At 40.1% G+C, this 229,146-nt stretch overlaps 35 protein-coding genes and 4 long non-coding RNA genes across 56 annotated transcripts; 21 read left to right on the top strand and 18 right to left on the bottom strand.

Moving 5' to 3' along the window:
- Nucleotides 1-7,011: 7,011 nt before the first annotated feature.
- On the bottom strand, nucleotides 7,012-7,836 carry LOC6582632. Its single transcript, XM_032731594.2, has one exon. The coding sequence runs from the start codon at nucleotides 7,755-7,757 to the stop codon at nucleotides 7,194-7,196; it is 564 nt and encodes a 187-aa protein (XP_032587485.2). The 5' UTR covers nucleotides 7,758-7,836; the 3' UTR covers nucleotides 7,012-7,193.
- A 3,640-nt stretch (nucleotides 7,837-11,476) lies between these two features.
- Nucleotides 11,477-72,105, bottom strand: LOC6582631 (calcium-transporting ATPase type 2C member 1). Of its 9 annotated transcripts, none has more exons than XM_015162536.3 (5): nucleotides 71,951-72,105; nucleotides 70,959-71,389; nucleotides 21,129-22,842; nucleotides 13,582-13,897; nucleotides 11,477-13,250 (listed from the first exon to the last, which is right to left on the bottom strand). In XM_015162536.3, the coding sequence occupies exons 2-5, from the start codon at nucleotides 71,328-71,330 to the stop codon at nucleotides 12,551-12,553; spliced, it is 3,102 nt and encodes a 1,033-aa protein (XP_015018022.1). In that variant the 5' UTR covers nucleotides 71,331-71,389; nucleotides 71,951-72,105; the 3' UTR covers nucleotides 11,477-12,550. The 9 variants fall into 9 exon arrangements, with proteins under 9 accessions (XP_015018022.1, XP_043866213.1, XP_015018021.1 ...); XM_044010278.1 differs by having other exon boundaries at nucleotides 12,445-13,250; nucleotides 71,943-72,105; XM_015162535.3 differs by having other exon boundaries at nucleotides 12,445-13,250; nucleotides 70,959-71,404.
- On the top strand, nucleotides 27,818-28,334 carry LOC116804357. Its single transcript, XR_004364343.1, has 2 exons — nucleotides 27,818-27,983; nucleotides 28,154-28,334. It is a non-coding gene; the product is annotated as an uncharacterized LOC116804357 (long non-coding RNA).
- LOC26527695 lies at nucleotides 68,558-69,075 on the top strand. The gene is made up of 3 exons (XR_001449136.3): nucleotides 68,558-68,572; nucleotides 68,635-68,784; nucleotides 68,848-69,075. It is a non-coding gene; the product is annotated as an uncharacterized LOC26527695 (long non-coding RNA).
- Nucleotides 72,106-72,753: 648 nt separating the features above from the next.
- Nucleotides 72,754-79,941, bottom strand: LOC6582630 (ras-GEF domain-containing family member 1B). The gene is made up of 5 exons (XM_015162530.3): nucleotides 78,882-79,941; nucleotides 74,758-76,398; nucleotides 74,179-74,322; nucleotides 73,912-74,114; nucleotides 72,754-73,843 (listed from the first exon to the last, which is right to left on the bottom strand). Exons 2-5 carry the CDS (start codon nucleotides 76,297-76,299, stop codon nucleotides 73,543-73,545), a joined length of 2,190 nt encoding a protein of 729 aa, XP_015018016.1. The 5' UTR covers nucleotides 76,300-76,398; nucleotides 78,882-79,941; the 3' UTR covers nucleotides 72,754-73,542.
- Nucleotides 79,942-80,165: 224 nt separating this feature from the next.
- LOC6582629 (pneumococcal serine-rich repeat protein) lies at nucleotides 80,166-82,916 on the top strand. The gene is made up of 4 exons (XM_002008293.4): nucleotides 80,166-81,376; nucleotides 81,431-82,221; nucleotides 82,289-82,494; nucleotides 82,571-82,916. The coding sequence occupies exons 1-4, from the start codon at nucleotides 80,530-80,532 to the stop codon at nucleotides 82,686-82,688; spliced, it is 1,962 nt and encodes a 653-aa protein (XP_002008329.1). The 5' UTR covers nucleotides 80,166-80,529; the 3' UTR covers nucleotides 82,689-82,916.
- Nucleotides 82,917-83,885: 969 nt separating this feature from the next.
- LOC6582628 (alanine--glyoxylate aminotransferase 2, mitochondrial) lies at nucleotides 83,886-89,035 on the top strand. 2 transcript variants are annotated; one of them, XM_015162529.3, is made up of 4 exons: nucleotides 83,886-84,160; nucleotides 86,496-86,805; nucleotides 86,874-87,951; nucleotides 88,849-89,035. In XM_015162529.3, exons 1-4 carry the CDS (start codon nucleotides 84,139-84,141, stop codon nucleotides 88,993-88,995), a joined length of 1,557 nt encoding a protein of 518 aa, XP_015018015.1. In that variant the 5' UTR covers nucleotides 83,886-84,138; the 3' UTR covers nucleotides 88,996-89,035. The 2 variants fall into 2 exon arrangements, with proteins under 2 accessions (XP_015018015.1, XP_002008328.2); XM_002008292.4 differs by lacking the exon at nucleotides 88,849-89,035 and adding an exon at nucleotides 88,419-88,651 and having other exon boundaries at nucleotides 83,887-84,160.
- Nucleotides 89,026-97,458, bottom strand: LOC6582627 (transmembrane protein 64). Its single transcript, XM_002008291.4, has 4 exons — nucleotides 96,131-97,458; nucleotides 91,621-91,744; nucleotides 90,099-90,260; nucleotides 89,026-89,652 (listed from the first exon to the last, which is right to left on the bottom strand). The coding sequence occupies exons 1-4, from the start codon at nucleotides 96,931-96,933 to the stop codon at nucleotides 89,533-89,535; spliced, it is 1,209 nt and encodes a 402-aa protein (XP_002008327.3). The 5' UTR covers nucleotides 96,934-97,458; the 3' UTR covers nucleotides 89,026-89,532.
- LOC26527906 (xaa-Pro aminopeptidase 3) lies at nucleotides 94,146-95,999 on the bottom strand. The gene has a single exon (XM_015162528.3). It carries the CDS (start codon nucleotides 95,903-95,905, stop codon nucleotides 94,310-94,312), a length of 1,596 nt encoding a protein of 531 aa, XP_015018014.1. The 5' UTR covers nucleotides 95,906-95,999; the 3' UTR covers nucleotides 94,146-94,309.
- A 133-nt stretch (nucleotides 97,459-97,591) lies between the features above and the next one.
- LOC6582626 lies at nucleotides 97,592-98,935 on the bottom strand. Its single transcript, XM_002008290.4, has 2 exons — nucleotides 98,646-98,935; nucleotides 97,592-98,589 (listed from the first exon to the last, which is right to left on the bottom strand). The coding sequence occupies exons 1-2, from the start codon at nucleotides 98,837-98,839 to the stop codon at nucleotides 97,662-97,664; spliced, it is 1,122 nt and encodes a 373-aa protein (XP_002008326.3). The 5' UTR covers nucleotides 98,840-98,935; the 3' UTR covers nucleotides 97,592-97,661.
- Nucleotides 98,936-99,012: 77 nt separating this feature from the next.
- LOC6582625 (group XIIA secretory phospholipase A2) lies at nucleotides 99,013-100,087 on the top strand. Its single transcript, XM_002008289.4, has 2 exons — nucleotides 99,013-99,346; nucleotides 99,423-100,087. Exons 1-2 carry the CDS (start codon nucleotides 99,097-99,099, stop codon nucleotides 99,857-99,859), a joined length of 687 nt encoding a protein of 228 aa, XP_002008325.1. The 5' UTR covers nucleotides 99,013-99,096; the 3' UTR covers nucleotides 99,860-100,087.
- A 106-nt stretch (nucleotides 100,088-100,193) lies between these two features.
- LOC6582624 (E3 ubiquitin-protein ligase NRDP1) lies at nucleotides 100,194-101,813 on the top strand. 2 transcript variants are annotated; one of them, XM_002008288.4, is made up of 5 exons: nucleotides 100,194-100,422; nucleotides 100,488-100,630; nucleotides 100,687-101,131; nucleotides 101,207-101,372; nucleotides 101,440-101,813. In XM_002008288.4, the coding sequence occupies exons 1-5, from the start codon at nucleotides 100,333-100,335 to the stop codon at nucleotides 101,541-101,543; spliced, it is 948 nt and encodes a 315-aa protein (XP_002008324.1). In that variant the 5' UTR covers nucleotides 100,194-100,332; the 3' UTR covers nucleotides 101,544-101,813. The 2 variants fall into 2 exon arrangements, with proteins under 2 accessions (XP_002008324.1, XP_032587729.1); XM_032731838.2 differs by having other exon boundaries at nucleotides 101,425-101,813.
- Nucleotides 101,814-102,452: 639 nt separating this feature from the next.
- On the top strand, nucleotides 102,453-103,795 carry LOC6582623 (nuclear pore complex protein Nup98-Nup96). The gene is made up of 2 exons (XM_002008287.3): nucleotides 102,453-102,824; nucleotides 102,891-103,795. Exons 1-2 carry the CDS (start codon nucleotides 102,716-102,718, stop codon nucleotides 103,523-103,525), a joined length of 744 nt encoding a protein of 247 aa, XP_002008323.1. The 5' UTR covers nucleotides 102,453-102,715; the 3' UTR covers nucleotides 103,526-103,795.
- On the bottom strand, nucleotides 103,772-110,796 carry LOC6582622 (putative U5 small nuclear ribonucleoprotein 200 kDa helicase). Its single transcript, XM_002008286.4, has 7 exons — nucleotides 110,632-110,796; nucleotides 109,841-110,536; nucleotides 108,419-109,783; nucleotides 104,973-108,351; nucleotides 104,736-104,910; nucleotides 104,387-104,669; nucleotides 103,772-104,326 (listed from the first exon to the last, which is right to left on the bottom strand). Exons 1-7 carry the CDS (start codon nucleotides 110,674-110,676, stop codon nucleotides 103,841-103,843), a joined length of 6,429 nt encoding a protein of 2,142 aa, XP_002008322.1. The 5' UTR covers nucleotides 110,677-110,796; the 3' UTR covers nucleotides 103,772-103,840.
- A 107-nt stretch (nucleotides 110,797-110,903) lies between these two features.
- LOC6582621 (SPRY domain-containing SOCS box protein 3) lies at nucleotides 110,904-112,885 on the top strand. The gene is made up of 3 exons (XM_002008285.4): nucleotides 110,904-111,396; nucleotides 111,682-112,243; nucleotides 112,650-112,885. The coding sequence occupies exons 1-3, from the start codon at nucleotides 111,070-111,072 to the stop codon at nucleotides 112,787-112,789; spliced, it is 1,029 nt and encodes a 342-aa protein (XP_002008321.1). The 5' UTR covers nucleotides 110,904-111,069; the 3' UTR covers nucleotides 112,790-112,885.
- A 70-nt stretch (nucleotides 112,886-112,955) lies between these two features.
- LOC6582616 (ATP-dependent helicase brm) lies at nucleotides 112,956-124,963 on the bottom strand. Its single transcript, XM_032731835.2, has 7 exons — nucleotides 124,862-124,963; nucleotides 124,252-124,582; nucleotides 124,105-124,187; nucleotides 116,773-118,236; nucleotides 115,020-116,706; nucleotides 114,167-114,958; nucleotides 112,956-114,100 (listed from the first exon to the last, which is right to left on the bottom strand). Exons 2-7 carry the CDS (start codon nucleotides 124,526-124,528, stop codon nucleotides 113,226-113,228), a joined length of 5,178 nt encoding a protein of 1,725 aa, XP_032587726.2. The 5' UTR covers nucleotides 124,529-124,582; nucleotides 124,862-124,963; the 3' UTR covers nucleotides 112,956-113,225.
- LOC6582619 lies at nucleotides 118,473-122,850 on the top strand. Its single transcript, XM_044010118.1, has 7 exons — nucleotides 118,473-119,134; nucleotides 119,210-119,483; nucleotides 120,069-120,575; nucleotides 120,759-120,862; nucleotides 120,923-121,189; nucleotides 121,759-122,445; nucleotides 122,512-122,850. The coding sequence occupies exons 1-7, from the start codon at nucleotides 118,551-118,553 to the stop codon at nucleotides 122,786-122,788; spliced, it is 2,700 nt and encodes an 899-aa protein (XP_043866053.1). The 5' UTR covers nucleotides 118,473-118,550; the 3' UTR covers nucleotides 122,789-122,850.
- LOC6582617 (inositol monophosphatase 2) lies at nucleotides 122,966-124,228 on the top strand. 2 transcript variants are annotated; one of them, XM_015162527.3, is made up of 4 exons: nucleotides 122,966-122,984; nucleotides 123,061-123,549; nucleotides 123,611-123,714; nucleotides 123,808-124,228. In XM_015162527.3, exons 2-4 carry the CDS (start codon nucleotides 123,070-123,072, stop codon nucleotides 124,076-124,078), a joined length of 855 nt encoding a protein of 284 aa, XP_015018013.1. In that variant the 5' UTR covers nucleotides 122,966-122,984; nucleotides 123,061-123,069; the 3' UTR covers nucleotides 124,079-124,228. The 2 variants fall into 2 exon arrangements, with proteins under 2 accessions (XP_015018013.1, XP_002008317.2); XM_002008281.4 differs by lacking the exon at nucleotides 122,966-122,984 and having other exon boundaries at nucleotides 123,008-123,549.
- Nucleotides 124,964-125,177: 214 nt separating the features above from the next.
- Nucleotides 125,178-126,244, top strand: LOC6582615 (ADP-ribosylation factor-like protein 1). The gene is made up of 3 exons (XM_002008279.4): nucleotides 125,178-125,321; nucleotides 125,467-125,683; nucleotides 125,762-126,244. The coding sequence occupies exons 1-3, from the start codon at nucleotides 125,318-125,320 to the stop codon at nucleotides 126,081-126,083; spliced, it is 543 nt and encodes a 180-aa protein (XP_002008315.1). The 5' UTR covers nucleotides 125,178-125,317; the 3' UTR covers nucleotides 126,084-126,244.
- Nucleotides 126,245-126,249: 5 nt separating this feature from the next.
- Nucleotides 126,250-129,742, bottom strand: LOC6582614 (DNA polymerase delta catalytic subunit). 2 transcript variants are annotated; one of them, XM_015162526.3, is made up of 2 exons: nucleotides 129,582-129,742; nucleotides 126,250-129,536 (listed from the first exon to the last, which is right to left on the bottom strand). In XM_015162526.3, exons 1-2 carry the CDS (start codon nucleotides 129,641-129,643, stop codon nucleotides 126,308-126,310), a joined length of 3,291 nt encoding a protein of 1,096 aa, XP_015018012.1. In that variant the 5' UTR covers nucleotides 129,644-129,742; the 3' UTR covers nucleotides 126,250-126,307. The 2 variants fall into 2 exon arrangements, with proteins under 2 accessions (XP_015018012.1, XP_002008314.1); XM_002008278.4 differs by having other exon boundaries at nucleotides 126,250-129,524.
- Nucleotides 129,743-129,948: 206 nt separating this feature from the next.
- LOC6582613 (palmitoyltransferase Hip14) lies at nucleotides 129,949-133,982 on the top strand. 2 transcript variants are annotated; one of them, XM_002008277.4, is made up of 5 exons: nucleotides 129,949-130,048; nucleotides 130,126-130,858; nucleotides 131,309-131,983; nucleotides 132,044-132,323; nucleotides 132,389-133,982. In XM_002008277.4, exons 2-5 carry the CDS (start codon nucleotides 130,295-130,297, stop codon nucleotides 132,787-132,789), a joined length of 1,920 nt encoding a protein of 639 aa, XP_002008313.3. In that variant the 5' UTR covers nucleotides 129,949-130,048; nucleotides 130,126-130,294; the 3' UTR covers nucleotides 132,790-133,982. The 2 variants fall into 2 exon arrangements, with proteins under 2 accessions (XP_002008313.3, XP_032587728.1); XM_032731837.2 differs by having other exon boundaries at nucleotides 130,009-130,858.
- Nucleotides 133,983-137,149: 3,167 nt separating this feature from the next.
- Nucleotides 137,150-147,050, bottom strand: LOC6582612 (phosphatase Herzog). Of its 2 annotated transcripts, none has more exons than XM_032731282.2 (6): nucleotides 146,610-147,050; nucleotides 146,154-146,323; nucleotides 138,924-139,156; nucleotides 138,676-138,857; nucleotides 137,922-138,075; nucleotides 137,150-137,864 (listed from the first exon to the last, which is right to left on the bottom strand). In XM_032731282.2, the coding sequence occupies exons 2-6, from the start codon at nucleotides 146,227-146,229 to the stop codon at nucleotides 137,463-137,465; spliced, it is 1,047 nt and encodes a 348-aa protein (XP_032587173.1). In that variant the 5' UTR covers nucleotides 146,230-146,323; nucleotides 146,610-147,050; the 3' UTR covers nucleotides 137,150-137,462. The 2 variants fall into 2 exon arrangements, with proteins under 2 accessions (XP_032587173.1, XP_032587172.1); XM_032731281.2 differs by having other exon boundaries at nucleotides 138,924-139,159; nucleotides 146,610-147,049.
- Nucleotides 147,051-147,345: 295 nt separating this feature from the next.
- LOC6582611 (coiled-coil-helix-coiled-coil-helix domain-containing protein 7) lies at nucleotides 147,346-148,285 on the top strand. The gene is made up of 4 exons (XM_002008275.4): nucleotides 147,346-147,494; nucleotides 147,547-147,645; nucleotides 147,703-147,837; nucleotides 147,896-148,285. Exons 1-3 carry the CDS (start codon nucleotides 147,450-147,452, stop codon nucleotides 147,811-147,813), a joined length of 255 nt encoding a protein of 84 aa, XP_002008311.1. The 5' UTR covers nucleotides 147,346-147,449; the 3' UTR covers nucleotides 147,814-147,837; nucleotides 147,896-148,285.
- On the bottom strand, nucleotides 147,808-148,702 carry LOC6582610 (distal membrane-arm assembly complex protein 2). Its single transcript, XM_002008274.4, has one exon. The coding sequence runs from the start codon at nucleotides 148,700-148,702 to the stop codon at nucleotides 147,854-147,856; it is 849 nt and encodes a 282-aa protein (XP_002008310.3). The 3' UTR covers nucleotides 147,808-147,853.
- Nucleotides 148,703-149,104: 402 nt separating this feature from the next.
- On the top strand, nucleotides 149,105-154,397 carry LOC6582608 (serine/threonine-protein kinase PITSLRE). Of its 2 annotated transcripts, none has more exons than XM_015162525.3 (3): nucleotides 149,105-149,187; nucleotides 151,295-153,632; nucleotides 153,696-154,397. In XM_015162525.3, exons 1-3 carry the CDS (start codon nucleotides 149,123-149,125, stop codon nucleotides 154,233-154,235), a joined length of 2,943 nt encoding a protein of 980 aa, XP_015018011.1. In that variant the 5' UTR covers nucleotides 149,105-149,122; the 3' UTR covers nucleotides 154,236-154,397. The 2 variants fall into 2 exon arrangements, with proteins under 2 accessions (XP_015018011.1, XP_043865570.1); XM_044009635.1 differs by lacking the exon at nucleotides 149,105-149,187 and adding an exon at nucleotides 149,982-150,167.
- On the bottom strand, nucleotides 154,320-155,732 carry LOC6582607 (peroxisomal membrane protein PEX16). The gene is made up of 2 exons (XM_002008271.4): nucleotides 155,527-155,732; nucleotides 154,320-155,452 (listed from the first exon to the last, which is right to left on the bottom strand). The coding sequence occupies exons 1-2, from the start codon at nucleotides 155,639-155,641 to the stop codon at nucleotides 154,545-154,547; spliced, it is 1,023 nt and encodes a 340-aa protein (XP_002008307.2). The 5' UTR covers nucleotides 155,642-155,732; the 3' UTR covers nucleotides 154,320-154,544.
- A 107-nt stretch (nucleotides 155,733-155,839) lies between these two features.
- Nucleotides 155,840-157,193, bottom strand: LOC6582606 (hydroxyacylglutathione hydrolase, mitochondrial). 3 transcript variants are annotated; one of them, XM_015162524.3, is made up of 2 exons: nucleotides 157,082-157,193; nucleotides 155,840-156,725 (listed from the first exon to the last, which is right to left on the bottom strand). In XM_015162524.3, the coding sequence occupies exon 2, from the start codon at nucleotides 156,691-156,693 to the stop codon at nucleotides 155,878-155,880; it is 816 nt and encodes a 271-aa protein (XP_015018010.1). In that variant the 5' UTR covers nucleotides 156,694-156,725; nucleotides 157,082-157,193; the 3' UTR covers nucleotides 155,840-155,877. The 3 variants fall into 3 exon arrangements, with proteins under 3 accessions (XP_015018010.1, XP_015018009.2, XP_002008306.1); XM_015162523.3 differs by having other exon boundaries at nucleotides 156,846-157,172; XM_002008270.4 differs by having other exon boundaries at nucleotides 156,954-157,170.
- Nucleotides 157,194-157,356: 163 nt separating this feature from the next.
- LOC6582605 lies at nucleotides 157,357-158,684 on the top strand. Its single transcript, XM_002008269.4, has one exon. The coding sequence runs from the start codon at nucleotides 157,559-157,561 to the stop codon at nucleotides 158,603-158,605; it is 1,047 nt and encodes a 348-aa protein (XP_002008305.2). The 5' UTR covers nucleotides 157,357-157,558; the 3' UTR covers nucleotides 158,606-158,684.
- A 3,752-nt stretch (nucleotides 158,685-162,436) lies between these two features.
- Nucleotides 162,437-163,035, bottom strand: LOC122757476. Its single transcript, XR_006357523.1, has 2 exons — nucleotides 162,975-163,035; nucleotides 162,437-162,909 (listed from the first exon to the last, which is right to left on the bottom strand). It is a non-coding gene; the product is annotated as an uncharacterized LOC122757476 (long non-coding RNA).
- LOC6582604 (homeobox protein SIX3) lies at nucleotides 162,845-166,894 on the top strand. The gene is made up of 4 exons (XM_002008268.4): nucleotides 162,845-163,260; nucleotides 165,099-165,523; nucleotides 165,587-166,104; nucleotides 166,654-166,894. The coding sequence occupies exons 1-4, from the start codon at nucleotides 163,101-163,103 to the stop codon at nucleotides 166,751-166,753; spliced, it is 1,203 nt and encodes a 400-aa protein (XP_002008304.1). The 5' UTR covers nucleotides 162,845-163,100; the 3' UTR covers nucleotides 166,754-166,894.
- A 341-nt stretch (nucleotides 166,895-167,235) lies between these two features.
- LOC6582603 (trafficking protein particle complex subunit 12) lies at nucleotides 167,236-169,043 on the top strand. Its single transcript, XM_002008267.4, has 4 exons — nucleotides 167,236-167,616; nucleotides 167,684-168,268; nucleotides 168,327-168,502; nucleotides 168,562-169,043. The coding sequence occupies exons 1-4, from the start codon at nucleotides 167,293-167,295 to the stop codon at nucleotides 168,941-168,943; spliced, it is 1,467 nt and encodes a 488-aa protein (XP_002008303.1). The 5' UTR covers nucleotides 167,236-167,292; the 3' UTR covers nucleotides 168,944-169,043.
- A 232-nt stretch (nucleotides 169,044-169,275) lies between these two features.
- On the top strand, nucleotides 169,276-174,095 carry LOC6582602 (mRNA (2'-O-methyladenosine-N(6)-)-methyltransferase). The gene is made up of 5 exons (XM_002008266.4): nucleotides 169,276-169,446; nucleotides 170,553-172,397; nucleotides 172,461-172,586; nucleotides 172,656-172,784; nucleotides 172,841-174,095. The coding sequence occupies exons 2-5, from the start codon at nucleotides 170,560-170,562 to the stop codon at nucleotides 173,529-173,531; spliced, it is 2,784 nt and encodes a 927-aa protein (XP_002008302.1). The 5' UTR covers nucleotides 169,276-169,446; nucleotides 170,553-170,559; the 3' UTR covers nucleotides 173,532-174,095.
- A 651-nt stretch (nucleotides 174,096-174,746) lies between these two features.
- On the bottom strand, nucleotides 174,747-176,110 carry LOC6582601 (peroxisomal membrane protein PEX14). The gene is made up of 3 exons (XM_002008265.4): nucleotides 175,883-176,110; nucleotides 175,523-175,810; nucleotides 174,747-175,461 (listed from the first exon to the last, which is right to left on the bottom strand). The coding sequence occupies exons 1-3, from the start codon at nucleotides 176,000-176,002 to the stop codon at nucleotides 175,027-175,029; spliced, it is 843 nt and encodes a 280-aa protein (XP_002008301.1). The 5' UTR covers nucleotides 176,003-176,110; the 3' UTR covers nucleotides 174,747-175,026.
- Nucleotides 176,111-176,348: 238 nt separating this feature from the next.
- On the top strand, nucleotides 176,349-181,747 carry LOC6582600 (E3 ubiquitin-protein ligase mind-bomb). Its single transcript, XM_002008264.4, has 5 exons — nucleotides 176,349-176,985; nucleotides 177,965-179,221; nucleotides 179,287-179,742; nucleotides 179,808-181,337; nucleotides 181,399-181,747. Exons 1-5 carry the CDS (start codon nucleotides 176,728-176,730, stop codon nucleotides 181,537-181,539), a joined length of 3,642 nt encoding a protein of 1,213 aa, XP_002008300.1. The 5' UTR covers nucleotides 176,349-176,727; the 3' UTR covers nucleotides 181,540-181,747.
- LOC122757475 lies at nucleotides 176,468-177,508 on the bottom strand. Its single transcript, XR_006357522.1, has 2 exons — nucleotides 177,114-177,508; nucleotides 176,468-177,025 (listed from the first exon to the last, which is right to left on the bottom strand). It is a non-coding gene; the product is annotated as an uncharacterized LOC122757475 (long non-coding RNA).
- On the bottom strand, nucleotides 181,692-183,123 carry LOC6582599 (28S ribosomal protein S31, mitochondrial). The gene is made up of 3 exons (XM_002008263.4): nucleotides 182,988-183,123; nucleotides 182,453-182,923; nucleotides 181,692-182,399 (listed from the first exon to the last, which is right to left on the bottom strand). The coding sequence occupies exons 1-3, from the start codon at nucleotides 183,023-183,025 to the stop codon at nucleotides 181,748-181,750; spliced, it is 1,161 nt and encodes a 386-aa protein (XP_002008299.1). The 5' UTR covers nucleotides 183,026-183,123; the 3' UTR covers nucleotides 181,692-181,747.
- Nucleotides 183,124-183,185: 62 nt separating this feature from the next.
- On the top strand, nucleotides 183,186-184,529 carry LOC6582598 (vacuolar protein sorting-associated protein 26C). Its single transcript, XM_002008262.4, has 3 exons — nucleotides 183,186-183,366; nucleotides 183,423-184,179; nucleotides 184,235-184,529. The coding sequence occupies exons 1-3, from the start codon at nucleotides 183,301-183,303 to the stop codon at nucleotides 184,354-184,356; spliced, it is 945 nt and encodes a 314-aa protein (XP_002008298.1). The 5' UTR covers nucleotides 183,186-183,300; the 3' UTR covers nucleotides 184,357-184,529.
- Nucleotides 184,530-205,988: 21,459 nt separating this feature from the next.
- On the bottom strand, nucleotides 205,989-224,054 carry LOC6582596. The gene is made up of 3 exons (XM_002008260.4): nucleotides 223,640-224,054; nucleotides 215,595-215,864; nucleotides 205,989-208,072 (listed from the first exon to the last, which is right to left on the bottom strand). Exons 2-3 carry the CDS (start codon nucleotides 215,692-215,694, stop codon nucleotides 206,937-206,939), a joined length of 1,236 nt encoding a protein of 411 aa, XP_002008296.1. The 5' UTR covers nucleotides 215,695-215,864; nucleotides 223,640-224,054; the 3' UTR covers nucleotides 205,989-206,936.
- LOC6582597 (putative gustatory receptor 77a) lies at nucleotides 213,545-215,585 on the top strand. The gene is made up of 2 exons (XM_044010117.1): nucleotides 213,545-214,663; nucleotides 215,321-215,585. The coding sequence occupies exons 1-2, from the start codon at nucleotides 213,545-213,547 to the stop codon at nucleotides 215,480-215,482; spliced, it is 1,281 nt and encodes a 426-aa protein (XP_043866052.1). The 3' UTR covers nucleotides 215,483-215,585.
- Nucleotides 224,055-229,146: the final 5,092 nt, after the last annotated feature.

Below are 229,146 nucleotides of genomic sequence, written 5' to 3'. Positions count from 1 at the left end.
CAACAAACAAACAACAATAACAACAACAACAGTGCATGATATAGATTGATATAGGAGGTAACTGCTATATCATTCCATATCTGAAAAACAAACCGCTTTCGCTTTCTGCAATAGTGATAATAGTTTTTAAGGCGAGAACCATCATAAAGCAAATAAAACAAGAGACAAACGTCTTCAAACTTCAAGCAAATCAATAAAACAGTATGAGGAATATATGCAAATTATAGATAAATACGCATTGAAATAGCAACGGTAAGCATTACAACTGAATCTAAACAATAATAACAACAATAATAATAATAATAATACGAATACTTATGCATCATAATAATAATGATAATAATAATTTAAAGTTGTAAGTCCCATGAAAAAGCTGTTTGATTTGATTGAATGAATCGAGTCAGAGCTCGATTTAATGCATTTTATTTTCACTTTTAGTTCAATTCTCAAATATCAACAACAACAACAAGATCAAGAACAAGAACATGAAGTATATATACATAAAGATAGATACATAATATATATACATATATATATACATATATATACTACAGTATATATGTATACGAATGAAACAAAATACAAACAAATAGCATATAGTGCATGGAAAAACCTTAACTCTTATATTATATATATATGTATGGTGTATTATATTTTTTAACGTATTTAATACATACTCTATATACGATATATATATACACATATATATCTACTTATATTTGACGTAAAATAAAATGAAACAGCCAGAAATGAAATAGAAAGAATTATCAAACAGCAGAGAAGTACTGAAAGTATGTAAGCAAGAGAGATACTTAAGCAATATGAAACTGTTTTTATTTAAGATGAATAACAAACAACAACAACAACAAACAAACAAACAACAATAGCCTCGTTAGTTTTTAATGAATACGAATACGAAACAGTGAAAAAAAAAAAAAAAAAAACAAAATAACTCTATACAAGCGAAATATTGCAAAAAGCTCAAAATATTGGCAACTTGACTATATATAGGGTTGGGCTTCATCGTGTTTCACATTTGTCATTTTTCGTTATTATTATTTTTTTTTATTTGTGCAACAATCAAAATATGGTTCCTCATTGCTTAACTTAGATACACTCACACATACATGCATACACAGATATGCACACACACACTCGCAATTGTACAGTTCATAAATGAGTTGAGTATAAATAGAACCCACATATATAGAATACTTACCAGACGAATAACGAATGCCATAGCAGCGTGAAGAGTTTACTAAATGTTCTACCTCGAATTTATTGCAATTTTTACATTTTACATTTATTAGATTAATCTTTAGATTAACATATATACTTTGAATTGTTTCGTAATTGGAAACCCATATAGAGAGCAGAGAGGAAAACCTTAAATTATAATCAGATTGAAGTGCTCGCTCAGGAAACTGAGAAAAGTTTGTCTTGCTGTCCGTCTGCTATTGAAGCTAGAGGCTTGAAATTAGAGATATAAATAATGATAAATAGAGTAAGCCTCTTGGAGGCGTGTGTGATTGGAAATCAGATATAAAAGTTATTAGCTTTCCAATAATTTGTTAAAATAGCTATGCTAACTAGGGGCTAACGGAGCAAACTATTATGATCTGCCTTCTATATTGCTTAGGAACTATACTTGTATAGGAATTAAATTTTATTGAGAAATACTAGACGAGCACGATCAGAGTGCTCGAGCGTGTATACTCCGCTTTCTTCATCGCTCTCTCTTAATACTGATCTGACCAGAAGCTATTACTTATCCACAGGGCAGCAATACCTTGAGTTATGCTCAGAGATCTATTTTCCTTTGAGAACGATTTTATTGCCATATGCCAGAACAGCAAAATCATATAGTTTGGGTACCACGAGAGCAAGATCAAAGATTAAATAGATAACTCTTAACGTCCTCTGCCCATAGACTATAAGCAAACTCTGAATATATAGGAATTTCTCTTACCCGAGCGACTCCCTCGTGAACGAGCATTGTGCAGTCGGCTCTGCCCGACTGCAATATTCTTAAATGTTAAATTTGCTATTAATTATTAATTTGAGTTTACAAAACGAATTTGCCAAAGATGAATTAAAACCTAAATGATTTCTTGTTCCTAGACAACGCCAAGTAAAACTCCAACTCATTTATAGATAGACAGCAAATGGAACGCAGCCGAAGCCCTGTCGGATGAGGTCAAGGCCAAGCTAATTTTGAGACTTTTTGCAATACACACAATGTGCCCATAGAACAAGTAATTTAAAGTAAAATGCAAATCAAATGATTTATTTAACTTATACGATATTATACTTATACGATGTGAATTGTTGTTGTTTTTGCAACAAGAGCCACAAGCGGAGCCACAAAACCAAGAGAAATAGTACCGAAAATATTTTACAGAATTTTTTACAAAACACAAACAGAAACCAAAACCATAACCGAAACAGCAAATGAAATAGAAATAAAAACATAATTAGCAATTAACAATAGTTAAATAAAGCAACAAAAGAAAGGCAACAACAACCACAACAAAAAAATAGCAAAACTCAAAAAACAAAAAAATAAATGAATATATATATATATATATATATATATAAATATATATATATGATAATAGTAACATTTACTTAAAAATGAAATGAAAACCCCTTAAAAATATTTGACTAAGTGTTAAGTGAAATATGCAAAACAAATATTTTTAAAACTTGCGATCGCTTAAAGCATTAAAAAAAAACAAAAGGAAAGAAACATAAATAAGTTAAAAGTAAAAAAACAGTTAAGTTCTGCAGTAAGAAATAAAAAACCAAGAAGCCAAGAAATCCATAGAACGAGAGAGAGAAACCGAAACACAATTTGTTATGTTGGCATTTATTTAAAGATGAACAGATCTACAGAACAGAACAGACATACATATATATGTTTCACAATTGAATAATAGAGTTTGTAATTAATTATTATAAACGATTGACAGGGACTACCATATAATACCAAAAACAAATAGAAATAGCTGAACCAACAGACGGATCACAATAGCAACAAATTTTATTTAGAGTTCAGCTAAGAGAGAACAATCTAATTATTATGCAAATATAATTAATTATTATACTGTACATACAAACATCACTTATACATACACACACTCACACTCACTCTCACACACACACTCACACTCAATGTAAAGATAATAACAATTACAAACTGCAATAGTACCGAAGTAAGTAAATCAATTATTTATTATTCCCATTCCGCCAAGAAACCAAGCGCGTTGTATAAAATCAAAATGGAAATACCAAAACAAAAAATAAAAATAAAAACAAAACAAATACAAATACAATACAAATACATAGCTAAAATTTATGTTTTAAACTAAATGTAAAAAAAAAAACAACACTGGAGCGCCCGCAACGAGACGCCCCACTCGATTAAACACGATTCTTTCAGTTGAGAACAAAAGTCGAATACAATCGCAACATATCCAAAATAAAAAATAAAAAGCCCCAAAAATAAAAACCCCCATACAAAACCTAATTTAAGTTTTCTCTCCTACAACCACAACAAGAAGCAACGTTTTTTATTTTTATCAGAAAGTGAGAAATAATATATTTGTTGAGCAGTGTAAAGCCATTAATCAAATACAAAGCAATAGTGATACAAGCTGTGCAGGTGCTAAGCCCTGCACCTGTTGCAGTCATAGCCATAGCCTGATAACGACAACAACAACAACCACAACAACAATAAACCAATCAAATCTTCTGTTTTTATTATATACTCATAATGTAGAGAACAAACCGAACAAAGTAATCAAGAGAGATCTACAACAAGTGCAACATATACCGCAAAGCAGCAACCATAGTACAATAAACAAAACGTTTTTCTTATTGAGAGCAACTTTTTTATACAAACAAATAGCCAAGCAATAGACAGAAGCCAAACAAATTCAAATTCAAATTCAAATTCAATTGACAGCAAATGTATTCTAAAAAAAAAAAAATAAATAAATAAAAAATTAAACCGAATGGAATCTGAATCAGTTGAAGCAAATCAAAAGCGTTAAATAGCAACTCAACAAACAACAAATATGAAAATAAAATAAAATAAAGTAAACTATATACATATATTTTTTAAAGAAACAGAAACTAACAATAGCTAAAAAAAAAACAAAGAAAAAAAATAAGAACGATTGTTAAACATTTTTTATATATGAATTTATATAATTTCTAATTTAATTCACATACAAAGCGAATTAAACATATATGAAAAGAAATGAAAAACAAAAACAAGAAAAATATAAAAAAAAATCAAAACTTTTTTTATATTACAAGAGACAAACAAAAAAATGAAAAACAATATAAAAAATCTCACTTTACTGGTAAAAAGAAAAAACCAATTGGAATACAAACTAAACTTAACAAAAATTAAATAAAATAAAAAAATGCACATGAAAAGCAATAAAACTGGCTACAAAAATTCATCAAATATTTTCAATTTAAGTTTTCAATTTAATTTCAATCTAAACCAATTTCAGTTCAATTTTAAATGTGAAGTTTTACCTAATTCTTGTTTTTTCGCACACACACACCACTACAACAACAACAACCATCACCACCACAACTACAAGCAACAACAACAACCAAAAATTAAATAAACAAAGCGAACATTTCAAAACTAACTGGCAAAGCAAGTTTCGAAACTCAAGTTTTATAAAATATTTGTGGCAAGCATAAAAAAAAAAAAAAAAAATTATGAAAACAATTTGCATTTAGAAAATAATTTAAGAAAACTTTTGAACAGAAAATTGAATGAAAGAGACGAGAGAGAAAGAAAGAATATCCTAAATAAATGCGAGGATCGTCAAGGAAAAGTTTGGTCAATCGAAAAACTGGTAAATTTATGATGATAATAGGAAGAAAAAATTAAAAAATGATGGCTTGACCTGACGGCAAAGTAAGTAAAAGAAAAATAAAATGAATATGAAAATGAATAAATATAAAAACCTTTCTCGGCCTATTCCAAAACTTACAAAACTCACGGCTAATACATAAATGGAAACGTCCTCTCGGCAACTACAAAATTGTAAATACATATATATATCTATATATAAATATATATTTATATATATATGTATTGCGCATTCACGGCAACTACAATTTACATTAAATTACATTTTTGGAGCAAATAAAACAAAATTTTACATTTAAGCCAAATGTTTAAGCATCATTTTTTAAAACCAAAAACCAAAAAAAAAAAAAAAAAAAAAAAAGAATGAAAAAAAAATTATATAAAAAAGCTAAAGCGGAAACCAAAATATAAATTCAGCAACATTTAAGTAATACTAAAAATAAAATACTTTAGGTATTAAAATTAAAACTAATACTAAATTATAGTAAGCGCGAAAAAAAAAACGAAAATATATTTAAAAAAGTAAAAATTTTGAAACCGAAAATGGGGAAAAATTCACATTTAGAAAACAAGCAAGAAAAAAAATTAAACATTACACAAAACGAAAGTAAATAAGTAAAAACTATATATAACATTCTCAAAAATGGAAAATACAACGGAAATATACTAAAGAAAAATACCAAAAACGTAAAAACAAAATGAAAATTCAAAATTTTAATTGTTGTAAGCAAAAACAAAAAACATAAAAAACCAAAAAAAAAAAGAAAAAAAAATACAAAAGCTATATATATGAGCATATAATCAGCACACTTCTTAAATACAACAAAAACATAAACATTTTTACTTATCAACCCGAAACAAATCCCAAACACACACACACACACACCAACATATACGCAAATTTGTACCACCTATAAAATGACTTGAAGCTACACCAATACCAACACACTTTTTAGTACACACACGACACGCCCACAAGCCCCGCCCACAACTCTTTCCATTGGTTTAGATTTTAAGCATAATTTTAATAATGTAATCGTCAGCCAAAGCAAGCAAGCAAACAACAACAACTTCAAGACAGTTAATAATTGTCCAAAAACTTACTCCAAACATAAGATTTTAAGGCAAAAAAGAACATTAAACAATAACTACAACACACACAGTCTCCCAGACAGACACAGTCACACACACACACACACTTGAAGACATGGCAAAAGTAAAATATTTAAGCGAGTAAAACATATGCAAAACGTCGTCTAGTTTAATGTCGTCAAATTTTACTTTTTGTAATAATTATTAATATTAAAACAAAATATATATATATATATATATATATATAAATATTTATATATATGAATTATATAACACGGCAAAGTATTGTAAACGTCTAATCGACCTACTAATTTCAAAATAAAAGCTAAGCAACAATTGCAACGGCATGTGCAACCAAAAAAATATATAAAACTACAATTAAAAATGAAAAAAAAAAAAAAAATGAAACTTCAATGAATTTCTGGCATCCAAAATAAAAAATAGAAACTACTTAAATTACGAAAAAACAAAAAACTTATATTATTATACAAGAAAGAATGGAAAATGAAATAAAAATTGAATCTTGTAATATAAAAAAAAAATAAACTGTGTTTATCAAATTGAAATGAGAAATAGAGAGTGAAAAAAAAAAAAAAAAAAAAAGAAAGGTCGTAAAGCAGAGCATAGAGATAAGTTGAAGTGGGAAGTGCAGCACATAGAGTAAGTTCTCTACCATTGGCGAAGGTGAAGGTGTGGGTGGAGAGGATGCCTACGATGAGACGAAAGTGGAAATAATGGAAGAAAAATGAGTGATGAATACTGAATGATGAAACAACATTTAGACATTTAGAAACATATAAATTATGGACACTACTTATAGGCAAAAACTCGTTTAATACAGTGCGCTTATCAGACTAATTGAATACGTATCAAACTGTACCAGAGTATATGTTTAACTAGATTAAATTCCTAAATTTATCAATACTCAAAGTACTCATGGTTCTTAAAGCAATACACCCTGACTGATAAATTCGCTCCGACATACCCTACATATCAGTAAAAGAAACAAAACAGCCTTATTATATTTCACATGAACTTTGAACTCAACAAGACAGCTGTGGAGCTAGATGCGAAGCATAAGCACTCGCTTGGCCTAGCCTCACACCTATTTTGCTGTGTTCCCAGCTCCGTTTTATTATTAGCTTCAACTTGTTTACTTTCTGATACAGCCTCAGTATGTAGTCTGTTCTACTCTTTACTATTATGTACGGAAATCCGTCCTGGTCTTTGGGTAGTGATTATAGGATGTGTCGTATATGGATCGCATACGCAGCGCTTTCTCGAGGCGTCTGTCAATTTGAGCATTCTTTGTAATACCTACGGTCTTGGTCAGATTGCCATAGCTCAACAGCATGTTTAGCTGATGCTGATGCTCGGGTATGCCAGAGGACTCCGATTTGCTCTTGGCGTGCTGCTGCTGCTGCTGGCTGAGCTTGGGAAGCAGCTCGTAGAACAAGGTGTTTGTAGTTGTGAAATTGTCATTCATTGTTAGATCGTCTATGAAGATGACATTGGACGTGGTGCCCGCGAAGAAGTTGCGCATGCGTGACCTTCGCACCTCTCCGAAGGAGATCATTCTATCCCCGTTCCTCTGTGCTGCATCCGTGTACGACTCCTGGCTGATCGACAGATGCTTTTCACAGCCCTCAAGAGCGCTGAGACCGGGCAGTATGCCATTGCTCTTCTCATCGAACGTATAGCGACGATCCACCCAATTGCCAACCAACACCTCTTTACCATATGGCGGTGTTACCACATTATCCATCAACGAAAAACAAAAAAACAGAAATAACAAAAAACTAGAAACTAGAAACAAAGAACTAAATAAGATCTGTGTGCTATAAAACGAAAAAACACGCTAGGGAGAAAACGTAAAATTCATAGATATATAGACCCATAATCAAAAATTCCCTTATCTGATTGTAGATATATTCAAGCATTTTAGTTTATTGCTATCAAAAGGTTTATACATTGCCCAATTTGTTATGATTTGATTTAATCGTGTTAGTTAGTTAGTTAACCGAGTGTATCAATCATATCCTTTCTTTTAGCACTTTCGGTTGGCGGTCCATAGCGTCCCCTGAACTGAGCCTTGTAGGTGGTGGGCGTTGGGCAGAATGGTTCATCGAACCTATGGGGATTGAATTTCGTTGACCCTATATTACCATAGGCATCGAGTGCGTCTGGCGGTGGCATCTGCGCCAGCTTCTTGGCGGCCTCCTGCTCGGACATCGTCTCCAGCAGCTCACAACGGGTCTTCCGCAGCTCTCTGGGCCACAGTTCGTACAGCAAGTAATTGTAGGTCGTAAAGTTGCGATTGAATTTCTCCGAGTCCATGAACTTGTAGTTCGAGCGCTGTCCCATATAATTGGAATAACCATCTGCTTTCGCCTCTGCAAAGCTGCGCAATACGTCAAGTCTGGGAATGTCCTCCAATGAGTACGCCTCCTGGCTGGCGGTCAAGTGCTTTTCACATCCCTTCTGCTCAACGCACTCCTCCAGCACACAGGGCACGACAGCAGTGTTGCTCTGTCGCATATCCTGGCATCTTGTCTGAAACCAGTTGCCGGTTAAGACAGTGCTGCTATATGACGGCTTCGTATCGACATAGCTGTAACGCTCGTCGCGAATCTCTTCGTCATCGTCCATGTAGTCAAAGAAAATGTATAAAAATACAAAAGAGATTTCTTGAAATTTGAAAAAATGAAAATGTGTCTTCATTAAACGATAGTGTAGCTTGCTCTAAATGTCTATTCCATTTTACGGCCAACTTTGATCGATTTCGTTTGTCAAAAAGTCAAAGCACACTACTTACCACACATAGATGGCGTTGCTTCTGAGCTCAGCTTCACCAATTGCAGCAGTGACCACTAGATGGCACTAACTAACACAGTGGCTGACAAGCTCTGGTTGCTACGACCATTTCCATTCCATTTCATAGCACTAAATTTTAAAATACAAATAATTAAATAGACTACTTTTTGTACTACATAAAGTTAGTTTTATTAGTAAATATTTGCATTCTGCTTTTGGTTTATTTATTTTTCGGTGATACATAATAAATACTTATATATTGGTTTAATTTATTTTATACTCGTATATTGTAAGTTGTATAATTTATTTAGTTATTATTATTTTTTTTGCTTTTAGTTTTTATAGAGCGCAATTTGAGTTAACTAAAATGAGAAATTATTGAAATTTCCTTTTTTAATTAGCAGTTTAGTTTTTAGGCTAAGTTTGAAAATCATTTCGCGTTAGTTAAGAGATATAGATTAAGGTGGAAAGATATTAGAAACAGAAATGAAAAAAAAGTTTTTAAATGTGGGAAATGTTCGAAAATATTCAGTTTTTCATTAGGTTTTTTTTTTTTATATATTTCTTTTTAGCGCTAGTATGGATATTTGTCTATGTATATTATATAAGCTTACATTTAATAGCACAGTTAGACATAGTTTTTTTTTTTATAGTTTTTATCATCTTTGAATTTTTTAGAAATAACCAAAATATAGAAATTCCTTTGTTTTGTACATGACACGCAAGTTAATTAACTAATTCAAATAGATAGGATCTATTAGATAGAGCAGAAATCGAAAGGCCATATATATATTTTTGAGCGTTAATTGAAATACATTCAGATGGAACCAAAACAGATAGAATAGATTAGCTTTTGTTAGAAATTCGCTGTGTAGTTAGTTTTAGACATTTACACATAGCATATGATGAAGTTTATATTATTTAATATAGTTTCATATAATATTATTCATAAATAGTTCATATTTATTTGATTTTCCATTTTAGTTAGTTTAGCAAGCGACAATCATATTTTGCCTTCGCATCCGTCAAATTCTGCATTTTCAACAGATACAAATACACATACATATAGTAAATATAGTAGTGTTTGCTAATATTCCACTAATAATTTAATTCATGTTATTATTCAGACATTCACATATGCAATTGTTAATTAATTAAATACACTTAATTTACTAATTATTGTTACCATTGTGGATGAGATGTTTTGTGTACTTTGTGTGTGGATCGTATGATTCGTGGATTATGATTTTCAGAGACTTTAGGATGATGCCATTAAATTTAGTTTAAATATTCAATTTATTTTTCATTTTTTTTTTCGATTTTATTTTTTTAAATTTTTCATTTTTTTTTTTTTTTTTTTTTTTTGGTTGTTTGTTTTCTTTGCCATGATATATGAGTGTGTGCAGCTTGCTGTTCGCGTGTTAGTGTGTGTGTACGTGTGTGATACGCGTCGGTTATAAATAATTGCAATAAATATTTATGCTTGGTCCATTAAAGTATACGAATTTTGTTTTAAATCGAGAAATTGATTATTCGATCGACAAACTGCCGAAAAGTGCAAATAGATGTTTCAAAGTGCGAGCGATCAAAGACCAAGTAGCCAAGCAGCCTCTCTGTCCCTGAAGTACAAATGTGTGATATGCATCGACTACTCTCCCCCTCCTCCGTCCTAACTGGTAAAACGATTCCAGATATATGCCATATGTATATATAGTAGAAGAAATGGTGCTCCGGTGCGCTGTGTAACTAACTGTTCAAAATATCTCCCATTAATTGGATGCTGGGCATATGCTGAGCTGTGATGATATGAATTGCCTGTTTATGATATTGATTCGATGCTCTAAAGAACATTAATAAGTATTTAAGAACATTTCGTTTACATTTGATAGTTGACTAAGTAACGATTATTCATTTCTGGTATTTGATTTTCTTTTTCTTGTTTGCATATTGATTACCATTAAATAAGTATGTTTCTTTATTCTGAATTTATTGTTGATTAACTGAAACTACGAAATTTGAATTGAGAACCTCTTTTATATTGTTCATATATATTTTTTTTTATGTATTTTTGTTTATAAATTAATTTTGTATTGTTTTATTTATTGCTTTCTCGTTGCTGTTAACCTAAATATTGTTCATAAACAAATAGCTTTGTTCCTATGAATAGCCCTATAATGGCAACTAAAAATATTGTTATTATTTGTTAATTGTTCATAAATTCCATTTGTTAAATGAATTTCGTTCAAGATCAAATCTTAGTTGAGAGCTTGAATATCGAATAAAATTGTTGTTTTTGTTTTGTTTGGATTTCTTTTGAATTGTCCTTTTTAACATATCTCAAAAATTGTTATCAATATCTTCATAAATTTCGCCTCACGCGCTAGAGTTGTTTTTGTAGTTGCTCGAATTACCGAATAAATTAATTAACAAAATTATTAAAAAAAAAAAAAAACCATTTGCTACGCTTTGCGTTCTCCCCGCTACTCTTGTTGCACATTTCATTTTACATTTTGTCGGGAATGTATTTAATTAACTGAATGCAGCTGCCGCCGAATCGAATTGAATTGACTTATTGCTGGGATGCTGCTGTTGGAAGAGAGATAATAGAAAGTAATTGATTATTTATTTGATTAATTATCAATTGATAACGAAAGCAGAAAACTGATTTGATTCGAATGAAACATATTTTATTTAAATAAAAACAAATTTAAAATACCTGTGTTTAGCTAAAGAGCAAATTCAAGTCATAATAAGATTGAAATGTTTAAAAATAATATATATATAGGTGTGTGTGTGTGTGTGTGTGTGAAATATTGCTCGTTTTGGATGTGCTTAAAATAATATCACATTAAAATGTTTTACAGATACTCTCCAGCAGAATATTAAACACTTTGATACGACCTTAAATTACAAAATAATTAAATAACTAACGCGTGTAAATGGAAAAGATTTCAATTTAGTTTTCAGTTTTCGGATTTGCCATGTTCTTCAACTTGGACTGCAACTCGAAAAGTTCATAAATAATACAAATATAATTCGGATGCGCTGAGATATACAGAGATTTGTGTGTGTGTTTTTTTTTTTTTCGTTTTTGATTTATAAAGAACCTGAAGCAATGCTTCAATAGATGTTTTTGTTGTTGCGCAAACTTAAAACTCAATTATACAAATGAAATACAAACTACGAATTCGTCTACTTACAAAATTAGAAATTTTAAAGTTATCAAATTAAAATTATACATTATGCAAATCAATCAACTTTGATGAGACGCAGCACGAAATATAACATGAAATTTTGATACCAAATGTTACATACGAGAAATCGTTTTGGAATTGCCAGGATCGATCAAATATTTTCAACGAATGCCAATTTTCCCATTGAGAACTCGTTTCTATTTGCATTTTGATGGCTGTAATTTTCTTCTTGATTTTTGCTTGTGTGATTTTTTCTTTTCTATTTTGTTGATTTTTTTTTTGTTAATTTTAGTTGTTGTTTGCTAATTTGTGGATGGGTTGGTAGTTTTATTTGGCGCTGACTAAGTCAAATGTAAAATTAAACACACTTTTTTCGCTAATTTCCGCTCGGTCTCTTTCGCTCTTCCGTTTACGCTGCCACGCTCCTCACTTGGTTTTTGCATAGTTTTGCTATTTTTTTGTGGTTTTTTTTTTCTTTCTTTCTTTTGTTTTGTTATTATTTAATTTACTCGGCTTTTGGGTGCAACTCAGCTCTAGCGCTTGCGTTTTGTCATACAAAGTCCAACTCGGATCGGGTGCTGTACATTTTGCGCTCCAAGGAGCGCTCGAACCACTTCTTTATCTCAGAGACAACGAGCACAGAGGAGGTGAGCGTGACCAAAAAGAGTATGTCGTAGGCGGTGAGCGCCTCCGTTTGGAATACCATTTGGAGCGGCGGAAAATAGACGACGAGCATTTGGCCAATGATCGAGAAGGCAACGGCCAGCAGGAACATCCGATTGGTGGTCAGCCCAATGGTGAAGACACTCTTCGTCTGCGAGCGACAGGAGAGCGCATTGAACATGTCGAAGAACACAAAGCACGTGAATGTCATGGTCGTATCCCGCTTCGTCTTGCCCAGCGTGCCGTCGGCCATCTCGCGCTGGAACACCCACAGCGTGCCCAGCACAATGATGCTGGCGCTCAGCAGCACATTGACCACCACAGATTTCGTGATCATCGGCTGCTTGACGTTGCGCGGCTTCTGCTTGAGCACATCATGATCGACGGGCTCCACGCCCAGCGACTGTGCCGGCGGTCCATCCATTATGATATTGATCCAGAGTATCTGCATCGCATTCAGTGGATTGGCAATGTCCATCAACGTGGCCAGCGCGATCAATGCCAGCGCCGCAATCGAGGTGCTCAACTGAAATCGCACAAAGTTCCTAATATTATAGAAGATGCCTTTGCCCTCCTCAATGGCAGCGCTGCAAGCAAATGAAAGGCGATTAATAAATTGGTTGGATTTGCAAAGAGAGCTAGCAAAAGACAAGAGCTGATTATGATGAAGGGCATTAAAGTCTTTGCTGAATAGAGTTCAACTTGAGCAAACCAAATATGTGATTTTAAAGTGTTTAAGATAAGCAAATTCCACTTTAAGCTATTGCCAATTGAGTTTGAAACTCTAATGCGATTTCAATCAGCTAAGAGCTAAGAAATTGCTTTAATCCGTTTCTTTGACTCTCACTCATTTAATCTACCTCAAACTCACTCTCAGCTCTTGTCTCATTGCAACTCTGGTCTTGTATATCTACTCACATGATTGTGTGAAAATCGTCATTGACCAGGATCATGTCAGCGGCCTCCTTGCATACGTCGGTGCCATTCTTGCCCATGGCAATGCCAATGTCCGCCTTCTTGAGGGCGACGCCGTCGTTGACGCCATCGCCAGTCATGCCCACAATATTGCCGGTGCGCTGCAGCGACTTGACAATCTCGAGCTTGTGGCGCGGCGAGACGCGATAAAAGACGCTGACATTGTTGGCCACCTTGTCCAGCTGATGCTCGTTCAGTTGATCGATTTCCTGGCCAGAGAGCGTCTGGTGGTGAATGGTATCGATGCCAATGAGACTAGCTGCAATGAGATGAAACGGTTGAGGAAATGTTAAACTCATATTAAGTCATCATCATTTATTATGCCCAAAGCTGAACTAGATTTAAAGAAACTCCCTCTCTCTTACTCTCTCTCTCTCTCTCTCTCTGTCTGCTTCTTTAGCCAAGTTACGCAGTTACACAGGTAAATCCTTGGCTGCTCTGCTTGCCAAAGCTAACTAAATCGCTTTTCATTGCATTTTCCAAGCAATTGACTCTGAGCAACAGGCTAGCCAGCGGGGAGGAGTTGAATTGAAAAGGGAGTGGGAGCTCGAGTTGGAGTTCCAGTTCGAGTTGGGAATGCGTTTGATGCTGCAAAAACTTAAATTCAAAGCCAAGAGCAAACGAAAAAAGAAAAAGCAGCACAAACAATTGTTAATTTGTGCGGGACGCTGCTCAAAATTCAATTGTGAATCAACGTGATGAAAAACTTCAAAAGGCACGGCGCGAGTTAAGGAAATCCCCAATTCCTCTGTTCTGGCATTTCCCCTTGGAGTCTCCCTTTTGGCCGTTTGTGTTTTTTTTTTTTTTGTGCATTTATGAAGTACGCTAGGGAGCAGCAGCTGTTAGAGAAAACAACAACAACAACAGCAGGAGCAGCAGGAGTAGGAGCAGCAGCAGCAGGAGCAGTAATATGAACAACAAAAGGATGTTTTGCAAAAGTCGCATCGCCATTTTTCATTATGGCGCCCGCGTATTTGTCTTGGCAAGTGCGAGGACAATCTCTTGTCCTGTTTGTATAAAATTTTAAACGAAAGCGCACTGAAGTAAATAACAATAACAACAGCAACAACAACGAGCACACACAATGCTGCAAAAATGTGCAGTAAAATGAGCAAAAAAGAGAACGTAATTAAAACGCATTCAGCGTCGTCTTCACACTCATCAGCGCCAACAACAGCAGCTCAACTGCTGCCGCTGCTGCTGCAGTGTCCTGGTCTCTGCTCCTGTTTCTCGTCCTGGTGGCCAGAGACAATTAAAAGCAGCATTGCTACTGCTACCGGGCTATATCTTTTGCCAGCCACATTCTACTACAGCAGCAGCAGCACGAGCCAGGAAATGGCGCTAGCTCGGCCAACCTCCTGCTCAGCCGCCTCCTCTGCCCCGCTGTAAGCGTCTATCAACTGTTTCATCTTCTTTTGGTCCTTTCGCTTCTAAATTAAAATTAATGCAAAACTTGAATGCGCGCAATTTTCTTCGCCAAGCAGTTGGCGGTTGCCATTTTATGACGCCACCCACCGCACCACCGCACCACCCCAACCACTGTAACGACCCAGCCCCACCCAATCTATTCGTCCGTTTTCATGCAAATAGTTTACTTGGCCATCCAGCAAATTCATTCTGCATTTTTTATGCGCTATTTTCATATTGCCCATACCCTGCAGGCTTGCGGGACGAGAGAAGGGGTTGCTCAAGCATAACAGTAACAGGCAAGATTAAAATATAAAGCGCAGCTGGGTTTTTGTTGCAAAAGTAAACAGCGTAAGCTGCAGTTAAGCTGCAATTAGGTTTGCCCCTACAGGGTATTTGCTAGTCATGCTTATGGCTGAGGCATAGCTTGCATATATATATATATTTATTTTTAATTTTTTTTGTAAATTTTTAGCACCTTTAAGATATTTTTTGCTGGCATAGTTTGAACATTTTTTGCAATATTCATTTATGGCCACGTAAAAAATATGTAAATTCATATGGAGGAGATTTTTATGGTTCTCAGCGCGAGCCTCGATCTATGACTATATATATAAATATATATAATTCCCAATCAGCTGTCATAAATCGCTGTGTCATTTGCCACCTCACACACCTGTGCACCCGCAGGTTTTCTCACCTGCAGCACACATTTCTGACACTGACCGCAAAACCCATCAACACACAAACAAAAGATTGCGCATAATCTGCAAATATTGTCAATCCGCACACAGAATTGATGTGGCCAGCAGAAAGAAACAACAAATAAATGCAATTACAAATGCATTTGCAATTTCTGGCCGATGACAAAGGCGAGCTGCGACCTGCGACCTGCGACCTCTGACCTTTGTTAAGCCCAACAACAAATTGCATAAAAAATATAAAGAAAATGAATTTATTTTTATTATTAATATTTGTTTTTATTTTTATTTATTTATTAATTTTTTTTTTGAGTTGGTCACACAGGCTGTTTATTATATTGAAGGCTTTATGCGCTGGCGTAAAAGTTTGATCAAAGCGAAAATATGCATGCATTATGCATGTACAACATTTTCAACAAAAGGCAAAGCCATTCATCACTTTTTATGCGAGAGATGTGGTTAAAAATAATAACAAAACAAGCTGCCAGAGAGAGAGAGAGTGAGAGAGAGTGAGAGAGAGAGGCGTGTCATTATAAATGCCTTAAAAAGACATTAGTGAACATCAAAATAAATAAAATCATATCCTATATGAACAGATGCGGGCACAACAAATAACAAGCTATCAATACATTGAAACAGGCAACCAACAACCAACAACAAAACAAAACATAATCAAAAAATTTGTCAAATTTTAAAGTTTGTTTATGGTTTTGATAAATGCCTCCTGGCATTAAAATGTGCATGAGCAAAAATTCATGCAACACATAAAAGTTGTTGTTGTTGTTGCTGCTAGGCGAAACTTTGTAGAGTTTTTTATTAAAATAAAATAAAATAAAGCAACAAAAAATTTGTCGCAGCAAAACCGCAGGCCAAATGCGGATTAGAGCCGAAACTTTTGCTAGCGAGCTGGGCCAAAAAGGCAAAAGTTGCCGCTTGAAAATGACGTTGGCCAAGTTTATGAAAATATGAAGCGAGCGAGCGAGCGAGGCATGCAACAAGCGCAACTCACTGTTGCCAGCAGCTGCTCAAGCACCAAAATCAAAGCAGCAAAAATATCAGCAGGGAAAAAATAAAAACAAAAAGAAAAGCGGCATCAGAAAACCCAAAGCTGAAGAAAAGCTCGATGCAAGAGAAATTCTTCCATTTCGTAATGGAAAATTGTGGACTTGAGTGTGTGTATGTGTGTGTGTGTGTGTGTGTGTGTATATATATAAAGTATGTGTGGCTGTATATCTCAGTGTTTGTCTCTGTGCCTCTGTGTGTCTTGCATCTCTCTCTCTCTCTCTCTCTCTCTCTCTCTCTCTCTCTCTCTCTCTCTCTCTCTCTCTCTCTCTCCCTCTGTGCGTGTGTATGTGCCTCACACCAACTGTTTGTGACATTTGCATTTAAATCGGTCGAGTAGCTGCCTGATGCGCTCTATCGAAGGGAAGTCGGAGCTATGCCATGCCCTCTGCTTGTTTATTAAGCGACTTTCGTATACGTGACAATTCTTTCAACTCTGCAGATGCTGCCGCTGCTGCTGCTGCTGCTGCTGCTGATGACTTTTGACTTCCTCCCACTTGATGCTTCCGGCTACCATGGCAATCGCTGTGTGATTATCTACGTCTTCCGCTGAGGTTGCCCTCTGCTCCTCCTGCTCCTGCTCCTGCTCCTGCACCACCTTCTTGTTAAACAGCGATTGATGTGCCAGCACAATACACCCCAGAGTGTCTGAGTTGGAGTTGGAGCTGGAGCTGGAGCTGGATGCTGTCGTTGGAGCTGGAGCTGTGCTCTGCCAGTGGATTACAACTGCATTTGCAAATGCACTTCGCTAATTGGATATGTGTCAAGCTTGAGGGAAGCGAATCAAAGGCTGTTCACAGCCAGAGCTGAGCGGGCGTGACTCGGGTCCGGATATGTGGCGTTGATTAAGATTTGATCGGGGGCTTAGCAGCTGCTCAAACATGCTTTTCCCCTAATTGTCTACCAAGACGTGCCTGCAAGCCCTTCGTCAGCCAATGCTGCGCTCCCCCACATCAAACAATCCAATTGCACTCGATGCAATGTAAATGTGATTTTATGAACTCTGCTCAATGCAGAGCGCATATATATATTTAATTAAATAATTAAATCAAGTGTAAATTGGTTGAGCGCCAAAAATTTGAGTAGATGAGCTGCAGCTAGAGTAGATAACTGGCAGAGTTTAGAGAGTAAACAGAGAGCTGTGTGGAACTGAAGAGCTGAGAGGCTAGAGAGTCTAGAGCAGTAGAGCTCTAGTTGAAGTTAGAACGTGCAGAGACGGTGTAGAGCCTTTCTCATATTCTACCTATATGAAGCTGAATGTAAAGAGCAAGAGAAAAGTTTTCTGGAGCTCCATGAAGCTCTGCTCCAACTGCAGCGCTTTACTCACTCGAACTTTTAGTTAAGCAAAGCATTGCAAGTCTCGAGTGAATTAATTCCAGGGCAAATCATGATAAATTCACACTTCGATTGCGGTCAGACATGGCTTAACGAAAGTCAAAACCTGAGCCAGTGCTTGAGCCAGTTAAGCAAGCCACAAATTAAATTAGCCGTAAAGCAGGAGTCGGCCAACGACAAAACAGGCAACATAATTGGCAACCAAATTGAAAATGAAATACACCAACTCAATTAAGTCGGCCTCAGCTGTCCGTCTGTCTATCTACCTACCTATCTATTTCACTATCTGTCCGGCTGTCTGCATGCAGTCATCGTCCTTGGTCGTACACTTACTCATATATATATATATATACGGGCATACGTGAACAACAAATTAGTGAGGATTACTTCAACCGGTCGGTCAGCAACTAGACAACAGACAACAGACAACCGACAACAGACAGCAGTAGTTGAGGAGCGCCCAGCTAGCGGCCAATTAGTTTGAGCATATGCCATAAGCCGATTTTGGGGATCTTTATAATAGCAGCTAGTCGGAGGGAACAGGGGAGCAGGGAGACAGGCGGACAAGGGGAGGCAGGAGACGAGCGGAGCGGAAACTCATTTACAATTTGAACGTCAAATTTCAATCAATATGCAGGTCTGTAGCCAGAGGCTTTAAATCAAATTCAGTTATTTTGCCCCCATTTATCCCCCACTGGAACTCGCCCATGCTATAATTATGCTGTTATTCAAAAGAGCAAAGTAGAAAAGCGAAAAAAAAAGAGATTACGAACAAAATGAGACTAGCTGAAATACTCTTTTAGTCTAGCCTAGCAATATATAAAATCCATATTAATTTTCAGGTTTATTCATATTTGCCACTTGATGCATTATTAAGTTGGCTGCACTTGGGGCAAGCTGTTAAGTTGGCTGTGCCTAAGCAGGTCATCCTCAACAGCTCTAGTTGAGCACAATTTAGGATTCTCTTTGCTAATTTCATTTAACTCAATTGACCACAGCTTAATCATGTTACAAACTAACCGAAAAACTTCATATACCCCTTGCATGAGTACATCAGCGAATTGTTAGCAAAGTGTATTGAAGTTTTTTCAATGCAGACGAGCTTTGTGTAGCCAGAGGTTGGCAGGTGGCTGGAGGTGGAGTCGCAGTTGATGTCCATGTTGATGAATTCCTGCTCGCAGCAGACCAAAATGATGACGATGATGGTAAAGGTGATTCTGATGTTGATGGTGATGAGTCCTGACGATGACGATGACGCTGACGCTGACGATGACGATGGGGCGTTTGGAGCCACAGTTAATTATTTCAGCGACCGACGATGCGGCTGCTGATGCTTCAGATACTTCTGGTGCTCCGACTCCTGCTCCTGCTCCTGCTCCTGCACCTGCTGCTGTTGCTGTGCGTCGCAGGATATTAGATGTGGGTCGGGTCTATACGCCCTGCGGGCGCCAGGACAACAGCAAAAGAAAATCGCTACCTGTGCTAGCTTCCTGTACCTTTTTTTCCCCCTTTTTATTTTCCATTTTCCATTTTCCTTGATTCATCTCTTTTCCCATTTTTTGTATTTTTTTTTTTGTATTTTTATTTTGCGACCTGCTTGTTGCGCGCTTTGTGCGGTATCTTTTCCAATTTGCTCCGCTTGCCTTGCCGCATTTCATTTTACACTCCGCCAAATTTAGTTATAGCTCGCAAGACTCAAACAAGCTGACATGATATCTGATGTTATCATGTCGTGTATCAAAAACTTTTGCTAATAGAGTTTCTAGTTAACAAATAGGAAGAACATCTAGCATTTCATATTTCCTTTTCATGCACAACATTTTTTCTTGCAGTGTAAATTCTTCAAGTTTTTGCACATTTTTCGTAGCATGCCTCAAACGGCTCGTTGGCGGTTTCTATTTGAGCACTTGTATATATACGTATATGGTTAAACTTAAGATCCTTGTAGTTAATGAAAAAGTTGCGCTCAAAGTGCATTCCAGTTGTCATCAGCTTAGGCAAGCACTTTGCACTTGGCTGGCTAAAATGTTATGCAACTTTCGCAGCAAAGTTCCAAGTGCCACACTGCTGGCCAACTAAATAGAAGCGCTCTAGTACAGTTGTCACATACGCTCAGCAGCCCGGGGCGCAACCAGGCCACCAACTGCCTCCCAAGTGCATCCCAAACTAAGAAACTTCAACTGAAATTCGCTGGGACTGAGCTAGCTAAGAGCTGCCAGCTGGAAGCAGGAGACTAGGCAGGAGACTGCATGCAGGAGGCTGTACGCAGGAGGCAGGAGTCTGGAGGCTGAAAACTTTGAGCAGCTCTTCAACTGACATGGTTAATTAATTCTGTTTGCATACTTTTAGGCTGTCCGGCAGGACGGAATAGCTGACTGGCATTGTGTGCGTGCGTGTGCGTGTGTGTGTGTGACCCTTGACTTTGGAGTCTCAGTCAGACATGCATAGCATACATCATACTCGTGCATCGTCCAGTCTTGTGAGAAGCACGGTCCGCTCCGGCCCGGCTAGGCCTCGCATAAATTGTGCTGATTTGTTGAGGGCGGCGCACTTGTGGGCGTGGCGCGGCTGGCTGCCACTTTGAATTACGCAGCGTTGACAAATTTATTTGCATAGTTTCGGTGCCTAAGTTAAAGCCAACAAATTGTGGCCAAAAATGAGCATAACCGAAACGAGTTTTTAATTGAGTTTTAAGTTTGCGGCAGGGCCAGGGAAAGAAAGCGAATCTGACAGCTCAGCAGGGATAATTTTTTGGCTTATCTCGCATTTGAATTGAATTAGGCAAAAAGTTTGCCGAAGCACGATGAAGGGGCGGGCAGGGGGTGGGCAACATAAACGATTTTTAGCTGAATGTGAGCGAAGAATGTGCAAAGTTTAGAGAGCGAAATCGTGCAGCTAATTGACAGGATGATAAATCTGTAACCTTAGAGTCCTAGACTGCCAGACTGTACTATATTATATTAATCTATTGCAACTTCGACTCACCAATAGCCATTGCCGTCTCCTGGGCATCGCCGGTGACCATCTTGACGCGCACGCCGCTCTGCATCAGCAGCTCAATGGACTCCCGGACCAGGGGGCGCGGCGGATCGGTGATGCCCACCAGGCCGCAATAGATTAGATCCTGCATCGATTTGCCCTTGGCCAGGGCCAGCACGCGCAGACCCTTGCGCCCGATCTCATAGGCCTCGGCCAAGAACTCGGCCTCGTTCTGTTTGGTGAGCGGCACCGTCTGGGTGCCAAATTGGTATTTGGTGCATTGGGGCAGCAGGGTCTCCAGGGCGCCCTTGGCGAAAAAGATCTCCTCCTTGTTGTTGTTGTACTTGTGTATGCACTTGACGGCCATCATCTTCTGCTCGGAGCTGAAGGGATACTCCTGAATGCGCACATAGTTCTCGGCCGTGGCATACATGCCGTTCTTCATGGCGACTGCCACCAGGGCGCCCTCTGTCGGCTGGCCGAGGAGCGTGCCGTTCTGGATGTAGGCATTGTTGCAGACGGCGCCAATCTCGAGGAGGTTCGTGATGTTCGTTTTGGCCATCTCCACGTTGTTGCAGTGCCGAATGTGGATTTCGCCCTGGTCGTTGTAGCCGGCGCCAGTCACGTCCGCCATGTAGCCATCGGAGGTAATGATGATTGTGGCGGTCATTTCGTTTTTGGTCAACGTGCCCGTCTTGTCCGAGCAGATGACATTGACACAGCCCAGGGTCTCCACCGTCGGCAGTTTCTTGACAATCGAGTTCCGCTTGGCCATGCGCATGACGCCCAGGGCCAGGGTGACGGTGACCACAATGGGCAGACCCTCTGGTATGGCGGCCACGGCCAGCGAGACGCTGATGTTGAACATCTCGGAGAGCGGCTTGCCCTGCAGCCAGCCGAGCAGCATGATGACGCCAATGATGAGAAACGAGTAGAAGCTCAGCTGGGCACCGAGAATGTCCATCGACTTCTGCAGCGGTGTCTTGGGCGCCTCCTCGGCCTGCATCATCTTGAAGACCTCGCCGAATTCGCTGCGCTCGCCGGTGCTGACCACGATGCCCTTGCCGTTGCCGCAGCGCACCAGGGTGCCCATGAACGCGATGTTCTTCATGTTGCTGTGATCCTTGACGTTCGTGTTGTTCAGCAGGACATCGGTTATCTTGCGCGCCGGCTCCGTTTCGCCAGTGAAGCTGCTCTCGTCAATGGACAGATCGACGGCATCGAAGAGACGCACATCGGCGGGCACACGATCGCCCACATTTAGGTAAACCACATCGCCGGGCACCAGCTCGCGGGCCAGAAACGTGTCGAGGCGACCCTCGCGCAGGCAGTGGCACTCTGGCGGCACCAGTTTCTTCAGCTCCTCGAGACTCTTCTCGGAGCGATACTCCTGTATGAAGGCCACCGTCACCACAATGAGAATGGCTATGGTTATGCTGACGGCATCGTCGAACTGTTTCATAATGACCGAGACGAGGGCCGAGCCCAGCAGCAGCAGAATCAGAGGATTCCTGAACTGCTCAATGTACTTCTTCCAGGTGGGATCCTCCTCGATGACATTGAGCTCATTGTGCCCAATGATCTTGGCACGATATTTCGCCTCAGTCCACTTCAAGCCGGTGCGCACATCAACCTGCAGACGTCCCGCTACCTCAGAGGCGCTGTGCGTCGATGACTCGGAGGTAGAGAGCAGCATTTCGGGCGTTAGGGTTAGACCCGTCTAAGGGAAATGAGAAAAAAGAGAAAGAGTTGTTATTTAAAGAATGGTTAATATAGTGTTGCATAGTGATGTAGATATGGATATGGGTTAGTTATAAATGCCTTTACAATCATATGGCTAAAATATGAAGACTTAAGCCTATGAGATATTTATAGCAAAATAAACTTATTAACCATTTGAGCAAGCAAACCATGTAGAAGCACACACTATACTCTATATATCCTTCACACTATACATCCTTCAATTAATTTATATAATATAAATCATAATTGCGTTTCCTTCCTCATAAATCCTCCCTTCCGGCCTACTATTTGTCACTCTGCATAGAAGACCTTTCCCTTAACCAAGTTTTGTTTTCAACTCTCCAACTCTCTTCCCAATATTATTGATTTTTCTTTCGGCAGGCTCTTCGTTTCGAGTTCCTTCTGACCGCACAGCTGGCATCGCCTGACAACAGCTCGCATTTCCCCATCGCAGCTCTTTCACCACTTGCAGCTAATTTGCACTCGTCAACAAGTTTGTAATCATTCATGCCGCTGCACAAAGCCAGACAGACAAAGCCCCCAGAACCCCCAAGCCCCTTTTCCACATGAGCTGCTCTCCCTCTTGCTCTGTCTCTCTCCCACTCTCTCATCCCTTTCGTCTCCGACTGCAGCTGTCATGTCCAGCAGGAGTTGGCGTCAGTTAAATTGCCACCCACTCGTGATTTCGACAAGCAAATGGCTGAATACGTGACTTCCTGGCATTAAAAACATTTCTTATTTTAATTCCATTTTTTGTGCTCTTCATATTTTTTCATAGATGTCGCTCCCTTTTTCCCCCCAAAAAAAAGGGGTATTGAGTTTATCTCTGCACTGCCCGCACCCACAATAAATTCAAATTGTCCACACATGAGTGTGTGTGTGCGTGTGTGTGTGAGTGCGTGTGCAGGTCGTAAATTTTAGTCACTCTGTGTGCAGGCAACCAAAGCAGCCAATGTGATATGCAGCTGTGCTGGGAATTTTCAGGACTCTCCAGCTTTGCGGTTGCGTTTTAATTTCGAGTACTCTCAGATTTGGTTGAGGTTTTATTGCACCTCTGCTGCGAAACGCACAATAAAATATTTAACTAGATTGGGAATACGCAACTACTAGCTATGCATAACTTCGTTGTAAAGGTATTATTTTTTAGAGTTTAGAGAGCCGTTAGCTTCGCCTTTCCCTCTTAACCCACTCGGCAAGTAAAACTTTCAACTGAATCTCTCATAAAGTCAGAGCTCTGTGGGCACTCGATTAGTAGCCAGGGCCAGACCCAAGGGATTGCATTTATCTATTTACTGAATGCAGCAGCATTTCATTATGGACTAACTATGAAAACTATGCGGTGCGTTTTAATTAAAATGCAATTTTAGATTGCCTCCAGCCAAATGTACTCAAAAGCGAAGCAAATGAGTTGTAATTAAAGCGCTCGCTGCTCCAAGCGCATTCTGCTCGCCAATTAGAACATTCCCAATTGTAGTTAAATAATTTATATGAATTAAGGCCAACAATATAATGGCCAGTAATATATAGCTTATTCATTAATAATAATTTAGCTGTATGTGAATATAAGAAATACATTTAAGCAATAAATATAAATATGAATAAGATGATTTTTTGTTCACTCTAAAATAATTATAGTGACTTTTTAAGTCTATTGGATTTTTTAAAAATTAATTTCACGTGCCACAAAAATTGTAGAATTCCCATTTCAAGTGGGCTCTGAGTGGAAGTTATTATCGGACTGGTTTATTTGGGTTTCATACATCATTTAATCGTATGAATTGTGCTGCTAAAGCGCAAGCTAAATACTCAAACTAACTACAGTGAAGCTGTGCTAAGATGGCCAGGATAAAATATGTTTAAAAGGTTTACTAATAATTTTAAATATTCTAAATAAAAAAAAATAGGTAAAATTGTTGGGATAAGTTTGGCTAAAATTAGGCAAGTCTATAAAATACTTGAAATATCGTTAATAAATACAATCAATAAAAATAAAAATAACTTTTAGTGAAGCTGCACTGTTTGCTACTATTTATTTAATTCTCTGTTTTGTTTGGCTGTGTAAGCGTGACTTTGAAAGTACTTGGCCAATTGGAATATTTCAAGCAGATAATTGCGAAATTAAATTTGCATTTTGGAGAATTTAGCTGCTGGTTTTATCAGATTGCCAATGCTCCATTTCTACCCGCAGCGCAATTCCATCAACAAGTCAAGTGGCCCAACCGAATTTTAGCTCGCGGGCAACAATAAATTAAAATGCCAACCAGAGACAGCCTCCGGCTACATATGAAAATAGAATGATATATTGTTGGGGCAAGACTTGATGTTGACTCTTTACACATGATATTTACTTTACCCTTTAACACACTATAAAAGGGAACAATATTTTGGCAAATTTCACGCAATTTAGGTTAATCTAGAAAGTTTTATAAATCTGCCTTTTATAATGGATTACAATAACAATAGCTTAAGGGACAATCTCATTATTCCTAGAGTATACTAATCAAATTGACTAAATTATATAGTTCAGCAAATGCTGATATAATACTATATTATCCAGATAACTACATAAGCCAATCTCCTTCTCTCCAATCTCATCAAACATAGACTGCTTTGGTTTCTTATTCAGCAGTTGACTGTAGTTATTTTTAACAGAAGATAATTAATATTATAAAAATAAAAATAAAACATAGTCTTTTTATCTACTCCGACTATATGTTATTTATGAGAATATGTCACGCTCAGGTGTGGTGTTAAAGACCTCACGTATGCACTTAGTTTACACTGCACAAAATTTGACTTGGACTTGTCTTGTGCAGGTTTTCCGTCTCTTATTCTTACTCTTTTAGCCCGCATTGAACTTTGCGCTCTTGACAGTTGCCCGCCCACCTTTGTCATGCCGCAGCTGACCTTTATTTTGTTTCTCTAATACTTTTCTGTGTGTAATCAACTGTCATATACACAATAAAAAAAAAATTAAAAAAAAAAAAAAACATAGTTAAAGCTATCTAGTCTTGCGTAGCTCCCAAGGTAAACATGTACTTAGTTGCGGGTCTGCGTTTTCACTGGAATTGAGTAATACAAATGCTCCATAAACATTGTAAAGTTGATAGAGCTTTTTAGCCTAATAGTACAAATAATAAAAGTACAAAAATAAACTCTATGACTTATAATTATATAATAATGAATGAATATCTTTTTCGTTACCAATAGACATTAAAAATTATCTTTCATTAATAAATTATTAATGCCATTTAGCTAATTAATGTTACAGCTTTTATATCAGCCATTCACTCGGTCTTAAAATTGCAATCTGTACCAGCCGGTTCCAATCCTCTTCCCACTGCCTTTCTACGTAAACAATCGATTAGCATACAAACTATAAAATCACTAAATAGAACCTTTTACGTTTGAATACTCTCCCAATGATTTGTCGAGCTGATTAGCAATGCTAAATTATAATCATTCCCAACTGAAATTAAGGCGCATGCAAACACGTGTCGTCGTTCAAAATAAAACCCAGTAGTTCCCCAGAACAGAAAAAACTCACTCTATAATGACGGGACGTATACAATGTGCTTGATCATCATATTTATTTATCTTTATTCTATGGATATATCTTATACCTGATCATCATCAATGTAGATGCTTATGGCACGTCTCGTTCTAAGCATCTTGCAAAGCTGATCCAAGTAAAGCGCTAAAAATACATATGTGATTGATAACCCGTTCACCACTTGACCAAAATAATATTAAGCACCATAACCAAGACATAAACAAGACGAGTGTACACGACTAGGTGATACCCAGCAAACAGTTTGGAGTTACTGCTTTGCATATGATAATTTAAAATTTTGGAATTTATAGATAAGGAAAACAACAACTTTGATAATTTAAAATACAATTTTTGGGTGAAGTATTTGGAGACAGAAAGAGCTGAGATAGAGTATATAAGAAGTAGGCATACATAGATGAAGACCTACTTTATAGGAACAACTAAAAAGCAACCTTATCAACTGATTACAGGGTATACGATTCAAGTATAAACAATAACCAACACCAATAACTAGTAACCAATAACGAGTAACCAAATATTAAATGCCACTTACGTCGGACGTATTGATGACAATCATTTTGAGATAAAGCAGAAACGATGACGTCGATGAGATGAATTGTTATCATTAGTGCGGGTTCCGGACCCACTCACTCGACATTTAACAAATGTAGGCGACACCACAAAAATAGCACGCTAATCAAAACGTTGCCTCTTGCCCAGGGGCCCTGTGTCGAGGGTAGTTTTTACTCTTTATCAGTATTTATTTGTTTAATTGTGAGAGAGCTTTGGTCACGCGCGAGATGCGAACATGAATAATAATATCGTATAAAAGGTGCATATGCATCTACTATAAATATACATAGGTATAAAGAGAGTTTTTTTTTCAATATTATTTATATGTATGTATATACATATATAAATATTATATTTTACACAAGTGTCGTAAGTAGCAGCAGGCAATTCTTCGGAAACAATGCTAATAATACGTTTCCATATTTAATTTGACGTAATGGATATTGATATGCATGTTGAGGGCTTGCTATGTTTCATGGCAATGAAATATAAAGGCGAATAGAGACACATATAATTATAAAATATAATCAAAAATATATTGGCAATGCAACATCTGAATAACAATGGAATTCTCTATGAACGCTTTTCTTATCATTGATCTCCGCAAAAAAAAAAAAAATTAAAAATTGATAAGAAAATATAAAATAGATTTGAATCAGGCGACGTCGTGGGTCATTGACAGCTCTCAAAAAGCACACGTATGTACATTGATATTTATAAACGCCTATCGCATTATTATTCATCAATTTCATATTAAGAGTTTCACTTCTATGAGAAAGCTCAGGGCGCAGTAAATAACATTGTGTTCTTGTACGTTAAATTGGAACACGCCACGAAGAATGTTACCAATAAGACAAAATGTAGACTCACTCCAATTGGAGCGATCAGCAGCATGCCGTGGTATGCCAGCTGAAGATATGCTCACACATATACACATATTTAGGTATACATATAAACACACATCACATCGGAATGGAACATATGTATAGAAGGTATTTATGTATGGATGTATGTATGCGTCGTTCAGTGACGTCACGTTTCAGAAGAATTGTGCGAATGCTTTTCTTCTTGAGGAGTATTTGCAGAAAACGTTAACGTGGCGGGTTAAACGAATTCAAACTGTTGCTTTTTTTATCATTTGTATGAACCACTTTTATTTTAGATGAACGTTAGTTGACTTGGCACAGGAGTTTACACTTTGTTATCTTATGCTGATGCTGATGGGTTATGATTTCCTTTTGAGGAGCGCTGCCGGCGTTGCAATTGAGAGGCTCCGAACACGACTAAGCAAACATTTACCTATTGTCAGACAATAAAGCGGAAAACGTTGCTATAAAATTGAATTGATGTTTTCTCTGATGGGAGTACATATTTGTGATAAATGGCTGGGAGATACGATATGTGCAGGTATGTTAGTATGTACATTGACAGGTAGAAATAGCCAGATAGATAGAACGAGCGACAATCATGGACAACAACAAATAGCGGCATAAAAACAACGAAGAGAGCAGCCAGACAGACAGCTATACATTATAGAGAGCAGAGAGAGCGAGAGCGACACATGAAGAGCGCGCGCTTCAGACGTTGTCGGTTTTTTTTACTCACGCGACGAATGGAATATGAAATACCACTTGAAGCACTCGACGGAATTCAATAGCTTGTTTTCTCAATTCGATTTGTAATGCACTTTCTTTTGCGTTGCCTATATTTAATTTTTTGTTGTTTAATGGTTGGCACCACGCAGTCCACAAAAAACGTAATCACGAATTATAATTCAGCAAAGGAAACGTGTACCACGTACGACGCACAACGGCAGCAAATATCGAACTGAGGCGGCAAAGCTGACATGTCAAGAGCATAGCAGCTGGAGCATGAGAGCGATAGAGATGGAGAGGCACTGTGTGAGCGAACGTGGCAACAAGAAGAACGCGCGCAAATTAAGTGAGCGCAGAGAGCCTAAAAAGCACGCGTACATTGGTAATGAGCACTTTAAATTTGCAAGCAAAATTAACGAGCTCACAATCGAATGGTTAATGTAATTGAAATTGATAAACATACATAAACTAATTATTTGTATATCTATTTATAACTCATTTTTATTATATTATTTTCTTAATAGATTTTTTGTAGGCAAGCAGAACATGTTTATGCAGCAGAAATAACACAATATATACCACTGTAAGAAGGCAAATGCTGGTCATATTTCCGCAGGTAGTTCAGAGCAAAAGAAAAAGAGAGAGCAAGAGCGATAGCAAAGGACGCCGCTCAGAGAACAAATCCACCAAAGAAAAATGCAAATAAAAAGAAATCAGCAAAAAGAGCGAGAGACCGTGGGAGAGAGAGCAAGAGAGCGGATATTTTCATTGAAATGATCACCAGCACATATTTAAAGCATTTAAAAGCGTGGAGCGCTGCGTCTCGCGACACTCAGCAATCTTATTGGAATACATTGTTTGTTTAAGTTAGTTGGACCGTGTCTGAGTATGGGTCAAGTTCAAGAGATAATAAAACAATTATCGAGTTGTGAATCGGAAGTTGTATACGCATATAAATCGGCGAATGCCAGATCATTACCAGTTTTGATTACAATTGTTTTGCCTTATCTAATTGTTCAATTCGTAAAATATGACATTTCTCTGGACTCGTCAAACAGTTTCCCATTGTTGCACTGCAAATTCTAATTAGCATGCAAATTGAACCTAGATTTCTATCCCATAGACAGCTACATGTGTTTATGTATTATGCAAAAATACAACAACAATACAATAATTAAATTTTAAAAAATTGTAAAGTTCTTCCAATTTCCCAGTGGGTAATATAATAAGAAAATCTTTAAGTTCGGACTGACTACAAAACTAAAGGCAAGTCATTAGTGGCACTCTGTGCACCCTTTTCCTGTTGTCAACCTGAGCAGCAAAAAGGTCTATACTTGTTGATTAATGCTACAAGCACTTTTTACCCATCCCCCCGCGACTCACAACAAAGTTTTGTGGCTGTTTCGTTTTTCTTTGAGTGCGCAAATAATTAGGAAAATTTTAATCATGCTAATCAACTCAGGTACTTTCTCAGGACAAACACAGACCCAACCCAACCAAACTCAACTCAACCTCTTCCAAGTTTGCTTGAGTTTTTTCTTATTATTTTTCATCTTGCAATCCTATTTGCCGGTAAGCTTTTTACGAGGCACTTTTCATGATGCTGGGCGGAAAACAACTTTGACTAATGATGCTGTCTCGACGGACGATTTTCCCGCTCTACCCCTCTCTCACTCCCTCTCTCGTTCCGCCTTTCTCTTAGAGAGACAATAATAGGACAGCATCGTGAGGTCAAAGGCAGTTGCCACAAACTGTTGGCGCTTCTTGCAAGTCATTATTAATGTACGTCGTTTACTAGGGATCCTGCAGGATGCTACTGGAATTTGGGGGCTTGGAAGGAGCGTCGAAGCGGTTGCAGCAGGTGGTCTCTGTCCCTGCTTCTACACTAAAGTTGTGTTGCGCTAAGTTGCAACCATTTCTATTGCCACCAAAGGACGCTTTTTGAGCATAGCTGCAACAATTTCCGGCATCAATTGCCACAACAAGGCACAGTGGTAAATAATGTAGCTGTAGTGTATTCTATATGCATTTATCAGAGCTAAAATTTAATAAAATATGTGAAAAACCAAAGAACTTCAACTGAAATTGAAGATAAGAAATTGAAGAAGAAGAATTAGAATACAATAGCTATAATCATACATATGTATACAAAAGTTCGTTATAAGAATTATAGATTTATTGTATTTATAAATAATAATAATCAATATAAATAATAAATTTGATATTTCTCAGTTATACAAAAATTTGTAAACTAATAAACTTATTAAATCTAATTTAATATTTAATATAATATGATAATATATATTTAAAAAAATTGGATTATATACAAAAATAAAATAAATAGTAAACTTATTATTTTTATATAATAAATAAATAATTTCTTTTTGAACTTACTTAAGATTGTATCATATTGTATGACAAAAATGATTCAAGACTCTTAAAAGTTGGCTTATTAAATTGAAAATCAAAAGATCCATTGAACAAACTTTTCAATAAACATTTGAAACGGGTAGAAAAAAAAGTATATTAAATGCTTCGCATTATTAATCATAAACTCTCTTTGAAAATTAAATTCAAAACTTAGTTCCTTAGTTCGCTTCGCCACAGCCAGAGATCTGAAGTAAACCTCTTTGATTGGTTGCCTGGCGACGACTGTCAACAAGGATTGTCTTCAGTGAGCTGCTTACGAGTTTCAGCTGTGGCCAGAAGTTTGCTTTTGTTTTGAGCTTAATTGAAATAAACTAAGTTTGTATTTAATTGGCATACATATTTAATGGTCATAATGAGAATTGAAAGAGCAGCACAGCTCATAGAGAGAAGCAAAGGCATAGCCAAATCCCACACACACACACACACACACACGTGCAGTAAATCAATTGGCTAGATTGTGAATGCATTTGTGTTGACAGTTGTCAAGCATTTTCTAGCTCAATAGCTGCAATCAGAGCTGGCACTCGAAATTGGAATTGTTTATTTCTGCCTCTGTTTGCGGCTCGGGGCTCTGGCTGAAAAATGCCAATCGTTCACATACTATATATTGTCCTGCTGACAGTTACCCTGCCTGGCTGCCATCAGCCGTATTGCTATTGCCATTGCCATTGCCATTGCCGAAATTTGATTTTCGATCCCCAAAAATCACACTTCAATGCATTCGTTGACACTTCAACGAGCCACAAGCAGCCTCGTTTGTTGTGCAATTCAATTCAATTTCCAGCTAGAGTCTCTAGCCTGTCTGTCTGCCTCTCTGCCTGTCTGTCTAGCTGTCTATCTGGCTATCCCTCTGCTTAGTTTCGCTCATTGCTGGCCAAATTATGCGGCATCGCATTTCACGACCAGAAACCATTTGTCTATTCACAAGCTGTTGCATTACGCACATTCACATTTGATTGCGCTGAGACCTGCTGATTGAAACGCAATCAATGTGATCCAAGAGAATAAGAGATAAGGCTAAGCGGAAATGCTAGAGAAAATGTTCTGATTAGATATTTGGCTGAGGCCAATAAGATTGCGAAACGTTCTCTAAGAGTAGCCGAATCGCTTTTATTTCTCAGGGTCTTGAAACCCAAAGAAAAGCGGAAAAACTCTCTGCTTGATTAATTCAGTACAAACTACTATATAATAATAATAATAATATAATAAATAATTTAGTGAAATCTTTTGCAGACTCACACGATTATCTATCACTTGCTTTATAGTCTAATTGATTCCAGCTCTAATCAATCATATTCAAGCTCCACTTTAGCTCCATTTTAAAGAGCCGAAAACTTTGTTATCGCTGCAGCACATCAAATCGCATTTTTAGCCACTAAATCACCCAAAAAAATAAGAGAGCAAAAATAGAACAAATGGCTACTAGACGAGACGCATACATCATCCGAATGTAATCGTTCACAGTGCCTCCGAAAAGCTAACGTGCACTCTGGTGCCCCCAAAACGTAAATGCCCCTGCGGTCCGAGCTATGCGTTACTTAATGGTCAAGAGCGAGGCACAAACTGCTAGCCCTGTGGCATAACAAATGGCGAACAAGTGCGCCCATTATTCTAGCCCCCGAAACTGTGAACGTGGATCCATGGAGCTTGTGGCATTCAGTTTATTTTGTTTGCGTAGCAAATGTCGTGTAAAAGCTGAAAATTGTTGAAGCGCCCCAAGAATCATCAGCTACAGCAGTAGCTGTGGCAGAGGCAGAGGCAGAGGAAGAGGCAGTGGCAGTGGCAGCATCAGTCGTGGCCAAAACTACGCAAAATTTTGAGCTGACTAACGAGCTTAACGGAAATGCAAAAGAAAATGCACAAAAAAATAAAGGAAAATTAAGCTGGAAATTTGTTAGAAGAGCGCGTAGAATAAAAAAAAAAAGTGTGCAAAAATTTATTTGGTGTTCAATAGAAATACGAGTAGATCAAAAGTTGAGGCTAGGGCAAAAAATAGTCCTGCTAAAGATATCGAAGCGATGAATAGCTAAAAATCTACATAAATAAAAAGAGACTGAAAATGAGAATGAGCATGATGAAAGCAAAACTTGTAATGCAAAGAAAATTAAATTAAATTTTGCGAGAGCGACACTTGGCAAATACACATAAATAATGAATGAATTTTTGCGCCCTTAATCAGAGCCACAAAACACGATTTGCAATTGTGAACAACTCATAAATTCTCAATGCATTCAAGGAATTTGAGCACTGTTAATTTTTTGAGAGCAGAAATGATTTATATATTAATATTAAATATTAATATTAAATATGATGTGTAGGAAATGCCTGTTATGTTTATATATATAATATATAACATATATACATATATCAATATCTTGACAGATACCTCTCTTGGCATGTCGCTTTCCAAAGCTCTCACATTAACAATGGGAACTTTGTTAAGCTACCGCTTTATGTTTGTTAAGCAGCTTATTCTTATGGGGCAGCAACTGCAGTGCCCTCAGCTCATGCTGCGGCACTTGCCACATTTTCTGCGCCATTAAATGCAGCTCAGAGCCAAGAGGTTAAAGCCAAAGCTAAATAGAGGCATGTTTGGCTAAATGCCTACAGGCAGCTATATATTCTTTACTTTTTTAAGAGCATTTTTTGTTTTGCTTTGGAGCTTGTTTTTCTCAAATCAAAACCAAAACCCAATTGCTGGCAATTCACATGTAAATGCAAACAAATTCAATGCTTTGATTTGCCGTTCAATTTGTTAGCAAGTTGCTGCCAGATTTGTATGCATGACTGCAACAGCCTGCATTTAGGGCTTGGCGCCACAGCCGTTACGATAAAGGGCTTACGATAAGAGGGGCTACGATAAAAATAAAACCTGCAATTTTTGAATAGGTAACAAACTAGAGGGGGAAATTCTAAACGATTCATAATACATAATTTTAAATTATACGCAATAAAAAATAAGAAATTCGTTATAATAAATAATAAATGAAAAAATAGTAAATACTAATTAATAAACTTTTTATTCTATAATGATAATTAAATATTTAATTTAAAAAAATCATAAACAACCTATTTTATATCTATCATAGATAAATAAAAATAAATTAATTCGAAATATACGTAAACTAAATAATAAATAATCAAAAACCTAAATAAATGAATAATAATAAGTAACAAATAAATAAAAATAAATAAATAAAAAAATAAAATAAATAAACTACAATAACAAAAAAATATTGTACAAAATAATAATTGTACACAAAAGAAGTCCTTTAAAACATGAATAAATGAATAAAATAAATCAAATCCAATAAATAATAAAAATAAATTTTACAAAACTGTTAAACGTTTACCGCATATTTCTCTCTCATCGAATTTCTAAATAAAATTCAAATTAAACACTTATTCATTTATGAATGCAGTGCAAATTTATTTAAAAAATAAACTTCTTCATGAATATATATGGCAGATTTCCCGAATACTGAAATGCCGAAGCACGCAAATTTGCATTAAAAGAGAGGAAGGAAAATATAGAAATGCAGTTGAAATATGTACGTACATATATATGTATGAATGCTAAAATATATGTATATATATGTGCATATATAGTGTGTAGCTCAGTGCCTCTGCCTGCCTGCCTCTGCCTGCCTTGCTTGATTGTGTGTGAGCTAGGAGAAAAATGTTTTAAAATGCGGGCTGTTCCTGAGTGCCAGGGCAATTACATGCAACTTCCCTTCTCTCTGTTTCTCTTTTTAAGTGCTCCCATTCTTTGGCATACTATTTGTTGGCTTTTTCGACCACCTACCTACTTACCTTTCGGGCTGCACTTTATGCAAGCATAATAAATTTGTGAACCTTGCTTTGTTTTACGACACATTTTTCCATGCTGCGCTCGCCTACTGTAAAGGGTGTCGACGAATTGAGTGAGTTTTGGTTGCGGTGAAAGCAATGAGGTGCTTTAAGGAATTTCTAGACTCGCCATGGAGTATTGTAGAGAGTCTCTCTCTCTCTCTTTCTTTCTTGATAGATCTTAAGATATGCTTAATAAAATATGTCATAAAGTTGATCGTTAGCTCTGCACTTCTCATGCATAAATGTGGGACTTTTTAAATGACACCTCTCTTTATCAGAAAGTAAAAAGCGCCTCTCTATACAATTCTCATATCCATACTATATTCCTGTAAAATGACTCTGTGCAATTCTTTTACAAGTTTATCAAAACATCAAACAGCTCTCTACACAATTCTCATCTCTATATATTATATTTCTATGCCACTTTCTCTAAACTGTCAAACACCTCTCTATGCAATTCTCATGCAACTTGGTAAGCATTCAAGCAGCATTAGCCCAATAAAAAGGATTCATCTTATATCATCAGTTTTGTTATCTAATCATGTGCTTCCAGCTGACTAGACACCCATTATACTTGGGGTTTTATAATGCGCGCGCACACATGCACAGACGCGCACACATGCATAGACGCGCACACACGTAAGCATTAATTCGCATTTAGTTTTCTTGTCATTTTGTGCACTGCTCGTTGCTTTCTTTTGTGAGAGACCTTCAAATTACAAAGCCCGACCCAGCACAATGTCATAATTACACTTACTATTTGTTAAGGTTATGTGTGTGTGTGTGTGCGAGTCGCACTCTCTCTCTCTCTCTCTCTCTCTCTCTCTCTTTCTGTATGAGCAGAATGCACTGCTTAAAGCTGAACCGACTATTCCATCGATGGGCAAACATGTTGAAAGCAAACGTTGAACACTCAAAATGAGAAACAATAATGGATTGCAATGGATTGTATTTACATATGGATTTGCCAGTCAGCCAGCCATAGGGAGAGCAGTTTCGATATTGCACAATGCATCGCACTAAGTGGATGGGAATCGAAGCTTTAGACGCTGCACAGTGACTAGAGGCAGTCGCAACGACCCCGCCCACTAGTCGCCGCACTAGTAATGGAAACGAATAAATCTTGAATGCCTCAAATATTTGCTATATGCGACGCTGTCATGTGTGTAGAACAGACTGTTGCACGGATGCTAGACCCAGACCAGGGTGCTGTAAAACAAATTTCTATACAACACTCTGTGTAGAGACGAGAGAGAGAGAGAGAGAGAGAGAGAGAGAAATAAAAGAAATCACCAAGTTACAGTTGCCGTTGCCGTTGCTGGTGCGAGGCATTCAGCACCATTATAATAGTTTGCAGCGCCTCCAGCACGAACTGCAGAAGGCGTCTGAGGCGGAGGCGGAGGCGGGGACGGAGCGTGGACTTAAACTCACTTTGACACTCGAGAGCCGCAACGAGATAAAAATGGCTGCGAGTCCAGGCAGCCAGAGCAGCCAAGCACCCAGCCAGCCGTTGCCTTGTCTGGAGCTGCACAAGATGGTGGGCGTAGGTGTTAGGAGACAACAACACGCACTGCATGCAAACAGCGAACTTTCTGCGTGCTCTTAAAATAATATATAAAATATGCATTGCAAGAGCTAAACTAGATAACGGCATAATATGATATTGCGCATACGCCGCATGGCCAGCTGCAAATAGCATAATCTGCTTAAAGCTAAAACGATATCAGTTACAGCAAAAAGGCGTAAACTGAGAACTGAACTTTATCTTTAAGATCAGCATATGCATTGTATACAATAATATACAATATTATTGATATTATTATTATATGATTATCATTAAAATGGATATGGTCCACTAATTGTACAGTTTATTAAACTGGTTTTATTAAAAGAATTCTATAGCATTTAAGCACATTAAAAGAGCTTTTAAAGCTAGAGCAAAAGTTTTTTTATCTTTACTGAATTTCAAACCTTTAAGTGTACAAAATATTTCAATAAGAAACGGATTGCCTCCTACAATCAGTAAGAGATTAGGCTTCTCATTTAAATCAAATGTAACTGGACTTAGTCAAAGCTTAAAGATTACTAAGCTGCCTCAGACACAGCTTATGCTGACATCCGCTCCCATCTGCCATACTCATTATCCAATTACATCAATTGGAGGTCTCGTCAATTTTCAGCTGAGGTTATAGACCCAATGGCAGGAGCAAATTTCTGTCATAGCGCTGTCAATGCAAATCAAGCCATAGACCACGCCCACGTTGCATTATTCTTTTTGCTGGCTGTCGATTTTTGTGGCAATCTGTTGCGAAAACACAACGAAACGAGTCGAAACGAATGGTATGTTGATAAAACACAAATGCTAAACGAAGTTGCCTGAAAAATGCAAAGCGGACGATTGTTGTTCCTGCCTGCTGGCATTGTCTGTTGCAAGCTTCATTAGATGCACGCATCCTGGAGCAGCAGAAAGAGGGGAAGGAGGAGGCGCAGGAAGAGTAGGAGCAGCATTAGCAGGAGGAGTGGGTGAAACAGCAGCAGGAGGATGAGGAGAAGCAACAGCAGATGGAGTGGGACCAGTATCAGCAGGAGCAGAAAGAGGAGTAGGAGGGCCAGCAGCAGCAGCAGGAGTGGGAACAGCCTCAGCAGGAAGAGTAGGAGGAGCAGCAGCTGGAGGAAGAGGAGCAGCAACAGCAGAAGGAATGGGACTAGCATCAGCAGGAGGAGTAGGAGTAGGAGCAGCAGCAGAATATAGAGAGAGCCACAATTGTACGAGCACAAGGCAAGCGGCACTAATAGATGTGGCATTCAAATTTATTTCCAATGTATGTGCCAGAGGCAGTGGCACACTCAAAGTCGCAGTCGCAGTCGCAGTCGCAGTCGAAGGGAGTTCGAGGGAACGAACAGAAGCTGCAGCTGCGTGACACTTAAGTGACAATTTAGACGACACATGAGGGAGCCAAAACATGTAAATTCCAATTGTGCGACGGCATAATGCACACTGTACAGTAATGCACACTGTACAGTAAGCAGAGCAGTTTGAGACACTAAATTGTCACATGAGACACCACAACGAGTGCTGGAAATTGGCATGAAGAGAAATGCTCAAAGGAGAGTATTTGCTATAGAGGGAAACAGAAGTTCAGTTCTCTGATTTCTATTAGGTATTCAAGTGTCATCAGTATAGCCATAATTACAGCATTATACATATAATAGAGTCAGATGCGAGACAGACAATGGAGATAGCATGAAAATTCAGATGTAATTTACGATCATTTATTCAAAGGGGCACAAAAACTTTACAAAAGCCCAACAAATCCACACATTCCCAGCTCACACAAAGCACACCATGTGAATAAAAAACAATTCTCTCTCTCTCTCTCTCTCTCTCTCTCTCTAAACTGTAAATTTAATTAATTAAGAGTATGTTCAAGTGCAAACAGCAGCCAAAACGACAAAGCAGAATAGCAAAAAAAAAAAAAAAAAAAAAACTGACAACAGACAATAGAGAACACAGCAACAACAACAAAATATTGACAAAGTTTTCCAACTCCGATAACTTTTTCTCACAGCTAAACTCCATAGAGCACAATAATTGCAGCCCGAAAAGGAAGTGAAATCAGCTCGAAAGCCAACAGCAACAGCAGCAGCAGCAGCAGTTGAATTGATATATTACGTATACGCCGCATGCGACCCACAGAAAATTGTGTATTAAACGAATGAAAGCAAAGCGTGAGACTCAAACGAAAAAAAACAAATAAAAGAAAACTAAAAGTTTACAAAGCAAATAAATCACACATTATAATATATATAAATATATATAGAAATTAATTTTAAAAAATGTATATAAAAAGCGGATTCATTAAATTGAAAAGAAATGTAAATATAAAAAAAAAATAAAAAAAATCAATTTGAACTTAAAAAAAATTATATTTATATAATATATAGTACCTGCTTTTAAATACCTTTTTTAATAATTTTTTATATTATTTTATATGTACATAAAATCAAGTTTTGTTTGCGAGTATGAAAATGCAATATTCAGTTTAGCTTGGGGCAGCTGCGAGTCGTTAAAAAAATCAGCATAGTTTATTTTGGCTTTGGCCAGCTTAAAATTTTTGTTTAAGGATATGAGATATAAATTGAAATATATATTAAATTAATACCAGTCTGGCTATAAAATAAAAAATTAATATAAACAAATACTGCAAAATTGTACACATATAATTATATATATTTGCTCTCTGTTCTTAATAAATAGTAAATTGGAAAAAATTAGCTCAAAGCACATTAAATTAGCTTTTGCTATGGTACATATAAATAAAAGTAAATATATGCAAAGTATATATTTATATATAGATATATATATAAATTTACAAATTTATATTCCTAACACCAAACTAACAAACTGTTAAGTTCCTTCTTCATGTCGACTCAATTGCAATAATCGTTGAGCTCGGCCCGCAAGCGTGAATATGAAAATTTTATTATGCTCTGTGTTAAATGCTCGCACACACTTTATTATTGAATGTTAAATGGCATTGAAATTATTTAATAATCGTATTGGGGCCAGCATATGGTGAGCGAAATCAGGAAGTGAAATGAAATTGGAAATTGCAGTTGCAGTTGCAGTTGCAGTTGCACAGAGTGATAATTTACATATAATTGAGTTCAGTTCTTATTGGAATTGTATCTGCATGAGCGTGTGTGTTTGCATCCTGTGTGTGCTCGTTTCTGTGTGTGTGCGTGCGTGTGTGTGTGTGCTGTTATCATGGCTGGGCTGAACGACATTTATATGCATTCGTTTGTTCTGTGCGTGTAAAATGAAAATTTATGCACACTTAATGGTCGCCTCTGCCGGCAGCAGCAGTAGCAGCAGTGGCTGCCCAACCACGCCCCCAATACGCCCGTAGACGTAGACGCTGCCACGCCCACAGACTCTGTTGAATGCACTCGTTAACAGAGCAACCTCTCAACTGCTACAGCTATGCAGTGTCCGACGTGTTTCGCTGTCCGCTTTCAAATGAATTATGCTTCTTTTCGTTTGGTTCTTTTTTTGTTACTATTTCTCTGTCTGTCCATCTCGCTCATATGGCTCAATCTATCTCTTTCGCACACGCACACATACTTGCTGTTGAATTGGCATTTTTCTTTGCGGTTTGTCGCATTTTAACATATAAATTCGTGACAGGAAAGTTGATGATGAATGCGGGCATTAAATTAAGTTGAGATTTCAGTAATATACATATGTATGTATGTATGTGCATAAATTCCATATATACCGAAGACATATGGGAATATTGTGAATGTTACTTCGAGTAGAACTTTCAAGTCTTTTGTGAGGCAACAGCTAGTCAAGCTGTGCTTTCTATAGAGACTATAATTGGCAAACGTTTGTTCGCCTTATTGCCTTGACAAACTTTGGCTAATGGAATGCCAACTAGAGATTTGTGGCACAAAAGAGCACAGGAAATATAGTATATTGACAAGAGTAAAGATTTTATATAAGAATTTGAGCTTTATGTTAAATAACATTATGCTAAATATACTTAATTTATGCTCGAAACTTTGTGGAAAAGAGCTCAAACAAGTTGAAACAATGTTTGGGTCACGTTAAGCAACTCGAAATAGAAGTGAACTGAAAAAAAAAACATAAAGAAATGCAGTACTTGAATTTGTTTTTTCCTTTCTGAAACAAACAAGTTGAGGCCAAAGAAAGTTCTCAAAGGTAACCGTTGGCTGTGAAAATGCGAAAATAGAAAATGCGAGCGCTTCAAGTGAAATAAACTGTAGTTTGAGCATAAACGTGAAGTTTGCCATATTATGCTTATTGAAAACTTATGGAAAAATGAAAATTCGCCGACAAAACTGAACCATAAGCAAACAATCAAAATCATAAAAATAATAATATTGGCGAATTCCTTTTCCTCAATGGAAAAACTTGAGCATTTCGCTGCTCGTAAAACTATGCATTGTTATAGACTGTGAAAAAGCTTGCGCCAGGAAAGGTCCAATCATGAGGAAAAAAATAAAAGCCAAATATAAATTGAGTTCTAAAAGAGAACTGCAACTAAGCGCCATTTCGTGCTCGCTCAGTTGTTGCTATTGCAAGAGAAAATTCCAATAAGGGAGAACATTCTAGGCAAATACATATTTAGTTGTTGCAGTCGGAAGAGAATTGAGCTGCCATTGAGCGTCAGCTGTGAGTTGGCTTGTATTAGATCATGAAATGCCAGTAGTGTAGCAGCTAGCGCCATCTGTTGCTAGTTAGCTGAAGCTCAGAGGGAGCTAAAAGAGAGACTGAATGAAACAGATGAAGTCGTGTGTAAAGATGTATGCAAAAGGCAGTTCTCAATTATATTGAGTTGAAGTCAGAAGAGAAAGATCATGAAATGTCAGCAGTCTAGCAGTTAGCGCCATCTGTTGCCAGGTTGCTGAAGCGTAGAGGGAACTTGAACTCGAGAGTAATTTGACAACGACCATCTCTCAACTACTACAAAGTAAGCTTTCAGTTGAGAATTAAATCAATTAAACAATGTTTTGATTGCTTAAATATATATAAAATATATAACAAAAATATTTGTAATAGAAGTATTTTATTATCAAATATTAAAAATGCACTTTGATAAAATACAAACTATTATTGCATATCAAAATACAATCTAACTTAAATAAACTGAAGTGGGACGTAAATATTTGACAAAACAACGGCCATCAAATAAAATTAAATAACATAAATGTAGTAAATGAAAAGCCTTTGTAACAAATATTAGACAACATGTTAGGTAGCATATCAGCTAATTTAATTTAATTTAATTTTTCTGAGTTATGCGCCAATATTCGTTTAATTTTTCAATTAGTAAAATAAACAAAAATGCCAGAGCGCATAATAGAGGAATCGACAAGCACATTGTAGGCACACACACACACTCACAATGGCATTGTTGTACGTGTGTGTGTGTGTGTTTTTAATTACATTAAATGTTTGCTTTGGCAGGAAAACCCAAAAAATAAAACAAAAACAAAAGCTAGCAGGTCAGCTAGCCATGTCATAGAGAGAAAAGTAAAACTAAGCAACAAAATTGTAATCAAATATGCATTGAAAATACGTTCAACAATTTTTGTATGTTTGACAAAAATTATTTATGAGTTTTGATTTCACTTTAGATTTACGAACAATAAAAATAGAGAATAAATCTAGAATATATTTTTGTATATGCAACTAAATTAAATTATATTAAAAATAAATAAAAATTTATTAAATAAATAAAAAATAAATCGATAAAATAAATAATGAATAAATGAATTAGATAATACGAAATAAATCAAAATTACAATAAAAATAATTTTAATTATAAATTAAACACAAAGCTAGTTGAGCTTTGACAGCGATAGTAAATATTTTAAATATCTAAAATCAATTAATTGCAAAAAAAAAAAAAAACAACAAAATTATATGCATATATATATAATTAATTTATTTATTTTTATTTATGTGGGTTTTTTTTTTCAATTATTTAACTTAAATTATTTATTGGGCTGCAGCTTAATCAATTTGACATGCAGCAGCGCAGATTTCAATTTGTATTTTAAGCTCTGTGCTACTTAAAATTCTTTAACATTCGACACAAATACATACATACGTATACAAGTATATACACATAATTTAAATGCGCCTCTCTATTGTAATGCGAAATGTGCATCTGTGTTAATTATTTGCACATTCATCAAACAAAAGTGCGCAACCGCAATACAGAATTTATTCAATTTTAATTGTTTTCGTGTGCTGCATTAATTTTTAATGCACGCATGAATAAACAAAAATAAAAATACCTATTTGTATATTAATATTGAAAAGAAATTATGATTATAAAAAATAAATTTATTGACATTTACTGTCAGCGTTGCTCATTTAATTAGTTGGGTAGAATCTGACAGCTATTGAAGGGAAAAAAGCGTAAATTTATGGCACAACAAAGACATTATTTAAATACATTGCAGCAGGCAGTTAATTATAATCGAATTTAAAAAAATGAAATAAAATAAAACTTAATTTGAGGGTAAAAATATTCAAGAAATTACAAACTTAACAAGAATTTTTTGTAGCTTTAAGAAATCATTCTAGTGAAATTAGCAGAGATAAGAAACGAGTGCGCACCCTGGCCGAAAATTCAGGTCAATGCATTTCAAGTAGAACCCCAAAAAGGTGGAAGAAACCCTAGTTTCAAAATAAAATTCACAAATGCTTAGACCCAACTCGGCTGATGAGACTGCAAAACCCGTTAACGTTGCACTCGGAAAAACAACAGAGATGAAGCCGAACGAGCAGAGTTAGGATTTGTTGAGATGGAGGCGGACTGTGAACTGTGCGGAGTGTTCGCGGAGAGTAGAGTGGGGGCAGGAGGTGGAGGTTAGCTGCATGTAGTTCTTAGCCACTTACATCATCGAGCACACAAGTTTGCAACTCCATAAAATTTTCTTTTCACATGCAGGCTGCCATGAAAGCCGTTAAGTGCCCCATGAGCGGCTCCGGCAAGTTTTCCATTTAGCAGGCGGCAAAGCCGCAAAAGTAATATGCCCGAGCTAAAGCCGAGCGCAACGTGGCTCAGTCGAGTGTTGATTTAAAGGCGGAACAGCAGCAAGGAGCTGAGCTGAGAGCTGAACTGAGCCAAGAACACGGCCAACAACTTGGGCGTAGTTAAACAAAAGAGACTTTGCCGGCAAAAACTGACTAAGCAAAATCAATATTGATGTTCATTCAATTGAAATTGAATCGAAGGTGCTAGAAGCGAAACGAAGGGCAATTTATACAACAAAAGACACACTCGAGTTGTGTTGTCCGTTGAAGGAGCAAAACTCTGACAAGTCGATTGAAGTGCCCCACGGCTGTCGCTAAAGAAAAATTTGTTAATTTTCTAAAGCAGTTCATTAAAGAATCAGCAACAGCAAACTTCCGCCCCAACATAATCATAATCATAATCTAACAGCAGAAAAATGATGTAGCAACTAATGATACTTGGGGCAGACACGCGGCTCATTTGAGCTCAGTTGGCTAGGGAAGGCTGAGGAAGTTGTTGCAATATGATTGATTACGTATGATAATCGCAGGAGTTATAAGAAATTAATATTACTTATAGAGTTTAAGCTCATGATTGAGCACCCAAAGCACTTTTAACTCTCATCTTTAGCTTGTTTAAATGGGCTTGCAAAACACAGCTAAGCTTCTTAGCATTGACAATTTTTTCTTCTATAGCTCAGCGTTGATTTTTATGGATTTGTTGAAAGTTGGCAACTTTTAATTAAGTTGCTGCACTCATCACCTGCACAACTTGGGCTTTGCTATGTTTTCGATATGCCCTAACCCCGAAGCCTTGCTCTCACTCCCACTACCATCCACTCCCTCCCACTCTCTTTCTCTCTCTGTCTCACTCATTAGCACAGCATTCATCAAGTGTGCAAAATGGCTAAAGAAATTGTTAAGTACATCCAGTCAAGAAACTTTCACGCAATAAAAAAAAAAAAAAGATTTAAAAACAAAAAATATTAAAAATAAAAGCTACAATATAATCGAAAAACTTTTTAATGTAGCAAACATTTTCTTTTTTTCTTGGCACGTCCCAGCGCTGGCATAAAACTATGTTAGAAACTAAGGATTTTACTCTTTTTCACACTCCTTTCTTTTGCTCCCAACCTATCCCTTTTTTCTTTCTCTCTATCTCTTACAGTCTCTTTCTCTTGTTATCTGTGTATGCATTGCCTGCATGCACAAAGGTTGCATTCGCTTTAACTAATTTAACATATCCGACTGAGTCAGCTCTCGTTTTAAGTCTAATAATTTGTGCAGCTCTGCTGTTAATGAGCAGACAACATAGGCTAACGGCTACCCTGTACCATAATTAAATTAGTTAGAATTTATAATATCATATATACTATGTAGTAGGCCAATGGTAATTAGAGGGGATAGTACTCTAGTTAACTATCGATACCAAATTATTAGACTATTCCGATACCTAAGTATAAAGCTAGCTAACAATAAAGCTATTTCCTTTAATTCCTCTTTGCCTACTACAACATGTATAAATGTCTCACGAATATCGCGTGTCGTATAGCAAAGCAGTATGTTCCCTAACAACATAGCGTCCTATTATTATTACTTCTTAGTATACTCAAATTAGCACTCCATGAGAGTGAGACAAGTATTCTAGTTGTTGCTAAACGAGGTAATGGGAATTGCTTAGACGAAATGAGATGGCATGTATAAAGGTCGGTGGGTGTTATTTCTTGGGGTCGAGTCGATATAAAAAGAGAACAACGGAAATGGCGAAGCTCAACAAGACGGAGAACTTGTTATAGAGCACGATTATACATGTCTATGACTAAGGGAAGCGGTCACCCTGAACATGTATATATATATTATATATATGGTACGATAAGACAAGCCCTTAGCTCAAGATTTGATAAACATATATACAGTCGATATTTATTGATATTTCATACATATAATATGCACTTTTATAATTGAAGATATAGCTAGACTTCTATTCAAATACATATTATATACATTCATATAACTTTATAATACTCTTATTCAGGAATAAAACGCTTCAATTAGCGTGCACAAATTTGGCTTCGAGTAATTAAAAATCGCTGCTTTGCCCAGTATTCAATTTATGCTTATAAACTATAGAAGTTGTTGGCAATAAAAGTTGGCTTTGCGCTGCTGTCACTTTTCCAGCCAATTGAACAAGTCACAAACTTCAGCCACGACTGCTGCAGGGGCGGTTATGCTTGTGCCTCTGTTTGTGTCTGTGTCTGTGTCAGGGTATGTGGCTGTGTTTGTGTCTGTGCCTCTGCCTTTGTCTCTGACACACGTTGCGTATACGCAACGTTGGCTTTGCACGTCTGTTGTGACTGCCTTTGTGGCAGTTGCTGCCACAACCAAGCAATTTTCTTTTCTCTCTTTCTCTAGCTGCTTTTTTTCAGAGCAATTTGCAGCCTGTAGGGGCAGGGCCGTGAGGTGACGAGGCGGTGCCAACGGTTCAGTTTAACAGAAATTTGATTATTCATGTGTAGCTCGCCGCTAACTTTTGTGCCGCTTGCACACAAGTTGTTGGCTTAAATGCCCTTACAAGGAGCATATATAGGAATTATTAGGAAATGCGGAGAAGTTTTATAGAGTATATATAGTATATATAATATAATATATATTAATTTTATATATTAATCATTTTCATAAGAGCAAAGCAAGTTTGAGCTGTAAGAGTGAGAGGGAGGACGGTCTCTCTCCCAACGGTACTTTTCCATATTCAGTAAATTAATTAAGACAAGTAAGAAAGCTCTAGTCGAGACTGCTCGACTACGAGATCCCCTGAACCCTTGGAGCAATAGATATTTCAATACTTTTTCGCGACTTTCAGCTTACACAAGAAACACGCACACACACACACACACACACACGCACGTACGCACACACAGGTATACATACACACACACGCATACAGACACACATACACACACACACACGCATACAGACACAAACGCACACACACACACACATACACACACACACATACACATACAAGCAACCACGCATACACACGCATGGGCTGCAGTGTGCGCTTACTATGAGAACTTAATTGTTTAATAACTTTTTTTATGGACGTACGATCTTCATGAAACTTTTAGATAATGATTATAACATGAATATGCATGTACTTGCCAAAGCACAAGTCTCTAGTATTTGAAATACGCTTTTTACAAAAGTGATGGTGAGGGGGTGAATTTAGAGGTGGGGGGTAAATTTTAACAAAAACCGAAATTGTATAAATTGCATATAAGCATACATTAAAAATTTGGAGACTCTAGCAATAAAGGTGTAGAAGATATAATTTTATAACTGGGTTTCGATAAGGTTTTTTATCGATAAAAAAAAGATCGGGATGAGTTATCGATTTTTAATGATAAACTTGATATGCGCGCTGTAATTACGGACATTTTAAAAAAAATTTGAAGTCTCTAGCTCTTATATCTTCTGAAATCGACGCGTTCATACATACGGACAGACGGACAGACGGACAGACGGACAGACAGACGGACAGGGCCAAATCAACTCAGCTCGTCACCCTGATCAAGAATATATATACTTTGTGGGGTCTGCCACGCCTCCTTCTCCCTGTTACATACATTTCAACAAAACCATTATACCCTGATTTCCCATTGAAAATGGGTTCAGGGTATAAAAATGTGAAATTGATACTTCTATATCAAAAATTGCAATTAGAGTATTCAGATTCGGATATGCTGCTAGAAAAGATGTCATATTCGGTTAAGGCTTCACTTGAAAAACTCACAGATAACAAAAAAGAGTATTTACATTCATATAGTCAAAATTTACATGTGTCAAAAGCAGAGTATTCATATGCTCTTTGTAGTCTCATAGATTGCAAAAAGAGTAGATAATTACAGTTATAGATAGTTAAAAAAAAAATAGAGTATACATATTCTGCGGCCTTCCATGACTTACTTCACCTTCATGTGCTCTGCCCCGCCTCTCTTCAATTTTTGCATATTACAACAAAAAGGGCATTCATATTCTCATATGGCTCCTCTCATAATCTCATGTTGTCTTTTTGTGTGTTCTTTATGTTGTTTTGTTAATTATTTTTGGTGTGAAATATGCCTTGGGGCTGGCTTAATACTGATTGCTTTGCTTGCTTTACTCATGGCAAAGGAACTTTTTTTTTTACCTGCTCTGCGCAGCGTATACAGGGTGTCTTTGTTGCTCTACATGTTTTTAATATGATTTTCTTTTTCGCATACTCACATTAATTGCTTGTGGCATATGCAAAGGGAATTTATGTTTGTACATACCTGCAATAAAAGAGAAAAGGAAAAACGTTAATATTATGAGTATTTAGCCGGAATGAAGAAATTCTTTTGATATATGATTTACATAGGTGTAGGAGGGTGTAGGAGACACCCTTTAGGGCGTCTTAGTTTAGGCCAAAAAAGCAATGTTAAATTATGCCAAATGAGCAACAATTAAGTTAATTGGTTTAACGTGTTGCTATGCAGCCTCCGCAGACCCAGAGAAAAAAGTGAAAATGTTGAAAATTATGAGCGAGTGGCTGGTGTTGTTGGCTTTAGCTAGTTATATGTCGAATGGGCCACACGTGCAGCTAATGAATGAATTTAATTTATGCTCTAAAATTATGCCAGGACACGCTCCAACAATGGCTCGCTGCCTGCCTTGCTATAAACACCCCAAGCAAATTAGTGAAACGAACTTTTGTCTCTTCCATCACAGTCACATGGCAAATTGACTCAAGTTTCACACACACACACATACACGCACACACAGAGGTGGAGACAGAGTCTCTGGCTTACCTCCATGGAATTTGCCCTCTCATCATCGTTGCCATCCATGGATTTTGTTGTCTCTAGCAAAGCGGTTTGGTTGCCACGGCCACTGTTCGCCTTGGCGTCCATGTGGCTGGGATCTCGCCGATTGCGCAAGAGACTTGTCGTTTCCGGTATTTCGTCCTGCGGATCCACTGGATCCAGCTCACTGATTGGCATGAGAGCCGGACAAACAACTCGTGAGATATGCAACTTTTGTGGAGGCATTGTCCTATAGCACAACTTTAATTTGAAGTAAAATACAATGTGCCCCTAAAACGGGCTAACAAAACTAAATCAGTGTCGAACGCAGAGTGCGTTGAACTGCATGAGGAAAGTGTCAAACGGGGCCAACTGGCCACGCCCACACGCATGCCATGTCCTGATAATGGACATTAAATGGCGAATATGTCGTCTGGCCATAAATAAGTTGATTAACGCTGCCTGAAGAGCGGGCCCCGGCTGTACTTAGAGGCAAGGGCTCCTGCACAGCTGCGTTGTCCTGCTCGAGGTAATGAAATTAACGCTCCTCCATGGTATGGGCCAATAGAATGGGTTTTATTTTCTGTCTAATTTATTACCAGCTATATGGGGAGCAAAGGCAATGCGGCACTTGCCAGATAAGCGCTCTAAATTAGATAGACTTTGAGGCAACTTAACAATGTTAAGAGTGCATGAGCTGGTTATAAAAGGGACAGAGCTGTGGCTATTTAGGAAAGTCTGCTTGATGTAAGTGATTTTCACACTTGTAATTGGATAGGAGAGGGAGAAATGTGTCTATATAAAAGAAAGGGGAGAGGAGAACAATTTTCTATAAAGTTTATATACATACATAAAATATATATCTTTATAGATGTTCTATTCATAAATCTATATAGAATCTCAATATATTTGCTAAAAACAGCAATTTTTTCAGTTTCTAGTTATACAATAAATATTATTGTTTATTATTTATTTAATAATAATGCTGTATAGTATATATAAGCTTTACACTGCTCAACAAAATTTGATGAAAACATAAGCCAAAAATTAGGTTTTTAACTACAGCATTACAATAACTTATGAACTTGTTGTAATGGACACTCTTTGGTATCACTTTAACAACTTCATGTAATCAAGCTGCGAAACACCACTAAAAGAGATTGATCCACGGTTGACTGACCCTCGTCTAGATTTTGACAAGAGCTTAAAGTTTCATAGAAGTCCACCAGCAGCACCGGTTTTACCTCTCTTACTCTACCTTATTCGAATGGTCACAAATTCGTTGAATAACTGGATAGCTCTGGTTTAATGGAGATTTTATGGTATTCCATTAAAATTCAACACTTCAAAATCTAAAATACTCTTCAACTGGTTTATTTTATGCCCTATCTATATATCTACATACTGTATAAATTGTTTCATCTGTATGTTCTCTATCTATACTACCCTAATTGTAGGTTCTATGCCTAACATTTCAACATACGTCTCATTTAGGCTATTTAATGCATTGAATTTAATTCTACACACTTGCAAATTAATTCAACCCAAACACGCATACATACACACACACATATATATGTATATATATATATTCACACTCACACACACAGACCTAAAGCTTTCACACAAAATGCGAAACAGAACCGCAAAGCAGCTCAAAAGATATGCGAACCACAGACAGAAGACGCAAATGCACCACGTTGAATTTTGCGGTGACAGCGACAAGCAGCATAACAAAATACAACAACAACATAGCAACAACAACAGCAACAAAACTACAACAACAACGGCAACAACAATTAAAGCACTTTACAGCATTGTGCTCTAGGCCTGCGCCCAATCCTTTTCCCATTTGATACCAAAACAAAATGAGTCGCAACGAAACGAAATATTGAGACAATTAAATTGTCAGCGAATTTTCCACAAATGCGATACAAAAGCACGCATTTAGAGATGTGCTAAAGTCGCGTTTATTCGGCGAATAACTATATATGTGTTTTTATATAGACGATATAAATTTGTCTCTGCTCTAATTACACTGCGAGTTCTTAAGATAACAAATATTTGCTTAATATTTGGTTACACTATTTATCTAGCTGCTCACACTGACAAGTATTTCGTGCCTCGACTTTCGTGTCACGCTCGACACGCCCTCATCTCTGACCAAAATGGCTGCCAGGTGAGGCGGTTAATCGGTGTTGCAGTTGTAGTTAGTTTTGGGCATCAACCACAATGCTCATACTCCACACGACCACGCCCCCTTGCCCTTCGAGCACGCCCCCTCGACCCCGCTCACAATTCGACAGTCGTCGCAGTTGGCGTTACATAAGTTATTTATTGGAATTTGAGTGTCATTGAGTACGAAGTGCTCCCAGGCATTGGGTAGCTCCTATATGTATGCATACCGAATGCCGATTGCAAACCGCAACTCTTTGAGGTTAGAGTGAGAGAGAGAGAGAGAGAGAGAGAGAGAGAGAAGGCACTGAGAGTGAGTGAAATATGACCCCGAGCTTAAATGACAAACACTATGGCTGATTGCATGCTGACAACTAGCGATATCCAATTGGAGTTGAGAGGTGGGCGTTATTTACGATTTGTTTGCTCACATTGTAAACACCACACGCACACACACACACACACACACACGCAGAGTTTCGCTTCAAAGGTTCATAAATAACCGACACCAACTGATTTTGCCATAAACAAAGCAAATCAAGTCAAGTAAACAAATTAGAGAAAAGTTATCGCTTGTTCAAGAATGAAATTTAGTTGAGCTGAGTTAAGGCTATGTGTAATGGCTGTGCTATAATATAATATATTATTTATAAAGAAGAAGAGAACTTTTATATATATATATATATATCTCATTTTTGTATATCATATATATAGACATATTTTATCCCCAGAGACCAGCAGCTGCTCCTTGAAAGTTTAGCTAGAAAATTTTCGAGCGCCTCAACGTATGCAACAATTTTCTTATGCCAAAACTTTCAAGCAAAGCCAAAAGCCAGGTCTCAACCTTACACCTGTAACTAATTGCATTTGCAACGTAATGCAATATATGCAGAAATATTTAGCTTAAATTACATTTGAGTTTGTGTTAGATGCTTGGGTCTTTATCTAAATATTAACTGGCTGCTGTCCAGAGATATGCAACTCAACTCGAGTTTATGAAAATAACTGATGCCAGAGTATCTGCATAACTGTCTGTTGCAGCACACACACACACACACATAGACACACCCACACAGACACTCACACAGATGCGGACACCTTCACATAGTTGTCGGAAAATTCCACTTTTAACTTGCAGTTTTTGCAATTTTCGCATGCATTAGACAGAGACTCGCTGTCCATGAGTGGGAATCGGGCATTGGCTGGACGGGTGGTTCTGGGACGGGTTCTCTGGCTCAGCAGGAGCAGCAGCACGAAACATAAGCTCTGCTAATGTCTGTCAGCGGCATACCGCACGCAGTCTAGGAAACAGATACAAATTTGGTTAGCAGACAGCCAAACCAACCAGCCCAGTCCAGTTCAGGCCAGAGAGTCACGGGAATCTGGTTCAGTTCGTGCCCGGGCAGCCGCAGCATGTGGGCGAACTTTGCATAATATTTGGCTACATTTTTGCTCGGCAGAAGTTGCCGGAATAGCAAACAGTCTCAGCTACACACACACACACATACACATATGTAAACATTTATATAGATACATGCATCAATGTGTGTGTGTGAGTTTCATTTATGAACCCTAGATTAACAATTTTTGTATCACGTGCCTTCAAATTGTTTGTGAATTGCATGCTTTAGCTATCTTTACGTTCATAGAACTCGTTTTTAACTAATTTTGCATTCATTTTTTCCTCTGGTTAACCAGACTGCACTACTGAGTTTCCACTGTAGCTCCGATTTCACTCGCTATGTTGGCTTTTGAATCTAAATTGGAAAACTTTTGATGAGCTGCAGCAAAAAAGTGAAGAGAAATATCTAGCCAAAATTCATAAACGGAGAATTGTTGGCATTGAATTACCCTTTAGCTGGAGTTGTTTTCAATATAATTATTTATATTTTATTTTATTTGATACTCTACTCAATTTGATATGTAAACTGAATTTTTTCTCTCTTTCTCTCTCTCTCTCTCTCTCTCTCTCTCTATGATTAATTATTTATATATTATTAATTTCTTCCCATGCATTTTGTGGAATTTTTTTTGTATAATATCTTTGACTTGTTATGCTCCCTCTTCATATGTGCAGGGTATACAAAAAATAGATTTCTATATTTATGACTGTTTTTCAGCATTGCGCTAGCCAGAGGCGCAGCGAATTTTTGCTTTCATTTGAAACTAGAAAAAACAGCTAAAAATAGCCATAAATATAGAGTTTGTATGCAATAAGACTTACCTACCATTCTACTCTACCTGCCACACCCACATTTCCCAATTGAAACTTTTACCCAAGTAGAATTTGTTGTATTTAGAGTCTGAATATTTTTGTAAAATTCATCATCTGTGCTGTCTGTTCTAATGCATATTGTGTGTCAAAACACATCAAACCACAAATGTGCGACAATTTCCATGAAAATCCAACGCACACACACACACACACTTATACACCTGAGCTGAACATTGCAGCTACATTTGCTGTCATCTTTCGTCAAGTTGCGCATCAATAAAATTTCGCTAGTCAATGGAATTTACGTGGGCTTGGCAGCTGCTGATAAGGCACACACAGTTGCCGAAAGGGAGGGCGAATATATGGGGGAGAGAGAGACAATACAATACCCTTTCTCATATTGACATTAGCAAAGCACCTGCCAGACAACGGGCAACGTGGAAGCTCGGAAAACTGCTGTGACAGGCTAAAAATGTTGCCGAGCTTTGAAACTTGGTTGGGGCCCTTTTTCTGAGGAAAGGGGGAGGGGGGCTACATATGGCCACGTAGTTGGGTTTAGCCTGCCTGTTGCTGTTGCTCTCCACTGTTGTCCACTCGGTGCTCCATTTTAATTGTTTTGCAGTTGGCCAACGTTCGCCTACGGCACTCTGCACTATTCTAATCGGAATTCAGTCTCTCGAAATGTTTTTCCACATTTTCTTTTGCCAGCACATTTTCCAACAGGAGTTGGGCAAACGCTTTGTTGTCGCACTTGTAGTTGTGGTCATAACTACATATTGCACATGTTGCTATCGTTGCTCAAAAATAGAGAGAGAGAGAGAGAGAGAGCAGCTAAAAAAATGAAACAAAAATTATTGTCTGTGGTTCGTGTGGCTTGCGGCGCAATAGGCGAGAACTATATTTGAAAATTTCAACGTGCTCGCATTGAATATTTGCTTTTATGGCATGGCGCTGGATTCAAGACTCGCTTCAAATGCAATCAGCGTGAAAGCAATTTGGCATTGCCAGAGCCAAGCGGCGCACCACTAATTGGTAAACTGCAAAAATTGTGGTGTCATCAATTAATTTAATGAAAATATAATTAAATGCCACAAATTGGGCGAGAGAGAGGGAGAGGGAGAGAGCGGCATGCTAGCCTAGTCGAACATGTCGCAGTCGTGTCACGACACGCAACCATCTCTATGCTGCGCTTGTGTGATAAGACCTCAAAAACATTATCAGAGGAAGTCCAGTCAGGCTGTTCTCCAATTGTCTGCGTGTGTGTGTGTGTGTGTGTGGGAGTGTGCGTGTGTCAACGAAGAGCAAACACTGCCGCCAGAGGGTTGCCATTAGAGAACAGCAGATGCTGCCAGTTCCCACCCACACGACATGGCTGGCCTCGTGCTATAGGCCTGTTTTCGTTGGCCACAACCACACGAAAATTTTATACAGGTTTTATTTTTTAATCCGGGCTGTGTCTACGGCCCGTAAAAGCAGCCGTAAGTTGCAGCTAATCCATGTAGGAGTCCCTGACAGCATTGCCAGCCCATTGTTAAGGTCAACAACAACCCATTGACAGACAAGAGAGCGTGAGTGAGACGGTGGGAGAGGGGGACAGTGGGTGGGTCCGAGAGAGCTGCTTGGACTTTTATGTTTGACAAGCCGTTTTTTTTTTTTGTATATATTTTGATGGGATTTTTCCCATTGGATGTGACAGGCTTAATATTTATATATAAGAGGTTTAGGGCTTTCCATCTTCACCTGAACGTCGCATCGCCAACGTCACGGCACAGTGCAAATATTTATTTTATTCCTTTGGCTGCAGCAACAGCCGCACATCAAACAGAAATTCCCCCGACTTGGTAAATGTTAGTAAAAATATTTGATGCACACGCGCAGCGAAACTTTAATTGGAAACCAAAGCGAAACTTCTCAACTGAAGCACCTTGAGCAAATGGAGCTGCGAAGCTCTTAGAACGACATTTAAATAAATATACAGCAATTGTTTTTGCTTTAATTAAATTATATTGTCACTCAGTTTATTTTATTTTATTTTTTTTTCCATTACTTAAAGACATTCACTAGTATTAGTTAAAATGTAATTTTCTTTACAATTTCTTAATGCAACTTTAACTTTTAATAATAGTAGCAATATTATAAACTTAAATTTATTTAAATAATTTTGGCTATTTCTCTATCTGTATATATTTATATAGCTTTCCATTATATTTACAGTTTTTTTGAATGCATTTTGTAACTGCCCTTGATCAATTTATTTTTCTCTCACATTTTCTATTTACCAAATTTTCTCTTTCTAGCACTCGTATTATTTTTGTTGCACATTTTCCAATTTCTGTGCATTTATTCTTCTCCATACTGACATACTCCCTTAACTCTATTTCACTGTTCCTAATATCGTTGCCTCAATTCCATTTTTTACATCATACTTCATTATTGATGTATGCAAATATTGTTTCATTTTTCTCATGTTCTTATGCAGAAGAGAGTACTATAATGATTCTTTCAGCTCTTCCTGTGGTTATCCCAATACCAAATATTTTTCTGCCCTCTTCCCAAGATATATATAATATGATACTGTTTCATTTTACTGTTCCTATGCTACAACAAGAGAATAATTTACCTAGTCTCTTATGATGATAATAGCTTAATGCTTTAATAGAGTTTCATTCCGCTTTTTGTTTTCTACGTAGCATATTCACAGCTTTCTAGGTGAGAGAACACGATGGGCTCTGTATTCGAACCTCTTGTATTTGATACACATACTTTGAATGATTGAAGACTACAAAAAAGCAACAGTGGAAATTGGAATTGAATCCTCTCTCCCGACTCTCCATTGCTCTTGATTTCAATGCATCCATTTACGAAATTATTTCGTTCGATTTTTGGGCAAGGAAAATCCTTTTGTTTATTATGCGCATTCATTTCTATGGGTAATATCAAAAATTGGTAATATTTTACAAACGATTTCATCAGGCACATAATTTATGATAAACAATTAGTTAATTAATGATTTATGGTTGCGATAAGAATTTAAAATTAGCAAATGGACTGTTGATCAAGTTTTATAATGCACTGATTAACGCTTACAGACAGAGCGTAAAATTCAAATGAAATTTAATTTCATAATGGATTACTGCAGCTGCAGCAACACAAACAACAACAACAACAACAACAGCAACAGCAGAGAGGGCAAATATTTACAGTGCTTCACTGTGGGCTATGCATATGTATATAGTGCGTGTTTCATAACAATCGTCAATTGAGCTCTTGGCAAGTTCCTCAATCAATTAAAACAATATAACTGCAAAAGGACGTATGTGTGAATCAATATGAGTGACTGTGAGTGTGGGTGTGTGTCTGTTGGCCTTTTATTGAGTGTAAGTGAAGTGGCGGGTGGATGGCAACCGAAAAATATGAAAACGGGGACACATAGACCTTGACAATGCGCACAATGAAATGAATGAAAGTTCAAAATGGTTCTGACAGCTTTCATGAGAGCTGCGTGCGTCATTTACTGCGCTCACTGTGTGTGTGGGTGCACGAGGCAGATTAACAAGGCGAACGAGTAAGAGGGCGGCAACAGAGCTGGCAATGCGATGGCAAACTGAACATTTTTTAATTAATTTATGTCACAGCTCCGACTGCAAACAAACAAAAAGGTGCAGCATATCAACATGGCAAACACAATCAATGGGCAGCAGCAGCAGCAGCAGCAGCACACAAACTTGCGATTCTGGCACACATCAGCTACCTGTCTCCCTCTAATACACACATGGTCTCTCTCTCTCTCTCTCTCTCTCTCTAGCTGACTTGTTGCCTTTCTCTCTAAATCACTCTTTTACTCGCTCTCTCACTCCCTCTTTAGCTTGTGACAAATCATAGAAAATCAATTTCGCTGTAAATTTACGTATTGTATTGACTTTTGTATACCCTGTGTAACATATGGGAAAGGGCTATGACACACTTGCAGAAATGCATAGAATTATCATAGAGAAACAATATAGATAAACTATTATATTAGTTAACAATATTGACAAAATAAAGCAAAAACCTTACATTTATCAAGTCGCTTTCAATTAAATTTGCAAGTTTAGTTAAATTTAATATAAAATAATTTATTAAAATTAAAAAGTTTAAAAATTATACTTAATTAAAAAATTGTTTTAAAAAAAAATATATTATTTAAAAATTTAATCAAAACAGTATTTCAATGAAAATTAAAAAAATATAATAAAAAACTTCATTGAAATATATGAATTAAATAAAAAGCATAAATTTGACAATAAAAAATTTAATTGAAAATGCATTTAAATTTAATTAAAGATATATATAAAAAAAAAATAAAAAAAAAAAACAAATTTAACACATTTGTAAATAATTTTGATATTAGAAATTAAAAACCCTATTTTAAAAATTTAAAAGTTAAAATAATGATTATTTAAAAATTTAGACATCTGAAAAACTAACAAAATGTAAATACAAAACTGGGTAAAATATTATCTCATATTAGTTGCAACATAAAACATACCAATTGCATCTACATCATTTCCCGTTACAGAGTATTATTTAGTCAGGTGCACCCTTGTACTAATTTATTCTAGTTGCGACAGAGCCAAACTTGAATGATTGGTGTGTTGCTCTCTGAGCCTCTGGGACAATTCCCGATAGCAAACATGGAAAATCTTTGGTCCAATAAAATATTTATGCACCGGTTCGTAGATTTGACCCAATCAACAAGAACAACAACATCAGCAGCAGCAACAACAACAACAATCACAATGTGAAAACATTTGTCCAGGCCAAAATCAATTGCAGTTAAAGTTCTTGTTTGTCTTTCGTTAGTAAAATATAGAAATTCTTTAGTTTTGCCAAGTTGATTGCTTGCATATGAAATAAATTGGATTTAAGAGAGCTTGAAATTTTAATTTGATATTCAAATGGGAAAAGCAAACAAAACTCAAAACTGATGCAATAATTTGCATACGAGAGAAATGCAGCAATAATTATTGAATTTACCTTTAATAAAAGTGCAATTCAAATGAAATTCTCTGCTCAGTAATTGCCACTAGAGTGGAGACTCATTGCGACGTTTTGGCATCTCGAGTGCTTAACTTGTGCGCTTCGAGAGCGTTAAATAAGTCAAATTATGAACAGCATTTTGGCCAAGAGAGTGAGCGACGCTAAAGCGTCAACTGAAGGGCAGTTGGCCATGGCTTGAAGAGAGACTTTGATTGAACATTGAATGGTATAGAAAAGTTTATGCGCTTGTTAGTTTGCTGTTGCCTATTTATAGAGTTAACAATGCTACTGTCACTGCCATTGCCACGGCCAATGCCAGGAGCCACGTTAAGTATACGCTCCGTGCCGCTTGAGTTGATCAGAAATGGACACAGCTGCGCATTTCCAGTGGACTTATAATGGGAACTATGAAATGTCAAGCATTTTTTATGCAATGTGCGTCATTTCATATACTCCTTACTCTTACTCTCTCACTCTCTCATACGCACTCCCTTTCATAATCCCAAATGTCATTTGAAGTGACAGCTGTCATTTGCCTCATTCACTTGTGAAGCGATACACTCTGACAATTTTTACAAGTGACAAGCTCGACACATCTCTCACAATTTGATTGAAGCTATTTGAATAAGATCTCAAAAAATATTGCAGATTTATTAAAATTAAAAATGAATAAATGCTGTACTTTGCTTGTTTTTTGCGACCAAAGAAGTGTATATTTATTTTATTTTTATAATTGAGAAGTATTTTCTAGCTAGAAAGCTGACAGCTCAAATATCATTAGATATATTAGAAATAGAAGTGAAACTAAAACATTCTGAGTTTAGCATCAATCATATCTTTTTTTTTAATATATTAATACAACATTCAATTTTTAGAGATTAGGTTTTCACTTTAGGAGGAAAGGATTGTAAGTTTCTATATTTTGCTATACAATACCTTTAAAAGGATATAAACTGCAATTTTAGCTGCTCATCAAATAATTTTAGAATCTCTATTTGAGGTATCAAAGAGATATAAAAGTCGTTGAGCTTTGGTTCATTTGATACTAAAAAACTAAAGTTTAAGTAAAAAATTTTCAGAGATTAAACAAGGCACAGCCTGTTGCTTACGAAAAAACTACTCAGTTATTAATAGAGTTATAAAATTAGAAACTTCATGTGTTCACTAAAGCAACTCCTGCTAGGCAAAGACCAAGCTGGTAGAAGCACAATGAAGTCATAAAGATGTTATACAAGTTTTCTAATATAGAGCCTAGTGAAAATGCAGTGACTTACAAAATGAAGTACTTTCATTTAAAATGAAACAAAAATATTGTATAAATATATAGAGCAAAAGGGGGTCAGCCAAACTAAACTAAACCCTTTCTTTTCGGCAACAAAATGTTAGCTAAACTTTTAAACTTTTTTAAGCCCGAATATTTAGAAGCCTGACAAATTCAGCATGAGGCCAGTTGACCATTCTAGCCCAGTTGACCCACATTCGTGTTGTTTGGGCCATAAAAAAATAAAAAAAATCACAAAATTCTGTGAAAAATGTATAAAATAGTCGCTGGGCAGCTTAAAGCAGGCGTGATAAATGTGCACTTAAATCCCTCGAATAGCATGAAATGAACGGGCCCGAAGTAGGTTGCCATGGCTATAAAGCCTGTTGCCATCGTGGCATTTAAATTAGTTGGCCATGTTTTATAAACCTTAACGCATCATTTAGAAGGATTTGCTTGGCGCTTGGAGCTGGAGCTGGAGCCTCCAGCTAATAGAGGAGCCGATGAAGCAGCAGAAGTCCAACAGGATGTTTTCCACTGTGTGGGGACCGAGGGGGGTCAAAGTGCATAATCCGCTTAACGCGCGGCGGTGCCAACAAACAAAGGGCAAATGAAGCAAAAGAAAGTTGAGTGCGAAGCCAGTGAAGCTCTTAATGTTCGTTTGTCCAGGATTCGTGAGCTGTGAGCTGAGTGCTACAACAACAACGACAACAACGAAGGCAAACAACAATAACAACGTAGCCATAGCAACAGCTTCAATCATTTTTCACGTATAACACAATTGCATTTGGCTGCCACGCCCACTTGACACTTGGCAACTATTAATTTTCCATTAGCCTGCGACGCCAAGCTCACAAAATGTCAATCAAAATTATTTCCAGCTTGTCATAACATTGCCATATGCCATATGCCATAGCTTTAGCTGCTCCATCCAGCTGCTGCTGCTGCTGCTGCTCCGCCTCCCGCTCCTCCTTTGGATGCAATGAAAACTGCGTTTGCCATGTGAAAAATGTATTATTTTGCTGGCCCTCCCCCTTGCCACTGGACACAATCAATGTTGTCTCCACTGCCAACAAGTTTTTCCTCCCTTGGACCTGTCATTAAAACTGTCAAAGTAAGCATGGGAGGGGAAAAACTGGAAAATTCTCTGTGACACTTGCAGCTGTTTCCTCAACGACTTGACACTCAGCCGCCGACTGTCTTTAGTTGCAGCAAATGTCCTTTACGGCTGTCCACAAGCCATTTGATATGTGGGCGTGGCTGGGCTGTGCTCCGCTTGAATGTTCACAGTTATGACTTTAATATTCGTTATGGCAACCATTCATTCACCCGGAAAACTCATTTTCAACCATGCCAAGACAATTTGTGCGCTAGTCGTCAAGACAGCAGGCAAATGAAGGCGGAAGGGGTAAACGATAAGACTTATATATAAAAATTAACGTCCAAGTTGATTTCAACATTAAAATGTGATAACATTGTGGGAGTAAGATATGTGGGCATGTTACAAAGTATGTATATGAATCTTGGAAATGGAAGCATATTGAAGTTGCTATATTTATATAATCATGTCAAATCGCTGATAATAATCAAGTAGTGAGAGAGGCTCATTTGATTATCATCATCATAGCTTACAAATAAGTGAGGAACGTTGCTCGATGTCTGCAATTGAGTGTATTTTGCTAACACTCTGACAAGAAACTCAGAGAGCAACCGATTGCTTCAGTTCCTCCACGAGCTCGAACGCTCTGGGGTTTTCCCGAGGGTTTTCTGTATGTATTGGTATACGAGAGTTACCTAGTCTCGTTGTCCGAGCGTTGATCGTATTACTCCCTAAATGATGTTCGTGAAAAGCGCGAGAGTCAGACGAACAGGTCAACTCAGGGCGCTTAAGCCTCTATCTATAATCGAAAAATCTACGATAATAATCAAGACAAATTCAGAGTTTTAGCACCATAAAATGTACAGATTCCATAGAGAAATTATTTATAACTTAATCGATTGTATTTTTTATTTATCGATAATAATTATTTGTATTTGATAGCTACAAAATATATTTATTTATATTATACTTTGTAGAGTAGTGGAACTCTGTTAAATATAGATATTAATAAATTATATCTGGTATTTCAAATATTTTTTAAAAACAAATACATAATAAATTATTTTAGCATTAAAAGAAAGTGTCGCTTGAAATGTATATAAATATGTACATATATATCCATTTATTCTTACTTTAAATAAAAAATCGAATATTTACGCAAAAATAAAATTAAAAGACTCAAGTTAAATCAGAGTGCACTTTATAAAAACAACATTCATAGACCTTGGTGCTGTTGTTAATGTATGCAAATGTTGAATTTCTTTTATTTGCTGTGCACTTCCTCTTAAATAAATCCAACATTTTTTTAGCATATTACTTATGTGTGTGTGTGTGTGCACCGATTTTATATTCACTCGCATTGTTAAGTAGGCAACAGAATGTTTTCAAGTTTCACGCAAAAAAGGTGAAAAATTAAATTTGTTCGAAATGACTGTCACACACACACACACACACACACAAAAAATGTAATACACAGAAAAAACAGAGCTGATACATATGCTTTTAGGTTGCGGTTATAAAAAGTACAAATTGATTACGTCGATTGGCAGATATCCTGCTTTTATGTAATATTAGTCAACTAAAAATTACTTGACTGAAAATATTATTGAGGAAATCGAAAAACAAATTAAAGTGAAGCTAATTACAAAAATTATAATATTTTAGAAATATACAATTTATTTATTAATTATATACAAAAATAATAAAGTAAGTTATAATTTACTTGAGCAATATTTTTGTATAATTTACATATATAAAAACTATATATATTCTATGAATTTAATTTAAACAAATGCTTAAAAATTATTTTTTAATGTTTGAAAAATACTTTTTATATTAAATATTGGTATTAGGTTTTATAAAATTAGAAAATATTGTTTAGCTATTTTTTAAGTAATTTTAAATATTTAATTGATATTATATATTTTTTTTTTTTTATATAAATTAAATTAAAATTTTTTATTATGTTTCTGAGATTTAGAATTTTCAATTTTTTTTTTACCACAGCTCTCTGTAGAAATACACTCTAATAAATTGTAAAAATCCATACACACAAGTTCTAGCAACCCCATTTGTGAGCATAGCTCAGGGCTATAGAGAAACCAGAGAATGTCACAACAAAGCTTTGGTGCCCAAAAAAAAAAGAGAAAAGAGAGAAACGCATCTGGGGGGGGCAAAGTCTGCTCCCGCGGGCTCTTTTAGAGCAGATTTGCCACTTGTTGTAGTATGTGGCTGTTCCTGCTCTTGTTGTTGTTGTGGTTGTTGTTGCTGCTGTTGTTGTTTGTTATATGGTTGCCAGTCCTGCTTGCCACATCGTTATATGAGTTGCCTGCTGCTTCAGTAGCGCCGCTTGCTGCTCTTACTTTTCAATCGACAATTTTTGCATGTTTACAAGGCAAAGGCAAAGGCAAAGCTAAAGCCAATGGCAGTGGCAAACGCAAAGGCAAGACCGAAGGCAACAGGAACAACTCCTGCCGTGCTTAGTCCTCTACATATTCCTTCCATACCTTTTTTTTTTTGGCTTCTTTTATGAACGGAAGTTTTTGCCTTTCGGCTCTGTTGCCGCTGCTCCTGTCGACTCGCTGTGCTTACTTCCTGTTGATTGTATTGTTTATGATGGCACATGGAGCTCAGCTCAACAACTATCCATGAATCATAGCTGCTATGGCACACACACACACACACACATTGTACCCATAACTGTCATTGGCCTGTGGCGCCATTGATGCGGCAGCTGCTGTTGCCGACTGCAGACAAAATGATGTTTAAAGACCTTTTGGCTCCCTTTAATTGGCCAGTCAGCGTCACAGTTATAATGTTAAATATTATGGTAATTATGTTGGCATTAAGCAGACATTAACACGTATACGCCATGTTGCCGGCATTAGCATGTATACGCCCGGCTGCCGGTCGGCAGTTGCCAGCGGAAGAGTTGGCAAATTCCAAGCGCCACATTCTCGAACCCCTCTCACTCCATTCAGCTGGCAGCAGGAACCTCTTGCCATTCCTTTGAACTTTGATTTCATGCAAAATGTTAACAAAATTGTTGGCCTTGGCTTTTTGGCTCTTTCCCTTACAGTTTTATACCCAGCAAAAAAATAGCTAAGCGAAGTTTGATTAATGTGCGCAAGAATAAGTAACAGTTGCAAAATGGAATTTCTCTATGAAAATATTGCAGGGTATCTAGCGTCGGGTAAGTAAACTTTTCGTTGAACTTTTCTGTGGTGCGCGTTGGGTTATTTCTATGTGGTTCTTCTAACCGACATTTAGTGGCTTTTGTGCTCTTTTGGGTTCTTTGGCATTTTGCGCCCAATTATTTCAATTTGTTAAATTTTTAAGCCAAACTGGTGAGCTGAGCAAACTGTATAGCATAATAGTTGTGGGGTATTAGAATTTAATTAAAAAGGTGTAAAAGCTAGGAATTATCAGATGGTGAGATGGAAATATATGAAACACTTTTTAAACTTCATTTATGATAAATGCGTAATATTCTGATTAACGAACACCAAAAACAGATCTATAAAACCATACACAAAACACACTTGAAACAAAGTAAAATCATTTGAACAAAACTTTTATTCAACTAAAAAGTGGATAAAAAGCGAGATAAATATATGAAAACAAAGTTTTGACAGCAATGCGCAGCAAATGTGTTAAAAATCGAATCAAAAACAAGTAAGAAAGCTCTAGTCGAGACTACTCGACTACGAGATCCCCTGAACCCTTTGAGTAATAGCTATTTCAATAATTTTTCGCGTCTTTCAGCTTACACAAGAAACACGCACACACACACACACACACGCACGCACGCACACACAGGCATACATACACACACATACATACACACACATACACAAACAATTACATACATATACACACACATGCATAAACACGCATGGGCGGCAGTGAGCGCTTACTATGAGAACTTAATTGCTTAATAATTTTTTTGTGGACGTACGATCTTCATGAAACTTTCAGATTATGATTATGACATGGATATGCATGTAATTGCCAAAGCACAAGTCTCTAGTATTTGAAATACGCTTTTTACAAAAGTGAGGGTGAGGGGGTGAATTTAAGGGTGGGGGATAAATTTTAACAAAAACCGAAATTGTATAAATTGCATATAGGCATACATTACAAATTTGGAGACTCTAGCAATAAAGGTGTAGAAGATATAATTTTATAACTGGTTTTCGATAAGGTTTTTTATCGATAAAAAAAGATCGGGATAAGTTTTCGATTTTTAATGATAAACTTGATATGCGCGCTGTAATTACGAACATTTTAAAAAAAATTTGAAGTCTCTAGCTCTTATATCTTCTGAAATCGACGCGTTCATACATACGGACAGACGGACAGACGGACAGACGGACGGACGGACAGACGGACAGACAGACGGACAGGGCCAAATCAACTCAGCTCGTCGCCCTGATCAAGAATATATATACTTTGTGGGGTCTGCCACGCCTCCTTCTGCCTGTTACATACATTTCAACAAAACCATTATACCCTGATTTCCCATTGAAAATGGGTTCAGGGTATAACTAGAGTGAAAAACGCCAAAAAGCTTTTCAGAGCGATTTACCAGACTCCCGTAACTTCTGTGATTATGGCAAGAAGACGTGGCAAAATTATAATAAGCCGTGAAATAAAATGCAAATTTCGCACATCACAATTGGGCGACAACAATTGCAACACATGCAGCAACAGCAGCAGCAGCAGGCAGCAGAAGAGGAAGAGGAGAAGCGGGGGAGCAGAGCAAAGTTTGGGGGGAAAGTTAGCAACAAATAGAACATGAAAATTGTGAAACAAACTTTTGCTCAACGCCTGCAGGATGCGAGCGACTAGTTAACAATTTGGCCAACTGGCGGACGATTGCCTTTTTGCTATGAATTCTTATTTTATTTTTTTTTTGCTTATTTATTAACAATTAAAAATGCAAATTATGTTTGCCAAAGTCACAGACGAATAAATTTTACGATTGCAAACTTTAACTAGATTTAAATTTTGCAAATATTTTAGCAAACAAAAGAGTTGCAGATAATAATAAATCACATTTAATAATTGAATACAAGAAAACAAGCAGAGAGACGGCTTCTGAACCCTTTGAGGGACTGATAGTTCAATACTAAGAAAAACAGCACACACATACACACAGACACACACACTCAAACACACACACACACACACACACACACATACACAGACAACACACACATACATACACAGACAACACACACATACATACACACACACATACACACACACACACACACACACACACACACACACACACACACACACACACACACACACAACCCACACATACACACACACACACACACACAGACGCATGAGGCATATGCCTGTATATCTATCCCTCTCTCTGTCTGCCTGTCTACCTCTCTGTCTCTCTGAAGAACTACAGAAGATCACTCAAGAATACTTGAGAGAGTACTCCCATTGGTCACTCAGAGATCGTCTGCAACGACCTGTCGTCGGGCTTAACATTTGAGCACGATTCAGTCGTAAAGTGAAAGAGAGGACTCAGTCGCCCTATATAAAGGGCAGCAGCTGCAGCATTTCTTCAGTCGCCCAGGCCTAGCTAAGCATTAAAGACTTAGAGGAAATACCTCGAGGTAAGACTCTACTAGAAAGACTTGTACAGAGGAAATACTTATAGGGAATACATAGAGGAAATATTTTACTATAAAGACTTAGAGGCATGTCATAGAGGAAATGTTTGGAGGAAACACTTAGAGGAAAGACAGAAGAATAGCTTAGAAGAAATGCTGATTTCCCATTTGCAATGGGAAAAGAATATACAAAATATTATGACCATTTAAATCCTCAATAAATTCTGGTATTGCCGTGACATTTATCGTTATTCATATATAATATTCATATATAAGTTATTTTTAAATTCCATCCCACATATTTTCAGGCAGATTATAAATAAGGTTGCCGATGCACAGACAGAGTATAATATAATGCGCTTATGATAATATATGTACATATAGATTATAAGGATGTCAAAAAGGTATATATATTTCTAGACATATATATATGTATGTATGTATGTATATCTAAAATCTTTGCTCTGCTTCGCTTACAGAATTAACATCCTTTCAGGCTATGCAAATCGTATTAAAACACTGAGCTGAAGACGCTGTAGCACGTTATTGTCTCTCCGTTGCTTTGGCTTTGGCTTTGGCGTGTTTCAGTGTTAATTAGTGTCGACACGTCGCGTCGCCCTCACTCACACTCCAGGCCCTTAGAATAATGCACATTATATAGCGTTGATATTATTATATGTTAGTTTGTGTAATGCGCTTAAATGCAGAGCAGAGCAGAGCAGAGCAGGCCACAGCAGGCCTTTGCACACGAAGCTGGTAGCTGCTGTACCGTTAGCTATAAGACCGGTTGATAAATATCCTCCGCTCCGAGCATTATAAATTCATGTGGCACAAAGCGTTTGCTGCATTTATTTTGCATGTCACAAATGCCAAAAAAAAAAAAAAATGAAAGCAAAAAACAAAAGCCCAAACGGCTCGCAAAGGCGAGAGGCGACAGCAGAATGCCGACGCGCCACGCCCCCACCTCACGCCCATTGGTAAACGCCACAGAAAGCACTTGCCACGCCCCTTTTGTATGCTGCTGCTAGTGCTGCTTTTGTTGTTGTTGTTGTTGTTTTTGCATTGTGTTTACTAAAATAAACAAACAAAAGGGAAGCTAAAGCTGTAGCTGAAGCCGAACGAACGGCCAGTGGAGCCCAGCACGTAGTCCGTATGCACAGGGCGTATGCGTGTTGTGGCAGCTGGAACATGCAACGTGCCAGCAACAACGAGGACAACATTGCAGACCAAAACGCCCAGAATGTAGGTTAGATTGCAGCCGGTTTAGCCGAGGCGCTCTCTCATTCATAATGAGCCGCACTTGATGCGAGCCACATTTGAGCCAGGGGCCAAAGCATAAATTAATTGGTTACTTCACATACACACGCACACACAAATACCAATGCCCACATACACGCACACACACGCACACACACACACACACACACACACTTCACACTGACACACTAGCACAAAGCAAATGAGAACAGGGACAAGGTGGCAAATAGTGCCATAAAGCAAGATATTTAAAGCGCCTACTGAGATAGGAATGCAAATAGAGGAACAGAGTTTGCTCCAGTTTCTGAGAGAGTTCGCTTTCTAAAGAAATGGAATTTAATGCATAGAGATGCAAATATTGGAATAATGCGATATTTGTATAGAAGCAGAGGCAAGTTCCTAATTGGGCTTCAATTTGAAATATATATATACGATATATTCCAATGCGATATTTGTATAGAAGCAGAGGCAAGTTCCTAATTGGGCTTCAATTTGAAATATATATATACGATATATTCCATTGAAAATGCAATGTGATTTAGTAATATATATATATATATAGTTATACATAAAAGTGAAGTGTTGGTATATAATAATAATAGCCCTACTCAAATGATATTCATCTACAATAAATATTTATATATTTAATACTTCGAATTGGCTTTTTGGAAATTACAAAGTTCAAGTTCATCTTCTATCATTTTTTTGTTTTTATGAGCAGAAAAAAATAGCACGCTACAATTAATTAGATAGGTCGAACATCACTCATCATCAAATTGACTCAACTGCGCTGTTTCTAGCTGCTGCGATAAGAAAATATTGCAAACGAACTATGAAAATTCCCATTGACAACAAACGCCAAAGTGGAAATATGAATTCCAATTTCACAACACCTACACAGTAATACATATTTACATGTAATACATATATATATATTTTATATATGTCTTATCAATACACACTGATATGCATATATGTAAAGCATATATAATCTTTGATTTTACAACAAATTTGTTTAACAATAAATTAAGAAAAATCCCATTAGTTACCTTTAATTGTTTACATTAACGAATATGTAATGCGCTTTTATAAAATTATATATTTAAAGCAATTCAAATTAAATATAATTGAATAAATCAATTTAGAATTGCTGTAATCTCAACATTTTATATTCTTGTACATAAGACATATACAAATAAAAGAAATATAAGGAAATCGCTCAACCGATCGACACCCAAACAAAAGTAAAAGAACCTGAGCTTCTGCTCAGAGCATGAGAGATCAAATCCACAGAAATTTAATAGTTATTTGCGAACTATTTAAAAAATTAATAAAAATATAGTAATTTAAGTTTTGACATGTATAAGATAATATACGCTTGATAAGTTATCCTATTATATTTTATCTAACAATATTTTTTATATACCCATTAAAAAAAATATTGATTTAAGCCGATTCATATGTGAACTTATATTTATACAAAAAAAAATAATTTAATAAATTTAAATTTAAATTTTTTGAGCACCTGCTATATTATTTATTTCCTTAATTACCATAATTCAGTACTTCAACTACATAAAGCTAGCCATAGTGAGTGTATATAAAACTGTGTCCAAGGGTCCCCGACAGACGCCAAAGCGATAAGCTATTCGTATATATAAGGTACATACATACATTCATAAATATATACCACACAAGTATATACTAAATACTATGTTATGTAGATTACAAATAAATGCGCTGTAAAGACTATGCATATAAAATTCGAATCGTTCGCAGCTCGAGCTGCAGTTGAAGTTAATCGGGAAACTTAAGCAGAATGAAGATTAAAGTCGCATTATTTTTAATAATCGCCTCAATTGCACTGGCCAGCGGTAAGTCCTATAGACATTATGATGGTACATAAATGGGAAAACTAATATGCGCTCTTTTAATAGGTTTTCGAATGCCCGACTGTCCGCATTGGAGTAAATGTTAGAAGGATTACAAAGCTGGACGAATTATTTACTAGATGTAAAATTCGAAAATTCGAAAATTCTCTATTTATTTATCACAAAATATGTGTGTGTGTGCGTGTCGAGTTGTATATTTAGTGTCTAGAAATGTCAACAGGATCGGAACTCCCTACATAGAGTAAATAAACAGTTTATTAATCGAAATGGAAATGAATGCAGCCAAATGAGTCATTTAAATCGTTTTCCATTAGGCTTATGTGCTTAATTAAGCGTTAAGGCTATTAGAGCGAAACTTTTGAGGACCAAATAACAAATTTTCCACGCTGAATGCCCAATAAAATAAAGCTTAATGCAAAATAAATAAATATCTGTGCTATGTTACCACTAATTGAACGCACGCATATGCACATATATATGTATATATGTATGTATGTATATCTACTGCGTAATCCTCTAACAGTGCTTTTCGCATGATTCGAACACGCAATGCAAAAATACAAATAATCTGCATTGGGGCTGACAGGCTTATCAAAAGATTTTCTACCCCCCACACATTTTCGCAGAGTTTGGCTATAAGTCGTACGAGCATGCATAGAGAAATTGATTATCCTATAATTGGGAAATGGCAAAGGAATTGCTAAATAATTGCTCTTAAGCGCATTGCAATAGAAGAAACCTATGCATAAGATTAATTTTTCTTTAAGGCTTGTGCTTTTTTTTACTCAAATATATTTGCAAAATGTTAACATCTAGAAAAACCTCATCGTACCTCTAAAATTATTTAAGCATAAATAATTAATATGCTCGCAATATACATATAGACTCTCCACAATTTAAATTTCTCATCTATAAGTCTCATTTCTCTGCAGGAAATAACCCAAATCTATTCCAAGCCCAGGTTAAGCTTTATCTGCATAGTGACGCCCCCGTCCGCTAGATAGCGCCACAAAACACACACACGTGCCACAATTTTCCGGCGTTTTCCCATTATGGGGTAGGTTGAACTGAATTTTAAAATGCAGTGTATACTCACATCTGCTATGATTGACATGGGCTTGACGCATTATTGATTGAGCTGTATAAATGTGTGTGTGTGTGGGGAGTTGCGCTAGAAGTATATTCATAGGCTGACATTAAGGTAAATAGACACATACATATTAAGTTAATGGCCAGGTGTGAATGCCGTGTCATTAAGTACGCACAAATGCCGTCCATAACTTATGTATATAGCTAAGACTTGGGTAAATGAATAATAGATAGCTACGCCTATTGATTTTCAGATTACACTCTAAGAAAACAAAAGCTAAATAGGCCGAGCTATCTCTTGAATATTTGATAAAATTTTAACTAACTAGATTTAGGTTTACTAAGCCCAAGTTTAAATTATTCTACATTTAGTTAGTTACTTAATAACAATTAATCAATTGAGCTTACATACAATTCTCTCAGTGTATGCAACCTGCTTTAAAGATAAGCGGCGTGAAAGCCAACTTATATAAACCTCAGCGCATGGCCAACCAACCAAGCAGCCCACCAGCTCACCAGCCCAGCCACCCAAAATGTCCACGCACACGTAAAAACCGTGGACCTCACGAAAACATTTTAAGTAGATGTCATTACGCTTTTGCCTCGCCGTCAAACGACTTGGGGAACAACATAAATCCATTAACATCAGCGCATTAAACGTGATTTCCCTTCGAATTGCTAAAGTCTGGCAACGCTTTACCTTTGTTTGACTAACTATTTAAACAATAGCAACGACTTCTGAACTCTTGGTTCAGGTGCGCTAACTTTACCTTTTACAAAGGCTTGAATATTTGTTTCTTTGTTGTCTTATCGATTTTCTTGCCGTGTAACATTGTCGATTTTTCGTATTTTTCTTTAGATTTCCTATTGTGATTTGTAAAAGCAATTGGCTTTTGTGTACATTTCATTGTAGCAAAAGAGGATATTTTAATGGACAAGCTTGTGCAAAATTTAATTATTATTCTAGATAAACTGCGTCTTTTGTGTCCCTTGACAATTTACTTTGTGCCTAATTTGATCACTGCAGTGCACTGATCATTAGCTATCGATAATTGTTGTGGACTTACCTCGATAACACTATCACTGCCGAGTCCGCAGATCTTGTTCTTGTTGTTGTACAACCGCTGCTCCACTTGCTGCTGCTTGCGCTGTTTGCGCTGCTTACGTGTGGCCAGACGCAGTCCGCCACCGCTGCCGTCGCCGCCGCCGCCGCCACCCAATACCTGCGCTGCAATAACAATTTCGTCGTCTTCGTCGTCGTCGTCAGCGCCGGCGTCGACGTCGTCGTCGTTTAGTACTAAACCAGCAGGTGGCGTGCCACTCAAATTAAACTCATCGACATCGATATCGGCCGCTGTGTCCGGCAGCAAATCTAAATCACTTTGAAAGCTCAGATCCAAATCTTGGGGCAATTTTGCATACTTTTGATTATTTTTCATTGTTGCTGTTTATTTGTATGGGCTGCGTTGCATGAGTCATGCCATGTGCAGTTAATGTCCTACGAGAAAGGACACTGTTATCGGGTTATCGTCTTGATTTGTTATTGTTGCAGTTCGCGCGTTGCTTTCGTTGCTATTTTACAAACACACACACTCCCACATTCACACGTACATGCAAACACATTCAAACATACACATACATATATGCCAATATAAACATGAACCAAAACAAAAATGAGCACAATCGATTTTTCCGTCTTGTCGCTGCGTTCTCTTTGTTTTTGCCCCACTACGAGCAATAACAACAACTACAACAACAGGTTCTTGTTTTAGCTGCACTCCAATGCAACAAATTGGTCGCAAGTCGTTGACTACACAACACAATCGTCCTGCTCTGCTTGTTGGAGAAACCTTGGCGGCGCCCTTTCACCTCTCTCTTCCTACGTAATTAACACAAACAAACAAACGCGCACACACGCACGCAATTACTCATCAAATTGCAATTGCACTTTACAATGTCAAACACGCTCTCACTCACACATACAGTCACACGTTACATACACACAATCAAGCAGTCAAGCAACTTCGCGATTGAAATTCAATTTGATGCACTTTAGTACTCGGTTCAGTTTCCAATTAGATTGTTGTATGCGCTTTTCCGACTTCAATTTTCATTTACTTTTCACCGTCAAGACGTCTGCACGCCACAAAATCGCGTCGCGTATAAAGCACAGCGCCAATGCCGATGCCGATGCCGCTATTCCCTTATGACTGTCACTGTGTGCGAATGCGTTTGTGTGCGTGCATATATGATGTAGGGGCTGTATTTGGGGTAAAAAGTTATCGAGTCAAATTTTATCACATCTGGCAGCGCTGTTTATCGTACTTGGTATGCACAGCAGGCAGCTTTTGTCATGTAGCATGCCAAAAATGCACCGTAACGCCATTTCGAATTCAAAAGCAAATAAGCTGGCTGAATATATATGAATATTAATAAATTAAAACACATTTTAGACGTTCTATTATGAGAATGGTTTTTGATCAGTTGATTTATTCAAAGCATTTTTTTTATCGAATATGTTGGATTTTGTTTTGTCGATTTAGTCCCTTTATAGTTAATATCGTAGAGATATCCATACATATACCATAATATATATAATTGTTTTTGTATTTTTGTTTTCTTTTGAATCATATAAGTTTGTATACTTATATATTGTATTTGCAGTTTCCTTGAATAAAAATTAAATCTTAAAAAGGATAAGCATCATTGTAGCTACCACAAGGTGTACTTTTTGTTTTTGTTGTTGCTGTTTCCCTTATACGTAGATAGAAAACATTTGTTTGTTTGTTTTGTGTGAATTATGCTGCATGGCTAATAATTGTTCATAAATGTTGAAGCTTCAAAGACAAAAGCGTCGTCGAATGAATCGAATATTTAAAACTGATTTAATTTAGCTATAAAATTGTGTAAATATATAAATATAAATACTGTTCACTTACAAAATAACACGCATACACGCAAGTTTGTCAAATGTGGTCAAACTAAATTATCGACATAGTATATATATGTATATATATATATAATATGACATAAATATGATTTGTTTTCCCTTCCAATATTACATGAATTGAAATTAAATATAGAATATAAATAAGTTGCGGCAATTAAATGCTTTAAGTACATACATTCATTTCGCTTCGCTTCGCTTTGTCTGCTTAATTTTTTATGTTTGCTTAGTTCAATTAATTAATAATTAATTACTGGCAACATTCTGGAGATGCTTCGCGTTTCATAAAATATATTTCGTTTTCTTTTTTTTTTTTTTTTTTTGTTATGGCCCATGCGCCACTTCTTTGAGTTGGAAAATGGAAATGAAATCAGTTTGGGTGAGAGAAATGTTAAAGTTAGGTCGTTTCCAAAGTCAGTTAATTGCAGAATATAGATTTAGGGATGTTTAGATTGTTGCTTCGTTATAGTGTTATGGCAACTGACTTTAAAAGTCATTGGCCAGCTTAAAAAGGGGCAGCGGCGCATGCGTCTTGTCTGAACTAATTGCTGAGCTTAGCCTAAACAATTCTCAACTTTCTCGTCTTAAAATTTATAATCGACTTATGTAAAAAAGTAAGTTTACAAAAAAAAAAGTAAAACATGGCAAGCGCTTAAGCGTAACTTAAATTAAGTCTGTGTAAAGTCTAAATAGCTAAGATTCAACTATTGCTGATGTTGGTGTTGCTGTTGCTGTTGTTGTTCCTGCAATTGTTGCATCAATTGCTGCTTCGTTTCGGCTTTCACAGTTTTGTAGCGATCCTTCTCCTCAGTATTCTCGGGCGGCTCACACTCAAACGATGCAATCGCGAGCGTATTCTCATTGAGCACCGCATTATGCTGCAGGTAGGCAATTACATTCGGCAATTTCTCAAATGGACAAATGACTTTCTTCCATTCATTGAACTCCATCACTTGTTTGGCGAGTTGTGAGCATTTCTCAAAGTTGATATGATTGTTTGGCAAACTGCAAGCGAAATGAGAGAGAATAAATAATTCGATTTCTCTTGTTGTCTAGTTAGCTAAGCAAATTACCGATTCGAGCAGCCTTCGTTCAAAAAGTATAAATCCTTAACAAATAAACTAAAAAATGGAATGATTATGCGTTCGCGTTCCTCTGTGGCGCCCTCGGAGCGCCACATTGCAGCTTTAAGCGTCGAGCGATAACTGTTGAAATTCGATGTTGGATCCATTTGATGTTCCAGCACGGAGAATTTTGCCGATTGCACTTTAGACCACTGCAAGAGGAGAAAACGAGTTAGACAATTGCCGTATGCAGTTTGCAATTCTTCAGGAACTTGCCGTCTTTTTAAGTCGGCCAATGGGCGCGAGATTTAGGCCAGCTATAATGGCCATCAGACTGTTGAAGTTGCCAATGTTGAAGCACTCACGTGCCGTCTCAATCCAGTATTCGATAATACGCACGCGCTGCTTCTTCTTTGGATACTGTGAAAGTAAAGGAATAAACATTATAAATAGGCTAAAAAACATAAAGAAAAACTGGCTATAATCTAAATGAAAATCGCATAGAAGGGCTGTTCATTCTATATTTAAATATCTCATATCTAAGCCGATTCTAATTCATCCTAATTCATTTAGATATATATTTTTTTTGACAATTCCAACATCTTAGCTGTTTAGGAAGAAATCCTTATTGATTTTCACATATTTCTTTCTTTTACTATTTCTTTTTTAGCCTTTTTGCAATTGAATTTCATTTTTATGGCTTTGCGCTGGGTAAACATAATTCCATACGTTTATGGCCGGGCATCATTTTCATTTACATTTTCATCCCCTGCCAGCAGCGCATCCAATCATTTTAAGCACTCCCTAATCTCCCCCAACCCCACCCAGTAACCACTGGCCACCCACTCCACCCACCTTAACAATTTCGCTGGCCGTCAAATAGCTGAGGCGATTGAACCATTGAACATACGATTCCAAATTGCGTGTCTTCTTCATATCATTCAATGAGGAGCTGCCCGCCGTCGCATCATTTGAGGCTGTGATTGTGTTGCCTATGCCCATGCCAGTGCCCGCGGCCTTGGCTTGCTGCTGCTGATAATCCTTGGCAAAGGCCTGTACAAACTCCTCGGGTCCAATGTGCGACAGACGCTCCAACTCGATGGCCGTTAGCTGATGCGCCAAATGCTCACAGCTGGGACACAAGTCCATGATGCCGAACACCTCGTCGGGCTGCGGAGTGCTCGAGGCGGAGTTGCTGCCGCTGTTAGTCGAGTTGCCGCTGCTGCTGGCCGAGCCGCCGCCGCCGCTGCCGCCTCCGCTCGTCGATAAACCGTTAGTGGTGTGGCCACTGCCCGATGATGATGTATGGGAGCTGCCTAGAAACGTTTGAAACGGATTGTGCAAATGTAGATGATGCTGATGATGATGATGATGCAGCTGATGCTGATGGTGCATCTGTTGTTGTGACTGCTGCTGTTGGTGCTGGTGCGACTGTTGTTCGATGGCCTCGTTGTTGAGCAGCTGCAGAAATTCCTCGTACTGCTCCAGATCCTTGAGCCGCGCCACGAGCAGCTGCAGGATGCGCGACACCTGCTTGCCCAGCGAGTTGTCAATGTAGACGCATTTTCTGGCCAAGATGCGCACCTGCTGCATCAGGCGCTCATCCCGAAAGTCATACGGAAAGATCTCAATCCATTCGGAGAGCAAGCGTATGCAATGCTGTGCCGATCGCTGTGTCAAAGTTCGCTGCTGCGGCTTTGGCTCTAGCTCCAGCTCCTGGACCTGGCCCTGTCCCTGTCCCTGCCCCTGTCCAGCCGCTGCTCCAGCTGCGGCCGATCCTTTGCGCTGTGTCAGCGGCGAGGCAGAGTTCAAGTGCAGCGGCAACGACGGCGGCTGGGCAACAGCCTCGTCGACCACATCGCCCGCCGGCTGCTGCTGCAGCTCCCAGTTGCTGGAGATCTGGGCGAGCAGCTCGTACGGCCGAATGAACAGGCGTCCGCTCAACAGAAATGCAAACAGAAAATTGTGCTCCGGATAGTAGTCGTGCGTGGGCACCATGTGCAGGATGAGCGACTGCAGTGTGCCGGAGTGCAGCTTGCCCTCGCAGTAGACCAGATGCCCCTCCTTCGGCTCCTTGCTGAGGGCCACGGGTTTGCTCTGCTGCGGCGGGCCATAGCTGAGCGGCCGCTCCGGCAGCTGCGATTTCTCCACGTGCGAACTGTCCCGACGGTGGGTGGCCAAGGTTTTGGCCACAATGCCAATGCCGCTGCCGGCGCTGCTGTTGCTCCGCTGTGTCTTCAGGTCCGGCAAAGTCTTGTGTGTCGTTGTCGTCGTTGTTGCTGTTGCAATTGTTGTTCCCGTTTTGGGCTTGAGATTGAGATTGATGTTGGCGCTGCCAGTGCTGCCACTGCGGCCATTTGTGGCACTATTGATGCCGCCGTTGCTCGACGACGACATTTGAATCCCGACGCTGTCTGCCTCTCGGTCTCTGCTTCCACTGCTGACTGCCAGGCGACTCTCCTATGCATGCGCCGCCTTCGCTGGCAGCGTCAAGAGCTGTGTGAATAAAGAATGCAGAATTAGCTATTATTCCAATAAGAACGAGTAAATAGTTGGCCTCAGTTCCAATAGGAAAAAGGGACATTGTGTAGGAATCCATAGAAAGGAATAGAAAACAAAATGACAGCAAATTGGAATTGGAATTGGCAATGGGCAAATGACAAACGGCAAACGAATACCTGAACAGTTAATAGTCCTTAGCAATTAGCCAACTGTCAAAGCGCAAGGCCAGGCCAGGTGCAAAAGGTGTGGAATGTAATTTAAACCCTTTTCACTAATCTGCTTCTTCCACATGCCACATTCTTTAATTCACTGCTATTTTAAATGATCTAAAGCCGTTGAAGAAATAATTCATTGCTTACAGGCTTTAATACAATATAGTTTAATATAATTAAAAGCAAATCACATGACATATGGCAGATGTTTCTTATAATTTAAATCTGTTTTTTAGCTTTTACAGAATCATGACATGCATATAATATTATTTTTAAAAGTGCTTAGGCTTTAATGGACTTCGATTTGCTTAAAAGCTTTTATATTATACATTCTAAGTAAACTCGAGTTTAAGCTAAATAGGTCAAAAGCTACGCTAGTAACATATGATGATTCAGAGCTTACAAGTGCTTTAGCTTTTACTGAATCATGGTTTTTATACCAGCTATATATGATATATATTTATATTATGTTATACATATACATATATATGTATATGTATAGATCAATAAAATATCAAGCGGATTTTATTCACATTTTATAGACAAATCAAAGTTCATTAAAGAACTATAAAACATCTCAAAATAACATAAAAACTTCAAGTTCTACTTATGAAAAGCGCCGAGGAAAGCTAGATTAAGCCAAGAAAGAGCGAGACAGCAAGATGCACATTAAAAAAGTAAGACAATTTGTAAAGAAGACACTATCGAGACTGCATATAAATATATATGTAAATAAAAAACACGTCAAAACGTTATAGTGAAAACTGGAAAAGTGTCGCTCGAAAGCAATTCATAGAAAATAGGAAATAACTCGTAAATGTTGGCTATTGATTGCTGAATGCGACACTTAATCACGTAAGCACAACCCACACAAAGACAGCAGCTCTAAGCAAGCTAGTTCAAATAGACGACTTGCAAATACCATATATAATAAAAAAAATAATTTATGTTTAAGTTAAATTAAATTACTATAATATAAACGTATGCCGATTTTGATAATTTGATTTAGATAGAAAACATAATGTTAGCAATAATAACACATTTATTTTGCTTATGATATCTTATTCTTTATATGGAATTTCTCAGCTTAAACTTATTAACTTCAGCTTCTATATAATCTAAAATACTCTTAGATAATATATTTTATTTAAAATATATGTATATACTCTATATAAGATAATACTGTCAATACATCTTTAGCATGTTACAAACCCTACCATTAAATCAATCTACCTTCCTCACACATAGGGTAGTAAACGAAAACACCTTTCCAACTTCACCCACTCCCCCGCAAATTATGGCTCGCCTAAGAGCGGCGGCCAATCCAAAGAAAAGATAATGAAACCATAATGCTTCGTGTAGTATAAACTTTTAATTTCCAGCTGCTTATCAAAGTGAACGAATTAGAAGGCAAGGGAAAACACGAGAATTACTAATATTAATTAACAGCACAATAACCAAAAAACACAAGAAATAAAAGAAAGAAACAACAGCGGAAATAGGTCAACAAATTGCTCTGAAGGGTTGCGGTGGATGGGGGTTGTGGGCGACGGTTGAAGCTAAATGTTAATTGAATTACCAGCCAAAAGAAGACGCCACAAGGTTGGGCCAAAGGTGCAAAAGAATATAAGCACCAAGACATCTACACCCCACCACCCATTCCAAACGCCACCCACCCACCTCGGCACAGTTCGATTTTCACTTTTCTTGGCGTATTGCAAGGGCAAGGGGCAATTATTAACTTGTGGGCCAAAACAGAAATCAATTTCGAATGCGGTAGAAGCAAATTAAAATCTATATTTATATCGTTTACACTATATGTGCATATATATGTGTGTGTGTATAAAAACAACAAATGAGTGGAATGCACGACGCAGCAGCGAATGCCATAAAAGCTTAAAACAACAACAACTGTAAAAACAAGAACAACATCAGGCAAAGCAAAGCGCACCATAATTTGTATACAAAAGCGGAACAGTGGAAAGGGACGGGCAAGGCAATGACAGACACAGCAGCAGCAGCAGCAGTAGCCGCAGTCGCAGTCGCAACAGAAGGCGAAGCAGAAATGTAGACAAGTCAATAAATGGGGCCGTGGCCAGGTGGCTGCTGTTGCTGCTAAGTTGAATAGAAGAGAATGAAACAACCCCACAGAAAAAATAATATAAAATAAAACGCACAGAGAGTCACGGATGGATGCATGGATGCATGGATGGAAGGATGAATGGATAGGTACTTGAATTTAGCCGAGTCCTAATTGGAACTTACCTGCCTGCTGCAGTCGCTGAAGCAGCTCCGTTGCATTTTATTTAAAATGCGCTCTTTTATTAATTAAATATAATTTGGCACACACGCACACAGAGGAGAGCTCAAAAGAGTATATTTAGCTGCTCCTGATCACTAATACATTGTCATCAATTGATCCGCGCTCTCTTTCTCTCTTGTACTCCAGAGAGTGAGCTTGCATGGAAAGCTGATGCTGCTGATCACTAATACAAATACATTTTCACTAATAGGTCCTCCTCTTACTATCTTTCTCGCTCTCTCTGTGTTTATTGCATCGAAATCAGGACAGCGTGTGCATAGTAGTAGCAAAAGGGGCGCTGCCTAACGAAAGTGGAACACACGACGATGCTGCTGCTGCAGCGCGGCCGGTCGCTCGGTCGGAGGGGTTAGTTTGTGTGTTTGCAAAAACAATTTACAATACGCGAAAGGTGAGCGTTGTGTTGTATTGCTTTGCGTCGCGTCGCGTCGTTTTAGCTCTTGCTCTCACCACCTTTGGTACGCGCTGTCACCCCCGCAGCCTGAACGACAGACCAAGTCGCTGTCGCATATGGCGGCCACCTTTTGCGTTTTTCGTTTGGTCAGCGCAAATATAAAACACAGTCTGTTATTTATATGTGTGTTTTGTACGATTTGCGTACGTTTTTACTTTTTTAGCACACGACGTTTTGTAGTTTTGTTTAAAATGCGTCTTTTGCATACGATATTATATTGACGACATTTTTTGTATGTATTTGTATGCATGTGTGTATATGTATGTATGTCTGTATGTTGTGCGCCGACCGGTTTGTTTGCTACGCAGAATTTTCTTTTCCACTTTCTTTACGCCGCCCTTACACTGTTTTTGTTATTTTTATGTTTGCTTATTAGATTCGTGTTAATTTGTATACACTGAACGTTCACTTTTTTATATTATTTACATAAAACATTCACGTTTGCCTTTCGCTTTTTATTACATTAATTATGCATATATTGCGCCAATTAGCAACGTTTATACCCGACTCGCCGTTCTCCTCGGAAGCAATAGGCAAGGAGTGCGAAGACAAAACAAAAACCACGAGAGCGGTGTGAACGTACACTGGTAACGGAAAAATCAAAAATATAAGTCAGTGCTAGTATTTTTTACACATCTTGGTCACTCCGAATATTACAAAAGTATCATCAATAGAGATGAGACGTGCGTGATAGATAATTGTAACACTAACATTTGTAACTGAACTTATGCAACATGTATTAAAATTTAACAAATATATGACCAGTACAAATCAGACAGAAACACTATTTTCTAATTTCTTAAGTTTTTACAAATTTATTACACTTTCTTTCATTTTTATTACAAACAATTTGAATTTTGGTTGCTTCTTTTTCGCTCATTAAGAAAACCCATCGATACGTTAGTCTCGACCCATCGATAACAGAAAAGAATGCAGAATATCGTTTGTGTCCAGCTCTAAGCAACAAAAACTTTAGTGAAAAGTCGGCAGAGAAATGCAACGCCAAATTAACTAAATTTGCAGCAAAAACTAATACAGAATCCCATAAAAAGTATACACAACAGAGGCACAAGGAGAGCATAGTTTACTCAAACCACTGGCGACGGAATTCAGTGACTAACGGTGGCTGCAACATTTAAATGGCCAATGGCAATGGGAACAATATCAATACGGACGATGCTGCCGCTGCTGCCAATACAGCCACAGCTGCACAGGAGCAACAGCACCTGACCGGCGATGGCAATGGAGCCTGCGGCGATGCCAAGCTGCCGGCAAGTACGCGTAACGACAATGTCAACGACCTGGTGGCAGACTTATGGCTAAATGGCAGCGCCAGCAGCTCTAGTCGTGGTGATTACACAAATATACGGGCCACGACTGGTTCGGCGACAATGATTGCCACAGCAGCAACAGCAGCCGCAGCGCCCCCAGCTACAGCAGCAGCTGCAACAGCAACAGCGAGTGCAACAAACAGCACTAATGCCACCGCCTCCGCCTCTTCCTCATCCACATCAACATTTTCCTTCAAGCACTTTCTCAACAGCAGCGGCACAATTACAGCGCCAAGCAGCACAGTCACATCCCTTGATGCAACGGGCGGCACGAGTGCCTGCAGCAGCAGTAGCACCGGCAGCAACACAAATGCAAGCTCAACGTCAACCGCTGCGCTACAAACGTCAACGGGCGCCAGGCCAAAAGTACCACAATCTGCATCCGTGAGCCATATGCAGCCGGATTTGAATGGCAGCGCCACCTCTAAGATGAAGCGTTCGCCACGGTTCAGCTCCTTCGACTCGCAGGCGAGTCTGGCCGAGTATGCAGCGTGTGGCGGAAGTGGCAACAGCTCCAGTTCGACACGGCTACGTCCGGATCTGCGGCTGGAGGTGGAGCGCAGTGGCATAATGCTGGATGATGATGATGACTACGAGCACTTGGGCCTAGCCCAGGTGCGGAACAGTCGCTTGTACGATGACCGCGTCGACGATGGTGAGTTGCCTGCATAAGAATGGAAAAAGATTCTTAATATATTTTCTTTCTTAGATATATTTCCTTCATCATCGTCGAGCTTGCACGCGGCGGCCAGCAATTCGCGTTATGTGCCGCGATCCTATTCCAGCTACGATATGCCGCCGCATGCTGCCTGCGCAGCCGCTTCTGCTGCGTCGCCTCGGCGTCGACCTGCTTTGCGTCCGAATCGCTTGGTTCTGGCTTCGGCTTCACCCAAAATGAAGCTCGATCTGCCGCTGGACACGTCAAACGTGGCTGGCGCCGCATCGGCTCTACCCGACTTTGTGCAGGATCATTTGCCGGACTCGTGGTGTCAGGAGGCGCATCTCAGTTCGCCACCCAACTCGCCTTTAGGCGCTGCCGAGGCGCCCAGCTGTAGCAGCGCCATGGGTGGCGGCAATGGTGGTGCTCTGCTCTTGCCCGCTGCCGCAACCGCTGGTCTGCCCAACACTTCAACGATGCAATCCGCCGGCGATGCGACTGGCTCTACGGTTAAAATGCTGCCCGATTTTCTGTCTGACGGTCCCATTCTGCACTCGTCACAGCGCATGGCGGATGTGGCCATTGGGCTGCCCTCGAATTCCATAGATTCCCCGCCGCAGGAATCGGATGGTGGTGTGTCCTGCACGCTGCGCCAGGAGAACGAGCGGCTGCTGCGCGAACTGCAAGAGATGCGTGTGGAGCTGAATGCGCAAACGCGTCGAGCTCAGGACTATGAGCAGCAGTTGCTGGCTGTGGGCGATGCGCGAAGACGTGAAACGTTGGCGGCCACAGCACAAACTCAGAATACACAACGTTTGCGGCGACAGGTGGCACAGCTGGAGGTAGATATGAATAATAACCATAGAGAGAAATTTATATTTATATTTATTAAAATGCATTCCTTTAAAGGCTGAGCTTTTCGAGCTGCGACACAGTAGTGATCAGCTAACGGCTGGCGCCGCAGGCGCTGCAGGAGCAGCAGCTGTTGGTGGGGCTTCGGTGATAACGCCAGGCAGCAGCCACAGCAGCAGCAGCAACACATCGCGTCCGTCCAGAACGCATCAATTGTCGCGCGATTTACTGCGAGCTGCGGACAATGCTGAGCAGAATTTGAGGTCAGTTTTGATTAAGTATGCTGAAATCAATAGATTAGCTAATGTCTCTCTCTCTCTCTCCTTCTCTTTATCATAGGCAACTGTTGGCTGGCGTGGATAATCTGCGTCAAATGGCGGCCAGCTTGGAGCCGTCGACAGCGGCAGCAGCCACGCCTCGTAGCCCCAATTCGGATCAGTACAGCGAGTTTAATTAGAAACTTTCATTTGGGTGCAGTTGTTGATGATGATTATAATGATAATAACGATGAGATGATGCTGATGCTGTGTGTGTATGTGTGTTTGTGTGCTTTTTACTCGAAATTTATTCAGTTTTGTTATTCATAAGCCGCCCAACCAACACCACCTACCGCTTGTTTTTAGCAACCGAAAAAACCTTTTTATATCGAGCTATAAATATATATACATATACATTTAAAAGTCTATATACAAATAACTCGTGGCATCTGTGAGGGATTCGAATGGCAATTGAAGGAGCATCAAAGCGCAGACTTGTGATGTTGATTGAAAAACCGGATATAAGGATATATATATATACATAAATTATACTATAAAAAAGTGTAATATATATATATATTATTGTGTTATATGAATAACAAATGTTTATATATATATATATATGAAACACAAAGAAGGAAACTATCAATAATAATAATAATGCAATTGTAAATTAGCGCTATATGCAAAATCAGCAAATTAACTAAAAACACTCGGCACAGTTGTATTTCGGAACGCGAAATGCGAAATTCAATTCAAATCTGCTAACAAGGGAATTCATTAAAAGTAATACCTTTAAATCCCCAAATCCCAAATATATATATAAATAATATATTTTGTTAAAAACAAAAAATTATGATACAAAATAAATAACAAACAACAAGGAATCTGTGCACCTGTGTTCGTAGTTTGTGCTTCATCCAACAAATGAAATAAAATTGTGAGAAACAAATTTTAATATTGTTCTATTTTTTTATTATAAAAATTTTAAGTTAAAATTGCATTTTTAATATCAGTGTATTAACAGGATTTTATTTAGTATATTTTTTTAGTATTCCGATTGCAGTTGAAATTCAATTTAAAATTCCCTTACCTTTATGTAAGAGTAAGAATTGCAATTCTCTCTTCCCACATTCTATTATACTCTGTCTCTTGTAACATGTAAACGAAAATGAGTATGAGTATGTGTCTTAGTTTCATATACCATATTCCTGTGAAAGCTCATACACAGATCTCAGCCTTGACATTGCGCGAGCGTCCAATAGATAACAAATCTCCACACACACACACACACACTCCCTCTCTCGCTCTCCCCCTTTCTTTCATCTGCTTCCCATGTTCCAGCCGGTTGAGGACTGTTCACTATTCCAATGACTGCGGACTGCGGCTTTTTCAATTCCACTTAGTTTAGTTGAGGCTCTGTCGTCGTTGAGTGCGCACCGCTTCCACTTGTATAGTGCGAGATCGGCGACTAGAAAAGTAAAAGAAAAAGAACTGTTTTACACAGCTCGTAGGCGAAGGTGCAAAACAGAATTGTGAAAGAAAAAACTGGACAAGGCAAATTAATCAAGAAGTGCGTTGTTAGTTTTGCAATATTTTTATAAATAAACAGGAAGTCTTCCCAACTAGAAATTATAGAATATATTTAATATGATGTCGAAGAGATTATTAGGTAAGTGCAAAATGAAAAAGAGGTACAAGAAATTGATATCACTGTTCGTATTTGTTTAATCAAATTTCTAATTGCTAATCTTTAAATCTATTTATATCGTTCATATATTAAAGTGGGGCAACTGATTATTATTCATTATAAATATGATTTAATTGTTCTATTTTCGGTGCTAAATTTGTTTTATTTTTTATTATGACGTCAAAAAAGGGATTATCAGCATCTTCATTCAACTTTCTTATCTATTAAATGAGTGTTTTTTTTTACATTTTTTACATTTGCCTATGTTTATTGCTAATATTATTAAAAGTAATAAAAAGCAAACTTAAAACTTAAATTAATAAAAATTAATATAAAAAAAATATAAAAATAAAAATATTTATTAAATATTTAGAAAAAATAGGAATAAAATAAAAAAGTATTAAGTTGTGTTATAAATAAAAATTAAATATTAAAAAACCAAAAAATAAATACTAAATTTTTATTTTATTTATTTTCTCTTAATATAAATTTTGTTTAATTGGTTTATTTATTTATTTTTTTTTTAATGTATGTTAATTTATTAGTTTTTAAATGTTCTTTGTTTATATTTATTTTAAATATTTAACATAACAAATTTTGCTGCTTTCACCTGTGCAGCTTTTCCTTCACAAGTATTTAAATTTAAGTTAAATGTAGATATGTTTGTTAACCTTCCCGTTGCGCCTATGGCAATGGCAATGACCGCCCCATTCGGAAATGCGCACAAGAAAAACGAAACTTGATGTGCGACTTGCCAAATACCCTGCAATCCCAAAGCCAACTAATGATTCAGTTCTAATCACGCCAGTTCGCGTGGACAGTGACTGATAATAGCTCTAAGCTGATAATAGGCAGGTGTTTAAATGATAAGAGCAGAGCAGAGCTGAGTGGCTGCCGGGAGAGATAATATAGAGATAACTTTTAATATTGGCGGGGGGTCTAACGCTTATCACATTGCGCACTTCATTATAATCGGCAATTGTTAAGTGAGGCCGGAGCTGGCATCGTGTTGCTGGGGAGGTGGCGCCTCATATCGCATGTTCTTTTATGGTACCTTTGTAATTGATGTGGCTATATGTCATATTCAGAGTCTGGTAAGGGTATTCACTAGTCAACTGGCCAAATTCCTTGACGCCTTTCAATTGACAGCAACAAAGTTTAAACTTTCTATAGGCGTTTAAATTTAATTTAATTTAAAGTTTCAATTAAATGAAATTCATTAAGAACCCAACAAGAAAAACCAGAAGAAGAAAAACAACAACAAATAGAACTGTGCGCCTTAATCAAGAATTAATTGTGTTCAATTACCTGACAATAATAAATAAATGCAACCAGTTATATTTGAGCAACCCACTCGTTATTCTATGCATAAAGGCGATAGTATATAAACATATACAATATTTATATTTATATTTATGGAAATCGGATACTACGCCTCAGTTAAATTCCAGCCAAACAAATGGTTTCAGTTGCACTGTCTCGATCCCCGTTTACGTTTTCTACGTAACTATTTGCATTCTTAGACGTTCCATTCATTTGCATATACCTACTATAGACTATTTAGACTATATAAGCTATATAGACTATATATGTGGAATTGCTTGAGCTGCTGTCTATTCAAATTTAATCAAATGTCACGTGTTTTAAAGCCTTTTATAATGCCATAACTGATCTCACGCTTGAACTAGCTGAAAGTATTACGAGAGATTGGGCAGATTGTGTTTTCTATGGTCTATTGAAACTAGAAAAAATTGTTTAGGGCAACAGATTGTGCAGTGGGAACAGATAATATTTCTTAATTATTTTAATTGCAAATTATTCATTTTAAAAATATGGGTAAGAATTAGGAAAGAGTATCGCTAATGAATAATAAATAAATAGGTAAATATAATTTACAAAAAAAAATTAATAATATTATTTTAAGAAATTTATTGACTTTAAACAAATTTATAAATTATTATAATCTTATATTTATATTTTCAATTCTAATTTTTAATTTTTATTTAATATTTATTTTTATTTAATTTGATAAATTTATTGACTTTAATTAAATTATAAAATGCTAATAAAAATAATTGAAGCTAAAATAAATCAAATACATATCTTTATAAATTATTATAATCTTATTTTTAGAACAAGCCCAAGCTTAAATTAATTTAAAAACTATATTTTTCAATTAATTCTAATTTTTAATTTTTATTTAATATTTATTTTTATTTAATTTGTTATGCACTTCAGTATACCATATATTATACAATGTATTATAAACCTCTATTATCTACACCCCCTTCTCCACCTCCCATTGATCTACTTGCAGCTCAGACAACATGCAACATGCTGATCCGCTGCAGCTCGACGCTGCACTCGAAGGCAGCGCCCGCCGTCATGGCCCAGCTGCAGAGCGAGATGCCCCAATCTGATCATCGTCCGGCTGAATACACTGGGCCCAGCTACGAGCGTATACTGGAGACGCGCAAGAACCACCTGACGCCCAATTTGTTGGCGCACTTCAAGAAGCCGCTGGTCATCCATGCGGGTCACATGCAGTGGCTGTACGATCACGAGGGTCGTCGCTATCTGGACATGTTTGGCGGCATCGTAACCGTCTCCGTGGGTCACTGTCATCCGTAAGCTGAAGCAGGCTGTCCTCAATCTATGATGCCATATTGATGCCCTGATTTCTTCATCATTCCAGCAAAGTGAACCAGGCGCTGAGCGAGCAAATGTCGAGGCTCTGGCACACGACCAACATCTACATGCATCCCAAGATTCACGAGTATGCGGAACGGCTGACGGCCAAATTTCCGGGCAAGCTGAAGGCCGTGTGCTTTGTCAACTCTGGCTCGGAGGCCAACGACTTGGCCATGCTGATGGCGCGTCTGCACACGGGCAACCAGGACATCCTGACCTTCCGCAATGCCTACCATGGCATGTCGCCCTATACGATGGGCTTGACGGCTCACTCGACGTGGCGCTATCCGCTGCCCGGTGTCAACAATGGCATACTGCATGTCATGAATCCCGATCCCTACCAGGGCATCTGGGGCGGCTCTGCCTGCCGGGATTCACCTGTGCAAACCACTCGCAGCTGCAGCTGCCCGCCGAACGAGTGCCAAGCTGGAGTGAACTACTACAACGAGCTGGAGCAGACCTTCAAGTACTCACTGCCGCGGGGCAAGGTGGCCGCCATGTTCGCCGAGTCGATCCAGGGTGTCGGCGGCACCGTGCAGTTCCCCAAGGGCTATCTGAAGCGGGCGGCCGACCTGGTGCACGCCAATGGCGGCCTCATCGTGGCGGACGAGGTGCAAACGGGCTTCGGCCGCACGGGTGATCACTTCTGGGGCTTCGAGGCGCACGGCTACATGCCCGACATTGTCACCATGGCCAAGGGCATTGGCAACGGCTTCCCACTGGCCGCCGTGGTCACCACACCGGAGATTGCCGCCAGCCTGGGCATGGCGCTGCATTTCAATACCTACGGCGGCAATCCCATGGCCAGCGCCGTGGGCATATCCGTGCTGGATGTGATCGAGGAGGAGCAACTGCAGCGCAACTCCCTGGAGGTGGGCACCTACTTCCTCAACTGCCTCGAGGAGCTGCAGCAGCGCTACGAACTGATTGGCGATGTGCGCGGCAAGGGCTTGATGATTGGCGTGGAGCTCGTCAGCGATCGGGAGACGCGTGCTCCACTCGCTGCGCCGCATGTGCTGGACATTTGGGAGACGTGCAAGGATATGGGCGTGCTCTTTGGCCGTGGCGGACTGCATGGCAATGTAAGTTCTAAAAGTCTGGCAACGCCAAAGGGTTTTATGTGTGCCTTACACCTGATCATTTAACGGCTTTACTTTAGCACTAATACATACATATTAATCTGTGTGCATGTGGCAAGTCGCGACACTCTGGCAACACCAAACTGTTAAGTCGGTTGCTTGCATTGTTTGTCTTATACTAGATTATCATACAGCTTTACTTTAACACTAATATAGATAATCTACTACGATAATCTTACTGAGATTAGCACTTATATTAGTTACTACTACTACTACTACTACTAATTAGCAGAAGAGAAGTAAGTTCTGTCTCTTAAAAATCCTACCTTGCTCATCTTATACTACCTCACCTAGCGCTTACTGATCTTAACTTTATCATTTCCTCCTACATATCTAATACGTATTATCTTTTTGCTCCTCTTCCCGATTCGCTGCTCCTTTCATGCATCGTACCACAAAACCCTTTGCAGGTGCTGCGCATTAAGCCACCCATGTGCATTAATCGCGCCGATGTCAAATTTGCTGTGGATGTGCTGGGTCAAGCTATAGAGGATTCATTGGCCACCCCCAAATAGTCAGCGAAATACCCAATCGAATTGGCAATTGACTAGATGAGAAGACTTAATCCCCCAACAGAATGCATTTATAGATTATAGATTTTATATTGAAAATTTCCTACGTAATAAAGAGAAAGTAATTTTAATTACCTAAAATACTTTTTACACATCATCTATGTGAAATATGCACTTTAATCTAATCTCCAAGCACTTTTTTGGTTTCTCTTCTAACTCATGCTCATACGCAAGTTTCCTAACTGCAAGTATGTATTACCTTATATCTACTGCCATCATTTCTTGATCTACTATTAATACTAACAATTTCGTTTCTCTTATTCCACAGGTTCTCAGCTTTAGGCCGCCCCTTTGCCTCAGCCACGAGGATGTGGAGCTCACGCTGAGTGTCCTGGAAACAGTTTTCGTGGAGCATATGAACAAAAGGCCACGCGGCTGGCGAACTATAACAAGTCCGAGCCGTGACATGCATTAGCCATTACCATTAATATAATAACAATAATTATTACTTCTATATATATATATTATTTATTACTTACAAAACTAGTTCAATATAATTGAGCATAATTTCAATGGATTCATTTAGAGAGCACAAATCGACTTGAAATGCAAACTGAGAGCATTTTACATTCCAATAACTCTGAGCGAGGCATCAATTTTTAATTTAAATGTAAAATTCATGTATATGTGTGTATGTATGTATATGAACTGTAAATATTGTATGTATATATATGTAGATACTATAGGCACAGCATTTGTCACTAAAATAGTTGTCAACTCCTATTTAAGTATAATTCTTATACATAGCTATATATGTATATTTCTTTTGGTATTTCTTTCATTTGTAATTTTTAATTTACTAAACTAGATACTAAATAATTTAATTGGCTTGCTAAACAATCTAAGATCTTTACATTAATTAATTAACACAATTCCTATTCGCATCATCAGTAGACTCCATCGCCAACTCTTGTTGTTGTTGTTGTTGTTGAGTCGGGCTGTTCTCCTTTTGCTATACTTGTATATCGATGGGTTTGCCGTCGTTCTCATAGTCCGAGTTAAGCAAAGTCTCCGAGAGTTCCTTGCGCGCCTTTTGCACCACCCAAAACATCAGAGCAACGCCACAAATTACCTAAAATAAAGAAGGGGAAAATACATATTTAATAAAAAATTTAAATAATAATTTAAAAATTTAAATGCAATATATTTAACTTTATTTTAAAGCCCTAAACCATATATTAGGTTTCACTTGTATTTGGCTTCTACGGTGTATAAGACTTTAAAGCACAGCAGTAGAAGACATAAAAAGCATTGCCTACTTTCAGGCTGCACGTGAAATTCGTGCATTTTCTTGGAATTGATTGCGTCAAACCACATTTATAATTTAAAGGCAACTTTATGCACTTTTGTGCAATCACCTTCGAGTCATGGAAAATTCTCAACTTAATTTAGCACGCAAGACTATTTTTACCCTCATTATGCAAACAAAATCAATAATTCTTGTGTAACTGAAAGCACAACTAGCTGAAGGTAAACAAACAATACTATATATATATATACATATATGAAGCAGCTCACCTCGATCACAAAACTAACGTAGCCCGTCACTTTGGTATTGTGATCATTGAGCACCTCGTGCATCGAACGCAGCGTGGAGCCCAGATAAACATTTATCGTTTGAGCAGGCAACAGACCCAGAAATGTGGCCAAATGATAGTCGCGAGCCTTAATGGAACTGATCTGTAAAAAGAAATGCATAAGAAATTAGAATGTGTTTATAATCAAAAATATATAAAATATTTGAGTACTATATGAGCATACAGAAAAAGCTGAATATTAATATTAATGAAAAGTAATAGAAAATATTTAAAGCAAGCATTTATATATAAATATATACACACATAATTGCTCATATAAATATAAAAAAAATTGTTAATGTAAAAAAATCTTGTAAAATTATACAACAAAAATATTTGCACAATTTTATATTAAAATATTCTATTACGTTCTTTACGAACAACGTTCCTGTCAGTTTGTGCAAGGGGTATAAGTGTATGCGTATAAGACCTTAAAATGTTGCCTACCTTTAGGGCTAACTAAATATTATCGTAGTTACTAGCTGGAAACAGCTAGAGAAGAGCGAAAAACTAACGAAACGAATTAAACTATTGCCTAAATAAGATTTTTTATTTTTTTTTTTTTTAATATAAAAAATATACCTTTATAAAAATTTAATATTATTTATTGATCAAAAGTACTTTAAAAAAAACAGATAATAAGTCAAGTTAGTTATTTCTTAATTTCTATATTACGATCTAGTACTCTAAAATGAAATGTAATTATATTCCACTCAAAATTCAACTAATTTCACATTTTTTTAATGACTCGTATGACGTATGTATGACAAATAGCTCTGAATTTGTACAGCTTTTGGCTGAACAATAAAACCTGTTTAGAAAATTTCAAGTTCAATTTCTCATTCAACTTTCAGCTGTATTTATTGTAGTTAACATTTGTTTTTATTTACTTTGCATTATTTTTGTTGTATTTCTTTGCGTTTCTACGGCTGGCAGCAGTTAAAATTGTGCCCCTATGTATGACAATGGTCGTCAATGTGACTAATGAAACAGTGTGAAGAGTGACGAATGCAATATATATACATATATTACATTTGACACGCTTTGATCGAGTCTTGATTCAATGCAAAAACTTTCCAAAATGTACGTATTTAAAGCAGCATTTCTTTATATATTTCAGTACAAATTCGTGAACACGTAAAACTTCTCTGCGAACGCATTTCGAGTGAGTAAACAGCTGAATAACTGAATAAATACACGGCAAAAGTCGCCAGAAACAAAGAAGCTTTACTATACCGATTGTATATATATGTATATATATATTTGAGTTTCTATATATATGCATGTACATATGCATATGTACACAGTTGCTCGTCCCTGACTGATAGTCGCTCAAATAAAAATACATAATATATGCTACATGAAACATATGTTCGAGTGCGCAGGTCAAAGACGAACAAATTATAAAATACCCGAGAATTGAGAGTGGGTCTGATCATATCATCGTGATTAGCTCAACTTACTCCAAAGATGACGTTCTGCAGTCCGAATGGTATGGGCGTTAGACGCGTAAAGAGCACCACTCGAAACGCTTTGGGTCCAGATATCACGCGCAGTATAGCTCGTCCAGTCTCATTTTTGATCAGTCTGAAAATAGCCGCAAGCAAACAGATGAAGCAATTAAATTAGAAGAAGACATATGCATATGTATATATTATATATAAATATATATATATATATATATGTGTGTGTTTAGAGTGACAAAAATTGATGTTTGCCTTTATTTTAAATAGCCTTGATAATTGATAAAAAATTAAATATATAAATATAAATATAAATATAAATATAAATATAAATATAAATATAAATATAAATATAAATATAAATATAAATATAAATATAAATATAAATATAAATATAAATATAAATATAAATATAAATATAAATATAAATATAAATATAAATATAAATATAAATATAAGTCAAGGTATTTATACTAGATCACACCCCTGTCTAACTAGTTGCTCTACTTAAATCAAAGTTAAACCAGTTACAAATTCAGTTTCGCGTCACAGCAAACTCGATTTCGGTTATCATTTAAGTGAAATACTTTTTGTAATTAAAACTTCTGCTCTATAGGGAAACATGGCTACTTGGAAAGGTAAACAGTGCTTATCGCATTAGCATTAAGCAATATAATTTGCTTTCCGCATGAATCGGTAAGTAAACTGCTACCTGTCTCGACACCTGTCAATTATTCATGCATTTCCCTGTGTGCGTGTGTGCAGTATGTGTGTTTATAGAGGTAATCAGAGTTCGATTTGAGTCCATCAACTGACAGTCGGTTAGCCAACCTATCATCAACTGGCTATACCCAAAATCAAATTGCCCACATTTGGGCCATTTAGTGGTCTGGTCTGCCCGGGTTGGGTCTGCCCGGTAATTTATGATTGCTCAATTTATTAGCCAATTGCCTCATACGATCTGCAGTCAATGTGGGGTGTGTGCTATTAGCTACCACATACATCTTGTATATACATATGTATATATCAGTAAACAGTATTTATTATTATAATAATGTTGTTATAATCATAATTACTCGACTGGCACATACTCTGCAATTGATGTCAGTAAACCAATTGAACTCTGTTAGCCTAAAATAATTATTATGTTCTGTCATATCTCATTTCCGCTCTAAACGAGGGCTAATTATGAATTAAGAGTTGGCTAGTCGGGTGTGCCTGACTAGGAGTTAACCTGGAAATACGTATAAACATCAATACTAATATAGTCATGATTTATTTTTAGCCTTGCCCTCCCTCACTATGATATATTCATTATTGTCACTGGCATTAATCATTTTTCTTATCATTATCATTATTACCAAACTTATTCATTGCCATGGTCATTATTATCAGTTCTAAGCAGTCGCATAAACTTATATTTACATTCTTATCATAACATTGTCATTATTATTACCATAATTATTTATTACAATCATCATTATTATTGTATAATCAATCTTCCCCTGCTTCTTCCAGTACAGTATATCGCTGCAGTTACCTTAATAGTTACTCAATGGACATATTGCAATTATTTCAATAAACTATGAAATGCAGTCAATAAAAGCCTACATACAGTTATTTATAGCTATTCACCGCGAAACTATTGTGAACTGATAAAGCAATTGAAAAGCCATGAAGCAGTGAAGACCTGAAGCCATTCAGTTGGCTACGGAAGCCAACGCATGTCAGCGTTAAATATATTTGAAAAGCTCCAAAATTGATAAGGCACACATACAAATGCATGTATATGTATGGAAATCTATATATGTATGCATATATAATATGTGTGCAGAACTAAGCAGCCGACTTGGGTTGGTCTGCGTCACATTGGGGAGCACATGGAAAGTAAATTAGCTTAATTAACACATTTATTCAATTATCAACAAGTTTTTCTGTGTGAAGCTGTGATAATTATGGGAACTTAGAGGTAACGTTGATACATATATACTATATTTATTCTGAACTGATATAGATAGATGACATATTGAAATGAGCTGTAGCTAAAGAGATATAGACTTCAAATTGCGCTAAGAAACTTGAGTGAGAGAGAAGGGGAGGAGCCAAAGCCACAATATACTTATTTATAGTACTCGTAGCTAAACGTTATAGACATCAAATAGGTATAAATTATTCAGACCTAATGATATTTGACTTGAACTTAGAGGTGAGTAATCCATCGTTCTCCCAGACTTTATATTCTCTCCATAGTATTCCTAGTTTTCCTAGCGCTTAATTATATCAATTTATTTGCGTATTACAGAGCGTTATATGGGGATTACTTCTGTTTACTGATAGCTACTGATTAACCTTCATGAATCGGGCATTTTATCAGTTAGTATTTTAACATTATTTTTGCTAATTTTTCATAAAATATCTTTTCATTAGGCTACTCACATTTTATTTCTCTATCTCTAACATTGTTTTTGATAATGTTTCATAAAATATCTTTTCATTAGGCTACTCAATGATTGAACACTCTGATATTTCTCTATCTGGAAAAGGTACATTCAATATTTAATTTATAGCGCGTAAGCTTGTCCTAAAACAGTTCAAGTCGCAATATACATACATACGTTATATATATACAATACATTTCTGTAGACAACAGGCCAATACACAATTTGGAAATAATTAATAAATCGTTCTTTCAGTTTGCCAACTTGGAACGCTTGCTACTGTCGCGTAGCTCCTCCAGGTCGCGGGCAATGGACACACAGCCATCGGTGAGCAGTTCCACATCGTGATTGTCTTTGATGTGAACACAATCGTTGAGGATGCAGACGAGGCCACGGAACTCCGGATAGGCTTGCAGGCAGTCACTCGGTATAACGACCGACAGCTGCAGCGAGATGACGTTGCCGGGCATCAGCTTATAGTTGAGCATTTGGTCCTGATTGATCTCGCAGTCCAAGCCCACATGCTTGATGAGCGTGGAGAAGCAAGTGAATCGAGTTACGGACTTATAGTTGCCCGGCCGACGCATCAGGTTGTCCGGCAGCACACGCATCTTCTGCAGATGTGCTGCCAGCAGGATGAGGAACGTGGCATGCAGTTCCCGGGGAGTGCGCACAATGCTCCTCTTGTTGCTCATCAGCAGGCACAGCTTGGAGCGGATCTCGAGCAGCATGTTGTAGAGCACCTTCTGCGGCGGCGAGAAGCGTCCAAGGATGGGCCAATATCTGGCCAAGCCCCCGTGGTAGCCCGCGTATTGACAGGCTCCGTCCATTAGCCACACATTGCCCAGGCCGGCCGTCAGCTTGGGTGCATAGGGCAGCTCCTGGTAGGCGTGGCGCTGGCGACACTTCTCATCAAAGAGCAAACCAATTTCGTGTTTGCCCTGGTAGGGCTCATGCTCCATAATCACCTCCTGCATCGATTCGGAAGCTATCAAGTTGGCACGCCGTATAGCAGTCAGCTCTCGCTTGGTCTTAACGCTGCGCACGCATTGCATCATGTGGCGAGGACAATCGATGTTCAGCTTCAGGTCATAGGCCAGCTCCTTGACCAGCTGAGTCAGTCGACTCGCATCCTTGGTGTACCACAATTTGGCGCTAATATTGTGAAGCTTGCGGTACAGCGTCTCCTTGAAGGCCGACAGCGGCAGCACATTGTCCACATTGAAGCGCTGGCAGGCATAAGTCGTCAGCGTAGGATCTATATATTCTCGCTCCTCCGGCTGGAAGAGTAACGCGCGCAGCTCCATCAGACGATTACGCACTAGCACGAGCACCATGTCGGGCAGCAGGCAATCGCAGAGGTATGCGAATTCGGCCAGCTGTCGAACCGGCTGACCATAAATGGATCTAACGCCCGCTATGATCAGGGCATGGGTGTTGCCACGCCTGCGCTCCGAATGGCTCAATCTGTCCATGATGGCCCAGCGATGATGGGCGACCTCCTTTGGTATCATCACCTCTATGCGATTCGGATCGTCTTTCGTATAGTCGGTAGTTCGCCATTTGATTGGCGGCTGACGTTGCCGCAGCTCAGCCACCGAAAGCGGATTCATCATCTTGGCGAATTCCGAATCTTCCATGCTGACGGGCTCTGGCGGCGGAGCTGGAGCTGGTGCTGGTGCTGGAACCTGGATAGGAGCTGGTTCCGGTGCAGGCACGGGAGACGGCGCCGGCGGAGGCGCCGATTGCATAAGTTCACAAAGTTTTTCATTACAAAGTTGACTCTGCGGCAACAAAAAATTGACCCAGGGTCGGAAACCTTTGAATTTTGGCAATGCACGAAACATGATTTATAAAAATAAAATATGATAATAAATAATCTTAATATAAATATGGCAACTTTTTAAAATTTTAACATAGAGTGAATACAAATGACAAGACAAACTGAACATTAGTTCAGCCGGAAGTTGTATTGCTACCAAGCAGGCTTTGCGAGGGAGAGCTTATGAGCTTGCTCGACTAGCGAGACATCCTGTACAATAATGAACAATAACAAGTTTCAATCTACTCACTTATGCACTGCGATGCGGTGCCGGCAGCTTCTTATGGTGAGATGAGCTATGGCTATGCCCACATTAGCGCCAAGTAGTACCGTTAGCCAGCCGCGCCACCAGCCGAACAGGTAGCCAGCGGTTATCAGCAGCACAAGGTAGCCCACGACAATGGGGAAGCTGACAAGCGTGAAGAGCGCCATGAAGATGATGAAGATGATCCAATGATTCTGCGTTTCGATCCAGAAGAGCAACTGCTTGGCATAGTTGCGCGTCAGGTAGCCAACGACGAGGATGAGACCCAGCAGGGCGATGGGTACCAAGTAGCTGAGGTACCAGTTGCGCATGATGAATGCGTGCGCACGCAGCCAGCAGGAATTGCGGCGCAAATAGGCGGCGCAGGAGGACGACGAGGAGGAGGAGGTGGTGCGAGTGTGACTGCGTCGATTGTTGGTGCTGCTGCCAGCGCTGGGATTCACAATGAGAAACGCATCACGTTCGCTGCTCTCCTCAATGGCATTCTCTGCACAGCTGTTGCCATCGGCTGCCGTCAATGGAATACCCAAGTCGCAGCTGGTGCTGACGTTGGCTTCCAGTGGAAAGCATATGCTTGTGCCGTCGTAGCTGTTGCTCTTTATTAGCTGCGGGCAGTTGCCGGAAACGGCGACTGAGCCTATTCCGTGTACCAGGGAATCATCCATAGTTGGTTTTTGTTTGTATTTGTGCATGTTGTTGGCATATCTGAAGTTGTTTTTATTACTATTTATATTGCTAATGTTGTTGTTGTTGCAGTTCAGTTCCAGTGTTCCAACAGAGGCGCTCATTTTTCAGGCTTGGAATGTGCCCAAAAAAAATGTAGCATTTACAGTTATTGTTTGTATATCCCCTTTCTTCCCCCTTTCGCATGTTTTATTGGCACTTCATTTTCTCTTTCACTTCGCATTGTTTTGCTGCTGTCACTCCAAGAAATTTCACTTTTACATGCATGTGTATGTATATATGTGTGTGTGAATATGTTATAAATAAATAGATAAATACACAACTCGCAAATAGGCCGCCAACGATGCCCTTTTTCACTCATACACAGCGCATTCACTTAATTTATTTCAATAACAAATTTAGCTTTTATTTCTTTTAATTGAATTAAATAAAAAATACTTTTAATGAAAGCACTATCATTGGCTTTTTGGTATGAAATTCGAACGGGTTTTTTTTAATTTTAAAACAAATAATTTAAAAGGCATTCACAATTTGTCTTTAAGTCTACGAAGTTTTTGTTGCAACTAGACAGACAAACGGCCTAAGCGCCAACACGTCCAACTACGTCGAAACGAAATAACAAACTAAAAGCTGCAGTGTGACCGCAACCCACAAGTACTAAAACCTCAAAAAATACATAATATATAAATAGACAAAAATGTATGCGCCGAAGTTTGAATACTCTTTTTAAACAGATGGTAAGAATATAGAAACCAATTTCAATTCAATTAAAAGTTAATATACATATATTTTTAACATACACATAATATACATATATAAGAAAATTACTATTTTATTCCAGTTCCTGTTCGCTGGGTAGCTTCTTGGAGTTGCGCGATACACTTGCTATGCTCTCCTGATCCCGCAGAACCACAAGGCGGAGAAAAGCCAAATTTAACAGAAAAGCCTGCCCAAGCAGCTCCCTTTGATAGCGCTCAACCTTGGAGTACATTGTGCGCAAATCTGAAGGAAATTGCACTTGATTTTGCAGATTACTCTGTTCGTCTTGATCTCCATAATCCTCCATATTATAGTACGTCCGCATCATGCCAAGAATTGTTTCCTCTGAGGAAACGCGTTCAGTTCCCACCAGATGATTGAAAAGGCGTGCGGTAAGAAAGCGACGAAGGTAAAAGACGTTTTTTTTGCTCTCGTCGGAACTGGTGCGCGACATCAAAGCGTAGCTTAGCATCGAAGTGACTTGCGCCTTCTGGATGTTCACATTCTGTTGGTCAATGCTGCCAGGATTGCTGCTGGCCTGTGCCATTTGTGGGTTCTCCAGGACATAGCAATCAGCTTGAGGTATTTGATGAGCGACATAAAGGCAACGGCGCACAAGCTCGGCCAGATGTAATTTCTTGTCGTTTATTTCGTGATGCTGCCAGTGAGTCAGCAGACTAGGTGAGTATTTAGTCTGTGGCAATTCCAACCTTGCCCAACTAACGCTCGTAACTCCTATCCGCACTCCAACAGTGGACGAAATGCACAGCCTTTGCTGCTCATCTAAAGCTGGTGTAATAAATGGCGCTGTCCGGGAAGCCTTTGTAGTTTTAGTGCCACTCGAAGCACTGGGCGCCGGTTCCAGCAAACTCTTATAAAACTTGGTAACCACCTTTAAGCCAAAGCCATCAATGAGGAATATATCACTTAGCTCCCGCAGTGGACCGTTTCGCGTCTTCCAGTTGTTCAGTTTGTTAACACGCGCTTTTGTTATATCATACCTAAAAAGAAAGACAGTAACTAAACTTTTTTTTTTTTTAATTTGCTAAATACAAACCTTACTAGTTGCTCAGCACCTTGTTGGTTTATTGCATTTAGAATAAGCTTGCTCTGCTCCTCTGTATAAGGCGGCAACTCCAACGGCGGCTCTGCATCTTCAATTATAGGTTCTGCAGGTGGTTGTTTTCCCAACTGCCTAACAAAATTTGCACTTACCGCACACAGCCTACGTTTTATATTAAAAGCAAGCATTATTTAATTCAAGAGTATATGAAAAAAGGAATTCAAAAATGTAATTATGCAAAGCGAACAGGTTGATTGTTAATAATGCTAGGAGTGTGACCAGCCAAAAAAAAATATTCCAAAATACAAACAGCTGATCGCAGCTGGTGCAGCCAAACAGCTGTTGGCAGCATCCGAATTTTCGGAAACTTAAATAGTTAGTAAACACGCAGTACTGGCTAGGTGTGTTACATACTCTGAAAGTCGGTGCAAACATTAAATTCACAATGCAGTTTTCCTGGATGAAGCTGGCTATTTATTTGCTAACATTTTTGACATACGCCTATTCTGGTTATGGATCGAGCACAATTGTGCATCTAAGAGATGCAATTATAGCGGCTGAGGCACTTTTCGGCGACGTCTTCAAGAATTTCATCACAATTGTGCGTAAATTTCGTACCGTACATGAGGTATTCGATGCTGCCGTCGAGGAAAACTGTGTATTTCAGTGCCCAGTGCCCGAAGGCGGCGGAACGGGTAAGTAGTTGACGCACACATAGATATTATTATGTAAATGAGATAGCCTTATACTGACGTGTTGTTTGTCTTTCAGCACCGCGCGCAGTGCAAAATAAGTTCTATGTGCCCACCGCTGATGGCTGCGGTTCTTTGGGTCTGAGAATTAGTACGGAATACCTACCCGCCGTCGAAATGGAAGCATGCTGCAATGCGCACGATATTTGCTACGATACTTGCAATAGCGATAAGGAGCTGTGCGACTTGGATTTCAAGCGTTGTTTATACAGATACTGTGACAGCTATGAAAAATCTATTGCCAGTGATCTAATGATGAAAGGCTGTAAAGCGGCCGCTAAGATGCTATTCACAGGCACCTTGACATTAGGCTGTAAATCTTACCTGGATTCGCAGCAACGCTCATGTTATTGTCCTCCTAGCAAACCAAGTAACTTCAATGGCAACAAGTACACGAATAGCAAGGAAAAACAGCAGAGGCAGAAATACGGCTGGAAGGACCGTAACGAAATCTAGCACCTGGATAAAGACGCTATTTGTTGTTAATAAGTTCATGTTAGTTTTTAGTTATGGTTGTACTTTTTTACCATTTTGACGAATTTTTCTAGCTTAATACCAAAGCTAGCAAAGACTCAGTATTTGTTTATAACGCAGATTTCATGTTTAAAATGTATAATTTATGATTTAAGCAAAACCTACAAGTTGGCTGAGCATTATGTTAAAAATAAAGAAATTATTTTTAAATTTGGCTCGTTAAATCGGTATTTCTATATAAGGGTCATAGTTATCGATATTTTTGGGCTCAATACAATAATAAATTCGTTATCGATTCGTCGATTAATTGCTACATATTTTGTCGTTTGCAGCACTACACTGAAACTCTAATTGCATTAACCAGCACTAAAACAACACAAGCGCAGCAAAAAAAAGATTTTGCAACAAACTGAACAAATTTTTTAATGTAGGTTGTCATTTAAAAATTGTTTGCAATGGGCTATGATGTCAATCGCTTTCAAGGCGAAGTAGACGAAGAGCTAACATGTCCCATATGCTCAGGTGTTCTCGAAGATCCACTTCAGGTTTGACAATAACTACAACTACAACTAAAAACACATTTCATTTCGAGTCTCAAATTATTCCACAGGCGGTCATGTGCGAGCACGCCTTCTGTCGTGGCTGCATAAATGAATGGCTGACACGCCAGCCCACATGCCCAGTTGATCGTAATGCCCTAACTACTGCAAATCTGCGAGCTGTGCCGCGCATATTGCGCAACTTGTTGTCCAGGTAACTCTTTTGCACGACTCTTGTTTTTCATACCTAGCTAATGAGCGTTTTCACAGGCTCTCAATTACCTGCGACAATGCGCCTTATGGCTGCACAGCTGTGTTGAAGCTGGATGCCTACAATTCGCATTTGGAAGACTGCGTGCACAATCCAAAGCGTCCATTTCCCTGCGAAAAAGGCTGTGGCTTTGACATACCCAAGGACGAGCTCAAGGATCATAACTGTGTGCGTGAGCTGCGTGTGTTGATTGTGAAGCAAACTGAGCAAATAGGCCAACTGAAAACGGAAATAACCGATCAGCAGCTAACTATCAATGAGTTGAAGCGAGAACTGCAGCTATTTAAAGATTTTATGCGTGCCATGCGCGTCTCAAATCCGGCAATGCGCGCGATTGCTGATCAAATGGAACGTGATGAGGTGATACGATGGAGCAGCGCTTTAGCCAGAGCGCGTGTTACACGCTGGGGCGGCATGATTTCCACTCCCGATGATGCACTGCAGGTAAATATTCACTCATTTAATGATAGCAATTAAAAATGTATTGTATATATGTGTTAATATGTAACGGTCTTACAGCTGATGATTAAGCGTGCTTTATCGGAGTCTGGTTGCCCGCCACACATACTGGATAGCTTAATGGAGAACTGCCACGAGCGACGCTGGCCCCGTGGCCTCAGCTCTTTAGAAACGCGCCAAAACAATCGACGCATCTATGACAATTACGTGTGCAGACGCATACCAGGTGAGTTTGCGTGGAAATCAATTTAGTGTTCAGTGTCCCTGACTAAACAAAGGCTTTGTGATTGCAGGTAAACAGGCAGTGCTTGTGCTGAGCTGTGACAACGTGCACATGACTGAGGATGTGATGGTCGAGCCGGGTCTGGTTATGATCTTTGCGCATGGAATCGAGTAATCGAGTTTCTCATGCGGCAGCTACATTCAACTAATTAGTAACTAAATACTTAATTGTATATCAAACAGTGCTCAGTTTTGTTGTTTTCTCGAAATAATGCATATACCTAAGCATCAACACACTCACACACAGACACGCACACACCCACACATTTGTCATATTAATCATTTTAGCATTAATATTAACTCGAATGCACTCTCAGAACTAAAAGCAAACAAAATACAAACCATTCAAGCGCCTCATGACGACTTTCAAGTTGTAGTAAAGAAATTTATATAGAACTTTGTTCCCCCACAAACAAAACCACATGTCGTTTATGATGTATTTGCACATACGCACATGTATACCCTCGCACATGTCTGTGTTTGTGGTAATCATATTTTTGTAATTAAGCGATCTCAGCAAACAAACTTTTGTTATTGTTCTCTTCAATTTCGCTGGATGCATTCAATTTGTGTCTCTTATATAATTGTGGCTTTTATTTAAGAAACTTAAATAATTTACTTAATGTGTAATTAAATTAAAAGAAATTTTAAGTATTCCATATTTTTATCAAATAAAACAGAATCTCAAGTGTAAGCAAATTGTATTTGACTTTGTTTAGCTCAGCTGCGCAATCGCATTAAAAAAGTTTATTGGGTTGCATTATCTAAGCTTTACGTTGCCCCCACGCACACACTCACACTTATCCCAGCGCAGACAAGAGTTCTGGGCATCATCTGTTCCCGAAAAGGAAATCCAATAAGTCGTCTAACCAATGCAACAGTAACAACGATATCAAACTGGTTCCTGTCTGAGCTTTGACAAAAAAAAAATAAAGAACCACAAACCGGTTACGGCTCTCGTAGACATGTTTTTTGTTTTGTGCGACTCATTATACAAACAATTGTTTAAATGATATGTCTTCTGCATGTCGACGCTGTTTTGCTTTGTTACATATGCCAAAAATCGATTAACGAATGCGCAGATTAGCCAAAATTTAAATATCAATAGCGGTTTTAGCACTTCCCGCCGTCAGGGGGCGCCCCCTGGCGCTTGAAAAGTGAGAGTATCAGTGGAATAAACCGCAATCGGCGCGCTTAGCTTCCAACAGTTGTCTACGCATCGCCGTTGCGTTCGGACGTGCCGTTGGAGTATTCAAAAAGTTTTCACCGCAATCGTTTAATAACGCCATGAATTTGTCAATTTGTATGCTAATCTTTGCGGCCGTTTGCCTTGCTGCGACGTCGGCCACGACACAGCTGAGGCAACGAAACGAGAAGCAGGTTCTGGAGGAATTGCGTAATTATCAAAAACTAATCAATTCCTATTGAATAACAATACTAATTGATGTGTTCGATCGCACAGCTCGAAAGGGCGCTACCATCGAGGAGGTTGTGCTCGAGTCTAATCTGCACATCAGGCCCAAGGCACGACAGAACGTGAGACGTGTTCGATCGCTGCTGGATGAGACACTAAATGAAATCTATGCGGCGCACAAGCGAGTGAAGCGTCAGGGACGCTTCCGTGGTGGATTTGGCAGCAACTCGCAAGTTGACACAAGGGCTGGCGGCGCTTCGAGTGGCGTCAATGTGGGTGCTAATCGTCATGGCGGCACTGCCGGCGCCAATGTCAATTTCCAGCCATTTGGTCCCTTGGGCTCCAATGGCTACAAACAGGAACAGACAGCCTCCAATGGTGCAGCAAGTAGCAACTTCAACGATCGCTTCAATTCCGGCTCATCGGCGGCCAATGCCCAGGCCCAGGGCTTCCAGTCGCAAAGTAATCTTGGCTCTTTCGGCGCCTCCTCCACCAGCACAGCCACTCAATCGCAAAACTTGAGTCCATTCGGTAACAGCAACTCCGCCGGTGCCTCCCACAGTCAAGTCTTCAAACTCCCCAACGGCCAGACCATCAATTTCGCCTCCACCAACAATTTCGCCAATAGCGGATTTGGCAACACCGCCGGCAGCCGTGGTGGAGCGGTTTCTGTGACAGGTTAATGACATTAATGTTATACGAAAATGTTGTGCAACTATGTGGAGTCGATGTCCAATTTCTACTCTTCTAACACCTGGGGCACTTTCGAATTTTTTTGCAAAATTATTAACAAAAGAAACTAGAAACTGGAATTGCCCACACACACACACACACACACGCATGCACGTAACAGCATATACAACTTATTTGCTTACCAATTAGTGGCCATTAACCGGAGTCTGCCAACTCCGAAATATATCGCATGTCAATTTGATTAAAATGTTTGAGCTTTAGTTTTATTATTGTTTGTTTGTTTATGATATCGGCTTAATCGTAACTTAGTCGGATTCGCTTTCACTCTCCGATTGGAAATCGCCCACTTCAATGGAGAATGTGTACTCCTGATCGCATCCCAGATATGAATCGCTCATGTAGTACAGCGTATAATCGTGCTTGCCTGGACTGGGCGCCACAAAGTCCAGCTTGACTTTGGCCTTTTGCTGCAGCGTTAGCCGTTTGATGGAGAGCAGCGAATTGGTCTTTGGATCCCCGATAACCACCCACCAGCCCTCCTCGCGCTTCTGCGGGAAGAATGGCGCTATAACCGGGCCGGTAACCTCATCCTCACGCTCGAGCTGCACCACCACATTAACTGTGGATCCAGAATTGATGCGATCCTTATCAACCACCTCGTAGTTGAGCTCAATATTGGGATAACGATTGCAGAAGCGTGCCACATCGGCCATTTGCACATCGGACAACTGCAGCAGGCGTGTGCGATCCTCATCCTCCAGCTCCATTATGTCGAAAACAGTTTCAATTTTCTGCAAGCATATCAAATGAGAATTAACATAGATCCAAATTTACTTCGATCTTAATCTTACCTTTTCTGTGCAGCGTTTTATGATGTCAGCATTGAAGTGTGGCAGCTGCCGCAAATACGAATCCTTGCTCCACATAGCCTGCGTAACCATTTGAGCCAGTTCCATGGCAGCCACAGCTGGCGATAGCCAGCCATTGGAGCTCAGCACATCCACACAGGCCTGTATCAGGCGTATTGCTTTACTGAGTATTTGCTCCGTGTCGCCCTGAAGCTCTGGACCCAGCTGCAGACGCGAGAGATGGGCTTGAAGCAACAAGTTGGTCTTAATGTGAGGATCATTGAATCTGCAAGGAATTGAAAATGTATTTAATGAAAAATAGGATCAAAATTAATTATATTCCAGTATTTACTTGGGTGCTGTTTCATTGGGTCCAGTTAGCTTGTTGGGCAAGCGCTGGGAGAGCGTGCGCAGAACCTGTTCCTCGTGGTGCCGCACTACAACATCCTCATACTCCGCTGCCGATGAAATAATCTCCAACAGGCCTCGTACTTTGGTCTTGCTGTTAAGCGACAAACTGAAGAGCTCTGCAAAAAATTGTTTTAGGATTAGACAGGATTACTAAAGAGAAAACAAACTTAGATCGTACCTATAGTTGTATAGTTAATGTAGTAGTAGGCGGCAATCATGCCCAGATTCAATGGCAACGTATCCATGTCATCCTCAACGCTTATGCACTTGGATTGCTCCAGATCGCTGAGCGTGTTCTCCACAAGCTCCGACAGATGATCGGATAAATGACGATGTGTCACACCTTGCAGATTGTAATAGTTGGGATTCTGGGTTAATCTTCGATAGAGGAATGTCCAGGTTAGATAATCGACGGCATCCTGTTTGTTCTCAATGGTTTTGGTGACCACCTCGGCATTGAAATGATCGTGTAAACGGTGGTCCAAATGGCTTTCGATCGGCAGCGGCTCGTTGATGAATTTCTTGAAGAAATCCTTCTTGGAACTCTGACACATCAGCACGCACTTAGCATCCGCATCCTCGTTGGGTCTATTGGCGCGTCCAATCATTTGGAGGACATCCGTAATGGGATAGTCCTCGTACGAATGATTTTTGCCATTGTAGAACTGGGTGTCCATGACGATAACGAGATGTGCCGAGATGCTCATGCCCCAACAGAGATCCCGAGAGACAACAGCCAACTGCACAGCTCCCGAATCAAAGAGCTGCTCGACCAGGCGATGATCTGAGGCAGACAAACCCTCGTGCAGATAAGCAACGCCCTGAGCCAGCGTCTCCTTCAACGTTTTGTCCGACATGCGCTCGAGGAAGGGCTGGATATCGTCCTCCTCGGCATGGAAGAACCGATTCGGCTGCAGATCCGAGGCAGCATACGTCAGTATATCGATGGCTGTGAGGCGCGCCTGTTTGCGCGACGATACAAATACAATTACGGGTTTATGCGGGCTGTACTTGAGTATGGCATTGTACACGGGCTTGGACATGGTTGCAATGCGTGTGGCATTGTGAGTGACATTGAAGCCCTGTATGTGCAGCTCCAGAGGTATGGGTCGAACGCTCGGATGAAAGTTGAACGTGGCATTGGGATTGCAGCCGAGCCACTGGGCCACATCGCGGGCATCTGTCAACGAGGCGGAGAGGGCCACGATGCGAATCTGCTTTTCAATTTGGGAGCTGATATAACGCATGCGCGAGCAGACGATCTCCATGACGGGACCCTCCTCGCCGCCCACCAGCTGCAGTTCATCGACAATGAACAGATTGATCTGCTGCACATTCTTACGCTGCTTCCAGCGACGCGACAGCACGTCCCACTTGTCCGCGGTGGTTATAATCAATTGTCCCTTGGCAATGAGCTTAAGATCTGTGCCCGTTTCGCCAGTCAGTTTGACCACCTTGATATCCAGACTGCCAAACTTGGCATGCCAGTCGGCGAAGACCAGATCGGCCAACGCCTCTTGGGACACCAGATAGACACAACGTCCTTCGCTGCTCTGGCTAAACAAGCGCATGATGGCAAATTCAGCAATGGTCATCTTGCCAGATCCCGTTGGAGCACCCACAAAGACATTCTCATCGCTGTTGTAGACCGCGTTGAAGACCTGCGTCTGTATGGGATTGAACTGCGGGAAACGTTGCGAATAGAATGCCTCGAACTTGGGCTGGCGCAAAGCGCTGATGGGCAGCGGCTGCAAGTCCAGCAGTTCCGTTGGTGGCATGTTCTTCTCGGGCAAAATGAGATGCCGGAAGGAGACGGGCAGCTGTGTTTCCGCTCCTATCCAGCGATCGGAGACAATGCGTAGAAAATATTGTGGGGGCAAAGGCTCAAAAACTGGCACAAAGAACTTCAGCTGATGTTCATCCTGTGCATACTTCTGTTTGAGCAAGAAGAATTCATGATGCAATATCAGCTCCGAGTCCACATCCTCAATCAACACCCAGAAACCTTCGGATTGCCCGTGCACCTTTTCATCCCACTGAAAATCGGGGGTTATTGTCAGCTCCACGCGCAGCGTTGATCGCGTTATGGGCTGGATATGCGTAGACAGCTCGAGTTTGGGAAACTGATGCACGAATTTGTGTATGGTCTTGCCCAGCTTGGGCACACGTATCAGCTCGCCCAGCTCATGCGGCTCCAGATCGTACAGACGCTGCCAAGGAAAGTGTTTCTTCTCCAGCTTCTTGGCGATTTCATCAGGCATCTTCTTGAATTGGCGCAACGGCGTCATCGACTGCCACATGCGACGATCAATCATCTTGCACAGTGTCAGCGTTTTATCCGCCAACTGCGCCCAGCCACGCGTCAGCACAATCTCAAAGATGGCGCGCATTAGACGTGCAGCCGATTGTGTGATGAACACCATGTCGGACATCAAGGCGAAACCCTCTAGCTTCAGCTGAGAGATGTACGCCTGCAGCAGCACATTCACCTTGGCGCTGTGCTCCTCAATGGATTCCTTGATGGGTATGGGCACTCGCTCCATAAGCTTCTGCAGCTCCAGTTTCTCCTCCTCGCGCACAGAGATGTGCTTGAACTCCGACGACAAAGAAAACACACGGAATAACTCGATTTCACTCAGAGTTTGCTTTAGCAACTGATTGTAGGTCAACATTGTCTCATGGGTCAGATAATAGTGAGATGCAATGCGGCCCAGATCCGTGACCTGGAAGTGGCCCGTCTTTCGGTCGTATTTGATCAAGCCACTGCGTTCCAGACTACAGGCAGCCGTATGCAGCAAATCCGCGCGATGCTGCTCCAGTAGCGGATCTGCTTTGATCGCATCATGCGAAACGCCATACAACGTGGGATTGCGAAGCATACGTATGTAGAGGTATGTATAGCCCAGCCAATTGACTGCATCCTGCAGATGTTGCACGGTGCCAAGCACAATCTCAGCATTCAGCATGTCCGGCAACTTGGAAATGAACTGCGATTCAATGGGCAGCTGCTGATTGAGCAGCGATAGATAAAACTGCAGCTCGCTGTGGTTCGTAATGAGTATGCCCTCGCCCTTGGTGTCATACTGGGGCCGACCGGCACGTCCCAACATCTGCAGCACATCCAAGGCGCTCAGCTCCACCCAGCGGCCCTTCTCCGGATTGTACACTTGTGTGCCCTTGATGATGACCGTGTGGGCGGGCAAATTCACACCCCAGGCCAAGGTGGCCGTCGACACCAGCACCTGAATATGCCGATCAGCAAAGAGATCCTCAACTAGCGTACGATCCACGCGCGTCATGCCAGCATGATGTATGGCAAAACCATATGGCAGCAATTCCTTTAGCTCTGTATTCTTCACCTGCTCCGCCTCGGTACGCAGCACTTCCATGCTGGCCGAGCCCTCGCGCAGAAAACTGCCCAACGTGTCCTGCTCGAGGCACATGTCGCGCACTGCACGCGCCGTCTTGCCCGTCTCTTTGCGGGAGTGCACAAAGACTAGCACCTGGTTGCGACCAGCATGCTCCATGGTCTTTTCATACACGATCTCGTTCATGACCTGTGTGGAGATAAGAAATAATTATATTAACTGGAATTATATTTTTTTTATAGAGGTTGCCCCGCACCTGGAATCGCTTCAATGCCTTCTTCTCGGTCACACCAATATACTGTTGCTCCAGCGCCACCGGTCGATAGCTGTTGTCGAAATAGAAGAGACCCTTGTCGGGCTTCACACGCAGAAATGTGGCCACGTCCTGGTAGTTCGGCAGCGTGGCAGACAGACCAACCAGACGCACATCCTCCTGAGTGGTCTCAATGTTGCGTATGGTACGTGCCACGAGCGCCTCAAGCACCGGTCCACGCTCGTCGTGCAACAAATGGATCTCATCAATGATAACCAAACGCACCAGACTCACAAATGTCCGCTCACCACCCTTGCGTGTGATGATATCCCACTTTTCGGGTGTGCACACAATCACCTGTGTTGCGGCAATTTGCTCACGCGTTAGCTGATGATCGCCCGTCAACTCAGACACAGTCAGATTGTAGCAGGCCAGACGGCGTCCGAAGTTTCCTACCATTTCCTGTACCAGGGATTTCATGGGTGCCACATAGATGATCTTGAAGTCTTGTGCATTGATGGTTCCATCCTCGTTTATATGCTTGCCAATCTCCCGCATCATTGTGAGTAAGGCGACATTCGTTTTACCTGCACCAGTAGGGGCACAAAGCAGCATATTCTCATCGCTGTCCAAAGCAGCTTTGTAGAGCCGGCTCTGAATGCGATTCAAGGTCTTGAAGCCATCGAACACTGGCTGAACATACTTGGGCAGTTTGTCAATCGGCTGCAGCTCCTCGTCCGCCTCGAAGGGAACTTGCTTGAGAGCGGGCACATGCACCTCCTCGTATCCCTTGCGCTGTTTGCGATAACTGCCGTCGGGCAGCTGGCAACGCTTGTTGGCCATGAAATGCGAGCCCTGGGTAAAGGCTAGCTCATCCAGTTCTAGCAGTTGGCGAACACCAGGCACTTGACCAGCAGCAGCGGCTCCACCATCGTCAGCATCGCCCTTGCCACGCTTGTTGGCTCGCGCATCCGCCTCCTCCTGCTCATCAGCCTTACCAGTGTCCAGCTGACGCAATATTTTTGCCAGCGCGGTGTTGCCACGCATCTTTTCCCGTATGCGCTGCCTCTCGCTATCTGTTTGTGCGGACGCTAGCATGGTACAGTAGAGTATCATCTGACGATTCAATTTCAGTTGCTTAATGAAGTCAAAGCAATCGTAGCCCAGCAGCAGCACCAACTGATTCTCACAGTCGCGTTCATCGGCGGCATCCTTTAGTATCTTGAGGACATCAGCAGCCTTGCTCTGGGAAACCATCGCGTCCTTGTAGTACTTGCTGAGGCAGCGCTGCAGCCAGTAGGCATCAATGTCCAACGGATGCAGCGAACGATCCTTCTTTACATTACTTGCAGCCTCCTCGCTGGCGAGCTGTAAATTAAAATAATAAATGTATGTTTTAATATAAGCATAATTAATGCTACTTACATTTTCGGCGTGCAGTGTATGATCAATGCGCGCTTCTTCGCCCTCATCCTGTGCATCGTCGTCACGTATCTCGCCATACATATCGTTGTCACTCTCCTCTTCAGACTCCTCGAACTGTACATTGATGCCGTAAGTATCATCAATTTGCTCATCATTATTGGTAGCTGCCGCCAGAGCATTCACTGCATCGCTGCCGAAGTCGGTGATTTTCTTGCCAAGATTCACGAGCAGGGCAAAGCGTTCATCTGTCACTTCACCTAGCAAACTGTCCACCTCCCGCTTGCGATCGCGATCTTTAAGCCGCTCATTCTTAAGCACAGCCAAAATTTCATCTGCGGCGCCACATAAAATGTCGCGTGGCTGATCGCCCAGTGCCTCCTGTATGAAACTCAATAGCACCTCGTAGGTCTGACGAGTCTCCTGCGTCTTTGGGCGATAGACAATGCCCACCATTTCATCAATACCCTCTGATAGCAATGTGGCGCCCTTCATGCGCTCAAAATCGTACTGCGCCTCATCACGCTTTTGACGCTTGACTTTGCGCTCCTCCGTTTTTTCCGGCTTTGTACGCTGATAGCGATCACCCATGCGAGTGCCATCCAATTTGCCTACCAGAGAGCACACCTCGCCAGTGGCTTCATCACGACGCGGACGCTCGATGAGACGTACATCAGCTTGCAGCACAAGATTCGAGTTCTGTATTGAAGAGAATAGTTAGTAAGAAATATTTTTCGGCAAACGTTTACCGCATGTGGCGGCCGCTTTTCTTCCTATTATTTTTCAATACTTACCGCTTTGTACTCGTACTGCAGTTGACGTGCTGCGGCATCCGCCATATTTGTTTAGCTAGTTGTTATCGTTTTAAGTGCCGGATTAACTTATTTTTGCAATTTTAAAGCGGCAAAAATACTTTTTTCGCTGTTTATTGGCTGGCTTTGCGATAAAGATGTATTCGAATCGATATAATAATTAGTTATTGATATCGATATTTCATATACATCGATAAGAGCTGTGTTTATTGAGTTCCTTTTTTTCAACACTAGTTTTGCTTTTCGCTCTGGTCACATTGAGTCCATGCAGAAGTAAACAAAACAAACGACGCTCACTCTCTTGAATTTGTAATTTATTGAGCTGCAAATCGATAAGCAAATCAGTTGTATTGCAACCTCTTTAGTGAGTGGATCGTATACGAGAGTGAATAAATTTGAAGACAATATATACATATCAGAATGCTGCCGCTACCGAGTACCGATCAGGATCTACGCTGTCCTGGTTTCTGCGATTGTCGTTTTCCCAGCTGTGTCGATGTAGCCAACCACAAAGGAAACATTCCCGATCTGGTCACGTGTCGCTGCGGTGAGGACAGTGGTAATGGCCTGGAATGGCAGTGGCATCACACAGAAAATTCCGATGCCCAAGTCATAGGCAGAGATATCGTCTTCCATCCCACCTACAGTCAGGGAACGGCCATTGTGCGTGGCGAACAGCCGCTGCAACAGGACAAAGTTCATTTCTGGGAAATGCGTATAATTACAGTGCTGGCTGGTACTGATGTGGTAAGTTCTAGTGCATGGGCAACTGCATCCAAAGGGATTCAAATAGCTAGGGAGATAAGCGCCACTTTAAAAGATAACACAGCTGTAACGCACTTGACACAGTCCGCCTGTCTCTCGGCATGAGGAAATCTGTGGTGCATAGTGAGTGATGAGTGAGAGCTGATAAGCCAGTTGTGTATTCCTATTTTAACTCGGCCGCCCGGTTTATGAAAAGGTCAATGCAAACGTAATAATTCCACTCGGTTACTATTTATTTGTCTTTCCCTCTCTCTTAATATTTTCTAGATGTTTGGCATAGGCACCGATAGTGTTAATCTGGAACAATTCAAATTCCATTTCGTCTCGGCGCTGGGCACCAATGCCCAATCCTGGGGCTATTCCTACAACGGTAAAATCCAACATTGTGGCGATCAGTTGCCCTATGGTCAAAAGTTTTCCCAGGGCTGCTTGGTAGGCATCTATCTGGATCGCACACGTGGTCATTTGGAATTTTTTTTGAATCGCCGCTCGCTCGGAGTGGCCTACACGAACATACCAACAGACCCGCATGTCAAAATCTATCCCATGGTCTGCTCAACAGCTGCTAAGTCTGTCATTCGCTTGATTAACTCCACCTCTCAGGCGGCAACGCTGCAGCTGCGCGCATTCGAATCACTTGCTAAGCAGCCGCAAAAGCTCGATGAGCTGCGCCAAATGCCTGGCCTGAAAAGAATTATGCAATCATATTGGTTTCTAGCCCCTCCCGTGCGCTACTCCAGATGCTCTACAAATCTGGACTTGGATTTATGCGATGAGGCGGTACTTTCCAGCTCCAAGCTACGTCTGGGCAGAAAACAAAAATATAGAGGTAAGTTTATTAACTTTCAAAATTAATCACGCTCAAAGAAATCTTTTCCGTAAAGCACTTAATTCGCTCTGTTTACATCAAATATTTGATAAACATAAAACCAAATAGAATCTCTTATCGCTTGTAATTTAACAACTGGAGATAAATGAAGCAAAACAAACTGACACTAATCGTATTTTTGCCAAAGTTCTCAAAGTAAACTGGAAGATATAAGTTGTATACATATATATGTATGTATGTATATATGCATGTGTCACCGTACCCCTTCAATTATCTAGAGTTTATTTCAAGCTATGACCTAAATACTTGCCTTTGTCTAAGTCTGAAGATTGTTGTCCGCGCCCTTATTCAATTGCCATTCAATTAAACATATATTATATATATATATATATTTTTTTTTTTTCAGAAACTGATGATGTCAACATCGATGAGGATCTCTACGCGAATGCGCACAAAATTCCGGTGCGCCGCAATGACAGCGGCGATGAGGAGTATGTCTCATCCATTCACGAGTTCTGTGATGAATATTTTCACTATTTGTTGTAGTTGAATATCGGCTTTGAACTTATTATTATATATAAATATATATATACATATTTTGTATTGCATTTCCTAAAATTACAATGTATTTTTGGCAAATACTATTTTGGTTTTTTCTATGTTTTGTAAATTCCAGTAGATTTGTTTTTGTTTTTCTATAAAGACAGTCCGGTTTATTTAGGACAGACTGTGGATTTATTTTAAAAGTATTTGCTTTAAATATATGTGAATATATCATTGTGTTTTTTTGTATGTGCGAAAAACTGTTGAAAGTTTCATTATTGCAATGCTGACGGGATTTGGGATTGGGATACGTGGGGGCTGTGACGCTTGGAGTGGGGTGAACTGAATTGGGGCGTGGCTAAAAGAACTTAAAGTAAACTAAATGTTAGTTGAACTCGGCACCGTTCGATGCTCGTTTGAAAATGACGCCCAGTGGCAGCTAGTCCATGTCGTCGTCATCGTCATCCGAAATGGTGTACTTCTTTTGAGCGCGCTTCCGACGCGTCTGTTTCTTGGATGTGGTCGCTGCACCGCTGGCCACCGAGGCAGCTGCTGAGGATTGTGTGGGCGTGGCTGGTGCACTAGCCAGCGATTTATTAAGTTTTAGCTTCATTTTAACGGCCGCTGCAGATGTGGTGGCTATCTCCTCATCATCGGAACCATCATCGCCATCATCGTCGTCATTGTCCGAATTATCGGAGCCACCGGCGCCCCCGCCATTGCCATGAGCATCACCAGTGTTCTCGCCAGCGGCCACAGCAGCCGCGTCCGCAGCCGCCGTAACTCTTTGCCGTGCACTGACAAAAATCTTTTGCAACGCTATGGAATCGAGATAGATCAGCGACGCCTCCTCATTGTAGATTTGCGCATTCTGGCAGAGCTGCATAAAGTCCTTCTCCAGCTCATTGAGATCCGCATATTTACAGTCCTCGATACGCTGCAGTATTTTCTTAATGTCCACCGGCCGCTTGATAATATCATAATAGTCGGGCAGCCGTTGTCGCGAGGGTAGCTTCATAAATGGCTCAGACAGCGTGCGACCATCCTGCGTGTGCTTGATGACAGCGCTCATGATCTTGTGCATTTGCTTCTTGGACCGCTTGTCCAAGTTCTGGCGGCGTCTGCGCTTCAATATGAGTGAATCATCATCGGATTCGTCTTTCCGATTCTTGCGCTTGCGACGCTTGCGCTTGGAGTCGAGATCCTCCTCTTCCTCTTCATCGAATTCAGCGCCATCATCGATAGCCTTCAACCATTCTTTTTCGGTCAAGCTGTCCGTATAGTCAACTTCCTTGCGCTGTCGTGATCCACGACCTACAAATGCAAATAAAAGAATTAGTTTACTTTCCTTTATACATATGTGAAGATATATCCACTTACCCAATATGGTATCCTCATCATATTGGTAATGGAAACGCTCCACCTCATCGTCATCCTTGGTCAGCCAGTCGGGCAGCTCAGACTCGTCGATGAGACGTTCTCTGCCCGGATGTATTTCCTCATCCTCTTTCTTGCGTTCAATATCCATTTTCTTGAATATTTCAATTTCCTCTTCACTGCGCGCTATCATCATATTAATCATCTCATCATCTGGCACCTCGTTCTCCTCTTCCTCCTCGTTGTCGTCCTGATGCAAAATGGTTTGCAAGAATTGCTGACGCTCACTTCCCGTAGATTTCTGATCGAACATGCCCGCCTGAATGACTTTCTCGTCCATGTTCAGCTTATACCGGGCCGCGGCCAGAATGCGCTCCTCCACCGAATTGACCGTCATGAGACGCAGCACACGCACCTCATTACGCTGACCGATACGATGGGCACGATCCTGTGCCTGCAGATCCTGATGCGGATTCCAATCGGAATCGAATATGACCACTGTGTCGGCTGTCTGCAAATTCAAGCCGAGGCCACCAGCGCGTGTGGACAGCAAGAAGACAAAGTAATCAGAGCCCTTTGCATTAAATTTACGCAGCAGTTCGCCACGATCCTCGGCCTTGGTGGTACCGTCCAGACGCAAGTAGCCAAACTGTCGCCAACTCAAGTAATCCTCAATAATGGTCATGCACTGGGTCATCTGACAGAAGAGCAACACGCGATGATTGGTTGCTTTCAGCTTGGGCAAGATGCGATCAAGCAGCTCGAATTTACCCGACACACGATACAGATCGGGTCCTGCAAAGCAAACCAAGTGTATAGCGAAACTGCATATAATAAAATATAGGGGAATATTTACCTGAAACGACGCCATGTCCTCCAGTATGATCGCAGTACTTCTCCTCGATGTGCTGGAACATGAATGGATGATTGCAGAGCTTACGCAGCTGGACGATGGTGTTCATCAGAGCCTTGGCACCGCCCTTGCCATGCTTGCCCTTCTCGGAGCCATCGGTGAGCAGGACGCCCTTGCTCTGCATGTGCTTGTAGAGCACTCGCTGCAATGCGGACATATCGCACTTGATAATGTACTCGACCTTGTCGGGCAGCTGGTGTTCCACCTCCTTTTTGAGACGACGCAGCAGGAAGGGACGCAACACCTTGTGCAAACGTCGAATGATCAAAATGGTTTCCTCCTCATTCAGCTCGACCTTCTCGCCAGTGGTGGCGAACGGTGCATTGAACCACTGCTCAAATGTGGAGCACGACTTGAAAATCGAAGGTAGCAAAAAGTTAAGTAGCGCCCAGAGCTCGGGCAGCTTATTTTGCAGTGGTGTACCCGTAAGGAGCAGCCGATAAGGCGCTATGTAGTGCGTATTGAGCACCTGCGTCAATTTGCAGTGATGATTCTTCATGCGATGGCCCTCATCGATAATCATGTACTTCCATTGAATCTTGGCCAGCACCGCCTTATCCTTGATCACATACTCGTATGTGGTGAGCAGCACATTGAATTTGGTGGCTCTCATTTGATTCTGGAGCAGACGACGACCCTGTGGACTGCCCTTGTAACTGACCACACCTACGGCGGGCGCCCACTTCTCGAACTCCAGCACCCAATTGGGCAGAGTTGAGAGCGGCACAATGATTAAGTATGGACCCATAACCTTTTTGCGATCCATTAAATAGGTGACCAGAGAAATTGTTTGGATGGTTTTGCCCAGACCCATCTCATCGGCCAAAATGCCATTCAAATTGTTATTGTAGAGCGAAACGAGCCATTCCAGACCCTTCAATTGATACTCCTTAAGCTGACCATTGACCATAATACTGGCCTGCTCGGTGACCTTTTCGTGCACGGTATGCGCAATGCTGTAATAGGTTTGCTCCTCAGTGCGATATTCATCGTCCTCCACTTTCACCTGATTGATCAAATCATTGGCGCCCGCCTCACCTGGCTGCGCAGATTTATCTGTAGCATCCTCAGATCCTTCGGCAGCAGCATTGCGCTCCTGCGGCTGCTCCTCGAGCTTTGGTTTCGGCTTCTTCTCGGGTGACTCGTCATTGTCATCATCATCGTCATCAATCCAATCCCAGCCCGGGTGCATGTTGAGCCAGCGATGTAAATGCTTGAGCATTGGTGCATCATCCCCTGTTAGCTTCTTGCCGCTGCATTGCTCTACGACATGGACGCGCATATCGGCTGCAATACTGCTCTCATCAATATTGACATATTCGCCGCTCATCAACAGCTCCTTTTTGTATTGCTGCAGACGCTTGCCCTCCTCCTCCTTCTTCTTCATCTGGTCGTCCTTATGCTGCTTCACCATCTGGGTGAGGTTGCTAATGTACTCGTCTGTCTGCGACAGCAGGAATGCTAAACGTTTGTCCTTCTTTTGATCAATCAGCTTGCGGTAGCCCTCCTCATCCTCGGCCATCAGACGACGCATACGCTCCTTCTCAATGCGCTCCTGTTCCTTCTTCTGTTCACGCTCCGCATTCGCATGGTAATTCATCACCGACTTGTTCATGCGCGCCAACTGAGCCTGCAAATGGACAATTAAGATTTCATCATCAGAGCAAAGCTTCGCCCATGTCTTCTATGCACTCACCTTATTGTTGCGATGATATTCACGCAGATCCTTGCCATGCTGCAGCACAGCAGACAAGAACTCAAGATGCTTCTGCCTACGTTTGCGTTCTGCCTCGAGCTTTTGTTGCTTCTCTAGCTTCTCGGTGGCGCGTGCCTCTCGCAGGCCTTGGCGCTTGGTGCGCTTGTAGAACTTCATGTTGATGGCCGTCTCCAGTGTGGTGTCCCGCCTGGTGCACTGCACAATTTCCATGCGCAGCTGGCGCTGGAAATTCAGAACACGCAGTGCCCGCAGCTCAATGGCCGCCTGCAGGCGCAGATCCTCGGACATGGTAGCCGGCAGACGTTGCAGCTCCTGCATGCGCAGCGAAATGCGAGCAGCTATGCGATTCTCACGCTCCTGCAGCAACGTGATGGGATCGAGGCCCACCGGCTTGGCCACAGTGGTCACACGGTTCGGCTTGGGCATCGGCTGTTGCTGTCCGGGCGGTGCACCTGGCCGTGGCGGGCCCGGAGGCGCCACTTGACTGCCAGGCAGGCACGGAGCTGCAGGACGAATGCCCTGCGCCTGCATGGGCGTCGCTGGTATCAGCGGCGGTCCACCCGCAGGGCCCATCGACAGCGGCTTACCGCCATTGTGCTGCTGATGCTGCATTTGCTCAGGCGGTGGCTGCAGTGGCAATTGTTGCTGTTGTTGTTGCTGCTGTTGTTGTTGTTGCTGCTGTTGCTGCAACTGCTGCTGCTGCTGCTGCTGTTGTTGTTGTTGTTGTTGTTGGTGCTGTTGCTGCTGCTGTTGTTGCTGCTGCTGTTGCTGCTGTTGTTGTTGTTGCTGTTGTTGCTGTTGCTGCTGTTGGATCTGTTGTTGCTGCTGCTGCGGCGTTGGTGGTGCACCGCCAATTAGCGGAGGCTGCGGCTGCAACGGTTGTCCCTGCATATGCGGCGGAGGCGCTGGCTGCATTTTCTGGCCCGGCACAGGCGGCCCATATGGACTAGCTGGTGGTGTAGAGCATTGAGGCGGTGTGCCCGTTGAGGGCGGCTGCTGCGCTTGCATCGGCTGCGGACCCGCATGCGGCCCACCCGGTGGCGGTCCACCAGGCATACCCGGCGGTCCTATGGGCTGCGGAGGCTGTTGCTGCTGCTGTTGCTGTTGCTGCTGCTGTTGTTGCTGCTGCTGCTGTTGCTGCTGCTGCTGCTGTGCCGCCTGCAGAGCCTGCTGCATCTGCATGGAAATGGGCTTGTTGCGCGACAGCAAGCGATAGGCCGTAATCTGAGTGCGCAGCAGGTTCACCTGAGAAGTACTAAGATGCTGATGCTTGGAGGTGGCGCGCATGGCCAAAAGTTGCGAGTATCGTGGATCTTCCTGCATGCCCTTCTCCTCCATCGAGTCGATGGCTCGCTGCAGAGCATGCAGATTCTCTTGGCCAGAACGTTCGGGCGGACCACCGGGCGGGCCACCAGGCGGACCCTGACCACCCTGTGGAGGACCCTGAAAAGACAAAAATTTGATATATGAATGTAGGAATCAAAATATGTTAATGTATATATCTTATTGTGTATGTTAATGTTACCACAAGAAATCATATAGAGCATTCAAAAGTCATTATCTAATATCCAAAGAGTCTCCCTTTGTTTTCAATTTGTAAGCCAAGTAAACAGAAAGCTTTTGGTATCTCAGTTGCTCAGTTGAGCGAATTTCTAGTCACGGCTGAGTGAGAAACTCGTTTTGTGACTACTCAGTGCAAATTCAGTTCTCGACGATAGCTGACGAAGCATCCAAAAACTCCGACTCAAAGGCAAACAATGACAGCAAACAAAAGCGATATCGAGGAGTTGTACAAGTTCATCTATCCGCTGGCTGTAAGAGCAGGTGAAATACTGTTCGAGGGCTATCAGAATGCGGGCAAAAAGTTCACACTGAAGCGAAACGAGTTCCACAACGTAGTCACCGACTACGACAATGAAATAGAAGAGTTCTTGATGAGCAGCATACTGGCCAGCTATCCGGAGCACAAGTTCATTGGCGAGGAGGATACGCACAAGAACAACAATATAACGAAGGAGCTAACAGATGCGCCCACTTGGATCATAGATCCCATCGATGGGACCTCCAATTTCATTAAACAAATCCCACACGTATCCGTTTCCATTGGCCTCTCAATCAATAAGCAAATCGTGCTGGGAGTTGTGAATAATCCAGCCCAGGGTAAGCTCTACACAGCCAAGCTGGGTCAAGGCGCCTTCTGCAATGGTGAGCCCATTCATGTGAGCAATTGTGAGCGTCTGAACGATGCTAATGTTGCCTATGAGGTGTGTTTGCTGCACGAGCCAACGATACGGAACAAACACATTAAACGCATCTACTATGTGGGCTCACAGGCGAGACGGTGTGTAGAGCTGTGTATCACTCACAACAATCTAATCTATATTCAATTTATATTTCTTGCTCCTCTTCTTATCAGTTTGATTGGCTATTCGGCTGTGGTAGATTCCCTCTGCATGGTCGCCGCTGGCAATCTGGACGCCTTTCACATTGAGGACATGTACCCCTGGGACTGTGCTGCTGGCTATTTGCTGATACGCGAAGCCGGCGGCGTTGTTACCCATCCCTATGGGGGGCCCTTTGACATTATGAAGCCAGATCTGATTTGTGCCGGCACAGAAGCACTGAGATTGCAAATTGAAACTCTTATACGCAAGGCAGACCAGGCCAAGTCTGTGGGAGGTGAAGAGGATGTTTGAATATAAATTTAAATTGTTGTTGACAATAGAAAGGTATGCAATTAATAACGAATGAACCAATAAATGTATATGTATATGTATGAATATTCTATCGAACTCAATTACTCTTTTACTTGAAACACCTCTCATCTTATACATTCCACACAACAGTTATAAAAATTATTGTTAATTGTTAAAATTTAACTTAAAATGTGTCATCAAATCGTATAATAAACTTTCCACTCCCTATCAATTGCGTTCTATAAATATATCCAAAATAAAGTCTAATTGTTCAACTGGCTGCTTTAAATACTCTACCATATATTATGTTGATTAATTGACGTCTTATCAACTGACCCCATTTTACATTGTCTGAAGCTTAATTACAGATTTAAAAGGAGATGTTGACAGGGTAATCAAGTCATAGATTAAAATTATCTTTTATTCTTGTCTATAATCTTGTTAAGAACTCAACAAGAATCAACATGATTCTACACATATTAAAGTTCAAAGTTTCGCGTCGACTAGAGAGCTTTTTGACAAAGCTTTTGCAAGCTGCCTGTTCACAGCTCAATTAGATATACAAATTTCAGTGGTTAGCATCAGTTGGTCGAGTGCAAAGCGAAAAAAATGAGCTCAACGTCTGAGTCAAAATTGCAGAAGTATTACGAAGTGGCGCTGGACTTGGTGAAGCAATGCGGGCCCCTGCTAATGGAGGGCTACAAAAAGCCCAAAACTGATTTTACAGTTAAGAAAGACTTCTATGATCTGGTCACTGTGTATGACAAACAGATTGAGGATTTCCTAACGGAGGGCTTGCTAAAGGCCTTTCCCGAGTCGCTAATCATCGGCGAAGAAGAATCGGCAACTAGCAAACGCGACGCCGAGTTAACTGATGCCCCCACCTGGATCATCGATCCCATTGATGGCACCACAAATTTCGTCCATCGCATACCACATTGCTGCATTTCGGTGGGTCTGACCATCAACAAGGAGCTCGTCGTGGGCATCATCTATAATCCGCCGGGTAATGAATTGTTCTCGGCATGGAAAGGGCACGGCGCCTACCTCAATGGCCAGCGCATACACACTTCCAAAGTGACTACGGTAAGTGCTCTCCCATTATCTAATTGCCGAAAAATAAAAACCCACAATCATCGTGATAACACCGAAATGTTGGTGTCAATGACAAGAATTTCAAATCATTTGATGTTTGCTTGCACCTGCAAATCATAAAGAAGACTTTGCGGTAAACACGCTGAGACTCAAAGCTCCTTTTGTGTTCTTTAGATAAATCAAGCTGTGGTCGCCCTAGAAATCTCAGTCATACATGCAGCTGCTGTCAGAGATAAGAATATCAAACGACTTTACAAGTTGGGCTCAAATGCCACAGCGTAAGTAAAGAGAAAGAGAGCGAGAGAGCATAAAAAACACTCATACTTTACAATTTACAGCACTCGCAGCTTTGGTAGCGGAGCCCTTGCTCTTTGCTATGTGGCAACGGGACAATGCGATGCCTATCACGTTGATGATCTGCAGCCCTGGGATATTGCAGCTGGCGCTGTTATTTTAACAGAGGCAGGCGGCTCTATATACCATACCAAAGGTGGCGAATTCAATGTTATGAAGCCCGATTTGGCATGCGCCGGCACAGATGAATTGGCCAAGAGTGTGATAAGTCTCATTGCAGAGGCTGATCAAATAACAGAATATACATTCAAGTAAATTAATTGGAAATAAAAACTATTATTCATGTGAACATTCTAAGGTTCATTCAAAGAACAAATTAATGAAGGTGCATTCAAGCAATTGTTATGAATCTGTATATTTTATATAATAAAGGAATTCAAATGTAAAAACTGAAATAAAAATAATCCTGATATAAAAATATATAAATTGATTAATGGTGAAATCGAAATGAGACTATTTAGTGAATGTCTTGAGAAAAATAATTAGTTAAATAAACTCAAGCTTGGTTGGGCAAAGGTCGCAATAGATAGTCTTATCTAGTATAAAAGAATTGTAAATATATTTACAATATATTTACATAGTATCCGTCAATTGAAACCAGTTTCATTCCGCGAATAGTTCGACTACCCTGTACAATATAGAGACATTGTATGTTAAAGATAATGAAATGTCTATTTGTAGTTGTCAGTTGCGATAAAACGCAGTCAACAGATTTCAATTGCCAGTTCATCTGTGGAACTCTCCGTCATCATATGCAAGAGTTTTTTATTGAGCGCATCAAAAAAAACTCAAAGTAAACAAATGCGAGTGAGTGCTAAAGCAAAAGCGATGCGAGCATCATAGTCCGGTTTCAGTCGGGAGCTGATGTCTGTGCAGTAACAACGCATATCGCAAGCTCTATACCAGGTCTTTACAAACATTCGTCAGCTGCCAATATGTTAACGGAAATTGAGGAATTGTATAACTTCATTTTCCCACTGGCGCAGCGCGCAGGCGATATACTGATCGAGGGCTACAATCGCACGGAGAAGAATGTGGACATTAAGGGCGCATTCTATGATGTGGTCACCGACTATGACAACAAGATCGAGGAGTTTCTGATGGGCGAAATCTTGGCCAAATACCCGTACCACAAGTTCATCGGCGAAGAGGATACGGCCAAGAATAATAATGTCTCTAAAGAGCTGACAGATGCGCCCACTTGGATCATCGATCCCATTGACGGCACCTCCAATTTCATTAAACAAATCCCACACGTTTGTGTCTCGATCGGGCTGGCAATCAATAAGCAAATCGTGCTGGGCATTGTGAATAATCCAGCCCAGGGCAAGCTCTATACAGCGAAACTGGGTCAAGGCGCCTTCTGCAATGGCAAGCCCATTCATGTGAGCGAGTGTGAGAGCTTGCGGGATGCCAATGTGGCTTATGAGGTATCCCTGTTGCATGTGCATAATGTGGCTAACAAGCATATCAAACGCATCTACCATGTGGGATTGCATGCCAGACGGTAAGCTAGTAATGTCTTTTAATATCTTTTAAACTAGTTGAAATATGCGTCATCTTGAATGTTCAGCTTGTTGGCCTACTCCTGTGTCGTGGATGAGCTCTGCATGGTGGCTGCCGGCAATTTGGATGCCTTTTATATTGAGGACATGTATCCTTGGGATTGTGCCGCTGGTTCATTGCTGGTGAGTGAGGCGGGCGGAGTAGTCACACATCCCTTCGGAGGACCTTTCGATATTATGAAACCAGATTTGATTTGTGCCGGCACCGAAAAATTGCGCAAAGAAATCGAGAACCTGCTCCGCAAAGCAGATCAGGAGCGCTCTGTTGGCGGCACTGACCCTTAGAATCTACTCAAAATATATTTATAAAACCTGTTCAATAAATAAAGTTCTGACGAAAAAAAAGCTTCAGTAAATATTTAGTTGTTATCTGTTTGCATTGCAAAGCTTCTTGAAGGCGAAAGCTCTGCAAGCTTTTTGATCAAAACAGTAGATAAACTAACGGGGCTGATTAGTTGTGCTATAGACAGCAAATCCTACCGTAAGTCGCACTTTACGATCGGTCTAGCATGGGCCGACAAATATTTACTTATTTATATGCTTTAGCTTTTTTACAGCTTGTCGACATGGCCCAGAATACGAGAGAAACAAAGATTAAGGAGTATTATGATGTTGCTGTAGATCTGGTTACGAAATGTGGACCCATATTTATGGAGGGCTACAATAAAAGCAAAAAGGAGGTCATGGTGAAAGAATCCTTCTTCGACTTTGTCACCGTATACGATCAGCAAATTGAAGAAAAGCTAACCGAGAACCTGCTGAAAGCCTTCCCAGAATCCGTTTTTATAGGCGAGGAAACATTGGCGGGCAAAAAGAAGCTGCCAGAGCTGACGGATGAGCCCACATGGATCATAGATCCCATCGATGGCACCACCAACTACATACACCGCCTGCCGCATTGCGGCATTTCAGTAGCATTAGCCATTGATAAGGAGCTGGTGATAGGCATTATCTATAATCCCGTAGACAACGAGCTATACTCGACGAGGAAAGGTCATGGCGCTTTTCTAAATGGTGAACCTATTCAAGTGACCGGTGCAACAGAGGTATGATAAATCATTTGAAAACCCAATGGAAAGATTGTGTCAAGCATCACTGAAATTTCAGATGTCTAGTGCAGTGGTTGGACTTGAAATTACTTTGGTCAATGTGCCTCAATTGCGTGATCGGTGTCTGAAACGTGCTTACAAACTGGGCTCTGGGGCTGCTGGGTAAGCTATCTTTAGAACTATAATATAATATATATGCAATTCAACAATATACATATATATAATTATATTGTCTATTGTCTGCTTAAACAATAGCACGCGATGCTTGGCCAGCGCAGCATTGTCTCTGGCGTATGTGGCAAAGGGCACATTGGATGTCTATCACGTGGACTATCTAAAGCCTTGGGATGTAGCTGCTGGCGTTTTGCTTGTACGTGAAGCTGGCGGCGTGGTATATAACACGAATGGCAGTGCATTCAATATAATGAAACCAAATCTTGTGGCTGCCGGCACAGAGTCGCTTGCCCAGGCGGCAATTCAACTGATCGAGCAGGCGGATCATATCAAGGACTACAAATTCACATAGTTAAGAAAGTTATATAGTGCACTTACGTTGGGCGGCATGCCGTGCGTTTGATAGCCAAGTGGAGACATATTCGGTCCAGTTGGTGGCATTTGCATGCCCATATGAGGTGCTGAAAATAATTGTAAACAGTTATTAAATGTCTCAACAGAATTACTAAAGAATTTTACGCATACTCATGCCCTGATGATGCGGTGGCATATGATGTACTGGGGGACCTTGACCGGGTGGTCCGTGCTGCATGGGATGGCCATACGGTCCAGCTGGATGACCCGGCGGTGGAGGCCCTTGCATGTGGGGTGCACCGGGCGGTGGCCCTTGAGGCGGTCCTTGGGGCGGCTGGTGTGGATAGGGACTGTGCGGCGAGGGCGCAGGACTCTGAGATGGCGGCGCCATGGGGCTGGGTGCTTGTGGTGGCGGCATCGGACTATTCGCCGGCGAGGGCGAGGCCATTTCGCTGCGTTTTCTGTGTGTTCGTTTTGCACTGGCTTGGCCTTAAAATGTTAGCTAAAAAGTTGTGCAAATATAAAAATACGATATATTCGCTTAAATGTTAGCATTTCATTGCTCTACGTTTTGCGCAAAGTCCATTTAAATGTATATAAACTGTATATGTAATCGGTTTTTGGCTTTTGTTGCTCTCACTCTCCCTCACCGCACACACACTTTATTTGCACATGGCTTGAAATTCTTATAAAAAGCATCAGTGGCGCTTATCTACAACGTTTCAGACACTCGTCATACTATCAGGCAGCATATTGCACAATATTTAAACCGAAATTTTACCTATTTGCACAATTTGAATGCGTTTTAGGTCTCTCGATTTTCACACTTTTTATTTGACGATAGACGCGACAATGGCGGACGTCTCTGTATAACAAAATACAAACTGTGGCAACCCTATGCACCGGCAAAGACTGGTTGCGTTCAGCATGAACATTTTAATTCCATATTCATTTAGAAGATCGTATCATATCATTGAATGTTAGAAAAATTTATATAATTTAATACCAGTTCAAGATTAAATTCCTAAATTAACTATTTTCAATAAAAATATTTTTGTTGTGCTGAACGTATGCGATGACACGTCATGTTTACGTCACCGGTGAATGGCAAAATTTTTGTCAGCTAGTGAAAACAAGAGCAGAATTTCGTTGGAAAAGCGAAATAACATAATTAGTTAGTTATTATTAATACTTAAGCATTTAGAGGCACTTAGTACGCTGCAATCGAGCTTTAATCATGGGTAGGTGATCCCCTGCAACGGTAGTATGGCTCAACATCTTCTATATACATATATATATGTATGATTCTCGTTTATCTCGTCTGTCGCCTGTCATTAAAGTCACCACCTATAAATTTTTTTTCTTACATATATTCTTGTATTGCAGGTGGGGTGCTTAGCTATTTTCGCGGTCTGCTTGGTTCCCGGGAGATGCGTATTTTAATATTGGGCCTTGATGGCGCCGGAAAAACCACAATATTATACAGGCTACAGGTCGGTGAGGTGGTCACAACGATACCCACAATCGGCTTCAACGTGGAGCAGGTCACATACAAAAACCTGAAGTTCCAGGTCTGGGACTTGGGCGGACAGACAAGTATTAGGTGATTATTCAATATATAATATTAAACAAATTCGTTCTAGACAAATTTATGGAAACATCTGTTATCTTTTTATTGCAGACCTTATTGGCGTTGTTATTATAGCAATACAGATGCCATTATTTATGTGGTCGATTCGGCGGACCGTGATCGCATAGGCATTTCGAAAGATGAGCTGCTGTACATGTTGCGCGAGGAGGAGCTCGCCGGCGCGATACTTGTCGTGCTTGCCAACAAACAGGATATGGAGGGCTGTATGACCGTGGCTGAAGTGCATCATGCGTTAGGTTTAGAGAATCTTAAGAATCGCACATTTCAAATATTCAAAACGTCGGCCACCAAAGGCGAGGGTCTGGATCAGGCAATGGACTGGCTATCCAATACACTCCAAGCTCGCAAATAGTCATGTCCCCTGCCGCTCCCGACGTCCCAAATGAGCCTGCCCCCTTGTAAAATTGTCCAAAGTGTCACCCAGAGATAGTTGGAGGATCTATAACGCTTGCGCAAATATCCAAACACACACATACACACACACACACACACATGCATACATATACACAACTTTGTAATAACTTCTAGTAATATAATTATTAAATTATAGGTTTATAATGTATGTGAAACAATCAACTACCATTCGGGCAGTCCAAAGCGCTGCACGCGTCCTTGCTGTGTGCTCAGGTCCATGCGCACCTTCTGCCGCATATAGAAAATGGGACAATCACGATTCGAGCAGATGACCTCCTCATGCAGTGAGCCCTGACAACGCTGACACTCGGTCCACAGGCGGGAAAAGGTCTCCTCCAAGCCCCGCTTGGCTGCCAGTTCCTTCTGATAGAGCTCGCTCATCTTGGGCTCACAGTGTGGGCACAATGCCCTATCCTCATAGCCTTTGGGCATGAGAGATTTGCAGCCGATACACGAAGCCTTTTTGGTCATAAAGCCTGCCAGTCCGCCCACCTTCGAGGTGACCACAGTGCGTGTGCGCGTGTGTTCGCCCTTGAGCAACACCGATTCCGCCTTGTCCCCCAATATAGGCTCGAAGATGCGCAGCAATGGCTTCGATAGCTGCTGCTCCAAATAATAATTGGCATCGATAGGCACGCTATTCTCCAGCACATAGAGCGGATCCTCTGCCTTTTGATATGCCGGCGTATTTTTGGCTGCTGCACAAATCACATACGGCACGCGATCGCCCAGTTTGGGCGCTGTGCCCGCATCGCGTTTCTTCATCTTAGCTGCCAGCTCCACATGCGCCTGCTTGGCTGCATAATCCGTTTTGGCCAACTCCTTGGTTATGACCAACTGAGATATATCTATGCGATTGCATAGCAGATCCGCAATTACCTGCTTGGCATAGTCCACAGCGCCGTCGGGATCTCGTTCGATGAGCAGCTTCTGCAGGCACGAATTCATCAGATTGGCCACCAATGGCGAATTATCCCGACGCACTGTCTCAATGCCCTTGCAGTCCATTTTGTCGTATTTGTCCGGCTTGGTGAAGTAGAGACCCGCATAGCGTTTCTTGTTGATCAACAGATAGGGATAATAGACCTTCTCGAACTCCAGCTTGATTGGCCGCACGAACTTCGAGCTAACCAAATCAGCAGCCTCCCTGCCCAGCTCCATGCTGCGCTCCAGAGTCTTCACACCAAAGTTGACCATGACGGAATCTGTGTCGCCATAAATAACAAATGCATCATTTTCATATCCATTCGCACGTGTATAATGGGACTCCACTTCATTTTTGGTCAGCTCAATCATGGTGCGTCCATAAGCGGTGACGCTGCCAGAGATTTCCAGGCAGGGTAATTTACCCACCTGGGCGCCAGTGAAGCCATAAACCGAATTTGCAGAGATTTTCAGCGCCAACTGCCGGCCATCCAGCACTTGACGCTTGAACGGATCCTGTTCCACTTTCAGATCATTCTTGGCGCGCTTACGAGCCGCCAGCAAAGACTCCAGAATCTCTGGCAACAATCCGCGTCTCAATTCGGCTTTCACAAACAAATTATTGGCAGGCGTGCGCTCCACCTGATCATCGCTCAAGCCCAGCTTGTCCTTGGCGCCGGGCAACAGCAGCGTGGTGTAGCACAAATTGTGAGCCATCATTATACTTGGATATAGCGAGGCGAAATCGAGTGTACTAATGGGATCTGCATAGTATCCCCGCTTCGGCTCTATAACCGTTGCGCCCTCGTACTGCTCATCCGAGCCGCTGGACGTATACGATGGCATGATGAAGCCACGTGTCTTGGCTTTGCGCAACAGCTGGCTGAGCACCTTGATTTGCTGGCCACGCGTGAGCAAGGACTCAAGTGGAACACCTGTGACACGCGCCATCTCCATATAGTTAACAATGGCCATCAGCTTGCCGAGCAGCCGTAGCGGCAAATAGGCATCCTTCAAGCAATACATGGCCAAACGGCGGCGGGTCTGCTCATCCCCATTCTGTAGGTCTGTAATAATACTATGATGCACATCCTCCTTTTGCTCCTGCAGGAAATGATAGCTGACAGCGTTCAGCGTATACGAGCGCAATTTGTAATCCCGGAGCAGCACGAAGAACAAATCAAAGGGCACTCGGCCCTCGAAGTTGACGTATTGATTCTCACGTCGACCCATTTGCTTAGACTGCAACACCTGCTCCTTGATGACCGAACGGATGTTCTTGATGCGTCCCAAATACTCAAAGTTCTTCACCTTCAAGTGGGCAGCGCGGTTCAGTAGATATGGGACGTCAAAGTTGTTAATGTTATAGCCAGTTAGAATATCGGGATCCACTTCTCTTACGAATGCCCCCCACTTGTCCAGCAGCTGCGTCTCCTGGGCGAAGCACAGCACCTGGCTGCCTATGATGGGCGCACACTCCTTTAAGGTGAACACATTCCTAATGAAGGGCTCCGTTTCGCCCTGTCGGATCACCATGTTGGCTATCTGTATGACCGGATCCACTTTCGCTTCCGGAAAGATGCCTTTGCGTCCGGCGCATTCAATATCGAAGCTGAGTATGCGCAAAGGCGCCACTTTGGACCATTCGCCTTCTGGCTCATGCGATATAAACTGGTCGTAGGCAACGTCCACTTCCAGCTGGCAACGAGATTCAGGCGCTGGCTTGGAATTCCGTCCGCGTAGTCGCCAAACACCTGGAGGCAGTTCAATCCAATTACAACCGACGACCTGTGTATCCACCATAAAACGTATATCGAAGTCGATGTTGTTCTCGAAGGCACGACAGTCCTGGAAATCGAAGGAGCTCATGATGATCGTCGTTTTAAGCAGCCTCGAGGCGGCGGCTACAAATCGAGGCAGCGTAACGGTAATCTTGATGTAAGTCTGTTTGGCATCGCCCTGATAGCCATGTATATTAAGTCGCTGTACTAGCTCCACGGCAAGTACGGCCTCCTGTACATTGTCCTTGTTGCTTCGCATGTCGGCAATCACCTTCTTACCCAGCGCTTCGTGCAGCTCCGCGCAGTGCCGCTCCTCGAAGTTGCTCGGCGCGACTATATAGAAATATGGACAGAAGCCATGCACGTGACAGCACACAGAGTTGCCCTCCATGGTGACGCCGAACATGCGGACCACCGGCACTGGGCCTAGCTGGGCGCCCGGCATGCCTGGCAGCGGTTGCCCCACATAGTTCTCCACGTCCAGCTGCTGAAAGATTAGCCTGTCTTCGGCGGGATTCAGCTGAGGAGGAGGCGCACGAGACCAGCGCTCGCTTGTTTGTTGGTTCTCAGGTCCCTCGCCCAGCAACTGTGTTTGATCTAGATCGTCCATTGCCTCAAATGCAGCCAGTTCCGATTCAAATCCACCGCCCATGTCGTCGTCATCATCGTAGGTCCTAGATATTTTACTACAGTTTATTTTAGGATTTTATATGTTTATCTTAACAGTTAACCTGGGCTTTTTAGAATGTCCATTGGCCACACCATTTCCATTAAATTTGCGTTTGGCATCCATGCTGCCAGCCTTGTATAACTTAAAAACAATAATCTAAGAAATTCGCAATTTGTTGCAAAAAAAAAAAAACAAAGAAACGCGGTAACTGCGCGGGATAATCAGAAGATATAACAACTGTTTAATTTACAACAGATTGGCAGCTCTGTCGCTTGTGATATTTTGAAAGCTTTGTGCATTTCATATTTCAATGTTAATGTAAATTAGTGAGCATTGAATTTGGCGAAATTGATAATTAAAAGTTACGATTAAATTATATATTAACTTTGCAAAATAAGCGAAATAAAAATATTTGAATTTTGTTATGCATGATGTGGTATTTATAATACATCTGATGCAAGTTTCATATGTGCGCAGTATTTTCGTCGAATATATCAACGGTCACACTGATCAGCAGCAGATATTTTCGTATGTAAAACGCATTAAAAACTTATAGTAGTGTAAATATTCTAGAGTTCAAATGTGTATCTATGTTTGTTCCTTAGTTGCATAAATGAACAGCGGCTGGCAATAATACGCAGCAAAATGCTCGACCTGTGAAAATCAACTGAATACCTTCATTCACCTGGCGGGGGTGTGTATGTGTGTGTGTGTTTGTGGGGGATGTTAAGTGAATCACAATCACAATCACACAATTAAAAAAACGCTGCAAAAATGTACCAAAGCGCCTGCAATGCAGCCACAACTGGCTCGTGTGTGCCCGGTGCTGGCAATCAAATGGATACCGATCGTCAGGCGGCACTGATAGCCCAACAGCCACCCACAGCGCCCGTGGAGCCTGACTACAGTGGCTTCGATATCGTTAAGGCCACACAGTATGGTGCGATAGCACGTGTCCGGGAACTGGTGGAATCTGGCTGGGATGTCAATCAGCCTGATAGTGAAACGGTCACGCTACTCCATTGGGCAGCCATTAACAATCGCAGAGATATTATACGATATTTTCTGGAAAAAGGCGCCACTGTGGATGCCGTTGGCGGTGAACTCAACGCTACGCCGCTGCATTGGGCCACACGGCAGGGTCACCTAGGAGCTGTTGTGCTGCTCATGGCGGCAGGCGCAGATCCGCGCATACGCGATGCAGAGGGCTGCTCCTGCATACACATTGCCGCACAGTTCGCACACACTGCCTTGGTGGCCTACTTCATAGCCAAGGGAGTGGATCCGGACTTGCAGGATCGAGGCGGCATGACGGCACTCATGTGGGCTGCCTGGAAGGTGAGTGAAGATATCGATTTAATCAATTGCATTTTCCCCAATTATCGATAAAACATTAAAGGAATTCTTCCTTTTTATTATAAAAACTTTAATATTTATAAATCCTATTGATTAATTATATTATTTGTAATCCATGTAAATAATTAATAACTAAAGATTACATAGTGTACTTTTGTTAAAATGTTTTTTTATTTTTGGTCTGAAGTGAAAAATATGTTAATTGAAGTATTTAATTATTATGTATATTTATATTACTTTTGTTATTTTTATGTATTTGTGTATATATTAATTTTTTGATAATTTTGAGAATGTCGTGAATTTACACTGTTGAGCAAAACAGCTGTTGAAAACAGATGCTTCCTTGTTTTCCATACCTTATCAATGTGCCTTACCCTTATTGCACTGAAAAAATTGAAAAAATTTATAAATATGTTTGTTATCTTATAACAGGTATGTGCTCTGGATCCTGTGCGGCTGCTGCTCACGTTGGGCGCCAATCCCGCCATGGTTGACTACACACATGGCAATACGGCATTGCACTGGGCAATATTGGCGCGCAATTCCACGGCCATTTCCACGTTGGTGCTGAAGTCGAAAGCTTCGCTGGATGTGCCTAATTTGCGTGCCGAGACGCCGCTATCGATGCTGGAAGCACAGGCCGGTGCCATCTGGATTGGCGCCAAGGTAATGGATCGGGTCAAAGAGGCAGCATTGACGTCCCAGCAGCGACGATCTCTCGTCTCAAAGCTACGCCATGACAAACGCTTGCGCTGGTGGTCGATGGTCGCCTGTCCATTTACAGCCTTCTATCTGGCTGGCATCGTCTTCACCATCAACACGCTGTACATTATCAAATTTTTCCTGCTGGGTTGCCTGTATGCTATATTCCATACCATTGGCAAAACGCTATTCGATGAGCATCTGATGGCGCTGCTGCCGCTGTCCGTTTATCTTGCGACCAAGGCCTGGTTCTATGTCACCTGGCTGATGTATATCGATGATGCTGTGTCCCTGGCAAATACTGTGTGCTTCCTTATCAGCTCGCTGGCGCTTTGGGTATGCTTCCTAAAGTCTTGGAAGGGTGATCCGGGCATTATACGACCCACCAGAGAGCAGCGATTCAAGGTATGAATAAATCAATTATTTTAAAATCCATATATACATATTTATATATTTCTTATATAGACGATAATTGAGCTGTCGGAGCGCGGTGGAATTGGCTTCGAGCCCGCCTCCTTCTGCTCGGGCTGCTTGGTACGGCGTCCCATACGGTCGAAGCACTGCTCCGTGTGCGATCGCTGTGTAGCACGCTTCGATCATCATTGTCCCTGGGTGGGCAACTGCATTGGTCTCAAAAATCATAGCTACTTCATGGGCTTTCTCTGGATGCTATTGATTATGTGCGGCTGGATGCTCTACGGCGGCTCCAAGTTCTATGTGAACGAGTGTAATGTGCACTTTGACGGTAGTTATAATTAAACAATTGATACTTTAAATATGATAAATTATTAACATATTCTCTATTTCTAGATTTCCTTGCCGCCATGCGAGCCATTGGCAATTGCAATGCCTGGGTGGGCTGGGTCATGGGCAATGCATTGCTGCACATGTCCTGGGTCATATTGCTCACCGTTTGCCAGACGTATCAAGTGGTTTGCCTCGGCATGACCACCAATGAGCGCATGAATCGTGGTCGCTACCGTCACTTCCAGGCAAAGGGCGGACAGAGCCCGTTTACGCGTGGACCGCTACTCAATTTAATTGACTTCCTGGAATGCAGTTGCTTTGGCTTGGTGCAGCCGCGACGCATCGATTGGATGAACTACTATGACTACGATGCCCAGGTGCATCAGACAATTGAAAAGGAGCCGCTGCTGCGTGCCGAAGGTGCCGATGCCGATGGACTGATCGGGGATCATCAGTATGTGTAGGACAAATCCTATCGGGATGCGAAGACGCTTCAAATGCCCATTGCGCATGTCTAACAACGATTCGTGTGCTAATAACAAAAAGACAATGCTTTAGATTTATATATACATATATATTTATATATATGCCCACCCGATTAGCTTCGTATTATTATGTTTTTAGTGATTTGTAATTGGAACGCGCTGCTGCAAACACAACGATTTAATAACAACAAAATATATAAAGACAAAAGACAGAAGCGTCGTCGCTGACCGATATCGGATCCAGTAAATGGGGCCTTTATGGCCCCACACACAAACAAACAACTACGTACATTTATTGTGCATGTATTTTACCTGTAATTACTAAACTTTGTACATTTTTCAGCACATTTCTTAATTTAAATCACACACAAATCTTTTTTAACTTCACTCTCAAGTATTTGTTATACCAAAAAAAAAAAAAAAAAAAAAAAAAAAAAAAAACAAAGAAAAAAAAAAAAGAAAAACCGAACAAAAGATGTAACTAATGCAACAAAATCAAAACAAAAGAGAACATGGAAATTATTTAAAAATGACCGATATCGGATCCAGTAAACTTAAACTTTAAACTTTCAATTTACACACAATTCAAATTTCTAAAAAAAAAAAAAAAAGCGCACAGTTGAAAACAAAAACAAAATACGAAACTTTAAATAAAAACATGTATTACAATTTATAAATGATGTGTATTCAAGAAGCAAGATTAAAGTAACATGAAATTCTAGCAGTTGCCTTTGTGTTAGCTTGGTTCGCCAATGTTTAAGCAACTAAAAAAACCAAAAAGAACAAACACCAAACAAATACTTTAATTATATATATATATATACACATATGTGGCAAAAACAAAGCGATTTGCATACTTAATGGAAACTTCAATTCTAAACGCGACCCAATTCAATATGCACTAGTCTAGTCAGCAATCATTTAAGTAAAATGTTATAGTGCAACAACAACAACCGACATATAAACAATATTGCATATTACAATATACTAAATATACATATTTATATATATATAGAGAAAGATATATACATATTATATACATATAGTTATGAAATTATGTACACCTACGATCCAAGTATCAAAGAATGAAGGAATTTCTTTAAGTCCAGCAACCTGACAACAAAAATTCAACGCGTAGCTAAAAAATATAGATATATCTCTATATATACATATATATGAAGATTGTAACACGTTACTTAAATGCATTTAAATTTAATTAACAAATTGAATATATATACACTATATATGTATGTATGTATGTGAATCACCTAAAGAACAATTTCAACTAAATAATAAATATGTAATATGTATGTAATAATTCAAACAAAAAACACAATTTTCGATGTATTTTGTATTTAAGATTATACAGAAACTTTCACTCTGCGGTTTGCTACCAAAAGTTATTTGTTAAACGATTTTTTTTTTATAAATTCTTTTGCTTGCATTGTTAGACGAAAGAAAAATTTGTAAAGAAACGCTTTTAAACAAGACTATAAAGAATAATATAATAAATTACTTCACACAAGGCGATAAACCCTAAACAAATGAACTTAATCGAAAAACAAATAACAAAAAAAAAAAAAAGAATATATATATATAAATGAGAACATCAATTTGCCTATGTCTTTAGTTTAGCCACTAAGTTCAAGACAAGATATGTGTATTAAATAGTATGTAGAATGAAATGAAATACAGTGCGAGGTGTAATGTGTAACAATGTGCGTTAAAATTTAAATAATAATAAATAGAACTTTATTCCAAATTCCAAAATGAACAAATAGGCGAATTATTATTTTTGTCTGCATTATTTGAAATGAAACTTATCTAAGCTGATTTCTGCACAAAATGGAACTAATAGATATCTAGATTTTTGCTTTCCTCAGAAAAACGGACAGGGCTCAATTGATCGGGTCAGGAATATATATACTCTATGGGGTCTGCCACGCCTCCATTGTTATCTTTACCTAAATTTCTTCAAACATTTTCAGGCATTCAAAAAGTGAATGCAGATTCCATAAAAATATAATAAAATATAGTTCAATAAAATTCAGTGTCTTGATATTTTTTTTTTTTTTTTTTTGGGTTTTAATGATTTTGCTTTTGTTGTTTTTTTGTTGTTTAATTTTTTGATGACATAATATTGTAGATTTAAATTGGTTTTGTTTGTTGCATTTTTTCATTCATTTTTTCTCGACAAATATGCGTTACATTTATTATAGGCTCGTTTTAAAAATAGATTTTTATTTGTTTACTTCATGATAAATTAAGTTTTATATATTTTTTGTTGTTATTATTCACGTTTTTGTTAAGTGTAAACCAGTTTTAATATATATATACATATATTTATACATATAAATATATATATATGCATTACTTTTATTTATATCGCATTTTATACTTAAATTTTGCTTGCAATTAGTTTGCTAATGTTAATTACAATTTGTTTTTGTATTTTTTTCCTTTTTTTAGCAGCAGGTGTAAATGATATACAATATTATGAATTGATATATGATTTGCTTTTTGCTCTTTAAGTGGTCAATTTACTTGCTTCCATGCAAATCATATGATGAGAATTAATGCGCGTTTACAACGTGCTGAATTTAATTTCTGGTCTGTTAAAATTATATAAAAGCTTACGCACTAGAAATGTTTTTGCAAAAACTAGTTGAGAATTAGAGTGTACGTCTGTGTGTGTGTGTGTGTGTAGAGACTGAAATTTTGCGATCGGAAAGCCGTGTCGGCACTGGTCGGTGTGCTATATATATATATACATATATATATATTGTGTGGGTCTTTCATCTGTCAACGGTATATAGTCGCATCTACATATATATAATTATATATATTTGATATTTAGGTGGGTTGCGGCATAGCCAGCTTGAGCTTGAATATAAGTGTTATACATAGATACATATATACATATATATATATATATAATATATGCCCGTTAGCTCTCATTTTTGGTCGGAAATGTTATCATCAATTGCCTGCACAGTGAACACGAAAAGATATCGCACGGCACATTAGAATTAAGGTTTAGCTCGAAGTAGTAGAAAGAAATATTGCAATGCGTTTCATAAGCGCACTTGATAAAGGAAAAGCAAAATAATAATTAGAGATATATAAATATATATGTAAATATGTGTGTATAAATGTTTAAGTGTTTATAGAAAGCCTTAAAACAAAATCTGTGAAAAACTGCATTCATACGCAAATCAATATCAAGTAGCTTAATTAGTTTTCGTTTTTGTTTGTTTTCTTTGATTCGAGGAACTTGGCTCACAAATATTTTGTTAGATACCCTAAACACGGTCTGTAGTTGAGTCTTTGAAGCTGATGGATATGTTTTGTGCATGTTTTTTGTTTTTGTTTTTAACTTTGATAATGCGAGAAACCTTTATTAATTGTGCTTTGAATGATGCAAGCATAACATGATATTGTGCAACGTATAAACGCAGAATTTCGCAGCTAACTGCGTTCATGCCGCAGACTTTGGATGCCGCAACAAGTGGCAAACGCTTCCATTTTGATTTCATATAAAAATTTAAATCATTAATTGCAACCTGTGTGTGTGTGTGTGTGTATGTGTATGTGTGTTTGCCCTTGTTGTGCATGTGTTATAAAATAAAATTACGTTTATGCCAAGCTTGTTCTGTATGCGTAATCACGAAATCCAAACACTCGCATAAACGTGTTCATAAATTTACGAAATATTTTATACATGCCTTAAGCTTAAGCAAAGTGTGTATACAGAGGCTTAATCTATACTTTTAATTATATATATATATCATTTTATATATAAGTTGTGTATACATAAATTGTTTATTTTTATTTTTTATTTTTCTTTAGTACACGTAAATTATTTTTTTTTGCATTTGCTTTAAGTAGTTTTTTTTTTGTTGCTTTTTCAATTTTCTTTTTAATAAAAAATATATATAAATATATGCTATTTTGAATTTGATTTTATCTCTCTGCCCATATGTATAGTTATTCTTTTTTTTTTATATTTCTTTTGTATTAGATCTGTTTAGCTTGCTTAGTTTTGTCCCTTTTTGTTTTTTTTTGTTAAATACGCGCACTTAAAATATGTATGTATATATATATATATATATATGGTGTATATAAAAGTTCAATGATTATTAGTTATACATAGATATTTATGTATATATATATATAAAGATTAGAAGTGGGGGATACCCAGTAGATTGGGTAAGCGTGGCCTAACTTTGCTTTTTGTTTTGGCTAAAAAAAAACTTTACATACGCACACACATACGTAAAAAACAAATAACAAAGCAAAGAACCAAAACAAAATATAATAATTATAAAAAAAAATTAAATAAATAACAAATGTGCATTGTAAATAGTTTTAAAAAATAAAAACTCGAGCTTAGTCTAGAAAAAGGGGCGTTACATTGCAATGCCATAAAAAAGGATTTCTCGTATGTATATATATATTTTAGTTGTATTTTTTTTTTTTTTTTTAGAAATGTTGCTATTGTGTCTGTGTGTGTGTGTGTCTTGGCGCGTGGTTATGTATTGTTTTTCGTGTTTTTTTTTTTTCTTGCAGGCTTTTTGCTTGGTTGCTTTAGCTTGGTCTCGTAATATGTATAAACTTTATCATATATTTATAAACATTAATTCCCACTGATGTTACGTCTTCTGCAGCAGCTCGCTCTGTGGGCTGGGCGGACTTGATAGCTGCTGCAGCTGCTGTTGCTGCTGCTGCTGCTGTGTTTGCTGTTGCTGCTGTTGTGCGGCATTCAGCATGGTCGGTGCAGACAGTGTGCTCGCCTGTGTAATAACTGTTGTGGCAGAGATGGTCTGTTGCTGCTGCTGTTGTTGTTGCTGCTGCTGTTGTTGCTGCTGCTGCTGCTGCTGCTGCTGTGGCACCTGCTGCAGCTCATGCTGCTGGCTTGTTTGATTGTTCAGCGGCTGGTTTGAATTGCAGAGCACCGAATAGACGGAATCAACTTTGCTTAGCTTCTCAAAGAGCGGGATCAGCTCGCGCAGTTCACAGTCGGTGACATCGTCGAACCAGGACTTGACGGGAACCTAAAATGCATCAATTGAGTAATTAAAATTCATTTAAAATGCCGCATGCTGACTTACCGCATTGTCGGGATGAAAGATATAGCTGGCCGGTGAATTATCAACAATGACAATTTTCTGTAAATCCCTACCCAAACGATTCAGATCCTTAATGTAATTACCCCTGTAATAAACGCATGATTCCCTAAACAGTCTTGCGCGAAACACATTCCACCTGCAAAGCAAATTAGATTAGATTAGATACACATTTTTACATGCTGACAATATATATTATTTTCAATAACTTGTCTTGGAATAGAGAATTGCATTCTTTTCTATATCTGTTCATTTCGATTATATTTATTTTCTTTTCATTTCTTGGCGTTTGCATTTCTATGTTTTCTTATCAATCATAACCACAGTTCTGTTCGTGCTTTATCTTGATTTTTAGCAGATCGCTATCCGAACCGCCAAAGTCATTTTAATTGCGGTCATTGCAAAGCTCTACAATATCATATCTGTTATTTTAATCTATGTGATATGATTTGTATGCTCGTTCTTGAAATCACGAGGGGTATGTTGGCTATGTCTGTAGAGACTGATAGTTGGGGAATATATAAATACGTGTTTATATGTAATAATTACTGATCCAAATGAATGTATACTTATGTAAAGTTGAATAGTTATACCATCCTAAACCATAATAGATTGGGAATAACTCTATATACTTTATTCTCATTCTCATCTGAATACATAAATGGGATCTTCAATATTATTCGAATAGATAAATCTCTATAAAATATTTGTGGTATTTCTTAATAATAATAATACTCACTTATCTAGCAGATCGGCAACAGGATCTGCATATTTGGCTAGTGATGCTGTAAACAAAACGCACTCGTACAGTTCACCCATCTTTTGCAGAAATTCATCGACATGGGGTCGCTTCAGCACATAAACCTGATGTATGGTGCCATCGATTTCCACTGGTACTATGAAATCGGCATTAGGTATAGGCTATAAAAGATAAGTATAGAGGGATATATTGGTAGCTCTACATAAGAGAGACCTTCTTGACTTTACCTTAAAACTACTGTGCACTAGAGTTTCGTCCAAATCGATGACCATACACTTTTTATGCATATCGGAGTGCCTAATTTGAGGTAGTAGGTACCTTTGTTGGTCCGGTAGGGGCGGCGGTGTTGTCGAACCGTCGATCTGTGTGCCATTCTGGTTTGTTTTCGTTCGATTTCGTCGCCAACAGCAGAGTAAAGACTGTAGAATTCCTCGTTTTTGTGGCTTTAAACGATCCACATCTTCTGTAAGTTAAAATATATGATTAAATATAGAAAATTTGTTAGGTTCGCTCTTTTTGGAATGTAGAATTTATATATAAATACATATAAATTGCGTCTAAATTTAAAAAATAACACCCTTTATTTGGGTTCTATTTAAGACGGGGATAATAAAAATAAAATCAAAGTGAAATTGCTAAACAAGTAATTATAGATTTGCTAAAGCTACCTGCTTGAGCAGGCAATTAACTGTTGTAGATTATATGTGTATATTTATAACAGCTACAGTTTTTCTGTGCTATATTTATAACAGCTACGGTTTATCTTTACTACATACATATATATAGTATATAACAAGTAGAGTTAATCTGTGCTACACCTGTACTACCTACATATATACCAGTCAAAATTAGCTAGCTCTGTGCTACAGCTGTACTAATCTATATAACAATTACAGTTACACTCAAATTTCTCCCTTTTATTTGGCAATTTGTCTACGTCTAAGGCTATATTTAAACCTTGCTAAAAAAAGTCGCTCAAGGTCGCGCCTAACAACTTTGATCGACCAATTAATGCGGCCTATAATAATATATATGTATGTATGCAAGTATGTATGTATATGCACTCAAATATATTCATAAAAGCGAAAAGTATATATGCATATAGATAAAGAAATCAGCATGTAAATGGCTCGTTTTCTTAAAATAGAAAACTCAAATGAAATGAAATGAAATTTATATGTGGCAAAAAGGAAAAACCCACTGCGACATATGTGCGACGGGCTCTTCAGGGGCTGCTGGGGAGTGAGGGGGTTGCAGCGGTTATATAGTCGCAACTGAAGTATACGTGCATGCGTTTAATCGATGGAAAATGCTATTGCTATAATTGCATACACAGACACGCACACACACACACACACACACAAACACGCACACATACGCGTGCAAACACACTCATGCATAGACAGCCCCAAGAGACACGCACAGTTAAGAAGGTCGCCGATTGACCTTTAAGCCCCGAATGGTTAGCGCCTCAGGTGCGGGCGCCACGCCCCATCGGGTCCACCCCTAAGCAAAGTCAACTGCATTTGGCTCTCCTCTCCACCCCTCTCCACTTCTACTTCGTCTACTTCTGCTGCTTCTGCCTCTTGCTAGTTGCTGTGTGGGGCACAAAGAAAATGGATTTCAAACAGCACTCGAGCTGTTTGCAACAGCACAGCGCATGTAGCTTGTGGCATGTGGCATGCGGCACGTTGCAGCAAGGATTGCAGCAACAGCAGCAGCAGCAGCAGCTAAGCCAGACATTAAGACGCGCGCTTAGTTCAATGAACCGTTAGCTAGCGAAAAGCTGAGCACCATTAGCAATCCGAGCACCGCCCCCTCCCCCTCCTCATGCCCCATTTACAAAAAGGGGGCCGACATTGTGAAGTGCAACTGTACCTGAATATTTGATGAGCGAACCTCGACAGCATAATGAAAGCCCAGACTAACTGCTCAACAAAGAGCTGAGAGCATTTTAAAGGCACACACACACACACAGACGTACACACGCACACACCTGTGCTTATTAGCCAGGTGAAAGGTGAAACGCCCCGCACTTAAAGAAACATATTTTATCATAACTTTACATAAACAGGATGGCGCGAATCGTTGGCAATTTGTCGCCTACTTGTTGAGCAACATTTCGTATGCCTATTGATACTGGCAATACACACACACACACACACACACACACACACACATACACTTGTATATCCCCATATATCTATATTTAGGTCTGTGGGCTCTGCTCCTGCTCCCGCTCCTGACTGATGCGCACGCCCATCGCACGAAGCGCTTTAGCTGCGCATTGAAGCAGAGCCTAACCCCTAAATCCCCTTCGCGCTAGACACCCACCCGCCCCTGGCCACATCCCTCATCTGGCGGTCTTTGTCCTATTTTTAAGGCTTTCAATTGAATTATTGACTTTGCAGGCTGTGCGTGGGCCTCCCCCTCTTTTTTTCTGATTTGCCTGTTTTTTATGTCATCTTTGTTTATTTTGGTTCTGGCACATTTATAGCTCCACTTTATGATCGCAATTTGTCCATCAGTTTTAAATAGATTCCAAATTTGGCATTCAGCCGAACGTAATAATCGCCAGATGAAATAAATAAGATTCAAATCTGTGAGTGGGTACATCAAATGTGAAATGCTCCGGTCACGAATTCCGTGTCTTTGCCGGCTTTTATTTTATTTTATTTTATTTATTTATTTTTTCATTTCTTTTGCTTTAAGTGGTGCCATATATTGTAAAAAGCTAAGCTCTTTAAAAGTTCAAAACAAAAAATGAGTAAAAATATTTAATATATAGAATTAAATAATTTACATTTCATATACACGTAAATTGATTGGGCCAAGGTTGTACTCCTTATAAGTATATATAAGCATGTAAAATTATATATATGACATCATATGTTATCATAAAAGAGTTGAGCCCATATAAATCTTTTAGAGACTTGAATATTCTTGAACCTAAGAAATTTTGTGCGGCTTGTTTTCATTCAAAAATTGTGTTTTTCATTTCGCCCTTTTTAATGAGTATATAAACAAGTGAACAAGTGAAATGAGTATATTCGTTTTATGTAAACTATTTTTCCTTTGTTGAAACTAGAGAATTTTAGTACTTGGAACATATAATCTAATCCCTATATGCATGAAAGAACGATACAAACTATATCTATAAATTCAGAGTTATCAAATTCCCGTGTATCCATAAATGCTCTACCATAAGATTTTCATAGCATTGTAATATAACTTATTTCTTATTTCATTTATATATAATTTATTTCTGTACGCTCTACACTCGTTTTTAATTAAAGCCCTGCCTATTGCAATTACTCAGTCAGCCCTTTCACTACCTTCCGCCTTTCTATACGCATTTTATGAATTAGTTTGAGCTTTTACACAATTAGAGCGTAATTATTTTCAGATTTGTTCTACTTATGCACATGTTTTCAACAGAAAACAGCAGCTGCCTGCATCTGTGGCTCATGCATAGAATTAAATAAGTTGAGATTTATGTAATGAGCATGAAAGCAAAAGTGATTTAGTCGAGTATGCTCGACTGAGAAATACGCTATATATACTTTTCCCATTTTACTAACTATTCAGTTTATGAAGACTCTTAACTTGTGTTTGCTCTATACAGCCATCATCCTTCCCTGCTAATTGGTTAATCTATATGCAATTTGTGCAGAGTATTTCGAGTGCATTCATTTATGTTAATCTGATATCTGAAATCCGCAGCAGACTGTTAAACGACCTTACGCGTCAATTGGGAAATATATTTTCGCATTTAAAGCTTGCCGACGCGAAATGGCAATGAAAATGACAAGCTTTTCTTTTGTTTTTGTTTCATTATTAATTATATTTCATATATGTGCATATATAGACAGAGAGAGGGAGAGATATATGGAACTATATAGATATGCACGGCGCAAGTGTGTACTTTGATAATTAATTGAAAGTCAAATATAAAAGCAAGAATGAATTAAAGTCATATAATAGCTACAAAGGAGGAAACTAGAGAGAAAGAGAGAGTAGGGAAGATAGTGTGAGAGAGCACGCCCTAACTTTAAACATTTGTGCTGTCCCTTATCTAATCGCGTTCACAATGTTTGTTATCTTCCGTTCATACATATGATATCATTTTCCAGTTCTTTTGCGCGCTGGCCTTAAATGTTGAACGGCTCGACCTTCAGCATATTTCTCGTTGGCTAACAAAAAAAAAATGTGTTGGCGACCTGTAAACAGTTTCTTTTCATTTCTGTTTTTTTTCTCCTTCTTTCTGTCCGCTCAACTTTTGCACGTGATGTTTGCACACCTGTCACACAAAAGAAATGCGAGAGAGCCAGCGCGCAATATTGGGGGTCGACTCTCAGGGGAAGCTGTAAAGCTGAAAGCTGGCGACCCTTTTGTTGCATTCGCACACAAAGACGTCGGCTTTTTGGGGTTGGAATTAGCAAATCCCCCACGCAAAGGTCAATGAACCAGTGCCTGCCGCCATCGCCGCCCCCTTTTTGTTTTTTAACCAGATAGTATTCCGCTATAGTTCCTTTTATTCAACTGTTGAATGGATCCAACCAGAGCGCCAAAAATAAATTAATTATGGCTTTTTCAGCTGAATATATACATACATCCATCAAAGTGTATATATATAGATGGATAGATAGCTGTATCTATATAGGAAATGTGTTGCTACTGAGGCCATCAAAATATTTTTCTTTTCTGTTTTTTTTTTTTTTTTCTATTTCGCACAGCATATATTCTGCTCATGGTTATATATCTATATATATACAAAATCTGTATTAATATTTGTTTATTAATATTATGTATATTTCTTTTTAATAACTGCACGAATACATATATATGGAAACTATTTCAACGTCGAAGGCAAAAAATAAATAAATAAAAGAAAAACAGATATATAGATAAAGAAAATGCTCAACGAGCAGTGAAAAGATTTTTCTAATTAGTTTGCACTTAGCATTGCAAAAAATACAAAAAATATGTCTAGTATTTCTTTTGCTGATTTTTACAATGTTTAAGATTTCATATGCAATAAATATTATTAATCAATTAAAAATTGTATATAAAATTAAAAATCAATTAAAATGTGATACAAAATTATAAATCAATTATACATTTTACATAATATTTCAAGCTCATTCTCTAACTTCTCCCTAATGTAAATATTATTGATGTCACAACACCATACATAATTAATATGTCGATACCTAATTGTAATATTAGACTATTCTGTTTTTTATTTTCCTATTTTTTTGTTTTTTAATTGCTCTCTAAACATTTAATTATTATTTCTTAGCGAATTGCTAGCATTTCATTAGCTGGTTTATATAAACAAATGTTTGACCGAACTGGTAAGCCGAATAGTTATTGCAAACAGTGTTGCCCATCACTCAATTGCACGCTCTCTTTATCTCTATGTCACACACACATACTCAAGAGAGAGAGGCAACGCAATAGACTTATTTTTGTCTGTTGATGCACACTATGTAAAGCAATTCGCAATAGCTTAATTATAATAATTATTCGTTATCTATTAAAAATTTAATTACAAATAATAAAATTATATACGTTTTGTTAACTTTGCATTAACACCTTTGTCTCAGACAAGAAAAAAAAAAAAAAAAAAAAACTAATGCTTATATAGACAATATATATATTTATGAATGATTTATTTAATTTCGAAAGGGCAAAATAAGCTTTTGCTGATGTATGTTTGTGTGTGTGCGCGTGCGTAAGTCATTTGCTTTGCTTGGAAGACCTTGGGAAATTGAAAATCACAGACAATCCCAGAGCTACTATATAGCGAGAAATGAGATACTAGAGTGTTTGCCCATAAAAACAAAATATATGTATGTATGTGTGTCTATATAAATATTTAAGCACTTAGGCGGCACCCACACTCACAAATAAAAAGTATTAAAAAAAAAAAGAACAAGAACAAAAAAAAAAACAGCAACAACATATTTCATCTGTTGCCGGTTCTAATGCTCTGCACCTTCTCACACCCACACATGCCAAATAAAAAGAAAGAAACGAAATAAAAAGAAACGTAGCAATTACTGGGAGACAGCTGTGTGGCATTGATGACGTCGCCGCAGCTCTTATTGTCATAAAGCTCAACAAGTCGAAAGAGTGAAGAAAAGGCCTACAATACACACACACACACGCGCACTAGCATATCTGTATATGCACACGGAAGTGTGTCCCATTAAAGATAAATATTTGAGTTTCAGTTTGAGCTGACTTGGCAGCACTGTCAAAAACGACTCAAAAGCAAAACGAGCAAACTTATTAAGCTAGAAACGAGAGATGTCAATTAGCACCTAACCGCAACATTTTTTAAATGTATGTGTTTCATATACACAAATATAATTATATACATACATTGTATATATATATATTTGTAATGTATGGTTGTTCGGCCTGTTTTGTTTTTTTTTTTTTGCGACCGCAGATTAGATTAAATTTTGTTGTTACTTTAAGAAGGCACACGTCTCGAGTCGTCTTGCCGGGGCCCCGCCTCGCACTTTATGCGCTCTACTCTGCCGTTGCAGCAGAAATAAAAAGAAATATAAAAGCACACACACACACGCTCCTATTAATATACATACATACATATATATACGCGTGTATATAACTAAAGGCAAACAACACACATACATGCGCACATTCATATGTGCGAGTATGCAACTTCTTTTTTACTTTTTGCTCTCTTTCTTTAAACAAAATTGTGCTCTCTGCAGTTTTCATTCAAGCTTTTTTTTTTCTTTTTGTGAGCTACGCTTTGTTAATTGTCTGTTGCTTTGTTTGTTTGTTTTCACGAAAAGTAGTCAATACCGGGTTCGCCCTCTTCCTCTCGCACTGCTTATCTTAATTGTGAATAGTGTGCAATTTAATTGCGGTTTCAATTGTTTTTGTTTCTGCTATCCCTCTCACTCTCTGACTCTATCTCCCTTTGCCGTCTTTGCCGTCGTCCTACCAAGCGGACATGCAAAGGCAGTTAATGTATCGCAATTTACAATTTGTTCTGCCGTTGATTTCTGCTGTTCGCGTGCACTGGGCAGATGCATGACGTCACAGTTGATTACAGGTGGCGCTCTGAGAGTTGCAAGTTGCGACGTCAGAAGCTAGCAGCAAGTGGTTAGATCATTCACAATAGGCAAGAAAACAGCTGCGCATAAACATGCAAACATGCACACACACACAAACACACACATACATACATACATACATACAGTTTGTGTGCGAGACAGTGAGAGAGCAATACTATAGCTATCGGAGTAAGCTGGTTTGGGGTGGAGGAGCTTCAATAATTGCTAAGGTCAGAGGGGTGGCCACTTGTCCTTTAAGTATTTTTATTTCGTCTTTGTTGTGACGCCGTTTGGGCTGTCGCATGACTCATTGGACTCTCATACTTTCATAGTTTAAGTGTGTGTGTTGTTGTTTCTTACCTCCTTTGTCGCTTGGATAGACATTCAATTGTTCATCATCGCGGGAAACTTGTGTTATTATTGATGTTGCATCCATTACACAGCGTGTTGCAAGCTGAACACTCCTCTGCTTTAATCCAAATAAAGTCTACAGGTCGAAGTTGCAAAAAAGCGTTTATTTGTAAATTTAGCTGCACAAAATAATACACATACACATTATATTAATACATATTTTTTTTGCACACATTTTCCTTAGAAAACTTCATGTTTTCTTTATATAGAAACAACACACATTTATATACACATATGCATGCATGCATGTACGTGTGTGTGTTTGTGTAGCGCAGACTGCGACGTCGACTGCGACTGCGACTGTTGCCTGTGCCAGACAGTGGAATTTTACAATTACGCTTTGACAGCCTCATTCGTTGGTTTCGTCGTCGCAGAATGCAAATGATTTTCCCTCGCGATATTCACCTTTTGCAGCTTTACATGTAGAAATGCACTTTCGCCTTTCGTTACTTTATTAAAAAAATTAATTAGAAATGTATTAAAAATACAACGGAACTCAGCATAAAAACAGTTTCTTTTCTTGCACTGTTGTTTGGGCACATTCTTTATTTTTCTTGGCGTCTACTTTTTGCACGCAGCTTCTTGGCGTTTTATTTATAACGCACTCACTCGTCACACACACAAACAAACGCAAACACACAACACACACACACACTTGCATTTATACAGCACACAGGCACTCCTATTTGCTTCGATTTTCTCAATTGCTTGCTCTCGTTATGGTAGTTTATTTCGATATCGCACTCATTTTGAGTATTCATTAATTATTTAATATTAATTGTATTCAAAACTCCGCGCAAAAAAACAAAACGTGTGCTCATCGAAAAAAATGTAGCAAGACTGGCTTTAAGTGTTGTCACCATAAGCGGACGAAACTAGAAATAGAGCTGCCAGACACAATAAAATGTAAACGAAATGTTATTAACGGCGACGAGGGCTGGAGTAGCTTAACATCTATTAATTGAATTCTAATTTTTTATTAAGCATGGGACTATAAGGGGATTTCTAAATTTTTAAATTATACAATAAGAGCAAAAATATAGTATTACTTTATTTAACTTATTATTTTTTTTTTTTTTTTTATATTGCTAAAATATCTTGGTCTTGTATGAACTAAATGAACGGCACTCGAAAGCTCAGTTCCACAAAACTTTGTCCGAATGATTTTGTGGAACTAGTGCCCGGTTGACAACCGGCTATGAAACAAAAATAACTTTATATAATAATATCAAAATTAATTAAAAGATGCCGCGCAATCCCAATGCCGAGCGTGATAATCCCTGCTTAAAAGTAAGCAAATCGGTAAAATGGTATATACAGATATAAATAACTATAATTGCAGGAGCAAGAGCTGTCTTTCAAATGTCTAAACAAAAACAATTTTGACCGGGATAAATGCGAGGTCTACTTCGCTAATTACAATAATTGCAAAGAATTTTGGGTAAGTTCTCAAACCGAACAAATCCTGATCAACAGAAACTAATGAAATTCTCTGCAGAACAAAGTACGCTCCGATCGCAGAGCACAAGGAATCGTACCCTATTTACCGCCCGTTGAGGAGCGCGCGGAGATAAAGGCTGATTACATGAAAACCAAACCAAAATTGTGATATATAAATAACAAATGATAAAAAGTATATTTCAACAAAGTTAAATTTTGCTATGTATAGTATCAGCTGCCATTACTTTCAGTGGCGGCATCGCTAGCTCCAACATGGCAACAGATAATTCCATTTCGAGAGATTGCTTCGGATCATCGATAATGAGAAGCTTCAATTGGGGCAAGCGATAGAGGCAGGCTAATCCTCTATGCGTAATCGATGTATTTGATATATCCAGTACTTCCAAGTGCGGGTAATCGCCACCAGAAATGCGATCCAAGCACCAGTCATCGAATGGCTTTACGTTGTGCAGGGATAGAAATTTAAGATGCTCCAAACTCCGTAAATTCTCCAAGCCCTCGTAGTACAACTGCATGTTATCGCAGCGAAGCGCTTCGAGCTTATAATTAGCATTAAATTTATTTGGCAAATTAAATTCTCCATCCTCTGAAGCGCGATGCCACCGCTTGTCGTTCAAGAACTTGGCTGCACCTCCTCGATAAAGTACGAAATGGGCCGCGGCCAATTCGGGCCCGAGAATCTTGTGGCGTTCGGGCACATATTGTTGCATATGTCGTTCGATTCGCTCCTGGCGTTTGGTCCACCATTTCTTGACGCCCTTCGGACTCAGATCGATGGGCCGTTGCATCATGACAATGAAATCTGATGTTTGCTCTGAATTGGCGAAGAGTTTCAATTTGCTATTCCAGTCCTCGGGACGATCTCCGATCGGAGTTCTCCAACTGAGTTGTTGTTTGTCTTGTGCGAGCTGCTGACGAATCCTTTTCACAGTGGCACTCACTTCTTCCTCTGAATTGTGGCTGGGCAATGTGCTCGTATAGCGATACGCAAGGTGCGCACCTGGCTGCAGCCTTCTCAATCGCATTGACAAATACATAACTAGATTATTTAACAAATTTTGTTGTAGTCAATTCAACAATAATATTCCGAAAAACTACTTGCACAAAACGTAGTCAGCTGAGTGAACAGCTGGATCTTAACTTTCAAATGATGTGGCAACGTCTAGCAGACGCCATTTTTTCCTGTCTTATGCAGCCCTGGCCGACTGCGTGAAAAAACGTTTGTGCTATTGCAAACGTTTGTAATCATTTTTAATAAGAAAAACTTGTACAATTCCACCGAAAACTCAACTGAAGGTCACATAAATGTGCAGAAAGTGCTCGCCAATCATTTTGGCATAAAGCGTGCAGGAAGTTTGCATTCAAGCTGCTGGAAATTTGCTGGTGAATCAGCATCTATACGCGGAGGCAAAGGCAGCGTCTTCTAATTAATATCTACACGCGAATCAAAACGCAATATGGTTAATACATCTGGCAGTGAAGATGGTCAGCTGCGCAGCCCCAATGACGGACACTATATCAGGTGTGTAAAATGTTATATATATTATACATATGTATGTATATGTATACATATATTGAAAAGCACATCAAATTGTTGCTGCATACACATACACACGCACGCACGGAGAACACGAATACATTCACATGCATGCGCGCGTGTTGCTATGTGTGTTTGTGTGTGTATGTGTGGGAGCTACCGTATTAAGTGCGACCACTAAACCAATTTTCTATTTGAAAGCGTTATTTTCTGATGTTTATTTACGAACAACAAAAAATGAAAAACTTTAAAACATAACATTCATGTAAACAAAAAAAACACACGATTTACTGATCAAGAGGTGGCGCATTCTGCAAGTCCGCTTGTCTGCGTACAAAGGAAACAAAGACAATGATTCCAATTTCGATTTATGTAGCTCTCGAAAGTTATTTCTGTGACGTACACAGGAAAAAAAAGGATTTACATTTGCAACACCTGCAGATCAGTCAATAGTGTACGTTCTCACACCTACATATCCTTTTTTTCGCTTGCTTATCATATGTACAGTATATAATGTACAAATTTGCATCCCGTATACTCTGCTACCCAAATGTTAAACAATAACAACCAAAAATAAATCCAATTTATTGACATTACCATAATTTTTGCATATGTACCGTTTAATTGACTTGAGTTTTTTCGTTGCAAATAGGCCAAAAAGTGTGTACTTGTCCCAAAATGACCGAGGCGCGCGATGGCCAACAACTAAAACTAAACTTAAAATAAAAACAAAAATAAATACAAAAAAACAAAAAATTACAAATAATTATACAAAATGAACGCAAGATATGAAATTCAAATTTAAAGTGTGCCCAGCAGCTCAAGTGTGTAAAATGGCAAATCCACAGCGAACAGCAGGCCCAGGATATGGCCAACTTCTCAAACCCAATATGAAATGACTCAAGAAAATGCCTTTAAATGACACAAAGACAGACGAGAGAGAGTGAAGATCGTAAGGTCTGGCGGTAAATCGAATACAACTTTCTGTTCAATAACAATGCTAATGCCTTTCCAAGTCCTGTTATCTATATACGCATTCTTATACATATATAGATCTCTAAATCTTTGTCTTTTGTCCCACGCATTTCAAAAAAAAAAAAAAAAGTTTATAAATATATTTTTAGCAGAGTTTGCAGTCGTAAGTTTACATTTTACAGCCCATCGGAATTTCAACTCAATGCCCCAAGGGAATTGTTTGTTAACCAATTGCCAATGTTCAAATGGGGTTGGCCGGACAGGTAAGTACATAAAACAGTGGAATCTTGAATAACTCATTATTATGCCATGTTTATTATGAATAATATTACTTTCTTCAACTTTTTACCATAACAACTTATGGCGGATATAGTAAATGGTTAAAAGGTTTGACTTCTTAAGCGAACTTCATGAATCTGGGATCTCTTCAAGCTGAAACTTCACTGATATATTGAAGAAGAATTTTTACAGTGCTTGAAGCATTTTAACCTCATCCGTAGCCAATGTATTATTAGCCATTATTATTATTAGTATCTTTCATCTCGATTTTTAGATATATTTATATATATATTTCATATGTCTGCTTTATGTATTTAAACTTCTTGCACTTTATTCCTTAACTTTTAAATGTTCAACAAGATGTTTCACAGTATATCTATTAAATCCCTTAGGTTTCGTAGGTAAGATCTGTAATATGAGTATTATTCAAGGATTCCACTGTATTAATATATACAACTAATGAATGCACATCTACAACTTCGTATTATTTGCTAATATACTACACCGAAAGTTGTTTATTGTTTTTCTTTGATTATTGTCAATTTCCACCCAATGTTCAAGCAGTAATGCGCTCTTCCATTATTGGGGCCTTGAGACTTGAAGCTGAGCTGGGCAACGTAAAATGTAATCAACGACTAGCAAAGCACTGCAACAACATCAGTCAATCGACAACAACTTGAGTGACAAGAACAGCAAACAGTGTCAGAGCGCGCCTCGTGGCATCATCTTCAATTCAGAAACTGGTTGCACACTTTCGGGAAAAACAACGATAAATTCAATATTTCATGCAATTGGCGTCAAAGTTTGTGTAAAATGTATTTTGTCTTTTCTCTTTTAGCGGCGAAGATGACCACGACGCTGATGCCCTTTACATACAACCGCCACAGGCTGTCAGCAGTCAGGGACGAGACGCTACGAGTTCGCGGCGAGAGAAGAAAAAGCATTCACGGGACCGGCGCCACAAGGAGCGCAGCAGCCTGGAGGAGCGGGAGCGGGAACGTGAACGAGAGCGGGAGCGTGAAAGGGAGCGCTATGAGTATCGAGGATCTCGTGAGGATCTGGAACAACGTTATCATCAGCACCATCAACAGCATCGCAGTGAACGAGCCAAACATCATCTGAGCCACGCCTATCAATATCAGCAACAGCTCCCCTTGCCGCCGCCTCCCCAGAGCTATGTCCATCACCATCATCATCAACAGCAATTAATGAGCTTATCCCGTGCTGGGGCGCGTGCCGAATACTATCATAGCAGCCGGCATGTCAATTACGTAGAAGTGGAGCAGCCGCCGTTACCATCTCAGCGTCGCTCCAGCAAACATGGCTACGAGCAGCCAAAGGATGCTGAGAGCTTGGAACAGGATCTGCGCTCACGACTGCTCAGCAAGCGGCACAAATACGTTAAAGACTATGAGATGGAGGAAAACTACGAGCAACAACATTCACATAGTCGACGCAAGGAGCGGGAATCTCGGCACAGCAGCCACAGTCACAAACTGCGCCACGGTCAGGTCATCGAGCTGCTGGACAGTCCCGAGTCAGGAGCAGTGCCGCATCAGTCACATCATCGTAGCAAGCAAAGACGTTCTGAGATCGAGGAAGCCGCCGATCCTGTGCAACATCATCGCACAGTTTCTACTGATCCAGAGTTGCTGGCACGACGAGAGAAAATCTTGGCTGCCGAGCGTGAGAATCGCAAGCGCAAGCAAATTGCACGCGAGGAGCTGGAGGCGCGTCGGGAGCAACTGCTACGTGAACGCAATGAGCACAGCGATGCACTCAGTCCCAGCGCTGTGGCAGCCAGTGTAACCGCTGGGCTTAATCCTGTCAAGCGCAAGCAAAAAATTAAACTAGAAGAGGAGCACTACGAGCATCGAAAACGAAGCAAGCAGCAGTCGGGTGAGGAAAACAAGCGGCAAGAGAAGCCAGCCGAAGATGGCACCGAAGACAGTGACGACAGTGACTCCGATGAGGATGACGAAGACGAGGACAGTGGCAGCGAGGAGAGCGCCAGCGACTCTGCAGAGAGTGCTGAGAGCAGCTACGAACAGCCGCCACACAAGAAAAACAAGAGAAAAATCCCCCAACCCGACGATGATGACGATGTGCCACTGCCAGATAGTCCACTGAGTGTGGGCGCTCTTTACAAGTCGCCGAAGCAAAGACCTCGTTCTCGCTCCGCCAGCTCCAAGAGCTCGGCGCATAGTCACAGCAGTGCAGCCAGCAGCAAGAGTCGTCACAGCAGTCGAAGTCATAGCAGTCGCAGTCGGTCCCGTTCCCGATCGCCAATCAGTAGCGGGGAGGAGCAACAGCGCTCACGTAGCAGCAGCACGCGCAGCGAGGAGCGCGGCATGGCCCAACAGCAGCTGCAACAGCAGCCGCAGCCGCTGGATAGTAGTGAGACCAGCACTGCAGATAAGTTGTCAAAGGCACCTGTTGAGGATTTGCCGCCATGTGATGACAAGGGTGTGCCTCTACCCAACTATTATCCGGGCGTGCAGGGCTGCCGTTCGGTAGAAGAGTTCCAGTGCCTCAATCGCATCGAGGAGGGCACCTACGGCGTTGTCTACCGCGCCAAGGACAAACGCACCAACGAAATAGTCGCCTTGAAGCGTCTGAAAATGGAAAAGGAAAAGGAAGGCTTTCCCATAACATCGCTTCGAGAGATCAATACGCTGCTAAAGGGCCAGCATCCGAATATTGTGACGGTGCGTGAGATTGTCGTTGGTTCCAATATGGACAAAATATTTATTGTTATGGACTATGTGGAGCACGATCTCAAATCTCTGATGGAAACGATGAAGCAGCGCAAGCAGAGCTTCTTTCCGGGCGAGGTGAAATGTCTGGCCCAACAGCTGCTGCTCGCTGTCGCCCATCTGCACGACAATTGGATACTGCATCGTGACCTGAAGACCTCCAATCTGTTGCTCTCCCACAAGGGCATACTTAAGGTGGGTGATTTTGGCTTGGCACGCGAATACGGCTCGCCTTTGAAGAAGTATACCTCCTTGGTGGTCACGCTGTGGTATCGAGCGCCAGAGCTGTTGCTCTGCTCACCGGAATACTCGACGCCCATAGACGTGTGGTCTGTAGGCTGCATTTTTGCCGAATTTTTACTAATGGCGCCGCTCTTTCCGGGCAAATCTGAAATCGATGAGCTCAATCGCATCTTTAAGGTAAGAGAATGTAGTTTAGCAATTTATGCATTTATTATTAATTGATTGTAATCTTTTTTATAGGAACTCGGCACACCCAACGAAAAGATCTGGCCAGGGTATTCGGAACTACCGGCCGTTAAAAATATGCTGAGCCAGAACTCACAGTTCACGGATTATCCAGTGTCACAGCTGCGTAAACATTTCCAGGACAAAACATCAGATGCGGGACTTGGACTGCTGCAGGGCCTGCTCACATATGATCCAAAACAAAGACTGACTGCTGATGCGGCGCTTAAGCATGGCTACTTTAAGGAGCTACCCCTACCCATCGATCCATCCATGTTTCCCACTTGGCCAGCCAAGAGCGAGCTGGGCGCACGCAAGGCGCAGGCATCGTCTCCAAAGCCACCATCCGGTGGCTCGCAATTCAAGCAGCTGGGCCGTGATGAGCCCATGCCAACTGCCACAGCTGGTGGCGGAGCTGGTGCTAAGCTCGCCTCCGGGATCATCACTGGCAACAAGAAGAGCGGTGCAACGGCGGCCAGCACAGGATTTGTACTGAATGCGGGTCTGACGCAACGGCAGCTGGCAATGGGTCCAGGCTTCAGTCTGAAGTTCTGAGACCGATTTGTGTGTGGTGTGTACAACAGATTCGTAGCCAATTTGAATAATTGTTATGTATAGTTTAGCGTGTAAGATAAAAAATGAGGAAACAAAAGATATCGTTTTAATGTATGTGTACAAATATTGTTCCAAATATAATTTAAAAGCCATACAATCACACAACGCACTATAAATAATCACCATGTAAACCAGAATTGATCCATTCATTAAGGGAAAGTTCTTCCATATCATTCACCAATTGCTGATCCATCCATTAATAACTTTGTGTCCTTAGCCTAATATGGAATACTTGTTGCATGCAGAGCCTCAAGTGGACCACAGGTAGAAGTAGGTGTTCTGCCATTGTGGCACGTATTCCTTCAGAGGTCCGGCAACCACTTTGGCAATGGGCACATTCTGTGCCACAAAGCCCAAAATTCGTTCGATTCGCGTCTTACTGTACTTATCGTAAAATGGACTGCGTACGAGGAAGTACAAAAGATTAATGCAGCGCCGGCTTAGCTCCAATTTCTGCTGCTTGGACATCAAGTGGCGGTGCTGGCGATACAGATGTACGCTATATAAATCCATGGAAAGCGCTATTATGTACTGCTTCCAGCTGCGCTGCCCAAACAAGCCCATGGCCACCAAATGGACGAGCGGCTTGGCTATGTACAAGTACTCCGCTTGCAGCAGTTCACGTGGTATTTGTGTCTTGGCTGCATCCGCATTGTCCACATGCAATTTGAAGTCGCGATATTGAATGGGCGGTGCGCCCTCGACTTTGCGTATGAGGCGCCCTGAACGTTTCAGCTTAAAAGTTATGGAATGCTCCGACTGGGGCACACTGTCAGCTGCTGCGGCGTCGGCTTTGCGCTGCTTGCTCAGCGCACGTCGATTTACAGCTGCGATGGGCGGTGACGTGATTATGTCAGATGTGGAATGCTTCAGTAAAAATAAGCGGCCAGCTGCCTTGCACACTTGTATGAGCGCTATCACCAGCCACTTGCCCGTTTGACCAAACAGGCGGCGCGCTGATATCTCGATAAACACTTCACAATATTCGAGCGTCGTCAGTGTGACCTTTAGACGGTAGCAGAGGCCGGACTGCAGCCGGAGTACGGCATTCTCGTTGGCGCCACGTGCCTTTTCGATAATGCGATCGTTGTAGAACACCAGCATATTGGATAAGGTGTATACTAATTCGGAGAGGACGTTGGAGTTCGATATGCGACCTAATAAAATCGGAAATTGCATCACCAATCCACACAACAAAAAAATTGGTTGCTTATCAATGTAAAAACTTTACCTGCCACAAAGTAGGAGACCCATTTGGCCGTTGTCTCAAAGTCGCCCACAACATCTGGATTTTTGGCCACCCATGCCTCGTAGGACTTAAGTAAGCCCTTTAGCTGGTCCATCATAGATTGAAAAACAGCTCGTCTATAGAGAAAACAAATTCAATTGCCGCTGCTTTGTTTCCTTCTATTGCACTGAAAATACAACAAAACAGTGACATTCGCCCCGAAGCAAGTATTTTCGATAAGTACCTAAGCTATCGAAATTACCATCGATATCTTTAACACCTTTGGCGCTATTCTTATAAGAAAACACACAACTTGTGCTCTTTATCAAGTAAAACGTTTAATAAATTTAAAATTTAAGCTTTAAAGTTATCCTTTTCCTTGCGCAAAGCTTCCATGGTGCCAATGGGATTTGCCGAAATGCCAGCATGATTCTGCACGGTAGCCTCATGAACGCGCATAAAAGGATTCCACAATTTCTCCTCGCCAATGGTGGATGGAACTGTTGGGTCTTTAGTTGCGCGGCGCAACTTAGCCCATTCAATGCGATTCTGTACATTTTTATTGTCCGGCTCCACATGACGAGCAAAACTCATGTTCTGCAGCGTATACTCATGGCCGCAAAAGACTTTTGTATCATCCGGCAAAGCCGAAAGCTTAGCACACAAAGCATCATACATCTCCTCCGGTGTGCCCTCAAAGAAGCGACCACAGCCGCCTTGGAAGAGTGTGTCGCCAGTGAAAACGGCGCCAGCCTCATTGCCATTTGTAGCTGTGACATAATAGCAAATGTGGCCGCTGGTATGACAGGGAGTCGACAAGCAGCGCACCTTGAGGGTGCCAATGGTGAATGTTTCATCCTGGCAAACTTTGTGATTCATTGCGCCAATACGTTCATCACCGCCATAGACCTCCAGTTTACCATCCCACATCTTGACCAAGCGCTCATTGCCGCCGGCGTGATCCCAGTGATGGTGAGTAGTCAGAACTTTGTTTAGCTTTACATTCGACTCTTTCACTGTCTTGATGACCAGCTCTGGATCCACGGGATCTACGACAGCTGCCTCTTTTGTCTTGCTATCCACAATCAGATACATATAGTTATCCTGTAGAGCAGGCAGGATTTTCACCTGCATGCTGTCCAGCGTGACATCTTCCAAAGAGCTATGCATGCCTCTTAATCCAACTGTTCTCAATTTTTGTACTGCGAAAAAATTAAATAAATACACATATATGTATATGAATTACAATAGTAACTAAAGTGATTGCATGCACATTAAACAGATAATTATGTTGATTAGATTAGGAGACAAAAAAAGATTACAATTGACGCGAGACAATAACGGGACAACCAGACACCGCTTTAATGATCCAGCACCAGCACCAGGGGACGCACTAACTGCAGCTCCGTGCGCAGTTAATTTGGACAAACCTCGAAAGTAGTAGGAAGTCAATTGGGTTTCAATGTTTCTCCAGACTGACGAAAACATTTAGGCGCTTCAATTTGGTTATCTTTTATTGCTCGTTAACCTAAGGCACAGGATGATGATGCTTATTTACAGTTAAATATGTATGTCACCAGGAAAGTGCCGGAACACTTGATAATATATATAATGTATATGTGTAGTGTAGCTGTTTTTTTCCTACGAGCAGCTGTCACATTCGAAGCTTCAACTACTTCGATGCCACAACTATCGATAAGTTATAGCTAAACGCAATGTAGTGATGAAATGTCAACCGATTACTTTTTCAATTGGCGCGTTAAATTAAACACTTAATTTATTAAGCTTATTTAATGTGGATGTTGTAGATACATAAAGTATGATAAATTGAGGAATTTTTGAGGTAAAATCTATAAGATATCGTTTGAGCTATTCATTTTAAAGAAAATTTGAATTCTAAGTATGGTACTTCTCCACACGTATTACAATTATTCTCAAGAAACAACAAGGCTTCCTATTGCTACACAAGCTGTGCTTCTTCAATCAGTTTCCTATTTAGCATATTTGTTTTACTATATTCAATAACAAGCTGGGAATGTCTGATGCTGCTGAGATCAATTCGACGCAGTCGCATACCCAATTGATTGAAGTGCAGGTGCATCATGTGGGTGTTACAGCCAAATTGCAATCGCCTTTGAAGAAGTTACTGCCCCAGTTGAGCAGTTCAACGGATACGGAAATCTACCAGCATCCGAAATCTAAGTACAACATGTTTGAAAACGAGGGACAAGGCGACACAACAGCAACGAACACAACTGGGCTATCGAGTCCGCCGTGTGTGCTCTACGAAATGCATGCGGAGCCAGAGAAACGTGTCTCCAAGCCGAATCGCATTGAGTTCCAACGCTACTCGAGGAGCAAGTGCACCCGCATGCCGGTGCCGCCGCGCAAACGTGCGACTAGACCACAACCATATGGGTCCAAAGCAAAGGAGATGCAGGAGCCGAAACATCATCATTCGAAGCAGCTGTGTCAGGAGCATCGTCCTGGCTTTCTGGAACGCCTGATGGCCTCGCTGGACAACATGTGCAAGTGCCAGCCTCAGCATGCTCACAGCATCATCGACGATCTGCCCTCGCCGAAGTGGAACAAAAAGGCCGCCGCCCGACACACTTGCATCGGCATCTATCCCTTTGAGCACGGCTGCGCCGACTACTTGAGCACCACGGATACGCATCCCAAGATTAATTCAATTGTCCTGGCAGATCGAGCCACGACATATGCCACACATTTTTGGGCCGAGTTCTTTGGACTACTGCACATTGCCGTCGCCTTCGTGGTGTCCTTTCTGCTGCAATCCTACCGATTCCTGCTCTACTCTCTGGTCAACACTCTGATTGTGGGTCTTCTCCACACGACCTCCGATTATTTGGTCAAGCCCTTCTTGACGGTGATCTTCAATGGTTTCCTCCAGCCGCCGATGATATTTTTTTATAATATCATGTGCTCGCTGCGCGATATTTTAGAGCCCCTCGCCGAGACATTGGCTCACTTTATCAAGCCATTGGCCACGCTGGGCTCCAGCCTGAGGCTGATCCATGTCAACTATCGCAATGTGCGTCGCTTTAGCAAGGATGTGTGAGCCGTTTCTTCATCTGTTTTTAATTATTTTGTATCAAATTGTTCTCAAATGTTTAAAGAAGTTTAGTTGTTGCTTTAAATTTGCTCTCTGCTGTTTCATTTTATAACGTTTCGCTTGGCATTGCCCACTGTTTCATTCCATTTGGTTCCGGCTGCGGTAGGAGGAGCCTGTGCTATCAACCCTCAAGCAGATTGCTCTCCCAGCTGTCGCTGTCGCTGCTCTCGCACCCAGCAACAGGATTATATTGGACATACCTTGTTCCGCTGATGCAACACAATCTTACGCACATAGATATATAGAAATCGGATCGGGTTACATTGTTTGCTTCGCTTGTTCATGGAACTGTGCAACCATAACGACCTGGTTGCCCAGCTCTGCCCTCACTCCCGCTCCAGCTCCAGCTCCCTCTCCCTCTCTCACTCCTCTGCTAGGGGTGGTTCGAGCTCAGTTGGGTTTGAGCTCAATTACGTTGAATGAAACATTTATGATTTATTTGCTCATTTCGTGGCTGCGAGCGCACAGGGGGCAATGCCCAACATATGCCCACTATAGCCAACGCCTCTGATTGTTTTAAAGCGACTAATTATATCCCACGAGAGTTTTTTGATATCCTTAATAATTTACAATTTTTGCGCCTAATGAAGCACATTAAGAAAGTAGTACAAAAATAATGAATGCATACAGAAATCTGTTTTCTAAATTTAAAAAACATATATTTATGTATATATTATATTTTAACCTAAAATGGATATGCCGAATATTGCAAATTAACTAACGACGATATTACTTAGTAGCATGAATTATATATAAACACTGAACTGAAATTATATTTACTTGCTAAATATACAAAATATTTATTTATTTATTTTTTTTTTTTTTTTAGAGATTTGACACTACTTAAAATGTTGGGAATATAGATTTAAATATATATTCTATATATATTTTTTTATGATTCATAAATTGCTTAAAAATTTCCTAAATATATTTTTAAACAGAGAAACCCATTTTTATAGAAATCTAAAATATTAAAAAAATATATAAATATATTTCTTTAGCAAATTTCTTTCTAGCAGCTGCTCTTATCAGCAGTTTTGCTTCCGCATTCACTTTGCTTTAAGAAAAATTCGAAAGAATTGGCCAAAACTCCTAATCAATTGAAAAGATCTAGAAAATGATATTTATCAATGGATTATAGCTGCTCTAGTTTCCGTGAATCACTCCCGAGGCCTTCTTTTCACGTTTCACAATGAAATTCTTGGCAAAAGTGTAACCCCATCCAACATCTATATATATGTATGTACATATGTACAGCTCTTAAAATTTTAGCTTATGCTAGTATACAAATACTAGAAAAACAATTCAAGTTTCGCTCTGTATACAAATAATTGATAGTTGTAAGTGTGGAAAAAAGTTTTATTTGTTATTTGAGTAAATGGAAACCTCAAGAGCCAGCGACGCTTCATTAATGAGAACTAATAAGATTGTTGTGAGAGAGTGTGTGTGTGTGTGTGTGTGAGTATTCCATTGACTAAGAATCATCTTACAGCGAGCATATATAGATAGTCACAACCACACAACCCTTGCCAGCCAATTAGCTTTAGACTCTGACTATATCTGAACATATGTTGGCTTAAGACCTGAACATTGATTGATTTCCGTAACTAATTGGTGCACGATTTTCCATTTGAGTGAAAACTGAAGAATATTAATTGGACTTTCGCTCTGTCTTCCTGCCTCTATGCGCTCTAAATACATGAAGCTGGTCCACCAATACCCGAGGAACATTTCTATTGAACAATTGTTGACAAGGTGCGAAAATCAGGTTGCTACACGGCACAATAGAAATGCGTTTGCCCATTATTGTGCGATCGACAAGCGGATAAAGGATGCTGCACAAAAGATCAGACATTGTGACTACAGTTCATGAATGGGATAGACAACAGCAGCAGCAGCAGCAGCAGCCACATAAATGACAAAACACTTTGCAGACACATTTGTTGGGAATTTTGGGATTAGAGCTGTTTAAGCTGTTTTCCAGTGGGTTTGTCGCTCCATTTATCTGGGCTACGGATTATGATGTCGCACAGGTTATTTCTGTTTAAGGATTGCGTTGGCTAACAGCATGACGTTAGCTAAATTCTACAGCAAATGTTTATGTCTCTCATTGTTCCTCTTTGCCAGAAGTTAAGCAATTTGTGTGCACTCGAGTAAAGTGACAATGGACTTGGGTTATATAAGAAGTTGGGAGTAAAACGTTTTGAATATCTATATGTATTGGGCTAGAGATTTATGAAACTAAAGGGTGTCACATGACAAAGGGAAAGAGATTAGCCTAGATCAACTTAAGAGTTTGATAAATATTTTTTATGATGCATATTTACATAATATATACATATACTGTAAAAACTACTTATATATATGTCTGTATGTATATACATACAAATATACCCAACAGATCCTCGGTTCTCACTTGTAAATGCATTCTCTGTGCCCGCCTGCATTCAGTAGTAGAACCGGACACCGAGGCAGGCAGGCAGGCAAAAAAAAAAAAGAACAGAAGCTTTTTTGCTACGCTCGGCAAAACACAATAGTGTGGGAATCAAGGCGCGTCGCTTCGCATGGCTCGAAAAACTTGTTATTGGGCATTGCTTGGCAGCTAAGTCCTGACACGTGATTGCCATAATCAAATAAACAATATTAGCTTAATGCGATTACAAGCCTCTCTTTGCGGTCAATTAGCGGACAACAACACCCACCCAATAAAGTCTTTACTCCTTTGCTGCTGCCGTCGATATATGTATGTATGTATGTAGCTAGGTTAGCTGCCGTTCAAACAGCATGATATCGTTGATCCGTGTTACCCGTTACATAACTCACGTGTGTATATGTATTATACAATTAGCATAATATCTTATTCTGATTTTCGTAATGGGAGCTGTTCCTGTGACGCAATTTGACTTCTGGAGATGGCCACTTGCAATTCTTTTAATTAGGTGGCAATATCTTTATATTAACAAGTTCATTTGAACAAAAGCTAGTGTCAAACAAATAATTATCGATAGTCCACAAGAGTCACATCCTTATTCTGACAAGTTCAAATGAACAGCGAATAAATCTGGCTGCTCTTAAGCTTCATTTTTAGCCACCTCAAAAAGATACTTATTGAAAATAAGAAATGCACCTGTGTTGCTGTCAACGTGCAGGCCGCGTGTTCCTCAATTTATGCGCCCCTTTGGATTGATCGCTCAATGCTATAAAGCTGATGCTGTGTAAAATTGAAAACTCCCGTGTGAGCTGAAATTGGGACAGGCTCGGGGATTTGGTTGTGTGTGACGAAATTGTCAACCCTCCTAATATCAGTCCTAATGAATTCTTTCCAACAACAACAAATATGTTGTTGCTGCTGCTGCTGCTGCTGGCAACCATTGTTTAGCCTTTTTGTGGATTTGCTGCTGTTGTCACCTTTGTCATGTCACTATTTTATCACACCATTTGAAGTGGCGCACACCGATTTTAATGCCTGTGAATGAGAGGAACAATTTTGTAATTGAAATTTGATGCCATTAGATGACAAATGACAAAGACAGCAGCAGAAGCAACATTTTTTGCAGCCCCTTTATCAGTCTGTCCGTCCGGCTGTCTATCTGTTTGTCTGTGCAGTTCAGTTTTGTTGCCTGCTGTTGCTGTGCGGGGCATCAAATTGCATCGCGTTTTTGGTGACTTTAACAACTGATTTTATATGCAAACTCTAACAAAAATAGCATTTAGCAATGCTCAAGAAATTTGATGTAAATTCTAAGAAATGCACACGGCATTCATCAGCTACTACCATTGAGACGCAAACGAGGTCAACATGTTTTATTTTTCAATTGAAATGTTCACGTTAAGCATTAGATAACATAATGCAATACAGCTTAACAGACGCACACAGACACGCACACACACCCATACAGCTGTGCATGTGTACATAGTCAGGTTTGGCTGGCCTGTTATTGGCAAGCATTGAAAATGGCGCCGGCTATGGCTAGGCAACGCCCATCGTGCAGGACAAGCCAAATGCGAATAAGCCACCCCTAATTAGCGTGCTCACGCACAGCAACCAACTCACACACACACACAGTCACACATATACGTGCAGCCAGCAAGCCCTTTTACAACGTTTCGTTTCCAAACGTTTCAGGCACAGGCAGCAACAGTCGCCGACGCAGCCTTGAATGCAGTTCCATTTCATTCGTCAACGCGAGCGTCGCGCGCTCTCTCTTTGCCACTTGCAGTTGAGTTTGAAAAGCGAAAGCGTCGCGTTGCTATCAACGGGAAGAAAAATATTTGAGAAAAAAAAAAACCAAGGAAAAAACTGTTAGAATATTACCAAAGTTTACAAAAGTGTTTTAATAAGTGAAAATAGTGTGTTAAAAAAAAGTTTAAAAAGTAAATGATTTAGTTAAATAGTCATATATATATTTGATTGAAAACTGTTAACGTTCAGCTTTCAAATATGTTCGAAAAGAATATGGATAGCACAAATCTCTCGGTGTCCATCAACGGAGACCTGGACTCGACCAGCTCCGCCGGCACAGCATCCGATCATTCCGCCGTGCAGCACGACAATATTAGCTCGCCCATGGCCTACGGCTCGCTCTTTCTGCCAAATGCTGGTAAGCCATAGCCAATTTAATATATATATATATAGATCGGATTACATGAAACAGGCGTCAATAAGGCGCTGCATAAACAATTACCATCGGAGACTCTTGTTTTTTATGTTTTAATGTTAATTTCCTTTTTTTGCTGAAGATTTCACATTTCTCAGGCACTGAATGAGCTTCAGAAATGCAATATAATATATACATACATAGCTATTGCATAAATAAATGCTGTCTATTAACAAATTATTGCCATCAGTCAAATAGGTAAACTGATCTAGGCATTTGCATTCTTCTGGGATAAATATTTGCATAGATATTGTTTTACAATTGAAAAAAAAATCATGAATATTTAAACCAGGATTATTTTAGAATCTTAGTTGGCAGCACATTTTGGGAAATTCTTTTTATGAAACTTTATAGAAAAAGAAGAGAATAGAGAAGAGTACAACCATTATATGATGTACTTACTTTTACTTGCTTTTTAAGTAAACGAAAAAATTGTCAATAAATTATTTAACAATTAGTTTTCAAGTTTGTTTGATAATAATTATCAAAGAAACCATAGGCTGTTTGTTTTATGAAGTTTCTTATCTAAGCTCATTAAGGTCCTCTCTATACTATTCCTTAACACTCAAACTTTTAGTAAATTTCGAAATTCACTTACTCAATTACTTAATTATTCCATACTCAAATATGTTTAGGAATTCAATATATTCAATATGTTTCTTTAAACTCCAATTCGACTGCGCAGTATTTACATTGGCTTTTGGCATTCCTTGGCGTACTTTCCACTCATTAAACAAAAACACAATTCAATTGTTTTATAATATATTTACATAGCACTAATTATGCATATAATATATACAATATACATACATGTATGCGCATATTTATGTATATAAGGTGGTATCAGATATCGTTGTATATATGTATGTATATACATATTTTGCATGATGTCTCTTTCTGGTCTATATGGTATTGTTTGCTATGTCTGAAGTCTGAGGTCTGAGGTGTCGAAAGTCAGAATTTTGATTAGTCACATGCAATTCGTAGGCCACGAGGGGAGTCCAAATTCAAGTGGGTTGTGGGAGAGTTGAAGGGGAGCTGGAGAAGCCGAGCTATTGCTGAACAGCAAAGTAGCACGTGAGAATGAATTCTCTTGCGTCAATATGTAATGTGTAGATGGAAAACATAAAAAACATAAACACTTAATGGTAAAAAAATATTTAAATAATTTTCACACGTGCCATTTAAATGTTTCGGCTATGAATTGGAGAAGTTCTGCGATAAAAGTGAAAATATTTATAGAGAATTATTACATTTAAAAGTTCCATTGAGATGGAGAGAGAAATAGACTGTGTGTAAGAGAGAGAGAGAGGGGTAGAGAGATGGAGAAGGAGAGAGAGAGGGAGAATCTGTGTGTGAGAGTGAGAAAGAGAGGGAACAAAAATGGAAGAGATCAAATTAGAGAAAGACGAAGTATGCAGTGAAAGAAAGAGGGAGAGAGAGAGAGAGAGTGAGATAGAAAGCGAGAGCGAGAGGGAAAGAGAAGTATCATTGATCACTACAGCAAAGCTAAGCTTATTTCTACACTTCGTACTCTAACTATTCATTGAAATTAAATGATATATTTACACTTTTTAGGGTTTTAATTATCGACATATTCATTAATAATCTTTAATCTTTGTCTAAGGAAAACAAAAGGAAAGTCAGAGAATTATAGACGATACAAATATATTTAAATATTTTTGTCTGCTTAATATTATCATATTTCTCAAAATAAATCCCTTGCAATTGCTCGTATTTAAAGATTTCCAATCTCATCTCATCTGCTCTATTTATTTCAGGCTACCGTGGCAACATTTCGTGCAAAACAGTTTTGCAGCTGGACAAATTCGCGCCGTATGAGGCGAGCGAAAAGGATTTGATTGAGCGTCGCTTTCAGGACATCACGAATGACTATGACAAGTCGCCGCCACCCACAGCATCCACGACGCCCACGCACTATCCCACGCTGAACAGCATCATCTTCGAGAACGGCAGCAGCAGCCTGGGCGATCTCAATGGCAATACCAAGTCGGATGGCCTCTGTGGCGGCCTGCAGCGCGGATCCGCTGGCTTGGGTGGCGGCGGCAGCGGCGGTGGTGGTGGCGGCCTAAGTGGTGCATCGAGTGGCGGACATCTCATCTCGAATCTGACTGCGGCGCATAATATGTCCGCCGTTGGCAGCTTTCCCATTGATGCCAAGATGCTGCAGTTCTCCACAGATCAGGTGAGTGGGAGATGGATGATAGCCAAAGGAACGTTAGTTGAATATCAGTTTACCCCGATACAGATTCAGTGCATGTGTGAGGCACTGCAGCAAAAGGGCGACATCGAGAAGCTGACAAACTTCCTTTGCAGCCTGCCACCCAGCGAGTTCTTCAAGACGAACGAGAGCGTGCTGCGGGCACGCGCCATGGTGGCCTACAATCTGGGCCAGTTCCACGAGCTGTACAGCCTGCTGGAGACGCACTGCTTCTCGATCAAGTACCATGTGGACCTCCAGAACCTGTGGTTCAAGGCGCACTACAAGGAGGCGGAAAAGGTGCGCGGCCGTCCGCTCGGTGCCGTGGACAAATATCGATTGCGCAAAAAGTATCCGCTGCCAAAGACCATCTGGGATGGTGAGGAGACAGTCTATTGCTTCAAGGAGAAGTCACGCAACGCTCTCAAGGATTGCTATCTAACGAATCGCTATCCCACGCCCGACGAAAAGAAAACGCTGGCCAAGAAAACGGGCCTCACGCTCACCCAAGTCTCCAATTGGTTTAAGAATCGCCGGCAAAGGGATCGCACACCACAGCAAAGATCGTAAGTATATCGAGTATATATGTATTCTTTTATATATTTTCTATGTCGCCCAGAAACTAATTACAATATGTTTTCCACATAACTCGTAAAACAATTCATGTTTCTCTCGCACTCGCTCTCGAAAACCAATTCAATTGTTTTTCAAAAATTGGCATTTAAAAATTCGTTTAAGTGACCGTAAAACACTTGCCTCGGCATCGAAGTCCCAATTCGAGTTCCCTTACGGTTCGCCACGGTCCGATGCCATTTTTTTTTTGGTTTTTTTTTTTTCTGAAAGGGCACTTGAGCGTGTTTTATGTCCAATTTTGCAGCTCCTTTTACCCTATTTATAGACGGGCACTGGTCGCCAACGTTGCCCGTTGCCCATTGCCTGGTGCCCGTTACTCGAATGCGCATGCGTGTAGCATGTGCCTCAATTGTTGCCGCATGCCCCGCTGTGTTTGATCACTTACAGGCGTCAAATTCCATACACTCTCTAACACACGCACACACTCAAATACATATATATGCACACATTTAAATACATATATATTTTTCTTCTCTTTACAGTGATATAATGCTGCCTGTGGGTCAATTGGATGCGAACGGTTTCCCGCGCATGTTCAACGCCCCCAGCTATTATCCCGAATCCATTTTCAATGGACAGTAGAGTGAAGAATGTGGCAAATGCGCAGGCGCTGCTTTGTAAATACATCAGTTTTAATGTTACATTTTTGGGTCATCAAATGACGTTATGTTTCTAGTTTTTAATTTGCTTTATATTACTGTACAATAATAATAATGCAATTGCAATAAATAAATATAGAAAAAAACAATGTTTAAATAAATAACGTATTTTTATTTGGCTGGGCAGCACTAGACTTATTTTTAGTGTGCTATAAAAATAAAAGCTATTATCGATTGATAAAAAGTATCGATAGCTCTTGTATAAAATTGTATAAGAGTAATTTAAATTTGAATTGTAGATAAGTTGCAATCGAATCGTATAAATAAAAATACGAATTATATTATATAAATTTGAGACAAAAGTTCTTGTTTGAATATAAAAAAAAAAAAAAAAAAGTGCAGTGTGACCGTTGCAATGTAAACTAACAGTTTAAAATAGAGCAACAAATCGATTAGATATTCATCGGTTTTCGATTGTGTTGCAGGTGCTGAAAAAAACACAATAAACGTATCGACCACGGAATGACAGATAACTCAAACGGACGACTAAGCGAATATTTCGCCAACGATCCGCCCAGCTTTTTTGATGAGCTGACAAACAATAAATCCAAGCCCAAGGATATGCAGCCAGCAAACACCGCTGAACCAACCAACAGTAACAATATGCTGGGCAGCACATTTACGGGCAGCTTTCAGCCTCCTGAATACGTAGAAACAGCTGAAGCTGATGAGCCTATAAAAGTGAGCGATGAGGTGAGAAACCTGTGGCAGCTGCCCACACCAATTGAAGCGGGCAAGCAGGCAGCACATCTGATTATGCCAGGCATACACATAGCTAACGATTTGGTAAATAATAAGTAATAAACATAATAATAAAGCAAATATATCGAACTGTTTATACATTTTATTGCAGCCCGATCCCATTTGTATAGCCGTAACTCAACATTTAGGAGAAGCTGAATTGCAACAACGTAAAATTCTCGCAGTTAAAGATGTGACGCAAGATGAGCGGGGAATACGTACATTAATCAATGCTGGCTGCTTCCGTGCGGCGGTCAATCTAACAGGTAGACTGCTCACCATCTATGGCCAGGGCTATGGTCGTGCTGGTCAGCCAGCGAAACATTCGCCGCATTCGCTTCAATTGTGGTTTACGCGCCTCGCATTGCTGGCCAAGCTGGGGGAATACGAGCTACTGCAGGCAGAGGCTGAACCATTTGGTCAACTAAATGCACCCGATGTCTTTTACGAGTATTATCCAGAGATGTACAAGGGCAAACATGGCTCTATTGCATGCTTCTCGTTCCGCCTGCTCTTGGCCGAGCTGCCCATTTATCTAGGCAAACCTCATCTAGCGCTGGATCGCCTGTCTGAGCTGCATGTCATAAGCAATGAAATCAAGGAGCATTACGACAGATTAAAGAACATAAATGCAGCAGAATTTTGGCAGCGAAGAGCCGAACGCGTACTGCAATCAATTATCAATTGCGCTTTAATGGTAAGTCAGAAAATGTGAACCTTTATAGAGATTCATTTAAAATTCTCTTATATTATAGATGAAGAAATTTAGTATGATTGATGACATTATGGGTGGAATGCTGTTAACACGCTCTACGCTTAGCAAAGAGGAGCAACGCGCTTTGTATTCAGCTTGGGGCCGCATTTATCTACAAATCGGAGATATTTTTGGGGCGGAACAAAAATTTGCTGTCTCTCGACGGCTGCGTGAGATGTGAGTGGCATTTATTTATAGAAATTATCGTTGATAATATTTAAACTTGACTTTTGCAGTAATATGTCGCCGGATTTGCGAGATCTGGTCGACAAGGGCCTCATAGCTGTGGCCAAAAATGATTTCCCCGAGGCTTATCTCATATTTCAAAAGGCGCTACACTTGGACTCCGGCAATACGATGATATTAAACAATATGGGCGTATGCTTGCTGTATGCTGGCAAACTGAAAGACGCAATTAATTTGTATGAACGTGCAATCAATTTAAATCCACAAAAGTCATTGAATGAAAGTTTACTAGTGAATTTATCAACATTGTATGAATTGGAATCGAATAATTCCAAGGCGAAAAAGTTGAATTTGCTACGTTTGATAAACAGATATAAGCCGGATCTCAATATAAGTGTAGAAATTTGCCTTAAATTGCAGGCAACAAATTAGTTACAAATATATATATATGTAAATACTGTTGGTAAACATTCCACAACTCCATCCAGAATGAATAAAATTCAACCTGAAAGTGTACAGTATTTCAAAGATACCACATATTGTATTCATAAATTGATATTACGTGCTGGTATTTTAATTACTGTATCAAGTCATCAACTTATCGATATTTGAGAATGTCAACAGTCGAAAGTTTAATGTACTGACAATTAAGCTCAAAATCTGAATAATTTATTTTTTTCAAGCTATTATCATTTAGCCAAACTTTTGCTTGGCTCATGTTTACTTTTAATACATTTGCGATATGTTCTTCCACCAGTTATTACAACACTTACCAGGTCTGGTCACACTTAGCTGGTGAAGTATCTTTGGAAGAAGAGTTTTTCAGGAATTTATTTATAAAACATAAATAATCGTATCAAATAATTACGTACATACGTTATAAATGTTTGGAAACACGTTGTTGGTGTTTTGTATAATAGTATAGTTGAAAATAGGTGAGTTTAGTGGCATTTAAACGCGATTGAAATATGACCATACGAAACAGCAGCAAGCAGCAGCAAGGCGTAGTTTATATTGATGTGGTTGAAAAGAAAGTGTAGAGAAATTTTCGGTGCAGTCACAATGTTGTTTATAAATCTATACAAACGACAAATGCCGCATGGTATGCATGCGCGCCAAAAATGTTGTGTAGCGCCAAGCAATATACAAAAATAAAATATCAGTTTTATGAAATTTTTCTTTTATATATGCTGCAATTAGTGTGTTCTGTGTTTTGATGGAAAAAGCGCGCCATTATTTCAGTGCCTGGCATGACGTAGCCATGAAACCGCAGAGCAGCACTTGAATGTTGTTAGTGCATTTTTTTTTTCATAAGTCATCGGAATTGTTTATGGCAAGTAATGCAATCGTCATTAGTGTGTGTGTGAGCCTGTGCGTGTATATGAATTGCAGCAACAAAGTTGCCTGCAAATAATTTTTTGTATATTTTTATTTGTGCGGTGCGCATACGCTAGGTACACGCTCGTCAAAACATACACAAGCAGGCAGAAAATCTCTATTCTTTTGCAATTTGTTTTGATTTCTCATTCGTCCCTGCCGTAATGGCTCTCCCTCTCGCTGTCGCTCTCACTTGGCCGTTCTCTCGCTCTCCCTCTCTGTTTCTCTCGCTCTCTCTTAGTTTGTTGCTCACAAGAAAACATGCGCGCCGCTCTCGTTTTATAGCACAAGCAAAAGCTCCAGTTGATTTGTGGAGTTTATTAGGGGAATGCGTGCTTACGCTCACTAGTAACGGCATATTTATACGAATGTATATGTGTACGCATCTATGCGTCATATTTATGACGATCCTGCTGCTCGCCCACTTGCGCGTACTCTCCGGCTTGCGTTGCTGCTTCGCTGAGTGTTTCTTGCCGACTAGTTTCCGTTAAGCTGGAGCCCAAGTATTTCACTGCTTACCAGACTAACAGCTGCAGGCGCTCTCGCATCTGATACACGCGCGCACGCTCTCGCGCTCTCCCTCTCGCGATTGAAAAACGTAAACAAGAGCTGTAAATAATGTTAAGGTGTGTGTGCGTGTTTCTTTTTATTTTGGTTTTTGCAGAGCTCAAATGGCTGCGAACAACAGCAACATGCACAATTTGGGAGCGCTGCAGGTGCCGCCATCGGTGATCGCCTCCACCGGCTCAGTGGGCTCCATGATGCAGCCGAGCACCAGTGCTCAGAGTGCCTGGGATCAGTTGACGGCGAGTGCCTCTAATAATATGACACCGTCGCCTACATCGTCGACGGCAACAACAACGGCTGCGGCCGCGTCTACATCGGACGCAGCTGGACACATGATGAGCGCTGGTAGCTCACCGGTGCCCAGCTGCTCGTCACCATCGACGCCGACAAAATCACATCATGCGCCGCCCACGCTGGAGGCAATGGCTCACACGCCGCAGGGCCCACCCACACTCGGACCTGGTGGCTATGGTGAGGAGTTGACAGGCGAACTTGTTAATCAGGGGTGGCGCAAGTTCTGGTCAAAGCGTGAGAATCGGCCGTACTACTGGAACAAGGTCACTGGCGAATCGCTGTGGGAAATGCCAGGCGCACGTCCCTTTGATCCACTTACGGATCCGTTGGGCATCTGCCATGGTGGTGTTGGCGGTGTTGGTGGCCCAACGCCCATGACGCCTCACCAGCAGCAACATCATCATCATTTGAAGCGTCGACCCTCGGATGACATGCACATACACCCGCACCCGCACCATCAACAGCTGCAGCAGCACCCTATGGGTCCGCATGGCGGGCCTCCCATGAAGAAGTTTGTGCTGGCTGGTCCCTGGGATCTGGAGGTGTGCACCAATGCAGTGATTGTTGAGCGCCCACCCACGTTACTGCCGCAGCCGCACCCAGAGATCGAGGCTTTACGCGCTGCTTTTACCATGAAGCTGCTCAAGACATATGAGGATCTTTGCATGCGCCGGGAGAACATCAAGGCGCCGCGGGACTCCTTCAATCGCTGGCTCATGGAACGAAAGGTCATAGACACCGGCTGCGATCCGTTGCTGCCCAGCAACTGCGTGCCTGAAATCTCCAGTTCCATGTATCGGGAGATTATGGCCGATATACCCATCAAGATTGTCAAGCCCAAGTTCACGGGCGACGCACGCAAGCAACTGTCACGATATGCCGAGGCGGCCAAACAGATCATCGAGTCGCGCTCAGCGCCGGCGGAGTCCAAGAAGGTTGTCAAGTGGAATGTGGAGGATACATTTCAATGGCTGCGCCGTACAGTGGGTGCCAGCTATGAGGATTTCCAGGATCGTTTGGCGCATCTGAAGCGCCAATGCGAACCGCATTTGGTGGAGACGGTTAAAAGTTCCGTGGAGACATTATGCGTTAAGATCTACCATCTGTCAGCGGAGCATGCGCGTAAGATACGGGAACGTCATTTGCAGCTGCTCAAGGAGCATGGCATACCGGAACCAACGCCGCCACCGCCGCCGCCCCACCTGAAAAAGGTGTGGTGCTATCCCATACAGTTTGCAGTGCCCTCGCCTCGTATGCCGGCCATTGAATATCTGCAGGATCGTGATCATATGATCATTAAGTATACGCCCGCGACCATCAATCAGCCGGATGCGCAATACATCAACCTCACCTATCTCCAAAAGCTGGAACAGCTTTATCGTCACAATTGCTTCGACGACAAGAAGTTTGATCTGTTCATTGGCCGGGTGTGGTGTCTGCTTAAACGCTACCAGACCTTTCTGGGTAATGCCTTAAATTCATCCCAGGAGGCGGAGCTCACACAGGCCGCGCTGCCAGTGCCCGTCTTTGAGTGCCTGCACAGGCATTTCGGTGTTAGCTTTGAATGCTTTGCATCGCCATTCAATTCCTATTTTCGGCAATATTGCTCAGCATTTGCGGATACGGATGCGTACTTCGGTTCCAGAGGGTAAGTCATATAAAGTTTTCTGCCTAATGTAGTTCAATTTTAATAACAATCTTATTCTTGTAGACCATTTTTGGACTTTAAGCCTGTGTCCGGTTCCTTCCAAGTGAATCCACCGCATTGCGAGGAACTTATGGATGCCTGCCTTTTGCATATTGATAAATTGCTTACCGATTCCATGGAACCTTTGAGGTAGCTTGATTTATTTTAATAAATATTCCTTATGTATATTTATAAACTTTTGTCTTAATCCACTCACAGCTTCATTGTGTTTCTGCCTGAGTGGAAGAGTATATCGAAGCTGGAGGAGAGCATGTACAAGCGCCGTTCAATGGTTGTGTTGGGCATGGCGCACGAATATCGACATGGCTATCAGCACATGATGCAAAAGTATGCGAATTATAAAATATATAAATATAAATATTTATTTCATGCACTCCCAACAGGTCTGAGGTTCTCATTAAGTGCATGCAAGGCACTCAAGTGGTTTGGCTGCAGAATAGCGCCGGCTATGCGCGCTGGGGACCCAATGAGAATCGTGTTGAGGCACTGCGTGAAGCTTTTCGGCCACAACGTGATCGTGAGCGCGAGCGTGCGGCTGCTGCAGCCGCTGCCACTGGCAGCAATTCCAATCACCAGCAACAGCAACAGCAGTCGCCGCCGTCTTCAACGCCGCAATCAACGGCCTCGTCGTCTGTTGCCACACCAACACCTGCCACGCCCACAACAGCAAATAACATTAATAGCACATCGGCAGCTGTGACCGTTGCCATCACAACGAGCTCCAACAGCATCGGCAGTCCCGTATCCACAACGTCTTCCGTGCTAACGCCCCTGTCGCCGCACACTCCGACGGGAACACCATCGCAATTCCCGTTGACCATCAGCAATACGAGCAGCAGCAGCAATTTGGTAGCCGCCTCGCCAACGATGAGCGTCCAAAGCGACTGCTCATCGCCGTCATCGTCGACGATGTCGTTGTCGCCTGCCCCAGCCTCAGGCGGTTATCCGGATGGTGGCACCACAGCAGCAGCGGCTGCTGTTAGCATTACGGCAACGGCCAGCACATCGGCTGCAGCGACATTTGGACCAACAACTAGCATTAGTAGTACGGCGGTCATCAATTCAGCTGTTTAGAGATAAAAAGGAAACCAATTATTGTAAACTATTCGTCTAAATTCTTTAAGCTAACAGTGCACCATGGGGCTAAGTACCACTATTGTGTTTCCTTTGAATTAGCTATTATATTTTAGGCATAATTCTTTAATTGTATAAAACGAGGAACTTTAACTTGTTTAAGACTTTTGACTAATCTAAAGAAAAGCCAGTTTCTTGAAAGTCATGTTTATCTTATCCGAGTGCCCTCGAAATTAATGGTTACAAGTTTAAAGTTGAATAATTGTATATATGTTTTTTATTAATTAATAATTATAAATAGCTGATACTTAACTACGGCCTGGCTGTTGTTAATCATTGCAATTGATCCCGAACAAGGACCAAGCTGGCCCCACATACTAAGCAGAAGGTTCAGTTATGCATACAAAGTATGGGTAGAATGGGCTCCACTTATTCTTGATGATTGTAATTTAACAAATTAATTGTTTTCCAAACCCTTTAATACGACAACTAAAACAAACACACATACACATGAAATAAAAATCACGCACTGGCACAGATATTTCATTCCGTGCTGCACCTTAACTTTATATATAATATATGAGTAAGCCCCAAACAATCTTTTGTGAGACTATAAACGTATAATTTAGGATTATAACTTAAAGCAAAACTAATTTATCGTATGTACAAATCGATAAAAATCTTTAAAATAAGTAGTTGAAAAATATATATAAATATACATATATATAACGGATCGTGCAGAGAACCAAATTTGTAATAAAAAAGAAAACAAAACAAAAGCAAATGCTACGCACCGCACAATGAACATAATATATAGTATACCTAAAATGGGTTTATCACAACAGAATCTATTGGTAGACCTTGAAACCAAACCTCATCAGCCCTTGGAATGTTCATTAAAGCTGCCAATGGAAGCCATCGTGAATATGCCTAATACATTTTAATGGGAATTTAGCCAATTTAATAGAAACGTAGAAAAAATAACAAAACAAAAAAGTAATAAAAAATAATAAGAATCGGCAACTTTGGATAAAAATTGAATTCTAACTATAAGTTTAACAATATCAACTAAGCTGAACTATCACCCGGTCACTCCAAAAACAACCCCAACACACACCACCCCTCTACCGAATTCAATACGTTAGCCTTTTTTAAAAATACCCTCTTAATTAATAAACCCGGCGCTCTTGTCGCATAGATTAACAAATTGCATAATTAAAGTTTTTTTCAATTATTCAAACCTCTTTTTATTATATATATATTGTATATATTTTTATGTGTATTTTATCTTTTGGTAGCAATTATGGATATGGATAATAGCCTTTGAAAATTAAACCTGAATACTACTAAAAATCTGCAAACCGTCTATGTGTTATTCATTCAATGTACACTGGTTACAACTAAAGCATCAAATAATTCATATACAAAATCTATCAATATGTATATATAGCCAGACTACATCGGCTATATATGAAAAGCCTTTTCTTCATAGTCATTACATGATCTCTAAGCTAGAATCACTGTTTTTGGTAACCACCTCTGTTTCGGACGACCCGGAACCAGAGCCAGCATCATCTGGCTTATCATTGTCATCCGACTGGCTATTGTTGCTATGGCGATGGTGATGAGGCGAACTAGCCAGCTGCCAGGCAGGTATAGAGGGCACTGAAATGGGCTGTACGGGTCCCGGAAATTGTTTACGATTCAGCAATAGCCCCTTAATAGCGTCCAAGTCACAGCGAAAATTGTTGAATTCGCGAGTCATATGTTGGGTCTGCTCCTTCTGTTGCAGCGTAATCATGTCCTTAACCAATGTGATTTCGTTGTTAAGTGCGTCGGTGCGTACTTCCACCTTTTTGTCAATATCTGCCAAAGCCTCCTCAACTGGTTTCTTCTTTGGCTTACCAAATAGAAATGGTGCAATGAATTTCTGTAAAAATTTTTAGCACAATTAGAGTGTGTTACGATATTAACTATAATCTATTACTTACGCGCCAGAATAAGTAAAGGGCATAGACGAATCCGCTAAATAACGCAGCAGTGTGCAGAATTTCCCGAAGTCGGCCGAGAGCTGTTTGTTTTGGCTGCACCGCCAGTTGAGAGCCAATATTTATGACAGTATTGGGATTGTTTGGATCTTGGGTAAAGACACCGGCTCGCTCACAAGCCAATTGTATCTCATGCGCAGTTAGACCTTTGGACCTCAGAAACTGCTGCTTTTGGACGAGTGATGTGTGGCGAACTTTCGTGTTTTGTAAAAAGCTAACAGCTGTGGTTATCTACCGATTTAAGGTTAGAGATTAGACAAAGTCGAATAGAATTGCTTTGAATGCTTGCTTAAGACTATTTACCAGCGATTCACGCGGTTCCAGTACCTCACCGTCGACAGCATTCGGATTGTAATCTTGTACAGTGGCGCTAGTTGTGGTCGTTACGGTTGTGTCACCCGTGTCTGTATTGCTGTTAGACATTTTAATGTTTACGCTTAATTCAATTTTGTTTCTTTGGACAGAAAACCCAAATGCTAGTGCAGCAAGGGGCTTTGTGCTAGGAATGACGAGTGCAACACAACAGAATAATATATCGAATTAGTCGTCGATATATTTGTACTGAGTCTATCGAAAATATATATCGAAAATCATAATTAATAAATGACACAAATGGCGAAATTAATTATTATTGCTTGCTTTAAATCGTTTTTGTATGTAATGTTTTAATTAAAAATATTTATTTATTTACTTTTTTGAAAATATCGATGAATATATATATGATATGTTGCAAGTGGTGAAATAATGTTGTGTGACATTCTTCAGTCAGGTGGCAGCACTTTACAATCTCAGATGGCAACTGTCGGGCAGTAGTCACAATTTTAATTATCGTTTTACACTATTTCTTTTATATTTTTATAATCTGCAATTCCGTTAAAATTCGCTGCGTTTTTAATAAATAGACAGTTTATTAAAAGTATCCATGATTTGCATTTCTTGATTACCGTGGCGTAGCGCTTACGTGTTGCGTTGGACATTCAGTGTGCATTGGAATGCAATTGTTTGTGTGCCAGCAGCGAAACTTGTTAGCTGGCAACGCTGCTTGCACTCACTAAAATCTGCATGACATTTTGTGTGTGTGTGTCCCAAGGAAAAAGTGAAGAAAATCAAAAATAATAATTGCAGGGCCCTAACATAGACACACGACAATGTCTTGTGCCGCAACCTTATCGGCGGCCAAAGATTCAACAAATGCTGCTGCAAGTGGTTCTTCATCCTCGGCCACATCTGTGGGTGTGGTAGTCAGCGGAGGCAGCACTGTAACTGCAGGTGTGGGTAACGGTGGCAGTGGTAGTGGCAGCGGTGGCAGTGGCGCTGGCTCAGCTGCGGCAGTCGCTCGACGTTTCTCCATGGAGGGAGTTGGTGCGCGTGTAATTCGTGGCCCGGACTGGAAATGGAACAAACAGGTGAGTTGCGAGCTGTGAGAAGTCGTGTTGAGATTTATAGCTGCAGAAGATCAAGCCAACTGTTAGTAGATAGCATTGGCACTTCACTAAACTGGAACATGTTCAGTTGTGTCTTAGCTCATACTTACAATGTTTAATTGCATGAATGCGGCCCTGAATTATGCATATGTAACTAGCTGAAAACCAAACTCACAGAGACGAAAAGAGATAGAAAGTTCCAGAATGGGAGGGGGCGAGACAGAGGCCATTTGGGTATTGTCGGAAAGTTTACACCGTGATTGAGTTCAATTTTAATTGGCCCGGAATTGATTTTTTTTTACTAGGAAACTGTTAAGGCATTAGTTATACATATGTATATATATTTATATGCCTATGTACTAATATTTAAGTGAAAAAGGTTCAGTAATTAACCTATACATTTATTTTAATTTACTATTCACAGTACATTAAAATACTATAAAGAGTGAAACAAAAAATGAAATAAATATTTTATTTTGAGAAATCATGCATTGGATCCTAACTGATTGCTCAACTTTTAATATACATACATATAGATGTCATTATAAATAAAATATAATACATATTAGTAGATCTTAAACCGAGTATCACCCATTTAAGTTAGGGCATTTGAGGTGCGCATTCATAGCTTATCAGTCGTTGGTGTTGATTTGTTATGTTTTCAATTAAATTGATGTTGACCTGGAATAAGGTGGCTTTTGGGTGTGATTTGAAGATCGTTTAACTGATTGTGGAACGCACTGAGTGCACCCTTAATAGTTAACAGTTAGTAGATTGTGCACGGCTGAGCATTGAACAGCCTTTTGGGTGGTATCGGGCAAATGCGATTCAATTATAATTTTCGCGTTGTGATTAGCGTGAGTCGAGATGAGCGAGTCGAATTGAATGTGGATGGCGTAAGCTCGAGCTATTGGAATGAAAAAGTAAATGTTTGTTTGTTTTTCTTTTTACTTTGTTGCAGGATGGTGGCGAGGGGCACGTGGGCACTGTGCGCAACTTTGAGTCGGCCGAGGAGGTGGTCGTTGTCTGGGACAATGGCACGGCCGCCAATTATCGCTGTGCCGGCGCCTATGATCTGCGCATATTGGACAGTGCTCCGACGGGCGTCAAGCATGAGGGCACCATGTGCGATACCTGCAGACAACAGCCAATCTTTGGCATACGCTGGAAGTGTGCCGAGTGCATCAATTACGACGTCTGCTCCATTTGCTATCATGGCGACAAGCATCATTTGCGTCATCGTTTCTATCGGATCAGCACGCCGGGCGGTGACCGTACCATGGTGGAGCCACGCCGCAAGTCCAAGAAGGTGCTGGTGCGCGGCATCTTTCCAGGTGCTCGTGTGGTGCGCGGTGTCGACTGGCAGTGGGAGGATCAGGATGGCGGTGTTGGACGCCGTGGGAAGGTGAATGAGATTCAGGATTGGTCATCGGCATCGCCTCGCTCAGCGGCCTATGTGATCTGGGATAATGGCTCAAAGAATCTGTATCGCGTGGGTTTCGAGGGCATGGCGGATCTTAAGGTGGTCAACGATGCCAAGGGCAGCAATGTTTATCGTGATCATTTGCCGTTGCTGGGCGAGAATGGGCCTGGCAAGGGGCCACATGGCTTTCAAATCGGAGACAAGGTCACTGTGGATCTGGATCTGGAGATTGTGCAATCGCTGCAGCATGGACACGGCGGCTGGACAGATGGCATGTTCGAGTGCCTGAGCAATGCGGGCATGGTCGTGGGCATCGATGAGGATCACGACATTGTTGTTGCCTACAATTCGGGAAATCGCTGGACCTTCAACCCGGCTGTGCTGACTAAGGTGTCTTCGCCAACCACTGCACCGCCGGAGTTCCAAGTTGGCGACATTGTCAAGATTTGTTCGGATGTGGAGAGCATTAAAATACTGCAGCGTGGCCATGGCGAATGGGCCGATGCCATGCAATTGACCCTAGGCAAAATTGGGCGCGTTCAGCAGGTGTATCACGATAATGACCTAAAGGTAGAGGTGGGCAACACCTCTTGGACCTACAATCCACTGGCAGTCTCGAAGGTGGTCTCCACCAGCGGCGCCGGCACTGGCGTTGCAACAACGGCCGATGGCAACTGTGCCCCAATCATACCCAGCGGCGAACGCCTCTCTGCGATTCTCAAGAAACTTTTCGAGCCCAATGTCTCCGGCGATGCTACCGAGGAGTTTGTCAAGGCAGCAGCCAATGGATTTGCAGTAAGTTAACTATGTATATTTTACTCCCAACGTCCCTAATGCTAATATTTCTCTGTCTTTTGCAGGCACGCTGTGAGGAGTATTTGGCTGGTGCAGCACAGCCTTCGACGTCCAGCGCAGCGGCAGCCGCAGCTGCAGGCAGTCCGAGCGGCGGCCCTGTCCCGGAGGTGAATGTGAACGGTGTCTTTGCGGGTCACACGGCGTTGCAGGCGGCGAGCCAGAATGGTCACATTGAGGTGATTCAAGTGCTGCTGAGGCACTCTGTCGATGTGGAGATTGAGGACAAGGACGGCGATCGGGCAGTGCATCATGCGGCCTTTGGCGACGAAGCAGCCGTAATTGAAATTCTGGCTAAAGCTGGAGCGGATCTGAATGCGCGTAATAAACGTCGCCAGACGTCACTGCACATTGCCGTAAATAAGGGGCATCTGAATGTGGTGAAGACGCTGCTCACGCTGGGCTGTCATCCCAGCTTGCAGGACTCCGAAGGCGATACGCCACTCCATGACGCCATATCAAAGGTAGAAGGAAATATTTATAATAGGCATGTATATGGGTTTTCATATAAATCTTTTCCCTTTTGCAGGAGCATGATGAGATGCTGTCGCTGTTGCTGGACTTTGGAGCTGACATCACGCTGAACAACAACAATGGATTCAATGCGCTGCATCATGCCGCTCTCAAAGGCAATCCCAGCGCCATGAAGATATTATTGACCAAAACGAATCGTCCCTGGATTGTCGAGGAGAAAAAGGACGACGGCTACACTGCATTACATTTGGCTGCACTCAACAATCATGTGGAAATAGCCGAACTATTGGTTCACATGGGCAAAGCGAATATGGACAGACAGAATGTGAACCAGCAGACGGCGCTGCATTTGGCCGTTGAGCGGCAGCATGTGCAGATCGTTAAGCTGCTGGTGCAGGACGGCGCCGATTTGAATATAGCCGATAAGGATGGCGATACGCCGCTGCATGAGGCACTGCGCCATCATACACTGTCGCAGCTAAAGCAGCTGCAGGATGTTGAGGGCTTTGGCAAGCTACTGATGGGTCTTCGCAATGCAAACAACAAAAAGGCATCGGCATCGATTGCCTGCTTCCTGGCGGCCAACGGTGCTGACTTAACGCTCAAGAATCGAAAAATGCAAACACCGCTGGACCTGTGTCCAGATCCGAATCTCTGCAAAACGCTACTCAAGTGCTACAACGAGCGTAAAACCGATGATGCCGAGCTGCCGGGTAATGTGGCTGGCACGAGTCTCAATGCACGCGCGCGTGCCCAAAGCGCTGCGGCAGCTGGAAGTGTAGCTGGTATGCACCAGTCGGCCACGGCAAATATTCCACTCAACACTGTTGCCTCGGGCAGTGCCTTCGGGCTGAACGGACTCAGTCAGGACATGGCGCAATCGTTGCACGTGGAGAGCAGCAGCAGCAAAAACACGACCGCAGGCGGTGGCTGTGTTGGCAGCATCAGCAACAACAACAACAAGGTCACCAGCGTGGAGGAGTGCCTGGTCTGCTCGGATGCCAAGCGGGACACAGTGTTCAAGCCTTGCGGCCATGTGAGTTGCTGCGAGACTTGTGCTCCGCGTGTGAAGAAGTGCCTCATCTGCCGCGAGACTGTGACCTCACGTGAGAAAATCGACGAGTGCGTCGTCTGCTCGGACAGACGTGCTGCCGTCTTCTTTCGTCCTTGCGGCCACATGGTGGCCTGTGAGCATTGCAGTGCGTTGATGAAGAAGTGCGTCCTCTGCCGCACCCAAATTGATGAAATGCTTTCATATACGCACTGCTGCGGCGGTGCGGGTCCAGTCGAAAAGGTCTATGTGGCCGGCACCGTCTGCTTGACCGCGCCCGAGGAGAAGCTTCTGGAGCCGGCGTGCGTGAACACCTCTGGCCATAGCGTGGCCATGAATAACACGGTGGTCACTCCAGTGGCTGGCAGCAGCAATCAGTTGAATAGCCAGAACAACATATTAAATGCGGCAGCAGCTGCAAATCTCTCGAATTTACCAGCGGGCATGGCCGCACCTGCTGCAGGCGCTGTTAATAATTTCCAAATGGACGATGTGCAAAAGCTGAAGCAACAGCTACAAGACATAAAGGAGCAGGTGAGTCAATTACTTACATATTCTCATTATCATTATATTAATGAAAAATATATGCTTGCAGACCATGTGCCCCGTTTGCTTCGACCGGATTAAGAATATGGTCTTTCTCTGTGGCCATGGCACCTGCCAGATGTGCGGCGATCAAATTGAAGGATGCCCCATTTGTCGCAAAACGGTGGAGAAACGCATTCTGCTATTCTGAAGCACAATATATTGATATCCATTATTAATGGCACACATTCCGCGCACAGTCCCCGGGCACATTAGCGTGCGAATCGGCCTTAAATTAAGTATTATTTAGATCAAATGTATACTCGAATACATTATACTCATTTTCTCGAAAATATCGTCTTATAAAGCGAAATAAAATATAAATATATATTTTTAACAAATATTTCACGCCATCCAAATTAAGTTGTTATCTTCTTAACACTATCGCTGCCCTCCTTGCTAATCAGATCTTTCAAAATGTCCTTTTTGGCCTGGAAGTAATCGCGGAACCAGAGAATGTGTTCCTTTTTCTCTTGTGCTGTCACATAGGGATTCTTGGAGAGACCCACGCACACCAGCTCCATGAAGTGACGAATGGGCCCTTTATTGGGGCACCAGCCCTCCAAATGCTGCTCCAGAAATATATGCTCCGAGAAGTCAACGTTTACCTCCTCCTTCATATCTTGTTCGTTGTCAATGGGAAAACGCCAAACTTTTCCTTGATTCGTCCATTGAATCATCTGCTCAAAATAGTTTGCCGGTGGATGTGCTGCATGTAGTTTCAGTTCGTGATCGGTTAGCATAGACCATGTTGAAAGGATGTCTGGCGATTCCTGAAGTTTGACATCGCCTTTAGTGAAAATTCCCAAAGGCTCGCCGCCATACAAATTGACACTGCCCGAAAAGGTCTCCGCCTCGCGTTTAACATGTCGCTGAGGGCGACGTGAAGTGAAGTCCCCGCCCGAGGACCTAGAGCGCGATGCCAAGGTGCGACGCACATACTCGCCACGGGTGGGCTCCTGCTGCTGTGGTTGTTGCCGACGATCGATTTTCATGCCCACAATCAATTCGCTGAAAACGAAACGTTTTTAGTATAAATTCTACTATTTTGAAAACAGCTTTACCTCAAGTTCAGCTCTTTCTCTCCACCGGCAGCTCCTGCTGATGGATTCTTGTCGTCGCCTTGTGGTACATCTGATCCGCCTTCGGGACTGTGTCCCAACAGCTTCGCCAACAATTCGGATTCTGTTTGCTTTTTCTCATTCTCGTTTGTGCCCAACATGCTGGCAATATTCTTAGCTGCTGTAATAACATTATTTGTTGCAGTATCTTGTTTTATTGCCTCCCGGCGTCTGCGATTCGCATCTCCGGGACGAGGAAATTCCGTGCTAGTCAGCTGATCCGTTTGCGTTTGCATTGTGCCCAATAAGCGATTCAATCGTTGCGCCGCTGTTTCTGTAGTCTTCTCTTCAGGCTTTCGCTGCTTCTTTGTTCGTTTCTCATCGTCAGAGGAGGACGAACCGTCATCGTTTTTTGACTGGGAAGAACTGGAGTAGCTGAGAATTCCCACGTTTTTGGTAGTCGGCAGGAATGCACTATAAATACCAATGCGATTATGAACATTTTTCAATACGTTGATTTCATTAAAACATCACATACCGTAGGCTTAGCTTTTGTGTATTGCGTAAAGCCAACATTTTTGGTAATTTCTTTGATAACAATATAAAAATACAATGCAGAATCTTTCCAGGCACCTTGCGCTCGCGTAACAATAATAAGCCGGAGCAAAATGAAAAATATGGCAGCGCTGACATTGCTTATCGAACTTATCGATTACCTGTATCCGATATCGATATATGCCTTATTATTATTCCCTTTTCTTTGGCAATAAAAGTTTTACAATGAATGTAAACAAACAACGTCATAAGTTGTAATCAATGCCGTTTAATTAATTTAAGTTCATTTACTCAAGATGAGTGGAAATGCCTTTAACTTTGAAATCAAGCTCAAACGTGAAAACAAAGTGTATTATGAAAATGTGCGTTGGTAAACACTACCAAAATGTTATTCAACTAATTCAACTTTATTTACTAGGAGATGCTCGTAGGCTGCGTGCAGTTTCAGTGTCCGACTGAAACCAAGCACGATGGAATACTACTCACATTGGACGGCGTCGTAAATCTACAGCTAAGTAGCAAAACAGTTGGCCTCTTCGATGCCTTCTACAACTCGGTGAAGCCCATCACTTTGCTACAGAATAGTTTGGAGCTCTCTGCTCCGGGCAAACTAAGTGCCGGCAATTCCGAATTCCATTTTGAACTTCCTTTGGTTTGCAAGAAGGAACCACGAAGACTATACGAAACATATCACGGCGTCTTTATCAGCATCAATTATCAGCTTAAATGCGATGTGAATGTGAAACGCAATTTCCTAGGCAAATCGTTGCAGAAAGTTCAACAATTCTGTATCCAATATAAGCCAGTTCCGCTGGGTGATGAGGCAACTAAATCTGTGCCATTCAGTCTGACAATGAGCAATGCCAAGGAACGTGTAACGATGCCCAGGTTTCTAATTACTGGTCGTTTGGACAGCTTAGAATCGTGTGTCACGACTCCTATAACAGGCAGCTTAACCGTGCAACATACTGAGGCACCGATAAAGTCAATTGAATTACAGCTAGTACGTGTGGAGACTTGTGGTTGTGACGAAGGCTACTCCAAGGATGCCACTGAAGTGCAGACTATACAAATTGCCGATGGCAATGTCATACCCAAACTGGAAATACCAATATATATGGTGCTCCCGCGTTTATTTACCTGTCCCACTCTTTTAACCAAGAACTTTAAAATTGGTAAGCTTTTACTCTACAGTTTCTATTATAATATAATATATGTAAATACTTGCAGAGTTCGAGCTCAATTTAGTGGTGCTGTTCAAGGAGGAGCACACAGTTAGCGAAAACTTTAAAATTGTCTTAAAACGCGCTTCAGGTCCTCTGCCTAGCAAAATAACAACAGCTGGCCGCTGAACAGCATCGAATAATTTTCAAATACTACTATATACAATACTGCTTAGGGACTAGTTATTTTTGACTAGACCTCAACTGAGTGGAGTGAATAGCATATAGTTTCCATATTGTAAGCAATATATGCTCTATATCTCGAAACGTCTATGAAAATAAAAAGTTAACTATCAACTAAACTGATTTCAAAGATTGCGCGTGTACTTAGCGTTGCCACCTAGTCAACAACCTGCAGCTGAAAAACGACCTAAAAAATGACAAGAAAACCACTCTTTCAATTTCCTTCCGGTGGCCAAATAAAAAAAAAACGGAAAGAAATTTGAATGTCCTTAGAATCGCATTGATGCTGATGAGTAAATAATAGCTTTTTCTTTCAATATTTTCAATATTACTCTGTTACGTTTAGCATGTTGCAGGTAAGTATTTATGTAACAGTATTTCCCTATTTTACTTTGCTCGAATGCCGCCATCTTTTGTTTTCAACTTGATTATTATCTTTCAATTTACAACAGCTGCCAAAACAAACTTTACCTAAGGCAATTTCACTGAAATAATATTCGAGAGTGTCTGTGTGTGTATTAGTATACTATAAATGTATATATCTTTTTTTGGGAGTTTTAAGATAGCACCTTCTTTATTATTCTTATATTTCGAGATGCTGATGCTGCAGGTGCTGCGACCGGTAAGTGCATATCAATTTCCTGCTTTGCCTCGCTGCAAAAACTTTAAATCTTTAATAATCTACATATATACATACATATGTGTGTTTGAGTGTGCCTTCATCAGCGTGCGGTTGTATTGCTGCTCCCACTCCCACATACATACAAGTATGGCTTTTTATGTCTGTGCCGGTAAGCTATATGCACATGTATATATGTATGTATACGTTCCCACCTACCGACAAATATAAATTACTTAGCATACATGCACAGACATACTTACAAATATATATATAATGGCGTGTTCTCTTATTTTTAGGGTGTTACAAGTGTAAGACAAGTATTCGGCCAGCTCTTTTACATTCGATATACTTTGTATAAATATTGCAAACTACACACACACCCATTTACAGGCATATACAGATATATGTATGTGAAGCCAACGCAAATTTCAAGTTCACTAAATTATGTACATACATGCACATATATTGTAAGTACACACACGTACATACATATATACACATACCCATACACATGCCCATACATACATATATTTATTCTACTTGGCGGCGTAACTTTCATCCAGTGTTGCCAGCTTTTGAGCTCCGAAATAAGTTGGATTGTGGAAGCCAAAACAGGAAATATAGGGAAAATGCTGAATTAGCGGACTAGATGAACAATGAAAAAAAATTTACGAAAAGTTTGACAATTAATTTGCAGTAACAAGTAGGCTAGTATTACCTCTAAGTATTTCTTCTAAGTATTTCCTCTTTAATGTTTAGCTGCACGATCACTTCACACACACTTCACTTCACTTACACTGCACTACACGACTGACCCCAACCAGACCTGGGCGACTGAATAAATGCTGCGGCTGCTGCCCTTTATATAAGGAGACTTTCAACGACTAAGTCCTCTCTTTCACATAACGACTCAATCACGCGCAAATGTTCAGCCCGACGCCAGGTAGGGTCGTGCTAAATAGCTTATGTACATTAATATGTATAATTAATATTAGACAGCAGTTTCTTCTGTTGAGGACTAGAGCTAGTCCTGGGGACTAGGAATTCTCCATGAATTGCACACTACTTTAAAATAGGCTAAATTTGGCCTGAAATAGGCTAAACTCGCAACACTGCTTTCATCCATAAAGAAAGCCACACACATACCCTCACACTCACACACACTGTCATGCACACAAACGTATTTATTTAAGACAAATAAAAAGGAGGAAAAAAACTGTTGCTTTCGCCTGCTGGGCTGCCTGGCAGTGTAGGTAAGTGTGTGGTGTTTCTGTGTGTGTATGTGAGGCTTCAAACTGAAATTGAGTTGAGAAGCTGCTGATTCTTATTCACTGGCGGCAGTTCAGTTCTGCAATTTGTGTGTCACCAAATGTACCACTAACAAAGGCACAAACTTTTTTGAGACTCTTGTTGTAATTTTTTGTCACCTTGTTGTTGCTCTGTTTGCTGCTTGTGTTTGCTTCTGTTGAAATAAATGGAAGGACGCTTTGGGCATCAACTTTTAAAGTAATATTCGCTCGCACCCACAATCTTGCACCGTCGCCCCGACCCCTCTGAAAATAGAAAGTTTTCACACCAAATGTTGCCAACATGGTTGCTGCCTTGTACACAGATTTCGATATTAGTTGCCATTGTTCATGGGCAGCACTGGCAGCTGTCAAACACTTGATTGTATGTGTGTGTGTACAGACTGTGGAATTGGGTTTAGCATTAAAGTGCCGTCACGTCGTATAATTGATTTAAAATTAGCACATCGCCTGCAAATTTAAATTGTTTACATGTGCCTGGGGACAGCTGGTGCTGCCGCTGCTGCCATGTGGGTGTATGTGTGTGTGTTTATGCATGTTTAATGAACATGCTGCTACTGCTCCCGCCAGGGTTGCTGTAATCGCATTTCAATATGCTATGTAACCCAAGCCGTGTCCCGTTGCGAGCTGCTCATCGCCTCCGCCTCTTCACTCGCCGGCAGAGGGAGGGGACGTTGTGGACGTAGCCAACGCAACGCAACGCAACGCAACGGAACGCTGCAGACCACCTCGTTCCTCCTGGGTCGCTTGCAGCGGCAATTTTAGTTTGTACGGCAAACTTTTCATAGCTTCTCTGACCCGTAAACGAGGTCAACGCAAAAAAACAATTTGAAAAATTCATATGCAAACGTATTTTCAGTTGCACTTGCACAGGTGCCAGATTGCAAAAAACTGAAAATTCCCCTTTCAAGTGCCCGGGCCATAGAACAACTTTTTAATGGCCGCACATTTTAATAGGTGTGTGGCTCAGGGTTACATCGCCTCTCCTTCCTCTCTCTCCCTCCCTCTCGTTCGCTCGGTCCAATTTGCTGCTAAAACTATGTTTCAAAGAAATTAAATTAACTGTAAATAATTGATGTGCATGTGTGTGTACGCAACAGCTAACAGCTAAAGCCAACGTAACACATACTGTTATCGTAAGGTAGGAGCAATTAATTGGTAGCAGCTGTTACGTTAACAGTGACTATGTTGCACATCATGTAATGTTATTGAACTGGCGTCAAAGGAGATGGTTGAATGCTGCTGTTACGTGAACGTCAACTGTGTTGCCCAGACCTGTCAAATGTTAATGAGCTGAGGAGCGCATTGCCTAGCGTCGGGCAATGTAACGTAACATCTGACTAATTAAAAGAAGCAGCAGAAGTTAGCAGCAACTATATTTCATGAAATGTATTGTTATTGAGATGGCGCTAGAGTTATGTAAAATTAAGGTAGCTATTACAGACATATATGTATATGTATATGCTGTTTATTAACAGCTATTATGTTGCATACATACATTAAAAATAAAATGAGCTGGCGTTAACGCATCGTAACGTAACGTAATTTGACGTAACGTAATTTATCGTAACATAATTTAACGTAACATTATTTCACGTATCGTTATTTCACGTAATGGTATTTCACGTAACGTAATTTAACGTGTTGTAATTTAACGTTACCCTATTCTAACGTAACGTAACGCACCATACCGCAATGTAGTACAATGCAGGGCAATGTAACATAACGCAATGTAACGTAATTAACGTAACGGAATGTGGCGTAACGTAACGTTAGTTGACTGTCAAATCAATCAATTATTGAGCGTTGCCATTCCGCTCTTGAACCGTTTTGCATGGCTAACGGCGGCTTTCCGCCTTTTTAAACTGTGCTGCAGACGAAGCTAATTCCACAGTGCATTAGCTAATTGTTTGGCCGCAGTTCGTGCGGAAGTTTCTTGCTTTCAGCTCAAAGTGAAACATTTTTACGTTTCAAGATAAGCGTCGGACCATTGACCATTGAACCTGTAAGCCCCTTGCTCAGATTAAGTGGAGCTATCCTCTCGCACCCTCTCTATCTCTCTCTCACTCTCTCTCTCCTCATGCGAAATAAAACTTTTGACTAAACCTGGTGTTGCTAATTGTCGGCCCAGTCCCCCCGGTGCCCCCTCATCGCCCATCGGCCATCGCCAAACTAGAAGCCCATGAGTAATTAGGGTCTGGATTAGGTACTGCCTACGCTCTAATAAATTTTGCGCCTAAAGGCCATACCCGGATCCCGTCCAGCGTACGTCCGGGGCGTTGCCCGCAATGTGCACAGGCCAGCAGCGGCGGATGGCTGATGGCGGATGGCAGAATGGGGCGACAGGTGAGCTGGCGGGGTCGGCGGGGCAGGCGGGGATCAGGACAACATCGTCGCAGCTCGTATTATGCCATCTCGCGTCCGTTGTCGCTGATGTACGTACGTGTTTCGGCGTGCTTCCGTGATAATTTCAAACTTTTGCACCAATTATGTGCACGGCAGCGCCGATTCTCTACGTCTATGTGGAAGCTCTACCTTTCCTGCCTTTGTGTGTATGTGTGTGTGTGTGTGTGTGTGCGATGCCTTCGTTTTGTGTGCCTGTAGTTTATGCTCATTACGTGAGTGCTGCGCGCAGCAAACTCACAAATTGCTGTACAAGAAACGTTGCCGTTGGCATAACATAGAGCAAAGGCACACACACACACACACGCACACAACTATGCACACACACACACACACATATACACCTGAGCAGAAATGCAAAGGAATTATTTTAGCTTTTGCAGCGCATTTTCGAATTTAATTTTCAGGTTAACTGCGCGCCTCACCCAAAAAACTTTCAGCTTTCATCCAGCTATTCCACGTGGCGTATACGCGCTTTTATTTTGTATATTTTTTTTTTTGTACTTTTTTATTTTCATTGCCCATTTCCATCTCGGACAGCCGCGAGGGGCGCTCATTAAGTAGCGTACAGCGCTGGTAGTTAAAAATTAACCATCATAAAACTGTCAAAAGTTTAGCACTTTTTAATTAATTGTCGACTTCATCTTGTGCACTTCTTGCCGTTGATGCTTCAATTCCGAGTGCAGAAATATGAACTTAACCCAAACGGCAGCAACAGCTGCTGTTGCTGCGGGGTCTCCAGTTGCTGCTGTTGTTCCTGTTGCTGTGTGTAAAAGGGACTCAACAGAATTACAGCTAAAAAGACTTGTGCTCAAGTGGTTTTGTTTTATTGGCCTTAAAAATGTTGACATGTTTGTAGAATATTTAACAAAATAAAGAATGTAAAAAGATTGTTTTTATTTAAAGACTTGAGATTAAGCAGATAACATAAAAAAAGTATGATAAATTTGGATTGGAGTATAAAACTCAACTTTAAATGTTATAAAAATGTTAATAATAAATAAAAGTAAATGGAATGCTGTAGAGTATGTACGACTGGAAGATACTGTGTAAAATTAACTAAGTAAATTGTTGATAGTTTTCTATGGACCTACAATGATATTTATAAAACATAAACTTTAACCATTTTAGACTGCCTTAAGCTATCGCTATAGACAACGGAACTTCTATAAATAAACTAACCTACAGTACACAGATTTCTAGTCATATAGTCTTATATTCACTTATACTAAAGAGATCTCAAATCGAGTGGACTTCAATCGGCCACGTTTGTCTCTCCAAATGGTCTTAAAGGTAGACATACTCTTATATAGATAATCGCATACTTCGTCTATTTGCATACTCTTATACAGCTCCTATACAAAAGATCTTATACAGATAGTCACAGACGAATACGCTTTTAATTATAATCCTAATCCTATAAGTATATTTGTTTATACTATCTATATACTCTTATACTTATAATCATATTTTCGTATAAACTCTCAGACGTATACTCTTATAATTATATAGTCTTATACAAGTATATACTCTTATAACTTATAACTTCCTCGGACTGCCCTCGTTTTGATGCGTTGCAGCTATGCGTGGCATCTGCTTAGCTACCCAGTCCAGCCCAGACCCGGCCAACCCCGACCAGCCCCGCCCATTCGCTATTCGCTATAACTTTACATATAATTAAGGCACTTGCCAGCGTCTGTGCATGTTCTCGGTATGCTCTGTTTAAGAGCTGATATAAAAAGTTAAGTTCCGCTCGACGCGCTTCCAAATGTTGACACTTGAATATTTTTCGAGGCTTGTTTACCTTCTGGACATTTCCTGGCTAACATCCTGCGGCTCCTGCAACAGCAATAGCAACAGCAACAGCAGCAGCTCAGCACGTGCAGGTTTGCTGAAAGAAAAAAGAAATATATAAAACGTATTACCATGCCTAGGAGATTACTTTAAGCGCTCTTGGTCTAGACAAACAGGCAGACGGACGGACGCGAAGACGGCGAATAGTCAAGGCAGAGCACAGAAATGAAAAAATGGAATAAAATGGAATGAAAATTCCTTCGTTTGTGGCGTCTTTTATGGTTTATAGTTTACGTTTTTCCATTTGCTTACAATTGTCGGCACGGAATTGCATAAACTATCAGGCGGAGAAGGAAAAAACAGGAGTAGGTGCACAGTGCAGGAGCAGAAGTAGAGCGCAGGAGGTAGAAGATGGACAAGCAATTGGCGAACGAGCAGCAGCAGGAATATTAAGACTGCACGGTTTCCTACTCCTGCTCCGGCTGCTCCTTCTCTTATTAGCAAGAGAAGTAGCAGAGTAGCACCAGCTGTAGCATTAGCAGAAGCATTGAACAGGATCAGAAGACAGTACAGCAGTACTATTGTAGTTGGCTGAGGGTCTGGAGAATGAGGAGGAGGAGCAGCAGGAGCAGGAGCTGGGAGCAACAGAAACGGCAGCTGCAGCAGCTGCACCAGCAGCTGTTGCAGAAGCAGCCCACAGGGAACAGGAAGCGGGTAGCTGGAGCAGAAATTGGTCTACAGGCAAAGTTTGTGTCGCATTTTCATTGGAGCTCAAACTGTGAGCTGCGACGGCGGAATATATAGTTACATTTTGTTTGTTTGTTTGTTTACTTCAAAATTGTAAATGGATTAGCCGGGCTGAGTGAGCGAACGACTGAGCGAACGAGTGTGCAGCAAGTCTGACAAATTGAATTTGTTAGCCTCCAAAGCGATGAGAAGTTTTCGAAAACTTTTGCTTGCATGGTTGAGGATATCGGACGTGGATAGCAACATGGATAGCATGTTAGAGCTGGCTCCTATCGCCATAAGCTCCAGCCACACAGCAAACTTTTGCAGCGAAAGTGTTGCAAAATAAATTGCACTACGACTAAAGGTGGCCGGGAGGCAAAAACTGGATGGAAAGAGCTTAAGTGGCAAACACACACCATGACTGGCTGACTGAGTGATGCAACTACTGGCAAGCAGCCATCAATAGTTGGGTTCAGCTAAGAAATAGCTGAAACAAATAGGTGATTAAGTTGCAGCTAACGATTGTGCAGGTGTAGCTAAGTTATTTGAGTGAAAGAATTCAAATGGAATGCCAGTTAACGAGGCGATTGCTAGTGCTGCCCATCTCGCAACATCGCTTATTGCTATTAATTGAAATGTTATTAATGTACATATTACATTAAGTTACAGTGATTTATGTTAAACTACAGTGAATGTTAAGATAACATTTATAGCAGCATTACTGCAATTGCTTAATGTTAACATAACTTACCAAATACAACTTAAAGTGCAGCCCATCACTTATATAACTCACCACTTTGAATTTTAATTATTTCCCATCGAAAAGTACATAACTCACCAAATTAAAAATTCACCATACTCAGTTTAAAGTGTTACCTATCTAGTTTTAGCTGCAAGCCTAGCTTATGCAGCTGTATGTCGTTATTGGGCATTAATTAAATTATCGAGTAGACATTCAATTTAAAATGGCTGTTCATTCCGCAAAGGTTACTTAAGCAAATAAATGCAATTAAATCATATCTAAATGTTAATCGCTTTATTTGTCTACAAATCATCTCACCTGATGCAACAGATTTGTAATTAAATTTTGCATTTTTCTAGTACAACCATTCCGCTTACACTGTTGCCCTTACCGATCAAGATAACTACACATACTCTATATTTACTTTGCTGCCCACGCCATGCTTTGCATCATGTAAATCCCTCTCTCAACACAAATGTAATTAAATTAAAGTGTTACCCATCATATAATTTTTATTGCTGCTCGCCTAGTTCCAATTAGTTTGTACAGAATGTTGCCCTTTGCCCGTGTCAAACGCATAACTCAACGCAAATGCAATTAAATGTAAGCCATTAATTTAATTATCATTGCCGCAAGCGTAGAGTTTAACATTGCCCATTGCCCATTGCCCAGAGGCGGTAATTCAATTAGATGTGGCCGGTGTACTGTAGCAGGCTCTTTAAAGTGCTGCCCATCATTATTTACTCTCTTGGCCAGTTAACAGATTTGATAAATAGCTTTTCGTAATCGCTGCCAAGTGAATATGTTCGCTCGGCATGCTCAAGCTGTTGCCCAAAATCGGCTAATTTGTATTACTAAATTATTAGCACGTACATCACATAATCTACAATATATGCTCCGTTGCTACCGACCACGCCCCGACACTTTAATAAACCCTTTTGCTAGTTATGTTAAATCCATGTAACGACCACTCGGCCCCCCATTCCCCCCACTCCACGTCTCTATGTCATTTACATTATTATGATGAGATGCAAATCTCGTTAAAGGACACTTCAGTCACTCCCCTCAGTCGAGGCAGCTGAGCTGCTCCGGCTGCCGGCTGCCGCTGCTGTTGCTGCTGCTGGTTGCTTTGTTGCTCTGTTGTTGCTTTTGTTGGCTGGTCCTTTTGCCATACTTCAATATGTGTGCCATATGCCCCAGTCTGGTGAGCGCGCCATCCGCAACCATGGATGCAGACGTGTGTGTGTGTGAGTGTGTGTGTGTTATTCTTATGCAAATTACATTTCCTGTGTTTGAGCTACAGCTTGTAGATACATATGTATGTGTGCCTTGTTATTTTGTATTCTATGTAAATGTGTGTGTGTTCTTATTTTGCATGCACACACACACACACACACACACACACACACACACAGGCAGACGCTCACACATATATTTAGTTCAAAAAATATTATACAATTCTTTTGAAAAAGTCAACGACAAACAGGCCAAAGCTCATAAATGTATGCCGCGCGCTCGCTCTCTCTCTCTCCCTCTGCTTTCTCTATCTCTCTCTCTCTCTCTCTCTCTCGCTCTGTTATTCTTCAGCTGCCCTCACGCCGCCTCTGTCCCTTTCACACACACTTGCTGAGTGCATATTTGTGTCCTGTTATGACATATTTGTTGCTGGCGTCGAGTTTGTTTAGCATCTGATTTGCATTTGTAAACTTTACTATGTGTCATGTGTCCATTTGTTTTGTTAGCATTTTTGCAGATTTACGTATCAGTGGCAGGCATAGACCAACACACACATACACACATATATATACATACATGTACATGTACATATAGATTCCCGCAAGCCTGAATGCCACACGCTGCGTCATTTCCCACAGGCTGTGCGATGGGTTCACCTTTGAGGTTATGGCCGCACACGTGCGCATTTTCATTTTGATTTCCATTTTCATTTTCGTTTTTATTTTTATTTGAAACTCATTAGTTGCTAGAGCATTTTATCATCGCTGATGATGCTGGCTCAGCATGCTGCTGATAGATACACTTGCCAAAAGCAGGCATCCTAAATACAGTGTAATATATCATACATGTGTGTATATGTATATATAACGGTAATCAAGCTAGCTAGCTTATATAAAGGCACTTTAGCTTAAATAAACTTCAAGCTCCACTAGTTTTGCCATCAGGCGAAATTAAGTTAAGGCCTAATCAAATTGGGGTGTTAATTGAGTTAGCAGCCAAGTCGAGTTGTATAAGAGTCGAGCGCCAGCGAGTGTATAAGAGTTTCGTTGCCTCGCCTAGGTTAATGGCTGTGCGGCAGCACGTCTGACAATTGGGAAATTGGAAGTTAAAACCATTAAATAAATGAGCGTCACACAAGAGTCACCGCAGAATCACATTGCCAGTGGATGCTGTAGCAGCAGGAGTTGGAGCAGCAGCAGGAGCAGGAGTAGCAATCGCAGCAGCAGGAGCAGCAGTCGCAGCAGCTATTTGGCATTTTTATCTTTTTCGATTTGCACAGTCATTCAATAACCCGCCCAATTCGGGTTGGGTTCGGGTTTCGGGTCTGGGACTTGGGCTCCTTTTCGGGGACTTTGTTTTGGGTGGGCCATTTCTGATTTGGTAACGCACTTGCCACAAAGGACGAACAGACGAACGGACGACCAGGCGGACAGGCGGACAGACGGACGGAACGGATGGGCGGGCAAACAGGATGGCCTGTTTGAAAGTCAACAGTTTTAACCTAATCACAGTGGATTTTATTGCCTTCGCCGTCAAATCGATACGAGCGCGCCCCCAAGTCGCTACGGCAATTGTGGAGCGCCACAGGATGTGAATGTCCTGAAAGTCTAAAGAATCATTAGGACCGTAGCGCTAGTGCTGCGTAAGAATTTTCGAATTTTCGGGTGCGTTAAGTGCTGCCCGCCCGCCCCCAGGCCAAAGCTGAGCTGGAGCCGAGGCGCGCGGAAGGGTGCCGCATGTCGTAAGCACCCAATGTTATTTATCTCTAGATTAAATGGATTTGTGTGCAAAATTGTCTATTTAACTCAGCAACTCAGCAACTCTGCAGCTCTGCCGTGGCTGCTGCCGTTGAGGAAGCTAGTTCATTGTTTGAACTGCTCGAGCAACGTTCACCATTTTGATTGAGTTTCGAGCTTAGGGCTGAGAGCTGGGAGCTTGACAAGGCGCAGCGAAGGCAATCTGGACGTGAGTGGATGAGGTTTTCTATGGGAAGTGTAGCTTAACGCTTTACAATTTGCTGGTTTTAAAGGCAATTAGAACTGACAAGTGCCTGTCGATTGATTTGGATTGGACAGCGTTCGGCTTTTGTCAAATGGTTGGCCCCAAAACACGTTCATTGCATTCTATAGAGCTAGCTGAGTGGCTGTCCGTCCCACCGTCCACTTGTCTATTTGTGTGTGTGTGTGTTGTCAATTGAGTGCTTGTCAAGTTGGCAATGGCGTGGCCCACTTTCGCTTGGCTGTGCCCCATTTTAACAACTATTTCTATTTGTGACAGGGCTTTGATTAAAGCAGCAAAGCAAAGGATAGCACGATTAACTTTAAGCTATTGGTTTGAGTCCCTGTGATTGGCAAGCGCTGCTTGTCAAGAAACACTATCCACTATGAGACCCTTTGAAACATAAAACCTTATCCGATTCACCTTGCAGCGAAAAGGTCTTAAGAGCTACTTAACAAGTATTTGTACTAGCCAGGGGCTAGATAGGTGTCCGCTAGCTGTTTATGTTTATTTGCTCTTGATGTAGAATAACTTATTTCCCGTAATTTGGTTGGGGGTATATGAATAGGGCGGATGAGGATTCTCTTTCTTATAGTGCTCCTTCAACTTCATCAAGAGATACTTCTACGTTTTATTCATCCTTTGCTTATTCTACTTATTCTATGGAAGTGCCAACTCGTCCTTTATCCTTCTTCCCCTACCACCACTGCTCTTCTTGCTCTATACTTCATTTAATACATATCCTTGTCAATCTCTATAAATAACTCCCACGCTTGTTTCAACCTTCACATTTTCATCCTTTGTCTAAACATACTTTCCTCCCACTCAACCTGCTTCGGCTCCACTGCTCTATTTATTCCACATCTCCTTCTCTTTTTACTTCTCCCTCCCTTTCCCCTTCCCCCTTACAGATCTACCTTGATTTCCTGAGAATCGCATAGAGCAGCAATATCTTGAAATAATAAATTTATGCAACCATAATTGTCTATGGCAGACAACAATGAAACGCTTAACAATAACTTTCATATTTCTTGTTTCCTTTCTCTTCCTTTCTCTCTCCCTCTCTGTTTCTCTTCCTCTCGCTACACAAGCGATCCAATTGCAATCTTAATGTGAAAATCGTTTTACAGTCGGTCAGAGTTCGCTTTTCGGTAGTCATCGATGACCCGAACAATCGTTGCCAACCTCTCGATTACAGTGCAATGAAACTTTCTCAGTCTCTGCACACGCAGACATACACAAAGAAAGAGAGAGAGAGAGAGAGAGAGAGAGCGAGAGACGAACCCATCAGGCCAATGGCCATTCACAATAGAAGCCGTTAAAGCTCAGCTTACAGCTTACACTGGTCATACGCACACACACACACACACACACACAAACTGACTGAACTCGCACACAATGGGGCCTTTTGGTTGGGGCAATTTAAAATAATAGTCTAATAAAGTTACTTAGCTGGCGCGCAGCTGATTAGGTTGCCACTAGATGCGGCAAGAGTTTTCCACTCTGTGGCGCATCCCCCATCTTAAAGCCAATTTTCCCCAATTTTATTATTGCGCTTTTTCCAGTCGGACAGCCAGGCCACAATAGCTGTACTATCTCAGCCTAGAACCAACAAGAATTTGATAGGCTTCTAGAGCAGTGACTGTGAAATACCCTGCAAAAATATGGGGAATCGAAGGCATGTTGAACTGTTGAGTGAAGTTAAATGTGACTTGGGTTATATTTTTTGATAGGAATATGAAGAGTTGAAGGTGGAGAAAAGCCAAAATATAATATGGTGGAAAGCTTAATAATACTCTATATATGTATATGTATATTACAGAGGAATTGCCTGTATCATTTATATATGGTTGATTGAGTTCAAAAATATTTAATCTAATTATATTACTATTAAATATTTATTGTAAAACTTTTCAGAGGTACTTGACTGTACCATAACTAAAACTAACTATATTCCTAGAAATTCTATATACCCTATATGTATGATATTATATTTTCTATATATCCTATCTCCCTTATATCCAGCTCTCTTTGCTTTACCAGAATACAAAAATTCTTGAAGTAAATTCCAATTAATTATGCATGTCAATATACCTTGTCATTCGATTGGCATTACAGGGTATGTTGGCGTTGATTCGTTTGCTGGCGCGGTCGTTTGGGTAATGCGCCGCGTGCCTCCACTGCCGGCGATGGCCTTTTTGTGCTTATGGGTGAGAAATGCTTTCTTTATGTATTAATAGTACTCCCTTCTGCACTCGAGCGCCAGTGGGGGCGTTCGCCGCGCCTCTGTCGGCGAGTGTGGGGGATCACCGAGCACATTTATACCGTGGAATGACTTTAGTGTTGTATCACGTAGTAAATAATTCCTTTGTGGCGTTGTCTTGGTTGGCTTACGGCTTACGGCTTACGGGTTTCGGTTTTTTGGCTTTCAGCTTTGAATGCCTGCCCCCTGCCACGCCCTGCCCTACGCCTGTCCTATTCACCGTTGCAGCCGCCAACCTGGTCTAGCTAGGACCTTAGCCTGGGTGGTTGGGTTTTTGGTTTGAGACGTCTGCTTTTATTGTTACGTGGCAAATACAACATAAAAGCGAACGTGTAAATGTTATTTCTTGATTTATTTTAGTGGTGCATGCAGATGCTTATGCCACCAATTTTTAAGGTTTTCGCTTTAGTACATAATACACACACACACACATACAGATAGATTGCTATACAAATCGTTGTACAAAATCAGAGAACGACATCGACCTACAAAATATAAAAATTCTGCTTACCTTGCACAAATATTTATATACATATGTACATATATACATAGGTATATATACATTCGGTTGCTACATCACATAAAATTACACGTGTGTACCGTCTGTGCGTGTGTGGGTGTGCGGCTGTCTGTGTGTGACATTGTTGAGTTTGGCAAATTCTCGTTGCTTTGGTATTTTTCATTCTTTTACTTGCCCACGAAGCTAAAAGAGTATATTGGATCTCTGCAGTGTTCGTCGATTGGTCTCTTTGTTGTTTCGTTTGTCCACTTCTCTCTGATTGACTGAGGGCTATCTGTCCGTTCGTCCGTCTGTTCGTTTGTCCTTCTGTCTGTTCGTCTATCTGTCAGTCTGTTCGTCTGTCCTTCCGTAGGTCTATCTTCTCATTCTACTCTCCAAATTCCCTTCCCTCATCTATTTGTCGAGCCATCTGTCCTCCTGGCCCACTTTTCCTTTGTCTTTCCGCCTGTCTGTCCACCTGTCGGATTGTCAATCTATTACTCCGTCCAACCATCTGTCTATCCGTCTAACTGCCTGCTCTTACCCTCGTCTAAACAAAGCTCTACAATTTTGCAGCTACTAATATATAAATGGGTCTATTTTATCATATATTCTTAAGGTATATTCATAATTAATTACTTTAATAATCCAAATTTAGCCATTTTCTCATCGTGAACAAGTATTAGAGCAGTCGATAATGCCCAACTGCAACTCAAGTTGATTTTTTTCTCTCTTTGTTTTCATTATTATTATTTTCTTTTTATTTAGCATCTGCTGAACATTTTGTAATATTTTCTTCGTTTATCCACAATGTGTATTAAAATCTTGTGACGTCTGCTATAATGCCCATAATTTTGTAATTTCCTATTTTTAGCTACGGGCATTTAAACCAAATTTACTTATGCAGATAAAACTGCGTGCAGAATTTCCTGGATTTTAATTACAATCGAAATGCGAATATAAATTCAAGATTTTGTGTGAAAATATTTGGCAGAATGCTTAAAATAAATTTTTATATTAATTATAGCTTAAAGTGCATTGGAAAATTTAATTTGAATTTTATAAATAATTATTTGAATATATGTAAGTCAGAAAGTTTGTCCGTTGCAAATGAAATACAAATTATTCATATTAATTTATGTATTATTTAAATAAACTATGAATGGCAAAATAATAAATAAATTATATATGAATTAAAAGTCAGTACATAATAATGAGTTTAATCAAATTTAAATTTAATATAATTTTTAAATAATTAACTTGATGATCAAATGTTGAAACATTTCACATATTTCAATTTCATCATTTCAATTTAATTTATGCCTAATATATATGTAAAAAATTCCAATTATATTCATAAAATCCCAAATGAATATATTCATTAAAATTGAATTTATTTTGCTTCGTTTTGTTGTAAAACTCATTTGGGAAATGCTTCAATTTAATTGAAAATAATATAATATTCAGTCGTCCATAATTATAATGGCTGTCAGCTTTATTTGCTGTATACATTTGAATTTCTTTTAAATTCAATCCACTTCTAGGGTATCTTGGGCCCATTCCAATCTCTTAGCTCTGCTCCCCCCATTTACACACTTACCTTGTTGGAGAGCAAATATTTTTCTTGGATGCAAAAGATTTAACGTACAATATTTGCGTTTGCTCTCAGCTCTCGTAAACGTCCGCCACTCCAAAAATATTATATATGTATATGCCATGCATATATGTGTTTTTTTTTATACCCTATAACAATAAAAACAAAATGCGCAAACATATAAAAGGCGACGAAAGGGTATCATAAAGTTCCATATAAAAGTCGGATGCCCAACATTTATGTATGCCATAAATATTTATATTATTAATCGCCTCACTCCCACTCGCATCTTAATTGCGTTTATCTATCTGGAAGCTGCAATATTTATTATTATTATTAATTTGCTTAAGCGCGTGAAATACGTAATTAAAGGAAACATTTTGTATATATGAGTGTTGTTTTGTTGTTGCTGTAGGTTAATATTTTCTTAAATGGAAAAGAAACATTTTTGTTTTTATTATACTTGTAATTTGTTTATTTTATTCTTTTTTACCTAAAATGAAATATGAACTTGAAAAGAGAGATAGAATGTGAATATGGCAATAATAATAATTTAATAGAATTTATTTCATATAGAATTTATGGCTAGATTTTCTGCCAAACTGCAGATTATTTAAAGTATATATAAATTTTTATTTAAATATATTTTTATATTAAAAATATTTGAAATTTATTTAAAAACATATTTTTATGATATTTATTTAAAATGTTTGTTAATAATAAAATAAATATAATATGCATTTTTATTTATTTTATATGTGTAAAAATTATAGCTATATGTAGCTATTTAAATATTGTATATTTTCCAAATTTTAAGACTTTTTTTTTTTTTTTTTTTTTTTTTTATTATTTAATTTATATAATTTTCATTTTGAAAAGCCTAATTAAAATTTCAAAAAAAAAAAAAAAAAGTAAGAAGGCTCCAGTCGAGACTGCTCGACTAGGAGATACCCTGAACCCTCCTCCAAGCTGATATTCTAATCATTCTGGACTTTTTTTATGCACACATACATACACATGCACTTATAAGCACGCGCTCTGCTAGCTGCGCAGTAAGCAGCGACAGCGCTTAGGCTGCGCTGCAATGTGGGCAATATTATGAGAATTTATTTCTTGAATAATTTCTTTTGTAGACACACGATCTTAATGAAACTTTTAGAGCGTAATCATATGATAAAAGTGTGTGTACATTCTAAAGCACAAGTCTCTAGTACTTGAAATACTTTGAAATTTTTTACAAATTGGGGGCGAAGGGGGCGTGGTATCCAAAATCTGTAAATTACAAAATCTTTGTATCCATTAACTCTATATACAACGTAAATTTGAAGTCTCCAGGTTTAAAAGTGTTCAAATTAGGCTGAAAAAACCAAGTCGATTTTTCGATTATTCTCGATAAAAAAGTTATCGGATGAGTTATCGAAAAAATAATGCAAACTCGTACTGCCTATGGTATACACGAGTATGCATGCCAAATTTCAGCTCTCTAGCTCTTATATCTTCTGAGATCCTTTTGCTCATACGGACGGACGGACGGACGGACGGACGGACAGACGGACAGGGCTATATCGACTCAGCTCGTCGTCCTGATCAAGAATATATATACTTTATGGGGTCTGCGATGATTCCTTCTGCCTGTTACATACTTTTCACAAAACCATTATACCCTGATTTCCCATTTTCAATGGGTTCAGGGTATAAAAATAATAATAATAAGACACCAAAGAAATATTTGTATAAAAATAATAAAATTATGGAAATAATTTTATAATAATATGTAAATTGTAATTTAATATTAAGCAAGATTTGGTTTTATGAATTTGAATACTTATAAATTAAATCCTGAGCTCATCCAAGCTCTCGCTTCAGGCTAGCACTTCATATTAGTTATTCTACTCCCCTGGGTAGGGTATCTGCCAGGTCGGTGGTGTCTGCTGTCGTGCTCGTTCATTGGACGCGTTTGGTTTTCATGTTGTGTCTGTTGTGCCTGTTGACGCAAATTGCCAAAATTGCCTGTGGTTGTGTTTACATGGCGAATGTAACAGACAAGTGACAGCAGCACGCACCAAATTCAAATAAAAGCCAATGCCGATGCCTGGCCAGGATACCAGGCTGAGTGTAAAAAGTGGGCGGCCCGGGGGGGCTGAGGCTGGGATGACTTGGGTGGTTGCCAGCAATCGTGCGTTACATTATTTAATTCTGACATGTGCTTGAGGTTTGGCTCTAACTGTGTGCGAGTGTGAGTGGATGTCTGTGTATGTGTGTGTGTGTGTGTGTCTCTCTCTGTGTTAGCCAATTCAAATTTAGGCTAATATACCTTTGATATATGCCTGCAGCAGATACATATTGTATATAAATATTGTAAATATATGCATATATAATATATATATGTATATAGCTAGATGTACATGCTGTAGATATATCATGCATTCATCAAATAGAAATCCCCAGCTTTGATGATTGATTTATGGCCTATCAATACAAATTTATTTTGTTTTGACTCACAGTTGAGAGAATATTTTTCAATCTTAAAGTTTTTCTTAAGTTCCTTTTGCTTTTGTCGAGGCTTTCATAGTTTTGTTGTTGTTGTTGTTGTTGTGCCCATCTTGAGACACGAATTTAATTGCTTCGACAATTCGCATTTGCTTTTCATTTTCTGCGTCTCTCTCGTGCAGCTCCTTTGCTTTCTTTTCACTCCACTCTGTGAATGGCATTCAGCATTCAGGATCCAGCATTTAGCATTCAGCTGAGTCTGCCCGATGCCGATAGTCCTTTGCATATATACATTTCACAGCATCAATGACTCGTATACTCGTGCTGTCAGAGCAGAGCTGGGTATACGAGATATCCTTTCACTTCAAATTTATCGTATTCCTTATATATTTGATTGCATCTACTTGATTACACGTATTTGTTTAGCAACTTTTCATCTCGCTCTCGTCGTCGAGCTCTGCTCTGCTCTGCTCGGCATTGGCATTGTCTTTAAATCATTTTGGTTCGAGCATTTTATAGTCGTTCTCTTGCCAGTTTACTCCCTTTTCAAGTAACTCATTCAGTCGCTATCCTTTCGCTCTGCGATACGTTTAACTGTCAGTGCCCTGGATTTAGGATGAGCTGAAATGTGGGTGGCTTTGTTTGTTTATTTTTAGAGATGCCTAAGAATTTATTTCTTGAGTTAGTTTTTATATTTAAACGGCATTTATATTATATAGGTATACAAAAATAATAAATAAAAAAAATAAATAACATCTAAATTATAAAATAAATATTTATTTAAAAAAAATCGTTAGAAATAATTTTGTAAAATTCAAAATTTTAAAATATTTAATAAGAATTATAAAAAAATATTTATTTAAAAAAATCATTTGACATATTTGCTGTACACATTTAAAACTTTTAAATATTTATTAAGAATTATGAAAAAAAAAAAAAAACAATATAAAAAATTCTATATAAATGTAGATTCTAAATGCTTTCAAATTCACTTAAAAATCGATGCTGAAAATTCTAAAAATATTGAAGGACAATAAATTTTTAGGGTTAGCATCGTCAAACATTAAATTTATTTCCTGCTTCTATTTAAAAGCTGTACTCAAATATTATTTAAATCTCATGTTCACAGCTCTCATTTTACATCATCAGGGCATCAGCCCGTTCATCATTAGACTCTCCCACTCATTCGCACTTGTTGTTTATACACACACATATACATTATACATTCTTTTTTTGAAAAGCTTAGCACTGGACACACTCTCTTCAAGGGGTTGCGCTGGCCCTTATCAAACGCTCAGCTCTGGGCAGTCGCTTTTCCACCTTTTTTGCAGTTTTTGCCCTTTCAGTCTTGTGTTCATCTTTTGCGAGTTTTTCTATCTGCAGCCCCAATAAATCTACCATCGCATATCTTAGGGCTCGCTCGTGTTTTTACAGCATCAACAAAATAACTCAAAGTGTCATCTGAGCTCTTGAAGTCTATTGTTGTTCAGCCATTGTTATTGTTCAGCTTTTGTTAGTGGGGCAGGTCGGTCTGAGTGTTTGGGCGGTTGGGTGGTTGGGTGGTGTCCCCTTCCGGGCTCAGTTTTGAAGCTATTTGCCCCGCAGCTGTTTGCCATTGCTTATCCGTATACAAAACGTTAACGCTTTGAGGCTCGACAATCGTTAGGCGTAACACGTGTAACCTTTGTAACAATGCGAGTATTTGCCTTGCTTTCAGCAAAATTGTTGCGATTGGTCCTTACGCCTATCTGAACAACAGTCGGGCACCCAACCCCAATACCAACACCCAACCCCAACCCCAGTCCCAGTCCCACTTTGTTTGAGCTTGCTCTCAAACCGGAAGCAACATTTTTATTAGGTGAGTCTTGCTGCTTCTTCTTCCTCTTCTTGTTGTTGTTCTTCTTCTTCTCCGCCTTCGTGTCGTTCGGAGCGACACGGCACCTACTAGTCCCGACGTTTGTAAATCACTATGCTAGTCAATGAGTGGGTGGCCAAGGGGACGAAGAGGCGTTGCAGCTACTCAAGTGCACACATATATATATATATAGAAATATATACCAACTTCTCTCTCTCTCTCTCTCGCTTCTTCTCTCCTTTTCGCTCGCTGCGTGTATTTTATTCATGACATTTTAGGCTTTGATAACAATCTAAGCAAAATGTACGACATTGTTGGGTTCTCCGTCTTGAAGAGCCCCTGATGTGCTCTCTGTGTGAGTGCCACTATATGTATGTATGGGTGTGTATGTATGTATGTATGTGTGTGTGTGAGTTGAGGTGTATGGCGCCCACGCAACCCTCAATTCCCTTGGCACCTTTATGTATTTTGTATTTGATATTTCGCATCCCATACCGACCCGCCTACTGCCCACTTCAACGGTTTTATTTTCCTTCTTACTTTCTGCTCTCTCTCACTCTCACTCTCTTTTACTTATTTTTTTTTTTTTTGAGTGCCCCGATGCCAATGCATAGAAATTATTATATATTATAAATCATATGATGCCATCACATTATGCCCAGCCATACAATTTCCCATAATCGTCAAGGACCTACGCCAGCTGCCATTGGCTCTGGGGAAATTTTTTGTTGCTTTGTTTTGTTTTTTAAGTCAAATCATTTGTGGCCTTGATTTCGAGCGAGCTCCAGAAAAGGGACACGGCTGATGCGTGACACGAGCGAGCGTAACAGCTGAGTAATATATTTAAGCTTAACTTAAAGAAGGTCTTTAAGATATGATATTCAGGAAATGCTGTAAGTATTGGAAATAGAGAATATAAGAGGAGCAGAGAATCATTTTATTGGAGAAGCTGAAGCTGGATAGGCTTTCATAGTCTCTGGGAAATATAAGTTATAGTGACGTATTTCCCTTGCGTTGCTAAGAGAATCTTATGTATTTAGCTTTTCAAGTTTTCGGAATTTGTTCATTTTTCTACTTATTCTTAAAAGTTTGAAGAAATCATTTTTCAAATCCTAGACAATATGTTATGCTTATTCCCCGCAGATCTTAACTATGCTATGTTAACTGATTTTGTTTAAAATCAGAATGAAGATGAATTAGAGGCAGTCAGTCAAAACTTTTATTGATCTTAGCAGATTCTAACTAAGCTATTAAAAAATGTAGTAAATGTTTATTAACGAGAGTTTCATTTAATTATGGGACTATAGCTCAATCAAATTGAAGTCTTGAAACTCATCTCCAATCTGATAAGCATTACTATACTAAAACTATACACTAAGTATTATGGAAACAGATAAAGGAATTACTTTAGACATTCTGAGCTCTACAAATTTAAAGGATGAAATATATAAAATACTTAAATTTTAGGGAATAAATATATATAGTAAAATATAATAAATATTTTAAATTATATTTGCATAAAAGTCTACTGTCTGCATATACATGCAAAACTCCAATTAAATGAAAATCTTCATTGCATAATTGAAATTTCTTGGAGCTGTACGCAAAACTCCCGCAAACCGCTGCGTAAAATGAAATGAAATAAATGAAAATTTAATTATTTATAAAATACATTTTAAGGGGCAAATGCAATATTTACGTCCAAGCGGGTAGTCAAAGACACCGAGGGGGAGAGAAAGACGCAGCAGGAGTGGGAGGCAAGACACATTATGCACGCTGAGTGCACACACTCGATGCTAATTATTGCTTGCATTGTATTGTTTGTTATTGATTGATTAATGCAATTCCTGCTTGTTTACTTACCATATACAAGCCGCACACGAATTCGAATTCGAATGCGAGTGCGAGTGCGAATGCGAATGCGAATGCGTTTTCGACTGCGAATGCAAATGTTGAATTCACGTCTCAATGAACCCACAGAAATTGGCCATAAAGTGATTCAGCTCAGGATGGACGCACGCGTTGCAATAAGAAGTTCAATGTGGATTGGCATGATTCGCAATTGCTGATTCGGATTGTTTTTATTTTTTATTTCGACTTTAAAGATAATAATTAAATGGTATGGTATGGTACTACATTAACGGCAACGATCAGCAGCTGTACATACATATATATCTATATATATACATATATAAACCTATACATATGTACACATTGATTGATACATTTGCAATACTTTTGATAGCTTGCCTGCTCCTTCTAATTATTATTATTTTTTTTTTTTTATAGTTTTTGTTTATAGCATTTGTTTATAACATAAACTTATTAACAAATATCACATAGATATTCTAGCTTAGCTGCTAACTTAATTCGTCTAACGTTTAACGAACGGATATTTCATTTTGCTTTTCATTTAGTTTTAGTTTCTCGATTGTTTGTGAATCATTTTGAGTTTAGTTTCCAACTTGTTGTTGTTTTATATATATATATATTTTTTTTTTGTTTTGCTTTAAATATGTTTTGGCATTTTAGTTCGTGCATTATAATAATAAAACATTGGTGTGCTTAATACTATCCATTCAATTTGATGTACATACATACATATATACAACAAGTTTCTTCGTCTTGTTTACTTTCTATATGTTTTATATATATATAATTTTGTTTGAAATTTCTTTTAAGTTGATTTCGATTTTATAGTAACTTTTGTTTGCGCGTAATTTCATAAGAATACTTTGCTTTTGCGTCGGCGTATGTCTGCATGGAAGTGAGGGTGAAATTAAAATGAGATCTTTTAGATACCAAAACAACAAAATATATAGATATATATCTATGGTAATCAAATAATAATAATAGTATTAAAAAAAAAAAAACAAAATTTCTAGTTAATAGTTTTTGCTTGCTATGAAAAGTTGCATTTGAATTGTTTCTCTTTCCCTTTCTCTATTTCATGTTTTGCTTTGCTTTATTCTGCTTCTTCTACTCTTTCGCTTTCTAGACCTTGTCATCAAAGTTGGAGACGGGCCTGTAGGAACGCTGTTTGGCCAGCAGACGCCTTATATACAAGTACTCGGACAATGATATGAGGGTGAGCACCACAATTGCAATGTGCTTGACATTGTTGGGCAAATTATCCCGTTGCACGACCTCCACAACTTTGGGAAAGTCGGGCGGCTGGCAGGGCGGAGCTGAGGCGTCCAACCGGGGAAAGTCGATTAGTTCAGCATTTGGTGTGGCGCTCGGACGACTGGCGGTGCTGCTGCTGGTGGTTGTGGTGGTGCTGCTGACGATAATCTCATCTGCCAGCGGCACCACAGGCAATTCAGTTTCAGTTTCAGCTTCAGCGTCAGTTTCGGTATCGGCATCGGCATCTGTTTCTGGCTGTGCTGGCTCCTCGTGGTCGTAGCCATAGCCGTCGTCATAGTTGCTGGGCTTCTCGTGGGGCATGGGCGCACCCTTGGGCCAGCAGACGGGACAGCAGTGGTCCTTGATCATCACCTGACGCTCGCTGGGGCAATTGACATGGGCACAGAGCGGTATCACGCACTTCTGTTCGCCCTTTACGCACTCGCACTGATAGCAGCCGTCCTTCCAGCTGTCGCCGTCCTTGAAGTACATGTTCAGGTTCTTTGACTCGCAGATGGCATTCTTGCCCTCGTCACAGCTCTGCTGGCAAATGCGCGCCCCGGAGTTGCACAGACAGCGCTGGCAGCTCTGCAGCCAGTAATAGTTCGTGTTTCGCACGTCCGAACAGTTGGGCTCCGGCTTGCATTCGTATTTGCCACAGCAGTGGCCCGGCGTATTCATATCCTCCGGCTGCAGCTCGACCACAACCTCGCCCTCCTCCGTGTTGCAGCCGGGTATGTTGTAGCACGTCTTGCACATGCACTTCTTGGACAGACAACAGAGGGCGAACAGCTCGTCCGGCACCTGGCTGCTGTTGTAGACACTGCGCTCCGTTGTCTCCATTGCCCCGCTGGGGCTGCCGCCGACCGCATTCGAGCTCAACAGATTCACGGCGCTTATCTCGCGCATCTCCCGTATTGCGCTGTCCTCCGGGCACTCCATGTCCGCATCAGCCGGACATTGTATGGGATCACAGAGCTGCGGTATGGGCCGCCAGTCCATCTCTGTAAAAAATACAAAAAAAAAGAAATTCAAATAAATATTGAGCGAACTTTTTTATGAGCCGTTGACAAAATCACGTATTTTCTTTTTTAAATAAATCGATGGACATGGCATGACTGATGCAATAAATAAAAGCTGTTCACGTATTCCGCGAATGAGACTTTACACGAAACATGCTTAAATCCTTAAAAACGTTATGCCCGTATACGGGCGCAGAGCTTTATGTATTAAATAGAGGCTGAAAGTACTTTAAGTAATAGTAGCCGAGCGATTTTTGTGGAGATATATATAGGGGTATACTCGTATATGCAGAGATATTATAGAGTTATACTTATATATATGAAGCATATTTAAACCGAAGGACCCATTAACCATTGTTTAATTTTAAGTTATAAACTCGAACGTTAATAAATCAATGGAGAATGGTCAGAATTGGTTTAGGAAGAGCTAAGCAGGTCCAGAAGAACTTATACTGAGCAAGGTTTTGCTTCAATAATAAGCAAATTCTTAAAGGAAAGGCTTGATAAATTAGCTGAGGATTATATAAGGATTTTTCTAGATTTTCTATACACAGAGCTAATATCGAATATCATCTGTCTAACATAATAATATCAATTTCATATATATGTTCAAAATCAATATTTTAGTTTTAGTTGATATTGAAACCATTGGAAAGGCAGCAGAAGGCGTGACAGTATTCATAATACATAAATATATACATAGGTAGGTCGTTAATATTTGCATTTGTGTGTAGCAGTATTAGTTCTGGTATTAAGAGCACGCTTAGCTTATGTTTGACACAGTAGAAACTACTTTAATCTCTCTCCTTAAATGATCGAGTGGTGCAACAAGTTCAGGCTCGACTCCAGAGTTCGAGCTCGACCCCGACCTCAAACTAGACTAGAAATTCGGATATAAAGGTGAGCCAGGTGCTACACCACTTCAGTCGTATTCCTGATCATCTGCTGTGAAGTCGACTTCACCTTTTTGTTGTGTTGTGTGAGGCAAATATTTAAATAGTTAATAATATTAAAAATATTCTTAGCTTAATTGTTATTTTAAGAAATTGTTTAACAATACATATAAATAAATAAAATTAAAATAATTATTTAATATTAAATATGGTATTATTTGTAATTATAGGATATCGAGTTCTATATTAATTATGTTTATGCTAATCATCATTATGTAAATAGATTATGTTAGAGTAATCATCATAGTGGAAAGGCTCTCATTATCAGTTTGTGAGAAAGACACCTCTTAGTAAAGCACTGACTAAATCCTAAGTAAATAAGTTTCAGTTAATATATGCGAGAATAAATATGATATTTATCATTATAATAAATTACATTGCTATAATTATTATATGTTAAAAATCTTACTCACAAGAGAAAATCTGAAGAGCAGAAAATCTGGCCAAATCGTAGGACTGAATTAATTATAAATTAATTCTGTCGCTTTCTCCCTCTCCTTTTTTTCCTATATCTTTCTATTATTACATTTCAAGACTTTGTATAGACTTTATTATATTTTCCACTTTTTTCTATTCATCACAAGAGTCTGTCCTCTGTAGCCGCCTTTGCCTCTATTTAAAGACCTTTTTGCGCACTCTGTGTATTTTAGCCCAATTTAAGTTCATTCACCGGAAAACGCTTATACAAAAGATACGCACACACACACACACACACATTAACTGATAAGATACACAGCTCTATTGACATCCTTTTTCTTCAGGTTATAAATTTTTACACTAGACTGCAAATTCAATGTGCATATATAATTATAAGTTAACAAGAAATTCGCAGCTTTCTTCGTGTCGCGTTATCTCTAATTGAATCGACAATGTCTGTGGTGGCTACTCCCTCTCTCTCTATCTCTTGTCTCCTGTATATGTGTGTGTGTGTGTGTGTGTGTGTGCTGGTTGCTTATGTACCCGTTGGCAACCTTTCACTAAAGTCTCGCGTTTACCTTTACACTCAGCCGCACTTTTGTTTGCCAATTGGGTTTGGCAGCTGCGAAACTTTGCGGCTTCCTTTGAGCTCAAGTTAATTTGTCATTTTCACTCGCCCATATAATGGGAATTCCATTTAACTTTTCACTTTTTTACTGCTGTTCTTAAAATTTTCTTTTCTTTTTATTTTGATTATTTTCTTTATTTTATTTTTATTTTTTATTTTTATTTTTTTCAGTTTCTGCTCTTTGTTTCCTGCAAGTTTTTCACGCAGAAAACAATGAACTTTGCCCTTTAGCCAATTCAAAAGTAAATATCTTATATAAAAATCGACTTGATTTGCGCGCAAGTGGAAAGCTTCACAAAGCTTGCACAAATTAGGAGTCACGGAGTCACTACCCCGCTCCCCCTCTCTCTGGTACTTCGTTTGATGTACAGCGGAAAATTCATGCAGTCGCGTCACTGAACTTCTCCTCAGCTCTCCCCTTCCCCCTCTCTTCACCTCTCTCTCTCTTTGAGTGGCCTTCAACAACTTTCTTACACTTTATTTAATTAAAGATTTTTTTCTCTTAATTTCTTCTTCTTCATCTTCATTTTCATCTTCTTTTTTTTGCCGTTTTTTGTTAACTTTTTAGATTTTGTCGGTTTGCTGTCGTCGGGTCTTATCAGCGGGTCCAGCTTAGACAGTTGGGACACTTGTTCACCGCTCTCACATTTTATATTGAGTGCGCGATTTGACTTTGATGTGAAGCGCCAGCTGGCCAAGACTGGGGCAGGGGCGTGGGCGGGTGGGGGGCTTAAGGGGAAATAGCACTTTGGTTTTAGAAGTTTTTGTGTGCTGCACGTACACACAAATACATATACATAGATAGTTTGGAATAGTTTTGTATTGGGATATGCTCGACTAAAAGATGTCAAGTTGAAGAAGAAGAAGATTGTGTAAAAATAAGGATATAATATCCAGAGTAAACTATTTTTAATAGGTTTAAGATTTAAGAAATTTATATATCAGCTACAAGCTATTCATACATACAAATATACAGATGTTTATCGAATTATTTCGCTTCGAGTTGAGCTAATGAAACAACACAAAAGCATATTTTACAGGGTATCTCAAGCAGAGCATATTGCATATATATTCACAGATTATTTCCACCCGATTTGAGGTCATTCTAAATGCAGGCTTCATAAACCCCCTGTTCAAGCACTCTTCATATTTACAGGGTATCTCAAGCAGGCCATATTGGACACAAAATACAGTTTCAATGGCGCTGCTAAGCGAAACAGCGTAAAATGTGAATGAATTAGCAGTCGGAGTGTGAGACTGCAATGCCAAACAACTGTCAGTCAACCAGTCAACCAGTCATCCAGCCATTCAGTCAGGCAGTCAAACAGCCGAAGAGCTGCACAGGAGCAGGCTAAACCACGCCAAGCCAGGCCAATCCAAGTCGAGACAGGACTCAGCGCAGTCATATAACCAAGATAAAAACCGCACACTCGACGACTATAGAGGGTAGGGCAGAGAGCAGTAGAGAGAGAGGTGGGGAGGGGGAGGGCAATGAGGGCTGCAGAGTGAGGCGACTGGAGTGGAAGAGAGGAAGTGAGGGCAATAACAGGACAAAGCACACAGAAAGTTGCTGCAACATGGACATATTTTTTGTTGTTTTTTTTTTTTTTTCGTTTCTCCAACATTTTTTTAAACAATTTTTTTTTTTTGTTGCTCCCCTTTTTGTTGTTGTTGCTTTTGTTCGCTCTCTGCAAAAACTTATAAACAGCGTGGAAAGTTTACCATAAAGGCTAAAGTACATATACAACTCGAGTGTTTTGCATTTTATGTTGCATGAAAAAGAAAAAGGGGGGAAAACTCTTTAAAGCGAAAACTTTTTTAATAACACAACGACAAACGCAGAGAACGACAACGTTTTGTAGTTTTGCTAAGGGGCACATTTTTCACCCACAAAAGTCACTTCAGACCCCGGATTCCAGACCGAACCAAACCAAACCAAACCAAACCAAACCAAACCAAGCCAAGCCAAAACAAGCGAAGCCAAATCGTACCAAACCCCGAACCGCCGAACTGTGGCACAAATTTAAATTGTTAGTTTATCTTTTGACACTGATTGGACTCACGATTTAAAAAGAAATGAAATGAAAAGAAAAGAAACGAAATGAAATGAGAAAGCATGTCTTCGCAGACAGCTGAAAGCCTGGTAGCTTAATGGTTAGCATACCTGAGAATTTCTGGATTGGCATGTAATCAGCGGAAAGTTGCGCCAAGCTCTGTCAGATTAGGCTAATCTAGATGACTGACGGCATCAAGAGTTCTTAAGAAATCGCAGATTTTGCCTTGAAGCATTCACAAAGATAAGACTTACGAAAACTACTGTGGATATATGCTTATGTATAGAAAGTTGATGTGAGACTAGCTGAAGATAGCAGCAAATTATTCCTAAATGGAAAATTTCATGTAAAAATGTAGTATCATGCTTATTAAATAATTTTAATTTTTAAATTTAGTTTTAAAAATGTTTTAAGCTATTTAAATTACTTAAAAGATTTATAAAATTTAAATCAAGAAAATAGTATTATATATGGAACAGTTTTTAAAGAACTTGCGTATAATATATCTCGTATTTCGAGTCCTTCTAAATTAAAGCTCTTACACAAGCATTATTCATCTAAATATAATATGTAAATTTTTATCACTCTTCCTCCCTCCTTCTCCCTCTCTCTTTCTCACTCCTTCCTTCTCCCTCTCTCTCTTTCCTTTCTCTCCCTCTCTTTCGACTTTCATTACTCTATAAACTATTGTTCTCATATTACTCATATTTTGCTTACAATCCCATTCATTGTTCTCATTTCCTTTTGCTCTATAAGCTTTATTCTTAGGCTAACATAAATATTTATGTATTTATTATTTGGTTTATCTTTAATTATCGCCGTTATAACAAGGTTTAGTCAAGGTTGCGTGTCGAGTTGCTGAGCTGATTTTTCACCCTTTTATATACACTAAGTGAAGGTATTACAGCTTTGACAGAAATAATGTAATATATATAAGTAATATATGTAAGTATCTACATATATAATTCTACAGACTAAATCAAAGCTCACTATCTTCTACAAGACATCAGCTTAAGCTGACTCTAATAAATTTCCCTATAATGGAAATGCCCTCAAAGAGCATTTAATCTTCGATCTGTTTGCAGTTGAAGCTTGTTTCTTGTTTGATATTTCATAGAATCCTTTTGTTTCAGGGCCGCTTCGTGGTCGCTCGTTGCGCTGTGCTGGCTCTGGCTGAGTGAAGTCAACGCCTGGGCTAAGTGGAATTCAATCAGGCTAATAGCCATGGCCAGATAATCGTGATTCAATTATGACAACGCATAGCTTGACAGCAGGAGCACAAAAGCAACAGCAACAGCAGGAGTAGCAGCAGCAGCAGCAGCAGCAGCAGCAGCAGCAGGAGTAGCAGCAGCAGTTAGTCCGAGTAGCTCGATTCAGTTTGTGGCGTTTAGTGTTCGTAGTTATGTTGTTGCTACAATTGCTAACGAGTGGCACGCTGCGTGTTTTGCACCTGCTGAGTCAGCTCTTGGGCCTGACTGCCGCCTCCTGGCAGATGCTCAGCGGGCGTGTGGGCGTGGGTGTGGCGCCTGTCAAGTGCGAGCGGTATTGGCGCCTGCATGGCTGCCTGGTGTTGTTGTTTGTGCTCGGCTTCTCGCCGGTCGCCATGTGGATGGTGATCACACGCATGGATTTCCTGCGCCAGAATCACTTGCTGCTCATGGTCGGCTGCCATCGATATGCGCTGCTGCTGGGCTCAGCTGTGCTCACGCTCTACCGGCACACGAGCCGCCAGTGTCGTCTTATCGTCTTGGCAAATAAGCTGCTTTGGTGTTGCCGCCAGCTGTTCGCGCTGCTGCACACGTCCCGGCTGCAGAGCTCCGCCCACCGGCTGCACACGCGTGACCATTTGACAATTTACGCCCTGGCCGTCTCCATAGCCTGCTCCTGCAGCTACACCGTGTTTCTGCTGCGCTTCGATGTCGAGGCCCATCGCAGCTCGCTGTTTTTCTGCGCCGTGCTCTTCGTCTACGTCTGCCAGCTCTGTCTCCAGCTGAGCTTGGCACTCTATTTGCTGGCTCTGCTGCTAATTAGCCATCTGTCGCATCATTGCAATCTCCTTCTGGCTCAACTGCTGGCCGATGCCGTGCACAGCCATGAGGCTTTGTTTACACGCTGCCTGCCCCATCGCCAGCGCTTGTTGGACTCGCAGCAGCGCTGGCTCGCGCTGGAGCTGTGGCGTCTGCTGCGCCTGCATCGCCAGCTGCTGAGGCTCAGCCTGCGGCTCTGCTCGCTCCACAACGTTCAGCTGGTCCTATTTGTGATTTTCGTAGCCGTCGAGAGCATTATGCATTCCTTTTTCAGCTACTTTGTGACCTTCAGCAACTGGTGGCTGCGCAAATTTCATGAGCCTGCCCCATGGAATGTCGAGGCAACGGTCTTCAATGTAGCTGTCTTCGTCCAGCTGACTCTAGTCATTGGCCACACGCATCGACTCCAGCAGATCTTTCGGAAAACGCGTTACATATTCAGTGCGGGCGTGAAGGATGTGCCCGTAGACTGCAGCAAGGCTCTTAGCCAAACGGTGGGTAAAATTAAAAAAATATGTATATACAATATATAGTATAGAAAATATTGGCTTTTGAACTATTATAGAAAATATATTATTATATATGCACTGCTTTCATAATATAACATTTATTTTTTTCACATATTTCTTTATAACTTTTATTATATATATTAGAGATTTTTTCAGGTTTAAAAAGATATATCTCATCAACGAACAGTCCGATTTAAGTGAAATACATTTTGTTAGATAATAAAATTAAACGATTATATTCGCAAATTTTCCATTAATACAGTTTTATATTAATTTTCAAGAAAATATAAAAAAGTGTGCCAAATGTGTGTTTATAAACACATATGTATTATAAGTATTCTTATATGTATATACAGCTACTTTACTATGAGCATATACTTAATAATAGAACAAGCGCATATTCTACTGATTCATAGAGCAGTTTGATAAGGAATATAAAGTACATATGGATATATTATATATACTATTACAAATAGTTTAAACACGTAATCACCCTGTCTGTAGATATGTATATATAGATATGTAAGTACTAGATCAGTTTTAATACATGTATACATATATGTAACCTAAACCCCTAACTACTTCATCTTTATGAAGTATCTTTATATATAAAACATCAATTTCATATTCTACTCTTTGCAGCTACATCTCTACGGATTACAATTGCAGGTGAACGAACGCGTTTTCCACCTGTTGGCCTGCGGTCTCTTCAAGCTGAACAATAGCCTCTTATTTGGCATAGTGCAAACAATTATAATGTACACAATAATACTCATACAATTTGATAAGATCATGAACAGATAGCCGCAATGAAAAAATAATGATGTTTGCACAGATCGAGACATATTTACATATAGAGATAAATATATACATCTGAGTACAATTTAAAACTGAGGCAAATATTTGGCAGACTTACGTGTCGTTGCGCTGACGACATTCAGCTGGTTCCCGGTATAGATTAGCAGGCTGATGGTTATTAACAGGTGCTCGCACCTGGACTTGTGCAGCTTCAGCATTTTCTATATGGATTTATGATGTGCTCGCGCTCTGCCGATATCCTCGACTCAATCAATTTAGCCTTGAAGCCGCGCCGTATCAGAATCAACTGTATATATGTATATATATATTTATATATGTTTGTTTTTTATTGCAAAATCAAAACCAATTGAATTTCGTTGTATTTCATCTGAAAAGAAAGGAGAGGAAATAAAAAATTAATTGTCAAATACAAAAAAAGAAAAAAATGTTTACGCCGTAGTTTTATTCACTTTAAATGGACAACAGAGTGAGCACAAAAATATAATATAGTTGAAATACCCTAACCAAATATGGGTATTTCGCTTTGATTGGGTTGTTCAGTGAGAACAGTGGAATTTGTAGTTGATTTAATTAAGCTGTAATAATTTACTGCTTGGCTTGAACTAGTATTTTAGTTAGGGTATGTAGTGGGCTATTATACAATATTTTATGTATTTCTATACTAATCCACTTTTTCCCTATATGTATTCTTTATATTATATATTTGTATACAGGGCATTGTACATATGTATATTTTAAGGTCATAAGTTTGGTTGGAAGCTGATTTTTATTTATTTCTAAGTACATACAATGAAAATATTTAATATGAACTGCTTTTGCCTTTAGTTTTTTCTTCAAGTAATCAAAAAACGCTTATGGACCGCGTCTTTCTTCAGAGTCTCGAGGCTGAACTATTTTTTACATCAGACCTTTCTCTCCAAAATAAATATAAACATTTTATTTATTTATTTCTTATTCACATTAATTTAACAAAAAAAATGCATTTTAATTTGTCTTTTTATTTTAAAAATATTGGAGGCTAGACTTCTTTAAAACGTTTTTGTAATGTTATAAAAAAATATTTTTGTATAAAGCCCTAAAATATATATGTATATCTTTATATATATACTTATATGCTATATACATATATGTCTACTACATCTATCTACCTATATATCGAGCTACATCTTTGTCTTCTATCTTCCTCAAATTTATCTAAATATCTATCTATTTCTGCTTTTCTGTAACTTTACTTGAGCTCAACACTGTTAGCGGTAGAAATTTCTTTGTAGAAATATAATGGATTCTTTTCAGAATCATGGGTTATTGTAATTTTATTATAAATATATTTTTTATATATTTATATATTTATATATATTATTTTTTATATATTTTTAAGCCAGCAACATTTACGTTCAATCTTTAAGCTTTAAATCAACCATAAAAATTTGGATTTTGATAACAAACAATTGATAATGTATGTACAGTAAATTTATAGCCTTTGAAACCCACTCTGAGTACCAACTTTATGTTTCAGTTCCGTTTCTAACTTATATAAACACGCATTGGATCGTTGAACTGAAACTTTGCCCATGGAATTGACGACAATATATAGTCATAGCATATAACATCTATCTGATGTAAAGTGCTCTGAGTTCCTGCCTGGCAGAGTGTTTGTCTTTCGACCTGCCGCTGATAAGTGTTTAGTGCTGTTTTTATTTATTTTAATTTAATTGCAGTACAAAACAAGGCAGTAAACACACCGAGAAGCGTTACTAAGTCACAGGCGGACGGCCGGCCGGCCGGCGGGTCGATCGAGCGGAGGAGCGGGGGAGCAGAGGAGCGGACAAGCGGTCGGTCCAGCAGACGAGGCTGTATCACTGCTATAAATAGCAACCTTTTTTGGATTTGTGCGAATAGTTTTAATGACCGGAGGCAACCCGAAAGCAAAACCCAGCAACTGGGCAAACACACACACACACATACACACACACACACACGCACACACGCAGGCACACACACACATTTCACTCTCATGATACTGGCGTATCTCGTTCGAGATGCCGCAAAAACAAAAACTGAAAACTGAAAAGTGTTTTTGGGGGCCCCCAAGTGGCAGCAAAGGCAAGGCAGAAGCTGATAAACGTGCCACATGCGGCATGGGACGAGTTTCAGGTAGTGTCTCAGGTTGAGATTGTGGCTCGCATTAATTTTGTTGCCACTGCGGCATTTCGTGGGGCTCACAATCAAGTGAACAGAATGAAACGAACGGCGGGACAGATGGACAGACGAACGGACGAACGGACGGACAAACAAATCGTGGGTTATCTTCTTTTCATGCTGCATTCAATCAAATGCTAAAATGATTGAAAGACTTCTCCATGAAATTGATGATAGTGGGAAGAAGAGTCTGTGTGTGAGACAGAGAGGGAGAGAGAGAGAGAGAGAGAGAGAGAGAGATAGAGAAGGAGGGTGAATGCGTAAAAGATGCTCGTTTAATGAAGAGGCCAGACTATTCAAATGCTTTCAATCAACTGTTGAAATGATTGAGCAACGAACGAATGCAACTGGGGCTACAGGTTAACCTTTCAGCCTATAGCCCCAGTTGAGATAAATGTTTTCTCGAGAGCTATGTTTCTATTCTATGTAGTAAAGAGTAGACTATAGAGAATAGAGTAACTATTTAGTGTCAAATGCTTGTACTCAAATGCTGATAAGATTGAAAATATCAGCAATGTCTTCTCTGAAATGTACTTGCTAGATGTAAAAAAAAAAGTGTTAAATGGAAATGTTTTCAACCAATTGAAAAATATGGAAATTGTTGTGCCCATTGAAAATTTAGAGAGTTGTAGCTTTTCTCTCTCTTTGGCTCATCCTTCAATTCAATTGCTTTCAATAAAATCTTAAAATAATGAAAGAAAACCCATATGAACTTCTCTCAACTGAAAAACCCATTGAAGAGAGTAAACAAGTTTGAATTCACTTGTTATGCGAAAAAAGAGAAAGGCATTTCGGTAGGCTTTCAATCAAATGATTGAAGGACAAACACTGACAGTTGCTACAATTGATGAATCCACTTGAAGGTGACAAAGCTATTCTAGTCCACCTGCAGGCTACCTTAAAAGTGTAGCTGAAACTTTTGCTTTACATGAGCGTGAGCAAGAGAATGGGAAGGGGAATGAGTATGAGAATGAGAACTGCGTGAATACAATTGAAAACTATCAATCATGCAGTTAATCGAATTGTTAATTAATCAACAACAATGACGATTGCACACTTCCGACTGCCAGTGAATGAAATGCGAATGAAATGCTGCTGCCCATAGAAAAGTATAATAAATTGTTTCGATGGTGTCGGTGTCGGTATCGCTATCTGTATCGGTTTCGGTCTGTTTTGTGGTCACCGGTTTCGAGTGTCTCTGAGCTGGATGCCCATTGCGGTTCGTTTCTTTTTTTATTATTATTATTTCAATTCAATGCACCGCTTGCATCAGCTCTAAATATTGACGAAATTGATGACTCGATTCTAGATTATGACTATGTATGGAATGGCGATTGTGATGCATGACGGGCTCGTTCAGTATATTTGTTTACCGCATCGAGTTAAGGGTATGATGATAGACTGTTCAATTTGCCTGAAATGTGATCTATAAACAGCGCCGTAGAGTCATAATTCGATAAAAATATTCTCTTTCCAAATTGGCATAATCAATGAATTGTTTACACATTTTCCGCCAGACAATTTACGTTTAAACATAAACAATTTAGCGAACTCTGCTGAACCCATGTTCTACGAATAAAACAGTTTTTAATTAACTCAAAAGGATTTTTCGTTTACAATATCCAAAAATTATAGCCGGTATTCCAGAAATTCGGTAGTTTATTTTATATTTATAGGGAAAACGCGAATTCAGTGAGGTAAGATTTTTATAGCTGAACATTATTAGCATTCCTGATTTTTAAGTCTTTCCATTTCTTGAAAAATGTATTCAGACTTGTGAATGATACTACATTTTTGAGACTAATTATTTTTAATCAAACAAATTTGTTTAAACTTATATTTTTAATTTTAGATTTTTTAAAATATTTCAAGATTGAATTAATTGGAATAATTAATTCAAACTCTGTTGAACTCAATCAAGCTTTAATAGCTGAAACGTTTTATTTCATTTATATAGAATCAAATTTGATTTAACTTTTTTCTGTGTTTGAGTTTTATATTTATTAAATGCTACATGGACAATATATTGCCAAAAAAAAAAAAAAAATAATAATCATAAAGCGAACTCTGCTGAATTGAAAACTTTTAATTTATGTTTAAACAAACCTTTTTGTGATTTATTAAACAAGGCATTATTCTATAAACTTTTGGAAATTCTGGAGCAACATTCTTTTTAAAGAAAAAAATTATAAAATATCTTGGAATGAACAAGAGTTTGCATTAGTTTTATGTAGCTGAAACAAATCAATTTTGATTTATACAGTTTGTTGGCTAAATTGAGCAAAACTTGCCTAAAATATTTGCAGCTAAATTTTCGGCGGAAAATATAATGGGAAAACTTTTCATAATGTGGCGGAAATTGTAGACAAATTTTGTTGTATGAGAGTTCAATTATGCGCTTAACTTGGCTTTCTCTTAACCCAACTGCATGCTCTCTGTCTCATCCCCCCTCTCTCTCTTTCGCCACATTCCGCAAACTTTCTTATCCAATACACCTTTTCCCATACTCTTTGTCTTTTGGGGCTTGGGCTTTGCTTTTTCATCCAACTATCTAATGGACACATATTTACTCATACTTATTTCCAGCTAATATTACTGTTTGCACCAGGTGTACTTATGTACGGTACGCGAAACTGTAATCTGTATTTGTGTGAGTGTTTCATTCTCGACCTCTCTTACTGTCCCCTATTTGTTTCTCTCTCTCTATCTCTCTCGCTCGTTGTCTCTCTTTATCGCTCTTGCTCTCTCTTTCGCTCTCTCAACATATTTGTGTAGATGACTAAGGTTTGATAGCACTTGAGCTCTACGTAGTACACTTCGTTTCGCTCTGAGGTCTTGAGCGCTATGTTGTCTGCTTAAAAATTAACAACAACAACAGGAACAACTGCTACAGCTACAAAAACAACCACAACAACAACACCAACAACGATCTATGAGCATAATGGAGCTTTGTAGCCGACAGCGATAAGTACTTGCGTCTGCTGTTTGCGCCGTCTGTTCCCTCGCTTACTCTCCATCTCTATCTCTCTCACTCGCTCGGGCTTTCGCTCTCTCTGCCCACCCACCCTCTCCTAACAGCCTGCTTCAACACTTGGCGATTCATAGTCAAGACTTTGGCAGCATTTTTTTCGTATTTACTTTTTTGCTTTTTTCTCTTTTTTTTGTAAGTAAGTTTTTACCTCGAAAGCAAGATGAGCTTTATGATTGCCATAAATTTCACTTGAATGCGAAATCTGATGCATCTATTTCATGCCTTCGCTTTGCGCTTTTTAACTGTTGTTGTTGCTGTTCTTTTTTGTGCTTTTGTTGTTGTTGCTGTTGCTGTTTTGTTTTGTTATTTATCTTGAGATGCTACACATGCAAAACAGCAGCAGCGACGTCGAAGTTGACGGTCTTCGCTCTTATGCAAGTGTGTGTACATATGTATGTGTGAGCGAGTGAGTGTGTGTGTGTGTGCATGTGTGCTGGCGTATTTACTCGTGTTCGCGTACAATAATTTCACGTTCAACAACTTTTGGCTTTTTTGATGAGCCAGCAGCAAAAGCAAAGGCAGCAATAGCAGCACCACTTGAAAGAGCAGGCAAGAGGGTGGCAGCTGCTGGGTAAGAGGGTGTGCATCTGTGTGTGTGTGCTGTTGCTGCTGCTGCTGCTGCTGCTGCGGCTCGACTGTTGCCATAGCTACCGCAGCAAATTAAGTTCGTCATCTCTTTTGCACGCATTGCAACCGGGCCAAAACATAGGCAGCGCTTTGGGCTCTGGGCTGGCCGGCTCATCGGTTATGCTCTAGACATTTTGCCTTGGTCTGTGTGGAGCCGATCGCCCCTAAATACATACATACATACACTTGCAGCTGGGCATAATTGCTTTCCTTTCAACTTTGCAGCAACGGCGCAGTGCGAATTGTAAGCCAGAAGAGACTTATCTGATTGCTTATATCAATAAGATAGCCGAGTTGATAGGAATGTATGGCTGTGCGTGAATCGCCATAGATAAAAATATAAGACGTTAATACCAGTAGTGGCTCAGCAGCGCTATGTAAATATCAGTCTGATGTCATCCAAAGGTTAAAACAGAGCAATATCTTTTACATTGCACGGCAAGCTAATTAGCTCTACACACACACACACACACACACACACTTATGTATAAAGATATAGAAAACCTTTGTTTGCGTTATCTAAAGCTTTTGCCGGAAACAAAAGAGAACCCAAACGCAGGGATATTATCTCAGCGAAGAAGGAAATTTATTTAAAAATTTAAATATTTGTAATAATTTGTTATCAGACTCTGAACGTCTGAAGATCATTTATCATCACTTGAGAAGGGTTGCCAAAATTCCAAAAACAGAACAGCAGCCGTTGATTGGCAGCGGGCAATGCAAATCTTGAATTTATATAATTAATCATATTAATATAATCGGATTAAGCGCCGATCGCCAATTTAATATGCGCTTAAACCTTAGCTGACACTTTCAATTGATGTCAACTTATGTATGTCTCAGTTAGAGTTTTATTTTCGACCTTTACTCTGCCAAAAAATAAGAAGAACAAGAAGAAGAGGAATTTACCGCGCAAAGAGTATGAAAGCTTCGACTCTTACGCGGAGAGTAAGCTTTACTTTCTTGTTGTTGGTGATTTTGCTGTTATTTTTTGCTGTTCTGTTTTGTATTTGCTCTGGTTTCTGCGACGGCTCAGCTTACTTGGCAGCCATGAACACCGCCGCCAACTCTGTCGCTGCCTCTGCCACTGCCTCTGCCTCTGCCGATGGCGATGCTGCTGCTGCTGTTGCTGCTACTCCACTCAACTAGTTCACGCTTTACGCTTTAATAGAGTTCCATGGCTCATTTTTGGTACTTTCGGATAATGCGACCACAGCATACGCACGTACACACTCCCAAGCTCACACATGCATACACACACCCAAAGATACATACAATTATTCGATCATTGCTCGTTTATTGAGCGATATATTTATTTGCTTCCACCTTTTACGCATGTCGCTTTGCGCTTTTAACCTTGATTTTGTGTAAACAAAATACAAAAACACACACACACACACACATACATACACAGCTGTGCAGTATATTTTCATTTGAATGTATGCGTACCGCTGCTGCTGCTAAGCAAAAATTTAAAAACTTTTGGTTTTGTGTGCGTTTTTCATATGTGTGTCTCTCTCTCTCTCCCTCTCTCTCTGTGGTGTACAATTGAATGTTTGTGTGCGTTTGTTTAGTTTCTCGTTTACTGTACATTTATTAAGTTACCTATTTATAATTTGTTTATTATTTAGCGAAATGCCAATGAATAATGTTTAAATATAGTTGGCGACCAAAAATCAAATCAAAATGAATGAAATGGAATGGAACGGAACTGGAAACCTTAGCTCCATAATATAAACAACATATTTCTGTTTCTTTTAGCTTAGTTTTTCTTATTTCTTATTTGTTTTTGTTAATACACACACAAACACACCTACATACACACACTGACTATGTGACGTTATGCGCTGCGCTATGCTCATTTAATTTTCTGTGATATTATTAGATATGCTCTATCTTATCTAAATAGCATACAGTTATGTCTCTCTGCATGCGAGTGTGTGTGTATGTGTGTGTGTTTGTACGTCTGCCTTACTATCCAAGGCCCCAGCGCACTAGAGAATCAACAGAAAAAGAGCTAATGTTGGCTTATATAATCGGCTATAATATGTGCATAGAGAGTACAACATTTATAAGGTGCGGGAGCCCTTCACTTTGCTAACTGTGCGGCGACTGTGCCCATGATTTGGACGCAAACGTAAAATGCCATCGCACTTATACTTATATAGATTATGTGCACAATCTGTGTGGAATGCGGCTGGGGTAGCGGGGGCCGGAGCCAGAGAGAGGGAGCGAGAGACGGAGAGGGAGAGGGAGAGGGAGAGGTAACGAAACGCTCTACACACCTGCCACGTAAATTTTGTAAGCTCTCCCAATATTCAGAGCATAAATATCGTTTCTTTTGTATGTTCGCTTTTCCGCTGCTGCGCCCGACGACTTCACATGCTGCGGCTCACGGCTTCTGTGGCTCTGTGCAGTTTATTCACTTTGCACCTCTATATTACACCTTCTTTTATTAATATTACTATTTTCTTTGCTTGCGCGCTTTTATTTTTCGCTCTCGCGTCACTGCACTTTCTATATTTTGTGTAGTTGCTAGATTACATTTAGTTACGTTTCTTTATATTTTGTTTGCTGTAGTAGATCTTAGAGCATCGCTCTACTGTCTCACATCACATCACAGCGCACACTGACACCGACTGGTCCAAAATTCTTGTGCTCGTGCCCCTTTTGGCTATCACTCGGTAACTAAACCGTTCAAGTTTGCGACATACAATTTTAAGCTTGTCGAGTTGCCCGTCCTCTGCTCGACGCTCGACGTTCGACGTTCGACTTTCGTTGTTCGACGCTCAATGCTCAGCTCTCAACGCTCGACGTGATGATCGCGTGGCGGCAGCGCACAGTGGTTGCGCCTCAAGCTCTGAGCGCACAAAAATTGCGTTCAAGCTTTTTGCATAGGTCAACGGCAGCGAGCTTCTTGCTGCGTCGCAGACGACGCAGAGCAGAGTAGAAAACAATAATAACATAGCTTAGTCAAACGTCAGCTGATCGCCCACTGTGAGCCGGTTTTTGCGCTCTCCTCCACTCATCCACTCCCGCACTCGTTCGCTCTTTCACTCTTTCGCTCCCATTATAAGTGGTCAGTGCCGGCTAACCGGCTACTAGCCGGCAACCTGTGCCCTCACTCTCTCGTGCTCTCGCATTCGCACTTACTCTCTCGCTCGTTACACTCTTCAGCTGAAAGCTCTCGTGAGCTTCGGATAAACAAAACATTGCATGCATAATTAAGTGTGGACGTTTGTATATACATACATACACATGTACACATGTATTTATGTATTTCTGTATGTAGCTGTGCCTTTGTGTATGTAGGCAATTCTTTTTGGCAAACTCTTAACATGCGTCGCAAACAATTTTCGAGCACGCCATAAATTTTCACACACAACACTCAAAAATGGTGCCGCTAAGGAATTTTTTTGGTGTGCGTTGAGTGGTGCATCACACGCACTCGTCACGTGCATTCATTTCATTTCATTCCATTTCCATTCGAATTCCACGACCGATCGATCAATTACACTCATATATACATGCATATTAAAAGATCGTTGCCTTCATTGCCGATTTCCAGGCCAAGGCGTGTGTGAAATGCAAATGCAAAATGCAAAATGCAAAAATACAAACAACAACAACAACAACAACACCAACACCCTCGCCCTGCCGGATTACTGTACCGAAGAATTACAATCGAATATGCATATTTTAATGTTTTCCTTGGCATTTGCCACAAGTGCCTGCAGAGCGCGTTCAGGTGACTAATTGAGCAGATCAAATCGCCCACAATGACTAATCGTTAGGTGTTGTCATGGCGCAAAAATAAAGCTAGCTACAAGTCCGATATGGCAATATGAAGATGTTCTCAACTGTGAGGGATTGAGCATGGTTTGATTAAGATAGATGATGTGTGTCTAGAGAGTAATGCAAGTAAATATTCTATAGAGATTTGCAATAAATGAAGATTAACTAGAATATTTGAGACATTGTAGAAGGTTTCCTAATATCCCATTCAAATCCAGCTTTCCAGAAACCCATACAAAAACCATATTCCCATTTCTTGTTTACAGAAAATTTCCTTCCTCTTGTTAGTCTGTGGGCCCAGCTTGATTGATAAGCTATGCTTCATTCATAATTGATACTTAATATGCCTGCCAATAAATAGTTCTCTGCGCAATGATAATAATAATAATAATAATGATAATATTAATGATTGAGCTATTGAGGGCATTAGTTATTGTTAATGTACGACGATTTTGTCAAGTTTCGTTATGGTTATTGTTGAGTTGTTATGATCTGATAATGGCGCTCAGTTGTATTGTAGCTTAGCTCTGGCGTGGCGCCCCCACTGTCCCGCTCTAGTTCGGCTACAATTGCCATTATATCCATAGTTTATTTCATTGTGCATTTGGCTTAACAATTTTCATGGTCAGTTGCCTCCGGTGCGACATAAACTGCCACAGATAACAGCAAAAAGGCAGCCAAATCCGTATAATGAAATAAAAAGACATAGCCAAATAAAGCGACGACAAGACGACGTTGGCGGGAGGAGGACGGGGTGACAGGGTGACGGGGCGAGAGGACGACAGGGTGACAGCAAAGCCAAAATGAATAGCAGCAACAATAGCAACAACAACCACAACAACAACAACATCGATTTCACTTTAACGAGCTTGTAATGTCCCTAAGACGAGAGTAGTATATAAAAAGCGTTATGTATACGCCATGTGTGCCACGCTCAGCTCGACTGCTGGGTGTATCACAGTGTCTTAGTCTCTGTTTCTTCGTGTCTGGCTGTGTATGTGTGTGTGTGTGTGTGTGAATGAAAAGTTTGCTGAGCTGCTGTCACATCCTAATAGGATAATAACGAGCCAAGGCAAGCGAAAGTTGTTGCGCCTGCAACTTCCAAATAAAATATGTAGCCAAACAATAAACGATGATAAGGGGCCAACGAACGTGTCGTTCGCTCAGCCTTTTCCCACCAACACACCCAGAGAGAAGAGAAAGAAATGAGAAATGAAGAAGCGAAAACACCAAAGAGCAACGCCTCAATCTCATCCCTGCAGTCATTATATGCCAGTTCACTTAGATGCCGCCGAATTGGTTGCTGGCTGCTGGCTGCTGGCCTGTCCGAAAGGACAACGCCCGCTACAGAAACTGATAAGCAAACGACTTGCGGCAAAGTGCGCGTATAATGCCCAGCCTAGATCCATTCCATAAAGAAAAACACAACTCGGAACTGCAGCCGGTCATGGATGACTGCATAATGCTCGCGCGCTGACAGAAATGCTATGGGATCTATGCTTGAGGATTAGTCTCGACTCGTCAACCTAGACTGCTTAACCTAGACCAATCAGCCTATGCGAATTACAAGACTCTACACAACTTGTATTCAATTCAAATTCACAGCTCTACATAAATAACTCCATTTTCAATATTAGCTTGTGAAATCCCATATACTCGCCTCGCTACGCCGAGCGAGCATGAGAAAAAGTCCCTGAAGTGAATGGGATGCGATGCGGCTTTTCCAGTTGCCCATATGGTGGGTTAGGCGGGGTTGGGCGTGCGATGTTGTTGTTGATGTTGATGTTGGCGTAGTTGGAAGCCGGATAGGCGTTGCTTGTAGCTGCCAAATGGTAATTTATGGGCGGTACGCAGCCAAACGGGTAGGCGGCTTTAAAACGGTTCCCTAAATCGTAGTTCGGTACGGCGCTCGACTACCGACTGCTGGCTGCCGACTGCTGGCTGCTGTTGCTGCATACCAATGCCAAATTGAATTTGGCCAGGGATAAAGCAGCGCGAACGAATGTCTCTTTAGCGGCCCGAATCCTATTTGTACATCATCTCAAAGGTGGCTTTAAAGGATAAACTGCAAAGTGGGAATTGACTATGGCAACTGGCTAAGGCTTTGTAGGGCTGTTTTGTATCTAAACGCCCCGCTGGAACAACTACAAATATATCCAACTATATGATGCATAGCAAATTGCCAAGTGTTGAATTGTGGAATGTGGGTGTTATGCATGGACGTGGGTAAGGTGTAGTTTGTAGGGTACTTTTTGGGACAGGACTGCAAATTGGCATTTGAATGGGAAAGTGAGGGGGTTGGCTTGGCTTGAATGAAATATTATTCTGGACCTAGTTGGTTATCTATAGAGTAATATTTTGTTTGTTTGTATTAGAAAGTCTAGGCTATCTTTGTATATGGATCAAAGGAAACAGCTTTTAAGGAAATACCGCTAATTCAGTTATCTCTTATTGCAGATTTTTGCCGATTGTCGTGATAGGACATTGGTTTCGAGGAAATACTTCTCTGTATAGCTAGCTATATCAGCTAGTTAACTCGTCTACTCTCGGAAGTCTGTGAGCTGATTTAAAGGAATCATCTAGAAAGCATAGACCCAATGGGCTCTAGACCTGATAGCAGTTTCGGTAAGCTCAATAAGTTTTATTATTTAATATTTAAGAGAATATATTTTCCATCTTTTTTTCAGTTTTCCATAGAGAACACCTGATGAGTCTTCATTCTTCACTCAACTCAACTCTTTAGTTGCTCTAAGCAAACCCGTTCAAGCATTCCCTGGAGCTTGAGTAAAGTCTTGAATCTCACGGATAAATCTGTGAATTACACAAGCGTACTCTTCTATTCTAGTTAACTCTAATGAGCGCATTTTATCGATACTTGTCTTCTCCTTCTGCTGCTGCTGTTGCTCGCTTCCTTTTTATTAAGAAACCCAACAGATTTGCTAGTGATTACTGGTTTTCCCACCCACACTCAAGGCGGCACATAGACATCCGCATGGTAGTGCGAGTGAGTGTGAGTGAGAGATGATGGCGAAAATCATCTCGACAGCTGAACAAACAAGTCATAATTTGACGAGGAAATCGCTGCCATTGCTGCGCATCCTGCTTCCTGCTGCCTCCACAATTTTCCTGTGTGTATCGTCCCTTTTTTTTCTGCTGCCGTCATTTAGCCGTTAGGAAAACCCCTAAACGTTCATTGTTCAAAAATCCAAAAAGGAGTTATTTCTCTAGTTCCACACACACATATAAACACTCCCTCCCCTCCACACACACACACACACACACACACACGCATGGGGCAATCCGTAGCACTCACATCTTCATTTCCCTATCCTGTTCATCAGCTAGCAAAATGTCGCTCATTTATTTTGATTACCTTTTGCAGAGCGGGTAAAATGCCAACAGATTTTTCTCTCTTACTCGATGCGTTTTTCATTTCTTCATTACGTTTTATTTTCCAGAGCATACACTTTTAATATACCCTGTCCATTTGTAGTTCATCTGGACGAGTCCGATGAGTCCAAGGGGGGGCGGATTTCTATTTGGCTTAGTTGTTCGGCTGCTGCTGCTGCTTCTTCTGTCTTCTGGCCAACTTGAATTTTAGTTAAGAGCTGAATCATGGCCATCAGCGTTGATGAGCTCTATTCCCCGGTGACACTTTTCGCTTCGTACAAATTTAGTGTGGCAAATTTAGCACACACACACACACACAGAGGGAGGAGAGAGGGAGGGAGACAGAGACACGCGCCACAATGGGCAATGGGCAATAATAAAGTTGCTAGAGTTGAGCGAGGATCCTTGTTGGCTCGTCTCGTCCTGTCTGGGGGTCCATGTTTCCGTTTCGTCTTGACTTTTGTTTGCCATTCTTGCCAAAACGAAATTCCATTATGAATCCTTGCTCATTGTTTTGTGCAATGTCGGTTTGTGGGTTTATCAAGGGCGTGCCGTTCCGTTCCGTTCCGTTCTGTTCTGTTCTGTACCGGGAGCTCCTGGTTGCTAC

The sequence above is a fragment of the Drosophila mojavensis genome, unplaced genomic scaffold (genome assembly GCF_018153725.1).
Source record: "Drosophila mojavensis isolate 15081-1352.22 unplaced genomic scaffold, ASM1815372v1 contig_74, whole genome shotgun sequence".
NCBI lineage: Eukaryota > Metazoa > Arthropoda > Insecta > Diptera > Drosophilidae > Drosophila > Drosophila mojavensis.
Note: the sequence above shows the minus strand (reverse complement) of the source record. Positions and strands in the feature narration are given on the sequence as shown.

Coding starts and splice junctions, on each gene's coding strand:
- LOC6582632 (XM_032731594.2), bottom strand. CDS start 7,757: ATGGATAATGTGGTAACACCGCCATATGGTAAAGAGGTGTTGGTTGGC.
- LOC6582631 (XM_015162536.3), bottom strand. CDS start 71,330: ATGAAAAATAATCAAAAGTATGCAAAATTGCCCCAAGATTTGGATCTG. Junction 13,898..21,128: donor GGAGACGGCAATGGCTATTG/GTGAGTCGAAGT, acceptor ATCTCATTGCAG/CTAGTCTCATTGGCATCGAT. Junction 13,251..13,581: donor GACGATTTTCACACAATCAT/GTGAGTAGATAT, acceptor ATTTGCTTGCAG/CGCTGCCATTGAGGAGGGCA.
- LOC6582630 (XM_015162530.3), bottom strand. CDS start 76,299: ATGTCGTCGTCGAGCAACGGCGGCATCAATAGTGCCACAAATGGCCGC. Junction 74,323..74,757: donor CGGCCAGCGAAATTGTTAAG/GTGGGTGGAGTG, acceptor TTACTTTCACAG/TATCCAAAGAAGAAGCAGCG. Junction 73,844..73,911: donor AACGAAGGCTGCTCGAATCG/GTAATTTGCTTA, acceptor TTTCGCTTGCAG/TTTGCCAAACAATCATATCA.
- LOC6582629 (XM_002008293.4), top strand. CDS start 80,530: ATGGCCAATGGCAATGGGAACAATATCAATACGGACGATGCTGCCGCT. Junction 81,377..81,430: donor CGATGACCGCGTCGACGATG/GTGAGTTGCCTG, acceptor TTTCTTTCTTAG/ATATATTTCCTTCATCATCG. Junction 82,222..82,288: donor GACAGGTGGCACAGCTGGAG/GTAGATATGAAT, acceptor ATTCCTTTAAAG/GCTGAGCTTTTCGAGCTGCG.
- LOC6582628 (XM_015162529.3), top strand. CDS start 84,139: ATGATGTCGAAGAGATTATTAG. Junction 86,806..86,873: donor TCCGTGGGTCACTGTCATCC/GTAAGCTGAAGC, acceptor TCATCATTCCAG/CAAAGTGAACCAGGCGCTGA. Junction 87,952..88,848: donor GTGGCGGACTGCATGGCAAT/GTAAGTTCTAAA, acceptor CTTATTCCACAG/GTTCTCAGCTTTAGGCCGCC.
- LOC26527906 (XM_015162528.3), bottom strand. CDS start 95,905: ATGTTTCGTGCATTGCCAAAATTCAAAGGTTTCCGACCCTGGGTCAAT.
- LOC6582627 (XM_002008291.4), bottom strand. CDS start 96,933: ATGAGCGCCTCTGTTGGAACACTGGAACTGAACTGCAACAACAACAAC. Junction 91,745..96,130: donor CACCGCATCGCAGTGCATAA/GTGAGTAGATTG, acceptor GGCTATTTTCAG/ACTGATCAAAAATGAGACTG. Junction 89,653..90,098: donor ACGTTAGTTTTGTGATCGAG/GTGAGCTGCTTC, acceptor TCTTTATTTTAG/GTAATTTGTGGCGTTGCTCT.
- LOC6582626 (XM_002008290.4), bottom strand. CDS start 98,839: ATGCTTGCTTTTAATATAAAACGTAGGCTGTGTGCGGTAAGTGCAAAT. Junction 98,590..98,645: donor GGTGCTGAGCAACTAGTAAG/GTTTGTATTTAG, acceptor CTTTCTTTTTAG/GTATGATATAACAAAAGCGC.
- LOC6582625 (XM_002008289.4), top strand. CDS start 99,097: ATGCAGTTTTCCTGGATGAAGCTGGCTATTTATTTGCTAACATTTTTG. Junction 99,347..99,422: donor GCCCGAAGGCGGCGGAACGG/GTAAGTAGTTGA, acceptor TTTGTCTTTCAG/CACCGCGCGCAGTGCAAAAT.
- LOC6582624 (XM_032731838.2), top strand. CDS start 100,333: ATGGGCTATGATGTCAATCGCTTTCAAGGCGAAGTAGACGAAGAGCTA. Junction 100,423..100,487: donor TTCTCGAAGATCCACTTCAG/GTTTGACAATAA, acceptor ATTATTCCACAG/GCGGTCATGTGCGAGCACGC. Junction 101,132..101,206: donor CTCCCGATGATGCACTGCAG/GTAAATATTCAC, acceptor ACGGTCTTACAG/CTGATGATTAAGCGTGCTTT.
- LOC6582623 (XM_002008287.3), top strand. CDS start 102,716: ATGAATTTGTCAATTTGTATGCTAATCTTTGCGGCCGTTTGCCTTGCT. Junction 102,825..102,890: donor GCAGGTTCTGGAGGAATTGC/GTAATTATCAAA, acceptor TCGATCGCACAG/CTCGAAAGGGCGCTACCATC.
- LOC6582622 (XM_002008286.4), bottom strand. CDS start 110,676: ATGGCGGATGCCGCAGCACGTCAACTGCAGTACGAGTACAAAGCG. Junction 110,537..110,631: donor TGCAGTACGAGTACAAAGCG/GTAAGTATTGAA, acceptor TCTTCAATACAG/AACTCGAATCTTGTGCTGCA. Junction 104,911..104,972: donor CATTAACTATACAACTATAG/GTACGATCTAAG, acceptor AATTTTTTGCAG/AGCTCTTCAGTTTGTCGCTT.
- LOC6582621 (XM_002008285.4), top strand. CDS start 111,070: ATGCTGCCGCTACCGAGTACCGATCAGGATCTACGCTGTCCTGGTTTC. Junction 111,397..111,681: donor TGCTGGCTGGTACTGATGTG/GTAAGTTCTAGT, acceptor AATATTTTCTAG/ATGTTTGGCATAGGCACCGA. Junction 112,244..112,649: donor CAGAAAACAAAAATATAGAG/GTAAGTTTATTA, acceptor TTTTTTTTTCAG/AAACTGATGATGTCAACATC.
- LOC6582619 (XM_044010118.1), top strand. CDS start 118,551: ATGACAGCAAACAAAAGCGATATCGAGGAGTTGTACAAGTTCATCTAT. Junction 120,863..120,922: donor TTGGGCTCAAATGCCACAGC/GTAAGTAAAGAG, acceptor TACAATTTACAG/CACTCGCAGCTTTGGTAGCG. Junction 121,190..121,758: donor ATAACAGAATATACATTCAA/GTAAATTAATTG, acceptor TGAGTGCTAAAG/CAAAAGCGATGCGAGCATCA.
- LOC6582617 (XM_002008281.4), top strand. CDS start 123,013: ATGGGCCGACAAATATTTACTTATTTATATGCTTTAGCTTTTTTACAG. Junction 123,550..123,610: donor AAGTGACCGGTGCAACAGAG/GTATGATAAATC, acceptor CTGAAATTTCAG/ATGTCTAGTGCAGTGGTTGG. Junction 123,715..123,807: donor CTGGGCTCTGGGGCTGCTGG/GTAAGCTATCTT, acceptor CTTAAACAATAG/CACGCGATGCTTGGCCAGCG.
- LOC6582616 (XM_032731835.2), bottom strand. CDS start 124,528: ATGGCCTCGCCCTCGCCGGCGAATAGTCCGATGCCGCCACCACAAGCA. Junction 114,959..115,019: donor AGGACATGGCGTCGTTTCAG/GTAAATATTCCC, acceptor TTTGCTTTGCAG/GACCCGATCTGTATCGTGTG. Junction 114,101..114,166: donor TGATGAGGATACCATATTGG/GTAAGTGGATAT, acceptor TTGCATTTGTAG/GTCGTGGATCACGACAGCGC.
- LOC6582615 (XM_002008279.4), top strand. Junction 125,684..125,761: donor GGCGGACAGACAAGTATTAG/GTGATTATTCAA, acceptor TTTTTATTGCAG/ACCTTATTGGCGTTGTTATT.
- LOC6582614 (XM_015162526.3), bottom strand. CDS start 129,643: ATGGATGCCAAACGCAAATTTAATGGAAATGGTGTGGCCAATGGACAT. Junction 129,537..129,581: donor GGACATTCTAAAAAGCCCAG/GTTAACTGTTAA, acceptor AATAAACTGTAG/TAAAATATCTAGGACCTACG.
- LOC6582613 (XM_002008277.4), top strand. CDS start 130,295: ATGTACCAAAGCGCCTGCAATGCAGCCACAACTGGCTCGTGTGTGCCC. Junction 131,984..132,043: donor CCAGAGAGCAGCGATTCAAG/GTATGAATAAAT, acceptor TTTCTTATATAG/ACGATAATTGAGCTGTCGGA. Junction 132,324..132,388: donor GTGTAATGTGCACTTTGACG/GTAGTTATAATT, acceptor CTCTATTTCTAG/ATTTCCTTGCCGCCATGCGA.
- LOC6582612 (XM_032731281.2), bottom strand. CDS start 146,229: ATGGATGCAACATCAATAATAACACAAGTTTCCCGCGATGATGAACAA. Junction 139,160..146,153: donor CTATCCAAGCGACAAAGGAG/GTAAGAAACAAC, acceptor TTTAACTTACAG/AAGATGTGGATCGTTTAAAG. Junction 138,858..138,923: donor TAGTGCACAGTAGTTTTAAG/GTAAAGTCAAGA, acceptor TATCTTTTATAG/CCTATACCTAATGCCGATTT.
- LOC6582611 (XM_002008275.4), top strand. CDS start 147,450: ATGCCGCGCAATCCCAATGCCGAGCGTGATAATCCCTGCTTAAAA. Junction 147,495..147,546: donor GTGATAATCCCTGCTTAAAA/GTAAGCAAATCG, acceptor CTATAATTGCAG/GAGCAAGAGCTGTCTTTCAA. Junction 147,646..147,702: donor ATAATTGCAAAGAATTTTGG/GTAAGTTCTCAA, acceptor AATTCTCTGCAG/AACAAAGTACGCTCCGATCG.
- LOC6582610 (XM_002008274.4), bottom strand. CDS start 148,702: ATGTATTTGTCAATGCGATTGAGAAGGCTGCAGCCAGGTGCGCACCTT.
- LOC6582608 (XM_015162525.3), top strand. CDS start 149,123: ATGGTTAATACATCTGGCAGTGAAGATGGTCAGCTGCGCAGCCCCAAT. Junction 149,188..151,294: donor AATGACGGACACTATATCAG/GTGTGTAAAATG, acceptor TTTCTCTTTTAG/CGGCGAAGATGACCACGACG. Junction 153,633..153,695: donor AGCTCAATCGCATCTTTAAG/GTAAGAGAATGT, acceptor TCTTTTTTATAG/GAACTCGGCACACCCAACGA.
- LOC6582607 (XM_002008271.4), bottom strand. CDS start 155,641: ATGATGGACCAGCTAAAGGGCTTACTTAAGTCCTACGAGGCATGGGTG. Junction 155,453..155,526: donor GGTCTCCTACTTTGTGGCAG/GTAAAGTTTTTA, acceptor CGATTTTATTAG/GTCGCATATCGAACTCCAAC.
- LOC6582606 (XM_015162523.3), bottom strand. CDS start 157,011: ATGTTTTCGTCAGTCTGGAGAAACATTGAAACCCAATTGACTTCCTAC. Junction 156,726..156,845: donor GTTATTGTCTCGCGTCAATT/GTAATCTTTTTT, acceptor ATTTTTTCGCAG/TACAAAAATTGAGAACAGTT.
- LOC6582605 (XM_002008269.4), top strand. CDS start 157,559: ATGTCTGATGCTGCTGAGATCAATTCGACGCAGTCGCATACCCAATTG.
- LOC6582604 (XM_002008268.4), top strand. CDS start 163,101: ATGTTCGAAAAGAATATGGATAGCACAAATCTCTCGGTGTCCATCAAC. Junction 163,261..165,098: donor GCTCTTTCTGCCAAATGCTG/GTAAGCCATAGC, acceptor TATTTATTTCAG/GCTACCGTGGCAACATTTCG. Junction 166,105..166,653: donor CGCACACCACAGCAAAGATC/GTAAGTATATCG, acceptor TTCTCTTTACAG/TGATATAATGCTGCCTGTGG.
- LOC6582603 (XM_002008267.4), top strand. CDS start 167,293: ATGACAGATAACTCAAACGGACGACTAAGCGAATATTTCGCCAACGAT. Junction 168,269..168,326: donor TTATCAATTGCGCTTTAATG/GTAAGTCAGAAA, acceptor CTTATATTATAG/ATGAAGAAATTTAGTATGAT. Junction 168,503..168,561: donor TCTCGACGGCTGCGTGAGAT/GTGAGTGGCATT, acceptor TGACTTTTGCAG/TAATATGTCGCCGGATTTGC.
- LOC6582602 (XM_002008266.4), top strand. CDS start 170,560: ATGGCTGCGAACAACAGCAACATGCACAATTTGGGAGCGCTGCAGGTG. Junction 172,398..172,460: donor GCGTACTTCGGTTCCAGAGG/GTAAGTCATATA, acceptor TTATTCTTGTAG/ACCATTTTTGGACTTTAAGC. Junction 172,587..172,655: donor GATTCCATGGAACCTTTGAG/GTAGCTTGATTT, acceptor ATCCACTCACAG/CTTCATTGTGTTTCTGCCTG.
- LOC6582601 (XM_002008265.4), bottom strand. CDS start 176,002: ATGTCTAACAGCAATACAGACACGGGTGACACAACCGTAACGACCACA. Junction 175,811..175,882: donor TGGAACCGCGTGAATCGCTG/GTAAATAGTCTT, acceptor TTAAATCGGTAG/ATAACCACAGCTGTTAGCTT. Junction 175,462..175,522: donor CCCTTTACTTATTCTGGCGC/GTAAGTAATAGA, acceptor AAATTTTTACAG/AAATTCATTGCACCATTTCT.
- LOC6582600 (XM_002008264.4), top strand. CDS start 176,728: ATGTCTTGTGCCGCAACCTTATCGGCGGCCAAAGATTCAACAAATGCT. Junction 176,986..177,964: donor ACTGGAAATGGAACAAACAG/GTGAGTTGCGAG, acceptor ACTTTGTTGCAG/GATGGTGGCGAGGGGCACGT. Junction 181,338..181,398: donor TACAAGACATAAAGGAGCAG/GTGAGTCAATTA, acceptor ATATGCTTGCAG/ACCATGTGCCCCGTTTGCTT.
- LOC6582599 (XM_002008263.4), bottom strand. CDS start 183,025: ATGTTGGCTTTACGCAATACACAAAAGCTAAGCCTACG. Junction 182,924..182,987: donor ACACAAAAGCTAAGCCTACG/GTATGTGATGTT, acceptor TGGTATTTATAG/TGCATTCCTGCCGACTACCA. Junction 182,400..182,452: donor GAGAAAGAGCTGAACTTGAG/GTAAAGCTGTTT, acceptor TTTCGTTTTCAG/CGAATTGATTGTGGGCATGA.
- LOC6582598 (XM_002008262.4), top strand. CDS start 183,301: ATGAGTGGAAATGCCTTTAACTTTGAAATCAAGCTCAAACGTGAAAAC. Junction 183,367..183,422: donor ACAAAGTGTATTATGAAAAT/GTGCGTTGGTAA, acceptor TTTATTTACTAG/GAGATGCTCGTAGGCTGCGT. Junction 184,180..184,234: donor AACCAAGAACTTTAAAATTG/GTAAGCTTTTAC, acceptor AAATACTTGCAG/AGTTCGAGCTCAATTTAGTG.
- LOC6582597 (XM_044010117.1), top strand. CDS start 213,545: ATGTTGTTGCTACAATTGCTAACGAGTGGCACGCTGCGTGTTTTGCAC. Junction 214,664..215,320: donor GCAAGGCTCTTAGCCAAACG/GTGGGTAAAATT, acceptor TACTCTTTGCAG/CTACATCTCTACGGATTACA.
- LOC6582596 (XM_002008260.4), bottom strand. CDS start 215,694: ATGCTGAAGCTGCACAAGTCCAGGTGCGAGCACCTGTTAATAACCATC. Junction 208,073..215,594: donor TGTCGTCAGCGCAACGACAC/GTAAGTCTGCCA, acceptor TATTTTTTACAG/AGATGGACTGGCGGCCCATA.